The sequence below is a fragment of the Mesoplodon densirostris genome, chromosome 5 (genome assembly GCF_025265405.1).
Source record: "Mesoplodon densirostris isolate mMesDen1 chromosome 5, mMesDen1 primary haplotype, whole genome shotgun sequence".
Lineage (NCBI taxonomy): Eukaryota > Metazoa > Chordata > Mammalia > Artiodactyla > Ziphiidae > Mesoplodon > Mesoplodon densirostris.
Window position 1 is genome coordinate 51,124,595 of NC_082665.1, and position 288,358 is coordinate 51,412,952.

At 35.5% G+C, this 288,358-nt stretch overlaps 1 long non-coding RNA gene across 7 annotated transcripts; it reads right to left on the reverse strand.

Annotated features, from left to right (window-relative positions):
• Nucleotides 1–27,521: 27,521 nt before the first annotated feature.
• LOC132491000 (uncharacterized) lies at nt 27,522–237,396 on the reverse strand. Of its 7 annotated transcripts, none has more exons than XR_009532628.1 (5): nt 237,296–237,396; nt 172,589–172,674; nt 171,943–171,999; nt 157,277–157,704; nt 27,522–27,570 (listed from the first exon to the last, which is right to left on the reverse strand). It is a non-coding gene; the product is annotated as an uncharacterized LOC132491000 (long non-coding RNA). The 7 variants fall into 7 exon arrangements; XR_009532626.1 differs by lacking the exon at nt 27,522–27,570 and adding an exon at nt 205,666–205,748 and having other exon boundaries at nt 157,211–157,704; XR_009532631.1 differs by lacking the exons at nt 27,522–27,570; nt 237,296–237,396 and adding exons at nt 205,666–205,748; nt 236,734–236,796 and having other exon boundaries at nt 157,211–157,704.
• Between the last annotated feature and the right edge of the window lie 50,962 nt (nt 237,397–288,358).

Sequence of the window (288,358 nt, forward strand, 5' to 3'; positions counted from 1 at the left end):
TCACAGGGCTCAATGGCAAGGTCCTTCTCTTTACAATGACCCTAGGTCAAAGGTAATTGAAAGGCTTTTTTCTGTCCAGTTTCTGACAAGGACATTTTTGTTCCTCCAGGAAATACCTACTGGGTCTTGCTACATGAAATTTCATGCTGCTGACCAAATCTATGAAAAAGTAGTAGAACACATTATTATCTCTTTTTCCAGTTCCAATCCTTAAATTTTCTTTTTTTTACATCTTTATTGGAGTACAGTTGCTTTACAATGGTGTGTTAGTTTCTGCTTTATAACAAAGTGAATCCATTATACATATACATATGTTCCCATATCTCTTCCCTCTTGCGTCTCCCTCCTTCCCACCCTCCCTATCCCACCCCTCTAGGTGGTCACAAAGCTGATCTCTCTGTGCTATGCGGCTACTTCCCACTATCTATCTATTTTATGTTTGGTAGTGTATATATGTCCATGACACTCTCTCACTTTGTCACAGCTTACCCTTCCCCCTCCCCATATACTCAAGTCCATTCTCTAGTAGGTCTGTGTCTTTATTCCCGTCTTACCCCTAGGTTCTCCGATCCTTAAATTTTTTCACCCTCAAACTTCACCTAATATCCCTTCCTTCTAGAGAAGCCAGTGTGCTGAGGGCCCCTTAGTGTGAGGTGATAGTGTACTTTGAAATGTTTAATTTGAGAGAGTGATTAAAAAATAAACAGTGAATGTCTTCTCACTTACATCCTGAAATTAAATAGTCTGTAATGAAATCACAGAATTATTATATGTGCTATCTATTTCTTTAAAGAAAAAAAGATAAAAATTTGTTATGGAAAATAGAATTTGATCTACAAAATGATTAATAGGAACATTTCAGCAGGTTAATTCTGTATCTCCTGCATTTGCATTTTAAAATTTTCCTCTCCAACTTCTGGGAGCATGGACAAAATTGCAGGCATTTCTTAGAGCTTTGTAACCCAAAAGGTGGTTCATGGACCAGAAGCATCAACATCACCCAGTTTTTTAGAGATGCATAATCTTAGGCCCTATTCCAGACCTGCTCACTCTGAATCTGAATTTTAGAAAATCTGCATTTTACCAAAATACTCAGATGATTTTTTTTTTCTGCACATTAAAGTGTGAGAAGTACTGCTCTAGAGGAGATGTAGGTATTTACCACTTGTCACCCTTTTCTTCCTGGATCCCCAAATAGAAACAAAACTTCTAGCAGCTCAAAAATTCACCTTCAAGTGTTCATGCACCTGGACCAGTATGGATTGGAATGAAAGATGAGAGCAAGGACATTCAGCTCCTATATGGGCATAGTGCTCAGTGCTTTCACATATGTTTTCTAATCTAATTCTTTTATCAATCTTTGGCAGGTAATATGGCCCACAATTTCATTGTTATTGTTGTTAATATTTAAAGTTACATAATACTAATACAAATATTAAACCTACACAATATTAATGCTAATGAAACAGAGGCTCACACAGGTCAATAAAGATCAAATAACTTGCCCAGTATTGCATAACTAGTAAACACTGGACTATTTTCTTAGGATTACTGAATAGCTTCCTAATTGATCCCACTGGTTACAATCATACTATCCTTCATCCTGCTGCCAAAATAATCCTTCTCCTATGCAAACCTAATTCTACCAGTTACCTTCTTAAAATTCTGTGATAGATTCGCATATAATTTAGGAGAAAGACTTTCTGACTTTTCCTTGCATAACTTTTTGTCTGTATAGGTGACTACTATAATTTTGGACTTTTCCAAACTAAATAATTTCTTGCTCTCACAACTTGCTTAAATGTGTTCTTCTTGCTACCAGAATATTCTTTCTTTTTATTCATATGTGCAACTTCAATTCTTTTTTTAAAACCTGTTTCATTACATCTTCTAAGAAGCCTTCCCAAACATCTCCATCTGATATAAATGAATCCTGCATCTGACTTTATCAGCACTTATCTCATGCTATTTGGATTCTTTCACTCCTATCAGCCTTACCCTTGGAACTACAAGTTTTCAAGAGCAAGAAACTTATTTTTATTTCTTCCTTTCTTACCAGTTTTTAGCAAAGAACTTGGCCTACAAAAAGGCTTTAATGAATGTCTATTGTGTGAACTAAGGTAATGTAAAAATATATCAAGAACTAGATGGACCTGAAAGATCAATATTTAGAGCAAGTAATAATACTTCAGAAAAAAACTGAATTTGGTCCTAATCCTAAGACACTATGCTTCTGTGCTATACCTTCTGGTCACCTTTTTGATATCCATGAATGTGATATCACTATCAGAGACAGAGGCAAACATAATCAGGTGGACCCTCCTCTTGACAATAGCTGGAAAAGAGGTACTAGGAGATTCTAGTTAATGAAACAGTATTTGGTTTCCATCTTATATAAAACAATAATTCGGTTTTATTATGAATTTTGTTATGTGATAAGCATGTTGTTGGTACTTTATAATTATCTACTTTATGGTTGCTTTAAAACCTGTAAAGTTTATATTATCACCCCATTTTATAGGTTAGCAAATTGAATTTTACATAGGTTAATGTGTTCCCCAAGTTCACACAGGCTGAAAATGACAAAACTCAGGACTCAAATCAGTTTTCTCTGATTCCAATGTGACTTTGACAGAATAAAGAAGCTCTCCGCTCTTCTGCATTATCCCTGTAATCCAGATTAAGCCCTAGGAGGGTCAACAAGTTTCCTCTTAGGAATGTTGTTCCTGCAACCATGCTGTAGACAGAAGTGTGTCTACCCTACAGGCTTTCTGAGTTGATAATTCATAGTGACTCTGGCATGGGTGTCTGGGGAGGGAATCATGCTTTCCATCAGAAATGAAAAGAATATTCTTCACATGTTCTTCACTGACTTTTTCAAGCTGAACTTTTCTAGCTCATATACCCAGGTTCTATTTAAGTATTTTAGTACCTAGTCTCTAAATTTTCACTGATAATACACTGCTTATTCTTGGACTACTTTCCAGAGGATCTGGAACATGTCCTTGTCTTTTGAATAGAGGTCTTTGAAGTACAGGCAATGCTTCCTTCTACCCCCAGTTTTTTTAACTGTCAGCATTTTTGCTCTTTCCAGCAAATAGAGTCAATGTTCATGGAGATTATGACTGGTATACTTGGACAGCTTGCTATCACACCTAAGAGAGTCAGGACCAGTTGTCCATGTGGCACAAACTTATTTTTATAATTTATATCTAACTATACTGCTAAGGTAATAAAGAACTATAAAATGTGGAAAACATTTAATTAAAAATATTCAGTTACTTAATATTCCCTTAGATTTCACATGTTAAATTTCAATCTTCAAAGAATTTTTGGAGCCAAGTTTAAAAATCTCAAAATAGAATTTTAATGGAAATCCTAAGATATTCTCAAGTATAGCTACATAAAAGTTGCAGCTTTTTAAGAAAAAAAAAAAAACATTTCCATCACAGTTTAAAATATATGGCAGTTCTTTTTGGGAAGTTTTCTGATGGTATGTAGAATTTGTAGTTACAAGTATTCTGCCATTTAAATTAACTCACTCAATTTCACCTTTCTGAATTAGCAGAACTTAACTATTCATTGTCAACTGATTCATGAATATAGAACCAAACTCTATTTGGAACATATGGCCTAAAGATAGTAAATTTAAATGCCTGATGTAAAGTAAATTAGAATTGGGATTGCAATGCTGATAGCTTTTTCTACAAGACTCTTATAACATCTGTCCAGAAACTTTAATTTTTTCAGATGTTTTTCACACATGCTGTTTCAAATCTCTATATAGGTATTATAACTTTCCTTCAAGAGAATAATTAGAAAAATTGGTTATTATTTAAGAATAAAATGACATACATGACAAAATAAAATTGTATAATATTACACTTTTGCAAGAGCCTTAAATTTTACCAGTAGAACAAGAAACAATATTAGGAGGAAAAACTAAATTGTGCATTGAGGTTTGAGTGGGTAAAAGGCTTCTAAATGAATTTCTACATGAAATATAGCAACCTTACTTTCTCACCTTTCACATGTATGATGGGAACTAGATTTTGGAAACTGCATTTCCCATTATCCCCTGCCAGTGTGGTTCTTTCCACCAATGAGAGGTACTCTCAAAATATTTGGGAAGCAGAAGTAATTATTCTTTAGCCAGTAGCTGTGAGCAGGCACCTGGCTTTGGCAGATATCGGTTATGAATTTTTGCCAGCAACTTCAATCTGTCCTCCTTAGAGTCATCCACTTTTTTGCTGAAGGCTGTTAAGAACATCAGTGGCAATTTTCTACAATCACTACCTTTCACAGTTTTGTGAAACCTACTTGGAGCTTCCTACTCTTCACTGCTCTAGCTCTTCCACTAATTATGCAAACCTATCATTTTCATTGCTAAGTCCTTTCCTGTTTGACATACCTCTAGTACTTTCCATATTCATAATTGACTGACTGAAACATTTATTATATGAAATTGTGACTTGCTTGAAGAAATTAGACTAGATTTCTGTCACTTGGAAATATTAGTATACATATACAAATGCAAACCATTTTTCCAACAACTCAAAGGCTTTTCATCCACAGTTTTTTATTGATATCTGATTTCAAGAAAGAAAATGTGTTAAAATCTCACTGACATTAATAATATCATCAGAAATTACCACCAGTGTGAATGGATTCTTAGTCACCAGCATTTACAATTAAATCCCCTGTGTTGTAGAACTTTAGGGTGCATCATTCATATCCCAAAATGCCTAAATTGTACCTGTGAAGTTGCATAGGGCAATCTATGTAGCTACACCTAATGCCCCCGTTACATCACTGTCTCTGTTGAAGAAAAAGTTATGCTTCCCAATGTAATAAATGTTTTCAGTTGGATACAATTATAGTAGTCTAATTTCTCAATTAAGTTTGAGCAATATTTATATGGTTAAATATATAAGTATGTGTATATTTATACATATATGTATATATACATGCATGTGTATATATAGCCACACACATAAAATGCAAGTTCTATATTTATTTAGTTATTCAATAAATGTGAATTGAGTGCCTGTTCTAGGCCAAACACTGTGCCTAACAGTTGTTAATATAATAAAGAACAAATCAAGTATTTTTATGTCCCCAGATTTCTTGCAGCTTAGTGTTAGAGAGAGACATTAATAATATATAAAGGTATAGATGGCTAGATCAGTAGATAGCTATAATCCAAAAGGATCATAGATTTTGAAACAATGTACCAGGATACTGGAAGCTATAATAATACTTAGAAGAGCACCTAATCTAGTCTAGGGGATGTAAGCAGAGGGAACCACTGAGAAAACATTTCCCTATGAGATTTCCCTTACGGGAATGACATTTGAGCTGAAATCTACAAGATAATATATCAATTGGGGTTCAGCCAGGGAAGCAGAGTCATTATAATGGTTATGGAATAAGGGATTTAGTGTAAGGTACTAAACCTTACAGAGTCATGAAAGGAGGTGAGGGAACTGAAGCTTGGAAGGATTAGGAAACAAATCACTAATTTCTGCCTGAAGTACTTTCTTGAGTGAATTAGTCAAAGTCTTCAGAAAAATCTGAGAAGCCAAGAAAACCCTGTCCTAAAAGAGGGCTATGAAGGGAACTTCCTAAAAAATTGAGAGAAAACTATTTTTTTCTGTACAACTTCTGCCTCTGTTTCTGTCTGGGCCACTGTTAATCATCAGGTTGTCAGCAATTGGGCAGAAGAGCTGGACACCAAGTTAAGGAGAGCAGGAACAAACTGGAACCCACCAGGTACCTCTGCATCTCTCTGCCATCTTCGTGACCACAAAAAAAAAAAATGATATTTAGTGGGTAAGACTATAACCTTACCTTCATTTCTCAGATTCCCCACAAGTTGCCCTTTGGGCTAGCTACAACCAGGAAAGGGAGTTAAGGTAATGTAGGCCCTTATTTAACCAAGTGGCCAATAGGAAGATGTCATATACATGAGTAGATATTATAACTAGATGAGGATTTCAGGAATAGGGGAAACAGAAGCTAGAGGCAGAGAGATCAGTATGCTGTATTCTATACAAGGTAAACCCTTGATTATATTTAACTTTGATCAAAACTGAATATCATAAGCATAGATAATAAAAGGAAAATATGCTTGTCATTTCTGATTTTTTTAAATGGGCACCTAGTATTAAGTAAAAGAACAACTCAAGAGTTAAGAAATGGTAACTGAGAAAGCTAGCAGTTCAGACATGTATTGGGCATATTTCATAGATGTTAAAGTGATCCTGAATTCACACTCAGAATCTCTGACAGTCACACAGATTTGCCTTCCTCCAGACAATTTCCTTTCTGTTTGGGGCCATGAAACAATTCACAGATTCACATTCTTGCACAGAATGCTTATGGTGGAACAAATTCTTATGTTATGTGACTTACGCAGTTAGGATCTTCAGAAAGGGGAAAGTTTGAGATAAAATTGAATGATAAGTATTTATTTGATAGTAAGTTTAATTGATTAAATGGTCAACTTTTTTCATCTTAATTTTTTTCTTCTCTCTTCCCTTTCTCTGTGTCTGTCTGTCTCTCTAGATTACAATTTGACTACTGTTTCTAGGACCTACAATGACTTAAGCAATTTTTATTAAAATATATACTTGATTATTTATTATATGTGAGGAGGTGAGACTGTAAAAACATCACTTTTGTACATTCATGACAAATATTGAGCAAGAAGTGACAGAAACCAGTGGCAGAAAGAAAACTGGATAAATAAACTACTATCCCATAAAATCAGGGCTTTTATGCAAGCCAGAAAATACTGTATCATTTGGATTTTATCCAGTCTTGATGAAAATATCAGTGAGAAACCTCAATACCATATATTTTGTCTCATTTACTCACTGAAGTTGAACCAAAAGAAAATCAATAAAAGTCATGAAAAAGTAGTTAGTATGCAATTTTACATTTAAATTTTTAACACAGCAGTATCAGTATAAGATCTCCTCTTGACTTTTTCAGGAAGTATAAAAATGAGGTAATTGCATTTTATAGACCTCATGAATATTTCCCAAATCACAGGAGAGTTATTATGAGTAAAAACAATAAAAAATTATTTGCTCATATTTCTTATTTTTTGATGAAGTGAAATTATCCCTTTTTCTTGCTGCTTTTGTTCCACAGATCTGCAAACAACTACTATGAGCATCTATACCGCATTTTTTCAGTAATGTGGTGAATGCTGAAAGGGCCTAATACAGTCAATCAGCTATTTTCTATTTAATATTACTGAGAAGAGAAAGCTTCTATGCAACTCCTGAGACTCTTTACTGTTAATTGATCTCTATTTTCAGTTTATGTCATGCTTCTTAAGGAAAAGACATATGACACAGATAATACCTAGCAGATATCAAAATATTTTTAAAACAGATGAATAGGGCTTCCCTGGTGGTGCAGTGGTTGAGAATCCACCTGCCGATGCAGGGGACACGGGTTCGTGCCCCGGTCCGGGAGGATCCCACATGCCGCAGAGCGGCTGGGCCCGTGAGCCATGGCTGCTGAGCCTGCGTGTCCGGAGCCTGTGCTCCACAACGGGAGAGGCCACAACAGTGAGAGGCCCGCGTACAGCAAAAAAAACGACAACAACAACAAAAAAAACAGATGAATAGAAAAGTTACACCCACAACGGACCACAATCTCCCAAAAAAATATGACATAAACTCCTTCTTTTTCATGTAAACCTTTAGAGTGTTTTTCAGTATGGGTTCATGGTGAATTCAATATCTGCTCAAATATTATTGATAATATTTAATAAGATAATCTGAGTAAATTTCAGGTATAAACCAGATTTGCAATAAATGTATACTATTAAAATAGTATTGCTATATTTTTATGTAGAACTTCTTTAATATTATTTTATTCTTCATGTAGTTAATGTACATACTTATCATCAGACACATAGTCTCTTGTCACCTTCAGTCAAGCCACATTTACCTAAACATTTCAATTTAATTTAAGAAATATTTATTGAATGCTTACTTTGTGCCATGCACTTTTCTAAGTGCTTGGGAAAAATCAGTGAATGAAACAAAAAAAATCTCTGATCTTACATTCTGAATGTACTTTAATGTTTCCATCTAGATTTTTTTACCCTAAATTCAACATAATTAAAATCACGTTAAGTAAAGGTGTCATTTTGAGTAAATGTATTACTATTTTTGCCTTTCCTATTTTTGCAAAAACTGCAAGCATCTGAACTGAATTTTGAATCTATTCCATACCTTCTTTTGCAATTTCCAATTCTGTCAATTCATCATTTTTCCATTCCATCTTGGTAAATGGTGTTTCCTTTTCCACTTACCCATTTCTTTATTTCAGCCATTAATTTATTGAATGAACATGTATTAAATATTTATATTCATTACATATCATGCCTGAATTATAACAATAGTTTCCTAATGCATTTCCTTATCTTCACAACCTTTTCTAATCTATGCTAGACATTATTGCAAGATCAGTTTTAAACTAGGTTCATTAACATCAACTTTCTTTCCATCAACTATCAATGACACCCATGTGCCAGCAGGATGAAGTTCATACTTGTTAATTGATAGCAATATCTTGACATTTTCTTGTCCCAATCCCTGTTTTAACTTTATTTTCTTATTTATATACAGGAGACTTTCTCTCAGTAGGATGGTCTCTTTTACCAGTCCTCAAGTGTGCCTTTCTACTTTTCTCCTGTGTATGTTCTTCTAACGTAAAGACACTTTCTCCACTTCTCTTTGTATCCAAAGCTGATCAATCACTCAAAACCAAGCTTAAATCACACCTCCTCCATGAAGTCTTTTATTTTTTTGGATAAATTATACCTAGACATTTTATTAACATCTTTATTGGAGTATAATTTCTTTACAATGGTGTGTTACTTTCTGCTGTATAACAAAGTGAATCAGCTATACATATACATATCTTCCCCATTCTTGTCCCACTTTATCTCCCTCTCACCCTCCCTATCCCACCTCTCTAGGTGGACACAAAGCAACACGCTGATCTCCCAGGGCCATGTAGCTGCTTCCCACTAGCTATCTATTTTAAATTTGATAGTGTATATATGTCCATGATACACTCTCACTTCGTGCCACCTTACACTTCCTCCTCCCCGTGTCCTCAAGTCCATTATCTACATCTGTGTATTTACTCCTGTCCTGCCCCTAGGTCCTTCAGAAGCATTTCCACCCCCCTTTTTTTTTATAGATTCCATATATATGTATTTGCATACAGTATTTGTTTTTCTCTTTCTGACTTACTTCACTCTGTATGACAGTCTCTAGGTCAATCCACCTGACTGCAAATAACTCAATTTCGTTTCCTTTTATGTCTGAGTAATATTCCATTGTATATATGTGCCACATCTTCTTAATCCATTCATCTGTCGATGGACACTTAGGTTGCTTCAATGTCCTGGCTATTGAAAATAGTGCTGCAATGAATATTAAGGTACATGACGCTTTTTGAATTATGGTTTTCTCAGGGTATATGCCCAGTAGTGGGACTGCTGGTAGTTCTATTATTAGTTTTTAAGGAACCTCCATACTGTTCTCCATAATAGCTGTATCAATTTATATTCCCACCAACAGTGCAAGCGGGTGCCCGTTTCTCCACATCCCCTCCAGCATTTATTGTTTGTAGATTTTTTGAGAATGGCCATTCTGACTGGTATGAGGAGATACCTCATTGTAGTTTTTTTTTTAATTTTTTTATTAGTTTCTTCTTCATAACAAAGTGAATCAGTCATACATATACATCTGTTCCCACATCCCTTCCCTCTTGCATCTCCCTCCCTCCCACCCTCCCTATCCCACCCCTCCAGGCGGTCACAAAACACCGAGCTGATCTCCCTGTGCTATGCAGCTGCTTCCCACTATCTATCTACCTTATGTTTGGTAGTGTATATATGTCCATGCCTCTCTTTTGCTTTGTCACAGCTTACCCTTCCCCCTCCCCATATCCTCAAGTCCATTCTCAGTAGGTCTGTGTCTTTATTCCTGTTTTACCCCTAGGTTTTTCATGACATTTTTTTTTCTTAAATTCCATATATATGTGTTAGCATACGGTATTTGTCTTTCTCTTTCTGACTTACATCACTCTGTATGACAGACTCTAGGTCTATCCACCTCATTACAAATAGCTCAGTTGCGTTTCTTTTTATGGCTGAGTAATATTCCATTGTATATATGTGCCACATCTTCTTTATCCATTCATCCGATGATGGACACTTAGGTTGTTTCCGTCTCCGGGCTATTGTGAATAGAGCTACAATGAACATTTTGGTACATGTCTCTTTTTGAATTATGGTTTTCTCAGGGTATATGCCTAGTAGTGGGATTGCTGGGTCATATGGTAGTTCTATTTGTAGTTTTTTAAGGAACCTCCATACTGTTCTCCATAGCGACTGTACCAATTCACATTCCCACCAGCAGTGCAAGAGTGTTCCCTTTTCTCCACACCCTCTCCAGCATTTATTGTTTCTAGATTTCTTGATGATGGCAATTCTTACTGGTGTGAGATGATATCTCATTGTAGTTTTGATTTGCATTTCACTAATGATTAGTGATGTTGAGCAGGTGTTTCTTGTGACCTGTATATCTTCGTTGGAGAAATGTCTATTTAGTTCTTCTGCCCATTTTTGGATTGGGTTGTTGTTTTTTTGATATTGAGCCACATGAGCTGCTTGTATATTTTGGAGATTAATCTTTGTCAGTTGTTTCATTTGCAAATATTTTCTCCCATTCTGAGGGTTGTCTTTTTGTCTTGTTTATGGTTTCCTTCGCTGTGCAAAAGCTTTTAAGTTTCATTAAGTCTGATTTGTTTATTTTTGTTTTTATTTCCATTTCTCTAGGAGGTGGATCAGAAAGGATCTTGCTGTGATTTATGTCATAGAGTGTTCTGTCTATGTTTTCCTCTAAGAGTTTTATAGTGTCTGGCCTTACATTTAGGTGTTTAATCCATTTTGAGTTTTTCTATGTGTATGGTGTTAGGAAGTGTTCCAATTTCATTCTTTTACATGTAGCTGTCCATTTTTCTCAGCACCACTTACTGAAGTGGCTTTCTTTTCTCCATTGCATATTCTTGTCTCCTTTATCAAAGATAAGGTGACCATATATGCATTGGTTTATCTCTGAGTTTCTATCCTGTTCCATTGATCCATATTTCTCTTTTTGTGTACCATACTGCCTTGATTAGTGTAGCTTTGTTATATAGGCTGAAGTCAGGGAGCCTGATTCCTCCAGCTCTGCTTTTCTTTCTCAAGATTGCTTTGGCTATTTGAGGTCTTTGGTGTTTCCATAAAAATTGTGAAATTTTTTGTTCTAGTTCTGTGAAAAATGTCATTGATAGTTTGATAGGGATTGCATTGAATCTGTAGATTGCTTTGTGTAGTATAGTCATTTTCACAATGTTGATACTTCCAACCCAAGAGCATGGTATATCTCTCCATCTGTTGTATCATCTTTAATTTCTTTCATCAGTGTCTTATAGTTTTCTGCATACAGGTCTTTTATATCCTTAGGTAGATTTATTCCTAGGTATTTTATTATATTTGTTGCTATGGTAAATGGGAGGATTTCCTTAATTTCTCCTTCAGATTATTCATCATTATTTTAGAGGAATGCCAGAGATTTCTGTGCATTAATTTTGTATCCTGCTACTTCACCAAATTCATTCATTAACTCTAGTAGTTTTCAGGTAGCATCTTTAGTATTCTCCATGTATGGAATCATGTCATCTTCAAACAGTGACTGTTTTACTTCTTGCTTTCTGATTTGGGTTCTTTTTATTTCTTTTTCTTCTCTGATTGCTGTGGCTAAAACTTCCATAATGATGTGGAATAATAGTGGTGCGAGTAGGCAACCTTGTCTTGTTCCTGATCTTAATGGAAATGGTTTCAGTTTTTCACCATTGAGAACGAGGTTGGCTCTGGGTTTGTCATATATGGACCTTATTATGTTGAGGTAAGTTCCCTCTATGCCTACATTCTGGAGGGTTATTATCATAAATGAGTGTTGAATTTTGTCAAAAGCCTTATCTGCATCTACTGAGATGATCATATGGTTTTTATTCATCAATTTTTTATATGGTGTATCACATTGACTAATTTGCATCTATTGAAGAATCCTAGCATTCCTGGTATAAATCCCACTTAATCAAGTTGTATGATCCCTTTAATGTGCTGTTGGATTCTGTTTGCTGTTTTTTTTTTTTTCTTTGCGATATGCAGGCCTCTCACTGTTGTGGCCTCTCCCGTTGCAGAGCACAGGCTCCAGACACACAGGCTCAGCAACCATGGCTCACACGCCTAGCTGCTCTGCAGCATGTGGGATCTTCCTGGACCGGGGCATGAACCTGTGTCCCCTACATTGGCAGGCGGACTCTTAACCACTGCACCAAAAGGAAAGCCCTGTTTGCTGGTATTTTGTTGAGGATTTTTACATCTATGTTCATCAGTGATATTGGACTGTAGTGTTCTTTTTTTGAGACATCCTTGTCTGGTTTTGGTATCATGGTGATGGCAACCTTGTAGAATGAGTTTGTTAGTGTTCATCTCTCTGCTATATTTTGGAAGAGTTTGAAAAGGATAGTTGTTAGCTCTTCTGTAAATGTTTGATAGAATTTGCCTGTGAAGCCATCTAGTCCTGGGCTTTTGTTTGTTGGAAGATTTTTTCTTTCTTTTTTTTTTTGTGGCACATGGGCCTCTCACTGTTGTGGCCTCTCCCGTTGCAGAGCACAGGCTCCAGATGCACAGGCTCAGTGGCCATGGGTCACGGGCCCAGCCACTCTGTGGCATGTGGGATCTTCCTAGACTGGGGCACAAACCTCTGTCCCCTGCATCGGCAGACGGACTCTCAACCACTGCGCCACCAGGGAAGCCGTGTTGGAAGATTTTTAATCACAGTTTCAAAGTTAGTGCTTGTGATTGGTCTGTTTACATTTTCTGTTTCTTCCTGGTTCAGTCTTGGAAGGTTGTGCTTTTCTAAGAATTTGTCCATTTCTTCTAGGTTGCCATTTTATTGGCATATAGTTGCTTGTAGCAATCTCTCATGATCCTTTGTATTTCTGCAGTGTCAGTTGTTACTTCTTTTTCATTTCTAATTCTATCGATTTGAGTACTCTCCCTTTTTTTCTTGATGAGTCTAGCTAATGGTTTGTCAATTTTATCTTCTCAAAGAACCAGCTTTTAGTTTTATTGATCTTTGCTATTGTTTCCTTCATTTCTTTTTCATTTATTTCTAATCAGATCTTTATGAGTTATTTCCTTCTACTAACTTTGGGATTTTTTTGTTCTTCTTTTTCTAATTGCTTTATGGGTAAGGTTAGGTTGTTTATTTGAAATGTTTCTTGTTTCTTGAGGAAGGATTGTATTGCTATAAACTTCCCTCTTAGAACTGCTTTTGCTGCATCCCATAGGTTTTGGGTCATCATGCTTTCATTGTCATTTGTTTCTAGGTATTTTTTGATTTCCTCTTTGATTTCTTCAGTGATCTCTTCATTATTCATTAGTGTATTGTTTCACCTCCATGTGTTTGTATTTTTTGCAGATTGTTTTCCTCTAATTGATACATAGTCTCATAGCATTGTGATTGGAAAAGATATTTGACACAATTTCAATTTTCTTATATTTCCCAAGGCTTGGTTTGTGACCGAAGGTATAATCTCTTCTGGAGAATGTTCCATGAGCCCTTGAGAAGAAAATGTATTCTGTTGTTTTTGGATGGAATGTCCTATAAATATCAATTAAGTCCATCTTGTGTAATGTATCATTTAAAGCTTGTTTTTCCTTATTTATTTTCATTTTGGATGATCTATCCATTGGTGAAAGTGGGGTGTTATGTTAATGTCTCTTACTATGATTGTGTTACTATTGATTTCCCCTTTTATGGCTGTTAACATTTGCCTTATGTTTTGAGGTGCTCCTGTGTTGGGTGCTTAAATATTTACAATTTTTTTATCTTCTTCTTGGATCGACCCCTTGATCATTATGTAGTGTCCTTCTTTGTCTCTTGTAATAGTGTTTATTTTAAAGTCTATTTTGTCTGATATGAGAATTGCTACTCCAGCTTTTTTTGATTTCCAATTGCATGGAATATCTTTTTCCATTACTTTCAGTCTTTATGCCTCCCTAGGTCACAAATGGGCCTCTTGTAGAGAGCATATATATGGGTCTTGTTTTTTTTTATCCATTCAGCCTGTCTATGTTTTTTGGTTGGAGCATTTAATCCATTTACATTTAAGTTGATTATTGATATATGTGTTCCTATTACCATTTTCTTAATTGTTTTGGGTTTGTTATTGTAGCTTTTTTCCCTTCTTGTGTTTCCTGCTTAGTGAAGTTCCTTTAGAATTTGTTGTAAACCTGGTTTGGTGGTACTGAATTCTCTTATCTTTTGCTTGTCTGTAAAGGTTTTAATTTCTCCATCAAATCTGAATGAGATACTTGCTGGGTAGAGTAATCTTGCTTGTAGGTTTTTCTCCTTCATCACTTTAAATATGTCCTGCCCCTCCCTTCTGGCTTGCAGAGTTTCTGCTGAAAAATCAGCTTTTAACCTTATGGGGATTCCCTTGTATCTTATTTGTTGCTTTTCCCTTGCTATTTTTAATATTTTTTCTTTGTATTTAATTTTTGATAGTTTGATTAATATGTGTCTTGGCATGTTTCCCCTTGGATTTATCCTGTATGGGACTCTCTGTGCTTCCTGGACTTGATTGACTATTTCTTTTCCCATATTAGAGAAGTTTTCAACTATAATCTCTTGAAATATTTTCTCAGTCCCTTTTATTTCTCATCTTCTCTTGGACTCTTGTAATTCAAATGTTGGTGTGTTTAATGTTGTCCCAGATATCTCTGGGACTGTCCTCAATTCTTTTCATTCTTTTTTCTTTATTCTGCTCTACAGTAGTTATTTATGCTTTTTTATCTTCCAGCTCACTTATCTGTCCTTCTGCCTCAGTTATTCTGCTATTGATTCCTTCTAGAGAATATATATAGATATATATATATATATATATTTTTTTTTTTTTTTGCAGTATGCGGGCCTGTCACTGCTGTGGCCTCTCCCATTGTGGAGTACAGGCTCCGGATGTGCAGGCTCAGCAGCCATGGCTCACAGGCCCAGCTGCTCCACAGCACATGAGATCTTCCTGGACCAGGGCACAAACCCATGTCCCCTGCATCTGCAGGCAGACTCTCAACCACTGCTGCCACCATGGAAACCCCTAGGGAATATTTAATTTCATTTATTGTGTTGTTCATCGTTTGTTTGCTCTTTAGTTCTTCTAGGTCCTTGTTAAACGTTTCTTGTATTTTATCCATTCTATTTCCAAGATTTTGGATCATGTTTACTATCATTACTCTGAATTCTTTTTCAGGGAGACTGCCTATTTCCTCTTCATTTGTTTGTCCTGGTGGGTTTTTACCTTGCTCCTTCAACTGCTGTGTATTTCTCTGTCTTCTCATTTTGCTTAACTTACTGTGTTTGGGGTCTCCTTTCATAGGCTGCCAGTCCTAGTTCCTGGAATTTTTTGTGTCTGCCCCCAGTGGGTAAGGTTGGTTCAATGGGTTGTATGGGCTTCCTGATGGAGGGGACTGGTGCCTGCATTCTGGTGGATGTGCCTGTATCTTGTCTTTCCAGTGGGCAATACCATGTCCAGTGTTGTGTTTTAGGGTGTCTGTGAACTTATTATGATTTTAGCCATCTTCTCTGCTAACAGGTGCATTTGTGTTCCTGTCTTGCTAGTTGTTTGGCATAGGGTTCCAGCAATGTAGCTTGCTGGTTGTTTAATGGAGCTGGGTCATAGTGTTGAAATGGAGATCTCTGGGAGAGCTTTTGCCATTTGATATTACATGAGGCCAGCAGGTCTCTGGTGGACCAGTGTCCTGAACTTGCCTCTCCCAACTCAAAGTCTCAGGCCTGACACCCAGGTGGAGCACCATGACCCTGTCATCCACTCAGCTCAGAAGAAAACGGAGGAAAAAAAAGAAAGAAAGAAAAAAAGAAAATAAAATCATTTTTAAATATTATTAAAAATAAAAGAAAATTTTTTTAAAATAAAGAAAGAAGAGAGCAACCAAACCAAAAAAACAAATCCACCAATGATAACAAGTGCTAAAAACTACACTAAGAAAAACAAAAAACAAAAAGAAAATGGACAGACAGAACCCTAGGACAAATAGTAAAAGCAAAGCTGTACAGATAAAATCACACAAAGCAGCATACACATACACACTTACAAAAAGAGAATAAGGAAAAAATATATATAGATTAAAAAAAGGAAGAGAGCAACCAAAGTAATAAACAAAACTACCAATAATAATAAGTTCTAAATAGTAAACTAAAATAAATATAAAACTAGAAACAAATTTGATGCAGAAAGCAAACCCCAAGTCTACAGTTGCTCCCGAAGTCCACTGCCTCAATTTTGGGGTGATTTATTGTCTATTCATGTATTCCACAGAGGCAGGTTTCATCAAGTTTATTGTAGAGATTTAATCCACTGCTCCTGAGGCTGCCTGGAGAAATTTCCCTTTCTCTTTTTGTTCGCATAGCTCCTGGGGTTTAGCTTTGGATTTGGCCCCACCTCTGTGTGTATGTTGCCTGAGGGCATCTGTTCTTCGCCCAGAGAGGACAGGGTTAAAATAGCAGTTGTTTAGGGGGCTCTGGCTCACTCAGGCTGTGGGGAGGGAGACGTACGGAATGCAGGGCCAGCCTGTGACGGCAGAAGAAAGCATGACATTGCAACAGCCTGAGGCACACCGTTTGTTGTCCCAGAGAAGTTGTCCCTGGATCACGAGATGCTGGCAGTGGTGGGCTGCACCAGCTCCTGAGACGGGAAGTGTGGATAGTGACCTGTTCTTGTACAGAAGATTCTAGTGGCTGCAGCAGCAGCCTTAGCATCTCATGCCTGTCCTTGTTGTCCACTGTGGTAGCCATGCTCACACCCATCTCTGGAGCTTGTTTAGGCAGTGCTCTGAATCTCCTCTCCTCGTGCACCCCAAAACAATGGTCTCTTGCCTCTTAGGCAGTTTCAGACTTTTTCCTGGACTCCCTCATGACTAGCTGCGGTGCACAAGCTCCCTTCAGTCTGTGTTCACGCAGCCAACCCCAGTCCTCTCCCTGGGATCTGACCTCTGAAAGCTGAGCCTCAGATCTCAGCCCCCACCACCCTGGCAGGTGAGCAGGCAAGCATCTCAGGCTGGTGACTGCTGGTTAGCACTGATCTTCTGTGTGGGAGTCTCTCCACTTTGCCCTCTGCACCCCAATTTCTGTGCTCTCTTCTGTGGCTCCAAAGCTTCTCCCCCCACCCACCCCACATCTCTGCCAGTGAAGGGGCTTCCTAGTGTCTGGAAACTTTTCCTCCTTCACAGCTCCCTCCTGGAGGTGCAGGTCCTGTCTCTATTCTTTTGCCTCTGTTTTTCCTTTTTTCTTTTGTCCTACCCAGGTATGTGGGGAGTTTCTTGTCTTTTGGGAAGTCTGAGTTCTTCTGCCAGTGTTCAGTAGGTGTTCTGTGGGAGTTGTTCCACATGTAGATGTATTTTGGATGTATTTGTTGGGAGGAAGGTGATCTCCATGTCTTACTCCTCCTCCATCTTGAAGGTCCCCCCTCCATGAAATCTTTTCTGACCATTTCAACACAGTCTAAGTGAACTTCTTGCATTTCAATATCACTTAGCACATTTGTTTTATACTTAATCTTATACTGCATGGATTTCTATCTAATTTTGTCTCTCACTGTTATGCACACCTAAAAGATGACCTTTATTACTATTAATTCATACTGCATCTTATTCCTAAATGAGTTTGATTCACAAAGGTTGTAGGTGAGATGACAATGAAGATGAATACAATTTTTAGTTGAGAAATTTGGCATCTCATGTAAATATATGTTGAAAAGAGGAGATAAAGATAAATGTGTGCATTTGAACAGAACATGCCATAAATTTGACTACAAAATCCAAGTAGCCAAGAGAAAGAGTCTTTTATGATAGGTTCTGTGATTCACAGTGTGTTAATAATAACTGAAATAATGCTCAGAATCACAACTCTATTATTAAAAGGAGAGAAAAAAAATTATTCCTATGCATCTTTATAGAGAGTTCAGTATGTAATGACGTGAATCATATCCTTAGTCATTTAAAATACAGAAATTAGTTACTTAGAATTTTTTTAATTGCTTTTCTAACTAAAATAATGAGACCTGGTCAAAACATATCTCAGTAAATACTATTGTATTGGGATACAACTGAATCTGTTTCATATATGAAGCTCTTATGCAGCATATGCAGTCCTAATAATAATTTTAGGATATGTACAGGTTATAATGGAATATATATTGCTTATAATTCTATAATTTAAGGGATTTTCTATTTGAGATCAATTTACATCCTACATGCTGTTGGTAGAATTTAACCATGTGTACAATGTGACTGTACTTTAATCTAAAAAAGGAACTCTTAATTAGAGAGGAAATTCTGTGAGTGAAATGCTGTTATGCAATGACTACATTTTAAACTTTCAATAAATAGAAATCTAAATTGAATTAAAATTTAAACTTTATTAAAGTTATAATTTTTGAAGTAAAGTTTGAGTGATGTGATAAGAACAACAATACTTTATATCTAAAAGACTAAATAAAAACTCTCATAGCATACTAACGCAGCTGAGAATTGGGGAAAAAAGAGATGAAAAATTTAAGCATAATATATATTGTTTTATTTGTAAAGTTGAGATATAGAGTAGATATAAGCACTTTCAGAGTTTAGACAGCTTTAAAAAAAGGAAAAAACGTAAAAGCAATTACTCTTCTCCAGTTGCAGGTTTGGATGGGAAAAATGTGATTAAAGAAAATTAACCTGTAGGAAAATATAGGAAAAAAGGAAACAGGAAACAAATCTAAAAAGAAAAATCAACAACAGAAAACTTAAAGCCAGCTAGGAAATATAAGACAATAAATAAGTGTATCTTTGAAAAGGGAAACATTTGGAATGTGTCTTAAAATATATGAAATTTTAAGAGATTTACCAAAACAAATTGTCTTCAGAAGGTTGAGTATAAATACCATTCAAAGATACAATAAACTAATGAAAAAACTAAGATAAAATCCTAGATCAAGATATTAATATACAAATTTAGAATTCATGATAAATAGCATCAAATCATACAAAAGAAGTAGCTTTTTAATTAAAGGGAAAAATTCCAATAAAAATACATAAAAATAATGAACTTCTGCAACAAAGAAGCAAAAGGTATATTAAGAAAACCTGATAAAATTATAAGCACAAAATTATAATGTCATCAAACCACTGACATTTTTATACATCAAAGAGAGAAAATTAGACAATCTTAATGATCCACACACAAGCATATCTTACAAGACAGAGTCAGGGATGGGATGCTTATTTAAGATAGGTGTTCCAAATATTGGTCAATTTAAAAATAATTAACTCGAAGTTAATTTTTTCTAAGATAAATCAGAATGTCCCTCTGTCAAAAGAGGAATGTAAAAAGGTCTATGTCTTATGGCCACATGGAAATCACCACATCGAAATGTCCCATACCTAGAAATGTTTAAGCCCATCGTATTAAGAGGTAATCTTCCTTGGTTTTTTAGCCTGGTGTTGTATCAGTTTTTTCTTTACCCCTAACATCCAATGTTTTTTACCACAATATGGCTTGTGGGAGACTTTAAAATAATTTTTTATTAAAAATTTTGTTTAGATTTTCCTTTATTTTAATAAAGTATTCTTTCATATCTTCAAATACATTCTCTGATTTACTTGTTAGTTCATTTATGCAGTCACATCTATTACCAATATAATGGATCAGACTCATCTATCCTCTATGCAAATTATCTTATTTTTCATTAATTTATCTTTTTTTCAGTGTAACCACTGAAGTATTTTTCCACTTGGTTTTTTTATTGTTTATCCTGAGTTTTGCTGCCAGCAATGTTGATGAATTTGTCTTTTAAGTGAATTCTGAAACCTTTCCAAATCCCCTTTAATATCTTATTTTATAAAATTCATTAAGATTTCCTTGAGAATGCAGTTATAACAGATTTATCTTCTTTTCTTAGGGTGTCTCCTTTTCTATCATTAGCGTGTTACAAATATTTACATAGTCTCATATATTTTATTTTTTTCTTGCTCCTATTAACATCTGCAATTTTCACTAAAACTTACTGCTTAGATAGATTCCTCACAGTTCCCCTCTCTGTTTACCTGGGCATGATTTGAATCTTCTTTGTACCATAAGGGGGTACTTGAATGTCAATTGTTTCTCAAGACCTGTTCAGCTAATCAATTGCTTGCAGCAAGGGTTAAAGGACTGTGTTCAGGGATAGCAGCTATTGGGAAAATTTGTCTCCCTCTGCACATTTTTAAAATCCGTGTTAAAATCTCTGATTATGGGACACCTTTGCTAAATTGAATGTATTCCCATAGTTAAGGAAGTGACTATTTTCAGGTATACATTTGTTCATTGTTTTACAGTATTTTAGCCTTTTTAGTGGGAGGTTGAGTTTGGAAATGCTTCATATTTCATGGAATTTCCATTTGGTTTTCCACACTGAAATAAAAGTATACTGTATGGGAAATATAGAGTAATAAGGTTGCAATATGACACCAACTCTGTTAAAGGTAATTAAGTAAAGTTGGAAAGCAATTCATTAAAAACAATTAGCATTAATCACAAAAATGCAACATTCTAAAACAATGGTAATAGGCTGAATTTACAATAGGATGTATCTGTAATAAAACAAAACATTTTAAAAAGAGGAAGTTAGGCTGTGTTCATCACAGTGGGAGTTAGGGAGAATAAAAAAGTTTTATTTTTAAGAGACCAGGCTTATCCAGTCTTAGTAAAAGTCTAGTGGAACTGGTGTCAAGTGAAGTGTTCCTTGCTTTTGCATCTCTGGTGAGAGCCAAGTGCCACAGGAATAAAATTTCTTCTTATCTCCTCCAACCTTTGCCTTCTCAGGCTAAACTTTTAACATGGTCCTGCCTTTTACAAGTCATAGTAGACTGTAGCAATCAAAATACTGATGCTCTAGTGTGATCCATGGCTATTTGCTCAATAATTCTATCGATCGTGGATTGTTTAATGTATATGCTGGCAATAACTGTCATCTGCATAGTGTCAGTTATTTTGGTCTGAAGTAGATTAGCCATAACTTTATGATATGGCTGATGGTTATATAGGAGATTTTCTTTTCCTTGAAGATACTCCTATTATCAGTATGTTAAGGTAGCTAATTAGTACTGTCATTTCTGACAATATATGATAAAATATTGTCCCCTGAATATAAGTTGAATAATATATAATGAGCGGATTAATGAATAACAATGGCTGTCTTTTCCTACTTACAATGCAGTAAGTCCCCTACATACGAACCTTCAAGTTGCGAACTTTCAAAGATGCGAACGTGCATTTGCATGTCCAATCCTGTAAGTTAGTTCATGTGTCTGATATACATTGTCACGTGCATGCATCCTCTACAAGTAGTTGTGCTTTTGTGTACTTTACAGTAGTGTGTAGAGCACAGTAGTATAGTATCTTTATTTCAAGCCCAGGATGTCCAGAAGCAAGCATGAATCAGCAGTGATATAGCTGGTACTGCTGAGAAGCACCAAGCGATAACAATGGAAACAAAAGTGAAAATAACTGAGTGGAGCGAGGTGAAAAGTTGGTAGACGTTGCTCGTTCTTATAACATTGAACTCCTTGCTGTGCAACACAAGGAGCCTACTGATGAAGACCTGATGGAATTGGAGGCCCAGAGAAAAGATGAAGAGAGACAATAGGAAGAAGAAGTAACTGAAGAACCGAAGAAATTCACTATGCAGGAAATGGAAAGGGGATTTTCTTTATTTGAGGAGGCACTGTTAGGGTTTTGAGGCACAGGAGCTGAACATAGAACAGTGCATGAAGGTTGCAGCAGCCATTCAGAATGTAATCCAGTGCTACTGTGTCATCTATGATGAGAAAAAAAGAGCTACTACCCATATATCACTGGATCATTTTTTCAGGAGTGTAGATAGAATTGAATCCTGCAAGGAACCAGAACCTGTGCCGTCAGCATCCTGCATGAGTGAAATTGCTGCTTGCCCTCCATTTCCTATTGCTGATGATCCTTCAGCTCTACCATCTCCAACCCCCTCTCCCTCCTCCAGTCAGTAACTCTTCTTGCCTGTACACTCGGTGCCATCCCCTGTATGTCAGCAGTTGTACTGTACTACTGTACTATAAGATTTAAAATGTTTTCATTATTTTTTGTGTTTGTTTTTAATGTATTATTTGAGTGAAAAGTATTATAAACCTATTACAGAGCAGTACTTTATAGCCGACTGTGTTAGTTGGGTACCTAGGCTGACTTTGTTGGACTTTTGAACAAACTGGACTTATGAACATGTTCTTAGAACAGAACTCTTTTGTATGTAGGGGACTTATTATATAAGGCTGTCCAATTAAACAACAGAAGCATAAATGCATGAAAACAATAAAAATTACTTTGAATTCATCTTTATAAAATTTTATTAAAAGAAAATCAAACCTGTGTTTTATCTTATGGGATGAGACAATTCTACACCTGTGTGGATGTTAGCTCTTCATTCACTTGTGAGTCAATGTCTTATGGGTATAGATCCAGGAAGCCTGACAAATAGGATTCCTTCACACCAGATGGGGAAATAGACACTTGGAGAGAGCAGTTCAGATCTAAAGAATAAAGCTAAAGGATTATAAGATAGGCAAACCTAATATTAATACATGTTTTTAACTCAAGTCTGTCAGGTGAAACAGACATCCAAAAATGACTCCAGAGGAGAAAACTTAAACAGACTAATAACAGTTGAAGAAATTGGAAAAGTTATGAAAGAAAGAAAGAGAAAGGAAGGAGGGAAGGGGAAGGGAAAGAGGAAGGAAAGGAAGGCCCAGATTGTTTTACAGTGGTTTTACAAGCAGCCTGACTCCAAGGTACTTGGCGTCTCTCAGTGGAGCATGTAAGTACTTTCATAATGTAGCTGTTTTAGGAACTGTCAAACTTAGAAATGTTTCCCCTCTCTGGGTCAGGCCTAATATTAATCCTTAAACTGTAGTGAGGTAAAAAGTTTCAGAATACCAGGGGACAAGTTTTAATGTCCTTTTATTCCTCATCCTATAGAGTACTAAGCAGCATTTGGCTCAGTTGGTCAGTAGAAGATATGGACGATTTTGACCTCTGCCATAGCCAAGCTGTATGGGTACCACTGGGTGACTGTTTAGGTGGGGAGAAATGTGTTCTGACCCCATTAATCATCTCCGTCAGGGAAAACTTGTAGGACTGCAGTGGTATCTGATCATAAACATTTTCAGTCGAGGGCAAGTTTACCTTCTCTAACAGAATCATAGATAACAAGTCAGCTTGATCTCCAAACAAGGAGACTTTGGGAAGAGATTCTACTGATTGTACATTTCCTGCTTTCTTCTGGAATAGGGTCATAGATACCTTACTATAGTATCTTTAAGAAACAAGAGGCGTTTTAAAACTTATCTCCTTCTCGAGAAAGAAAAAATATATAATGTCACAGTGTCAGAGATTTGGGATTTTCCCAAGGGTCCCCCATAACACTGACCCTGGCCTCCTCCTCAATCCCTATTGCCTTCTCCATTTCTTCTCTATATGATGCTCCTGCAGGATGTACACTCACCAATTCCTATAAATGTAGCATGTTTTTCTCTGTGTCTTGTCTTAGTCTTTTTAAATTTATTTATTTATTTATTTATTTATTTATTTATTTATTTATTTTTGACTGTGTTGGGTCTTTGTTGCTACACGCAGGCTTTCTCTATTTGCGAGCGGGGGATACTCTTCATTGTGGTGCATGGGCTTTCATTGTGGTGGCTTCTCTTGTTGCAGAGCATGGGCTCTAGGTGCATGGGCTTCAGTAGTTGTGGCATGTGGGCTCAGTAGTTGTGGCTTGTGGGCTCTAGAGCGCAGGCTCAGTAGTTGTGGTGCACAGGCTTCGTTGCTCCGTGGCATGTGGAATAGGGTCATAGATACCTTACTATAGTATCTTTAAGAAACAAGAGGCGTTTTAAAACTTATCTCCTTCTCGAGAAAGAAAAGATATATAATGTCACAGTGTTCCCAGACCAGGGCTCAAACCCGTGCCCCCTGCATTGGCAGGTGGATTCTTTTTTTTTTTTTTTTTTTTTTTTTTTTTGCGGTATGCGGGCCTCTCACTATTGTGGCCTCCCCCGTTGTGGAGCACAGGCTCCGGACGCACAGGCTCCGGACGCGTAGGCTCAGCGGCCATGGCTCAAGGGCCCAGCCGCTCCGCGGCATATGGGATCCTCCCAGACCGGGGCACGAACCCGTATCCCCTGCATCGGCAGGCGGACTCTCAACCACTTGCGCCACCAGGGAGGCCCGGCAGGTGGATTCTTAACCACTGAGCCAAACAGGGAAGCTCACTGTGTCTTAGTCTTGAGCTAACAATTGCTGCCTCCTTGTCCACATTGTCAATCTTCTAAACCCACCTCAGAGGTCATATCTTCTGGGAAGCCTGCTCTGCCATTCCTTCCAGACAGCTAGTTAAACAAGCCCCTCTCTGTGGTGCCATTGTGTCTTGTACTATTTCTGTGATTACACTTTTCACTGTATTATAATTATTTGCCTGTCTTATATTGTTTCATGGGCAGGATCTTTGTAGTACTTACTTCTGTTATCTCTAACATCTAGCTGAATGTGGAATGAATTATGGGTATTCAGTAATTTGGTTGAATTTAATTAAATATCTTAGCACCTGCTGGTACATAAGCAGGCAAGATAGAAAAGAATTCCCAAAACAGGTCAATGATAGTTTTGTTGTTGTTGTAATATTTGAGCATGTCATACATTAACTTGAATGAAACTAATACAAAAGCATTTATTTTTATTAGGCAAGTATTACGTAGGAAGGAAAAATAAAAGATGACTGTTAAGCCTACTCTGACTATAGTATTTACCATATTTCAGGTGTGGTATGAGGTACCTGACACTCTGATCCCATTGAATTTTCAGTATAATCTTGCCAGAGAAATGGTATGGGGCTCAACTTATAAAGGTAGAAACAACATCAGAGAAAGATGTGTTCAAGGTTACCTTGGAACTTTGTCAAACCTATCACTATTTGCATTTTATCCTCCTGTTTAGGGCTTTGTTGTGTTCATGTCATAATTTTGTAAGCAAAAATTTGTATAGATTAGGACAAGTTTAACTTGGAATATATACTTAAAAAATATATAACATGATTATGAATTTTAAAATTTTGGATAAGCTAATTTAGCTTTTATATATATGTGTATACTTGGATAAAATAGGATCATATAATATATCTTGTGACATGTGCTTTTTACATAACAGTATATTGTGAATATATATCCATGTCAATAAGATATATTCTACTGCTTCATTATTTAAATTTTTGGATTCCTTTATTCAGTGCATCCCCTACCACCAAACATTTAGTTTTTATTTGCTATTAAAAACATTATTATAACAACCTTAATGGTTCACGCTTTGTGTACATATTGTGGAAATCATCACTTCTTTCTTTGGGCTACACTCCTAAAAGGAGAATTGTGGTTTTGGTGTACTCTAAACCTTCCATATTCTATATTACATATCTGTGGCTGCTATGGATCATAAATTCCTCAAGGAATGATGCTTTCTTAATCCTTTCTCTATCTCAGCTATGCATTTGTTTTTAAAATGATTACATTTCTCTTCAGTATCTTTTGTCCTAGATATTTAGCAGCTTATAGAAAAATGCATGGGTAGCAAAAAAAATTAAGGAGCTTGGTTTTATTTCAGAAACAGTATTAAGTGGATTTTTTTTTTTGTCATAGATCTCTTCATCTGGCCTAGCTTTGTTTTTCTTGTTTTTTTTTTTTCCATTGAAGTCTTTAAATGTGATTTTTCCTGTTGAGAATAAAATTCAGTTTAAAAAAAAAAAGCAAAGAGGAAAACAAAATAGAGCGAATACTTTTCACTCACCAAAAGAGTTACATGTGTTCAGTGGATGATTATGGAGTGAATCAATTAGTAAACCAGTTGATCACTGAATGAAACAGGAGAAAATCTGTCCCTATCTTTCCATTCTCTGGATGCTTTCCTGTTCTCCTCCTGCTTTAGAAGGCATCAAAGACCAATTGGAAGGTGGGAAAAATTCCAGGGGAAGAAGATCTCATGAGTTACCTCAGTCTAGTGTCTTGACACTGGTGAAATCTTTACTGTTGGAAGCCGCCTGGTTTTGTGATTTACTGAGTCTTGACAAAGTGGAGACTCCCTGAAGTTATCTTTATCAGCGACATCTTTTGAAAAATGATATTAAGTTTCAGCAGTTAAGTTCTAAAATGCTTGACTTCTTTCTCAGCTTGAACTTCTTGCCCCTCCTCCTTCATATCTTTTAAAACAAATTTCTTGTCAAGTTAGTGTTTACTTTATATTCACTTTTAACAAGTATATAGGCCTGTGACTAATCCAGAGAGAATTATAATGCCAAACCTATTGACAAAATTGAAATACTGAAATGGAAAAGCATACATTTCCACTCTCTTTCCCAATAATATTAACCTGTCACTTCAGTGCTGTATCAAAATTCCCTTGGCTTCTTTTCTGAAATCAAATTTGCCCAAAGCCCTGAGAAATCACATTTTCATAAGCAACTTAGTCAGGGTACATCCACAAGGCCCTGGAGTGAGATTACCACATTGCCCCCCATTAAAAACTTCTCTTATGTGATATTAAGAACTTTGAAAACTGACTTGTGCTTCCCTATTAAACTCATCCTCAGGATTTAGGGGGAATTCTTAATTAGCTTCTTATGCTCTAGTTAATGTGCTAACCGGTTGAGTTTCCATTTCAAAGGCAACTTGATGGAAATGTGCATGTTTCTCGTTTAAGCAATACAACACTCATATCAGCACAATAATTTTGCATGAAACTCAGCATCATGGAAAAATGAGTTTCATGCAAACATCATCTCACAACTGTGAGAGCGATAAACACAAAGATGAATTTGCAGTAGAGGAAGAAATCCATTTGCACCATGTTACCTAATTTTAATTTTAATAGGCAGACAACTACAATAGTCACATGCTGGAAGAAAACATTGACTGAAAAGAGCCAAAGAAGATATTATCATATAATTTAAAATGCACATTCCATTGTTTATATACAGTGCTTTTTTTTTTTTAAATCAGTACATCATAGAACATTAAGAGGTTAGAGCAGAAATGCAATGTAAAATTATAAATCTCTGGATAATGAACTTTTTCTTTTCCATTATACAGCAGTTAGGCAAGGAAAACAGCCCTTGATGATCAAGACAAATGCAATGCCACTAAATATTACATCAAATGCAAAAATACAAATATTTTACATAATATCGTATATAGTTTGACATATAGTTTGACATATATATGTAATATATATGTATATACTATATTACAATATAGTTTTACATAATATCATACCTTGCAGAGCTGTGTACCATGCATGAAAAAGCTCTGAGATGGAGGGCCTGAGAAGCAGAAAGAACGAAGACAGCACATCAGAGAGACAAGAGAGAGAAAAATGCACAGTAAAAGCATTTTAGAGCTTGTGATTAACAAGGGCATCAGTAAATATCTGAAAGTCAATATAAGACCATTTAAAAAGGTTTTAAATGCTCCTGGCAATTGGTGGACCAATTACCAGCAAAAATCTTCTGAACACACAGGAAGAGTTCTGTTGTCTTAACAAACCTAAAAGCAAACTAAAAATGAATGTCTCTGGTTTCCTGTGGTGAGTTCTGCCTAATGCATCAGGAGAAACATGTAGCTACCTGCCACATTATATGAACAATATGTGTATATGTGCACACACCCTCCATATATCACATTTAATCATAATGGAATTCTAGATGCCGAAACCTGGATCTCCAAAGAAGCAGTGTATAAAAAAACAACTTTTGTTTTACCAGAAAGGCCTCTGCAGATAAATGATATGAGAATTTTGACTAAAAATACCTGTTGATTGATTTGCATATATTGAAGAATCCTTGCATTCCTGGGATAAACCCCACTTGATCATGGTGTAAGATCCTTTTAATGTGCTATGGATTTTGTTTGATAGTATTTTGTTGAGAATTTTTGCATCTATGTTCATCAGTGATATTAGCCTGCAGTTTTCTTTTTTTGTGACATCTTTGTCTAGTTTTGGTATCAGGATGATGGTGGCCTCATAGAATGAGTTTGGGAGTGTTCCTCCCTCTGCTATATTTTGGAAGAGTTTGAGAAGGATAGTTGTTAGCTCTTCTCTAAATGTTTGATAGAATTCGCCTGTGGAGAAAAGGGAACCCTCTTGCACTGTTGGTAGGAATATAAATTGATACAGCCACTATGGAGAACAGTATGGAGGTTCCTTAAAAAACTAAAAATAGAACTACCATATGACCCAACAATCCCACTACTAGGCATATACCCTGAGAAAAGCATAATTCAAAAAGAGTCATGTACCACAATGTTCATTGCAGCACTATTTACAATATTCAGGGTATAGAAGCAACCTAAATGTCCATCAGCAGATGAATGGATAAAGAAGATGTGGCACATATATACAATGGAATATTACTCAGCCATAAAAAGAAATGAAATTGAGTTATTTGTAGTGAGGTGGCTGGATCTAGAGTCTGTCATACAGAGTGAAGTAAGTCAGAAAGGGAAAAACAAATACCGTATGCTAACATATATAAGGAATCTAAAAAAAAAAATGTTTTTGATGAACCTAGGGGCAGGACAGGAATAAACATGCAGACCTAGAGAATGGACTTGAGGACATGAGGGGGAAGGGTAAGCTGGGATGAAGTGAGAGAGTGGCATGGACATATATACACTACCAAATGTAAAACAGATAGCTAGTGGGAAGCAGCTGCATCACATGGGGAGAACAGCTCAGTGCTTTGTGACCACCTAGAGGGGTGGGATAGGGAGGGTGGGAGGGAGATGCAAGGGAGAGGGGATATGGGGATATATGTATGCATATAGCTGATCCACTCTGTTATACAGCAGAAACTAACACAACATTGTAAAGCAATTATACTCCAATAAAGATGTTAAAGAGAAAAGAAAAGCACCGGTTGAAGACAGAATTGATTTTTAACTTACTTTAGGAAGCGATCAGCAGATAACACATAAGGAGAGTATTTCAGTCTTAGCTTGAATGTTTTGCCTTACTTTAATACGTGTTTATATTAATTGTGTGCATATTATATAAATATATATAACTCCACTTACCATGATACAGTAGGGTTTATATATTATAATTGATATGTTAATTTAAATATCATGTTATACAGTAATATATAGAAGAAAAATAGGTAACAACAGTTTTAAAATACCCTTTTATTCAACAACTCAACAAAAAATAGTTTTATAATTGGAAAACAAAAAATAGATTGCCCATATCACACACATGTTTAGATACTTATGTGGGAAAAGAAAAAAGATTAAGAGTACACATATCAAATAACCTGTGAGGATTTGTATAATTTTCAGGGTCTATGTTAAACAAATTTATTTTTATCTCTACTTTTGGGGGATTTAATATGGTTTTTACTTTGTTGGTCAATAAATGGATGGTGTTTTATATAGTGTAAGTCATATTCTCTTGTCAGCTATAAGGAGGGTAAAGAAAAATGTGCACTTCAAAACAATGCTTTGAATAAAAAGAAAACTTTGAACATATGTAAACAGTAGGTTTTTTTTAACCACTGCATTTTATGAAAGTTGTATTTTAAAGAGATGTTAGTTTTTTCATTTTTGCTTAGTTTTACTAAAAGTTTATCAAATATAAATTTGTTTTAAGTACTGTCACTTTTTATGCAGACCTGCTTTTCTCAACCATCCTTCCCATAAGTACATACCATGTTTACACTGTCTTCAGTCACATGAAATCCATGTTGCTTCAGAGTTCCACACCATTCAAGAGTAACCACTGAATAACCTGCATTTTTGAGTAGTGTGAACTGTACAATGCACCTTTCTCGCTGAGTGTTTTTGAAAGCATCTGAAACAAGAGTGCTTGTATTTTCTACCCTGGGTTTGATTGTTGTGTCAGGCTTGTGAATGATGTGTCTTCAAAGAGATATTTTTTTAAAAGCAGAACGTATACTTACTCACCAAGGGTGTGTTTAAACAGAAACAGTAGCTTTGACCTATCCCATGCCACATAGTATTGCAAATCTATTCCAGAATAAAGGTGAAAGTTGCACTGAAAGGACTTAAAACTATTCTAGTGTATTATTTTACTATTAAATGATGACTTTTCTTTAGACTCCACCCTCTCCTGCTGTTAAGATGAACTACCATCATGCTATCTATTTTACTTGTTTCTCTATTCTCGGTACAGGAATATTTAGTTATAATTATAATACTTTGCTTTATGCAATAAAATAAAAAATAGAAAATAAAAACAAACTAATATTCAGTCTTATAATCTTTTCCCAAAAAACTAAGAGGTAAAAGGTAAAATTTTGCAAAGAATTTTCAAAAAGACACACGTTTTGTTTAAATAGCATATTAATCCTACAGATTAAAACCGTGTGAGAGGAGAAAGGTAGAATCTATCATTTGCGGTCAGGGAAGTCTTCCTGAAACTGGTGGCCTTTGTGCTAGGCCTTGCTTTCATAAAGTTTGAACAATAGCAAAGCTGTAAGTACACTTACACCTTACACAGGGTGTACTTACACAGGGTGTAGTTTTCTCTTTATTCATGCCCAACTCTGTTCCCGGAATCTCTAGAACCAAATAGGTAGCTATGATGGTTAATCTTATGTGTCAGCTTGACGGGGTCACAGGTGCCCAGATATTTGGTCAAACATTATTCTGAGTGTTTCTGTGAGGATGTTTTTGGGTGAGATTAACACTTAAATTGGTGGATTGAGTAAAGATTGCCTTCCCTAATGTGGGCAAGTCTCATCTAATCGGTTGAAGGCCTGAATAGAACAAAAAGGCTGCCCTCCTCTGACTAAGAGAGAACCTTTTCTGCCTGCTGTCTTCAAAGTGGGACACAGGCTTTTTCCTACTTTCAAGCTAAACTGAAACATTGGCTCTTTTTGGGTACTGAGCCTGTGGCCTTTAGACTGGAACTATATCGTCAGTTCTCCTGGTTCCCAGGCCCTTGAACTCAGATTGGAGCTCTAGCATCAACATTCTTGTGTTTCTAGATTACTGATTTACTCTGCAGATCTTGGAACTTGTCAGTCTCTTAATTATGTGAGCTAATTCCTTATAATAAATCACTTTATATGTACATACATGCTATTGGTCCTATTTTCTCTAGAAAGACCTAATACAATAGCCAAGCAATTTCACTCCATCCTTATTATCTTCCATACCTGAAGACTTTGTATAGGCCAGTTAACCTCTGATATTCAGTGAGGAAGGTAGTTACAGCAGGATGTCAAATTCCTTCCTTCCAAATCTCCGATTTGATTGTTCAGACTTTTATCCTTTTTTCAAGGATTTATGTGTAGAAAGAGGAAATACTGTTCTTATTTTGCTATTCCTTTGTGTATATGTAAAAGATTCTTAGTTCCATTATGAATCTATATAATAATCTTATGCATACATTCATTACACAATATTTTGAACATCTGCTATGTTCTAGGCATCCAATACACAGGTAAACAAAACAAAACAATGTGGCAGTTTCTAGGGACAACATGTTTATTGAGAAACGATATAAAAGATAAAGGCTTAGTGTGATTAATCAACAACTGAAAGCTAAAGGTGAAACCCAGAGGGTTTCTTTAGTATCAAGAACTGTGATGAGTCTGAGGTTTTACCCTAATTGTTTGTTTTTTGTAACTTTTACTTTATATTGGAGTATAGTTGATTAAAAAGTTGTGTTAGTTTCAGCTGTTTTACAAAGTGACTCAGTTATACATATTTATGTATCTATTCTTTTTCAAATTATTTTCCCATTTAGGTTATTACGGAATACTGAGCAGAGTTCCCTGTGCTATACAGTAAGTCCTTGTTGGTTATCTATTTTAAGTATAGTAGTCTGTATATGTCAGTCCCAAACTCCCAATTTATCTATTCCCCAACCTTTCCCCTTGGTAACCATAAGTTTGTTTGCTGTGAGTCTGTTTCTATTTTGTAAATAAGTGCATTTGTATCATTTTTATTTTTAGATTCTGCATATAGGTGATATCATATAATTGTCTTTCTCTGTATGACTTCACTTAGTATGATAATCTCCAGGTCCATCCACATTGCTGCAAATGGCATTATTTCATTTTCAATAGCTTAGTTATATTCCATTGTGTGTGTGTTTGTGTGTATACATATACACCACATTTTCTTTACCCATTCATCTGTCGATGGACATTTAGGTTGCTTCTGTATCATGGTTATGGTTAACAGTGCTGCAATGCACTTTGGGGTGCGTGTATCCTTTCAAACCATGGTTTTCACTGGATATATGCACAGGATTGGGATTGCTGGATCATATGGTAGCTCTATTTTTTAGTTCTTTAAGGAAACTCCATAGTGTTCTCGATAGTGACTGCACCAACTTACATTCCCACCAACAGTGTAAGAGGGTTCCATTTTCTCCACACCCTCTCCAGCATTTATTGTTTGTAGATTTTTTGATGACAAGCATTCTGACTGGTGTGAGGTGATATCTCATTGTGGTTTGATTTGCATTTCTCTAATAATTAGTGATGTTGAGCAGGTTTTCATATGCCTTCTGGCCATCTGTATGTCTTCTTTGGAGAAATGTCTATTTAGATCTTCTGCCCACTTCCTGATTGGGTTGTTTTTTTGATATTGAGCTGCATGAGCTGTTTGTATATTTTGGAAATTAATCCCTGGTTGGTCGCATCATTTGCAAACGTTTTGTGCTATTCTGTGGGCTGTCTTTTCATTTTGTTTATGGTTTCCTTTGCTGTGCAAAAGCTTGTGAGTTTAATTAGGTCACATTTGTTTATTTTGTTTTTATTTCCGTTACTCTAGAATACAAATCAAAAAAGATCTTGCTGTGATTTATGTTAAAGCATGTTCTGTCTATGCTTTCCTCTAGGAGTTTTATAGTATCCAGTCTTACATTTAGGTATTTAATTCATTGTGAGTTTATTTTCTTATGTGGTGTTAGGGAATGTTCTAGTTTCCTTCTTTTACATGTAGCTGTCCAGTTTTCCCAGCACCTTTTATTGAAGAGACTGTCTTTTCTCCTTTCTCATAAATTAATTGACCATAGGTGTGTGGGCTTATTTCTGGGCTTTCTATCCTGTTCCATTGATCTATATTTCTGTTTTTGTGCCAGTCCCACATTCTTTTACTTTTTTGTTTTTGCTGTATGTGGGCCTTTCACTGTTGTGGCCTCTCCTGTTGCAGAGCACAGGCTCTGGACGCACAGGCTCAGCGGCCATGGCTCAAGAGGCCAGCCGCTCTGCGGCATGTGGGATCTTCCTGGACCGGGGCATGAACCCGTGTCCCCTGCATTGGCAGGTGGACTCTCAACCATTGCGCCACCAGGGAAGCCCCCCCACACACTGTTTTGATGAATGTAGCTTTGAAGTACAGTCTGAAATCAGGGAGCCTGATTCCTCCAGTTTTTTTTTTTCTTTCTCAGAATTGCTTTGGCTGTTCAGAGACTTGTGTTTCCATACAAATTGTAAAATTTTCTGTTCTAGTTCTGTTAAAATTGCCATTGGTAATTTGACAGGGATTGCATTGAATCTGTAGATTGCCTTAGGTGGTATAGTCATTTTGACTATATTGATTCTTCCAATCCAGGAACATGGTATACTTTTCCATCTGTTTGTGGCATCTTCAATTTCTTTCATCAGTATTTTATGGTTTTCAGAGTACAGGTCTTTGCCTCCTTAGGTAGTTTTATTCCTAGGTATTTTATTCTTTTGATGTGCTGGTAAATGGGATTGTTTATTTACTTTCTCTTTCAGATCATTTCTTGTTAGTGTATAGAAATGCAACAGATTTCTGTGTATTAATTTTATGTCTTGCAACTTTAACTGAATTCATTGATGAGCTCTAGTAGTTTTCTGGTAGTGTTTTTAGGATTTTCTATGTATAACATCATGTCATCTGCAAACAGTGACATTTTACTTCTTCTTTTCCAATTTGGATTCCCTTTATTACTTTTTCTTCTCAAATTACCATGGCTAGGACTTCTAAAACTATGTTGAACAAAAAGAGGCAAGAGTGGACATCCTTGTTTTGTTCCTGATCTTAGAGGAAATGCTTTCAGCTTTTCAATTTTGAGTTTGATGCTAGTTGTAAGTTTGTCACTTATGGCCTTTATTGTGTTGAGGTATGTTTCCTCTATGCCCACTTTCTGGAAAGTTTTTATCATAAATGGGTGTTTAATTTTATTGAAAGCTTTTTCTGCTTCTATTGAGATGATCATATGGTGTTTATTCTTCAGTTTGTTAATGTGGTGTATCACACTGATTGATTTGCATATATTGAAAAATCCTTGCATCCCTGAGATAAATCCCACTTGATCATGGTGTTTGAGCCTTTTAATGTCTTGTTGGATTCAGTTTGCTAGTATTTTGTTGAGGATTTTTGTGTCTGTGTTCATCACTGATATTGACCTGTAATTTTCTTTTTTTGTAGTATCTTTGTCTGGTTTTGGTATCAGGGTGATCATGGCCTCATAGAATGAGTTAGGGAGTGTTCCATCCTCTGTAATTTTTTGGAATAGTTTCAGGAGGATAGGTGTTAACTCTTCTCTAAATATTTGATTGACTTCACCTCTGAAGCCATCTGATCCTGGACTTTTGTTTGTTGGGAGTTTTTAAATCACACTTTCAATTTCATTCCTTGTAATTGGTCTGTTCATATTTTCTATTTCTTCCTTATTCAGTCTCAGGAGATTGTACCTTTCTATGAATTTGTCCACTTCTTCTAGGTTGTCCCTTTTATTGGCATATAGTTGTTTGTAGTAGTCTCTTATGATCCTTTGAATTCTGTGTGGTGTCTGTTTTAACTTCTTTTTCATTTCCAATTTTATTGATTGTAGCCCTCTCCCTTTTTTTCTTGATGAGTCTGGTTAAAGCTTTATCAATTTTGTCCATATTTTCAAAGAACCAGCTTTTAGTTTCATTGATTTTTTCTCTTGTTTCCTTCATCTCTATTTTATTTATTTTTGCTCTGATCTTTATGATGTCTTTCCTTCTACTAACTTCGGATTTTGTTTGTTCTTCTTTCTGTGGCTGCTTTAGGTATAAGGTTAGGTTATTTATTTGAGATTTGTCTTGTTTCTTGGGGTAAGATTTTATTGCTATAAACTTCCCTCTTAAGAATATTTTTGCTGCATCCCATAGGTTTTGGATTACCATGTTTTTATTTTCATTTCTCTCTCTGTATTTTTCAATTTCCTCTTTGATTTATTCAGCAATCCATTTGCTGTTTGGTATCATATTGCTTAGCCTCCATGTTTTTGTGTTTTTTACACTTTTTTTCTAATATTTGATTTCTAATCTCATAGCATTGTGGTTGGAAAAGATGTTTGATATGATTTAAATATTCTTAAATTTACTTTGTGGCCCAGCATGTGATCAATCCTGGAGAATATTCCATGTGCACTTGAGAAGAATGTGTATTCTGCTGCTTTTGGATGGAATGCTCTATAAATATCAATTAAGTCCATCTAGTCTACTGTGTTAAAGCCTGTGTTTCCTTATTGATTTTCTGTCTGGATAATCTGTCCATTGATGAAAGTGGGGTGTTAAAGTTCCCCACTATTATTATGTTACTGTCAATTTCTCCTTTTATGGCTGTTGGTATTGGCCTCATATATTAAGGTGCTCCTATGTTGGGTGCATATATATTTACAATTGTTATATCTCCTTGGATTGATCCCTTGATCATTATGTAGTGTCCTTCTTTGTCTTTTGTAACAGTCTTTATTTTAAAGTCTATTTTGTCTGATATGAGTAATGCTACCCCAGCTTTCTTTTGATTTCCATTTGCATGGAATCCCTTTTTCCATCACTTTACTTTCAGTCTGTATGTGTTCCTAGATCTGAAGTGGGTCTCTTGTAGACAGCATATATATGGCCTGTTTTTTAAATCCATTCAGCCAGTCTTTGTCTTTTGGTTGGAGCATTTAATCCAGTTACATTAAGGTAATTATAGATATGTATATTTTTATTGTCATTTTGTTAATTGTTTTGGATTCGTTTCTTTAGTTCTTTTTCTCCCCTTAATCTTTTGTTCTCTTCTCTTGTGATTTGATGACTAATTTTAGTGTTTTGTTTGGATTCTTTTTTCTTTTGTGTATCTATTGTGAATTTTTGGTTTGTGTTTCCCACGAGGTTTTGATATAGCAGTCTATATATAAACAAAATTGTTTTAAATTGCTGGTCTTTTACTTTCAAATGCATTTCCAATATCCTGCATTTGTACTCTCTTCACAATTGCTGGTTTTGATATCATATTTGTGTATGGGTGATTTCCTACCTTTATGGTATGTTTGCCTTTACCAGTGAGCTTTTCCATTTGTAATGTTCTTGTTTCTAGTTGTGGCCTTTTATTTTCCACCTACAGAAGTTCCTTTACAATTCGTTGCAAAGCTTCTCTTGTGCTAAATTCTCTTAGTTTTCCTTGTCAAGCTTTTGATTTTCCCTCGAATCTGAATGATAGCCTTGCTGGGTAGAGTATACTTGGTTGTAGGTTTTTCCCTTTCATTACTTTAAATATATCATGCTGCTCCCTTCTGGCCAGCAGTTTCTTCTGAATAATCAAGGGATGTCAAGTGGTGTGTTTAGTGGACAGCTGTGGGCTCAGGAAGACTTAGGCAGCCTGTCTGATGGGTGGAGCTGTGTTCCAACCCTGTTGGTTGTTTGGCCTGAGGTGTCCCAGCACTGGAGTCTACAGGCTGTTGGGTGGGACAGGTCTTGATGAGAAAATAACAGCCTCCAGGAGGGCTCACGCTAATGAGTACTCCCCAGAACTACCACCTCCAGGGTCTTTGGCCCCACAGTGAGCCACAGCCCCCACCCCCACACCTCCACAGGAGACCCTCCAATACTAGCAGGTAGGTCTGGACTAAGTTCTTATGAGGTCACTGCTTTTTCCCCTGGGCCATGGTGCACATGAGACCTTGTATGCACCCTCCAAGAATGAAGTTTCTGTTTCCTCCATTCCTGTGGAATTCCTGCAATCAAATCCCACTGGCATTCAATGCTGGATTCTCTTGGGTCTCTCCTACCAATGCCAGACCCCCAGACTGGGGAGCCTGACATGGGGCTCAGAACTTTCACTCCTGTGGGGTAACTTTTGTGATATTCTTTTCCAGCTGTACAAACATCACCATAGTCTGGAACAAAGCGTAGTCATTAATTTACTCTCAAAACATGCATGTGAGCAACCCATGGAGAATTGTTTGCCAACATTAGTAGCATATAAAGGGAATCTAATCTCTAAAGTCAAAAGGAAGAAATTGCTGAATATCAAGTCTAGGACTTACTTACAAGACAGGAGTTTGTTTTGTCAAGTTGGATAAGCCTGTTATTGTCAACATCAATAGCTTAATTGGGAAGGTGTTGGACCCTGAGATATGGGATTGGAATATTGATTGATATACTTGAAAATCTGAATCCTCTGGGCTCACAGACATGACCCACTCCTCTCTTTTAAAGACTGGTGTTCTCTCCTTTCTTAATAATGATGCAGAGGCTTCTAATTTGAAAAGTGTCAATATATCCAATTCAAGATATATTCCCACTTCCCCTCCTGACCACTAGATCATTGGTTGGATTAGGTCACTCAATCTAGTCAAGCAAGATTTTGTCTTGCTTAGAGAGGAATGGGATTATAACTGAATGAGCCTCAGTATCTAGTCAACATTATAAAACTCACACAGAGTTTGATAACTGGAAAGACTTGAGATGCCACAAGATATACTCACATAATAATGGTAAAAGATACAGGATAGCAAGAAAAAGAAAACCCAGGCAAATAACAGAGATCTGAGACTTCCAGCTATAGCTGCCTGGGCCCTTCCTCAGTCATATAAGATGGGCATCACCTTCAGATTATGAACTTCCAAGATACCCATGCGGTATTTTGGTTTCAGGGGCGCAAAAGCAGCTGATGAGCTCCCTAAAGAGTCATTTATACTCTGTGTATAGCTAAAAATAGGCCATATAAAATCTAGGTGGTACATTTTATTCCTCTCTTGACCAATAGTTAGTATCATGGCTCCAGATACTCCTGAGAATAAGCACAGAACTACCATAGATTAGCTGCAAGTTAAGTCTACCCTTACAGAGTTCACCTCTTCCTTGTGACCCCAGATCAAATATTCTTAATTACAAATGTTCATCATTTTTTAAATTTTCCATCTTTTACAACATTCTTAAAATCATATGTAAGTATTAGTCAGTAAGATATAGATATGACTTTAAAGCAGAGTTGTGTAAATTATGGACTACTGACCACATCTGATCCACAGGCATGTTTTTGCATAGCCCTGGATATGATATGTTTTTTAGTATTTTTAAAGGGTTGTAAAAACAAAAATGTTAAAATAAATGACCCCAAAAGTCTAAAATATTTACTATGTGGCTTTATAAAGAAAAACTTTGCCAACCTTTGGTTTAATGTCACATTTCAGTCTACCAAATATTTCAACATACATTGTTAATAATCATTCAAAAGGTGGGAACCTCTTCTATCTCCTTTTGCTAGTGAAATTTGAATTCTATGAAGAGCATCAACAGATTGTTTGAAAAATTTTAAACTAGCATGGTAGATAAGATTAATTTGATTGATTATAACCAACATATATATTAATTATCAAATGCATTCAGAAATTGAATTAAAACCCCTAAAGATCTTCTGTAGTTGATAAACAAGAGAAAGAATTATATTTTATTAGTAATCAATTCATTGCTATTGTTCTTTAATAATTTAAGAATTGGCAGGGAAACTAGACCACCTAATCTTTATTAATTATCCATTAAATTTTTAGTAGTTCTACCTTCCACTTCATTTCCAAACCATTTTAAATTAACTATCTGTACATTTTTACTCAGTTGTTATGATATTTTCCTCATTTCTTTTATGGCCTCCTCTCTTTTGAATGATCCTAATATGTTTCTACTCTTCAATCCTATTTGAGGGAGATGAACTAACAGGTCTGTTATAGCCTTACTTATTACACCCTGCTCTTCTACCAATAGGAGAATCCTACACTTGCACCTTGGAGCCCATCAAAGAACCAATCATCACTCAGGTCAATGGCATAAAATTAGAGGACACTTTATTATCACCAAATGTCCAATCCAAAGTAATGTGTCATTGATTATCTAACAGTGAAGTTGGACAATTCTCCCTTTCAAGGTATGCCTTATGTACCCTCAATTTTATCCAGCCCAACATATTGGGAGTTTATCCACATTTTTGCAAAAGTTGCAACTAATGAGGATCATGAATAGGACAAATATGTCCTTCCATTTTGCAGCATCTAATGCAAGGAAAATAACTCCTTGTTGCCAAAATATAAAATCCATTTTCACATTGACTTCCCAGAAATCTATTCATATTAGTCTACAAAGTGATTTAAATCTTTGATTAAACAGATTTCAGTTTCATTTTTCTCTTGATTTCTCCCTTCAGCAATATATATAGACTTTTTTAGTGATTATTTGTCAGGATGAGGGGGCATTCAGATCAAAACACAAATCTGTGCAACCTTTTTTTGCATCACATCTTTCCCCATTATAAAGAGTCATCAGCCAAAACTCAGCAGCCCTAGAGACCTCAGCCTCTTTTTTAGTTATTTTCATTTTCACCAAAGAGGACAAAAGAATTCAAAGTCAAAAGTATTGCCTGAATTCCAATCAGTCTGAATGTCCTCTGTATTCCATTGAATTCATCCTCATGCTGTGGTTCTACCTCCAAATTCCATTCTTATTTTTCCTTCCATCACTGGTCTTAGCAATTTAGCAACCTCAGATCAAGGGTGGACTTAGAGCCAGCCTGACTCTTCATTACAGTTTTCCTCATATTTCATTCTCCCAAAGAAATCATTAGTTAATATTTAATCATAAAGTCGGGGTTGTTTGAATTATCACTGTATCACCTGTGAAAAATTGGATAATTGAAGGTATCATAAAACTCCACTGGGTATATTCAAATAAACCTTTACTAAAAAATACCTTTAACCATGAGAAAGAATAGAAAAAATGCACAGATAAACAGGTTGAAAACTTACAGAGGCAATTTTCAGCGTTCTTTTCCTTTTTTTTTTTTTTTTTTGCTGTACGCGGGCCTCTCACTGCTGTGGCCTCTCCCGTTGCGGAGCACAGGCTCCGGACACACAGGCTCCGCGGCCATGGCTCGCGGGCCCAGCCGCTCCGCGGCATGCAGGATCCTCCGGGATCGGGGCACGAACCCGCGTCCCCTGCATCGGCAGGCGGACTCTCAACCACTGCGCCACCAGGGAGGCCCCCCCTTTTTTTTTTTTTGATTAAACTTTACTCTGAATAATTGTAGATTCATATGCATTTGTATTAAATTAAACAGAGAGATTCTGTATACTTTGTTTCTCTAAAGGAAACATCTTGAAAAATTATAGAAAAACATCATAACCAGGAAATTGACAAGGATACAATTTACCAATCGTATTGAGATGTTCCCAGTTTTACTTGTACTTATTTATGTATATGTTATTTACTTCTTCACAGTTTTATCATGTATAGGTTCATGAATCCACCACCATAGTCAAGATACACTTTCATTAACAAGAGGATTCCCCTGTGTTACCCTAATATACTCACAACCCCTTTCCTCCTGCCCCTTGACTTCCATAATCTTCTATCCATTTCTATGATATCATGTCAAATGTTACATAAATGAAATTACACAATATGCCATATTTTGGGTTTGCTTTTTTCACTCAGTATATATCCTTTGAAATCCATCCAAGTTACTATGTGAGTCAATAGCTTGATCCTTTTATTGCTGAGTAATATTTCATGGTATGGTTTTTGAATACTGAACTAGCCTAGCACATGTGGAATATATATCCTTTTGTTTTCATATATTGTTGGATTTTATTTGCTAATATTTTGTTGAGGATTTCTGTGTCAAAGTTTATGACAGATACTGGTTTGCAGGTTTTTGTTTATTTTTGGTCTGGTTTTGGTATCACAGTAATACTGGCCTCACAAAATTAGTTTGGTAGCATTCCTTCCTGTTCTATATTCTGGAGAAATTGTGTAAAATTGGTATTAAGTCTTCTTTAAGTATTTGATAGAATTTTCCAGGGAAACCATCTGGGCCTAGTGATTTCTTAAATGGGAACTTTTAAAAATTCAATAAATTTAATGGCAATAGGACTATTCAGATTATACATTTTGTTTTGGTTAAGTTCGGTAGCATAAGGATCTTGAGGAGTTGATTCATTACTTCTAAGTTGTTGAATTTATAAAGTTTAAGTGTTCCCTTATGCTTTTAATGGATCCAGGATCTGTAGTGATATACTGTTTCGTTCCTGATATTGATGATTTTTGCCTTCTAATTTTTTTGTCAGTCTTGCTAGAATTTTAATCATTTCATTGATTTGGGAGGGAAAAATAACTTTTGTTTCATTGATTTCCTCTGTTCTTATGTTCTGAATTACATTAATTTCTGCTCCTACTTTTATTAATAATTCTACTTGCTTTGAGTTTATTTTGCACTACTGTTTCAAGCTTCTTGAGGTAGAAATATATATTATTGATTTGAGCAATTTCCTTATTTTTTTAAAATAAACTGTATCTTGTAACAGTGGTAGATGTTTGCAAAAATTTTGAGAAGATATTAGAGAGTTTCCATATATTTTATATCCAGTTTCCCCTGTTATTAGCATCTCACATTAGTGTGCTACATTTCTTATGCTTAGTGAACCATTACCTAAGGTCCATACTTTATTAGATTTATTTTTGACTTAGTGTCATTATTCTGTTCCAGGACCTCATTCAGGACACTACATTACATTTATTTATCATGCGGCATTACACTTAACTGGGCAATATCTCAAAAGTCCCATGTTTTTGATGACCTTGACAGTTTTGAGGAGTACTGGTCAGTTGTCCAATCAGAATGGCTCTCTCATCAGAATTTGCCTGATGACTACCTCATGATTAGAGTTCATGGATTTTTAGGAAGAAAAGCATAGAGGTAAAATGTCATTTTCATCACATCCTATCAAGGTTACATACTATCAACATACGTATATCTATTGATCTACCATTAAAACCATCTGGACCTGGTGCTTTTTCAATTTCTTTATTAGATATGGGCCTATTTAGATTATCTATTTTTCCATGTCTGAGTTTTGGTAATTTATGTTTTTAAAAGAATTGGTGCATTTCATCTAATTTATCAAATTTGTGGGCTTAGAGTTGTTCTTATTATTCCTTTACTGTTTATTGTTTATTTATAATGTTCATGCACTCAGTAGTAACAACTTTTCTTCCATTTCTAATATTGGTAATCTGTATCTTTCCTAGGTTTTTCTTAGTAAATATGGCTGAGGTTCATTTATTTTATTGTTCTTTTCAAAGATTCTGCTTTTGACATTGATTTTTCCTATTTTCTCATTTTTCTATTGTATTTATTTTCTAATTTTTATTATTTCTTCTGCTTTATTTAAGTGGAAATATTCTTCTTTCTCTTGTTTCCTAAGGTGGAAACTTTTAGATTATTGATTTTATATCTTCTTTTCTAATATATGCATTTAATAATATAATTTTCCATCTAAGTTCTGCTGTCACTGCATCACAAAATACTGATGTTTTGTTATCATTTTACTTAGTTTAAGATATTTTAAATTTTTTCTTAAGACTTCTTTTTTGATCCATTATTTAGAAATGTGTTGTTTAATCTCCAAATATTTGAGAGTTTTTAGCTAACTTTCGGGCACTGGCTTCTAATTTAATTCAATTATGGTCTGAAAAAGTACTTTCTATAATTTCTATTTGAAATTTGTTTAGGTGTATGGGGTTTTTTAATTTTAGGTTTTTAATTGAAGTATAGTTGATTAATAAGGTGTTAGTTGCAAGTGTACAGAAAAGTGATTCATTTATACACATACATATATCTATTCTTTTTCAGATTCTTTTCCCATATAAGTTATTACAGAGTATTGAACAGAGTTCCCTGTGCTATACAGTGAGCCCTTGATAATTATCTATTTTATACAGAGTAGTACCTATATGTTAATCCCAAACTCTTAATTTATCCCTCCCTCCACCTTTCCCCTTTGGTAGTAATAAGTTTGTTTTCTAACTCTGTGAGTCTGTTTCTGTTTGGTAAATAAATTCATTTATATAAAATTTTAGATTCCACATATGTGATATCATATGATATTTGTCTTTGTCTGGCTTACTTGACATAGTATGATAATCTCTAGGTCTATCCATGTTGCTGCAAATAGCATTATTTCATTCCATTTTATGGCTGAGTAATATTCCATTGTATAAATGTACCACATCTTTATCTATTCATATGTCAATGGACATTTACGTTGCTTCCATGTCTTGGCTATTGTAAATAGTGCTGCTATGAAAATTGGGGGATGTGTATCTTTTTAATTAGAGTTTTCTACAGATTTATGCCCAGGAGTCAGATTGCTGGATCATATGGTAACTCTATTTTTTGTTTCTTAAGTATCCTCCAGACTGTTTTCCATAGTAGCTGCATGAACTTACATCCCACCAACAGTATAAGAGTTCCCTCTCCTCCACACCCACTCCAGCATTTACTGTTTGTAGACTTTTTTTTTTTTTTTTTTTTTTTCCTTTTTCCCCCTGCGTTATGTGGGCCTCTCACTGCTGTGGCCTCTCCCGCCGCGGAGCACAGGCTCCGGACGCGCAGGCCCAGCGGCCATGGCCCACGGGCCCAGCCGCTCCGCGGCACACGGGATCCTCCCAGACCGGGGCACGAACCCGCATCCCCTGCATCGGCAGGCGGACTCCCAACCACTGCGCCACCAGGGAGGCCCTGTTTGTAGACTTTTTGATGATGGCCATTCTGACCAGTGTGAGGTCAAAGCTCAACTGTAGTTTTGATTGGCATTTCTCTAATAGTTAGTCATGTTGAACATCTTTTGATATGCTTTTTGGCCATCTGTTTGTCTTCTCTGGAGAAATGTCTGTTTAGATCTTCTGCCCACTGGTTGTTTGGGTTGTTTTTTTGATATTGAGCTACAGGAGGTTTTGTATATTTTGGAGATTAATCCCTTGTCAGTCACTTCTTTTGAAAATATTTTCTCCCATTCTGTGTGTTGTCTTTTCATTTTGTTTATGGTTTCCTTTGCTGAGCAAGAGCTTTTGAGTTTAATTTGGTATCACTTGTTCATTTTTGTTTTTATTTGCATTACACTAGGAGGTGGATCAAAAAAGATGTTGCTTCAATTTATGTCAAAGAATTTTCTGCCAGTGTTTTCATCTAAAAGATTTATACTATCTGGTCTTACAGTTAGGTCTTTAATCCATTTTGAGTTTATTTTTGCATATCATGTTAGGGAACGTTCTAATTTCATTCTTCTACATGTAGCTGTCTGGTTTTCCCAGCACCACTTATTGAAGAGATTGTCTTTTCTCCATTGTCTATTCTTGACCCCTTTGATTTGATTTATAATTGACCATTAATTAATGTGTGTGGGTTTATTTCTGGGCTGTCTATTCCGCTCCCTTTATCTATATTTCTGTTTGGGGGCCAGTACCATACTGTTTTGATTACAGTAGCTGTATAGTATATTCTGAAGTCAGGGAGCCTGATTCTTCCAGGTACATTTTTATTTCTCAAGACTGCTTTGACTATTCAGGGTCTCTTGTGTTCCCATGCAAATTTTATGATTTTTTGTTCCAGATCTGAAAAAAAATACCATTGGTAATTTGATAGGGATTGCATTGAATCTGTAGATTACCTTGGGTAGCACCAGCATTTTGACAAAGTTGATACTTCCAGTATAAGAACATGGTGTATCTTTCCATGTGTCTTTGTCACCTATTTCTTTCATCATTGTCTTGTAGTTTTCAGAGTACAGGTACTTTTCATCCTTAAGTAGGTTTATTCTTAGGTATTTTATTCTTTTCAATGAGATGGTAAATAGGATTGTTTCCCTAATTTCTCCTCCTGATCTTTCATTGTTAGTGTATAGAAATGCAACAGATTTCTTTGTATCAATTTTGTATCCTGCAATTTTACCAAATTCATTGATGAGCACTAGTAGTTTTCTGGTAGCATAATTATCATAGTACACATAGAAAATCCTGTCATCTGAAAAGAGTGACAGTGTTACTTGTTTTCTTATTTAATTTTTTTTTCTTCTCTGATTGCCGTGGCTAGGACTTCCAAAACTGTTGAATAAAGTGAGAAGTGTGGACATCTTTGTCTTGTTCCTGATCTTAAAGGAAATGCTTTCAGTTTTTCACCATTGAGTATGATGTTTGCTGTGGGATTGTCATATATGGCCTTTACTATGTTGAGGTAGGTTCCCTCTATCCCTACTTTCTGGAAAATTTTATCATAAATTGGTGTTGGATTTTTGTCAAAAGCTTTTTCTGCATCTACTGAGATGATCATACGTTTTTTATTTTCATTAATCGATGTGGTGTATCACAAAGATTGATTTTTGAAATTGAAATACCCTTGCATCTATGGGATAAATCCCACTTGATCATGGTGTATGATCTTTTTAATGTATTGTTAGAGTCAGTTTACTAGTATTTTTTGAGGATTTTTGCACTTATATTCATCAGGGATATTGGCCTGTAATTTTCCTTTTTAGTGATATGTTTGTCTGGTTTTGGTATCAGGTTGATTGTAGCCTCAAGCATAAGTTTGGGAGTGTTCCTTCCTCTGTAATTTTTTGTAATAGTTTCAGAAGGATAGGTGTTAACCCATCTATAAATGTTGATTGAATTTGCCTGGGAAGCCATCTGGTCCTGGACTTTTGGTTGTTGGGAGTTTTTAAATTACAGTTTCAATTTCAGTACTTGTAATTAGTCTGCTCATATTTTCTATTTCTTCCTGGTTCAGTCTTCAGAGATTGTACCTTTCTAAGAATTTGTCGATTTATTCTAGATAGTCCATTTTATAGGCATAGGGTGTTTGTAGTAGTCTCTTATGATCCTTTGTATTTCTGTGTTGTAACTTCTCCATTTTCATTTCTAATTTATTAAATTGAGCCCTCTTCCTTTTTTTCTTACTGATTCTGGCTGAAGGTTTATTGATTTTGTCTATCTTTTCAAAGAACCAGCTTTCAGTTTCATTGATCTTTTAATATTTTTTAACAGAGTTATTGGAGTATAATTGCTTTAAAATGGTGAGTTAGTTTCTGCTGCATAATAAAGTGAATAAGTTATACATATATCCCCATATCTCCTCCCTCTTGCATCTCCCTCTCACCCTCCCTATCCCACCCCTCTAGGTGGACACAAAGTACCAAGTAGATCACCCTGTGCTATGGGGCTGCTTCCCACTAGCTTTCTATTTTACATTTGGTGTTGTATATATGTCAGTGCCACTCTCTCAATTCGGCCCAGCTTACCTTCACCATCCCTGTGTCCTAAAGTCCAAACTCTACATCAACATCTTTATTCCTGTCCTGCCCTTAGGTCAGAACCTTTTAAAAAAATTTTTTGATAGCATATATATGTGTTAGCATACAATATTTGTTTTTCTCTTTCTGACTTACTGCACTCTGTATGACAGTCTCTAGGTCCATCCACCTCACTACAAATATCTCAATTTGGTTTCTTTTTATGGCTGAGTAATATTCCACTGTATATATGTGCCACAACTTCTGTATCCATTCATCTATCGATGGACACTTAGATTCCTTCCATGTCCTGGCTATTGTAAACAGTGCTGCAATGTACATGACACTTTTTGAATTATGGTTTTCTCAGGGTACATGCTCAGTAGTGGGATTGCTGGGACATATGGTAGTTTTATTTTTAGTTTTTTAAGGAACATCCATACTGTTCTCCATATGGGCTGTATCAATTTACACTCCCACCAACAGTGCAAAAGTGTTCCCTCTTTTCCACACCCTCTCCAGCATTTATTGTATGTAGATTTTTGAGGATGGCCATTCTGACTGGTGTGACGTGATACCTCACTGTAGTTTTGATTTGCATTTCTCTAATGATTAGTGATGTTGAGCATTCTTTCCTGTGTTTCTTGGCAACCTGTATATCTTCTTTGGAGGAATGTACATTTAGGTCTTCTGCCCATTTTTGGATTGGGTTGTTTCTTTGATATTGAGCTTCATGAACTTCTTGTAAATTTTGGAGATTAATCCTTTGTCAGTTGCTTCATTTGAAAATATTTCCTCCCATTCTGAGGGTTGTCTTTTTGTCTTGTTTATGGTTTCCTTTGCTGTGCAAAAGCTTTTAAGTTTCATTAGGTACCATTTTTTAATTTTTGTTTTTCCATTTCTCTAGGAGGTTGGTCAAAAAGGATATTGATGAGATTTACATCATGAAGTGTTCTGCCTATATTTTTCTCTAAGAGTTTTATAGTGTCTGGCCTTAAATTTAGGTGTTTAATCCATTCTGAGTTTCTGTGTATGGTGTGAGGGAGTGTTCTAATTTCCTTCTTTTACATGTAGCTGTCCAGTTTTCACAGCAACATTTATTGAAGAGGCTGACTTTTCTCCATTGTATATTCTTGCCTCCTGCATCAAAGATAAGGTGACAATATGTGCCTGGGCATATATCTGGGCTTTCTATCCTGTTCCACTGAACTGTATTTCTGTTTTTGTGCCAGTACCATATTCTCTTGACTACTGTGGCTTTGTAGTATAGTCTGAAGTCTGGAGCCTGATTCTTCCAGCTCTGTTTTTCTTTCTCAGAATTACTTTGCTATTCGCAGTCCTTTGTGTTTCCATACAAATTGTGAAAAATTTGTTCTAGTTCTGTGAGAAATGCCATTGGTAGTTTGATAGGGATTGCATTGAATCTGTAGATTGCTTTGGGTAGTATAGTCATTTTCACAATGTTGATTCTTCCAACACAAGAACATGGTATATTTTTCCATTTATTTGTATCATAGATGTTTCTTCTTTCTTTTTTTTATTTCTTTTATTTTACAAATTTAATCAGTTATACATATACATATGTTCCCATATCCCCTCCCTTTTGCGTCTCCCTCCCACCCTCCCTATCCCACCCCTCCAGGCGGTCACAAAGAACCGAGCTGATCTCCCTGTGCTATGCGGCTGATTCCCACTAGCTATCTACCTTATGTTTGGTAGTGTATATATGTCCATGCTGTTCTTTCACTTTGTCACAGCTTACCCTTCCCCCTCCCCATATCCTCAAGTCCATGCTCTAGTAGGTCTGTGTCTTTATTCCTGTCTTACCCCTATGTTCTTGATGACATTTTTTTCTTAAATTCCATATATATGTGTCAGCATACAGTATTTGTCTTTCTCTTTCTGACTTACTTCACTCTGTATGACAGACTCTAGGTCCATCCACCTCATTACAAATAGCTCAATTTCATTTCTTTTTATGGCTGAGTAATATTCCATTGTATATATGTGCCACATCTTCTTTATCCATTCATCCGATGATGGACACTTAGGTTGTTTCCATCTCCGGGCTATTGTAAATAGGGCTGCTATGAACATTTTGGCACATGTCTCTTTTTGAATTATGGTTTTCTCAGGGTATATGCCCAGTAGTGGGATTGCTGGGTCATATGGTAGTTCTATTTGTAGTTTTTTAAGGAACCTCCATACCGTTCTCCATAGTGGCTGTACCAATTCACATTCCCACCAGCAGTGCAAGAGTGTTCCCTTTTTTCCACACCCTCTCCAGCATTTATTGTTTCTAGATTCTTTGATGATGGCCATTCTGACTGGTGTGAGATGATATCTCATTGTAGTTTTGATTTGCATTTCTCTAATGAGTAAAGATGTTGAGCATCCTTTCATGTGTTTGTTGGCTGTCTGTATATCTTCTGTGGAGAAATGTCTATTTAGGTCTTCTGCCCATTTTTGGATTGGGTTGTTTGTTTTTTTGCTATTGAGCTGCATGAGCTGCTTATAAATTTTGGAGATTAATCCTTTGTCAGTTGCTTCATTTGCAAATATTTTCTCCCATTCTGAGGGTTGTCTTTTCGTCTTGTTTATGGTTTCCTTTGCTGTGCAAAAGCTTTGAAGTTTCATTAGGTCCCATGTGTTTATTTTTGTCTTTATTTCCATTTCTCTAGGAGGTGGGTCCAAAAGGATCTTGCTGTGATTTATGTCATAGAGTGTTCTGCCTATGTTTTCCTCTAGGAGTTTGATAGTGTCTGGCCTTACATTTAGGTCTTTAATCCATTTTGAGCTAATTTTTGTGTATGGTGTTAGGGAGTGATCTAATCTCATACTTTTACATGTCCCTGTCCAGTTTTCCCAGCACCACTTATTAAAGAGACTGTCCTTTCTCCACTGTACATTCCTGCCTCCTTTATCAAAGATAAGGTGACCATATGTGCGTGGGTTTATCTCTGGGCTTTCTATCCTGTTCCATTGATCTACCTTTCTGTTTTTGTGCCAGTACCATACTGTCTTGATTACTGTAGCTTTGTAATATAGTCTGAAGTCAGGGAGCCTGATTCCTCCAGCTCCGTTTTTCGTTCTCAAGATTGCTTTGGCTATTCGGGGTCTTTTGTGTTTCCATACAAATTGTGAAATTTTTTGTTCTAGTTCTGTGAAAAATGCCATTGGTAGTTTGATAGGAATTGCATTGAATCTGTAGATTGCTTTGGGTAGTAGAGTCATTTTCACAATGTTGATTCTTCCAATCCAAGAACATGGTACATCTCTCCATCTATTTGTATCATCTTTAATTTTTTTCATCAGTGTCTTATAATTTTCTGCATACAGGTCTTTTGTCTCCTTAGGTAGGTTTATTCCTAGATATTTTATTCTTTTTGTTGCAATGGTAAATGGGAGTGTTTCCTTGATTTCACTTTCAGATTTTTCATCATTAGTATATAGGAATGCCAGAGATTTCTGTGCATTAATTTTGTATCCTGCAACTTTACCAAATTCATTGATTAGCTCTAGTAGTTTTCTGGTAGCTTCTTTAGGATTCTCTATGTATAGTATCATGTCATCTGCAAACAGTGACAGCTTTACTTCTTCTTTTCCCATTTGGATTCCTTTTATTTCCTTTTCTTCTCTGATTGCTGTGGCTAAAACTTCCAAAACTATGTTGAATAAGAGTGGTGAGAGTGGGCAACCTTGTCTTGTTCCTGATCTTAGTGGAAATGGTTTCAGTTTTTCACCATTGAGGACGATGCTGGCTGTGGGTTTGTCATATATGGCCTTTATTATGTTGAGGAAAGTTCCCTCTATGCCTACTTTCTGCAGGGTTTTTATCATAAATGGGTGTTGAATTTTGTCAAAAGCTTTCTCTGCATCTATTGAGATGATCATATGGTTTTTCTCCTTCAGTTTTTTAATATGGTGTATCACATTGATTGATTTGCGTATATTGAAGAATCCTTGCATTCCTGGAATATACCCCACTTGATCATGGTGTATGATCCTTTTAATGTGCTGTTGGATTCTGTTTGCTAGTATTTTGTTGAGGATTTTTGCATCTATGTTCATCAGTGATATTGGCCTTTAGTTTTCTTTCTTTGTGACATCCTTGTCTGGTTTTGGTATCAAGGTGATGGTGGCCTCGTAGAATGAGTTTGGGAGTGTTCCTCCCTCTGCTATATTTTGGAAGAGTTTGAGAAGGATAGGTGTTAGCTCTTCTCTAAATGCTTGATAGAATTCGCCTGTGAAGCCATCTGGTCCTGGGCTTTTGTTTGTTGGAAGATTTTTAATCACAGTTTCAATTTCAGTGCTTGTGATTGGTCTGTTCATATTTTCTATTTCTTCCTGATTCAGTCTTGGCAGGTTGTGCATTTCTAAGAATTTGTCCATTTCTTCCAGGTTGTCCATTTTATTGGCATAGAGTTGCTTATAGTAATCTCTCATGATCTTTTGTATTTCTGCAGTGTCAGTTGTTACTTCTCCTTTTTCATTTCTAATTCTATTGATTTGAGTCTTCTCCCTTTTTTTCTTGATGAGTCTGGCTAATGGTTTATCAATTTTGTTTATCTTCTCAAAGAACCAGCTTTTAGTTTTATTGATCTTTGCTATCGTTTCCTTCATTTCTTTTTCATTTATTTCTGATCTGATTTTTATGATTTCTTTCCTTCTGCTAACTTTGGGATGTTTTTGTTCTTCTTTCTCTAATTGCTTTAGGTGCAAGGTTAGGTTGTTTATTCGAGATATTTCCTGTTTCTTAAGGTGGGATTGTATTGCCATAAACTTCCCTCTTAGAACTGCTTTTGCTGCATCCCATAGGTTTTGGGTCGTCGTGTCTCCATTGTCATTTGTTTCTAGGTATTTTTAAATTTCCTCTTTGATTTCTTCAGTGATCACTTCGTTATTAAGTAGTGTATTGTTTAGCCTCCATGTGTTTGTATGTTTTACAGCTCTTTTCCTGTAATTGATATCTAGTCTCATAGCATTGTGGTCGGAAAAGATACTTGATACAATTTCAATTTTCTTAAATTTACCAAGGCTTGATTTGTGACCCAAGATATGATCTATCCTGGAGAATGTTCCATGAGCACTTGAGAAAAATGTGTATTCTGTTGTTTTTGGATGGAATGTCCTATAAATATCAATTAAGTCCATCTTGTTTAATGTAGCATTTAAAGCTTGTGTTTCCTTATTTATTTTCATTTTGGATGACCTGTCCATTGGTGAAAGTGGGGTGTTAAAGTCCCCTACTATGATTGTGTTACTGTCGATTTCTCCTTTTATGGCTGTTAATATTTCCCTTATGTATTGTGGTGCTCCTATGTTTGGTGCATAAATATTTACAATTGTTATATCTTCTTCTTGGATTGATCCCTTGTTCATTATGTAGTGTCCTTCTTTGTCTCTTCTAGTAGTCTTTATTTTAAAGTCTATTTTGTCTGATATGAGAATTGCTACTCCAGCTTTCTTTTGGTTTCCATTTGCATGGAATATCTTTTTCCATCCCCTTACTTTCAGTCTGTATGTGTCTGTAGGTCTGAAGTGGGTCTCTTGTAGACAGCATATATATGGGTCTTGTTTTTGTATCCATTCAGCCAGTCTGTGTCTTTTGGTGGGAGCATTTAGTCCATTTACATTTAAGGTAATTATTGATATGTATGTTCCTATTCCCATTTTCTTAATTGTTTTGGGTGCGTTATTGTAGGTCTTTTCCTTCTGTTGTGTTTCTTGCCTAGAGAAGTTCCTTTAGCATTTGTTGTAAAGCTGGTTTGGTGGTGCTGAACTCTCTCAGCTTTTGCTTGTCTGTAAAGGTTTTAATTTCTCCATCAAATCTGAATGAGATCCTTGCTGGGTAGAGTAATCTTGGTTGCAGGTTTTTCTCCTTCATCACTTTAATTATGTCCTGCCACTCCCTTCTGGCTTGTAGAGTTTCTGCTGAGAGATCAGCTGTTAACCTGATGGGGATTCCCTTGTGTGTTATTTGTTGTTTTTGCCTTGCTGCTTTTAATATGATTTCTTTGTGTTTAATTTTTGACAGTTTGATTAATATGTGTCTTGGTGTATTTCTCCTTGGATTTATTCTGTATGGGACCCTCTGTGCCTCCTGGACTTGATTAACTATTTCCTTTCCCATATTAGGGAAGTTTTCAACTATAATCTCTTCAAATATTTTCTCAGTCCCTTTCTTTTTCTCTTCTTCTTCTGGAACCCCTATAATTCGAATGTTGGTGCGTTTAATGTTGTCCCAGAGGTCTCTGAGACTGTCCTCTGTTCTTTTCATTCTTTTTTCTTTATTTTGCTCTGCAGCAGTTATTTCCACTATTTTATCTTCCACCTCACTTATCCGTTCTTCTGCCTCAGTTATTCTGCTATTGATCCCATCTAGAGTATTTTTTATTTTATTTATTGTGTTTTTAATGGATGCTTGATTCATCTTTAGTTCTTCTAGGTCCTTGTTAACTGTTTCTTGCATTTTGTCTATTCTATTTCCAAGATTTTGGATCATCTTTACCATCATTATTCTGAATTCTTTTTCAGGTAGACTGCCTATTACCTCTTCATTTGTTAGGTCTGGTGGGTTTTTATCTTGCTCCTTCTCCTGCTGTGTGTTTTTCTGTCTTCTCATTTTGCTTATGTTACTGTGTTTGGGGTCTCCTTTTTGCAGGCTGCAGGTTCGTAGTTCCCGTTGTTTTTGGTGTCTGTCCCCAGTGGCTAAGGTTGGTTTAGTGGGTTGTGTAGGCTTCTTGGTGGAGGGGACTACTGCCTGTGTTCTGGTGGATGAGGCTGGATCTTGTCTTTCTGGTGGGCAGGTCCACGTCTGGTGGTGTGTTTTGGGGTGTTTGCGGACTTTTTATGATTTGAGGCAGCCTCTCTGCTAATGGGTGGCGTTGTGTTCCTGTCTTGCTAGTTGTTTGGCAAAGGGTGTCCAGCACTGTAGCTTGCTGGTCGTTGAGTGAAGCTGGGTGCTGGTGTTGAGATGGAGATCTCTGGAAGATTTTCGCCGTTTGATATTATGTGGAGCTGGGAGGTCTCTTGTGGACCAGTGTCCTGAAGTTCGCTCTCCCACCTCAGAGACACAGCACTGACTCCTGGCTACTCAATTTGGGATGATTTGTTGTCTATTCATGTATTCCACAGATGCAGGGTACATGAAGTTGATTGTGGAGCTTTAATCCGCTGCTTCTGAGGCTGCTGGGAGAGGTTTCCCTTTCTCTTCTTTGTTCTCACAGCTCCTGGGTCTCAGCTTTGGATTTGGCCCCGCCTCTGCGTGTAGGTCGCCGGAGGGCGTCTGTTCTTCGCTCAGACAGGACAGGGTTAAAGGAGCAGCCTCTTCGGGGACTCTGGCTCACTCAGGCTGGGCGGGAGGGAGGGGCACGGAGTGAGGGGCGAGCCTTTTGGGAGGTCTGGGGTCTTCTGCCAGCGTTCAGTAGGTGTTCTGTAGGAGTTGTTCCACGTGTAGCTGTATTTCTGGTGTATCTGTGGGGAGGAAGGTGATCTCCGCGTCTTACTCTTCCGCCATCTTACCCGGAAGTCTCTCTTCTTTCTTGAGGTAGGATAGTATTGCTATAAATTTCCATCTTAGAACTGCTTTTGCCTCATCCCATAGGTTTTGCGTCACTGTGTTTTCATTGTCATTTGTTTATAGGTATTTTTTATTTCCTCTTTGATTCTTCAGTGATATCTGGGTTATTTGGTAGTATATTGTTTAGTCTCCATGTGTTTGCTGTTTTATAAATTTATTCCTGTAATTGATATCTAGTCTTATAGCACTATGGTCAGAAAAGATACTTGATATGATTTCAATTTTCTTAAACTTACCAAGGCTTGATTGATTTGTGACCCAAGATATGATCTATCCTGGAGAATATTCCATAAGCACTTGAGAAGAAAGTGTATTCTGTTGTTTTTGGATAGAATGTCCTATCAATTAAGTCTATCTTGTTTAATATGTCATTTAAAGCTTGTGTTTCCTTATTTATTTTCATTTTGGATGATCTGTCCATTGGTGAAAGTGGGGTTTTAAATTCCCCTACTATTACTGTATTACTTTTGATTTCCCCTTTTATGGCTATTAGCACTTGCCTTATGCATTGAGGTGCTCCTATGTTGGGTGCATAAATATTTACAACTGTTATATCTTCTTCTTGGATTGATCCCTTTATCATTATGTAGTGTCCTTCTTTGTCTCTTATAATAGTCTCTATTTTAAAGTCTATTTTGTCTGATATGAGAATTGCTACTCCAGTTTTTTTTTTTTTGATTTCCATTTGCATGGAACATCTTTTTCCATCCCCTCACTTTCAGTCTGTATGTGTCCCTAGGTCTGAAGTGGGTCTCTCATAGACAGCATATATATGGGTCTTGTTTTTGTATCCATTCAGCCAATCTATGTCTTTTGGTTGGAGCATTTATTCCATTTATATTTAAGGTAATTACCAATAGGTATATTCTTTTTTTAAAGATCTATATCACTTTATTTACTTATTTATTAATTTATTTATTTTTGGCGCTGTTGGGTCTTTGTTGCTGCGCAGGGGCTACTCTTCATCGTGGTGCACAGGCTTCTCATTGTGGTGGCTTCTCTTGTTGTGGAGCACAGGCTCCAGGAGCGCAGGCTTCAGTAGTTGTGGCTCACAGGGTTAGTTGCTCCATGGCATGTGGAATCTTCCCAGACAAGGGCTCAAACATGTGTCCCCTGCATTGGCAGGCAGATTCTTAAACACTGTGCCACCAGGGAAGCCCCCAATAGGTATATTCTTATTGCCATTCTTATAGGTTCATTGTTTTGGATTTGTTTTTGTAGACCTTTTTTCTTCCCTTCCATTCCTAACACTTGAGATTTGATGACTGACATTAGTGTTGTGTTTGGATGACTTTTTCTTTTTTGTGTGTATATGTATGGTAGATTGTTGGTTTGTTTTTACCATGAGGTTTTGTTATAGTAGCCTATGTATATCAAATGTTTTCTCAGGTCGTTTCCCTCTCTCTTCTCCTTCTAGGGCTCCTGTAATGCAAGTGTTGGTGCATTCATTGTTGTCCCAGAGGTCCATTAAACTACCCTCATTTCTTTTCATTCTTGTTTCTTTATTCTGTTCCACAGCAGTGATTTCCATCATTCTGTCTTCCTGCTCACTTATCCGTTCTTCTGCATCGGTTATTCTGCTACTGATTCCTTCCTGTGTATTTTTTTATTTCAGTTATTATATTATCCATCTCTGTTTTTTAAATTTTCTAGCTCTTTGTTAAACATGTCTTGTATCTTTCTTATGCCTCCCTTCTTTTTGTGAGATATTGGATCATCTTTACCTGAAAGAAAATTTAGAGTAATGATAGTAGATGGCCTATCTCAACTTAGTTGTTGTTCTGGGTTTCATCTTGTTCCTTTGTCTGGAATGTATTCCTTTGCTGTCTTATTTTGTCCAACTTCTTTTCTTGCCGTCCCACAGGCTGCTAGATTATATTTCCTCTTACTGTTGTCTGCCCCCTGGTGGAAGAGCCTGCTCTAATAGTGTTGTGCCAGCTTCCTGGTGAAATGGACTGGTCCTTGCCTAGTGGTGGGTGGAGCTGTGTCTCGTCCCTCTTGTGGGCAGGCCATGTCAAGGGTTTTTATTTTGTTTTTTGTTTTTTAATTGGAGTATAGTTGCTTTACAATGTTGTGTTAGTTTCTACTCTATGGCAAAGTGAATCAGCTATATGTGTACATATATACCCTCTTTCTTGGATTTCCTTCCCATTTAGGTCACCACAAAGCATTGAATAGAGTTCCCTGTGCTAAACAGTAGGTTCTCATTAGTTACCTATTTTATGCATAATATCAATAGTGTATATTTGTCAATCCCCATCTCCCAATTCATTCCACCCCTCCTCTTTCTCCCTGGGTATCCACACATTTGTCCTCTACGTCTGTGTCTCTATTTTTGCTTTGTAAATAAGATAGTCTATACCAATTTTTTCAGATTCCACATATATGCATTAATATACAATATTTGTTTTTCTGTTTCTGATTTACTTTACCCTGTATGACACTCTCTTGGTCCATCCGTTGCTCTACAAATGAACCAAATTCATTCCTTTTTGTGGCTGAGTAATATTCCATTGTATATATGTAACACATCTTCTTAATCCATTCCTCTGTTGATGGATATTTAGCTAGTTTCCATGTCCTGCCTATTGTAACTAGTGTGGCAGTGAACACTGGGGTGCATGTGTCTTTTTGAATTATGGTTTTCTCTGAGTACATGCCCAGTAATTGGATTGCTGGGTCACATAGTAGTTCTATTTTCAGTTTTTTAAGGAACCTCCCTACTGTTCTCCATAGTGGCTGTACCAATTTACATTCCCACCAACTGTATAGGAGAGTTCCCTTTTCTCCACACCCTCTGCAGCATTTATTGTTTTTAGATTTTTTTGATGATGGCCATTCTGACTGGTGTGAGGTGATACCTCATTGTAGTTTTGATTTGCATCTCTCTAATAACTAGTGATGTTGAGCATTTTATCATGTTTGTTGGCCATCTGTATGTCTTCTTTGGAGAAAAGTCCATTTAGGTCTTCCACCCATTTTTTGATTGTGTTGGGGTTTTTTTTTTTTTTATATTGAGCTGCATGAGCTGCTTTTATATTTTGGAGATTAATCCTTTGTCAGTTTCTTCATGTGCAAATATTTTCTCCCATTTTGAGGGTTGGTTTTTGTTTATCATTTCCTTTGCTGTGAAAAAGCTTTAAGTTTAATTAGGTCTCATTTTTTTAAAATTCTCATTACTCTAGGAGAAGAATCAAGAAAGATCTTGCCATGATTTATGTTGAGTGTTCTGGCTATGATTTCCTAAAAGAATTTTATAGTGTCTGGCCTTACATATAGGTCTTTAATTCATTTTGAGCTTATTTTTGTGTATGGTGTTTGTTAGGGAGTATTGTAATTTCATTCTTTTACATGCAGCTCTCAAGTTTTCTCAGCACCACTTATTGAAGAGACTGTGTTCCATTGTATATTCTGGTCTCCTTTTTCATAGATTACGTGACCATAGGTGCTTGGTATTATCTCTAGGCTTTCTATCCTGTTCCATTGATCTATATTTCTGTTTTTGTGCAATACCATACTGTCTTGATTACTGTAGTTTGTATTATATTCTGAAGTCAGGGAGCCTGATTCCTTCAGCTCCATTTTTTTTTCCCTCAAGGTTGCTTTTACTATTCAAGGTCTTTTGTGTTTCTACACAAATTGTAAAATTCTTTTGTTCTAAGGAATCCAAATTGGCAAAGAAGAAGTAATAAAATTGAAACTATAAAAATCTTTCAACAAATAAAAGTCCATGACCAAATGACTTCACAGGTGAATTCTATCAACATTTAGAGAAGAATTAACACCTATTCTTCCAAAAAATTGCAGAGGAACGAACACTCCTAAACTCATGCTATGAGGCTACCATCACCCTGATACCAAAACCAAAGATATCACAAACAAAGAAAATTACAGGCCAATATCACTAATGAATATAGACACAAAAATCCACAACAAAATACTAACAAGCAAAATCCAACAACACATTAAAGGGACAATGCACCATGATCAAGTGTAATTTATCTCAGAGATGCAAGGATCCTTCAATATACACAAATCAATCAATGTGATATACTACATTAACAAACTGAAGAATAAAAACAATATGATCATCAATAGATGCAGAAAAACTGTTGACAAATTTCAACACCTATTAGGATAAAAACTCCAGAAAATGGACATAGAGGGAACATACCTCAATATAATAAAGGCCGTATATTACAAACCCACAGCAAACATCATTCTCAATGGGGAAAAACTGAAAGCATTTCCTCTAAGATCAGGAACAAAACAAGGATGCCCACTCTTGCCACTCTTATTCAACATAGTTTTGGAAGTCCTAGCCATGGCAATCAGAGAAGAAAAAGAAATAAAAAGAATCCAAATTGGAAAAGAGGTAAAACTGTCACTGCAGATGATATACTATACATAGAAAATCCTAAAGATGCCACCAGAAAAGTATTAGAGCTAATTAATGAATTTGGTAAAGATGTCACAGGATACAAAATTAATGCACAGAAATCTCTTGCCTTCCTATACACTAACAATGAGAAATCTGAAAGAAATTAAGGAAACAATCCTATTTTACATCACAGCAAAAGGAATAAAATACCTAGGAATAAACATACCTAAGGAGGTAAAAGTTCTGTATGCAGAAAACTGATGAAAGAAATCAGACAACACAAACAGATGGAGAGATATACTATGTTCTTGGATTGGAAGCATCAATTTTGTGAAAATAACTATACTACCTCAATGCAATCTCTATCAATTACCAATGACATTTTTCACAGAAATAGAAGGGGTGTGTTTAGAGGTGGCTATGGGCTCAGGAAGACTTTAAGCAGCCTGTTTGCTGGTGAGTGGGGCTGTGTTCCTGCCCTCTTGGTCATTTGGCCTGAGGCGTCCCAGGACTGGAGCCTTTATGCTGATGGGTGGGGCCAGGTCTTGGTGTCAAAATGGCAGGCTCTGGGACAGCTTATTCCAATAAGTAACCAGTAACTTTGCCACCATTGTCTTTATCCCCAGATTGAGCCACAACTGCCCCCCACACCTCCCCAGTAGACCCTCCAATACCAACAAGTAGGTCTGACCCAGGGTCCTATGAAGTCATTGTTTTTTCCCCTGAGTCCTGGTGTGCATGGGATCTTGTGTGCACCCTCCAAGAGTGGTGTTTCTGTTTCACCCAGACCTATAGAGTCCCTGCAGTCAAGCCCATTGATCTTCAAAGCCAAATACTCTGGAGCCTCCTCCAGATGCCAGACTCCCAGAATAGGGAGCCTGCCATTGGTCTCAGAACTCTCACTCCTATGGGAGAACTTTTGTGATATAATTATTTTCCAGTTTGTGGGTCACCCACCTGATGGGTATGGGATTTGACTGTCTAGTGAATGAGCCTCTCCTACCTTTTCATTGTGGTGTCTTCTTTGTCTTTGGAAGTAGAATATCTTTTTTGGTAGTAGAATATCTTTTATGGTATGTCCCACTCCATTTTTTTGGGGGGTGGTTATTCAGAAGTTAGGTATAATTTTGGTGTTTTTGTGAGAGGAGACCACAGCTAGAAACAAGAAAATTATGAAATAGGAAAGCTCACCAGTAAAGGCAAACATACAATAAAAGTAGCAAATCATCCACACAAAAATATGAAATCTAAACCAGTAATCATGAGAGGAGGGGAGTACAAGTGCAGGATATTTAAAACGCATTTAAAAATAAGTGTTCATGTGTTTTTATAGACCAGAATTTTGTATACTTGAATGCTCCATGTAAACCTAAGAAAAAAAATGTATGTTCTACTGTTGTTGCTGGAGTATTCTGTACATTTCAATCAGATCATGTTGACTGATAATGTTCTTCAGGCTAGCTATATACTTACTAATTTTCTGCCTCTGCAACATTAATTACAGAAAGAGATGCACTGAATTATCAAAGTATAATAATAGATTTGTCTTAGATGTTTTCCTCAGTGCTTAGCATTCTCACATGCCTTTGTAAGTAGCTTTTGTAAAGAAATAACTTTTTGAGAGAAAGAGCTCTCTCCAAGAGATCACTTTTGTCACTTTAGCGAAGCTATATTGTAACTAACCTTAAACCAGAACCCCATGCTCTACTCCTCTCTGGCCCAAGCACACTTTTCAAATCTTTTGATCATACAGTGATCAGGCAGGTTAGACCTTGCCTAACCTATTATTCATTTTTACTTCTTTGATCTTTGTAAAGGACTAAGTAGATAACAGATGACCAGCTCTTTTCCCAAGATCCCTCTTTATACTCTGGTGAACAAATTGTGAACAAGATAACCTCTAGAGTAAGATCACAAGGAGTCAACAAGAATGCATACAGTGGGGGATGGCAATGACTTTGACACTCTATCTCAATGATTAACTGAGATAACTTACCCTTTTCCCTTTAGAAACGTTCATAGTTGAGCAAAATCTTCAGAGTTGGTTTTTGGATACATGATTCTGCCTTCTCCCCAGATTGCTGGTTTGTCTGAATAAAGCAACCTTCCTTTCTACCAACACTGGCTTCAGAAGTATTGTTTTTTGAGTGGCAAGCAGCTGAACTTGAGTTTGGTAACACTTTCCAAAAGTCACTTCCTTAACATAAACCCAGTTGAGGTGGAAAGGAATTTGTTATGAATAAGAGGATGCTTATTCACATTTTTGGCTCTGCAGCATTAACAGAATTGAGGACAAGAGACCAAATATTAGAATAAAAATTCTCCCATGGAAAGGACTCAAATCAATAAAATTAGAGCCAAAAAAGGAGAAGTTACTACTGACACCACAGGAATGTAAGGGATCCTAAGAGACTATAAGCAGTTATACACTAATAAAATGGACAACCTAGGAGAAATGGACAAGTTCTTAGAAAGGTACAATTTCCCCAGATTGAACCAGGAAGAAATAGAAAATATGAACAGACCAATCACAAGTACTGAAATGGAAATTGTGATGAAAAAACTCCCAACAAACAAAAGTCCAGGTCCAGATGGCTTCACAAGCAAATTCTATCAAATATTTAGAGAAGATTTAACACCTCTCCTTCACAAACTATTCCAAAAAATTGCAGAGGAATGAGCATTCCCAAGCACATTTTATGAGGCCACAATTACCCTGCCACCAAAACCAGACAAAGATACCACACAAAAAGAAAATTACAGGCCAATATCACTGATGAACATAGATGCAAAAATCCTGAACAAAATACTAGCAAACACAATCCAACAGCACATTAAAAGGATCATACACCATGATCAATTGGGATTTATCCCAGGGGTGCAAGGATTCTTCAATATACTCAAATCAATCAATGTGGTATATCACATTAACAAACTGAAGAATAAAAACCATATGATCATTTCAATAGATGCAGAAAAAGCTTTTGATAAAATCCAACACCTATTTATGATAAAAACTCTCCAGAAAGTAGGCATACAGGGAACCTACCTATACATATCTACCTCTACCTTTTACATAATAAAAGCCATATACAACAAACCCACAACAAACATCATTCTCAATAGTGAAAAACTGAAAGCATTTCAGTTTTCTGATCTTAGGATAGGAACAACATGAGGATGTCCACTCTCGCCACTATTATTCAACATAGTTTTGGAAGTCTTAGCTACAGCAATCAGAGAAAAAAAATAAAAGGAATCCAAATTGGAAAAGAAGAAATAAAACTGTCATGATTTGCAGATGACATGATACTATATATAGAAAATCATGTAGATGTTACCAGAAAACTACTAGAGCTCATCAATAAATTTGGTAGTCACAGGATACAAAAGTAACACACATTAATAAAAAAAGTGTTGCATTTCTATACACTAACAAAGAAATATGACAAAGAAAAATTAAAGAAACAATCCCATTTGCCATCACATCAAAAAGAATAAAATACCTAGGACCTAAGGGCAAAGGACCTGTACTCCAAAAACTACAAGACAATGATGAAAGAAATAGAAGACGACACAAGCAGATGGAAGGAGATACTGTGTTCTTAGGTTGGAAGAATCAATATTGTCAAAATGACTATACTACCCAAGATAATCTACAGACTCAAAGAAATGCCAATCAAATTACCAATGACATTTTTCAGAGAGCTAGAACAAAAATCTTAAAATTTGTATGGAAATGCAAGAGACCCTGAATAGACAAAGCAGTCTTGAGAAGAAAGAATGGAACTGGAGGAATCAGACTCCTTGACTTCAGATTATACTACAAAGCTACAATCATTGAAACGTTATGGTACTGACACAAAAACAGAAATATAGATCAATGGAACAGGACAGAGTGTCCAGAGATAAAACCAAGCACCTATGGTCACCTAATCTATGACAAAGAGGCCAGAATATACAATGGAGAAAAGATAGTCTCTTCATTAAGTAGTGCTGGGAAAACTGGACAGCTACATGTAAAAGAATGCAATTACAACATTCCCTAACATCATATGCAAAAATAAACTCAAAATGGATTAAAGACCTATATGTAAGACTGGACACAATAAAACTCATAGAGGAAAACATAGGCCGAACAATGCCTGTCATAAATCATAGCAAGATCTTCTTTGATCCACCTCCTAGTGTAATGAAAATAAAAACAAAAATTAAAAAAAGGGACCTAATGAAACTTAGAAGCTTTTGCACAGGAAAAGAAACCATAAACAAAATGAAAATACAACCTTCAGAATGGGAGAAAATATTTGCAAAAGAAGTGACTGATAAGGGATTAATCTCCAAAATATACAAATAGCTCATGCAGCTCAATATCAAAAAAACATACAACCTAATAAAAAAATGGGCAGAAGATCTACAAAGATGTCATACAAAGAAGACATACTGATGGCCAAAAATCACATGAAAAAATATTCAACATGACTAATTATTAGAGAAAGGAAAATCAAAACTTCAATGAGGTATCTCCTCACACCAGTCAGAATAGCCATCATCAAAAATTCTACATAAGATGGATAACTAATGAGAACCTACTGTGTAGCACAGGGAATTCTACTCAATGCTCTGTGGTGATCTAAATGGGAACAGAACCTAAAAAAGAGGTGATATATGTATATGGATAACTGATTCACTTTGCTGTAGAGCAAAAAAAGAAACAACATTGTAAAGCAACTATACTCCAATAAAAATTAATTTTAAAAATAATAAAAATAAGCTAAGTTAAAAAAAATCTACAAACTATAAGTGTTGGAGAGGGTGTGGAGAAAAGGGAACCCTCCTACACTGTTATTGGGAATGTAAATTGGTATAGCCACTATGGAGAACAGTATGGATTTTCCTTAAAGAACTAAAAATAGAGCTACCATATGATCCTGTAACCCCAATCCTGGACATATATCCAGAGAAAACCATAATTTGAAACAATACATGCACCCCAGTTTTCATTGGAGCACTATTAACAATAGCCAGGAGGTGGCAACAATCTAAATATACATCAACAGAGGAATGGATAAAGATGCTGTACATATATACAGTGGAATATTACTCAGCCATAAAAAATGAAGTATGCCATTTATAGTGCATGGATGGACCTAGAGATTGTCATACTGGCTAAAATAAGTCAGACACAGAAAGACAAATATCATATGATATCACTTATATGTGGAATTTAAAAAAAATAGTACAAATGAATTTATTTACAAAACAGAAATAGGGTCACAGATGTAGAAAACAAACATGGTTATCAGGTGGGAAAGCATGAGTGTGGGGAGGGATAAAATGGATAACTAATAAGGAACTGCTGTATAGCACAGGGAACTCTTCTCAATACTCTAATGACCTATATGGGAAAAGAATCTAAAAAGAGTGGATGTATGTATATGTATAACTGATGCACTTTACTGTATACCACAAACTAACACAACATTGTAAATCAACTATACTCCCATAAAAATAAAATGCTCCCATTGCTCAGGAAATTCCAAGGGCTTGGGAGCTATGAGCCAATATGATCTGAATAACCAAATATGTACTTCTTGTAAATCACAATACTACACACACACACACACACACACACACACACACACACACACACACACACACAGAAATTTCCTATAGACAGATTAAAGGAGAAGCATTTTTTTACTTGAATAATCCAGCAGTTTCACTAGGAGTCTGACAATGTTAAAGAGACTAAGCAAGTTCCATTTCTGGTAAAGAATATATTTTATAGACATTTTAGAAACAAAATAGTATAAGGTAATTTCTACAAGATATCAAATTGTAACAAATGGTTAAAATTCTCTGGGCCACTCCTTTGTCCAAGTTGATTTTTAACAGCAAGTGCCCATAGTGTTGAATTATTAAGATATTAGGAATGAATACATATAAAATAACAACTCCAAATAGAGGGGATTGGTTCAAGATGGTGGGGTAAAAGGACAAGCTCTCACTCCATCTTTCGCGAACACTGGAATCACAACTAACTGCTAAACAATCTTAGAAATGAAGACACTGGAACTCACCCAAAAAGATACCCCACATGCAAAGACAAAGGAGAAGCCGAAATGACATATTAGGAGGGGTGCTATCACAATAAAATCAAATCCCATAACTGCTGGGTGTGTGACTCACAAACTGGAGAACACTTATAGCACAGAAGTCCACCCACTGGAGTGAAGGTTCTGAGCCCCATGTCAGGTTTCCCAACCTGGGGATCTGGTAATGGGAGGAGAAATTCCTAGAGAATCAGACTTTGAAGATGAATGGGATTTGATTGCAGGACTTCAGCAGGACTGGGGGAAACAGAGACTCCACTCTTGGAGGACACACACAAAGTAGTGTGCACATTGGGACCCAGGAGAAGGAGCACTGATGCCATAGGAGACAGAACCAGACATACCTGCTAGTGTTGGAGGGTCTCTGGCAGAAGTGGGGGGAAGCTGTGGCTCACCAAGGGATAAGGACACTGGCAGAAGAAGTTCTGGGAAGTACTCCTTGGCGTGAGCCGCCCCAGAATCTGTCATTAACCACACCAAAGAGCCCAGTTAGGCTCCAGTGTTGGGTCGCCTCAGGACAAACAAGCAACAGGTAGGGAACCCAGGCCCACCCATCAGCAGAAAAATTGATTAAAGTTTTACTGAGCCCTTCCCACCAAAACAACAGCCAGGTCTACCCACCACCAGGCCCTCTGATCACGAAACTTCCACAACCCTCTTAGAAAGCCTCATCCACCAGAGGGCAGACAGCAGAAGCAAGAAGAAGTACAATACTGCAGCCTGTGGAACAAAAATCACATTCACAAAAAGATAGACAACATGAAAATGCAGAAGGCTATGTACCAGATGAAGGAACAAGATAAAACCCCAGAAAAACAACTAAGTGAAATGGAGATAGGCAATCTTCCAGAAAAAGAATTCAGAATAATGATAGTGAAGATGATCCAGGACCTCGGAAACAGAATGGAGGCAAACATTGAGAAGGTGCAAAAAATGTTTAACAAAGATCAAGAAGAATTAAAGAACAAACAAACAGAGAGGAACAATACAATAACTGAAATGAAAAATACACTAGAAGGAATCAATAGCAGAATAACTGAGGCAGAAGAATGGATAAGTGACCTGGAAGACAGAATGGTGGAATTCACTGCTGTGGAACAGAATAAAGAATAAAGAATGAAAAGAAATGAAGACAGCCTAAAAGACCTCTGGGACAACATTAAACACAAGAATATTCGCATGATTTGGGTCCCAGAAGGAGAAGAGAGAGAGAAAGGACCCGAAAAAATATCTGAAGAGATTATAGTCAAAAAGTTCCCTAACATAGGAAAGGAAGTAGCCACCCAAGTCCAGGAAGCACAGAGAGTCCCAAACAGGATAAACCCAAGGATAAACATGCCGAGACACACATTAATCAAACTGGCAAAAATTAAAGAAAAAGAAAAATTATTGAAAGCAGCAAGGGAAAAATGACAAACAACATACAAGGGAACTCCCATAAGGTTAACAGCTGATTTCTCAGCAGAAACTCTACAAGCCAGAAGGGAGTGGAATGATATACTTAAAGTGATGAAAGGGAAGAACCTACAACCAAGATTACTCTACCCAGCAAGGAGCTCATTCAGATTCGATGGAGAAATGAAAAGTTTTAAGACAAGCAAAAGCTAAGAGAATTCAGCACCATCAAACCAGCTCTACAACAAATGCTAAAGGAACTTCTCTAAGGGGGAAACACAAGAGAAGTAAAGAACCTACAAAAACAAATCCAAAACAATTAAGAAAATGGTCATAGGAACATACATATCGATAATTACCTTAAATGTGAATGGATTAAATGCTCCAACCAAAAGACATAGGCTTGCTGAATGGATACAGAAAAAAAGACCCATATATATGCTGTCTCCATGAGACCCACTTCAGACCTAGGGACACATACAGACTGAAAGTGAGGGGATGAAAAAAGATATTCCATGCAAATGGAAATCAAAAGAAAGCTGGAGTAGCTATACTCATATCAGATAAAATAGACTTTAAAATAAAGAATGTTACAAGAGACAAGGAAGGACACTACATAATGATCAAGGGATCAAGGCAAGAAGAAGATATAACAATTATAAATATATATGCACCCAACATAGGAGCACCTCAATACCTAAGGCAACTGTTAACAGCTATAAAAGAGGAAATCGACAGTAACACAAAAATAGTGGGGGACTTAACAGTGCATTTACACCAATGGACAGAGTATCCAAACAGAAAATTAATAAGGAAACACAAGCTTTAAATGACACATTAGAGCAGATAGATTTAATTGATATTTATAGGCTGTTCCATCCAAAAACCGCAGACTACACTCTCTTCTCAAGTGTGCATGGCATATTCTCCAGGATAGATCATATCTTCAGTCACAAATCAAGCCTCAGTAAATTTAAGAAAATTGAAATCATATCAAGAATCTTTTCTGACCACAACACTATGAGATTAGAAATCAATTACAGGGAAAGAAATGTAAAAAACACAAATATGTGGAGGCTAAACAATACAGTATTAAATAACCAAGAGATCACTGAAGAAATCAAAGAGGACATCAAAAAAATACCTAGAGACATATGACAATGAAAACACGATGATCCAAAACCTATGGGATGCAGCAAAAGCAGTTCTAAGAGGGAATGTTATAGGTATACAAGGCTACCTCAAGAAACAAGAAATATCTCAAATAAACAATCTAACTTTACACTTAAATAAAGAAAGAAGAACAAACAAAACCCAAAGTTAGCAGAAGGAAAGAAATCATAAAGATCAGAGCAGAAATAAATGAAATAGAAACAAAGTAAACAATAGCAAAGATCAATAAAACTATAAGTTGATTTGTTGAGAAGATAAACAAAATTGATAAACCATTAGCCAGACTCATCAAGAAAAAGAGAGGACTGAAATCAATAAAATTAGAAATGAAAAAGGAGAAGTTACGACACCACAGAAATACAAACCATCCTAAGAGACTACTACAAGCAACTCTATGCCAATAAAATGGATAACCTGGAAGAAATGGACAAATTCTTAGAAAGGTATAACCTTCCAAAACTGAATCAGGAAGAAATAGAAAATATGAACAAACCAATCACAAGTAATGAAATTGAAACTTTGATTAAAAATCTTCCAACAAACAAAAGTCCATGACCAGATGGCTTTACAGGTGAATTCTATCAAACATTTAGAGAACAGCTAACACCCTCCTTCACAAACACTTCCAAAAAATTGCAGAGGAAGGAACACTCCCAAACTCATTCTATGAGGCTACCATCACCCTGATACTGAAACCAGGCAAAGATACTACAAAAAAGAAAATTACAGACCAATATCAGTGATGAATATACACGGAAAAATCCTTAACAAATAACTAGCCAACAGAATCCAACAACACATTAAAAGGATCATACACCATGATTAAGTGGAATTTATCCCAGAGATACAAGGATTCTTCAATATACACAAATCAAGCAATGTGATACACCATATTAACAAATTGAAGAATAAAAACCATATGATCATCTCAGCAGATGCAGAAAATGCTTCTTACAAAATTCAACACCGATTTATGATAAAAACTCTCCAGAAAGTGGGCATAGAGGGAACCTACTTCAATATAATAAAGGCCGTATATGACAAACCCACAACAAACATCAGTCTCAGTGGTGAAAAACTGAAAGCATTTCCTCTAAGATCAGGAACAAGACATGGATGTCCACTCTCACCACTGTTATTCAACATACTTTTGGAAATACTAGCCATGGCAATCAGAGAAGGAAAAGAAATAAAAGGAATCCAAACTGGAAAAGAAGTAAAACTGTCACTGTTTGAAGATGGCATGATACTATACATATAGAATCCTAAAGATGCCAACAGAAAACTACTAGAGCTAATCAGTTAATTTGGTGAAGTTGCAGGACACAATATAAATGCACAGAAATATCTTGAATTCCTATACACTGATGATGAAAAATCTGAAAGAGAAATTAAGGAAACACTCCCATTTACCACTGCAACAAAAAGAATAAAATACTTAGGAATAAACCTCCCTAAGGAGACAAAAGACCTGTATGCAGAAAACTATATGACACTTTTGAAAGAAATTAAACATGATACCAACAGATGGAGAGATATACCATGCTCTTGGATTGGAAGAATCAATATTGTGAAAATGACTATACTACCAAAAGCAATCTACAGACTCAATGCAATACCTACCAAATTACCAATGGCATTTTTTTTTTTTTTTTACAGATTTAGAGCAAAAAATCTTAAAACCTGTATGGAGACACAAAAGATCCTGAATAGCAAAAGCACTCTTGAGGGGAAAAAAATGGAACTGGAAGAATCAGACTCTCTGACTTCAGAGTATAGTACATAGCTACAGTAATAAAGACAATATGGTACTGGCACAAAAACAGAAATATAGATCAATAGAACAGGATAGAAAGCCCAGAGATAAACTCATGCACCTATGGACAGCTAATTTATGACAAAGGAGGCAAGGATATACAGTGGAGAAAAGACAGTCTCTTCAATAAGTGGTGCTGGGAGAGCTACATGTAAAAGAATGAAATTAGAACACTCCCTAACACCATACACAAAAATAAACTCAAAATGGATTAGAGACCTAAATGTAAGAGCAGGCACTATAAAACTCTTAGAGGAAAACATAGGAAGAACACTCTTTGACATAAATCACAGGAAGATTTTATTTTTTTTATCCACCTCCTAGAGTAATGGAAATAAAAATAAAAATGAACAAATGGGACCTAATGAAACTTAAAAGCTTTTGCACAGCAAAGGAAACCATAAACAAGACGAAAAGACAACCCTCAGAATGGGAGAAAATATTTGCAAATTAATCATTGGACAAAAGATTAATCTGCAAAACATATAAACAGCTCATCCAGCTAAATCTTAAAAAAAACAAACAACCCAATCCAAAAATGGGCAGAAGACCTAAATAGGCATTTCTCCAAAGAAGACATACAGATGGCCGAGAAGCACATGAAAAGCTGCTCAACATCACTAATTATTAGAGAAATGCAAATCAAAACTACAATGAGATATCACCTCACACCAGTTAGAATGGGCATCATCAGAAAATCTACAAACAACAAATGCTGGAGAGGGTGTGGAGAAAAGGGAACCCTCTTGCACTGCTGGTGGGAATGTAAATTGATACAGCCACTATGGAGAACAGTATGGAGTTTCCTTAAAGAACTAAATATAGAATTACCATATGATCCAGCAATCCCACTGCTGGGCATATACCCAGAGAAAACCATAATTCAAAAAAGTCATGTAGGGATTCCGTGTTGGTACAGTGGTTGAGAGCCCACCTGCCAATGCAGGAGACACGGGTTTGTGCCACGGTCTGGGAAGATCCCACATGCCGCGGAGTGGCTAGGCTTGTAAGCATGGCCACTGAGCCTGCGTGTCCAGAGCCTGTACTCCACAATGGGAGAGGCCACAACAGTTAGAGGCCCGTGTACCGCAAAGAAAAAAAAAAGTCATGTACCAAAATGTTCATTGCAGCACTATTTACAATAGCCAGGTCATGGAAGCAACCTAAATGTCCATCAACAGGTGAATGGATAAAGATGTAGTGGTACATATATACAGTGGAATATCACGCAGCCATAAAAAGGAATGAAATTGGATCATCTGTAGAGACATGGATGCATCTATAGACTGTCATGTAGAGTGAAGTAAGTCAGAAAGAGAAAATCAAATATCATATATTAATGTATATATGTGGAACCTACAAAATAGTACAGATGAAACGGTTTTCAGGGCAGAAATTGAGACACAGAAATAGAGAAAAAAACGTATGGACATCAAAGGAGGAAAACGGCAGGAGGTGGGGGTTGTGGTGTGATGAATTTGGAGATTGGGATTGATATGTATACAGTGATGTGTATAAAATGGATGGCTAATAAGAAAAATAAATAAATAAAAAATTTAAAAAAGAACTCAAAATAAAATGTCTACCAGTCCAATGAGTCTTTTACCTACTTTCTATTTTCTAAGTCTTATCATCTGATAAGCAGGCCTCCCAGCCTCTTCATCCCCACTAACATTTTGTATTAACCATGGTCACTAACGCAGAAGTGCCAGACATTTGAGATAAATTCTTTCCAGGTGGTACTTCTAAAATACTGTCAGTGACTTGTGAGACTCTGAGAGGTGTAAGTATTCACAGTTTAAACCCTGAAAAACTTTTGAAAATCATCTTTTTAAAAGGGTATGATGAAAAAATGCTTTGAAAACAATAAAGGGCTAGAGAATTTCATTAAATAGAATAAAGGGATCTATCACTGGATTCTTGTTATTATTTCCTATTAATAGCTTACTTCATTTTCATGGTTTTCCATGAGAGGTGATAAAAACAGATATTTGAATATAGAAATATATCAATATTTAAAATAAAAATTTGGGGTTGGCCAAAAAGTTTATTTGAGATTTTTCCTTAATATGTTATGGAAAAACCCAAACAAACTTTTTGGCCAACCCAACGTTTGTTGGGATCTTTGAAACCTCACCACCTACATAGCATTCCATGTCTCTTTCATGCTTACATATCATACCACTGTTGTAAAAGAGGGCAGAGAAAAATATGCCAGATTTCTGTGCTATGCAACTGAAGTTCAATATTAAACTATATTAATGCCATGCTGTATATTTTATGAAAAATTATCTTTGTGTACAATTTCATATAGAAATTTGATAAATATAATTTCCTCTGCTTTCTGTGTAATCTTACCAAATTACTCCCACTTCAATGTGAAGTACAGAAGTTTATGACTTACATGAATTTGTTGATATTATACAGAACCCAGAAGAATTTACATTTCTTAAATCAATGAAGAATATATATGTAGCTTCAACCTAACAGAGAAATAAAAATTTCCCTTGATTTCAAGGGACCAAACAGACACAGAATAGAGAACACTCAATATTAAGTAGTGTTTCTCAAATTACTGAGCATGCTCAACTGTATCAGGGTCATCTTAGGCTTCTATTATACCAGCATTTTATGAGTGCAACCACGGAGAGGTAGTGTGACCACATCTAAGAGAAACACTGAAATAGAGAAAGTCAGGGAAGCTGTAACACATCAAGGTTCCTAGATTCAAATACAAATATATATAACCATCATCTTATAGAGCCTATTGAAGTTAGCCAACCTCAAAAATTATTAGATGAAACTTAATAAGCTACACTGGAAATAAGTTTTAACCAATTATATGAGACTGGACATATTCTATAACCAGTAATTAATACCACAACAAAATATAATATTTTAGTATAGATCATTATCACAGATTATAACAAGGACAAACAAATGAGAATCAGATGTTAAAAGAAAATAAAGGAGGTGGAGACAAGATGGCAGAGTAGAAGGACGTGAGATCACCCCCTCTCATGAAAACACCAAAATCACAACTAATGGTTGAACAACCATTGACAAAAAATTGCTGGAACCTTCAGAAAAGATATGCTACATTCAGAGATAGAAGCCACAATGAAGTGGTAGAAGTGGTACAACTGATAAAATCAAATCCCATAATATTGCAGAGGTTCTCCCACAGGAGTGAAAGTTCTGAGTCCCACATCAGGCTCCCCAGCCTGAGGATCTGCAAATGGGAGGAGGAGCCCCCAGAGAATCTAGCTTTGAAGGCCAGAAGAATTTGATCCCAGGAATTCCACATAGTGAGGGAACCAGAAACTGTACTCTTAGAGGACAGACACAAGGTCTCGTGTGTACCAGGATGCAGGGAAAGAAGCAGTGACCTCATAAGGGACTGGGCCAGACTTACATGCTAGTATTAGAGGGTCTCAGTGGGAGGCAGGGTGTGGTAGTGGCTCATTACAGGGACAACACTCACATTGTTGAGGTACCAGAAGGAGAAGAGAGAGAGAGAGAAGATACCTGAGGAAATATTTGAAAAGATAATAACTAAAAACTTCCCTAACATGGGAAAGGAAACACAGAGTCCTGGGTAGGATAAACCCAAGGAGGAATATGCCGAGACACATATACTGAAACTGACAAAAATTAAAGAAAAAGGAAAAAATTTTAAAGCGATAAGGGAAAAGCAACAAATAACATACAAGGGAATTCCCATGATGTTATCAGCTGATTTTTCATCAGAACCTCTATAGGCCAGAAGGGAGTGGCACAATATATTTAAAGTGATAAATGGTAAGAATCTATAACCAAGAATACTCTACCCAGCAAGGTTCTCATTCAAATTCAATGGAGATATCAAAAGCTCTACAGACACGCAAAGGCTAAGAGAATACAGCACAACCAGACAAGCTTTGAAACAAATTCTAAAGGAACTTCTCTAGGTAGAAATGAAAATGCCACAACTCAAAACAAGAAAATTCTTAATTGGAAAGCTAACCAGTAAAGGCAAACATAAAGTAAAAGCAGGATATCATCCACACACAAATATCATATCAACAAGCAATCATAAGAAGACAAGAGTAAAAATGCAGAATATTGGAAATGCATTTGAAATTAAAAGACCATCAAGTTAAAACAATCTTGTATATATACAGACTGCTATGTCAAAACCTCATGGTAACAGAAAACCAAAAATCTGCAACAGATACAAACACAAAAAAAGAATAAGGAATCCAAACACAACATTAAAGTTAGTCATCAAATCACAAGAGAAGAGAACAAAAGAGGAAGGTAAGAAAAAAGACCCACAAAAACTAATCAAAAACAACAAAATTGCAATAAGAACATACATATCAGTAATTACCTTAAATGTAAATGAATTAAATGCTCCAAGAAAAAGACATAGACTGGCTGAATGGATACAAAAACAAGACCCATATATATGCTGTCTACAAGAGGCCCCCTTCAGATCAATGAACACATAGAAAGTAAAACTGAGGGAATGGAAAAAGATATTGCATGAAAATAGAAATCAAAAGAAACCTGTTGCTGCATTACTCATATCAGAAAAAATAGACTTTAAAATAAAGACTGTTAACAAAAGACAATGAAGGACACTACGTAATGATCAAGGGATCAATCCAAGAAGAAGATATAACAACTGTAAATATTTATGCACCCAACATAGGAGCACCTAAATATATGAGGCCAATACTAACAGCCATAAAAGGAGAAACTGACAGTAACTCTATAATAGTGGGGGACTTTAACACCCCACTTACACCAGTGCACAGATCATCCAGATATAAAAGCGATAAGGAAACACAGGGCTTAAATGACACATTAAACCAAATGGATTTAATTGATATTTATAGAGCATTCCATCCAAAAGCAGCACACATTCTTCTCAAGTGCAAATTGAACATTCTCCAGGATTGATCACATGCTGGGCCATGAAATGAGCCTCAATAAATTTAAGAAAATTGAAATCATACCAAGAATCTTTCTGACCACAATACTATGAAATTAGAAATCAATTACAAGAAATAAAAACTTTAAAAAAAGCAAATACATGGAGGTTAAACATATGCTACTAAACAACCAATGGATCAATGAAAAAATCAAAATGGAAATTAAAAAAAAAATACCTAGAGACAAATGAAAATGAAAGCACAACTATCCAAAACCTATGGGATGCAGCAAAAGCAGTTCTAAGAGGGAAGTTTATAGCAATACAATCTTACCTCAGCAAACAAGAAAAACCCCAAGTAAACAACCTAACCTTATACCAAAAGCAACTAGAGAAAGAAGAACAAACAAAACCCAAAGTTAATAGGAGGAAGGAAATCATAAAGATCAGAGCAGATAAATGAAATAGAGATGAAGAAAACAATAGAAAAGATCAATGTTTATCTTCTTTGAAATATAAACAAAACTGATAAACTTTTAGCCAGAATCATCAAGAAAAAAAGTGAGAGGGCTCAAATCAATAAAATTAGAAATGAAAAAGAAGTTACAGTGGATACCACAGAAATACAAAGGATCATAAGAGACTACTACAAACAACTATATGAAAATAAAATGGACAACATAGAAGAAATGGGCAAATTCTTAGAAAGGTACATCTTAGAAAGGTACAATCTCCAAAGATTGAACCAGGAAGTAATAGAAAATATGAACAGACCAATAACAAGTACTGAAATTGAAAGTGTGATTTAAAAACTCCCAACAAACAAAAGTCCAGGACCTGATGGCTTCACAGGAAAGTTCTATCAAACATTTAGAGAAGGGTTAACACCTATCCTTCACAATATATTCCAAAAAATTGCAGAGGAAGGAACACTCCCTAAGTGAACATTGGAGGCAACATCACCCTGATAGCAAAACCAGACTAAGATACCACTAAAAAGGAAAATTACAGGCCAATATCACTGATGAACATACATGCAAAAATCCTCAACAAAATACTAGCAAACCAAATCCAACAACACATTAAAAGGATCATACACGATGATCAAGTGGGATTGGTCCCAGGGTTGCAAGTATTCTTCAATATCCACAAATCAAACAGTGTGATACACCACATTAACAAACTGAAGAATAAAATCGATATGATCATCCTAATAGATGCAGAGAAAGCTTTTGCCAAAATTCAACACCTATTTATGATAAAAGCTCTCCCAAAAGAGGGCACAGAGGGAACATACCTCAACATAATAAAGACTGTATTTGACAGACCCACAGCTAATATCATACTCAATGATGAAAAGCTAAAAACATTTCCTCTTAGATTGGGAACAAGACAAGGATGTCCACTCTTGCCACTTTTATTCAGTATAGTTGTGGAAGTCCTAACCATGACAATCAGAGAAGAAAAAGAAATAAAATGAATCCAAATTGGAAAAGAAGTAAAGCTGTCACTGTTTGCAGATGACATGACACTCCACATAGAAAATCCTAAAGATGCTACCAGGATGCTACTAGAGCTCATCAATGAATTTGGTAAATTTGCTGGAAACAAAATTAATACACACAAATCTCTTGCATTTCTATATGCTAACAATGAGTGATCACACAGAAAGAAATTAAACAAACTACCCCATTTACCATCACATCAAAAAGAATAAAATACCTAGGAATAAACCTACCTAAGGAGGCAAAACACCTGTACTCAGAAGACTATAAGATATAGATGAAAGAAATCAAAGATTCCACAAACAGATGGAAAGATATACCATGATTTTGGACTGGAAACATCAATATCATCAAAATGACTGTACTACCCAAAGCATTCTACAGATTCAGTGCAATCCCTATCAAATTACCAATGACATTTTTTACAGAATTAGAACAAAAAAATTTTACAATTTGTATGGAAACACAAAAGACCCAGAATAGCCAAAGCAATCTAAAGAAAGACAAAGCTGGAGGAGTCAGGTTCCCTGACTTCAGACTACACTACAAAGCTACAGTCATCAAAACAGTACAGTACTGGCACAAATAAACAGAAATATTGATCAATAGACAGGATAGAAAGCCCAGAAATAAGCCCACACACTTACGGTCAATTAATCTACAACAAAGGAGCAAGAATATACAATGGACAAAAGATAGTCTCTTCAATAAACGGTGTTGGGAAAACTGCACAGCTACATGTAGAACAATGAAATGAGAACATTCTCTACCACCATATACAAAAATAAACTTAAAATGGATTAAAGACCTAAATGTAAGACCAGATACTATAAAACCCTCAGAGGAAAATATCAACAGAGCACTCTTTCACATAAATCACAGTAATATATTTTTCAATCCATCTCCTAGAGTAAAGGGAAATAAAAACAAGAATAAACAAATGGGATGTAATGAAACTTAAAAGCTTTTTGCACAGCAAATGAAACCATAAAGAAAACAAAAGCACAACCCATAGAGTGGAAGAAAATATTTGCAAACAATGTGACCAACAACTGATTAATCTCAAAAATATATAGTCAGCCCATGTAGCTCAATATCAAAGAAAAAAGACCAACAATCCAATTAAAAAATGGGCATAAGACCTAAATAGATATATCCCCAAAGAAGATATACAGATGGCCAAAAAGCACATGAAAAGATGCTCATCATCACTAATTATCAGAGAAATGCAAATAAAAACTACAATAAGATATCACCTCACACCAGTCAGAATGGCCATCATCAAAAAGTCTACAAACAATAAATGCTAGAAATGGTGTAGAGAAAAGGGAACCATCCTACACTGTTGTTGAGTATGTAAATTGGTACAGCCACTCTGGAGAACAGTATGGAGGTTTCTTAAAGAACTAAAAATAGAGCTACCATATGGTCCAGCAATCCCATTCCTGTGCATATATCCAGAGAAAACCATGGTTTGAAAGGATATGTGCACCCCAGTGTTCACTGCAGTGCTGTTTATGATAGCTTAGATATGGGAGCAACCTAATGTCCATCAACAGATGAATGAATAAATATGTGGTACATATATATAATAGAATACTACTCAGCCATTAAAAAGAATAAAATAATGCCATTTGCAGCAACATGGATGGACCTGGAGATTATACTAAGTGAAGTAAGTCAGTCAGAGAAAACAGTTATCAGAGGATATTGCTTATATGCAGAACCTAAAAAAAAAAATGATACAAATGAACTTATTTACAAATCAGAAATAGACAGACATAGAAAACAAACTTATGGTTACCAAAGGCAAAAGGTTGGGGGGGAGAGATAAACTGGGACTTTGGGATTGACATATGCACACTACTATATTTAAAAAAGATAATCGGGCTTCCCTGGTGGCGCAGTGGTTGAGAGTCTGCCTGCCGATGCAGGGGACGCAGGTTCATGCCCCGGTCTGGGAAGATCCCACATACTGCGGAGCGGCTGGGTCCGTGAGCCATGGCCGCTGAGCCTGCACGTCCGAAGCCTGTGCTCCACAATGGGAGAGGCCACAACAGTGAGAGGCCTGTGTACCGCAAAAAAAAAAAAAAAAAAAAAAAGAGATAATCAACAAGGACCTACTCTATGATATGGGGAACTCCACTAATATTATATAATCATTTGGGAAAAGAATTTGAAAAAGAATAAATATACTTATGTGTATAATTGAATCACTTTGCTGTACCCTGATACTAACACAACATTGTAGATCAACTATAGTCCAATATAAAATAAAAATTAAAAAAAAATAAAAAAAGATCATAGTCTACCCTAAGGCAAATAGTATCTATGTATATTAAAAATGTATTAGTATAATATACTTTGCCACCTCCTTTATTTTGCTTGTAATCATTGAAACCCCCTTTTGTGCTCCAGGTGTTCCTGAGTTTATGAGGCTTGGTACATGACAGAGTCCATTACCTGTTTTAGGTGCTGAATATACCAGGTAGTTTTTCAACCTTTGCTGCAGTTAAGGTTCAGGCAGCTAGAACCCCCTAACTAGATAGATCAACACCGGACAGTGAATAAGGAACTAATGAAAATATCAGCAGGGACCAAAGAGAAGCTTTTGTTTTTGATCTTGTAGTTACAGAAAATTTAAGTTCTTGGAGCAGCAAGGACAGCCTAGGTGACAGTGGTACAGGTTGAAGCAGTACAGTGCTCTGTAGTGTAGAACGACCACACTGGTTCTGTAGCCTGAGTCTGGGCTTGGTATCCTACAGCCTTTCCTCCTGGTTAGGGAATCTCTCAGTGGTTCTGGGAGCCAACAAATATCTATTTAATAAACTCATTCTCTGCTTAACGCAGCCAGAGGCTGTTCTGTCTGCTAATAATTAAGATCCCTGACAGATAGATTTAATAAGAATTTTTATGTAAATATTTTCTTATTTACATGAAATTTAAAATATTAAACTTTTATACATTTTTTTAGTTACTGCTTACATTATTTTTTGTTAAATGCATATTACTTATAAATTGTTATTATTTTGTAGTACAGTGTTAAATGTTTTTTTTACTGTAGAGAACGCTGTCTATAATGGCTATATTACTCATTAAAACTGACTTCACATTATTTTATTTAAATCTTGTAAGTTTTGATACTTCATTTAGAGAAAAGAAAAAAAATACAAATAGATAATTGAAATAGTTTATCCAAGGTCACAAAACCAGGAAGTGGTGGTAGAACCTATGTCTTTTGTCAGAAATCCCAGGAGTTTCAACCTATGTTATGTTGCCTTTAAAATGAGGTTCAAGGAAGAAAGAAATAAACACCTATCTAAAGGGAACACTAATTCTTGACCATAAGTAATGAGATTAGGCAAAGTAGAGTTTACATTTAAAATTATATATCTACATATCTATATGTATATCTTTATATCTTCAAAGTCTTACAGACTCTTAACAGACTATATATTTTCTTTGGTGTCACCTTGAATACCTGTGCCCCACCTTCTCTTAGAGAAGGCTTAGAAAAATTGTGTCTACCTAAGCTTAAAAAGTAAACAAAATCCTCATTACTGTGGATTTTCAATAAAATTTCAATAAAATTCTAAGAGGAAAAGAGAAGAAGAGAGAATGAGAAAAAAAGTACTTCTGATTTTGCTTCATTGTGGCCTAATATATTTTTAGGGATTGATGTATGAAAGAATAAATGAACATTAATCATCAAAAGGTTTTCAGGGCTTCCCTGGTGGTGCAGTGGTTGAGAGTCCGCCTGCCGATTCAGGGGACATGGGTTCGTGCTCTGGTCTGGGAAGATCCCACATGCCGCGGAGTGGCTGGGCCCATGAGCCATGGCTGCTGAGCCTGCACGTCCGGAGCCTGTGCTCTGCAGCAGGAGGTGCCAAAGTAGTGAGGGGCCCGCATACCACAAAAAAAAAAAAAAAAAAATTCACAGTTTCCTTCAGCATGCAGTCTGAGGCAGCGCTAAGAGTTGAGAGGCTGTGAATGTGTAGCAGTGTTTCCTAGAGGCAAAGAGACACCAGTCTTTTCTAAACTTTTCTTTCCTTCCCTGAGTACACTTCCATAGACTCCCATTCTTGTATCACTCCAGAGCAGTTACTCTAGTACTGACTGCAGAGTTTGCATTTCAATCCCATCAACAATAATTCACTTCATCTGATTTCTGAGTCTCAAATTAACAGCATTTAATACTTATAATGTTTGGCTAGACTTGCAACAACCAATGTCATGGAGCTGTATCTCAGTACAGTGCCCTGAGCATCTGTTCTTATGTCTCTTATGAAAACCTCCTGGAGGTCAGCGAGGAAGTCACTTCTGCTTTCTAATTCAAAACCACCAAATATCTGAGTGTATTTACACACTCGTTCAAATTTTCCAGAGTATCAATTTGTATCAATACTTCTCATGTTACAGCTGCCGTCTGTCCTTACTTCACTCTTAGTTGTTTGAGGCAACACACAAAGACACACACACACACACGTACAGACACATAAATACATCTGCATTATCCCAGCTTCCAAATAAACTCTCATTTTATTCCTTCTTTGAAAATATAAAAACCTACTTGGTCATATCTTAATCATTAAAAGGGACTGGCTTCAGGCTTCACCTTTGAATTTCAAACTGTTTCCAGTCCGTAACATCACCAAACAGGATGCTTTTGGCTAGAACCCATAGCCTTTCACTGCACTGTGGGCACAAGACTAAAAGGACCCTCTTGAGAACCAAAGACTGTAAACCATCTCTTCCTGATACACTTCAGCTCTCAGAGGTTCTCCTGACACAGTTACTACTTTAACACCTGATCCTACTTCTTTGAGAGTTTGTCAGAGGCACTGGATGATTGTGCAGGCAACTGTTAAAACAGAGAAAAGAAATTAACTGAGAGGGGTCATAATGCTACCTATTTCACTTCTGGTTCTCTCAGCCTAAAGGAAAAAAATACAAAATCATCTTTAACCTTTATAATTCATTTAGATGATCTTGCTAGCTGATAAGGAGAGATGTAGTGTTCTGAGAAGTGGAAATGTACCTAGAGTTGAAAGTTTTAGCAAACATGATATAAAAAGTATAAGGTTCATTTTGACATTTCCGAGCCTACCTATGTGGGTTGTCAATTGAGGACCCGATTTAAGGGCTTTAGGAGAATTGCCGACACCCGCCCTGGGACTCCAACATACATCAACAAAAATGTAGCCGGAGTGAGACTGTAAAGAGCTTGCACCCTGATAAAGAGGTACATGCCAGTTTCTACAGAATCAACTTCAGGTTGTACAGCATTAAAATCCAACATCTGTATATACTACAAAGTGATCACCACTACAAGCCTAGTTACCATCTATCACCATATACTTGACACTCTTCACACATTTTGCTATGAAGCCTCTTCCCTTCTGAGCTTTCAGGACTTCCGGGGAAGATGGCAGGAGAGTAAGACATGGAGATCAACTTCCTCCCCACAGACACACCAGAAATACATCTACACGTGGAACAACTCCTACAGAACACCTACTGAACGCTGGCAGAAGACCTCAGACCTCCCAAAAGCCGTGTGGGTGAAAGGCTCTTGGTACTGCAGCCAGGAGTCAGTGCTGTGCCTCTGAAGTGGGAGAGCCAACTTCAAGACACAGGTCCACAAGAGACCTCCCAACTCCACATAATATCAAATGGCAAAAATCTCCCAGAGATCTCCAAGACCCAGCTCCACTCAACGGCCAGCAAGCTACGGTGCTGGACACCCTGTGCCAAACAACTAGCAAGACAGGAACACAACCCCACCCATTAGCAGAGAGGCTGCCTAAAATCATAATAAGTCCACAGACACCCCCAAAACACACCACCAGACGTGGACCTGCCCACCAGAAAGACAAGATCCAGCCTCATCCACCAGAACACAGGCACTAGTCCCCTCCACCAGGAAGCCTACACAACCAAATGAACCAACCTTAGCCACTGGGGACAGACACCAAAAACAACGGGAACAACAAATGTGCAGCCTGCAAAAAAGGAGACCACAAACACAGTAAGATAAGCAAAATGAGAAGACAGAAAAACACACAGCAGGTGAAGGAGCAAGATAAAAACCCACCAGACCTAACAAACGAAGAGGAAATAGGCAGTCTACCTGAAAAAGAATTCAAAATTATGATAGTAAACATGATCCAAAATCTTGGAAATGGAATAGACAAAAGGGAAGAAACATTTAACAAGGACCTAGAAGAACTAAAGATGAAACAAGCAACTATGAACAACACAATAAATGAAATTAAAAATACTCTAGATGGGATCGATAGCAGAATAACTGAGGCAGAAGAACGGATAAGTGACCTGGAAGATAAAATATTGGAAGTTACTACTGCAGAGCAGAATAAAGAAAAAAGAATGAAAAGAACTGAGGACAGTCTCAGAGACGTCTGGGACAACATTAAATGCACAAACATTCGAATTATAGGGGTTCCAGAAGAAGAAGAGAAAAATAAAGGAACTGAGAAAATATTTGAAGAGATTATAGTTGAAAACTTCCCTAATATGGAAAAGGAAATAGTTAATCAAGTCCAAGAGGCACAGAGAGTCCCATACAGAATAAATCCAAGGAGAAATACACCAAGACACATATTAATCAAACTGTCAAAAATTAAATACAAAGAAAACATATTAAAAGCAGCAAGGGAAAAACAACAAATAACACACAAGGGAATCCCCATAAGGTTAACAGCTGACCTTTCAGCAGCAACTCTGCAAACCAGGAGGGACCGGCAGGACATATTTAAGGTGATGAAGGAGAAAAACCTGCAGACAAGATTACTCTACCCAACAAGGATCTCATTCAGATTTGATGGAGAAATTAAAACCTTTACAGACAAGCAAAAACCGAGAGAGTTCAGCACCACCAAACCAGCTTTACAACAAATGCTAAAGGAACTTCTCTAGGCAAGAAACACAAGAGAAGGAAAAGACCTACAATAACGAACCCAAACAAATTAAGAAAATGGGAAAAGGAACATACATATCGATAATTACCTTCAATGTAAATGGACTAAATGCTCCCACCAAAAGACACAGATTGGCTGAACGGATACAAAAACAAGACCCATATATATGCTGTCTACAAGAGACACACTTCAGACCTACAGACACATACAGACTGAAAGTAAGGGGATGGAAAATGATATTCCATGCAAATGGAAACCAAAAGAAAGCTGGAGTAGCAATTCTCATATCAGACAAAATAGACTTTAAAATAAAGACTACTAGAAGAGACAAAGAAGGACACTACATAATGATCAAGGGATCGATCCAAGAAGAAGATATAAAAATTGTAAATATTTATGCACCCAACATAGGAGCACTTCAATACATAAAGGAAATACTAACAGCCATGAAAGGGGAAATCGACAGTAACACATTCATGGTAAGGGAATTTAACACCCCACTTTCAACAATGGACAGATCATCCAAAATGAAAATAAATAAGGAAACACAAGCTTTAAATGCTACATTAAACAAGATGGAGTTAATTGATATTTATAGAACATTCCATCCAAAAACAACACAATACACATTTTTCTCAAGTGCTTATGGAACATTCTCCAGGATAGATCATATCTTGGGTCACAAATCAAGACTTGGTAAATTTAAGACAATTGAAATTGTATCAAATATCTTTTCTGACCACAATGCTATGAGGCTAGATATCAATTACAGGAAAAGATCTGTAAAAAATACAAACACATAGAGGCTAAACAATATACTACTTAATAATGAAGTGATCACTGAAGAAATCAAAGAGGAAATTAAAAAATACCTAGAAACAAATGACAATGGAGACACGACAACCCAAAACCTATGGGACGTGGCAAAAGCAGTTCTAAGAGGGAATTTTATAGCAATACAATCCCACCTTAAGAAACAGGAAACATCTTGAATAAACAACCTGACCTTGCACCTAAAGCAATTAAAGAAAGAAGATCAAGAAACACCCAAAGTTAGCAGAAGGAAAGAAATCATAAAAATCAGATCAGAAATAAGTGAAAAAGAAATGATGGAAACAATAACAAAGATCAATAAAACTAAAACCTGGTTCTTTGAGAAGATAAACAAAATTGATAAACCATTAGCCAGACTCATCAAGAGAAAAAGGGAGAAGACTCAAATCAACAGAATTAGAAATGAAAAAGGAGAAGTAACAACTGACACTGCAGAAATACAAAAGATCGTGAGAGATTACTACAAGCAACTCTATGCCAATAAAATGGACAACCTGGAAGAAATGGATAAATTTTTAGAAATGCACAACCTGCTGAGACTGAATCAGGAAGAAATAGAAAATATGATCAGACCAATCACAAGCACTGAAATTGAAACTGTGATTAAAAATCTTCCAACACACAAAAGCCCAGGACCAGATGGCTTCACAGGCGAATTCTATCAAACATTTAGAGAAGAGCTAACACATATCCTTCTCAAACTCTTCCAAAATATAACAGAGGGAGGAACACTGCCAAACTCATTCTATGAGGTAACCATTACCTTGATACCAAAACCAGACAAGGATGTCACAAAGAAAGAAAACTACAGGCCAGTAGCACTGATGAACATAGATGCAAACATCCTCAACAAAATACTAGCAAACAGAATCCAACAGCACATTAAAAGGATCATACACCATGATCAAGTGGGGTTTATTCCAGGAATGCAAGGATTCTTTAATATATGCAAATCAGTCAACGTGATACACCATATTAATAAATTGAAGGATAAAAACCATAGATAATCTCAATCAATGCTGAGAAAGCTTTCGACAAAATTCAACACCCATTTATGATAAAAACCCTGCAGAAAGTAGGCATAGAGGGAACTTTCCTCAACATAAAAAAGACCATATATGACAAACCCACAATCAACATCAGCCTCAATGGTGAAAAACTGAAACCATTTCCACCAAGATCAGGAACAAGACAAGGTTGCCCACTCTCACAACTCTTATTCAACATAGTTTTGGAAGTTTTAGCCACAACAATCAGAGAAGAAAAGGAAATAAAAGGAATCCAAATCGGAAAAGAAGAAGTAAAGCTGTCACTGTTTGCAGATGACATGATACTATACATAGAGCATCCTAAAGATGCTAGCAAAAAAACTCCTAGAGCTAATCAATGAATTTGGTAAAGTAGCAGGATACAAAATTAATGCAGAGAAATCTCTTCCATTCCGATACATTAATGATGAAAAATCTGAAAGTGAAATCAAGAAAACACTCTCATTTACCAATGCAACAAAAAGAATAAAATATCTAGGAATAAACCTACCTAAGGAGACAAAAGACCTGTATGCAGAAAATTATAAGACACTGATGAAAGAAATCAAAGATGATACAAATTGATGGAGAGATATCCCATGTTCTTGGATTGGAAGAATCAACATTGTGAAAATGACTCTACTATCCAAAGCAATCTACAGATTCAATGCAATCCCTATCAAACTACCACTGACATTTTTCACAAAACTAGAACAAAAAATTTCACAATTTGTATGGAAACACAAAAGACCCCGAATAGCCAAAGCAATCTTAAGAACAAAAAAATGGAGCTGGAGGAATCAGGCTTCCTGAATTCAGACTATACTACAAAGCTACAGTAATCAAGACAGTAGGGTAGTGGCACAGAAACAGAAAGATAGATCAATGGAACATGATAGAAAGCCCAGAGATAAACCCATGCACATATGGTCACCTTATCTTTGATAAAGGAGGCAGGAATGTACAGTGGAGAAAGGACAGCCTCTTCAATAAGTGGTACTGGGAAAACTGGACAGGGACATTTAAAAGTATGAGTTAGATCACTCCCTAACACCATACACAAAATAAGCTCAAAATTGAATAAAGACCTAAATGTAAGGCCAGAAACTATCAAACTCTTAGAGGAAAACATAGTCAGAACACTCTATGACATAACTCACAGCAAGGTCCTTTTTAACCCACCTCCTAGAGAAATGGAAATAAAAACAAAAATGAACAAATGGGACCTAATGAAACTTAAAAGCTTTTGCACAGCCAAGGAAACCATAAACAAGAGGAAAAGACAACCCTCAGAATGGGAGAAAATATTTACAAATGAAGCAACTGACAAAGGATTAATCTCCAAAATTTATAAGCAGCTCATGCAGCTCAATAACAAAAAAACATACAACCCAACCCAAAAATGGGCAGAAGACCTAAATAGACATTTCTCCAAAGAAGATATACAGACTACCAACAAACACATGAAAGAATGCTCAACATCATTAATCATTAGAGAAATGCAAATCAAAACTACAATGAGATATCATCTCACACCAGTCAGAATGGCTATCATCAAAAAATCTAGAAACAATAAATGCTGGAAAGGGTGTGGAGAAAATGGAACATTCTTGCACTGCTGGTGGGAATGTAAATTGATACAGCCACTATGGAGAACAGTGTGGAGGTTCCTTAAAAAACTAAAAATAGAACTACCATATGACCCAGCAATCCCACTACTGGACATATACCCTGAGAAAACAATAATTCAGAAAGAGACATGTACCACAGTGTTCATTGCAGCTCTATTTACAATAGCCCGGAGATGGAAACAATCTAAGTGTCCATATTCTGATGAATGGATAAAGAAGGTGTGGCACATATATACAATGGAATATTACTCAGCCATTAAAAGAAACAAAATTGAGCAATTTGTAATGAGGTGGATAGACCTAGAGTCTGTTATACAGAGTGAAGTAAGTCAGAAAGAGAAAGACAAGTACCATATGCTAACACATATATATGGAATTTAAGAAAAACAAAATGTCATGAAGAACCTAGGGGTAAAACAGGAATAAAGACACAGACCTACTTGAGAATGGACTTCAGGATATGGGGAGGGGGAAAGGTAAGCTGTGACAAAGCGAGAGACAGTCATGGACATATATACACTACCAAACGTAAGGTAGATAGCTAGTGGGAAGCAGCTGCATAGCACAGGGAGATCAGATCGGTGCTTTGTGACCACCTGGAAGGGTGGGATAGGGAGGGTGGGAGGGAGGGAGATGCAAGAGGGAAGGGATATTGGAACAGATGTATATGTATAACTGGTTCACTTTGTTATAAAGCAGAAACTAACACATCATTGTGAAGCAATTATATTCCAATAAAGTTGTAAAAAAAAAAAGAAGCATAAGGTTCTAGAACAGTGGGCGTTTTCAGAGAAATTGTAGATTACAGTAATTTATTAAAATGTCTGTTAGTAAGTCATATCCTCTTTAATTGCATAAGATCTAGTTAAGTATCTAAAGGAAGGGAAGAATTTGCCCTCTTTCAGCTCCATCCCATCCATACTTTTCACTTTTATAGATTAGAATTACAAATCTTTATTGGCCAAATACCTGGATAATTTAAGGCACCATAATCATAGAGCTTTGAGCTCTCAAAGGAATTAATGATCACAACAAAGAGTATGAATCAAAGCTTAGAAAGTTATGGGTATGGACCTCTTCTTTTTCTTTCCAGGTATACAATTCATTTTCCTTCCTTCACTTTTCCCCTTTTGGATTCTTTTAAATCCTAAATGCTGGTGTTTAGACAAGCCTGAGGGCAGTACTTGGTTCCCTAACCCGGGAAACTTGCTTTCAGTGATTGGATTTTTACAAGGAGCTAAAGGTATAAAAGCATGTGCATAAACTCTTCTCACTTCAAAAACTTTCTCTGAGTTTGTGATCCCAGACAATGTGCCCAAGGAAGAAAGCTCAGGTCAGCTCTGTTCTAAGCACTGGGATTAGCTTTCCTTTTCTGCTTAGTCTTCTCATTCACATATTTGCTCAGGATAGGTAATAAGAATTGAATTCAGGTTTGTTTTTTTGTTTAAGACTAGGCAAAGGAGACCTGTTTTGCATCTAAGTGCTCAAAGCCTGTGTTGTTTAGGGAGTAAGATCCAATTTCTCCTGCTTAGTTTACTAGCACTTTATATTAGAGAATGGAGTTTCACCTAGTAATAAAGTGGTAATCTACCCTGATTTTTTCCTCAGGGATATTGAGAACTTGTTCATCAAGAGAAGGATATGGAAATTCCTGTATGCCATGATTTCCTTGAATACTTGAACTCCATTTGTATCCATAGGTACCAAATATATAAATGATATTTTACAGAGATAACAGCTAGAGGAAGCCACATTATTCATTCCAACTCCTTAACAAAAGGCTCCAAATGTGAGCTCTTTCAAAGTCTGTTCGAGCTGCAGAGAGCCCCTTTGCCCCATATCATGCCTTTTCTTGGGCAGCCTACATCCAGTCATTGAGAAAGGTGAGGATCGAGAGGTATGGGCATTTCCACCTGACATGGGGCACTCCAACTGGCAGTTATTCCCTCTAGAGCTGCCCCCCAGGTTCGTTGGGGCTTTGTTGGTCCTGCATCACAGTTCACCTTTTTCCTCCTCCCAATCCTGCTTCCTCTCGCTTCCTTTTAATGGCTTTTATTTGTAATAAACATCTTGAACCTCAAACACTATGTTAGTCTTCATTCTGAGTAACCCAATCTGAGATATAAATAGATAAATAAGCAAATAAATATAGTGTGTGTATATATTTGTGTGTGTGTGTAAGGAGCTCTTTTGCCCATTTTTACTCCCCTCAAAACTTACAGAAGTGAGATCACTAGGTAACAGTTAACCTAACTCCTGACTTATGTTCTACTGCATGCACACAATGCCTTGCTTAACCTGTTGATCCTTTCCTCGATTAAAAGTAGGAATGAGGGCTTCCCTGGTGGCGCAGTGGTTGAGAGTCCGCCTGCCGATGCAGGGGACATGGGTTCGTGCCCCAGTCTGGGAAGATCCCACATGCCGCGGAGCAGCTGGGCCCGTGAGCCATGGCCGCTGAGCCTGTGCGTCCGGAGCCTGTGCTCCGCAACGGGAGAGGCCACAGCAGTGAGAGGCCCGCATACCGAAAAAAAAAAAAAAAAAAAAGTAGGAATGAAGAATTAAGTAGTTAAAGAATGATTAGTTCTCTACCCCCAGCAAACCCCTTAGCAATCCTGCAGACAGATGACGTGGTCAAGATAACATCTGAAGAAAGATCATGAGGAGTCAGCCAGCCTGCACGCAATGGAAAATGATGCAGATCCTAACCTCCTGCCTCAATGATTAACTGAGATTACATCCCCTTTTTTCCCTTTAAAACTGTCACAGCTGAGCAGAATCTTTGGAGTTGGTTTTGGGACATGAGTCCACCTTTTCCCCAGATTGCCAGATTTTCTGATTAAAGCAACTTTCTTATCAACCAACACTTGCACCTCTCGAGTATTGGCTTTTGAGCAGCAAGCAGCGAACCTGAGTTCAGTAATATATGTGTGTGGTTTTAATTGAAAGCAGAAGAAACTGACTTCCTGCCCTTGGTTTTCTTGGTTGGGGTTTTAGTTAAGGCACTGTAGTACAATAGACAATAAGCCCAATGAAGCGTTTCTGTTTCCTCAAGTTTTAAATTACTTCCTCTGCATTATTTAAAGGGAATTTAAAGATTACCTTATATACTGGTGTTGGATCGTTTCTTACATTAGCCAGCCCAGCCAATGGTTAGAGCAACAAAAGGCTTAAGAGCTACAACATTCAATACAGATTTAGCTTTTTTTGAGACAACTCCTGTTGTGAGAAGTTTTAATAGCCTGAAGCCACTTGGGGAAGGGAAATTAGTTAAAGTGGATGATCTCATGGTCATCTAATTAATAAGAATTGGGAAAAGAAAATTTGCATGGTCAGTGCCTCTCCACTTATGAAAATAACTATTCTACTTGATCTGGTTTAAAAGCTGGTAATTTTTTTTAATATGCTGCTGACAATAGCTATTTATAGATACTCCTGAATGTAAGTCAGCAAGAGGGAACGGGCTGGAGGAAGAGAGAGAAACAGTGAGAAAGAGAGAGCAAAAGGAAGGGAGAAGGGAGATGGGAGATGGATATTGAGGCTTTCAGAGTTGATTAGTCTGTAAGGGTCACCAGGACCATTAATGATAGATCACTATTACCCACAAATTCCTAGAATAGCTATGTCAGTGCTCATTTATGAACATTTAGAAACAACTATAGAACCTGCTTATATTTCACCTACATCAACCATATAATTACCACAAAACATTAGCTAAATTTTAAAAATTGCTCCAGTTCTTTGTTTTGATACCTTACTATTTCTCTCTTTGAAGCATATAGTCTCCTCTCTATTCCCTGTGATGTCTCAATACACCCACAGGGTTAAGTTTATAATATGTGACCCTGTTGCTCTAGCCATAACTGAATAAAGTAGTACCTATCTGCTGATCTCTGATTAACTGGACTTAGAGGTTCTTATGATGATTAATTAAATCTGTGCAATAAGCAGCACACTACATATTAGACCCTCAGTAATCGGTAGCTGTTGATATACTGATGTTATATTATTGGTACATTTATCCCTTTTTACTCTCTTACCTTTCTGATTGCCTCTATTCTGCCACCTTCTGAAATTATTTCACCTTCTAAAACAACATGACTAATTATATGGGATACCCAATGTTGTATTATTTTCCTGGTTTTCTCCTCTACCCTTCCCTCCACTCCCCTTATCCCCTCCCTTCTTTTTCTTCTTTCCTCTTCTTTCCTCTCCTAACTCTCTGTTTCATGGTGTAAACTACTTTTTCTAAGCAACAATTTTCCAACCTTTGCTTCTAACTTGTTTTCCTGTTCTTCATTCTCATTCCTGTAAAATATCTCTAAAGGCTGGAATTTATTTTCTGATGGCTAGTAAAATAGAATATGGAAATGATAAGTGCTGAGGTGCTGGATTGATTGGTTCTTCTCTCACTTTCTTGTTTATTTAAAAATAAGAATTTCATTGAGGGCGGGATGCAGAGGAGAAACTGTAGTTTTCCTTGTAGGGAGATTAATAGGTAAAAATACAGCATTGTCCTCTAAAATTACGGTAATTAACATTAGAATGATAATTTTCAGTTTGCAGTGGACTTTTCAAGTGCCGTATGGCTTTACTGACTCCCATGTTAATGATGAAGAAGCTCATATGCAGAGAGGCTGAGCACCTTAGTCTATAGATGGAGCAGGATCTGCTGTTCATTCTACTTGACACCAAAACAGATCCACATGAAGAAATAAAACATGACATCACTTAGAGCTGCCTCTGTTTCTGCTAGCTGTAAATCAGGGTCTATGACTACTATTATCATCATCATTAGGCTTACTAAGCTATAGTGAAAAGAACACCCATTTTTGGGTTAAACTGATGTGGGTTCAAATATCTCTCCTACCAATTACCCATTGTATGAAATTGGGTAGATTAATTACCTTTCACTGAGCCACATACTCTCTGTGTATTGGGTATATTACTACTCTATGGATCTTAGCAAAAAGTATTTTTGTTTACGCTGTTCATCAGCCATGTAACGGTAAAAAAAGAGTGCTGTCAATTTTTGTGTGTGTGTGTGTTAGTTTCTGCTTTATAACAAAGTGAATCAGTTATACATATACACATGTTCCCATATCTCTTCCCTCTTGTGTCTCCCTCTCTCCCACCCTCCCTATCCCACCTCTCTAGGTGGTCACAAAGCACCGAGCTGATCTCCCTGTGCTATGCGGCTGCTTCGCAATAGCTATCTGTTCTATGTTTGGTAGTGTATATATGTCCATGCCACTCTCTCACTTTGTCACATATATACAATGGAATATTACTCAGCCATAAAAAGAAATGAAATTGAGTTATTTCTAGTGAGATAGATGGACCTAGAGTCTGTCATACAGAGTGAAGTAAGTCAGAAAGAGAAAAACAAATACCGTATGCTAACACATATATATATGGCATCTAAGAAAAAAAAAAAAGGTCATGAAGAACCTGGGGTTAAGACAGGAATGGAGATGCAGACCTACTAGAGAATGGACTGTCATTTTTTTTTTTTTTTTTTTTTTTTTTTTTTTTTTTTTTGCGGTATGCGGGCCTCTCACTGTTGTGGCCTCTCCCATTGCGGAGCACAGGCTCCAGACGTGCAGGCTCAGTGACCATGGCTCATGGGCCTAGCTGCTCCGCGGCATGTGGGATCTTCCCAGACCGGGGCACGAACCTGTGTCCCCTGCATCGGCAGGTGGACTCTCAATCACTGTGCCACCAGGGAAGCCCTGGACTGTCAATTTTTGATACTACTACTACCTTGCCTTGCTTAACATTTTCCTAAGCACTTTGTTGGTATACACCTATATATTACTATTCACATTCTTTTCACTTGTTTTTTCCATTTTTATATATTTATTTTTATTATTATTATTATTATTATTATTATTATTTTTGTGTGTGTGTGCTGTACACGGGCCTGTCACTGCTGTGGCCTCTCCCGTTGCGAAGCACAGGCTCTGGACGCGCAGGCTCAGCAGCCATGGCTCACAGGCCCAGCCGCTCCGCGGCATGTGGGATCCTCCCAGACCAGGGCACGAACCTGTGTCCCCTGCATCGGCAGGGGGACTCTCAACCACTGCGCCACCAGGGAAGCCCGATTTATATATTTATTTTTAAATAAAATACACAAACTTATAGAAAAACAAAACATATAGATATGTACACAACACAAAGATTAAAGAAATTAACATTTTTTATATTTTTCAAATATCTTCCTCTTTTTAAGAAATAAAACATTAAGACATAAAGCTTTATTCTCCATATGTTTGTACTTCTTTCCTTCCCAGAGGTAATGACACCTAAGTATATTAATGCCATTCATATTTATACTTTATCACATATCTATTCATCAAATATGTGAATATTTGGTGTGTTCCTTGAAGGCTTGATAGATTTCATGTGAAAAACAACAATGTCTTTGTGGTTAGACTTTTACTTACCAATTTTCTTTAATATTTAGAAGTCAATTTTATTTATATTTAAAAAAATATTTTAAGATACATTTTTCTAATAAATGTTTGCTTAACTTTTTACTACAATGGGCATAAATTTGTTTATAGGATTTTTTCCACTCTATCTATACTTATATTCTTCCTTTCAATCCCACAGTTACTTTTCTATACTTTTTCTTAGTTACTTAGCCAAAATTATAGGCTATTTTATTATTCTTCTTAAATTTGTAGATTATGGTCTTGATAATGCTGTCTTTGATTTGTTTTCTATTGATATTTTATGAGTTCTCTTATTTTTCTTACACTGATCACTTTTTAAAATATGTTATTTAAATTTGCTGTTTTTTCTATTTTTCTGATTGTGTTGGCTAAACGATTAAATCACTCTTTATAAGCTTTTATTTTCTAATATGAAGATGTGCTGTGACAATATATCTTTTCCTCAGAGTTAAGTTTCATTTGGTCTCCTCTATAGTAATGTATATTTTCACTTTCCTTCAATTCTGTTTATTTTACTTCAATTAAATTTTAATTTAATGTCCATTGCCAATTAGTTATTTAAAAAAATGTTTTGATATTTCCAAGTGAAAGGGTTTGGTTATAATATAGTATTTTTGCCCTTGCATTGGAATCACAGAATATACTCTCTGTAATATTAATTAATTTGCATTTTTTAAGCCTTCCATTTTGGCTTAATACATTGGCCAGGTTTTGTAAATGTTCATCATGTGCTTGAAATGGGTGTTGTTCATTTTCTAACTATTGTGTGCAATGTTCTATTGGGCCCATTAGAGCAAGAATGATGTTCATATTTTTTATATGTTGACTATTCCTGTGGTCTGCTTGAACTGTCATTGAGAAATGTATATATTCAGCTTCAACTGAGTTGGATTTGTCCATTTTCTATTGTAATTCTGTAGTATCTTGCTTTATATATTTTGAGAGTATGCAATTCATGGTGTATTGCTTGATAAATGATAGAATCCCCAATGTATCTTTCTTGTTATCTAACTACATTTTTATCCTGAAAAATTATTTTTGCTTTAAATTTGTTTCATGTGTTATTGTTTCTTTGGACTAGTTTTTAACATATTTCTTTTTTCATTTCTTTACTTTCTACCTTTCTGTTTTATTTTGCTTTATCTCTTTTAAAGTGCATATGGCTTTTGTTGTGTTTTAAATCTCTGTCTTTTACATGGTGAATTAAACTTAGTTCATTTATTTCTGTGTGTGTGATGATTGCTGATGTATTTGAATTAATTTATACAATCTTATTTAATTTTTTAATTATCTATTTTCCATGATTGTAGTTTTTCTTTTCAGTCTTACATTTTATTAATTTATCTACTTATCTTTCTTAAATCTAATGACTTGAAAATGTTTTATTCAATGTTTATTCTTTTAAGGACTATTCCAAACATTTTAAATGACTAAAATAAAAAGTTTTAATATTATTTTGACAATTAATCTATTTCCCTTTCCTTCATAACAACAAAAAGTTTAGAATGTTTTAAGTCTAAATTCTCCATCAGTTCTTACACTGTAATTTTTTCTTGCCTTTTAGTTATGTATTATGCTGCCCTCCTCCAAATTTAGTACTATTCCTGTTGCTTTTTACAGCCAATACTTAAGATTTTGTTATATATTTATAAATTGTTTTATTTCTCACTTATTCACTCATAGTTTGAGTTGAAATATTTCATGTTTAGCTAGAAATGTTTTTATTTTACTCACTTGAGTAATAGTTTAACTGCTTGTAGAATTTAGGTTGCCAATTAACTACTCTTTGAATTTAATTATACTATTAACTGACTTTTAACCTTTATTGTTGATCTTAAGAATTTTCCTTTCCTTATAAGTGTTGCTCTTTCATGTATATTCTGTATTTTCTTTAATTGCTTTCAAGATTTTTTTTGATGTTTTACATTTTTACTCTGAGTGTCTAAAATTTTACTCTGCTAGATACTTTTAATGTTTTTGAATCTGAGTATTTGTACTTTTCACCTATTCTGCAAATTTTTCAGTTATTTTTCCTTTGATTCTTGCTTCTCCACTATTTCTAGTATACTATGCATCCAGAATTTCATTTTGAATCTCTATTGGACCCTCCCATTCTATTCTCCATGTGTCTTAACCAATCTTTAATGTTTTATATATTTTTCTTTCTCTGAGATGCATTCTCTATTATTTCATCCAATGCTGTTCCAATTCACATTCTCTTTTGAATTGTGTGTACTTCAACATATTTACTGTCATTTTATTCTAACTCCCCTTACTATATTTTTACAGGTTTCCTTAGATCATTTTATTATTTATCTGTTGCTCCCCAAAATTTCTTGCTTTCTTTTATTCTTTTTCTATAATTACTTAAAACATTGTCTTTCATTTTACTATTATCTTAATGGCTTGTGACACTAATCTTTTGGTTTGTGTTTACTCATGAGTTTTATTTATTTGAATTGTTTCTGTGTGTATACGTGTGTGTGGGTGACATCATTTTTAGAGGAACTTTTCTGTTTAGTAGGTACTGGGCCCTGGCTAGACATGGGAAGTTCACTTAATTTGAGTCTGCTTGATCTTCTGGATGTCTATAGTTCATAAATAAATTTTACCTTACTTTCTTGGCTTAGGGTTTCTGAAACCAGTTAGAGAAAGTAAATTTATTCCTCAAACCTATAAGAAGTGTAGGTCAAGGTTTTTTATTTCCCATGGGATTGTACTTTCTAAAGCCAGAGCTTCCTTGCCATCTCCCCCAGACTGTGGAAGAACATTTTGTAATCACATTTGCACTAAATGCATTGATCTTGGGGAGTTCTGTCTTCATGCAGACCTACAGCTTGGTCTTTTGCTTTCAGGTAAGCACTAAAACCCAAGATCTTGGGCTGCTGTAGTCAGTGACTACCAGAACTTGCTCACTTGTTTAAATGTTAATCATTCTGGTTTTTAGTTTCTTTCTTTTTTGTGGCAAGTGGTGATTATCTTTTTAATTATTGGTCAGCTCAGTGATGCATTTATGGTTGTTTTATTTTTCTTATATTTTATACAGTACTTATAGGTGCTTGGAACAAAGGACTTACTCATATTATGTTAGTTCACCATCTTGCCTATAATTGGAACTCTCTTCTTGTTGACTTTTATAAGGAAGCTAAAACCTATGGATGTTTGAAGCTCCCACTTTCTAACATGCTAGGATTCCTTTAAAAGAAAATTAGAGACACATGTTTAGTCATTTGAATACTACCTTCAGGATTTGTGGCATAGCCATATGTGACCCTTACTATTATTTCATAGTTTATTTAAACATACTAAAACACAAAAACAAAAATAAAGCAAAAACAAAACCAAAATCTCAAATGGATTATTCATCCTGGACATAAACAGTAATGTCTGGTAAACCATGATTTTTTTGAGAAACTATCATTTTTAGTTAAGCACAAAATTAGATATGTAACTGTTTTTATTAACTTTGTACTATCACTTAGGTTCACATATCATGACACTAAAGATTCATAGGACATTATGAATGTTTTTCATTTAGGAAATTGAAATAGTAAAAATATTTATCACCTATGATCATAAAAACTAGGTGATTACAGCTACTAATGAATTTATGCTGCATATTTGAATATTTATAGATGAAATGCATGTATAATGTGTTTGAATTTTAATTGTTTACTGGATGATGAATATAATATTCTTTATGTTACATTAATATATAATACTAAATATATTTATAATACTATGGATACTTTATATTTTATATTATTATCCTTTAACCTCCTAACACTTACTTACAGTTACTAGTTTTATTCTTATCTTACTCCATCTTTTAAGATATTGTTTGAATTGTTGAAATATCACCTATTGATACTTGCTTTTGAAATTTCTTGTACTCAGATTATAAGCATGCTGAGGACTAGAAAGGTCCCTTACTAATGTTTGAGTTGTCTATGATGTCCAGTAAAATACTTTGGATGAAAATGAAACTCAATGTTAAATTGAATTAAATTGGTCAAAATAAACCCACTTTTTATGTAGATGACCTTGACAATTATGAGCAATTGTTTCTAATGGAATAGATTCTGATTAACAGCATCATATGAGAAGCAGTATGTCTATAGTCATTCTCTGCTATGGGAAAAATACTAGTGCTTTTAGTTTCACCTGAGTTGATTTACATTTTCTAATGCTTCTGATATTTTCATTGTGTGACTAAATCTTCTATATAATTTAAAAAGAAACTGATGTATCATGCTAGCATTTTCTTCCACCAGAATTGCATTTTTGCTTTCAAAATTAATATAAATGTTGTTAGAAAACTGTAGTGATGAACTATAATAAATCTAAATCAGTTGTGTTGTTACAGGTCATTATAAATCCCAATAAAATTGTTATTTTTCCAAATGAAAACATTATTGAAAGCTATGACTCAATCTTATTGTTTTGTCCACAGAGGCATGAAAAACAATATTAAAAGTAAAATTATTTTTCTGCTTTGCTTGTATTTATTTTCAAAACCCAATTACAAAAAATTGGAGTGCAACAAAGTAAAAACACATATTAATTTATCAGTAACAGTTTGTCCAACTCTGTAGTGATAAACTTTTCCTTCCTGAAAGAGGAAGCTTTCACTGTAGAAAATTATAAGGCTGTAGAAATTGAATTTTAATTTAATAAATATTTATCTAGTGCTTAATCCAACTTAGGTATTACATTAAGATACTAGGGAGGCAAAGCAGTCAGACATTGCTTCTGTTCTCTAAAAGTTTAATAGTATAATTATTGTAATGATAGAAGTATGTATAGATTGTCAAGATTGTACAAAGGAGTAGGCTTTAGTTCTGTTGTAGGAGAAACATATCTATATAGAATCATGAAGAAGGAATTTGCCTCTTAGAACTGGGTTGTAAAAGTATTTCCTGGAGAAAAATATAAAAATGCACAGAGACATGTATGACATAGCAGGTGATATAAAGTCATGTGGTATTGCTTGATATATGGATGAACGGGAAGCTCTAAAAGATGAGTTTGGGGGCTTCCCTCATGGTGCAGTGGTGGAGAATCTGCCTGCTAATGCAGGGGACACGGGTTCGAGCCCTGGTCTGGGAGGATCCCACATGCCACAGAACAACTAGGCCCGTGAGCCACAACTACTGAGCCTGCGCATCTGGATCCTGTGCTCCACAAGAGAGGCCACGATAGTGAAAGGCCCATGCACCGTGATGAAGAGTGTCCCCAACTTGCCACTACTAGAGAAAGCCCTGGTACAGAAACAAAGACCCAACACAGCAAAAATAAATAAGTAACTTAATAAACTCCTACCCCCAATATCTTCTTAAAAAAAAAAAAAGATGAGTTTGGAAAGAGGGTATGTGGCCATACCTTGTAAATGATAATTTGAGGGCATAAAAAGTCATAAAGAGCTTGTTTCTCCAGGTTAAAACACAGTTTTAAAATTGGCCATTTAGCAGTAGATACTGATATCTAGTCATAAACATTTTCTTCAAATCAAGATACTGAGAACAGAAACAGAAAATAAATTATTCTGAGAAGAACTGTTGGCAGTAATTTGGAGTAAATTTAACAAAAATTTGGAAATATCTGATAGTTGTAGAGATGACTGCAGTGGCTGATAAAATATTTTCCAGGACTGATCTTATAACATTTGACCAAAAGGCATTTCATAGAATGTCTGCTAACAACTGACAGGGTGAAGAATGGAGAAGTCTACATTTTTGTTACCTTGATTAGAGATAAAAAATACTAGTAAAATGATGCCAGCTTATTTTAGATATACTCAACTATTAGAAGAAGGTGTCTGCCATCAGAAAATCACCTTTTTACTAATTTACTTTCTTAATTCATTTAATAACTTACTGAGTACTTACATTCCATGAATATGTATGCACGTATATTAATATGGATGGATTTAGTCTTTACTAGTATTAATTTTGTAAAATATAACTGTTTAAAAGCATGGGCTTTGTACACGATTCCCAGAGTTTAAATTTTGGCTTTGCTATTTACTAGGTATATGAATTTGAACAAGTACTTTCATTTCCCTTAATTTCAATTTTCACATCTTTACAATAGGAATTGCATGTACAATAGGGATACATGTAAAATATCAGTACCTTGTCACAGACATAGCAAAGGCTGATTGTTGCTGTTGTCATTAGAATAGTACTATTGTTATCATTAAGGTTTTGTACAGAAAGCCCATTTACAAGTCCTGCTGATGACCTACTACTAAAAATTATCAGTAGAAGTCAATATTTTATTAATTGTCCACACCATAGGTAAAAAGAAAATAACTCTATGCCTATTCTATTATCTATCTGCCCATATAGCAACCCATTTATCTCTCTTCTTATTTAAATTTTCTATATGTACTCCTACAATGAAATCTCAAAGAACAGTATAGGACATAATATTCTGTTAAAGATGTTATGTATAAATTTTGTTTTAATTAGTCATTTTGATAATCTCAGGGAACTACCATTTTATCAGATTTTATTGAATTATTATTGATATTACCTTAATATTGCTAATAAAATTCCTACCCTTGAGGTAAGAGAAATTTCAAATCTTTTGTTGTTGTTGTTGTTTATCTTTCCAATATTAGCACTATCTTTAATCTTCAGTTTCTTTTAATAGACCTTTCTAAGTCTACTTGGTATGGGTAAATGTAGGTAAATTAAATAGCATAATATGCATATCCAATTAATTAACACTCATGTAAAAAGGAATATATAACCACATGCTGAAAGTTAATAAATGAATATGTTATCCTTGATTCCTCTTTGAGCATTCATTCAGAAGTATTTCTTGGGTGCCTATTAGATGTCCGGAACACATTTACACAGTAGCATTGAAACAACATGAACTCGATTGGGCAGAATCAGATCATTGGAAACTAAAAATAAAATCTCTAATATGTTAGAAGGACTTAAGTACTATGGAGAAAAGTAGAATCAGGGGAAAGAGATAGGGAAGCTGTACCTGGTGGTGTTGCCAGGAATGAGAGATCATGAGTAGCAAGATTGAATAAGGAGATCAGGGAAGACCTCCCTGAGAAAATAACAGTTAAGTAAAGATCTGAAAGAGGTAAGGGAGTGACCCTTATGAAAGCTGAGAAAAGAAGGATCAGAAGATGCCTCAGTGAGAGGTATGTTTTGGATGTTTCTGAAACACAAGAAGGTCAGTGTGGTTGCAGCTAGAGAAGTAGGAAGCAAGATCAAAGGGCCATGAGGAGAGATGAAGGGCCTTATATGCTACTGTAATGACTTTGGCTTCACAATGCTGTTAGGGAACTTTCTCAAAAGATTCTTATATACCATATGGGCTGCATGACCATATGACATTTGAACCTATTGACAAAGGCAGTGTGAAAACAGTAAACAGCATAGGCAGTGTGAAAACAGTAAACAGTAGAAAATGCAATTACTGTGTAGATAAAAATTAAATATAAATAAAAAGTTGTATTTTCTAGCTTATTATGTAATTGTTGTACCCAGTGGAGTGAGCAGTGTTGTATATCATCCTGCAGCAGCTACATAGCAATAGAAAACACAAAAGTACTTTGCTGTGAGAAATACCAAACTCTCTGAATGCCAAAGATGAAGGGAATAAACAGAGGGTAAAAGAATAGAAGATTTTTTAGAGATCATTAAAAAGTCAGAATTAAATCTGTAGACAACACTAACTCATAGTTTCACCGTCCTGCAAATATTTCTTCAACAAATAATTATTTTGTCTTATTCTATAAGAGTAAGGATAAGAAAGAAACTCTTGCCTACATACTATCAGATAAAGGGACAAAGTAACACAAGCAAAGGCTGAATCATCAGAGAAATCACTCAAAAAAAAATGAAGACCTTAGATAGGCATACCTACTTAGTCTCAAAGAAATCACAAGCAACATGTGCTCTCTAAGGAAAGTCTAAAAGTTCATAAAAGAACTTGTAAGACAAGAAGGGCCTTAAAAGCAAGCTAGCTATTTGGGAATAAAAGAAAAGAAAAATGTTGTAGTGATGAAAGTCATTAAAGCAACAAAAATAGAAAAGAGAGAGTGAGAACACAGTAAATGGCATGAGGAGAGGCTTGAATAAATCATAGAGAATGAAATGGGAAATAACAGTGATTATAAAATGATTATAAAGAAGATCATATGTATGGAAGACAACTGTGACATAGCCACCCATGGTGATTCTGAATAAGTAAACAGAGAATAGGGAAAAAATCCAAAATATAATAAAACTTTTCTGATAAAAAAAGAGTGAATTTGTGTACAGAAAGGGCATAGAGTATGCCAGAAAAAAATAATGCAGAATGATTAACCTAAGCACATATCAAGACAGATTTACTGTATTTTTAGGATGAATAAAAAGTTATGACTTGCAGCAGAGAAGTGAGCCATACAGAAGAAGGAAGACTCAAGATGACCTCAGGCTTCTCTACATCTATCCAGAAGAAGGTAGAGTGCCCTCTACCAAGGTCTGAGGAAGGATGTGCTTCAAGCATTGTATTCCAAGTAGAGTAGTTTTTCAAGTAAAAAACAAAAAGTATTTTCATACATTCACAAAATCCAGAGAATAGAGTACTCATGATTCCCTCCTGGAAAACTGCTAGAAAATAGTAACAGAGTGAATAGACAAATCAAAATAAACAATTTAGTAATAGAGATGTTGTGATATAATGACTGATGATAATCACTAAATGTATTTAAATACCCAACTAAAACTGATCAATCATGCCATTCATGGTAGATTTTGAAATGAGTGTATTTTAGATACCAAGAGACTATTTGACATCCTGAAAATGTACTTTCTGTTAGGTAGTCTGATTTTCAACACACCTTAATTATCAGAGTCTCCAGCACCATTATTCCCATTGATAGAAATGGGTGGAAGCCACTATTACTACTAGTGAGGCTGTTAAATAATTAAACAAAGAGGCCATTATACTGAGGTGGCTCTAATCCCTTGGTAGCCTACATAAGCAAACAAAAACCTAAGCCAGAGTCAATTCCTATGAATGCACTCATATCCCAGAAAGTGAAATTTAATAACCACCAATACAGACAGACAACTAGGCTTTCCCAAATGAGGCAACCACTTAAGCTATAGCCAATCAAATACTTTCCTTGCTTATGTCTGCTTTATAAATATTTCTCCCCTATCCTGTCAATGGAGTGCTCCTAACCACTTCCAGTTTAGCACTGCCCAGATTTTTTTTTTTTTTTTTTTTTTTTTTTGGCTGCATCAGGTCTTAGCTGAGGCACGTGGGATCTTCATTGAGGCATGCGGGATCTTTTGTTGTGACACACACAGTCTTCTGTCTAGTTTGGTGCACAGGCTCCAGGGCTTGTGGGCTCTGTAATTGTGGCACGTGGGTTTCAGAGTGCATGGGCTCTGTAGTTTGTGGCACACAGGCTCTCTAGTTGAGGCGTGTGAGCTCAGTAGTTGTGGTGTGCAGGCTTAGTTGCCCCGCGGCATGTGGGATCTTAGTTCCCTGACCAGGGATTGTACCTGCATCCCCTGCATTGTAAGGCAGATTCTTTACCATTGGACCACCAGGGAAGTCCCCTGGCACCGCCCAATTTGAATTGATGTTTGCCTAACTAAACTCTTGAAAATTTAAATGTGCCTCAGTTTATGTTATAACAGAGGTAATGGGGCTTCATCCCAGAGAGCTGCATAAAACTCAATATGTCAGTAATTTTTGGGCCCTAGAGTTACAAGAAAACAACTTTATCCAGGCTCTTTCTTTGGCTTTAGTAAGTGGTTTAGCTGACTGTTATGGCCACTGTCATCTTACTGATTGAAGTTTTTAATTGAACCTTCAATTTTCATTGAATCCACAATTCAGTTGTCTGACATACCTAAAAAAATCAAAATTTTAATTCCCATATGAATGGCCACTAATAGCTGGCAAGCAATTCAGTTTGGAAAAACTAATGCAAGTTCACGGACATGAGAGACATTCTAGAGGCAGGTAACCAGGAATAAGAACAGAGTAGCCAGAAATAAAGTCATGCTATCTTTATATGAGAATAGGCCCAAGATATCCCCTTGGTCATTTCCATACTACTGGATCCCTCGTGATGTATGACATCACAACACACTGGCTCTTATCATTTGGTGATCTGTAATATCCAGAGTTACTGACCCTATTTATCACTGAAAGGTAGACTGCATTTTGGACTTCTCTCTGCCTGCAATGGCAAAAGATATGCCCTGACACAAGTGATTCTCATTCAGCTTGAAGCTTGATTTCCTGGACATTCATGCCATTGACTTATCCATCATTAGAAGTTTTACTTGGTATGCAAATGATCATGAAGCACATTTAAAATCTAACTCAGTCCCAAAAGGGCACATATTTTGAATATAAATGTAGCCTACTACTTTGCTCATTAGCTGCAATGAGAACAAAGGAAGACTCCTTAAATCTGAGCTCCAGAGACTCACCAACTCCTAAATTATAACAGTACATTTCAAATATCAGAATGATCCTATAACAAACATATACCCTAAACCATCATTAACTTTAGCAGTGTTCTCCTTGGTTTTTTATACTGAGAATTGGAATTAAGGAGCAGGTCCCAGGATACTTTAATATTAGACATTCCTGCACTTAGAACCATTAAGATTATTACTACATAAAGCTGGTAAGTTGATGACTGGAGTAATATAAGTATCTTATTTATATTTCAGTGAAAAGGATGAAGGACCCTAGGAAATCTAACCAGTTATGATAATACAATGGATGGGGAAACAAAAATTCTTTCAAAACTAAAGAAAAAAATAAATTCAAACCCTGTTCTTTACACCTATTATTAAAGTCATGAAAGTCCATCTAAATATCTTTGTGAGGATGTAAAAAGAGAAGCCAAAATGGAAAATGTAATAAAACCAAAGGATAGAAATCACAAACCAGAAAAAAAAAATCACCATACAATATGGTCTGAAGTTTTCCAATAAAATTGGTTTGGAGCAGCTATATAAACCAATCTGGTTCATTGACTTTTTGATGGTGTACATTTTGTCCTTTCAGATCTTATATTGAACATAATATATCACTATATATGGAGTGGATATAGTTTTTATTAGAGAGAGAGAGAAAACCTGGGTTTCATTAGATCCTATCAAGCTGAAAAACTGAGCTACAGAAAAGAATATTGGGTCTCCATGCCAGAGAAAAGAAATATTCTGTTGAAATGTTGAATTGCAGAGTTTTTATCAGAGCACATATTTAATAAATAAATGTCCCTGTATGAAATTTTTGTAAAATCATCACTTTTGTCAGCTATAAATTGATTGAACTTATATTTGGGCTGTTGTGGAAAACACAATAACATGTATATCAGGTGTTTGAATTCTTGCTCTTTAGTAAAGTTACTTCATTATTTGAAATTTTTTAAAAGAAAAATCTCCTTGAAAATCAAAACTCAGTCTTAAGTATATTTTTGAAACAAGGTTTACCTTAAACTTCACATCTTACATAATTAGTCACTTGAAATAATAAAGGACATGAACATGTTATAACACACCCATCACAATAAGCCCATTCTTAATCAAATCCTTTGTATTCAATAGTTAATTTTCAACAGGAAGCAGTATTATCCTTGAAAGATGTGGGATATTGAAAATGGATAAGACTGTCTTATGCTTTAAGCAAATTGCAGATTCTGTCATCATTTCTCCTAACTGAAGCCAAACAGAAAATGCTCCTTTAAGCAAATTGCAGATTCTGTCATCATTTCTCCTTACTGAAGCCAAACAGCGAATGCTCTTAACAAGAAGGAATAACACTCTGCAATTTCAAACAACCAAATCACTAAATAGATGGAATGATTAGTTTTAAATCTCATGTAAGTCACATAGCTAAAAAATATGGGAATACGGAGCCAGCTGGCATGTAACGTTTAAACACTCCAAGAAAGAGAACAATTGTATTAGTTTACAATTAACTTAAATTTCTGTGCATTACAAAGATGTAAACAGATGTTCTAATTTTTAACCATTTCTATTTCATGTCTCTAACTTTATAATAATTTTACATTAACTAGATATATAGTTGTCACTACTGTCCAACTGGAACATGAACAGGAAATTAAGTTTACATATGTATGAAATGAATGTGATAAAACAATTTCTGCTTTATTTTTGATACTTATGATATACCCTCTCTGGAAAGAATGTCTGGTTTTCCATGGACAAATAAATACTCCACCAAATATTTAAGCAAATTTGAAACACAATTACTGATTAAAAAAAAAAAAGTATGATAAGAAAACTAATGTAATAGAAATATGTCAGAACAGTGTTAAAAATTACAAAAGGGAGGGCTTCCCTGGTGGCGCAGTGGTTGAGAGTCCGCCTGCCGATGCAGGGGACACGGGTTCGTGCCCTGGTGCAGGAAGATCCCACATGCCTCAGAGTGGCTGTGCCCGTGAGCCATGGCCGTTGAGCCTGCGTGTCCAGAGCCTGTGCTCTGCAATGGGAGAGGCCACAACAGTGAGAGGCCCGCATACCACACACACACAAAAAAATTACAAAAGGGAGAAATAAAGGAAAAGTCTAGTCTTTCCAGATAACATAGTCTATATTAAGTACAGTAACTAAAACATCAGGTTAATAATAATGCTAAGCTAGAGAAGTGAACAAAAGAAGAGTTAGTACAAAAATCATCCCAATTATAGGCTCCATCCCAATTATTAGAGAAAGAAACACCACACACTGCTATGCCAAAGAGCACATCAAATACAAAAGTGCAAATGCGTAAAGAACTCACACAGTATATTTCTAAAGAGGAAATACCAATAAGTACGATATGAGTTTATTAGAAATGCCATAACAGGAGGAACAGAGACAAGATGGCAAAGTAGAAGGACATGAGCTCACCATTTCTTACAAAAACACATAAATCACAACTAATTGCTGAATAACCATTGACAAAAAAACACTGGAACTTACCAAAAAATATACCCTATATCCAAAGACAAAGAAGTCACAATGAGATGGTAGGAGGGGTGTAATTGTGATAAATCATATCCAGTTCCCACCGAGTGGGTGATCCACAAACTGGAAAATAATTTTACCACAGAAGTTCCCCTACAAGAGTGAAAGTTCTGAGAGCCATATCAGTCTTCCCAGCCTGGGGGTCTGGCAATGGGAGGAGGAATCCCCAGAGAATCAGGCTTTGAAGGCCAATGTGGTTTGATCACATGAATTCCACAGGACTGGGTGAAACAGAAACCTCACTCTTGGAGGGTGCACACAAGGTCTTGTGCACACCAGAACCCAGGGGAAAAAGCAGTGACCTGATAAGAGATTGAACCAGACCTACGTGGTCCTACTGGAGGGTATCCTGTGGAGGCAGAGGGTGGCTATGGTTCATTGCAGAGACAAAGACACTGGCAGCGGCAGTTCTGTGGAATACTCATTGGTATGAGTCCTCCTGGAGTCTGACATTTTCTTACCAAGACCTGGCTCCATGCAACAGCCTGCTGGCTCCAGTGCTGCAACACCTCAGGCCAAATAACCAACAGAGTGGGAAAACAGCCCCACCCATCAACAGACAGAGTGCTTACAGACTTCCTGAATAAACAGCTGCCTGATAAGCATACCCCTTGACATGGCTCTGTCCATCAGAGGGACAAGACCGAGCTCCACACACCAGTGGGCAGGTACTAGGCCCTCCCACCAGGAAGCCTGCAGAAGCTTCTTAGACAGCCTCAAACACCAGGGGGCAGACAGCAAAATAAGAACTAAAACCTTGCAGCCTGTGGAACAGAAACCGCAATCACACAAAGTTAGACAAAATGAGATGGCAGAGGAATATGTCCCAGAGTAAGGAACAAGATAAAGCCCCAGAAAAACAACTAAATGAAGTGGAGATAGGCAACCTTCCAGAAAAAGAATTCAGAATAATGATAGTAAAAATGATCCAAGATCTCGGAAAAAGAATGGAGGCACAGATTGAGAAGATACAAGAAATGTTTAACAAAGACTTAGAAGAACTAAAAAACAAACAAACAGAGATGAACAATACAATAACTGAGATGAAAAATGCACTAGAAGGGATCAATACCAGAATAACTGAGGCAGAAGAATGGATAAGTGAGCTGGAAGACAGAATGGTGGAAATCACTGCCACAGAACAGAAGAAAGAAAAAAAAATATGACAAGAAATGAGGACAGTCTAACTAGGACAACATTAAATGCACCAATTTTCACATTAAAGGGGTCCTAGAAGGAGAAGAGAGAGAGGAAGGACCTGAGAAAATATTGGAAGAGAAAATAGCTGAAAACTTCCCTAACATGGGAAAGGAAATAGTCACCCAAGTCCATGAAGCACAGGGAGTTCCAGGCAGGATAAACCTAACAAGAACAGGCCAAGACACATAGTAACCAAATTGACAAAACTTAAAGACAAAGAAAAAATATTAAAAGCAACAAGGGGAAAGAAACAAACAACATGCAAGGGAATTCCCATAAGGTTATCAACTGATTTCTCAACAGATACACTGCAGGTCAGAAGGGAGTGGCTTGATATATTTAAAGTGATGAAAGGGAAGAACCTACAACCAAGAAAACTCTACCAAGAGAGGCATCTCTTTTGATGGAGAAATCAAAAGCTTTACAGACAGGCAAAAGCTAAGAGAATTCAGCATCACCAGACCAGCTTTGCAACAAATTCTAAAAGAATTTCTCTAAGCAGAAAAGGCCACTACTAAAAACAAGAAAATTACGAATAGAAAAGTCTACAGGCAAAGGCAAACATACAGTACAGGTAGAAAATCATCTGCACACAAATGTTACCAAAACCAGCAATTGTAAGAAGAGGAGAGTACAAATGTAGGATACTGGAAATGCATTTGAAATTAAAAGACTAGCAACTTAAAACAATCTTGCTTATATATAGACTGTTGTATCAAAATCTCATAGTAACCAAACACCAAAAATCTACAATAGACACACACACACAAAACAAAAAACAATTCAAGTGCAACACTAAATTTAGTCATTAAATCACAAGAGAAGAGAACAAAAGAGGAGGGAAGAAAAAAGACCTACAAAACCAAATTCAAAACATTTAACAAAATGACAATAAGAGCATACATATCAATAATTACCTCAAACATTAACAGATTAAATGCTCCAACCAAAAAAAAAAATAGACTAGCTGAATGGATACAAAAACAAGATCCATATATAGGCTGTCTACAAGAGACCCACTTCAGATCTAGGGACACATACAGACTGAGAGTGAGGGGATGGGAAAAGGGATTCCATGCAAATGGAAACCAAAAGAAAGCTGGAGTAGCAATTCTCATATCAGACAAAATAGACATCAAAATAAAGACTGTTACAAGAGACAAAGAAGGACACTACATAATGATCAAGGGATAAATTCAAGTACAGGATATAACAATTGTAAATATACATGCACCCAACACAGGAGCACCTCAATACATAAGGCAAATAGTAACAGCCATAAAAAGAGAAATTGACAGTAACACAGTAATAGTGGGGGACTTTAACACCCACCTTTCATAATGTAGAGATCATCCAGACAGAAAATCAATAAGGAAACACAGGGCTTAAATGACACAATGACCACATGGACTTATTCATTATGTATAGAGTATTACATCCAAAAGCAGCAGAATACACATTCTCCACAAATGCACGTGGCACATTCTCCAGGATTGATCCCATGTCAGATCACAAAGTGAGCCTCGATAAAGTTGAGAAAATTGAAATCATATCAAGCATCTTTTCCAAACACAATGCTATGAGATTAGAAATCAACTACAAAAAAATATATAAAAAACACAAAAAGGTGGAGGGTAAACAATGTGCTACTAAACAACCAATGGATCACTGAAAAAATCAAAGAGGAAATCAACAAATACCTCAAGACAAATTAAAATGAAAGCATGATGATCCAAAACCTATGGGACAGAGCAAAAGCAGTTCTAAGTGGGAACTTTACAGCAATACAATCTTACCTCAGGAAAGATCTCAAATACACAACCTAATATTACACTTAAAGCAACTAGAGAAAGAAGAACAAACAAAATCCAAAGTTAGTAGAAGGAAAGAAATCATAAAGATCAGAAGAGAAATAACTGAAATAGAAATGAAGAAAACAGTAGAAAAGATCAATGAAACTAAAAACTAGTTCTTTAAAAAGATAGAAAAAATTAATAAACCTTTAGCCAGACTCATCAAGAAAAAAAAAGGGAGAGGGCTCAAATCAATAAAATTAGAAATAAAAAAGGAGACATTACAACAGATACCACAGAAATCCAAATGATCATAAGAGACTACTACAAGCAACTATATGCCAATAAAATAGACAACCTAGAAGAAATGGACAAATTCTTAGAAAGGTACAGTTTTCCAAGACTGAACCAAGGAGAAGTAGAAAATATGAACAGACCAATCACAAGTACTGAAATTGAAACTGTGATTTAAAAACCCTCAACAACCAAAAGTACAGGACCAGATGGTTCACAGGGGAATTCTATCAAACTTTTAGATAAGCGTTAACACCTGTTCGGAAACTATTCCAAAAATTGTAGAGGAAGGAACAAGCTCATTATATGAGGCCACCATCACCCTGATACCAAAAGCAGACAAATATATCACAATAAAAAGTAAATTATAGGCCAATATCATTGATGAACATAGGTGCAAAAATTCTCAACAAAATACTAGCAAACCAAACCCAACAATACATTAAAAGGATCATACACTATGATCAAGTGGGATTTATCCCAGGGATGCAAGGATTTTTCAGTATCCACAAATCAATCATTGTGATACACCACATAAACAAACTGAAGAATGAAAACCATATGATCATTTCAATAGATGCAGGATAAGATTTTGACAAAATTCAACACACATTTATGATTAAAAAAAAATCTCCATGAAGTGTGCTGGAGTGAACATACCTCAGCATAGTAAAGGCCATATATGATAAACCTACAGCAAATATCATACTCAATGTTGAAAACCTGAAAGCATTTCCACTAAGATTAGGAACAAGACAAGGATGTCTACTCTGTCCACTTTTATTCAACATAGTTTTGGAAGTCCTAGCCACAGCAATCAGAGAAGAAAAAGAAATAAAAGGAATCCAAATTGGAAAAGAAGAAGTAAAACTATCACTGTTTGCAGATGACATGATACTATACATAGAACATCCTAAAGATGTTACCAGAAAACTACGAGGTCTCAAAAAATAATTGAGTAAAGTCCCAGTATACAAAATTAGTACACAAAAATGTGTTGCATTTCTATACACTAACAATAAGATCAGAAAGAGAAATTAAAGAAGCAATCACATTTGCCATCTCACTGAAAAGAATAAAATACCTAGGGATAAACCTACCTAAGGAGGCAAAAGACCTTTACTCTGAAAAACATAAGACACTGATGAAAGCAATAGAAGATGCCACAATAAGATAGAAAGCTATACCATTTTCTTGGATTAGAAGAATCAATATTGTCAAAATGACTAGACTGCCCAAGGCAGTCTACAGATTCAATACAATCCCTATCAAATTACCAAAGGCATTTTTTTTCACAGAACTAGAACCAAGAAATCTTAATTTGTATAGATGCACAAAAGATCCCAAATATACAAAACAATCTTGAGAAAGAAAAACAGACTGGGAGGAATCCAGTTCCCTGACCTCTGACTATACTACAAAGGTATAGTCATTAAAAGAGTATGGTACTGGCACAAATACAGAAATATAGATCAATGGAACAGGACAGAAAGTCCAGAAATAAGCCAACACACCTATGGTCAGTTAATTTATGACAAAGGAGGCAATACTCTACAATGGAGAATGAACAGTCTCTTCAATAAATGGTTCTGGGAAAACTGGACAGCTACCTGGACAGGAATGAAATTAGAGCATTCTTTAACACCATACACAAAAATAAACCCAAATGGATTAAATATCTAAATTTAAGACTGGATACTATAAAACTCTTAGAGTAAAACATAGGCAGAACACTCTTTGACATAAATTGTGGCAATATCTTTTTGGATTCGTCTCCTGAAGTAATGGAAATAAAAATGAAAATAAGCAAATGGGACCTAATTAAACTTACAAGTTTTTGCAGAGCAAAGGAAAACATCAACCAAATGAAAAGATAAGCTACAGAATGAGAGAAAATATTTGCAAATGATGTGACTGATAAGGGCTTAATCTCCAATATAAACAAATAGCTTATACAACTCAATATCAAAAAGAAACAACCTGGGCTTCCCTGGTGGTGGAGTGGTTGAGAGTCCTCCTGCCAATGCAGGGGACACGGGTTCGTGCCCCAGTCTGGAAAGATCCCACATGCCACGGTGCGGCTAGGCCCGTGAGCCATGGCTGCTGAGCCTGTGCATCCGGAGCCTGTGCTCCACAATGGGAGAGGCCACAACAGTGAGAGGCCCTTGTATTGCAAAAAAAAAAAAAAAAAAAAAAAAAAAGAAAGAAAAGAAAGAAACAACCCAATTAAAAAATGGGCAGATCTAAATAGGCATTTCTCCAAAGAAAACATACAAATGGCCTAAAGGTACATGAAAACATGCTCAAAAGCACTAATTATTAGAGAAATGCAAATCAGAACTACAATGAGTAATCACCTCATACCAGTCAGAATGGCCACCATCAAAAAGTCTACAAATGGTAAATGTTGCAGAAGGCATGGAGAAAAGGGAACCCTCCTACACTGTTGGTGAGAATGTAAATTGGTACAGTCACTATGAAAACAGTATGGAGTTTCCTTTAAAAACTAAAAATAGAGCTTCTATATGATCTAGAAATCCCACTAGTGGGCATGTATCTGGAGAAAACCATGGTTCAAAAGAATACATGCACCCCAATGTTCATCGCAGTACTGCTTACAATAGCCAAGACATAGAAGCAACCTAAATGCCCATTGAGAGAAGAAAGGATAAAGAAGATGTGGTACATATATACAATGGAATATTACACAGCCATTAAAAAGAATGAAATAATACCATTTGCAGCAACATGGGTGGACCTGAAGATTATCATACTAAGTGCAGTAAGTCGGAGAAAGGTAAATATCATATGATACTGCTTATATAAAGACTATAAAAAATGATACAAACAAACTTATTTACAAAACAGAAAAAGACAGACTTAGAGAATGAAACTATGATTATCGGGGAGAAGGTGTAGGGAGAGATATATTGGGAGTTTGGGATTGACATGTACACACAGCTATATATAAAACAGATGACCAACAAGGACCTACTGTATAGCACAGGCAATTCTGCTCAATATTGTGTAATAATCTAAATGGGAAAAGAATTTGAAAAAAATAGATGCTTGTATAAATGAATCATTTTGCTGTATACCTGAAATTAACACATTGTTATCAACTATACTCCACTATAAAACAAAAATTAAAAAAAAGAAATGCTATAACAAAGTACCACAAAATGGGTAGTTTGGAGCAATAGAAAATTAATGTCTCACAGTTCTGGAGGCCAGAAGTCCTTCTGAAGTCTGAGGGACAAATCTGTTCTCTGCCTCTCTCCTGGCTTTCAGTAGTTTGATGGCAAACTTTGGTGTTCCTTGGCTTCTGCTTCATCACTCTGATCTTTGCTTTCATCTGCCCCTTGAGTTCTCTCTGTGTGCCTGTCTGTATCCAAATCCCCCCTTTTTATAAGGACAACAGTTGTATTAGATTGGGGAGTGGTTTCCTATACCAGTAGGGCCTCATTCTGACCTAAGTACATATTCATGATCCTATTTCCAAAGAAGGTCATGTTAGGAGGTTTTGGGGGTTAGAATTTCACAACATGAGTTGTGAGGAAACACAATTTAACCCACAACATTTTAAAGTACACAAGTGTTTAAAAATAAATAAATAAATTCAAATTAAAATTGACAATATGATATTGTTAAAAAATAAATATTTATATTATTCAATGATGATAAATCACTCTCAAAAAGACCTGCTGACTTGGCATATTTGTGGTGTCTTCCTTGGTTGGTGGTGGGGGGAGGAAACCTATTAATATGTACCAAATGTTTTCAAATTCTGAAATCAGATGAATTATTTAATGTGTAAATATCCTCAAAGAAAATTATTTTAAATTAATTTTTTAAATATTTTAAAACATTTAAAAATAATCTCTCTATATGTTTTATGGAGAGATGTTCCTCAAAACATTTTCTATTTATAAAATATTGGAAAAATAACAACTTTAAGAACTAATAAAACAAATTGGTTGATATGCATAAAATATAATATCCAGACATTAAATAATTGTAGCTAACTTTTGTATAGTACTAAGTACCACACATTAGTCTAAGCATCTTATATATATAAACATAGGGAATACTCACAAGGACCCTATGAGGCACATGCTACTATTATATAAGCTTTAATTTTGGTAAACTTTAGATGTATTAATGAAAATTTTAAATAACTCATCTAAGGTCATCCAGTTGTGTAAGTAGCAGAGATGGGCTTAAAACCCAGGTGGTTTGGTCCCACAATCCATTTTATTACCTATTTTGCTATATTTTTATACATTGATATTAAAATATGCATGATTTCAGGCTGTTTAAATGAAACAAAATACAAAATAGTAGACATAATTTTCAGTTATTTGCATTGAAAAATAAGTCAAGGAGATATGCCAAGATACTAAAAATTGTTGGAGTTGTATATTATCCTTATCCTTTCGTATTCTTTCTAATGTATTTAAAATTTTTAATTGAAAAAATAAAAATATGTAAGAGGCTTCCACCAAATGAGGACAGAGCAAGAAGGGGCCAACTATGAATCTGGAAGAGGGCTCTCACCAAAACATAACCATGCTGGTGCCTTGATCTTGAACTTCCCAGCTTCTGTAATTCCATGTGGCTGAAAGGGTCTTGGTGCTCCAGCCAGGTGTCAGGCCTGAGCCTTTGAGGTGGAAGAGCTGAGTTCAGGACATTGGAGATCCATTGAAGATCTCCATCCCAACACTAAGACCCAGCTCAACTCAGCAAACAGCAAGCTCCAGTGCTGGAGACAACCCATGCCAAACAATTATCAAGACAAGAGCACAAAACCACCCATTATCAGAGAGGCTGCCTAAAACCATAATAAGCTCACAGAAACCCAAAACACATCACTGGATGTGGAGTTGCCCACAACAAAGACTAGATCCAGCCTCATCCACCAGAACACAGGTACCAGTCCCATCCAGCTGTAAGCCTGCACAACCCACTGAACCAAACTTACCCACTGGGGGCAGACACAAAAACAGTGGGAACTAGGAACCTGCAACCTGCAGAAAGGAGACCCCAAACCATAAGTTAAGCAAAATGTGAAGACAGAGAAATATGCAGCAGATGAAAGAGCTACATAAAAACCCACCAGACCAAACAAATGAAGAGGAAATAGGGAGTCTACCTGAAAAAAAATTCAGAGTAATAATAGTAAACTTGATCCAAAATATGGGAAATAGAATGAAGAAAATACAAGAAAGTTTTAAAAGGATCTAGAATAAATAAACAGCACACAAACAACAATGAACAACACAATAATTGAAATTAAAAATACTCTACAAGGAATCAATAGCAGAATAATTGAGGCAGAAGAAATGATAAGTGACTTGGAAGGTAAAATAATGGAAATAGCTACTACAGAGCAAAATAAAGAAAAAAGAATGAAAAGAATTGAGAACAGTCTCAGAAACCTCTGGGACAATATTAAACACACCAACATTGGAATTATATGTGTCGCAGAAGAAGAAGAGAAAAGAAAGGGACTGAGAAAATATTTGGAGTGATTATAGTTGAAAATTTCCCCAATATGGGAAAGGAAACAGGCAATCAAATCCAGGAGGCACAGAGAGTCCCATACAGGATAAATCCAAGTAGAAACACGTCAAGACACATATTAAACAAAGTATCAAAATTTAAATACAGAAAAAAATATTAAAAGCAGCAAAGGAAAAGCAACAAAAAACATACAAGGGAATCCCAATAAGGTTAACAGCTGATCGTTCAGCAGAAACTCTGCAAGCCAGAAGGGAGGGGCAGGACATAAAATGATGAATGGGAAAAAGCTACAACCAAGATTACTCTACCCAGCAAGGATCTGATTCAGATTCGATGGAGAAATTAAAACCTTTACAGAAAAGCAAAGCAATGAGAATTCATCACCACAAAACCAGTTTTACAACAAATGCTAAAAGAACTTCTCTAAGCAGGAAACACAAGAGAAGGAAAAGACCTACAATAACAAACCCAAAACAATTAAGAAAATGGGAATAGGAACATACATATTGATAATTACCTTAAATGTAAATGGATTAAATGCTCCAACCAAAAGATACAGACTGGCTGAATGGATACAAAAACAAGACCCATATATATGCTGTCTACAAGAGACCCACTTCAGACCTAGGGACACATACAGACTGAAAGTGATGGGATGGAAAAAGATATTCCATGCAAATGGAAATCAAAAAAAGCTGGAGTAGCAATTCTCATATCAGACAAAATAGACTTTAAAATAAAGACTATTACAAGAGACAAAGAAGAACACTGCATAATGATCAAGGGATCAATCCAAGAAGAAGATATAACAATTGTAAATATTTATGCACCCTACATAGAAGCACCTCAATACATAAGGCAAATGTTAACAGCCATAAAAAGGGAAATCAACAGTAACACAATAATAGCAGGGGACTTTAACACCCCACTTTCAACAATGGACAGATCATCCAAAAGGAGAATAAATAAGGAAACACAAGCTTTAAATGACATATTAAACAAGATGGACTTAATTGATATTTATATGACATTCCATCCAAAAACAACAGAATACACTTTCTTCTCCAGTGCTCATGGAACATTCTCCAGGATAGATCATATCTTGGGTCACAAATTAAGCCTTGGTAAATTTAAGAAAATTGAAATCATATCAGCTATGTTTTCTGACCACAATGCTATGAGACTAGATATCAATTACAGGAAAAAATCTGTAAAAAATACAAACACATGGAGGCTAAAAAAATATACTACTTAATAACCAAGGGATCACTGAAGAAATCAAAGAGGAAATCAAAAAATACCTAGAAACAAATGACAATAAAAGCAAGACAACCGAAAACCTATGGGATGCAGCAAAATCAGTTCTAAGAAGAATGTTTATAGCAATACATTCCTACCTCAAGTAACAAGAAAAATCTCAAATAAACAACCTAACATTACATCTAAAGCAATTAGAGAAAGAAGAGCAACAACAACAACAAAAAAAAACCCCTGAAGTTAGCAGAGGGAAAGAAATCATAAAGATCAGAACAGAAATAAAGAAAAAGAAATGAAGGAAATGATAACAAAGATCAATAAAATTAAAAGCTGGCTATTGGAGATGATAAACAAAATTGATAAACCATTAGACAAACTTATCAATAAAAAAAGAGAGATCAGATCAACAGAATTAGAAACGAAAAAGGAGAAGTAACAACAGACACTGCAAAAATACAAAGGATCGGGCTTCCCTGGTGGCGCAGTGGTTGAGAGTCCGCCTGCCGATGCAGGGGACACGGGTTCGTGCCCCGATCCCGGAAGATCCCACATGCCGCGGAGCGGCTGGGCCCGCGAGCCATGGCCGCGGAGCCTGTGTGTCCGGAGCCTGTGCTCCGCAACGGGAGAGGCCACAGCAGTGAGAGGCCCGCGTACAGCAAAAAAAAAAAAAAAAAAAAAAAAAAAAAAATACAAAGGATCATGAGAGATTATTACAAGCAACCATATGCCAATAAAATGGACAACCTGGAAGAAATGGACAAATTCTTAGAAAAGTACAACCTTCCAAGACTGAACCAGGAAGAAATAGAAAATATAAACAGACCAATCACAAGCACTGAATTTGAAACTGTGATTTAAAATCTTCCAACAAACAAAAACCCAGGACCAGATGGATTCACAGGTGAATTCTATCAAACACTTAACATAAGAGCTAACACCTATCCTTCTCAAACTCTTCCAAAACATAGCAGAGGGAGGAACACTCCCAAACTCATTCTATGAGGCCACCATCACCCTGATACCAAACCCAGACAAAGATGTCACAAAAAAAGAAAACTACAGGCCAATATCACTGATAAACATAGATGCAAAAATCCTCAACAAAATACTAGCAGGCACCAACAGCACATTAAAAGGATCATACACCATGATCAAGTGGGGTTTATCCCAGGAATGCAAGGGTTCTTCAATGTACATAAATCAATCAACGTGATAAACCATATTAACAAATTTTAGGTTAAAAACCATATGATCATCTCAATAGATGAAGAATAAGCTTTTGACAAAATCCAACACTCATTTATGATAAAAAAAACCCTCCAGAAACTAGGCATAGAGGGAACTTACCTCAACATAATAAAGGCCATATATGACAAACCCACAGACAACATCAATAAATGGTGAAAAACTGAAACCATTTCCACTAAGATCAGGAACAAGACAAGGGTGGCCAGTCTCACCACTATTATTCAACATAGTTATGGAAGTTTTAGCCACAGCAATCAGAGAAGAAAAGAGAAATAAAAGGAATCCAAATCAAAAAATAAGTAATACTGTCACTCTTTGCAGATGACATGATACTATACATAGAGAATCCTAAAGATGCTACCAGAAAACTGCTGGAGCATATCAATGAATTTGGTAAAGTAGTAGGATATGAAATTAGTGCACAGAAATCTCTTGCATTCCTATACACTAATGATGAAAAATCTGAAAGAGAAATTAAGGAAACACTCACATTTACCTTTGCAACAAAAAGAATAAAATACCTAGGAATATACCTACCAAAGGAGAAAAAAGACCTGTATGCAGACTAGTATAAGATGAAATAAATTAAAGATGATACAAACAGATGGAGAGATATAGCATGTTCTTGTCTTGGAAGAATCAACATTGTGAAAATGACTATACTACCCAAAACAATCTGCAGATTCAATTCAATCCCTATCAAACGACCAATGTCATTTTTCACAGAAGCAGAAGAAAAAGTTTCACAGTGTGTATGGAAACATAAAAGACCCTGAAGAGCCAAAGCAATCTTGAGAAAGAAAAACAGAGCTGGAGGAATCAGGCTCGCTGACTTCAGACTATACTATAGAGCTACAGTAATCAAGACAGTATGGTACTGATACAAAAATAGAAATATAGATCTATGGAACAGGATAGAAAACCCAGATATAAACTCACCCACATATTGTTACCTTATCTCTGTTAAAGGAGACAAGAATATACAATGGAGAAAAGACAGCCTCTTTAATAAGCGGTGTTGGGCAAACTAGACAGCTACATGTAAAAGAATGAAATTAGAACACTCCCTAATACCATACACAGAAATAAACTCAAAATGGATTAAAGAGCTAAATGTAAGGCCAGACACTTTAAAACTCTTAGAGGAAAACAGGCAGAAAACTCTATGACATAAATCACAGCAAGATCCTTTTTGACTCACCTCCTAGGGAAATAGAAAAACTAAAATTAAAAAAAAAGGACGTAATGAAACTTAAAAGCTTTTTCACACCAAAGGAAACCATAAAAATTATGAAAAGACAAGCCTCGGAATGGTAGAAAATATTTGCAAATGAAGCAACTGATAAGGGATTAATCTCCAAAATATATAAGTAGCTCATGCAGTTCAATATCAAAAAAACAAACAACCCAATCCAAAAATGGGCAGAAGACCCAAATAGACATTTCTCAAAAGAAGATATGCAAATTGCTAACAAACACATAAAAAGATGCTGAACATCACTAACCATTAGAGAAATGCAAATCAAAACTACAATGAGGTATTGCCTCACACCAGTCAGTATGGCCATCATCAAAAAATCTACAAACAATAAATGCTGAAGAGCGTGTGGGGAAAAGAGAACACTCTTGCACTGTTGGTGGGAATCTAAACTGATACAGCCACTATGGAGAACAGTATGGAGGTTCCTTAAAAATCTAAAAATAGAACTACCATATGACCTTGCCATCCCACTACTGGGCATATACCCTGAGAAAACCATAATTCAAAAAGAGTCATGTACCACAATGTTCATTGCAGAACTATTTACAATAGCCAGGACATGGGAGAAACCTAAGTGTCCATCAACAGATAAATGCATAAAGAAGATGTAGCATATATAGAATGGAATATTATTCAACCATAAAAAGAAACAAAACTGAGTTATTTTTAGTGAGGTGGACGGACCTAGAGTCTGTCATACAGAGGTAAGTAAGTTAGAGAGAGAAAAACAAATACAGTATGCTGACACATATATATGGGATGTAAAAAAAAAAAAAAAAAAAAAAAGAAGAAGTTTCTGAATAACCTAGGGGCAGGACGGGAATAAAGACGAAGATGTAGAGAATGGATTTCAGGACATGGGGAGGGGGAATGGTAAGCTGGGATGAAGTGAGAGAGTGGCATTGACATATATACACTATCAAATGTAAAATAGATTAGTAGTGGGAAGCTGCCGCATAGACCAGGGAGATCAGTTCTGTGCTTTGTGACCACTTAGTAGGGTGGGATAGGGAGGGTGGCGGGAGATGCAAGAGAGAGGGGATATATGTACGTATAGCTGATTCACTTTGTTATAAAGCAGAAACTAACACAACATTGTTAAGCAGTTATACTCCAATAAAGATGTTAAAAAAAAAACTTATTAAGTGTTCATATGTATTTTTGACATTTATTTACTGGATCGAATGGAAGAGTATGCTATATGGTAATTTGAATTTTTATTTTTTTCTAGGTAAGCTCTTCTTTAATTCAAGCTTTGGATGGCTAGATATACTGACAAAATATAAATAGATTATGTATCTTATGTAATTAACTGGGGTCACTCTCAGAATTTAGCTTGCATATCTGTCTTGCACAAATATGGAATACTCCAGGTACATCATGACCTATTTGCATATATGGTCGTGTGCCTTTGATAGAGGGGCCTATGCCAAAGGAATTTTAACATTTTTCAAGGTTGTCTGGATACTTAATTTTGGTTACTACCACATAGAATCATATTCACTAAAACATTAGCGAGTGATGGATTGGAGACTTGTAGCATAGACCAATAAGCAATCAGCTTAAGCACACTTAGTCCAGCTACATTAAGAAACAATCCAAGGAAAAGTAGAATAATGTGAAATGTAGAAGAGGAAACATGTCTGCACCCTTCTCCCCGAATTTCATATTTTATTTCCCAGCATAAGTTCATATTATGCTTATTGCCTGACTCTTAAAAAATATTGTTGGAGGGAGGAATTAGTTAAATTTATTGTTGAACAGTCATGTTTGTTTCTGACCTTATCATGACTACAAAGACAAAATATGACACTATCTCACTATCTGGTCCCAATATGCACTGTTACATTTCCAGTTGTATCCCTCAAAGCCAGACATTTTAAGAAATTATTCATTCAACATTTCTTGTTTGAATTATTTCTTATTGAATTATTCATCAACATTCAACATTTCTTAGTAGGAATGTAATAAGCTGCAGTTTAATGAGGCTTACATCTCTAAAATAATTTAGGAGGACTTCAGAGAAGTCCCTAAACCTTGAAAAAAAATCCAAGAAAAGACCTGTCAGCAACTCTTCTGAGAACACAAAATCAGTGTTACATCACTGACAAAAGTGATAATTTGAGTGCTAAGATTTTGCCCAGATTTCACTTTCTGAATCACTTATGGCAAAAGTCAAAAATTTCCCTACAAACTAGAACAAAGCTAAAAGAATTTTGTTCATGAGAGAGAACATGTAAAGGTATTGTTTTCCACACTGTAGAAGACAAAATGTGAGTGAACAGAACTTTGTCATTGCTTCTAAAGATTGGACCCTTAAGATAACCTTCCTGCAAAATGTTCAGGGCTTATTTTACTGGAAATTGTGAGCTTGATTAAGTTTGTCTTTATTCCACTAGGCCTTTCAATGATGGATCTTTTACCCTTTTTCATGTTGTTTAATTATAGCTCTACACAACTGAAAATCTGTAAAACATACAATACCAACCATTCACACTACTACGTGGGTTTAAAGATGTTGCTTTTTATTTTCTTCTATGGAATATTTATGTTTTATACTAAAATTGAAAAGAGAGTTTTCTCTTCTAAAGAAATTTCAGGCACAGGTGAGAAGAGACGGTGAGATGATAGATTTTGGCATGAATCTCTTCATGGTACTAAAATCATCTCAAACAATGGTTGTGCCCTCTACCTACACATAAAAGTTGCCTTGAGTTGGATAATTCAAGCTAGATCAATTTTATCAGTATTATCTGTGCTCACATTATTAGAATAATGGGTTGGTCAGGTCAGCTCTCATTTTAATATGGAAAAATTAAGTAACATTATAATCTAAGGCACATAATTTTAAGTTAGTATACCAAAGATGTTAGTAAGGCCAAAGGTATTAGGAAATTACCCTGATTCATATAATAAATAGGCAGAGTGTCAAGAGTGTCAATGCATTATTTGTAATGCATGGATCAGAGAATTTTTTCCTATGCTTACATTCAGTTTCTTTAATTTAGCATCAATATTTCCGTCATTCAAATATCAACATTTAGCCAGATGTAGCATATATTACAACTAGCTGTTACCTGTGAAAACTTATTGTTCACTACGGCTTAGACATGAGTGGAAAATAACCAACGTTCCAGTGTAATGTCACACTTCAGATGTCAAACTTTGGGGCCAATTAACCTATGGAACAATGTGTAACAGAAGAAAGAAACTGCATGGATCTGATTCTAAGAAGTTAAAAAAATAATACACATAAACAGGAGAATATGGACTGTGCCAGATTCTGACTGATGCCCTATTTCTCTCCTCTCCCTGACTTATTAGCCATTTTGTGACCATTTGACTTTGCCCTCAAGTCTCAGTTCTAATCATTGATTTTTTGCTCTTTTTCCATGCTAAAATCTTCCCTTGGTTACCTGATGATATAACCAGCTTTATTTGTCCAAGTTTCTGGGGTTCATGTTCATCCTCTCTCCTCCCCAAAAGTTTCTAAATAGACCTATTGTTGTGCTGACAATGCGGAAAATTCTTGTTCCTCTGTTAATATTTATTAATGTCTATTGTGTGGCACAGATTGTTGTTGTACATACCAGGGATGCAAAGATATAACACAATTACTCCCCTCAAGGAGTTCTGTCTAAAATAGAAAGTTGTACTGTCTCTAGGTCTACCCCTGATTTGAGGGAGGAAACCCAGGGAACCATGAGGAAGAGGTAGGGCATCCAGGTTAGATTGGCTAGGGGTATGGGTGGCCTTAGAAGTGAAGCATTGTTAAGGAAGTGTTTCTAGAAAAAGTGATGCTTGAGCTGATCATGTAAGAATTGTTCTGTTGCTCAGTGTTATGACTTGAATTTGTTAAATCAACATTTGTTAAGTGGATCACAAGGTGTAGGATAGTGTGTCAGGGTTCAAGAGAAATTGAAACAGAAGTTTTTTACTCACAGATCCTGCAGGAAGTACATAGCATGCTGTGAGGAACCATACAGGCAGGTCAAGGCAGAGTGCAGGTACAGAGAGTGATGGGAGCTGGGTACCTGCCTTTGTTAGGGTCCATGTATGGAGTGCTTTGGGGTTCCCCTAGCTAAGGCTGGATTGGTGAATTCAAAGCAAAAAGAACTGGGCTTTAGAAAACTCCTTATCTAAGGGATATTCAAGCGGGAAGGCCCTGGGAGGTGGGGGAGACTGTTGATCACAGGTGCTATTGAGGAAGGCATATCAGGAACCTACTTTTGCTTGCAACTCTCTGGGCTCTTATCTAGGTCAAGCGCTTGCATGAGGAGGCTAATGTCAGTTTACAGTGCGCACAGACCACTTGGCCCAAGAAAATTGATGTTAAGGTAGCAGTACCATGGAGTAGTTTAGCTAAACTCTAACACCCAGATGCAGTTTTTCTCCTTATCAGTATGTTGGAAAAGCTACATCTCTATTTTTTATCTAAAATCAGCAATAAACTTACAAAGAAAGTGAGGGATTCATATAAGTGTGGTAGATTTGAGGAGCAATGAACAAGGTACTATGTATCAAGATCTTTTTTTTTTTTTTTTTTTTTTTTTTGCTGTACGCGGGCCTCTCACTGCTGTGGCCTCTCCCGTTGCGGAGCACAGGCTCTGGACACACAGGCTCCGCGGCCATGGCTCGCGGGCCCAGCCGCTCCGCGGCATGTGGGATCTTCCGGGATCAGGGCACGAACCCGTGTCCCCTGCATCGGCAGGCGGACTCTCAACCACTGCGCCACCAGGGAAGCCCGTATCAAGATCTTTTAATTCAAATTCCAATCTTCCTTTTGATAAGCCTTTTGACCAAGGGTATATTCATTCATATTTTCATGTTTCAGTTTTCATATAGGTAATGCCAGAGATTTGGATGTTCTCTGAAATCTCATATTTCCTGAGCTACCTCTCAGAGTTCTTCCTGGAAGGCTGATAACCCTTCTGTTAGTAGCATTATGAGGGAAATCTCATGAATAAGCTTTGGGTCTTGGTGCCACCTAACTTACTTTCCCTTTAGCCTAACAAGAAAAGATAAATATAACATCAACCAGCCAGCCTTTTCACTGCTCTTGACCGATAAGAAACACACTGACAAGAGATCTTTTTCACTATCAACAGGGTTTTACCGGGGAATATGTCAGGAGACTTTTAAAAATTGTATTTCTGTGAAAAAATTAAAAATAACTGTGTGATTCTCTTTATCTGTCAATCATTTTCAGAATCTTGTACAACATGGATGTTATCTTGCAGTACTCTTTTAGCAGAATTATAGAGAATATAGTAGAATTAAAAACTTAATCAAAAGCCAGGAGCATAAATGAAACCACGGAATCTGTGGATTTGATATTGAAAATTGTAATTTCATCCATGTGGTCATAGAAAGAGCCTCAGCTCTAATAGCACAATTTTAGAGGTATTTCAGAACACCAAGTATAAAAGCTGAGCAAACAGAGAGCAAGGCTACTTCAGACATATTCTTTCAAACCTTTGGAAGCTTAAAAGTCAACTATAAAGTTATTATTGCGTGTTACAAAAGTTTCAGTGTCAGTACTGCATTCTAGGTGATGATACGTGTCCAAAACTGGTTGATTCAACACCCAGAATTCTTATTTTAGGTAATTCTTATTCACTTAACTAAATTGATACATAAGGAAGGGTCAGAAATGGGGAGATTCAGAGAGGTTTGTCATGGAGTGGGGGCTGTTGTAGAATTAATATTTGTAAGTTTCATTTCTACTGGCCCATCAATGAACTGGGCCATGATATGAACAGTTTATCAGAAAACAAAGATTGAATAATTGAAAAAAAATATGTTTCCAGCACTATGTGCTCTGGTGACAGTAAAAATCAACTTCTATTTACGACCCAGGAGCTTTAAAGATTGGAAAATTGGACCCAATTATTGAAATAAAAAGCAAGCTAAGAGACTGCTGCCTTAAGAACTGTGAAGGATCTGAGATTTTACCCTTTTGGACATTAACAATTTAGTCTGCTACACTTTTATGGATGATAACAGAGGACATGAGAATCCTGGGACAGAGAAAAGAACTTTGTCATGGCCCAGCATGAGCTTAACATTCATATAAGTTTTTCTCATTCCCCAAGCCTCACAAGGGCAACCCAGAACATCTCAGGTGGATGCTGTTCACCCAGTGGTTTGCATCATGGATGAGGAATCCTGAGTTTAGTTAACTCCAATTTTTTATATTAGGCTGCAAGCAATCCTGTCCAATCTTTGCTCACTCAAGAAAGGCACTATATCTTCCAAGACCATTTGCAATACAAGCATCCTTGAAAAGATAGTCCAAAACAAAAGCTATCAGTGCCTCTGCTCATAACATTGCAGGAAGGTGGGAGAATTATGGAGAATTCTCTCCCAAAGTGCTCATGCCTTGGAAAATTTTAGTGTAGCAGGTTTGCAGTTGGTTAGTTTGTTTATCAAGTTGTGGGCTTATTTCAAAAAGTTGAAAGCTTATTCTTCAATTTTCCTAAATATCCTTGTTCTCATTGGCTTGGCTTGGTGTTTCATATAATTATCTTGCACACATGGCCATTACTCCACTGATAAGCCTTTTGTGATTATATTCTTGATGATCTGGGTGACATTCTGGGTTATTTGACTGTGTACTCAGTAACATCACTAATTGCTATAAGACTGCTACTTCTGAATATTTTACTATGACTCTGAATATCTTAAGAGTTCTAGTGTAAGCTGAGAGTGGCTAATGCCTTTATAAAGTAATTACATGTGTTTACCTTTCTTTAAGAAATATAATACAAATCAGGATGAAATCTGTATCCACATTTTCTGGAGAAATTTGTCATCTTTTCTTTTTATTTATTTTTTCTTTTTATTTTTTAATATCTTTATTGGAGTATAACTGCTTTACAATGGTGTGTTAGTTTCTGCTTTATAACAAAGTGAATCAGTTACACATATACATATGTTCCTATATCTCTTCCCTCTTGCGTCTCCCTCCCTCTCACCCTCCCTATCCCACCCCTCCAGGTGGTCACAAAGCACCGAGCTGATCTCCCTGTGCTATGTGGCTGCTTCCCACTAGCTATCTATTTTACGTTTGGTAGGGTATATATGTCCATGCCACTCTCTCACTTGTGTTACAGCTTACCCTTACCCTTCCCCATATCCTCAAGTCCATTCTCTAGTAGGTCTGTGTCTTTATTCCTGTCTTACCTCTAGGTTCTTCATGACATTTTTTTCCTTAAATTCCATATATATGTGTTAGCATTTTGTATTTGTTTTCTCTTTCTGACTTACTTCACTCTGTATGACAGACTCTAGGTCCATCCACCGTACTACAAATAACTCAATTTCATTTCATTTTATGGCTGAGTAATATTCCATTGTATATATGTGCCACATCTTCTTTATCAATTCATCTGTTGATGGACACTTAGGTTGCTCCCATGTCCTGGCTATTGTAAACAGAGCTGCAATGAACATTGTGGTACATGACTCTTTTTGAATTATGGTTTTCTCAGGGTATATGCCCAGTAGTGGGATTGCTGGATCATATGGTAGTTCTATTTGTGGTTTTTAAAGGAACCTCCATACTGTTCTCCATAGAGGCTGTATCAATTTGCATTCCCACCAACAGTGCAAGAGTGTTCCCTTTTCTCCACACCGTCTCCAGCATATATTGTTTCTAGATTTTTTGATGATGGCCATTCTGACTGGTGTGAGATGATATCTCATTGTAGTTTTGGTTTGTATTTCTCTAATGATTAATGATGTTGAGCATTCTTTCATGTGTTTGTTGGCAATCTGTATATCTTCTTTTGAGAAATGTCTATTTAGGTCTTCTGTCCATTTTTGTATTGGATTGTTTGTTTTTTTGATATTGAGCCGCATGAGCTGCTTGTATATTTTGGAGATTAATCCTTTGTCAGTTGTTTCATTTGCAAATATTTTCTCCCATTCTGAGGGTTGTCCTTTGGTCTTGTTTATGGTTTCCTTTGCTGTGCCAAAGCTTTGAAGTTTCATTAGGTCCCATTTATTTTTGTTTTTATTTCCATTTCTCTAGGAGGTGGGTCAAAAAGGATCCATCATCAAAAAATCTAGAAACATTAAATGCTGGAGAGGGTGTGGAGAAAAGGGAACACTCTTGCACTGCTGGTGGGAATGTGAATTGGTACAGCCACTATGGAGAACAGTATGGAGGTTCCTTAAAAAACTACAAATAGAACTACCATATGACTCAGCAATCCCACTACTGGGCATATACCCTGAGAAAACCATAATCCAAAAAGAGTCATGTACCAAAATGTTCATTGCAGCTCTACTTACAGTAACCCAGAGATGGAAACAACCTAAGTGTCCATCAACAGATGAATTGATAAAGAAGATGTGGCACATATATACAATGGAATATTACTCAGCCATTAAAAGAAACGAAATTGAACTATTTGTAATGCGGTGGATGGACCTAGAGTCTGTCATACAGAGTGAAGTAAGTCAGAAAGAGAAAGACAAATACCGTATGCTAACACATATATATGGAATTTAAGGAAAAAAATGTCATGAAGAACCTAGAGGTAACACAGGAGTAAAGACACAGACCTACTGGAGAATGGACTTGAGGATATGGGGAGGGGGAAGGGTAAGCTGTGACGGGGCCAGAGAGTGACATGGACATGTATGCACTAACAAACGTAGAATAAATAGCTAGTGGGGAGCAGCTGCATAGCACAGGGAGATCAGCTCGGTGCTTTGTGACCACCTGGAGGGGTGGGATAGGGAGGGTGGGAGGGAGGGAGACGCAAGAGGGAAGAGATATGGGAACATGTGTATATGTATAACTGATTCACTTTGTTGTAAGGCAGAAACTGACACACCATTGTGAAGCAATTATACTCCAATAAAGATGTAAAAAATAATAATAGTAATAAAAAAATAAAGCACATGATAAAAGCCACCTCTTAGCAGACAACGCCATGTTTGCACATAATTAGCACAGTCATTATTTTATAGATATGTTTAATTATTTTATTTATCCATAGTTATTTATCAGTTATTTTCTCTTATTTAGTCAGTTATTCATCTCTCACACTGGGTAGATTAAGGATTGCTTGCATAACAGGGTTTCAGAACCAGCTTAAATTTAAGAATGATGACAAAGCCTATAGACACATCTGAACATCGTCTATAAGTCCTCTGCTACTAATACTCATCTCACTCTCACTCTAGTGAGGTCAGAGCTTAATTCAAATTATCAAACTACTGTTTTCATGCAAAATATTTAGAGATTTTGATTAGGGATTACAAATTAAGGTAGTTATAGGACTCACACACTTATGATGAATCAATGAAATGGGTCAGTAGAAAAGGCAGCTCACACAGAATTCAGTGTCAGAAGGATAGTAAAGAATAGTGGAGGACATGGAAATTGCACACTCTCTCTAAAGAAGAGCATCTATTATCCAGAATCAATTATGAGAATGTGGCATGTTGACGGCTTTCCAACATTTAAGAGAACACAAAATTTTATATAAACTTCCATTTTTTTTAGTTTAGCTTGTGCCCTGCCAGTTTGGGGGCCCTTGCTTTTGACAGAAAATGGTACTTGGAAATAGGTGCTATGAAATCCTTTCATTTACTAATGAGCTATGAAATTAACTGTCTTGGCCTAAAGAGAGTTCAGGCTATTTCTGAGACTATAGAATGCATCATGCCTCCAGGGCTGGCTTATCATGCACAGCTTTGATCTTGTGAAGAAGGTCTAAATTATTAGTCTTTCTCATGTGTGGTTTTTGGAATCAAAGTTCTCCAATTGACAGTAGAAATAAATGGAGATGCTATTTAAAAGCAAAAATTAATTAGTTTATTGAACTAATATCCTCAATGTCATTGAACAAAGTTAGGTCCCCAAAATGTAAAACAAGCACCCTCTAGCATAGATCCTTGCAAATTTGCACTTGGGAATGGATGCAAAGAAAATCTATACATGGCTTTGAACCAATTCAGTTGATTTACTGACCTCTAAAAAGAGCCCACTTTCAGTTTAAATGTTAAAATACAGAACCCAACTAATGGTACACTAAAGATTATATGGCCCATTACCCCAAAAGGATAACTAAATTTAGGTGTTATAGTTAAACTTCACCTTGGACTCAGAAAGTTTATTTTCTTTCAGTATTAAACAGGTAACTACCTTTTAAAAATTTTCTTAACTATTATATAATGTTTTGGAAGTACTTGTAATAACTTCCACAATCAACCCTGACTCTTAATAGTGGGAAATTAATCCTTCTAGGTATTAATTATGTAAAAACCTCTCTGGGTTTTGAGGAGGTGTTTGTTATAGTACTGAATTAATGATTAAATAATTATAGAATATAGTGAGTAAGATGAATATTGTAATCACAGGTACTTGCAGAATATTCTCATGTGAAATATTCTGACAGTCTCCCCTATAGCTGGCTCTAAGGCAATAGGAACTCATAGCAAAAAGGGAGGAAGTGAATATATTAAAAAAAGAACTTTAGAAAAGTCAATTGTATCTGTCTTCAAAATGCTAAATCTAGGATCAGTAATATGCTGGAAGGTACAGAAGGGAATTCATGAAAGTAAGGTTTGAGGGGTGTCACCCCAATGTCTTCAACCATTATACTTCACTTGAGTTTCATTCTTTTGGGCATCAGTGGTGTGCTTGAATGTCTTAGGGGGTCTAACATAATTCTAAATATATTACTCCAACAGAGTGATATTTTTAGGACATTAGTTAGCTGACATTCAGAAGATACAATATCTTCTGATATCAAATATCCTAAAGATACAATATGATATGATTAAATGGATATAGATCTAGAATACTAAGTCATTTGCCAGGAAGTCTAATCCCTCCACTCTACTTTGAAAAATCAGAAAACTCTGTTTCTCTGAAAACTTACCCTTACACTCTCAGTATTCCTTCTTTAATCTCTGTATTCATATTTAACTGCTCTCTTGTGGTTTATATTCAAATATGATTAAGTTTTCCATATCTTAAAAAACAAACAAAAACACCTTTGACTCCCCCACTCCACAACCTCAGGAATCTCTCTTCTACCTCACGTCAAACTGCTTAAAAGGATTGTTTATATTTTCTACCTACTCTGTATGGCCATTTTCCCCCTATTCAGACTATTTCAATACGGTTTAAGTTCCCATTATTTTACATGCATAGGTCTACTAGATCCCAAATAACTTTCTTGTTTATGCTTCTTAATCATATCTATTCTTTAAAAAGTAAGCATAAAATCTGTACTCAAGGTTTCCAGGAAAATATTTTCAAAGAGTTCTCCTTTCCAAGGAGGAAACAATGGATGTTGTTGCATGTGTTGCTTGACTGAGAGGGGTTATCTTACTTGAATTCTCTGCTACATATATACATTCTTCTATATGTACTAAGTTTTTAAAATCCAGAGTGTATCTTACACTTGATATGTATCTCAGTTTGGACTAGCATTTTAAGTGCTCAATAGATACATGTGGCTAGTAGCTACTGTAATATTAGACAGCATAGCTCTACACCCTTGCCTAGTTAATTCATAGCAATTTTTGTCATCTAATGCACTATTTCTCAAAAATGCCTTCTGTGATAGTCTAGTTAGTCTATGTTTGATATATGATGTCATAATATCATTTCTTCTCATCACTCATTTCATTTTAAAATTATACATTTATATAGAGCAATAATTTGTTTCACATCCAAAGCAGAAAATGTCTTTTTTTCATCATTGCTTTCTCAGACCTTAGATTGATATGAGACCTAATAGGGATCCAAAATATACATTACATTAATGGGTGCACAATGACTAAATAATTGAATGTGTAGGAGGGAAAGGGAAATACTGGAATGGAGATGCACTGACAATGAAGACAAACTCTATGATATGAAACAAATGGTACACACTCACTGCTATATTTAAAATAGGTAACCAACAAGAACCTAATATAAAAATAAAAATAAATAAAATAAATAAAACAAATGGTATGGGTTTGTACTGAGATGGGCTTAGATTTATACTGATTCTTATCCTTTAACTGGGTGATTTAAGCATGTTTCTTAGCATTACAATAGTCATTAGTGTTGGATCTAATTAGGTATGTAAAAACATAAAATTTATCAAAACAATGACATAACAGTTGATAAGGACACTTTGCTATGCTGCTATTTATCTGGCACTACTGATGGTTGAACATTGGCCAGGAGGATAGCTTGGGACTCTGTTAAAACTTATTATGCATGAATAGGCAGATGTAAGAATTCATTATATTTTGAGTCCTTCTTTGTCCTTATCTATGGGTATTTGTCTGCCAAAGTACCAAAAATATTTTTTTTGAAAAAACACTGCACATAATTAGAAGAAAATCCTACCATTTGCAACAATGTGAAAGGACCTGAAAGACCTTATGCTAAGTGAAATAAGTCAGTCCCAGAAGGACAATATTCTAGTATTCTTATATGAGGTATCTAAGTCAAACACAGAAGCAGAGAATAGGATGGTGGTTGCCAAGGGATATAGGGAGGGAGAAATGGGAAAATGTTTGGAGAGTATAAAGCTACAGTTATGCAAGAGGAAAAATTTCTAGAGATCTACTGTACAACATAATACTATATTTAACAACACAGTGTTGAGCACTTATACATTTGTTAAGAGGAGAGATCTCATGCCAAATGTTCTGGCCACATTCACACTCAAAAACAAGGGGACACAAGAAATCTTTCAGGGTTTCCCTGGTGGCGCAGTGGTTGAGAGTCCTCCTGTCGATTCAGGGGACACGGGTTCGTGCCCCGGTCTGGGAAGATCCCACATGCTGCGGAGCAGCTGGGCCCGTGAGCCATGGCCGTTGAGCCTGCGCATCCGGAGCTTGTGCTCCACAGTGGGAGAGGCCACAACAGTGAGAGGCCCGCGTACCAGAAACAAAACAAAACAAAACAAAAAAAGAAATCTTTCAGACATGATGGATTTATTACCTTGTATGTTGTGATGATATCACAGGTATATGCATGTGTCCAAACTCATCAAAATGAATACATTAAGTATGTGCAACTTCTGTATATTAAGTATACCTCAATAAAGTTGAAAAATATCCATTTGACTTTACATCAGTGATAATATCAATAAAATGTGCTTACTTCTTAAACCCACATGGTCTAGGATTAGGAAAACAAATGTTCTGAAGAGGAAATTTGTAAAATTGTATTTGTTACAGCATTGATTTTATTCCAAGGCTGATTTACCTAGTGAACTCAAGGGGGTTACAGCAGTGTCAGACATCATTTCTGTGTCAGGGATCCACAAGGCAACCCTCAGGTGCAATGATTCACAAGAGTGACTCCCAGCACTCAAAAGCTATTATACAATGGTTACAGTTTATTGCAAGTAAAGGATACAGGTTAAAATCAGCAAAAGGAAAAGGCATGTAGTGCAACATCTGGTAGAAACCAAGTACAAGCTTCCAGGTGTTCCTTCTCAGTTGTGTGCACAAGCCTGCTTAATCTTCCCAATAAGAATATGTGACAACATGCACTAAGCACGGCCAAGGAGAGATGTTCACCTGAGGCTCTGTGTCCAGATTTTTATTGGGGATCAGTCATGTAGGTTTACTCAAAACTCCAGACCCCCACAGCAGAACTGGGTGTTCATCATAAATCATGTTGTTACCATAAACTATCTGGTCAAACTGGTCCAGCATGGCCCCAAACCTCAGGCTTACAAGGAAACTCTTATCAGGCAGAACCTTTCAAGGGCTCAGAGCTGAGCAACAGAAAGCTGGCCAAGAGCCAGTCCTGAAAACAGAGCTTTTGGAAATGTACAGGATTTGACCAACATAGACCTGCTGAATTAACCCTTTCCTGTACAATATCTAAATACAGCAATATCTGGACCAAAAAGAAAGGAATTTTCAACTCTAGTATGTCTTTCTCAACAGCCTGGAACCCATTCTCAGAACCTTTCTTAGGTTTCCTATCTAAAAATTAATCCCAACCAAGAGAAATGGGATATCATAATTGGCTTTAATTTTTAATTAGTATATATCTTACCTGAGGGGAATACTAAGCACAATTGGTGTTCTGTTAGGGTGGGGTAAGGAGAGCAATGAATATTGAATTAGCCAAATGTTTTTCCCACAGTGTGCTTTTTAATATTGTTTATTCTGACAGAATGTTAAAAGCATAAGAAATGAGACTATGCTTGGACTGTTTTTATACAAACACACACACATATACACATATATACACATAGACATATATGTCTATGTCAATATATACATGTATATTAGCTATGTATATCTACATACACATCTCTCTCTCTCTCTCTCTCTCTCTATATATATATATATATATATATATATATATATATGTAATGCTCTATGTTAGAAGATAATGGAAATAACCTGAAATTCTATAATTGGTTACTTTTATTTAAATATACTTACTGTCAAACTTTGAGATCCTTTGCATTTTTTTTCTGAATAAACTAACTTCTCATTTTTCCTATCCTTGCCTCTAAGCTTCTTTTCAATTCCCTGGGAAATGATTGTTAAAAACTCATGAAATATTAATGCCCCTCTAGATCCAGCTTAATTCATTCCCAGTAGCTGATGTTCCTTTATCCAAGCCTTTAGAGAAAAATTGATGTACATAAAAATTGTCTCGTCCTGAATACCTTTTATTTATCTTTTAATGTTTCCTACTCCCCTTTGTCCTGGTGACTAAATCTAAAGAAATTAATTCATTTTATGTATTTCTTTTTCTTCAAAATGTCCTTATTCCCTGCTCACAATTAATATTTTGCCTGGGTATACAATTCTAGTTTGAAAATCAGAATCTCTCAGAATTTTGAAGTTATGACTTCATTTTTTAAATGTGTTTGCAGAAAGCTCCCAGGTGACTGTGGTACACAGCTGGGTCATGGTATTTTTCATCTTGGTATTTTTCTAATCTAACTTTATAGATGCTTGAAATTTTTGACTTCAGAAAATGATCAATGTTTGACACAAAGTAATAGTAAACTCTTCTTAAACTCTAGACAGAACATTTTAAGAAGGAAGATCCTCAAATTGTATAGTTATATACTAACTATACACAAAATTCTTCATATATTCCTTGCCAAGCTATCTCATTTATTGTTTCCTTGCCCGTGCTCCTTTAGAAAGAACTCAGCTATAAGCTTTAAAAACCTGAGGAAATTGAAAATAATAGAATCTTCTTGAGGAGATAGTATATTTAATTACAAACCAGAATATGACTGAGGCATTTGAGGATTTTCATAATTGACCTCAACATTCTCGTCTAACCTATGTGACTGACCATTTTTGCCTTTACTCCTCTCACATCCACAATGCACAGAGGCCTGTATTCCAAATTCCTCAACTGTCTATAGAGTTTTTTTTTTTTTTTTTCTTTTTGCGGTATGCAGGCCTCTCACTGTTGTGGCCTCTCCCGTTGCAGAGCACAGGCTCCGGATGTGCAGGCCCAGCGGCCATGGCTCACGGGCCCAGCCGCTCCGCGGCATATGGGATCCTCCCAGACCGGGGCACGAACCCGTATCCCCTGCATCGGCAGGCGGACTCTTAACCACTGCGCCACCAGGGAGGCCCTCTATAGAGTTTTTTCAGTCCTTTATTTCTTTTCAATTGCCATTTCCTCTGACTGGCTGGTCCCTATCTATATTATCTTGTCTGCTTGGATACCTTCTATTCTCCTTTATTTAGTTAGCTCAGACATAACATTTTGCCAGGGACCTTTCTGATTTCCCTAGACAGAATTGATTATTCCCTCTTCTAAGGTTACACAAGACAAAGTACAAGTCTCTACTAACTTGTATCATATTATATACATATTTGTAACCCTTCAATTTCTAGCACAATATCAGGCTCATAGTAGATGATCAGTAAATCTATGGAGTGAGAGAATTTTAAAGACATTCTCTAGAGAATACAAAGGGCTGTTATAAGTTAGATAAGAGAGTGATTTATATGGGAGTGGGGAGGAGAGAAGTGTTGTGATTTAGAAGTGTCTTCACAGAAGTAACATGCTATAGTGATCCTTACAAGATAAATAGAATTCCACCATCTGGAGAACTACAGAAGAATATTACAAACAGAAGGAGTTAATAGAATAATTTATTAGATATTTTTTCTTCCAGTAACTGAAACTCATAGAGACAGCTTAAATAAAAAGCTAAACTGTTAAGAAGGTACATATATATAAATATATATTTCTCATAGAACGAAAGGCAGGCCTTACTAGTGTCCTAACTCAGGGAAGAAAACCCTGCTGAGGCTCACTCTTTCTCTTGATCACCAACTTTCTCTGTTATTCTAGTCTAACCCTGGGTAGGGTAGGTACAGGGGACAAGAATAACATGGTTTTAAGTCAGTCAGCTCCAAAACTATCACCCTGGCGTGGATCAAATAGGAAGCCTCAGAGAGCCCATAGGTATCCAAGAGCACTTTTATCAATAAATGAGATCCCATATTCTCCATACTTATCCTCAGAATTAATCCTTTATCTGGCTGAGGCCTGCTTTCATTCCCCCACTCCCACCTCCTTTGAAATATACATATTTTTCTAACACCGATCTTGTATATAGCCACCTATTATGAACTTACTATGTTTTAAGTTCCTCCAAACCTTTCTTAACCTGTTTCTAATAGTATATCAGGAAGCTTCTCTGAACCTATCAACTGAGCCTCACTAGCCAGACTGTCAAACTGGTCAACACTACATTAAAGTCAAAGAAGGCTATCGGAACCCTCTCTTCTTTATCAGCCTCTAGTAATTGACCTAAGTTATATGTCTCTGCATTAATCATGGTATTTTGTCTAAGAATTCCTTTTATTCTTGGAGATATCTTAGTATCCATCATATTATATGGTAGCTACTAGCTACATGTTTTCTTTTTTCAGTTTAAAAATTAATGAAAACTAAATAAAATTAGAATTTCAATCCTTCAATTTTGTTGGCCATACTTCAAATACTCAATAACCAGAAAATTCTATTGGTATTGTTGCCCTCAAGGATAGAATTTTTGGCCTCATCCACACCTTCAGTCTTTCAAAGAGGTCTATATGGATTGACTTCTACTACTGATCTTATTTTTAAGTGAATTTTCCATATCCTTCACAGAGATGTTACTGGGCACTAAATAATTTGTATTTGTAAAAATAATATGAAATTATTACATAACCATAAAATGTTAATATAGGATGATTTATTGAATGCTTTTGCCCTACTTGTGATGTTTTCCTCTATATGAGTAGAGCTTTAACAGTATAAAAAATCCTGGCCTTACGCAGCTCCATTAATTATTTCTATTCAGGAAGGAAGAGTTACCTGATTTACTGATTTGCTTGGGATGAGGAACTGAACAAACCTAGCCATGGTTTTTTCTCTGGGAAATTACCTGCCTTCATGGAGCATGTGCTGTCAATTGTTTTTAGTCAACTGATGTCCCCCCCCCTTGGTGGGGGCACCTACCGTGGTCCATGGCCACTCGTTACTAAGTCTGCCAGCATCAGTAAGTCCACTAGACTAGAGATTTCCAATATCCACCTAATCACTAATCACTAATAAAAGTGGTTGTTTTCATCTGTTCTATTTCTTATCTTTTAACTTCTTGAAAGTTCATGTAAGTGAGATGCTTCCTATTAATGAAACACCACAAAACCCTGACAAATGAGATGAGATAGGAATTTCTCTGAAAGAAAAGCAGGTGCTATTATTAAAAGTAATATTGCCTCTACATGTTGTTTCCATCTATTTGAAGAATGTTCTTCTATTATCCAAACTACAAAGTATATTTACTTTTGAAGAGAATTGAGGAAATTACCTCTTTATACAGAATTTTAAATATTTATAAGCTCATATTCAGCTCTTTAGGAAAAAATGAAATTATTCAACTTCTGATTTTTCTTTCAGCCTTATAAAATATGTAAACCTCCTTTGTCCAAACTAAAATCAGACTGATTATTTGCAAACAACATAGTTTCTTAGATGCAGTCTATATTGTCAAAACTTTTATTATTTTTTTATTGGACCTTCTCCAGAACTGGAAGAAGTATTTCTCTAGGTTGAAATCAGGAATCAAAAAGACCTGTCAGTTTCTTAATAGCAGAAGTCTGAAAATACCAGAAAATACTGCAAGACCCTTTTGAAATTTAATTCTCGTAACATTTTAAAATTAAAGTGTAGATTTAAATATTTTTTTGCTAAAATAACATGAACGGCACATTGAAAAACTTATACACACATACATAATTTGACCTCTTTCATTTGAAAAGAAGAGAAATAATTTAACATGAATCTGACTCAGCCTTGGCAGAAAATCAAGAATTCCTTGACACGAGCTAACCCTTGCTTGGCAACAGGAGCTATAGGAATTCTGATTTGATGTGCTTTTATGAACCTCTGTGAATCAGATTACCAACTTTTATTATCATCAAAATGAAAAGTTAAAAAGATCAATTGCAGATTAAAGTGACATGAGCTTTGCCATGTCACAGTCAAATCCAAATTATCAACTTCTTATTCAAGCCAAATACAGCAACTTACTCATTTAAATATACTTTTAAGCAGAATTAACTTTCTTCTTTTAGGTTTTACTTGCCCAAGTTGCATTTATGTCTTTTTGTTTGTTTGTTTGTTTTAAGGAAACCATTATTTTCATTTCAAACTTGGAGTATGACAACATTTTTTAAAAACTGACCTTGTATTTTTTGCAAAGGAAATCTATTTCCAATACAAACCAAAACAAGTAGCATGAAAATATTGTGTGTTTATGTACATTGTATTTGGAAAGGGGGAAATATTGAGCAAGTCCATAATTTATCAGGTTCTATAAAATTGTATATAAAACAAAAAATTAAAAAGCAAAAGCTGAGAGTTTTTCTTATTTGATTAATAAATTAAAAATTATTGTTGAAAAATATTTGACTCAGCTTATGAGATTTTGGACATGTAATGTTTGAAGTTAGTATCCTGAATTAAACCTTCAAAAATGATAACTATCTTGCTACTTTTTACTTGGAAGAAATATAAGAATAAGATGTAGCTAACTTCAGGTATATTAATATATAATGAGATGGTCTTCAAAAAATTGTGAGACAAAGGAGGCAAGATTATGCAATGGAGAAAGGCAGTCTCCTCAATAAGTGGTAATGGGAAAACTGGACAGCTACATGTAAAACAATGTTAGAACTTTTCCTCACACCATATACAAAATAAACTCAAAATGGATTAAGACTTAAATGTAAGAACTAAAATCATAAAACTCCTAGAAGAGAACATAGGCAGAACACTCTGACATAAATCGTAGCAATATTTTCTTGGATTTGTCTCCTAAGGCAAAAGAAATAAATGCAAAAATAAACAAGTGGGACTTAATTAAACTTAAAAACTTTTGCACAACAAAGGAAACCATCAACAAAATGAAAAGACAACTTACAGAATAGGAGAAAATATTTGCAAATGATATGACTAACAAGGGATTAATAACCAAAATATATAAACCACTCATACAACTCATTATCAAAAAGCAAACAACCCAATTAAAAAGTGGGCTGAAGGGGCTTCCCTGGTGGTGCAGTGGTTGAGAGTCTGCCTGCCAATGCAGGGAACACAGGTTCAAGTCCTGGTCTGGGAGGATCCCACATGCCGTGGAGCAACTGGGCCCATGAGCCACAACTACTGAGCCTGCACATCTGGAGCCTGTGCTCCACAACAAGAGAGGCCACAAAAGTGGCCCCCGCTTGCTGCAATGAAGACCCAACACAGCCAAAAATAAATAAATTTTAAAAATAGTGGGCTGAAGACCTGAATAGACATATTTCCAAAGAAGACATACAGATGGCAAACAAGAACATGAAAAGATGCTCAACATCACTAATCAAAAAATGCAAATCAAAACCACCATGAGATATCACCTCACACTTGTCAGATGGTTATCATCAAGAGGTCTACAAATAACAAATGTTGGAGAGAACGTGGAGAAAAGTGAACCCTTCACATTGCTGGTGGGAATGTAAATTGGTGCCACCACTGTGGAAAACCATTATGGAGGTTTCTTAAAAACTAAAAATAGAACTACCATATGATCCAGCAATTCCACTCCTGGGTATATATCTGGAAAAAACAAAGACACTATTTCAAAAAGAAACATGCACCCTAATGTTCATAGAAGCACTTTTACCAAGATATGAGAGCAGTCCAAGCACTCATCAACAGATGAATGGATAAAGATGTGGTATGTATACACAATGGAATATTACTCAGCCATAAAAAGAATGAAATTCTGTCATTTGCAGCAACATGGATGGACCTAGAGAATATTATGCTTAGTGAAATAAACCAGAGAAAGACAAATACTGTATGGTATCACTTATGTGTGGGATCTAAGAAATAATATAAGTGAATACATATGCAACACAGAAACAGTCTCACAGATATAGGAAACTAGTAATTACCAGAAGGGAGAGGGAAAGGAGAAGGGGCTACTTAGGGATATGAGATTAAGAGATACAAACTACTATGTATAAAATAACAAGAATATTTTGTATAGCACAGGAAATTATAGCCATTATCTTGTAATGGCTTTTAATGGAATATAATCTGTAAAAATATTGAATCACTATGCTGTACAACTCAAATATTATAAGCCAACTGTACATCAATTTTAAAAAAGGCAGCAGCTTGTTGGACATTCAACCATTTATTGTCTTATACTTCATACTACTGCATTTTTACAAATCTTATTACTCTGGTAGACCATGTATTAGAATGTTTTATAATTATTCAAATACCTATTTTTTCTTAGTGTTCAACAAGTCTTGGTAGAGAACATAGTAATATTCTAAGATGAATAACCTACTTGGAGAAATAATATGGTACATGAAGCAACTAGAAAACCATATCAGCCAGAGTCCAGTTTGAGATGATACAGTACTCAGAGAAGAGAACATCAAACAGAAAAATCAACTGGATGAGATTTGATGGAGGAAATGCATTCAGGTCTGGACATAAAGGATAGGCAGCATCTGGCTTATCTGAGAAACAGCATAAAGAATAGCAACAAAACTGGTCCAAACATTCATGGTTATCAATAGAGAAGCTGACCTCGCTGAAGAGCGTTGGGCAGAGGGCCATCAAGTGAGACTGAGTGGGATAAGGAATTTTAAAGAGGGACAACCAAGTGAAAGTGAGGTTTTGAAAATATCCACCTGGAAGCAGTCTGAAAATAGCAATGGTTTGGTGGCAGCAAATATAATAACTAGGAGCTTACTGCAGTTATATAAATACAAAGTTATCAAATTTTGACTAAGATAATATTAAAATGTAAAGGAAGAAACACAAGAAAGACTATAAGAGAACCTATTAGGTAATTTATTGCATATAGGAAGCAAAACTATCTTCCCACTAGTATCGTTAATTTTGAGCACTGCTATATTATTATATGAATAATTACTTCTGTCTTCCTTTCACTTGGTCTTTCAATTCAAAATCAGTTGCATGATATGTAAGGAACATAGAATACAGATATGAAAGCATTAGTTTTTCCTTTTAACTTATTTCTCCATACCCAGACTATTCATATCAAAATCAGAAACATTTTAAAAATAGAAAATATCTCTTACAATATATATATATATCAAGTTTAAGGTTTTTACTATGTTTTTCCTGAAAAACTGATTCCTAAATTATTCCAAACCTGATTTGTTCAAATTGTTTTATGAATTCCTATGTAAGAGAAAAATTAATGGGACACCTTTAGTTTTGCAATAATTTGCCAGTGAAATGAATACTCTTATGTAACATTGAATTCAGTGGGAAAAAATTCTGTGTAGAACAAAACAAACTCAGTTGCTGCAAAGACTGAGGCAAAGCAAGAAAAGATGTTCTAATTTTACCAATTAAAATACTTTACTTAAAATGAAATCCTTGACTTAAATGCTGTATCCTATTTCCTCATGACATTCAGAAAGAGTTGCTACAACTGATGAATAGAAAAGTGTTAAAGAAACAGGACAATGTCTCTGACAGGTAATTGGTTTGCTTCAGCAGCAAAAAACTATCATTGACTTTACTAAAGTTTCAATTTGATTTTCAGCCATTTCAATTTTAAATAATTAATTTTCCAATAGGTTTGAGAAAGCACAACTCAGACTAAGAAAGAGAAGTAGCTAAAAATCAACCTTTAACAAGAATTTTGCTTTATTTTCTCATACACATCTGGAAGCATATATCATCCCGTTGAAGAGTCCTTTCTGTTTCTGATTTAGGAGACAAGCTTTATGATTTGAAAAGCCTCAAGCCATATAGCAATAATTCTAATGAAAATGGGACTTGAAACTATAAGGAAAAAAATTACATACACTTCTGTTTGCGGGTTATGATTATAGCCATAACCAAAAGTAGTTACCCTGAAGCATCAATAAATGTGACCACTAAGCCATATGTTAAGGGTCCGAAAGAAATCAAATACCTAATGATGGCCTTGCATAGACATATGATTATCATTTTTTTCTGTAAGTAGACAGTGCTGTTTCTTTATGTATTAAAATTGAGAACTTCAAGAGGAGATAAATCTGTGAATGTATTGAAAATGTGGACCATGAGGCATTTATAAATTGATATATTTAGTGTCTAGCATTAAGGGTATAAGATGGTAATTAAAAATTTGTAGTCAGCTTGGTTTCTCTGTGGCTCCACAATTTATTGCATAAATTTAGGCAAGTTATATTACCTGTGCTTCATTTTTTCTCTGTCAATAGAGATAACAATAATAATAAAATATAGTGTTGTTAATGAGGATTGAATGTGAATATTTCTAAAGCTCCCAGAACAGGACTTACTTCCTGGCATTTACTGATGACAGCAGTACTAACTATAACTATTATTATTTACTTATGAATATATCTGACACAGCCAGGACAAGATATACTAAAGAAAGTTTAGATGTGAAAATAGACCTGACCATCGAAGTAGAAAAGAACAGAGGCAATGGACCCAGGACAAATGGATTAAATTCCAGTCTTGCAGTTAGAACTTGGCATCTGGTGGGCAAAGTCACAGGTAAGTGAGGGCTTGCTAGCTCCACAGTACTCACTGAGAAAGTGGAGGATCCAAATAGACAAACAGAGGTAAACTAAATGGGAATCCAGGTTTTGCAGTAGTTTCAAAGCTGGTCTTACACTGGGGTTTAAACCTAAAGTCATTGGAAAACCTTAAATTCCTTAAAGTACTTCATATTCTCATAGCAAAGCACTACTTTGTAGAGCTGCATTATCATCTGCCAATATAACCACTTCAATGCAGTCATATTCTCCTCTTCATTTGAGCATATGATGAAGTAATTCATTGGAATTTAAGGCCCATGCTATGACAGATATAGAAAATTAAAATCAAACTCAGTGTAGTTAAGAGTGTAAGAAACACGTGGGAATTGAAACCTACCCAGGAAGTAACAAATTCTTGTCTCTCCTCTTACAATATGTATATACTTAAATTGATAACTTTTGAAATTTTCTTTCTATACATACACATATATATGAGATTAAGTCTTTTATATTTTCGTACTCTGAAATTTGCAAAGAAAATTAAGGAATTGAGGATGTTAACCTTACTAAAGATACTTCAGCTTCTTGTTTGCAATGGGGAGAATTATAGCTCCATCAGGCACTCATGTCCATAACCAGCTTAGATTCTGCTTCCTCTTTTCAACTGCTTAGTTATGCTTCAATTTGCTTATCCCTCTTTTCCTTCATATTACTGCTCCGTAAATTATCAAATCTACTTAAATTTAACATTCTACTTCCTTCCTCAAATACATCAAAGCAGCTAACCACGGCTGGAGGAACACACAACCAAATCCAAAGTGTCAGCCATGGACATGCACACGCAGCTGAGCTCTCCCTTCAGGAGAACCTACTACAGTGAACACACACTGAGAGCCTCCGCCTGCAGCACCCACATGTTCTCTCTGAGGCTCACACCAAAGCTGGGTTTCCCTTAGGCTTCTCCTGGCCAATAACTGGATATGACAAGACTACTATAGCTGGGCTATTTCTGCCCAACATGGGTCCCTCCCCGTAGTCAACCTTTGCTGGGGACCTCACACTGGCCTGACCAAGACATTCTCAGATCTGCACTGCAGTCTGAAGCTCTCTTATCTAGTTTTCCTGTCTTTCCTCTCATTTCACAGTGTCAGACCTGCATCTCAGCCTGAAGACCCCCCTCACCTACGCTTAACCCTTCCCTTTACCCTTTGCAGGCATTTTCCCCAATAACTATCTTACATGTTTAATCTCAGCTTGGCATCTGCTTCTTGAAAGACCTGAACTGTCTCACTAACTCTAAATTCCTGATCACGTATCTCAGAATCTGTCCTTAATTTCAATCCCATTGTATTTCCTTAGTCAACTCAGACACCCAACCTTCCTTTCTCCTCAAATTAACAAAACCTCTTCCACCATCCTGCCCCCGGGGAATTCTTTATTTTCATATGTTCACCTTGTAAACATTTCACTGACAAAATAGAAGTGTTCAGAAACACCCAACACCACATCAACCATCCCACCTACTGTGGTTCTCATATACTCTACCTTCTCTTCTGCTGTTGCTGTGAATCAGTATTCCTGTCCAAGATGAATCCCTCCAATTATGCATTAGATTCCATCCTATGTCACTTATTTATGATATCATTTACTTTCTGATATATCAGGTTTTTCTCTCTCTTGAACAGTTTGTCATAACCAACATGCTACATCAGTACCTATAAAAAATTCCTCCTGACCCCACAAATCTTCTGAAGCTACCATCTGTATTTATAGTCCATCTTTACATTCCTATTTTCTTGAATCCATACTAATTTATATCATTAATATAATGTATATTATTTGCTCTTGTATATATCAGAATCATCTACCTTAAATCTGTCAGTTAATTCTCAAACTTCAACTAATAGAAACAATCAGCAACATTTGACAATGTTGATCACCTCTTCTTGAAAGACTTTCTTCACACTGATTCTCAACACCACTTTTTCTTCATTATCTTTACTGACTGCTTCTTTCAGCCTCCACTGCAGATAGTTCTCATCCTCCACTCTTGTACCAATTAGAATGCCCCATGGCTTTGTCCTTGTAACTTTTTCTAACTACATGTTGTGATGTCTTCCTTTCCCATAGCTTTAAATGTCATCTTTAATTTGATGACTCCCAAGTTTTGATCTCCAAGCCCTCACCTTCACCCATCTTCAGACTCCTATATCCCACTGTTCATGCAACATCTCCACTTGGTCATCAAATATGTATCCAAATATCCAAATATAAATTCTTGATCACTCCAAAGCATGCTTCTTCTTAGTTTTCCTCATTTAAATTAAAATCAACATCTTTCTTCCAGTTACTCCAACCAAAAACCTTAAAGTACCTTAAAAATATCATCCAAAAAGATTCTCTTTGTTCTATTCTTTTCCTATTGGCTCTGAAGTCAAAATATACCCAACCCAAATCTCCTTACCACTTCCACTTACTGCTACTATTATGATCCTCAACACCATCTTTTCCTCTGGATTATTGCAATATACTCCTAATATTGTCTTTGTATATTCTCTCCTAATATTCCATTCTCATCTTAAACCTATTATTTGCTCTGACTCTAAAATGTGCATAACATCATATCACGCTTTTTTTTCCCAAAAAGTCTCCAGGATTCTTATCATTCAGAGGAAAATTTAAAGATGTTAACAAGAACTACAAATCCCTACAAAATGTTTACCATTTTCCCCTTATGCCCCTGATGTCATCTGTTGGCTAACTCTCTACCTTGTTTATTATACATCAGCCATGTTGACCTCCTTGCTTTTCTTCCATCAGTTTTTACCTCTGGAACATGGAATGTTTGGAGGGAACTTCCTCTAGATATCTGTATAATTTACTCATGTACTTCTTTCACTTCTCTGTTCAAATGTCCAGAGAAGCCTTCCTTGAAAACAACATATAAACTAACTCAAAAACAACTCTGTCACTGTCTCTTCCCCTTAGATATTTTTCATAGTATTAAGCACAAGTTGAAAATCCCTATATTCCAATAAGCACATCTTCACCACACAAGAGTGTAAGTTCCTTTATAGAAGGTATTTTGTGGTACTCTCTGTTGTATGTTTTGAATTATGTTGATGGCATATAGAGCAGTGAATGTTTATTGAAGGAGTACATGTATAAAATGAATAATGGGGCAAGCACAGTGAAGGAGCATGGAGATCTAGTCACCAGAACTGGAGTAGAGAGTGGAAAGATAACCTGGTTAATAAGATCTGGGAGTCGGAGGAATCAGGCTCCCTGAATTCAAACTATATCACAAAGCTACAGTAATCAAGGCAGTATAGTATGAGAACAAAAACAGAAATACAGATCAATGGTACAGGACAGAATGCCCAGAGATAAACCCACACACATATGGGCACCTAATTTATGACAAAGGAGGCAAGAACATACAATGGATAAAAGACAGCCTCTTCAATAAGTGGTGCTGGGAAAACTTGACAGCTACATGCAAAAGAATGATGTTAAGTAGCATTCTAATTTCATATACAAAAATAAACTCCAAATGTATTAAAGACTTAAATGTAAGACCAGACACTATAAAACTCTTAGAGGAAAACATAGGAAAACACTCTGACATAAATCTCAGCAAGATCTTTTTTGATCCACTGCCTAGAGTAATGGAAATAAAAACAAAAATAAACAAATGGGACCTTAATTAAACTTAAAAGCTTTTGCACAGCAAAGGAAACCATAAACAAGATGAAAAGACAACCCTCAGAATGAGAGAAAATATTTGCAAATGAAATGACAAAGGATTAATCTCCAAAATATACAAACAGCTCATGGAGCTCAATATCAAAAAAACAAACAATCCAGTTAAAAAATGGGTGTAAGACCTAAATAGACATTTCACCAAGGAAGACATACAGATGGCCAAGAGGCACATGAAAAGATGTTCAACATCACTAATTATTAGAGAGTTGCAAATCAAAACTACAATGAGGTATCACCTCACGCTTGTTAGAATGGCCATTATCAAAAAATCTAGAAACAATAAATGCTGGAAAGGGTATGGTGAAAAGGGAAGCCTCCTGTACTGTTGGTGGGAATGTAAATTGATACAGCCACTATGGAAAACAGTATGGAGTTTCCTTAAAAAGCTAAAAATAGAACTACAATATGAGCCAGCAATCCCACTACTGGACATATACTCTGAGAATACCATAATTCAAAAAGAGTCATGTACCACAATGTTCATTACAGCTTTATTTACAATAGCCAGGACAGGGAAGTGACCTAAGTGTCCATCAACAGATGAACTGATAAAGAAGATGTGGCACATATATACAATGGAATATTACTCAGCCATAAAAAGAAATGAAATTGAGTTATTCATATTGAGATGGATTGACTTAGAGTCTGTGATACAGAATGAAGTAAGTCAGAAAAACAAATACTGTATGCTAACACATATATATGGAATCTAAAAAAAAAAGTTACTGATGAACCTAGTTGCAGGACAGGAATAAAGATGTAGACATAGAAAATGGACTTGAGGACTTGGGGTGGGAGGGCGAAGCTGGGGCAAAGTGAGAGTAGCATCGACATATATATACTACCGAATGTAAAATAGTTGGTTGGTGGGAAGCAGAAGCTTAGAATAGGGAGATAGGCTCGGTGCTTTGCGATGACCTAGAGAGGTGGGATAGGGAGGATGGGAGGGAGGCTCAAGAGGGAGGGAATATGGGGATATGTGTGTGCATATGGCTGGTTCGCTTTGTTGTACAACAGAAACTAACACAGTATTGTGAAGCAATTATACTCCAATAAAGATCTATTAAACAACTAAAATCTGATTAATAATTCTAACCTGATTATTCTAATTAAGGTACATCAATAGTTATAAATTTGGTTATTATTACTTGTTTTTTTTTGTTGTTGTTGTTATTTTACAACTAGGCTACTAGAAACAAAGTTAATTGTGCAGAAAACAGTTAACATAGGTGGCCCAAGACTGCTGTCCTTAGAAGGCCTACTTTCAAGACTGGCCATTGGCTGGTATCTGGGAACTTGGATTTTGAGGGTACTCCTACCATTCCCCAAAATGATAAGGGTTGTATATCATGTCTGCAGTATTTGAGCAAGCAATGTGCTTTAAACTACATCCACTTTCCTGGGAGTCTGGAAGATTGGTATGTGCTAGGCAGCAAGTGCCTATGTGACCAGCTCCCAATAAAAATCTAGGAAATGAGTCTCTAGTCAGCTTCCCTCAGCAAAAACAGCACGCATGTTTCTACATTTCCATTGTTAGGAAAGAGTGCTCCATGTGACACTTAATAAGAGGTAAGGAAGACTGCAGATAGATTCCTCCACACCCTACTTATGCTTCTTTCCCTGATCCAGCTGTTTAGCCTAACTACATCTGTGTGATAAAATATAGTTTTACTCCTAAAGATTTAAGTCCCATGAATCATTCTACAGATTTTTAATGTGGGCATGGTGTTGGGGACTCCATCACCATTAATACGAGCTTCCAAAACACAACAATAAAATGTATACACGGTAACAAAATACTTCAGTGTGTCAGATTTTAAGCCACCAACTATTAGACACCCAGGTCTCAAATCTCTGGAAAATTTAAAATTTGGCTCTCACAAAGCTAGTAAGATCTGCCTTCAGCACACCCCAGGAAAACCAAAAACCAACACAATGTAATGTAACCTTGAATCTAGACCTGATAAAGAGACCTGTTCGTCATATTGTTGAGACTGTCAAAAACCTAGTATTGTCTCATGCACACAAGAGTGCTAAGAAGAGCCACACAAATATGTCAGACCAAAAGGGGCAAATCAATAAATGAAACTTTGCATAAGACTTTGCTTAAAGTTGAATCAATTATTTTTTTTATTTTTATTTTTTTTTGCAGTACGCGGGTCTCTCACTGTTGTGGCCTCTCCTGTTACGGAGCACAGGCTCCAGATGCGCAGGCTCAGTGGCCATGGCTCATGGGCCCAGCCACTCTGAATCACGTGGGATCTTCCCAGACCGGGGCACGAACCTGTGTCCCCTGCATCGGCAGGCAGACTCTCAACCACTGCACCACCAGGGAAGCCCGAATCAATTATTTTATGTTTTATTTTAGTTCCTCAATTTTATAGACAATCTTAGAGAAGAAAATAAATATACAATCCTGTAAACTGTTCAAATACAAAGAAGTATATATATATATATGCTAGAGAAATGATATAGCATTTGAATCTGCAGTCAGCTGCTAAAAATTATAAATGACAAAGCTATCACACTTGATATCTCATCAGCAAAATTAATATAAAAGTGAAGTACTTTTAATTTTTGTTGAAAAAATGGAGAGCTATACATAAAGCAGAGCTTGTTCTCAGTTACTGCTGACTCCACAGTTCCTTCAACAGCACCTGTCATAAAACCCACTCAACATATACACTGAATTAATGAACACCTAGCTCACAAATAAGTATCACATGGTTAAACTGACTACTCATTTCTTCATCCAATTCTTGAAAATGACAGCATAAAAATATAATGTGAGACCATAACACATTCATTATATATGGTTGTTATATTTTTTAAGTGTCACTCTGCTTCTAGTGTTTTGACCCAACTGGGAAAATATAGAATACTTCTATTACTCATAATAGCTTTGGGAAAAAAACATTTTTCTGAGTGCATTAGACTATTACTCTATTAATCAGAAGTCAAGAGTGCATTAGTATCTTTTATATAAACTGAACTTTCAAGTAGTTTTGACACTGATCAAGTTAAATGTGATAGTGGCCAGAGTGATGAAATATAGTGGAAATGATGCAATACATTAGAATTAAGAATTCTGATGTGCTAAAATAAATTGATTGTCTTAGGAAGTACTGTACTCATATTCAGAAATGTTCTGAAGATAAATAAAATTTCCAAAATTTAAGTGAACAGGTAATAAAATCAGATTTCCAACTGTGAGACTGTTAAAGTATCTATTTTTATAATTTCTGATTTTTTATACATAAGAACATCCATTTAATGTGTCACTCTACCAATAAGAAATAAAATGCAACTTAAAACTTTCAGTTTAATAATGATACGCCAAAGGCATCACGTTTAGAAAATGGCATCACATACACATTTTGGTCGTAGAAAAATTGTGTTCTGCTCTTTTAAAGACCTAAATTTTCAAAGGGTGATGCCAATACAACTGCTAATGAAAGTAGTGATCTCAAGAGCCCAACACAATTGTGAGTAATTTTCCCATTATATGAAGCAGGCATCAGTTTTAATGGATTCCAGCTGAACAAAAACTTCTCTAGAAAGGACTGGCTTCCCATTAAGGTATAGAAATGTAGAAAGAGCATTGCTTCCCTCAGACAATAGGAAAAAGCCAAATAATCTACAAAATTATAATTTGTTCTTAGCTAATAAGGTAGCTGAGGTCACAGAGGAAAAAGTAGGCTGAAATCTGAGGAAAGACAGGCACCTTCAAGGAAATACAAGTGGTTCTGCCTTATCTGGGGAAGAACATAGCAGGAAAACTGGTCTGACATATAAGCCAGTAAAAAGATTTTAGCTAAAAATTTTAACAAATTCTTAAAAACCAAGTGCGGGATAACCTGAGAATATAGAACTCCCAAGACCCCAAGATACCAGGGATTTTACACTCAGAGTTTTCCATGGATGTCACCACAGGGCAACAAAAACTTTTTTTTTTTTTTTTTTTTTTTTTGCGGTACACAGGCCTCCCACTGTTGTGGCCTCTCCCGTTGCACAGCACAGGCTCCGGAGGCACAGGCTCAGCGGTCATGGCTCATGGGCCTAGCCGCTCCGCGGCATGTGGGATCTTCCCGGACCAGGGCACAAACCCGTGTCCCCTGCATTGGCAGGCGGACTCTCAACCACTGCGCCACCAGGGAAGCCCAACAAAAACAATTTTGATTAGAGTGAGACACTACAAAAAGGCCCCCTTTGTGGTTCAAGCCTGAAAAAGAAAAGCAGCTGCCACTGCAGGAAAGCACAAAGTTCCGTTTGGAAACGTCTCTCCTACAGGGAAAAAACAATCCTTGAGCTGTGAGTTGGGGAAAGAGGAGGGGAAAGAGCAAACAGCTGCACCTGGGGCACCAAAAACAAAAACATTTCTACCCTTGGAAGGAGGGTTAGAGATTCTCCAGGCTCTGGCTATTAGAGGCATTTAGCAAAAGGAACCAGAGCAAGATCCTAGAGAAAGCCCATCCCCAAGAACCAGGAACATCAAGACAATCTAAGCCTGAAATTGGAACAGGACAACAGAGAAAGCCCTCCCTGCCCCTACCACCAGGCTACTCTGTGCTGACTTATGCGGCAGTCAGGCCCTGGGGTAAGAGATATGGAGAGAGACCTATTCTGATGTGGAAGCACACAGGGAAAGTCTAAACATAATAGGAGAACAGGAGCATTGAGAAAAAAAAAATCCTCTGACAATCAATCTTGCACCCTATGCACAAGGTAACCCTGAAAAAATCTGAAGCAAACTAAACAGCAAGGGTAACTACAGCTACAACCAAACCAACACTCAACTCAATTTTTATGCAAGCCAAAAGACAGCTGACCAGCATCTTTCAAGTTCCGAAAGAAAAACATCAACCCAAGAACTTTGTAACAAATGAAAATATTTTTCAAAAGGGAAAGCTACATAAAAACTTTCAGAGACAAACAAAAACAGAAAATTCAATACCATTTACTAGAACGCATATTAAAGGACATCCTTGAGGTAAAATAAATACAATACAATACGAAACTTACCTGCGTCTCAGATTATCTGTAAAATGGGAAAAAGCAAGACTGAAAAAAAAAAGACTCTGTGGCTTTTCACATCAGGGGATCCCCACACTTTTGTGTCTTACCTCCAGGAGCTGGACGAAGTTCTCAGAGTGAATAGCAGAGAAAAACCCCCTTGTGCTTCTGGCAGGAGGAGAGGAAAAGGAACAATTCTGAAATATGCCAGAGCACCCTGTTTGTCTTTAAAATGTCTGCCCTCAGGTGAAATTATTTACCTAGAACCTAACCTGCTGGGGTTAATCAGAACTTAATTGACCTGGAGGAAGGAAAAACCCAATTCCAGACCCCTCTAGCCTTCCATGGGGAAGAAAGGATATACCCAAATACAGCCCACTCTAGCCATCGGGGGCCAATGAAGAGGGTCAAAAATTGAGAAGTCTGTGTGAAATTCACAGATCAGTGGTACAAGCTCACTCAGAAGTGAAAAAAAACTGTAAGAGAAAAGAGAAATGAAGAATGCCTTTCATGACATTATTGGTAGACTGGAGACAGCTGAGGAAAGGTTCTCTGAGCTTGAAGATATCTTAATAGAAACCACTGAAACTGAAAAGCACTGAGAAAAAGGACTAAAGGAAAAAAAAAAAATCCAAAACTGTGGGACACCTGAAAAAGGTATAACACATGCCTTATGAGAATTCCAGAAGGAGAAGAAAGAGAGAAAGGATCAGAATAAGTGTTTGAAACAATAATGACAGTAGAATGCCTTGCAGGAAATGTTACAAAAAAATCTTTAGAGGGAAGGAAAATGATAAAGGTCAGAAACTCCAATCTGTATAAAGAAAGGAAGAGCATCTGAGAAGGAATAAGTAAAGGTAAAATTAAAACATCTATTTTTCCTATTCTTAAATAATCTGTTAGTTAACAGTATGTTCAAAATAATAATGGTAACAGTGTATTCAATCATGTGTACTTATATATATAGATATATATGTGCTTATATATAAGTGAAATGAATGATAGCAATGATAAAAGGGACAGAAGGAAGGAATAGGGATTATTTTATTACTATAAGGTAATCATTACTTGTGCATCAGTATAGTGTTATTTAAAAGTGGACTTGAATTAGCTGTAAATGTTATTGAAGCCACTAAAAAAAGTAAAAACAGAAGTAAAATGAACTTTCTAAGAAAAAAAGGAAATCATATAAAAATGCTCAATTAGAAACACAAAAGACACAAAAAAAGCGGAAGACAAAAATAGGAATAAAGATCAAAGGTGACAAACAGAAAAATACTAAAAAATATGGTAGTTTTAAATCCAACTATATCAATAATCACTTTGACTATCAATGGTTTAAATGCACAAATTGGCAGTGTATCAAGAAACAAGACCCAACTACATGCTGTCTAAAAAAATCCACTTTAACATAAAGACACATAAGGATTAAAAGTAAATGAATGAAGTAAAATGTACCATGCTAACACTAATCCAAAAGTAATATTAATTAGTATCTATATTAATTTCAGACAAAGCACACTTCCAAGCAGGGAAAGTTATCAGGGTTAAAGAAGGGCATTACAAAAGGACAAAGAGGTCAATTCTCCAAGACATAACACTTTTTAATGTGTATGCACCCAACAACAGAGTGTCAAAATACATGAAGTAAAAACTAATAGAACCGCAAGGAGAAATAGATGAATTCACTGTTATAGTCAAAGACTTCAACACCCCTCTATCAGAAATGGACAGATTCAGCAGACAAAAATATCATTAAGGATATAGTTGAACTCAACAGTCAACTAGATATAATGGACACCTATAGACTACTTCATACGACAACAGCATAATATATATTTTTGTCAAGCTCATATGGAATATTTACCAAGACAGGCCACAATACAGACACATAAAACACACCTTAGCAAATTTAAAAGTATAGAAATCATACAGACCACAATGGAATTAAATTAGAAGTCAGTAATGGAAAGATAACTAGATCTTTATCTATGTTATCTACACAAATCCCAAGATATGCATAGATTAAACAACAAATTTCTTTGATGTGGGTCAAAGAATAAATCTCAAGAGTAATTAAACACTATTTTGAACTAAATGGAAATGAAAACAACTTACCAAAATCCATGGGATGCAGTGAAAACAGTACTTAGAGGGAAATATATAGCACCAAATGCATATATTAGAAGAGAAGAAAGATCTAATTTTTCCACTTAGAAAATTGGAAAAGGAGCAAATTAAATCCAAAGTAAGTAGGAGAAAAGAAATAATAATAAGTATAGGCAGATCTCAGAAGAACTGGGTTTTGAGACTCCTTCTGGTGCCTGGTAGGCTTCTTTCCCATCTGCTCTGTCCCATGTAACCCCTCGAGCCCCTTGGAGGAGTCCTGGGTGCCTGGATAAATTAACTTCTCAGAAAATGTATTGAAGGTCTCTAATGTGTAAAGAGTTACCCTAGGAGCTATGGATTCACAGCCCACAGTTTATTACTGTTTTAATTCATCTGCCCCTATTATTTTTCTCTTCCAGGAATAAATTCTCTTCTACTCTCCAACTAGTTATTATAAGTATATGATGTCACCTAAGGTTATGTACAATAAAGTTTATTTTCTCTTCTTCCATTCAGCAAACATTCCCTATCTTCTAAATACCACATTGAATTTTTCTGCAATAAATTCCTATACTGTAGTAGCCAGTGTTACCTAATGTTGATATTTCAAGTATCCTCTTTTACAAGTAATAGCTTTTATTTCTTCAGAGTATAAAATATTGAGTGAAGGAATCATGTGTAGCAAATATGTTTTTTACTATTATATCATATTCCTTATACAGAATCATACATAACATCTTCTCATCTTAAAACTCTCCAAAGCCCATCCATTACTCTCAGAGTACTGACTACATTTCTTTACATGGCTAAAAGAACACATCCATATATTACCTACTTATCTCTAAGTGTGTTTGCAATATTTTACAACTATATTCAAGATTACAGGAAGATTGTCTTGTAATTTTCTTTTATGGCAATATATTTGGTCAGGTTTTTGTATCATTGTTATGTTGGTCTCACAAGACCAATAGAATACAATTATCTCTTTTTCTATTCTCTGGAAAGTTTTGAGTAATATTACCTTGATGGAGAAGTATGTGGATTAGAAATTTCTTTGCAGAAAAGCTTTTAATTATGGATTATGTTTCCTTCAAATAATAGGATTTTAAAATTATCTCTTCATTATGATATAAGTCTTCTAAATTGTATTTCTCCAGGAATTATCCATTCCATCTAAAATTTTCAATTTATCCATGTAAAATGGCTCATAATATTCTTGTATTATATGTGCATTGACTGTCTGACAGTATAACTATCTTATTTTGCATTCCTTACACTGAGCTTTTGTATTTCTGCTATATTTTATTGAGTCTTACCATGGGGTAATTTTTTTAAAGAACCAATTTTTGACTTTCTCTAATAAATAATTGTTTTCTGATTCATTAATTTTCCCTCATATTTATCATTTTCTTTCTTTCACCACCTCAGACTTAATTTTTTATTGTTTTTTTTTCTTTTTTGCTAGACATTATTTTTAGAGCAGTTTTAGGTCCACGACAAGATTGAACATCAACTACAAAGAGCCACACACATCCACTACCTCCACCACTATCAATATGCCCCACCAGAGTGCTACACGTTACAGTTGATGAACATAATTGATGAACCTACATTGACAAATCATTATCACCCAAAGACCATAGTTTACATTTAGTGTTGTACATTCTATGGCTTTGTATAAATGTATAGTGACATGTATCTACCATTATAGTATCATAGAATACATTTACTGCCCTAATAATCCTCTGTGATTTGCTTTTTCATCACACCCTCCTTCTTAACCCACAGCAAACACTGATCTTTTTATCTTCTCCATTGTTTTGCCTTTTCCAGGTAGTCAAATAGTTGGAATCATACAGTATGTACCCTGTTCAAACTGACTTCTTTCATTTAGTAATATACATTTAAGTTTCCTCCATTTCTTCTTATGACTTGATAGTTCAATTCTCTTTAGCACTGAATTATATTCCATTGTCTGTATGTATCACAGTTTATTTATCCATTCACTTTCTGAAGGTTATCTTGGTTGCTTCCAAGTTTTGGTAATGATGAAAAAAGCTGCTATAAATAAAGATGTACAGGTTTTTGTGTGGACATAAGTTTTCAACTCCTTTAGGTAAATACCAAGGAACAAGACTGCTGGATAGTATAGTAAGAATATGATTACTTTTGTAAGAAACTGCCAAACAGCCCTAAGTGGCTGTACCATTTTTGTTCCCACCAACAATGAAGGAGAGCTCCTGTTCCACATCCTCACCAGTATATGGAGTTTTCAGTGTTCCAGTTTATGGCCATTCTAATAGGTGTGTAGTGCTATCTCGCTGTTGTTGTAATTTACATTTTCCAGATGACATATGATGTGGAATGCATTTTCATATGCATCTTTAGTATCTGTATACCTTTTTCAGTGAGATGTCTGGTGAGGTCTTTGCCCTAATTTTTAACTGAGTTGACTGTTTTCTTATTGTTGAGTTTTAACAGTTCTTTATATATTTTGAATAACAGTCTTTCAATGAGATATGTCTGTTGTAAATATTTTCTCCCAGTCTGTGATGAGTCTTTTCATTCTCTTCACAATGTCTTTCACAGAGTAGAACTTTTTAATTCTAATGAAGTCCAGTTTATCAATTCCTCCCTCATGGATCTTGTTTTTGGTATTTTTTAAGACCATTTTTAAAAAAATAAAGTATAGTTGATTTAAATGTTGTGTTAGTTTCAGGTGTAAAGCAAATTCATTCTATACATACATCTATATCTTTTCATATTCTTTTCCAATATAGGTTATTACAAAATATTGGGTAGATTTCCCTTTTCTATGCAGTAAGTCCTCATTGGTTATCTATTTTATACATAGTAGTGTGTGCCTTCAGTATTGTAACTCAAAAATTATCACCAAACCCAAGGTCATCTAGGCTTTCTTCTATACTCTCTTCTAGTTTTATAGTATTGCATTTTACATTTAGGTATGTGAATAATTTTGAGTTCATTTTTGTGAATGGTATAAGGTCTGTGTCTAGATTCTTTTTTTCTTTTAATGTGGATATCTAGTTGTTCCAAAACCTTCCTTTGAAAAGACTTCTTTTTCTCCATTGAATTAGTTGTGTTCCTTTATCAAATACTAGTTGACTATATCTAAGGGGGGCTATTTATGAACTCTCTATTCTGTTCCATTGATCTATGCATGTATTCTTTTGCTAATACCAGACTGTGTTGTTTTCTATAAATTTGCAGAATGTCTTGAAGTCAAATAGTGTCAGTGCTCCAACTTTGTTCTTCTCTTTCAGTATTGAGTTGGTTATTCTGGGTCCTCTACCTCTCCTAATAAACTTTAGAATCAGTCTGTCAATAACAAAAAAAACTTGCTGGAATTTTGATTGAAATTGCAATGAATCTATAGATCAAGGTGGAAGAATGGACTGCATAATAATATTGAGTCTTCCTGTTTATGAACATAAAATACCTCTCCACTCATTTGGTTGTTCTTCTATTTCAATACATTTTTTAATGAATGAATTAAAGAATATAAGCCTAAAAGAATCAGAATATGTATATAAATTCAGTGGAAAATCAGACTGAATAATATACAAAGGGACAAATTTTAGAGAACTCAAAAAGTAGGCAAATGCATGGTGAATTTGTACTTGACTTAGGCTTCTTAAGCTCCTGACCTCTTATTTCCTAAAGTTACCTCACTGCCAAGTGGTACATACTTGTAGTTTTCTATTACTTATAAATTCACAAAAAGTTACTTCATCAGATATACATTATAAAGAACAGTTTTTTTCCCCCGGAACTTGGGTAATACTCTGCACACAAAAACTGCTCCTTGAAGCTTGGACTATTTTGTTATCATTTCTTCTGTCTTCTAAGAGCCTATTGTTTTCCACACAGTAGGTATACAACAAATGTCTCCTAAAACTAAATACAAATATCTCCAGAAGAGAACAGTTTATGAGTAACCTAACTGGTTTATCATGTGTGAGACTTCACAGAGTTGTTGTCGGGACTGATAGGAACTGCATTTTATTTATTTCTGTATTTGCCTTCCTTGAAACTTACATAGGCTTAAAATTCAGTGCTGTATGCTCAGCCTACCCAGTGTCAAAATTAATCAGAAATTGAATGAAATCCACTGGACTTAATCACACTTAATACTAAAATACAGAACATCCTATGTTTAGAATGTCAAATTATGGGTCAAAGATAAAATCATTTGCTGGTATGAAAAGTAAGAGACATTTAATCTCTGAGCAATTTCTCAAAGATGCTCACAGTTGTCCTACTTAACATAGTGTCTCAGCCACAGTGCAGCAAGCTCTACTTGCAGGGATGGAAATAGGACATTATTAAAATGATATCTGCTTGATTCAATAGTAGAGTAGGAAGTAGTACCTTATCTTTTTCATCTCCATTTACCATTAAAGCATCATATAAATGTAATCAAGAGAAGAGCTCTAGAACCCTCGGTAGACTCTAGGAATCACGATGTAAAGAAATAATAATTATAATATATATTGGACCAAATTAAGAAGCAATGTCAATAGGTGATGCCCAACTAACCTTTTAAATCAAAATGGGACCTGTAGCAAGAGCTGTATTGGAACACAGGTTCAGCTTGCTCCTCACAAAAGGAGAACTGCTTCATCCTGGTCCTTAAATGAAAAACCCTTTACTATTAAAAAAAATCTTTCTATAGCAGTAGAAATCTTCTTATTTTGGACAACCATTTTTCTTCAATAATTTGTGGTTTCAAAATCTAGGATATCGATATTATTAATATACATATATGCACACACAGAAGAATGAGGTGACTTAGAAAATGTATTCAATAAATATGAATAAATATTAAATCTAAAATAAAAAGAAAGGTGATAATTAATGGAGGAAAGGGAGTGTGTATACGATATTCTCAGAGTCCTTTCCTACATTAAAGTTAAGCCACAATTTTGACTCTAATTATGTAGTCTCCAAAGCTAAAAGGGATTGAACATTTTTTAGCATGACTTGTGGAGAATTTGAGAATAAACAACAGTTTATCAGTGGAGGCAAACTTCTTTTGGCATTTCAATCTGGGAGGCTATTTCTGTTTTTGTAGTGTGTGTGTGTGTGTGTGTGAAGTAAGGAGTTATATGGGTAACAATAACTGATACAGTGGATAACATCCTCGCCAATGACCCTACCGTAAATTTAGTGGTGAATATTAATGCCAAGTCATCAAACAAAGTAGGAAGCCATAATATTACACAATAATTATAGTAATATAATAACCAAGGACAAAATCATTGTCCTTATTTAATGTTCAAAATTAATTATACATCAGAAAAAAAGTGTTTCAATAATAAGTACCAAGTACTTACCAATTGCAAGTACCACCAAACTATTGAATGACTAAACCAGAATCAGAAGCTGGGCAGTCTGACACCAATGCCCATGTTTTTATATGCAGCATTATCGTTGCTTCACCAAAAAGTCTGTAGAATAAAGAGAGCAAGCAGGCAAGAGAATTTCAGTAGAAGATTTCTGCTATTCTGGCTTCATCTACTAATAGAACTAGAAATCTTAAAATATTGGAATAGATGAATGTTTTTCAAATGATCATCCATTGGGCTTCCCTGGTGGCGCAGTGGTTGAGAGTCCGCCTGCCGATGCAGGGGACACGGGTTCGTGTCCCGGTCCGGGAAGATCCCACATGCCGCGGAGCAGCTGGGCCCGTGAGCCATGGCCGCTGAGCCTGCGCATCTGGAGCCTGTGCTCCACAACGGGAGAGGCCACAACAGTGAGAGGCCTGCATACCGCAAAAAAAAAAAAAATAAATAAAATAAAAAATAAAAGATCGTCCATGAACCTCTAGACTTAGTTTGTTGATCTTCTCATAGTTGGTGTTTTCATTTCTCCTTTACATTTCCTCAGTCATTCACTTCTATTATCAAGCACTCAATCTTGATATCACAAGAAAATAAACATCCCATCAACCCTCAACAGCAAACATACACTTAAAACAGCATTTCATACTCTTCTTCTCACTTGGTCAAATACCCTCAAAATACTATACCCATCAATGTCATAAATATATTTGAAGTTATCACTTTGTAACTATCCATCAGTACCACCTGTCCTTATTTGACATAAATTGCATTGTTTATCATGACAATCACTTTATTGCTTATGCCCACATTTTTCTTGTCCCCTTCTAGCATTATTTTCTGATAAATCTCAAACTTTCTTGAAAAAAACAGGCTAAACATTCCCTTTTGGTTTATGTGGCTTAAAACAAAGTAAAATTTATTTATTTTTAATATGACAGCCCATACCATTCTTCAGGATAGGTAGGGGGCCTACCCCTACCCCCTACCTATCTTGTGTGACCTCACTTCAAGAAGTTATGCAAGCATGCCAAGGAATTCCACCTTGAGATGCTACCACCTTAAGAATATGGTCTCCACAGTCACCACAGAAGAGAAAGAAGGGAGAAAGAAAGAAACAAAAATATTGGTGTTATTCCTAAAATCCACCCCATATTTGTATGTGTGTATCCCATTTAAATGGTATCTATTTGGAGAAGACTTTCCTGCAATCATATCAAAGTTAATGGACCTTTGCTTCTTCTTCTTTTTTTTAACATCTTTGTTGGAGAATAATTGCTTTACAAAGGTGTGTTAGTGTTTCTTGTATAGCAAACTGAATCAGCTATACATAAACATATATCCCCATATCCTCTCCCTCTTGTGACTGCCTCCCACCCTCCCTATCTGACCCTTCTAGGTGGTCACAAAACACCAAGCTAATCTTGTGCTATGCAGCTGCTTCCCACTAGCAATGTATTTTACTTCTGGTAGTGTATATAAGTCCATGCCATTCTTTCACTTCGTCTCAGCTTAACCTTCCCCCTCTCTGTGTCCTCAAGTCTGTTCTCTACATCTGTGTCTTTGTTCCTATCTTGCCCCTAGGTTCTTCAGAACTTTTTTCTTCTTCTTTTTTTTAGATTCCATATATATATGTTATCATATGGTATTTGTTTTTCTCTTTCTGCCTTACTTCTTTCTGTATGACAGTCTCTAGGTCCATCCACCTCATTAACAATAACTCAATTGTGTTTCTTTTTATGGCTGAGTAATATTCCATTGTATATATGTGCCACATCTTCTTTATCTATTAATCTATTGATGGACACTTAGGTTGCTTCCCTGTCCTGCCTATTGAAAATAATGCTGCAATGAACATTGTGGTACATGACCATTTTTGAATTATGGTTTTCTCAGGGTATATGCCTAGTAGTGGGATTGCTGGATCATATGTTAGTCCTATTTTTAGTTTTATCAGGAACCTCCATACTGTTATCCATAGTGGCTGTATCAATTTACAGTCCCACCAACAGTACAAGAAGGTACATTTTTCTCCATACCCACTCCAGCATTTACTGTTTGTAGACTTTTTGATGATGGCCATTTTTACTGGTGTGAGGTAATACCTCATTGCAGTTTTGATTTGCATTTCTCTAATGATTAGTGATGTTGAGCATCCTTTCATGTGTTTGTTGGAAATCTCTATCTCTTCTTTGGAGAAATGTCTATTTAGGTCTTCTGCCCATTTTTGGATTGGGTTGTTTGTTTTTTTTTTAATATTGAGCTGCATGAGCTGCCTGTATATTTTGGAGATTAATCCTTTGTCAGTTGCTACGTTTGCAAATATTTTCTCCAATTCTGAGGGTTGAATTTTCTTCTTGTGTATGGTTTCCTTTGTTGTAAATAAGTTTTTTAATTTCATTAGGTTCCATATGTTTATTTTTGTTTTTATTTCCATTTCTCTAGGAGGTGGGACAAAAAGGATCTTGCTGTGATTTATGTCATAGAGTGTTCTGCCTATGTTTTCCTCTAAGCATTTTATAGTGTCTGACCTTACATTTAGGTCTATAATCCATTTTGAGTTTATTTTTATGTATGGTGTTATGGAGAGTTCTAATTTCATTCTTTTACATGTAGCTGTCCAGTTTTCCCAGCACCACTTATTGAAGAGGCTGTCTTTTCTCCATTGTATATTCTTGCCTCCTTTATAAAAGATAACATGACCATATGTGCGTGGGTTTATCTCTGGGCTTTCTATCCTGTTCTATTGATCTATATTTCTGTTTTTTTTGTTTTTTTTTTTTTGCCAGTACCATACTGTCTTGATACTGGAGCTTTGTAGTCAGGGACCCTGATCCCTCCAGCTCTGTTTTTCTTTCTCAAGATTGCTTTAGGTATTCAGGGTCTTTTGTATTTCCATACAACTTGTGAAAACGTTTTTTCTAGTTCTGTGAAAAATGCCATTGGCAGTTTGATAGGGATTGCATTGAATCTGTAGATTGCTTTGGGTAATACAGTCATTTTCACAATGTTGATTCTTCCAATCCAAGAACATGGTATTTCTTTCCATCTGTTTGTATAATCTTTAATTTCTTTCATCAGTGTCTTATAGTTTTCTGCATACAGGTCTTTTGTCTTCTTAGGTAGGTTTATTCCTAGGTATTTTATTCGTTTTGTTGCAATGGTAAATGAGTGTTTCCTTAATTTCTGTTTCAGATTTTTCATCATTAGTGTACAGGAATGCAAGAGATTTCTGTGCATTAATTTCATATCCTGCTACTTTACAAAATTCTTTGATTAGCTCTGTAGTTTTCTGGTGGAATCTTGGGGATTCTCTATGTATAGTGTCATGTCATCTGCAAACAGTGACAGTTTTACTTCTTCTTTACAGATTTTGATTCCTTTTATTTATTTTTCTTCTCTGATTGCTGTGGCTAAAACTTCCAAAACTATGTTGAATAATAGTGGTGAGAGTGGACAACATTGTTCCTGATCTTAGTGGAAATGTTTTCAGCTTTTCATCACTTAACAATGTTGGCTGTGGGTTTGACATATATGGCCTTTATTATGTTGAGGAAAGTTCCCTCTATGCCTACTTTCTGGAGGGTTTTTATCATAAATGTGTGTTGAATTTTGTTGAAAGGTTTTCTGCACCTATTGAGATGATCATATGGTTTTTCCCCTTCAATTTGTTAATATGGTTTAACACATTGATTGATTTGCATATATTGAAGAATCCTTGCATTCCTGAGATAAACCCCACTGGATCATGGTGTATGATCCTTTTAATGTGCTGTTGGATGCTGCTAGTATTTTGTTGAGGATTTTTGCATCTATGTTCATCAGTGATATTGGTCTGTAGTTTTCTTTTTTTGTTACATCTTTGTCTGGTTTTGGTATTAGGGTGATGGTAGCTACATAGAATGAGATTGGGAGTGTTCCTCCCTCTGCTATATTTTGGAAGAGTTTGAGAAGGAGAGGTGTTAGCTCTTCTCTAAATGTTTGATAGATTTTGCCTGTGAAGCCATCTGGTCCTGGACTTCTGTTTGTTGGAAGATTTTTTAATCACAGTTTCAATTTCAGTGCTTGTGATTGGTCTGTTTATATTTTCTATTTCTTCCTGTTTCAGTTTTGGAAGGTTATGCTTTTCTAAGAATTTGTCCATTTTTCCAGGTTATCCATTTTATCAGCATATACTTGCTTGTAGTAATCTTTCATGATCCTTTGTATTTCTGCATTGTCAGTTGTTACTTGTCCTGTTTCATTTCCAATTCTATTGATTTGAGTCTTCTCTCATTTTTTCTTGATGAGTCTGGCTAGTGGATTATCAATTTGGTTTATCTTCTCAAAGAACCAGGTTTTAGTTGTATTGATCTTAGCTATTGTTTCCTTCATTTCTATTTCATTTATTTCTGATCTGATCTTTATGACTTTTTTCCTTCTGCTTACTTTGGGAGTTTTTTGTTCTTCTTTCTCTAATTGCTTTAGGCATAAGGTTAGGTTGTTTATTTGAGAAGTTTCTTGTTTCTTGAGGTAGGATTGTATTGCTATATACTTCCCTCCTAGAACTGCTTTTGCTGCATCCCATAGGTTTTGGGTCATCTTGTTTTCATGGTCATTTGTTTCTAGGTATTTTTTGATTCCCTTTTTGATTTCTTCAGTGATCTCTTGGTTATTTAGTAGTGTACTGTTTAGCCTCCATGTGTTTGTATTTTTTACGTATTTTTTCTTCTAACTGATATCTAATCTCATACCTTTGTGGTCATAAAAGATACTTGATACAATTTCAAATTTCTTAAATTTACCAAGGCTTGATTTGTGACCCAAGATATGATCTGTTCTGGAGAATGCTCCATGAGCTCTTGAGAAGAAAGTTTATTCTGTTGTTTATGGGTGGAATGTCCTATAAATATCAATTAAGTACATCTTGTTTAATGTATCATTTAAAGCTTATATTTCCTTATTTATTTTCATTTTGGATGATCTGTCCTATGTTGTAAGTGGGGTGTTAATGTCCCCTACTATGATTGTGTTACTGTCAATTTCCCCTTTTATGGCTGTTAGCATTTGCCTTAATATTGAGGTGCTCCTATATTGGGTGCATAAATATGCACAATTGTTATATCTTCTTCTTGGTTTTATCCCTTGTTAATTATGTAGTTTCCTTCTTTGTCTCTTGTAATAGTCATTATTTTAAAGTCTATTTTGTCTGATATGAGAATTGTTATTCCAGCTTTCTTTCAATTTCCATTTGCATGGAATATCATTTTCCATCTCCTCACTTTCAGACTGTATGTGTCCCTAGGTCTGAAATGGGTCGCTTTTAGACAGCATATATACTGGTCTGGTTTATGTATCCATTCAGCCATTCTATGTCTTTTGGTTGGAGCATTTAATCCATTTACATTTAAGGTAGTTATCAATATGTGTGTTCCTATTACTATTTTCTTAAATGTTTTGGTTTGTTATTACAGGTGTTTTACTTCTGTTGTGTTTCCTGCCTAGAGAAGTTCCTTTAGGATTTGTTGTAAAACTGGTTTGGTGGTGATGACTTCTCTTAGCTTTTGCTTTTATGTAAAGTTTTTAATTTCTCTTTCGAATTTGAATGAGATCCTTGCTGGGTAGAGTAATCTTGGTTGTATTTTTTTCTCTTTCATCACTTTAAATATGCCCTGCCACTCCCTTTTGGCTTGCAGAGCTTCTGTTGAATGATCAACTGTTAACCTTATGGGGTTCCCTTGAATGTTATTTGTTGCTTTTCTGTTGCTGCTTTTAATATTTTTTCTTTGTATTTAATTTTTGATAGTTTTATTAATATGTGTCTTGGCATGTTTCTCCTTGGATTTATCCTGTATGGGGCTTTCTGTGCTTCCTGGACTTGATTGACTATTTCCTTTCTCATATTGGGGAAGTTTTCAACTATAATCTCTTTAAATATTTCTCAGTCCCTTTCCTTTGTTCTTCTTCTTCTGGCACTCCTATAATTCTAATGATGTTTTTAATGTTGTCCCAGAAGTCTCTGAGAGTGTTGTCAATTCGTTTCCTTCTTTTTTTCTTTATTCTTCTCCCTGGCTGTTATTTCTACCATTTTATCTTCAAAGTCTGTTATCTGTTCTTCTGCCTCAGTTATTCTGCTATTGATTCCTTCTAGAGAATTTTTAATTTCATTTATTGTGTGGTTCATCATTTTTTGTTTGCTCTTTAGTTCTTCTAGGTGCTTGTTAAATGTTTCCTTTATTTTCTCCATTCTATTTCCAAGATTTTGGATCATCTTTACTATCATTACTCTGAATTGTTTTTCAGGTAGACTGCCTATTTCCTCTTCATTTGTTTGTTTTGGTGGGTTTTTACCTTGCTCCTTTATCTGCTGTGTATTTCTCTGTCTTCTCATTTTGCTTAACTTACTGTGTTTGGGGGTCTCCATTCTTCAGGCTGCAGGTTTGTAGTTCCTGTTGTTTTTGGTGTCTGCCCCCAGTGGGTTAGGTTGGTTAAGTGGGTTGTGTCATCTTCCTCTTTGAGAGGACTGGTGCCGGTATTCTGGTGGATGAGGCTGGATCTTGTCTTTCTGGTAGGCAAGACAGTGTCCGTTGGTGTGTTTTGGGGTGTCTGTGAATTTATTATGATTTTAGTCAGACTCTCTGTTAATGTGTGATGTTGTGTTCCTCTCATGTTAGTTTTTTTGGCATAGGGTGTCCAGCACTCTAACTTCCTGGTCATAGAATGGACCTGGATCTTAGCATTGAGATGGAGATCTCTGAGAGAGCTTTCACCATTTGATATTACATGTGTCCAGGTGGTCTCTGGTGGGCCAATGTCCTGAACTCGGCTTTCCCATCTCAGAGGCTCAGGCCTGTCACCTGGCTGGGGCACCAAGACTCTGTCTGCCACCCGGCTCAGAAGAAAAGAAAGAAAATAAAATAAGGTAAAATAAATTTATTAAATTAAAATATTTTTAAATTATTTAAAATAAAAAATAATTTAACAAAAGGAAGAAAGAGAGAGCAACCAAACCAAAAGAAGTAAATCTACGAATGAAAATGAGCACTAAAGAGTATAATAAAAATAAAATGGACAGACAGAACCCTAGGACAAATGGTAAAAGCAAAGCTATACAGACAAAATCTCACAAAGATGCATACACATACACACTCACAAAAGGAGGAAAAGGAAACATGTATTTTATATATATATATATATATATATATATATATATATATATATATATATATATATAAAGGAAGAGAGCAACCAAATCAATAAACAAATGTACCAATGATAATAAACTCTAAATACTAAACTAAGATAAACATAAAACCAGAAACAAATTAGATGCAGAAAGCACACCCCAAGTTTACAGTTGATCCAAAAGTCCACCGCCTCAATTTTGGCATGATTTGTTGCCTATTCAGGTATTCCACAGATGTAGGGTCCATCAGTTTGATTGTGGAGATTTAATAGGCTGCTCCTGAGGCTGCTGATAGCGATTTTCCTTTCTCTTCTTTGTTCGCACAGCTCCTGGAGTTCAGGTTTGGTTTTGGCCTCGCCTCTATCTACAGGTCACCTGAGGGCAACTGTTCTTTTCCTAGACAGGACGCTGTTAAAATGGCAGCTGATTCATGAGCTCTGGCTCACTCAGGCCAGGGGGAGGGAGGTGTACAAAATGTTGGGTGAGCCTGTGGAGGCAGTGGCCAGCATGACATTGCAACTGCCTGAGGTATGCCGTGTGTTCTCCCAGGGAATTTGTCACTGGATCATGGGACCCTGGTAGTTGTGGGCTACACAGTCTTCTGTGAGGGGAGATGTGGATAGTAGCCTCTGCTTGCACACAGACTTCTTGTTGGCTGCAGCAGCAACATTAGTGTTTCATGCCCATTGCTGGTGTCTGCGCTGAGATCCATGGCTTGTGCCAGTCTCTGGAGCTCGTTTAGGCGGTGCTCTTAATCCCCTCTCCTCGCACCCCACAAAACAAAGAGGCAAGAAAAAGTCTCTTTCCTCTTCTGCAGTTCCAGACTTTTTCCCAGACTCTCTCCTGGCTAGCTATGGTGCACTAGCCTCCTTATGGCTGTATTCATGCTGCCAACCCCAGTCCTCTCCCTGGGATCTTACCTCCAAAGCCAGAGCCCTAGCTCCCAGCCCCTGCCCCACTCCCGCCCTGGCAGGTGAACAGGCAAGCCTCTCAGGTTTGTGAGAACTGGTCAGCACCGATCTTCTGTGCGGTAATCTCTCCACTTTGCTCTCTGCACCCCTGTTGCTGCACTCTCCACTGTGGCTCTGAAGCTCCCCCCACCCCCACCCACCTGCAATCTCTGCCAGTGAAGGGGATTTCTAGTGTGTGGAAGCTTTTCCTCCTTCACAACTCCCTCCCAGAGGTTCAGGTCCTGTCTCTATTCTTTTGTCTTTGTTTTTTTCTTTTTCTTTTTCCCTACCCAGCTACATGAGGAGTTTCTTGCCTTTTGGGTAGTCTGAGGTCTTCAGCCAGTGCTCAGTATGTGTTCTGTAGGAGCTGTTCCACGTGTAGATGTATTTTTGATATATTTGTGGGGACGAAGGTGATCTCCATGTCTTACTCCTCTGTCATCTTGAAGCTATCCTCCTTGGATCTATTCTTTTGTCCCCATTTTATTATTCACTTCATCCAGAAAAGGATCCTTAGAAATAACAGGCAATGTAGGGCTAAAACAGAAAAATATGGTTTCATGGAGAGCAAGAGCAGAAAGTGCTTTAAGAAAGACAAAAATCAACTATGTCAAGTGATGCTGAGACGACTGAGTAAAACAGACCCTTCCCATGCTCCATCCTGTATTGCAAGGGCTAAGAGTCCTTTCCTCAGATTCCTTTCTGGCTAAGGTACTAGACACAATTTAATTTCTGCCATTGAGATGCATTCATGCAAGATTTGAAAGGTAGGGATAAAACAGAAGTCATCCTTCCACAGCTCTTAAACAAGTTCTAAAAGACATGAGTGGGTGTAGGAGGTAGACTTCATGTTCCAGTATCTAGTTTCAGTGTCATAAATGAAGGCTAATTGTGGAGGTAGCAACACTGATAGCAGCAGTGGCAGCTTCCTGACTTCTATATTAAATGATTTGGTCTTTAAATCAAAGTAATTTGGTTTTTAAATCGTAGGTTGAGTGTTTTTTAAACTGTTCTTTGCCAAACAATTCTAATGACATTTGACCACCAAATTCTCTAAATTAAACCCCTCTCTGTTTAAAATACCTAGAACTTTGCCTGATAGAGTATTTGGTAACCAGAGACATTGCAGGAAACTGACTCGCAGAATTGGCTTATCTGACTCCATTGTTTTAGAACTTTGAAAATAGGATACTATTAGTCCATAGATGTGTGCCAAATTATTTACAAACATTATTATCCTGTAATTCCCTGGAATTATATGCTCATTGAAGGTAAGCTCTGGCAGACCAACTGGCTATTGTGACTGATTGTTATGATAAGACTGAGTAATACAAATGATGTCCTGGTTATTCTGATGGAAGTAGAAATTTTTAATTAAAAAAATAAGTTCAGGGTTTTAAATTCTCAGCTTAAGTAATAATGAAAAACAAGAAATCTCCCATGTTTATCTTAAAAGAATCTCATATCTCTTGCAGATGCAAGGTTGGGTTGCCAAACCTGAAAAACAGAGCAGAAATTTCTCATTCTATTTGCTAATTATAACATATACGGATTTATCAGCCTCTGAGATCTCATAAAATTTAAAGGATTTACTAGGTCTCTGAAAAGTGGAATGATAATAATTCCATTTGGATGAATTATGATGAATCTAAGGACTTTAACCCAGAAAAAACAAAAATTTTCTCCCAAAGAGCAGAAAAATGTCTCTTTTCCTGCCTAGTGACAGAAGTCCTGCCTTGCCTGGTGATTTGAAATGACCTCACCTGAGGTAGTTACCTTGAACATAGATGGCAGTTGTCCTATTCTCCACCCCTGTCATCCCACTTGTCTTTGGGATTGTAAGTGAATTAAAATCCAAATCTTCAAAGTAGCAAGTATAAATTCTGATCTGGGAGAATCTGGGAGAAAATAGTTTATACCATAAAAGTTAAATGATATTGCTGATTTATATGGACAAATATCTGGGTATTATATGAAGAAATAGATTCAATGAGTTTCATTATGTGAGATAATATGACTATAAAAAAGTGAAATCCTTCTCCAAATATTGGTTCACAAGCAATTCATCTGTGACTTATATTGTAGCACATCAATCTCCATGATAATTAAGATTCTCCAGCCATATGCTGAACTTTATAAGGGAAGAATCTAGGAGAAAATCATACAACTTACCTAAAAACATAATTTTAAATAAAATATCATGTTTTTCTTTGCTATGTGAAAGCTATTAAGTTTAATTAGGTCTTATTTGTTTATATTTGCTACAGTTATGTCTTTAAAGCATTTTGAGTTTATTTTTGTATATGGTGTTAGTGAATGTTCTAATTTCATTCTTTTACATGTAGCTGTCCAGTTTTCCCAGCACCACTTATTGAAGAGACTCTCTTTTCTCCATTGTATATTCTTGCCTTCTTTGTGTAGATTAATTGACCATAGATGTATAGATTTATTTCTGGCTTTCTATCCTGTTCCATTGATCAGTGTGTCTGTTTTTGTACCAGTGCCATACTGTTTTGATGACTGTAGCTTTGTATTATATGATCTGAAGACAGACAGTATGATTCCTCCAGCTCTGTTCTTCTTTCTCAAGATTGTTTTAGCTATTTGGGTCTTTTGTATTTTCATACAGATTAAAAAAAAATTTTTTTCCAGCTTTGTGAAAAATGCCATTGGTAATTTGATACAGATTTCATTGAATCTGTAGATTGCCTTGGGTTGTATGGTCATTTTAACAATATTTATTCATCCAATCCTAGAACACAGTATATCTTTCCATCTGTTTGTGTTGTCTTCAATTTCTTTCATCAGCATCTTACAGTTTTTAGAGTACAGGTTTTTTTGCCTCCTTGGGTAGGTTTATTCCTAGGTATTTTATTCTTTTTGATGGGATGGTAAATTTCCCTTCCTAATACTTTGTTGTTATTGTATAGAAATACAACAGATTTCTCTGTATTGATTTTGTATCCTGCAACTTTACCCAATTTTTGATGAGCTCTAGTAGTTTTCTGGTAGCATCTTTAGGATTTTCTGTGGATAGGAGTATCATGTCATTTGCAAACAGTGACAGTTTTACTTCTTCCTTTCCAAAATGGGTTCCTTTTACTTATTTTTCCTCTCTGATTGCTGTGGCTAGGACTTCTAAAACTGTGTTGAAAAAACAAGTGTTAAGAATGGGCATCCTTGGTTCGTGATCTTAGGGGGAAAGCTTTCAGCTTTTCACCATTGAGTATGATGTTAGTTCTGGTTTTGTCAGAAATCTGGCCTTTATTATGCTGAGGTATGTTCCCTCTATGCTCATTATCTGAAGAATTTTTTATCATGAATGGATGTTGAATTTTATCAAAAGATTTTTCTGCATCTATTGAGATGATCATATGTTTTAAGCTTCAATTTGTTAATATTGTGTATCACATGGATTTATTTGAGGATATTGAAAAATCCTTGCAACCCTGGGATAAATCCCACTTGATCATGGTGGATGGTCCTTTTAATATATTGTTGAATTCTCTTTGCTAGTAGTTTGGTGAGGATTTTTCCATCTATGTTCATCAGTGATTTACTTTTTTTGTAATTTTCTTTTTTTGTGATACCTTTATTTGGTTTTGGTATCAGGGTGATGGCCTCCTAGAATGAGTGTTGAAGTATTCCTAACTCTGAAAATTTTTGGAACAGTTTCAGAAGGATAGGTGTTAACTCTCCTCTAAATTTTTGGTAGAATTCACCTGTGAAGCCAACTGGTCCTGCACTTTTGTTTGTTCAGAGTTTTTAAATTACTGATTCAATTTAAGTATTGGTAATTGGTCTGATCATATTTTCTACTTCTTTCTGATTCAGTCTTGGGAGATTATACTTTTCTAAGCATTTGTCAATTTCTTTTAGGTTGTCCATATTATTTGTGTTCAGTTGCTTGAAGTAGTCTCTTATGATCTTTTGTATTTCTGTGGTGTCAGTTGTAACTTCTCCTTTTTCATTTATGATTTTGTTGAATTTGACCCTCTCCCTTCATTTCTTGATGAGCCTTGCTAAAGGTTTATCAATTTTGTTTACCTTTCAAACAACCACCTTTTTGTTTCATTGATTTTTTTCTATTGTCTTTTAATCTCTATTTCACTTATTTCTACTCTGATCTGTATGACTTCTTTCCTTCTACTAACTTTGGGTTTTGTTTGTTCTTCTTTCCCTAGTTGCTTTAGGTGTAATGTTAGGTTGTTTATTTGAGATTTTACTTGTTTACTTAGGTAAGCTTGTATTTCCATAAACTCCCCTCTTAGAACTGCTTTTGCCACATCCCATAAATTTTGGATTGTTGCATTTTCATTTTCATTTGTCTCTGGGTATATTTTTTCTTTTTTTTAGAAGAAATCTCACATTTAATTCTGATCAAGTTAAAGTGGCATCTACATAAATGAACATGCTTCTGAGTGGAAATAGAATAGCTGCTAGCTCATTTTTCTTAAACAATGTTTTCTAAACAATCCACCAGTCCATCAATAACCAAAAGCTCAAATCTTGGATGTACATATTGCTATATTCATTATATAGTATATTTACTAGCTTTCTATCTCACCCACACACACCTTCTTGTTTTTTAACAGAAGTCATGTCCAACGGCCAAAAAATGTTATTAAACTGTATATCTTTAACTTGCAGAGGCCTTAAGGAGTAGTTGGGAAGCTTCAGACTTCTGACCCCCAGTCCACAATCCTGCATTCCCAGGCACGAGGGCAGATCCTGGGACTCATCACAGGGCTCTTCCAGCCCTGGCCCAGGTGGAGTGTGGGCGGTGGATGTAAGGAGGGTGGGGGAGGCTCTGAAGCCTCGTCTGCAAAGGGAATGGCCAGCAGGACTGAGGGACCCTGGGCTCTGCACTGAGCCACAAGTGCTTCCCTTCCAGCCCCAGGGAGGGGGGCCAGAAGCAGCAGAAGCATTTTCTTGCTGCTTCTGGCAAGGTGAGGTGATGTTGAGGAGGGCTTTTAGCTTCTTCCCCCAAATCTGGGTCTCTAACCCTCTAAACTGCAGCAGGTTCCAAAGATACTTACTTCCCAGTCAAAGGGAAATCAACCCAGAACTCACAGGCTGTCATCCTCCTCTCTCCATAGAGGCTGCACTTCACTCCAACACACTCCTTTCAGGTTCCAAAGGAGAGGCAAAGACTGTGGATGCTTCCAAATGTTGGGAGTGTACATTGTGAAGGATACAGGTAGAAAGCACAACTGAGCCACTAAACATTCTTATTCTCAGAAACTAAGCATTTGAGAGAAATTTGCCTGGGGGTCTTGAAACTGTCATGGATCACACTACAAGCTAAACCATTCTCTTCCCATTAATGTGTCGGTCTTCAGCCCCAGGTACCAGTGATTGTTCTTCTCTGGCTGCCTGTACACCATGTCAACAAATAACTGGGGTTTGTCTTCTGCCTTTTTAATTTTCTCTTTGGTTTCTTCAATGATCCACTGGTTGTTTAGTAGTATATTGTCTAGCCTTCACATGTTTGGTTTTTGTTTGTTTGTTTGTTTTGCAGTTTTTTCTTTTACTTCGTTTCTAGTATCATAGCACTATGGTCAGAAAAGATGCTTGGTAGGGTTTCAATTTTCTTAAATTTAGTGAGGCTTGTTTTGTGGCCTAGCATATGGTCTACATACAGAATGGGAGAACGTATTTGTAAACAATGAGATGGACAGGGGCTTGATTTCCATAATATACAAACTGCATATACAGTTCAATTAAAAAAAAAAGAACCCAATCAAAAAGTGAGCAGAATAAAATAGGCTTTTCTTCAAAGAAGATATACAAATGGCAAGCAGGCACATAAAAAGATGTTCAACGTCACTAATTATTAGAGAAATGCAAATCAAACTACAATGTGGTACCACCTCACACCAGTCAGAATGGCTGTCATCAAAAAGTCTACAAATAATAAATGCTGAAGAGGGTGTGGAGAAAATGGAACCCTCCTATACTGTTGGTGAGAATTTAAATTGGTGCAGTCACTGTGGAGGACAGTATGGAGGTTTCTTATAAAACTAAAAATAGAGTTACCATATGATCCAGCAATCCTACTCTTGGGCATGTATCTGGAAAAGATGAAAACTCTAATTCAAAAAGATACATGCACCCAAATATTCATAGCAGCACTATTTACAATAGCCAAGACATGGAAGTGACCTGAATGTCCATTAACAGATGAATGGATAAAGAAAATGTGGTGTATATATATACACACACACACATATACACAATGGAATATTACTCAGCCATAAAAAAGAATGAACCAATGCCATTTGCAGCAGCATGGATGGACTTAGAGATTATCATATTAAATGAAGTAAGACAAAGAAAGACAAATATCATATGATATTGCTTATATGTGGAATCTAATAAAATGATACAATGAATGTATTTACAAAACAGAAAAAGACTCACAGACATAGAAAACAAACTAATGGTTACCAAAGGGGAAAGGTGGGGTGGAGGGATAAACTGGGAATTTGGGATTAACAGATACACACTGCTATATATAAAACAGATAAGCATCAAGGACCTACCATATAGTACAGGGAACTTTATTCAATATCTGGAAATAACCTACAACAGAAAAGAATCTGAAAAAAAAAAAAAATATATATATATATATATATATATAACATGGAATCAATTTTCTGTATACCTGAAACATTGTAAATCAAATATACTGCAATAAAATAAATTAAAAAATAACATTAAATTAAAAAATTATTGGTGGATAATGCTTGGGAACTAAAGTCATTAAATGTCATACTATGTAGAAGTCATTCTAATTTTTCACGATTATTTTATTAAAACATCAAATATATTAGAATTAATTTAATAAAATTGCATTTTGTGAATTGAATAATCATTTGATTTTGAGAGCCAGAATAAAAGATGATGGAGTAGGAGACAAGATATATTACACTGAAAGAAATATCAGGCTTCCTTTTTAAAATTAATTAATTAATTAATTAATTAATTTATTTATTTATTTATGGCTGTGTGGGGTCACAGACATATGCTCTTAAAATCAGAGCCAAGAGGACTTTTCAAGCCTTCTACACTTAGAATATTTTGTAAGCACTAGAGTTTTCTCTAGGCAGTTAAAAATTCAGGGTACTACTTCTGAAACAATTAGATTTTTTCCTGCTTCTTCTGACAAGTCTTTCCCCCAAGGGTTACCTGTAACTGATGATCAAGGCAGGTGTTTATAGCTTTGTAGTCCAGATCTTCTCACTCTCTTCCTCTAGAAAAGTAGACCTGACGTGCTGTTTATAAAAAATGAATTTGTTGAAACTTTTTATTAAGGAGAGGATACTTTGGCAATAGGCATTATCTCACTCTACATGAACTTTTTGGAGCTTATTCTATTTTATATTGCATTTGAAACAAATTGGTATCATATCAGTGCAAAATAAATTAACCAAATATTTGTCAAACACTGTTTTATTTTATGTGCTATAAACAAAATATGTCACTGACACTTTTATGTTTCTAGTGCCTGAGGACGATTCATTTAGAAAAGGAAAGAAGAAGTGCACTGGAACAAAATGCATGTTATTAAATATTCAATAACAGTTGGCACAGGCACAATTAGACAAGGAGCATCCAGTGAAATAAAAACTGTTATATGCTTCAAAAAAAACACACATTTCGATAGATAGGTTAGTGGTCAAATTATTCAGGTTACAATTACAGCAAGAGTAATATGATACTGTTTAAAGGTTCATAAAGCTGCCCTTGGGATATTTAAATCAAAGAGAAGATGACCAAGCAAACCTAATTGGTCTATATTTAGCTTTCTCATTGCAAGTATAGAATTTTTTACTAATGTCATTTTTATTTTTAAATGTATATTATCTGGCCTTGGAAAAGCACCTAAGATACATGAAATACATGAAAACTAGAAAGGTATTCAGGATTTTGAATTTTCATTATTTTACTTTCCAGGGGAACAAGGAGAGAAAATACTTTAGAAGAAACACATCAATACATCAGTAGAACATACTGCTTCCCATAGAAAATGGGGTACCCTGAATTATATAAAAGTGGTATCTTTGTATTTATTCAGATCATTTTTTCCCCTGAAGAGTATGTGGTAGTTCATGCCTCTATAAATTAAACCGGAGCTAGAATGAATATTAAAGAGTGTGTGGAATTACTGAAGAGAAAGTATTGCTAACTTTAAAAGGATACACAGATGATAATGGAACGAATAGTTGTGATTCACTATTGTACATAAATTTCAAACATGCCACATAAAAATGTAAGGGAATTTTTCATTTTGTGGGCTTCTTAGCTTATGGACAATTTTCTTTAGGTAATTCCCTACCCTAGATATCTTGATGGGAAGCAAAACCTGTCTGCCATGACTGAAGCTGAAAATGCCAGATACTCTCTTGTCTTCCCTGCAGTTAGGCTGTGGTCATGGGAAAATCAGGGATAATAGCAGCATTATGGTTCCAGGGACACTTGTAACACTAGTATAAGTTCTGAGAGGAAGACATAGTACCAAGGAAGCCAAGGAACAAAGCAGATTTAAGAAATATGACAACGAGAGAATTTAGGGTATATTTATGGCAAAGAGGCTTGCCTGTAAGGAAGTAAATCAGAAGCCTACTGTGATTCTTGAGGAAGAACATTGCCCCCAGATCAGGTACCTGTCCTAACAATTATTTGAATGATTGAGCCTTAAAATAATACTGTGCCTTACAAACTTCAGAGAAGGAAGCAGGTTTCAAAAGCTATATATTCCCCAAACATCCACTTTAGAGGTAGTCAACAAGGATAAGAGACAAACCAGATGACTCTCCCAGAGGCTGAGAGCAGGCGTCTGTGAGAATAAAGGACTAAGGAAGTTCCACTTGGAGAACAGAATCAGGTACTTCTCAAGGAACTTTCCTCCTTCTAGTGTTTTCTCTATAAAAATCCATTATCACTATGAATCAGTAATAGCTGTTTGTCTCTTATTAATCAGTTTTTATAATGGAAGTTTTTATTGTGCCTATTGTGTCCGAATTACACCACTCTATATGAAAAGACAGGTACTGAAAACTTGTTTTTATTTTTATTTTCATACATTATACGAATAGAAGAAATCTCTTCTAGATCTGATGGAGAAAACTCATTTACAGGAAAATTGAACATTAAACTGAATGCCTTAAGTAAGGGGAACGTTGAATTATCTCCCCTGTGTGTGGATGGGATTATGTTCTGGGAGAGAAGGACTGTCCATGGGTGTTTGGTAGCCATATTCAACACATGTGGCTAGCTGTGATGAGAATTATGCCCCCTTTCATGGACTACAGTTACTTCTGGGAAGATGCAACAGTCAAGAACTGTATTTTCAACCCTCCCCTATCCTCACCCCTGATCACTGAACGTATATGGAACCATATTTGTCACCGATGACAAAGGAGCAGAAGTGTTGGGTATCATTTTGGGGTCAATACCAATATGAAGCTTGTGTGCTTTCTCTGTCCTTTCTCTTCTTTAATATTCAAACTTTCAAATGAATATTGAGGGAAGCTGGGATTCATGTAGTGAAGGTATAAAGCCTGTGTCAACATGTAGTCTCGAATAATTACCAGTATAGTCCATCTCCACCATCACCATCAATCAGAAACACCAATACAATCATACCTCATTTCATTGTTCTTTGCTTTATTGCACTTTACAGATACTGCATTTCTTACAAATTGAAGGACTGTGGCAACCCTGTGTTGTCAGATAATGGTTAGCATTTTTTATCAATAAAATATTTTAAATTAAGGTACGTATATTGTTTTTTAGACATAATGCTATTGCACACTTAATAGACTATAGTATAGTGTAAACATAACTTTTATATGCACTGGAAAACCAAAAAAGTTGCATGAAACAATTTATTTTCACCTTTTTTCAGTAGTCTGGAACCAAACCCGCATTACCTTCAAGGTATGCCCACACTATCTGAATAAAAAAATAATGGTCTAGTGGTGCGATTCACACATATATTGAGCTAGTATTAACCTAATCAAAATGCGCTGTAAAAACCTTAAGACAGAGACATGTCAAATGACTCCTTATCCTTATTATAAGCTTATGCTCATATTGAAATAGCTAGCTAGCTAATAACTTTGATGGCATACAATATTTTTTTCATGAAACATAGAGTATATTTTTAATATTATTCCCCCCCACCACCACCACCTTTAAGTATCAGTCAGAGTTTGGTCAGGAAAACAGAATCACTACAAATGTTGTAGAAAAAGGAGATTTCATTAAGGAATTAGAATTTATTCGAATGTGGATAAAGATGGAGCGATGGATGTCTAGAAGTGGGAATCACTGAATCAGAAAAATAGTCACTGGCAAAGCCATGCAAAACACTGGTGTGGGTAGACAAAATACAGCATGAAGGAAAATCCAAGAAACCATTCAGATCTAGACACTGCAGTGCTAAGCCATAACAGGTTTTCTTATAGAGAGCTGTAGAAACTACCACCTGTGTGGAATCTTTGCCTGGAAATTGCTGCCTCTGTGGCAACATCTATTTCAGGGGGAATGACTGCTTCTACAGGACCCCAGCCAAGAACCTGTGGGTGAGTTTGGGACTGCGGTAAGCAAAGCCAGCAGCCAGAAATTTAGGTGGGACTCGAGGCAGGAAGGGAATAAGAACAAGCTGGGGCTCGAGAGGGAACACTTCGTTGTCCATGGTTATTTATGACCTTTGTAGAGAAACTCTGTGAGAAAGATGGCCTCTCTTCCCTTATTCCTTCTGAAATATGCATGAGTTTCTGTAATTAGCTAAGTATAATCTGGACTCTATATTATAAAGGATTCTGGTAAAAATATGTACCCAGCCTTAGACACAAAGTTATTCACAATATTTCTTTATTCTTCATTTTCTTTTTACCATCTGTTGGATCTTTACCCCTTCAATCCTGATACTGATTTCACTAATTATTCCTCTTGTTATGTCATTTAAATATTTTTAATTGGCTCTTTCATTCTGACATCTTAATTTTGAGGTTTAGACCATTATTTTAAAAACTTTCTTTTTTTCTAATATTAGCTTTAAATCTAGGTATTTCCCTGTTAGCACGGCTTTAGTTATATCCCACAAAGTTTGGTATGTTGTCTCCTTAATATCATTCACCTAAAATTTCATTGTGAAATCTTTTTTGTCCTATGGGTTATCCTGAAGTGGTATATTGCTTAATTTACAAATATTTGGAATTTAGTAAATATTGCTTTGTCACTGACTTTTAATATTTAAAAGTTTACATATAATTTAAATGTTTTCAATTATAGTACATAATTTATGGACCAGTATATGACCTACATCATGCGTGTTATATGTGAATTTGAAAATAATGTTTTCTACAGTGGTTAGAAGTTTTGATTTATAAATTACAGATGAAATAGGCTTATATTGTTGTCTAAATCTTCTCTGTCTTTATTATATTTTTGTCTACCCCTTATTTTTTGTATGAATTGACAAATTTTTCAAATTACTATAGAGTAGCAAAGGACTTAGGATAGATAAACCAAGTATGAAAATGAAGAAGAAAGCTAGAAGACTTACCATACAAGATTTCAAGAACTAAAACTATATGAATCCAGTGTGATAGTTGCTTAATGATTGAAATATAAATCAGTGGAAGAGAATAGACAGTCCATAAATATATCTACACTTATATGGCTAATTGATTTTTCACAGATGTGCCAAAGCAATTAAATAGAAAGATAGTATTTTCAAAAAAATATTGCTGAAACAAGTAGATATCTGTATAGAGAGAAAGAAAAGGAACCTCAAGGTTTACTTTCCATATACACATAAATTAGTTTAAAATGGATCATGGTTCTTAATACACAAACAAACCACTGAATTTCAGAGGAAAACATGAGAAATTTTTGTCATATTAGACTGCTTTCCCAAAAACTACATCAAAAACAAAAATTATACCTGAAATTAATTGATAAAATGAACATCATCAAAATTAAAACCTTTTGTCTTCCTGGAAAAGCTGGCAGAGTAGAAGGACCTTGAGTGCACCTCCTCTCGCAAACACACCAAAATCACAACTAAATGCTGAACAACCATCAATTAAAAAGACTGGAACCTACCAAAAAAGATATTCTGCACCCAAAGACATAAAGAAGAAACCAAAACAAGATGGTAGGAGGAGTGCATCAAGAACAGGCCAATTATAATTACTGAAATTAAAAGTGTGATTAAAAACTCCCAACAAACAAAAACCAGGACCAGATAGCTTCACAGGTGAATTCTATCAAACATTTAGAGAAGAGTTAACACCTATCCTTCTGAAACAATTCCAAAAAATTGCAGGGTAAGAAACACTTCAAAACTCATTCTATGAGGCCACCATCACCCTGATACCAAAACCAGACACATACCACAAAAAAAAAGAAAGAAAATTACAGGCCAATATCACTGATGAGCATAAATGCAAAAATCCTTAATAAAATACTAACAAACTGAATCCAACAATACATTAAAAGGATCATACACCATGATCAAGTGGGATTTATCCCAAGGATGCAAGGAATTTTCAATATCCAAAAATCATTCAGTGTGATATATCACATGAACAACTTGAAGAATAAAAACCATATGATCATCTCAATAGATTCAGAAAAATGTTTTGATAAAATTCAACATCAATTCATGATCAAAACTCTCCAGAAAGTGGGCATAGAGGGAACGTACCTCAACATAATAAAGGCCATATATGACAAACCCACAGCTAACATCATACTCAATGGTGAAAAGCAGAAAGCATTTCCTCTAAGATCAGAAACAAGACAAGGGTGCTCACTTTCACCACTGTTTTTCAACATAGTTTTGGAAATCTTAGCCATAGTAATTAGAGAGCAAAAAGAAATAAAAGGAATCCAAATTTTAAGGGGAAAAGTAAAATTGTCATTGTTTGCAGATGACATGATACTATACATAGAAAATCCTAAAGACACTACCATAACTATTAGAGCTTATCAATGAATTCACTAATGTTGAAGATACAAAATTAATATGCAGAAATCTATTGCATTTCAATACACTAACAATGAAAGATCAGAAAGAGAAATTAAAGAAACAATCCCATTCACCATCATATCAAAAAGAATAAAATAACTAGGAATAAACCTACCTAAGGAGGTGAAAGACCTGTACTCTGAAAACTATAAGATATTGATGAAAGAAATCAAAGATGACAGAAACATGTGGAAAGATATACTCTCTTCTTGGAGTTGAAGAATCAATATTGTCAAAATGACTATATTATCAAAGGCAATCTACAGATTCAATGAAATTCCTATCAAATTACCAATGATATTTTTCACAGAACTAGAACAAAAAAATTTTTAATTTGTATGGAAACACAAAAGATGCCATATAGCCAAAACAATCTTGAGAAAGAAAAATGGAGCTGGAGAAATCAGGCTCCCTGACTTCAGAACATACTACAAAGCTACAGTAAGCCAAACAGTATGGTACTGTCACAAATACAGACATATAGATCAATGGAACAGAATAGAAAGCCCACAAACAAACCCACACAGCTATAGCTAATTAATCTACACAAAAGAGGCAAGAGTATACAATGGAGACAAGACTGTTTCTTCAATAAGTGGTGTTTTGAAGATTGGAATGCTACATGTAAAATAAATAAAATTAGAACATTCTCTAATACTATATACAAAAATAAACTAAAAATGAATTAAAGACCTAAATGTAAGACTGGATACTATAAAACTCTTAGAGGAAAACAGGCAGGACACCCTTTGATATAAATCGTAACAGTATCTTTTTGGATTTATCTCCTAGAGTAATGGAAATAAAAACAAAAATAAACAAATGGGACCTAATTAAACTTAAAATCTTTTGCAGAGCAAAGGAAAACTTCAACCAAATGAAAAGACAGCCTATAAAATGGGAGAAAATATTTGCAAATGATGCGACTGACAAGGGCATAATCTACAAAATATACAAAGAGCACATACAACTGAATAGCAAAAAAAAAAAAAAAAAAACAACCCAATCAAAAAATAGGCAGAAGATCTAAACAGACATTTGTCCAAAGAAGACATACAAAGATGCCTAAAAGCACACGAAAAGATGCTCAACAGAACTAATTATTAGAGAAATATGAACCAAAACAACAATGTGTAATCACCTCACACCAGTCAGAATGGCCATATCATCAAAAAGTCTACAAAAATAAATGCTAGAGGGGGTATGGAGAAAAACGAACCCTCTTATACTTTTGTTGGGAATGTAAATTTGTGCAGCCACTATGGAGAATGGTATGGAAGTTCCTTAATAAACTAAACATAGAGCTACCATATGATCCCACAGTCCCAATCCTGGGCATATATCTGGAGAAAACTATAATTAGAAAATATACATGTACCCCAATGTTCATTGCAACACTATTTACAATAGCCAGACATGTAAGCACCCTAAGTGTCCATCGACAGATGAATGAAGAAAGAAGATGTGGTGTACATATATATTACTCAGCCATATAAAATGAAAAAATGCCATTGCAGCAACATGGATGTACCTACAGATTATCATACTAAGTGAAGTAAGCAAGAAAAGACAACTATCATATGATATCTCTTATATATGGGATTTTAAAAAATGATCCAAATGAACTTATATGAAACACAGAAATTGACCTATAGAATTAGAAAACAAACTTATGGTTACCAAAGTAGAAAGGGGAGTTGGGAGAGGAATAAATTACTAGTTTGGGATTAACATATCACATTACTACATATAAAATAGATAACCAACAAGGACCTACTGTATAGCTTAGGGAACTGACTCAATATTTCATAATAACCCATATGGGAAAATAATCAGAAAAAAGCATATGTAACTATATATGTGAGTATAACTGAATCACTTTGTCATGTACCTGAAACTAGTACCACATTGTATATTAACTCTACTTCAATTTAAAAAAATAAAACATTTTACTCTTTACAGGATATTTAATATAAGAATATTGCAAGTCAAAAACTATGAAAATAATTTGTAAAACAAATGTCTATCAAAGATCTTGTATCCAAAATGTATAAAGCATTTCTATAATAAGAAAATATTAGCAACAAAAATATTGGCAAACTACACAGATATCTCAAAAAAGAAGATACATGAATGTGTAATATAACAAAAAGAAACTTGCATCATCACTGGTTATCATAGAAATACAAATTGAACCTACAATAGACCTACACACACACACACAAGTGAGCATGCAAACAGCAAAAGTAAAAATGACTGGCAATGTAGTTTTGGCAAGGATGTGGAGCCACTGCCTCCCTCATTCCTTGCTCATGGGAATTCAAAATGTTAGAGCCACTTTGAAAAACAGTATGGCATACATTTAACATAAAACACAATCATTCTGAAGAGACACCTTCAAGATGGTGGAGGAGTAAAACATGGAGATCACCTTCCTCCTCATAGATACATCAGAAATACATCTACATGTGGAACAACTCCTACAGAACACCTACTGAACACTGGCAAAAGACCTCAGACTTCTCAAAAGGCAAGAAACTCCACATGTACCTGGGTAGGGTAAAAGAAAAAACAGAGACAAAAGAATAGGATGGGACCTGCACCTCTGGGAGAGAGTTGTGAAGGAGGGAAAGATTCCACACACTAGGAAACCCCTTCACTGGCGGAGATAGGGGGTGGTAGGGGCTAAGCTCTGGAGCCACAGAGGAGAGCACAGTAAGAGGGGTGCAGAGGGCAAAGCAGAGAGATTCTCACACAGAGGATTGGTGCCGATCATCACTCACCAGCCTGAGAGGCTTGTCTGCTCAGGGCAGGTGGGGGCTGGGAGCTGAGGCTACAGCTTCGGAGGTCAGAGAGAGGACTGGGGTTGGCTGCATGAACACAGCCTGAAGGGGGCTAGTGTACCACAGTTAGCTGGGAGGGAGTCTATGAAAACGTCTGGAACTGCCTAAGAGGCAAGAGACCACTATTTCAGGGTGTGCGAGGAGAGGGGATTCAAAGTACCACCTAAGTGGGTTCTAGAGATGGGTGCGAGCTGTGGTTATCAGTGTGGACACAAGAGAAGGGCATGAAACACTAAGGCTCCTGCTGCAGCCACCAAGAAGCCTGTGTGCAAGCACAGGTCACTAGCCACACCTCCCCTCCCAGGAGACTGTGCAGCCCACCACTACCAGGATCCCATGATCCAGGGACAATATCCCTGGGAGAACACCCGGCATGTCTCAGGCTGCTGCAACGCCATGCTGGCTTCTGCCACTGCAGGTTTGCCCTGCATTCTGTATCCCTTCTTGCCCCTGGCCTGAGTGAGCCAGAGCCCCCTAATCAGCTGTTACTTTAACCCCATCCTGTAGGAGAGAAGAACAGACACCCTGAGGTGACCTACACTCAGAGGTGGGGCCCAATCCAAAGCAGAACCCCAGGAGCTGTGGGAACAAAGAAGAGAAAGGAAAATTTCTCTCCGCAGCCTCAGGAGCAGCGGGTTAAATCTCTACAATCAACTTGATATATGCTGCATTTCTGGAATACCTAAATAGACAATGAATCATATAAAAAATGGGGCAGTGGACTTTGGAAGCAACTGTAGACTTGGGGGTTGCTTTCTGGATCTAATTTGTTCCTGGTTTTATGTTTATCTTAGTTTAGTATTTAGAGTTTATTATCATTGGTAGATTTGTTTATTAATTTGATTGCTCTCTCAATTTTTTTAACATATATATATATTTCCTTTTACTCTTTCTGTGAGTGTGTATGTGTATGTGTATGCTTCTTTGCCCTCTTCTTTCTCTCTCTTTTTATGACTATTTATTTTTTATTTTAATAACCTTCTTTTCTTCTCTCCATCTCTCTCTCTTTCTTTCTTTCTCTCTTTTTTCTTTCTTTCTTTCTTTCTTTCTTTTTCTCCCTTTTCTTCTGAGCCCTGTGGCTGACAGGGTCTTGGTGCTCCAGTCGGGTTTCAGGCCTGTTCCTCTGATGTGGGAGGGCTAAGTACAGGACATTGGTACACCAGAGACCTCAGGGCCCCACATAATATCAAACAGTGAACTCTCTCCCAGAGATCTCCATCTCAATGCTAAGACCCAGCTCCACTCAACGACCAGCAAGTTACAGTGTTGGACACTCTATGCCAAACAATTAGCCAGACAGGAACACAACCCCACCCAGTAGCAGAGAGGCTGCCTAAAATCATAATAAGGTCACAGACACCCCAAAACAACACAGGACGTGGTCCTGCCCACCAGAAAGACAAGATCCAGGCTCATCCAAAAGAACACAGGCACCAGTCCCCTCCACCAGGAAGTCTACACAACCCACTGAACCAACCTTAGCCACTGGGGACAGACACCAAAAACAATGGGAACTACAAACCTGCAGGCGGCAAAAAGAAGAACCCAAACACAGCAAGTGAAGCAAAATGAAAAGACAGAGAAGCACACAGCAGATGAAGGAGCAAGGTAAAAACCCACAAGACCAAACAAATGAACAGGAAACAGGCAGTCTACCTGAAAAACAATTCAGACTAATGATAGTAAAGATATCCAAAATCTTGGAAATAGAATGGAGAAAATACAAGAAAGGTTTAACAAGGACCAAGAAAAATTAAAGAGAAAACAAACAATGATTAACAACATAGTAAATGAAATTAAAAATTCTCTAGAAGGATTGAATAGCAGAATAACAGTGGCAGAAGAACAAATAAGTGACCGGGAAGATAAAATAGTAGAAATAACTACTGCATAGCAGAATAAAGAAAAATGAATGAAAAGACTTGAGGACAGTCTCAGAGACCTCTGGGACAACATTAAATGCACCAACATACAAATTATAGGTGTCCCAGAAGAAGAAGAGAGAAAGAAAGGGACTGAGAAAATATTTGAAGAGATCATAGTTGAAAACTTCCCTGATATGGGAAAGGAAATAGTCAATGAAGTCCAAGAAGTACAGAGAGTGCCATGCAGGATAAATCCAAGGAGAAACACACCAAGACACATATTAATCAAACTATCAAAAATTAAATACAAAGAAAAATTATTAAAAGCAGCAAGGGAAAAACAACAAATAACATACAAGGGAATCCCCATAAGGTTAATGGCATATCTTTCAGCAGAAACTCTGCAAGCCAGAAGGGTGTGGCAGTACATATTTAAAGTGATGAAAGGGAAAAACCAAGAATCAAGATTACTCTACACAGCAAGGATCTCATTCAGATACGACAGAGAAATTAAAACCTTTATAGACAATCAAAAGCTAAGAGAATTCAGCAACACGAAACTAGCTTTACAACAAATGCTAAAGGAACTTCTCTAGGGAGGAAACACAAGAGAAGGAAAAGAACTATAAAAACAAAACCCCAAAACAATTTTAAAAAATGGTAACAGGAGCATACATATTGATAACTTCCTTAAATGTAAATGGATAAAATGTTCCAACCAAAAGACATAGACTGTCTAAATGGACACAATAATAACACCCATATATATGCAGTCTACAAGAGACCCACTTCAGACCTAGGGACACATACAGACTGAAAGTGAGGGGATGGAAAAAGATATTCCATGCAAATGGAATTCAAAAGAAAGCTGGAGTAGCAATTCTCATATCAGACAAAATAGACTTTAAAATAAAGACTATTACAACAGACAAAGAAGGACACTACATGGTGGTCAAGGGTTCAATCCAAGAAGAAGATATAACAATTGTAAATATTTATGCACCCAACATAGGAGTACCTCAATACATAAGGCAAATGTTAACAGCCATAAAAGGGGAAATTGACAATAAAACAGTCATAGTAGGAGACTTTAACACCCCGTTTTCACCAATGGACAGATCATCCAAAATGAAGGTAAATAAGGAAACACAAGCTTTAAATGATACATTAACAAGATATCCTTCATTGATATTTATAGGACATTCCATCCAAAAACAACAGAATACACTTTCTTCTCAAGTGGTCATGGAACATTCTCCAGGACAGATCATATCTTTGGTCACAAATCAAGGCTTGGTAAATTTAAGAAATTTGAAATCATATCAAGTAACTTTTCCAACTACAATGCTATTAGACTAGATATCAATTACAGGAAAAAATCTGTAAAAAATACAAACACATGGAAGCTAAACAGTACACAAAAATATAACCACAGATAATTGAAGAAATCAAAGAGGAAATAAAAAAAATACCTAGAAACCAATGACCATGAAAACACAATGTCCCAAAACCTATGGGACGCAGCAAAAGCAGTTGTAAGAGGGAATTTTATAGCAATACAATCCTACATCAAGAAACAAGAAACATCTCAAGCAAACAACCTACCCTTATGCCTAAAGCAATAAGAGAAAGAAGAACAAAACAACCCCAAAGTTAGCAGAAGGAAAGAAATCATAAAGATTAGATCAGAAATAAATGAAAAAAAATGATAGAAACAATAGGTAAGATCAATAAAACTGAAAGCTGGTTCTTTAAGAAGGTAAAGAAATTTGTTAAACCATTAGCCAGACTCATCAAGAAAAAAAAAAAGGAAGACTCAAATCAATAGAATTAGAAATGAAAACGAACAAGTAACAAATGACACTGCAGAAATATGAAACATTATGAGAAATTAACACAAGCAACTATATGCCAATAAAATGGATAACCTGGAAGAAATGGACAAATCCTTAGAAAAGCGCAACCTTCTGAGACTGAACCAGGAAGGAATAGAAAATATAAAGAGAGCAAGCACAGCACTGAAATTGAGACTGTGATTTAAATTTTCCAACAAACAAAAGCCCAGGACCAGATGGATTCACAGGCGAATTCTGTCAAACATTTACAGAAGAGGTAACACCTATCCTTCTCAAACTCTTCCAAAATATAGCAGAGAGAGTATCATTCCTAAACTCATTCTATGAGGTCACCATCGCCCTTATTCCAAACCAGACATAGATGTCACTGCGAAATAAAACTAGAGACCAATACCTCTGATGAACATAGATACAAAAATCCTCAACAAAATATAGCAAAGAGAATCCAACGGCACATTAAAAGGATGATACACCATGGTCAAGTGGGGTTTATCCCAGGAATGCAAGGATTCTTCAATATACCCAAATCAATCAATGTGATATACCAAATGAACAAATTGAAGGATAAAAACCATATGATCCTCTCAGTAGATGCGGGAAAAGCTTTCGACAAAATTCAACACCCATTTATGAGAAAAGTCCTCCAGAAAGTAGGCATAGAGGGAACTTACCGCACCATAATAAAGGCAATATATGACAAACCCAAATCCAGCATCATTCTCAGTGGTGAAAAACTGAAACCATTTCCTCTAAATCAGGACCTAGACAAGGTTGTCCATTCTCAACACTACTATTCAACATAGTTTTGGAAGTTTTAGCCACAGCAGTCAGAGAAGAAAATAAATAAAAGGAATCCAAATCAGAAAAGAATTAAAGCTGTCACTGTTTGCAGATGACATGATACTATACATAGAGAATCCGAAAGAGGCTACCAGAAAATTACTAGAGCTAATCAGTGAATTTGGTAAAGTCACAGGATAGAAAATTAATGCACAGGGCCTCCCTGGTGGCGCAAGTGGTTGAGAGTCCGCCTGCCGATGCAGGGGATACGGGTTCATGCCCCGGTCTGGGAGGATCCCATATGCCGCGGAGCGGCTGGGCCCGTGAGCCATGGCCGCTGAGCCTGCGCGTCCGGAGCCTGCGCGTCCGGAGCCTGTGCTCCGCAACGGGGGAGGCCACAACAGTGAGAGGCCCGCATACCGCAAAAAAAAAAAAAAAAAAAAAAAAAAAGAAAATTAATGCACAGAAATCTCTTGCATTCCTATACACTAATGATGAAAAAACTGAAAGAGAATTTAAGGAAACATGCCCATTTACCATTGCAACAAAAAGAATAAAATACTTAAGAATAAACCTACCTAAGGAGACAAAAACCTGTATGCAGAAACCTATAAGACACTGATGAAAGAATTAAATTAAAGATGATACAAACAGATGGCGAGATATACCATGTTCATGCATTGGAAGTATCAACATTGTAAAAATGACTATACCACCCAAAGCAGTCTACAGAGTCAATGAAATCCCTATCAAACTACCAATGGCATTTCTCACAGAACTAGAACATAAAATTTCACAATTTATAAGGAAACACAAAAGACCTCAAATAGCCAAAGAAATCTTAAGAAAGAAAAAAGGAGCTGGAGGAATCAGGTTCCCTGATTTCAGACTATAATAGAAAGCTCCAGTAATTCAAGACAGTATGGTATTTGCACAAAAACAGAAATATAGATCAATGGAACAGGATAGAAACTCCAGAGATAAACCCAGGCACATATGGTCACCTTATTTTTGAGATAAGAGGCATGAATATACAATGGAGAAAATATAGTCTCTTCAATAAGTGGTGCAGGACAGCTACATGAAAAAGAATGAAATTAGAACACTTCCTAACACCATACAGAAAAATAAACTCAAAATGGATTGAGATAAAGACCTAAATGTAAGGCCAGACACTATATAACTCTTAGAGGAAAACATAGGAAGAACACTCTTTGACATCAAACACAGCAAGATCCGTTTTGACCCACCTCCTAGAAATGGAAATAAAAACAAAAATAAACAAATGGGACCTAATGAAACTTAAAAACTTTTGCTCAGCAAAGGAAACCATAAACAAGACAAAAAGACAACCCTCAGGGCCTCCCTGGTGGCGCAGTGGTTAAGAGTCCGCCTGCCGATGCAGGGGATACGGGTTCGTGCCCCGGTCTGGGAGGATCCCACATGCCGCAGAGCGGCTGGGCCCGTGAGCCATGGCCACTGGGCCTGCGCATCCGGAGCCTGTGCTCCGCAACGGGAGAGGCCACAACAGTGAGAGGCCCGCATACCGCAAAAAGAAAAAATAAATAAATAAATAAATAAATAAATAAAAAGACAACCCTCAGAATGGGAGAAAATATTTGCAAACAAAGCAACTGATAAAGGATTAATCTCCGATATATACAGGCAGCTCATGCAGCTCAATATTGAAAAAACAAAGAACCCAATCCAAAAATGGGCAGAAGATGTAAATAGACATTTCTCCAAAGAAGATATACAGAGTGTCAACAAACACATGAAAGGATGCTCAACATCACTTATAACTAGAGAAATGCAAATCAAAACTTCAATGAGGTATTACCTCACACCAGTCAGAATGGACATCATCAAAATATTTACAACAATAAATTCTGGAGAGGGTGTGGAGAAAAGGAACGCTTTGCACTGTTGTTGGGAATGTAAATTGATACAGCTACTATGGAGAACAGTATGGAGGGTCCTTTAAAAACTAAAAATAGAACTACCATATGACACAGGAATCCCACTACTGGGCATATACCCTGAGAAAACCATAATTTAAAAAGAATCATGTACCACAATGTTCATTACAGCTCTACTTACAATACCCAAGACACAGAAGCAACCTAAGTGTCCATCAACAGATGAATGAGTAAAGAAGATGTGGCACATATATACAATGGAATATTACTCAGTGATAAAGAGAAATGAAATTGAGTTATCTGTAGTGAGGTGGATGGACCTAGAGATTGTCATATAGAGTGAAGTATGTGAGAAAGCGAAAAACAAATACTGTATATATGGAATGTAAAAAAAAAAAAAAAAAAAAAAAAAGGTCTGAAGAACCTAGGGGCTGGACAGGAATAAAGATGCAAACCTAGAGAATGGACTTGAGGACACGGTGAGGGGAATGGAGAAGCTGGGACTAAGTGAGAGTGTGGCATGGACATATATACACTACCAAATGTAAAATAGACACCTAGTGGGAAGCAGCCACATAGCACAGGGAGATCAGCTAGGTGTTTTTTGACCATCTAGAGAAGTGGGATAAGGAGGGTGGGAGGGAGATGCAAGAGGGTGGAGATATGGGGATATATGTATATGTATAGTTGACTCACTTTGTTATAAAGCAGAAACTAACACACCATTGTAAAGCAATTATACTCCAATAAAGATCTTTCAAAAGAAGAGTAAAAAATAAAAGAAAAAAATTAAAAAACACAAAAAATAAACAGTCATTCCAATTCTAGATATTTATCTAAGCAAAATTAAAACTTATGTCTACTCAGAAACATGTATACTAATATTTATATTAAAATAGTCCTTACAGCCTCAATAAAACAACCCCAAATCTCCATTAAATGGTGAGTGTATACCTGCATTGTTGTATATGCATACCATGGAATTCTATTCAACAATAAAAAGGAACACAATTTTTTGTTGAATTATAGTTGATTTTCAATAATGTGCTAGTTTCACGTGTACAGCAAAGTGTTAAAATATATATATATATATTTCCATTATAGGTTATTACAAGGTATTGAATATAGTTCCCTCTGAAGTATAGTAAATCCTTGTTACCATAAGTTTGTTTTCTATGTCTGTGATTCTTTTTCAATTTTGTATATATATTTTCATTTGTATTATTTTTTTGATCACACAATAGGTAATATCATATGATATTTGTCTCCCTCTCTCTGTCTTACTTCACTTAGTATGATCATCTGTAAGTCCATCAATATTGCTGCATATGGCAATATCTTATTCTTTTTCATGGCTGAGTAATACTGAATTGTGTATATATACCACATCTTCTTTATTCATTCATCTGTGGATGAACACTTAGATTGCTTCCATGTCCTGGCTATTGTACATAGTGCTGCTGTGAACATTGGGGTGCATGTATCTTTTCAATTTAGAGTTTTCAGTTTTTCTGGGTATATGTCCAGGAGTGGGATTGCTGGGTCTTATGGTAACTCTATTTTTTTTAAGGAACTTCCATACTGGTCTCCACAGTGTCTGTACAAATTTACACTCCCACCAACAGTGTAGGAGGATTCTCTTTTCTCCACACCCTATGCAGCACTTACTATTCATAGACTTTTTGATGATGGCCATTTTTACTGGTGTAAGGTAATAACACATTGTAGTTTTTATTGCATTGCTCTAATAATTAGTGCTGCTGAGCATCTTTCCATGTGCTTTTAATCCATCTGTATGTATTCTTTGGAGAAATGTCTCTTTCAGAGTTCTGCCCATTTTTTGATTGGGTTGTTTGTTTTTTTTTATATTAAGCTGTGAGCTGTTTGTATATTTTGGAAATTAAGCCCTTATCAGTCATATTGTTTGTAAATATTTTCTTCCAGTTCATAGGTTGTCTTTTTGCTTTGTTTATGCTTTAAAGGGGAACAAGATAATAATGCAATCAACAACATGGATGAATCTTGAAAATATTATGCAAAATGAAAAAGTCAAAAAAGACTATGTACATTAAATGAAATTATAAGAAGACAAAAGTGACAGAGAGCAGATCAATGATTGCTTGGGGCTGGGCCTTTGGAAAGGAAATTCATGTCAAAGCAAGAAGTAAAAAGGTTTTATTGTATGGGAACTATTCTCTAATGGTAATGTTGGTCACTCAATTTTATACAATTACCAAAATTCAACAAATTTTACATGTAATATGGATAAATTTTAATGTATGTAAATAGTACTTTAATAAACAAAAGGAGGACAAAAGCCAAAAATTTATTTCACAACATTAACACAGAAAGGATAGGAAAAATAGCATTACCTGATGGAAAGACTTACCAACTAGTAATGGAAGAGAATTACAGCTATCACAAAGTACAAATGAACAAAAATGACTGCAAATACCATATTTAATGGTGAAATACTATCGCATAGTCTCAGCTTGGGAACAAACAAGGATGATCATTATTACCACCTTTAATCATTTTTATTACACTGGAGACCAAAAAGTTAAGGAAAAGAAATAAAAGCGTATGGATTGGAAGGAAGGCATAACACCCATTATTTACAGATTTCATAGCTGAATACACAGGATATCCAAAACAATTAATAAACTTTTAGAATAAATAATTAAATTTATCAAGGTCTTTGTATACAAGGCCAATATACAAAAAACAATTGCAGATTTTTTTCTCTGCTCAGATGGAGTAACCCTATTTGCCCCATCTCCTCCCTCTCACAACAACAAAAATAAAACAAAATAAAACCCTGGACATAACACTACAAACAAACTTAGGAAGGTTCAAAGAAGAAGGCCAACAGCTTATCACTGTGAGACACCTCTAAGGATGACAAGGAGGTGAGTTCTCTGTGTCCCTTTTGCTTCCATTATGCCCTGGACAAGCCACTGCAGAAGCCTCTAACCTGGAACCGCTGGCAGGAACAAAAGGAGAAAAAAAAAAGAGCCCCAAGAAATTTTGTTCCTTCCAAGCCAAAATGTCAGAAAAGGGATTACCTGACAATGTAAAACGTTTCTGGCAAAACCCATCCTACTCCAACCGAACACTAAAGGGAAAAACATGCCTTTCTCCTGCGCTTCCAGTTTCTGATCAGAGTTGATCTTTCACCCCTCATCTACCTGCAGGTGGAAGGATGTACCAGTGCTCCCAGTCCCGTACTAGGTGGTGGTAGCAGAGTGGAGCAGGAGCTAGACTGATAGCGCTCAGGTCTGCTCTCCTATTCACCTGAGGACTGAGTCTCTGGATGAGCAGAGAGCTAATCTTCCATCTTCTTGGCAGGTGGCAATCAGCTGCTGGGTTAGCGTCGGCAGCACTGAGTGGGCATGTTATCTTCCATCCACTGTGCAATTCCCCTGCAGGGATTGTATATTAGCACAGCTATGCTGGGAGCTGGTTATCCATCTTTCACAAAGCAGAAACAGCAGGTACTTTTAATTCTCCTTCCAAGGTCGACTCAGCAGGGCTGAGCAGGGAGCTGATCTTCTATTCCCTGCCTGGCAAAAGCAGGAGTGCTCATTATTGCCCGCAGGTATAATGTTAGTGGAGAGGTAGCCAGTGGTGAGCTGGACCACCACCTGTACCCAGAAGCAATGAGGCAGAGGAGGCACTGGAATGGGGAACTAGTGAGCACTTTATTTCCACCCTTCCCTCTCTTGGTGTCAGTACTGGGGAGCTGAGCTTCTACCTGCAACTTGCAGCAACCTGGCAGCCAGTCAGCCTTCTGCTCCCCCCTCCCTGGTGCCAGTAGGGCCCAGTGGGAAATTGAGCATACACATTCACCCAGCCCTAATGCTACAGCACAGCAGAACTGCCTGCCTAAAGGAGAGGAGTGAAAAGACTCAGAGTCTAGAATACAATATCCAAAATTTCCAGGTTACAATTGAAAATCACTCCTCATAGCAAGAACCAGGAAAATTACACCATGCATGAGAAAAGACAATTAAAAACTAATGATAACAAATTGAATCAAATATTGGAATTATCTGGAAAGAAAATATCTATGATAAAAAGGATCTAACAAGAAATTACAAGTTCTCTTGAAACAACTTTGTTTTTAAAAGAGAAAATATCAATAAAAACATAGATGTTATTTAAAAAGAAGTAAATAGAAATTTATAAAACTGAAAAAGAGAATAACTGAAACTAAGGTAAAGGACCGAAGAGGAAATTAGATTTTTACACTTCATTTGAAGTGGTAAAACATCATTAAGTAGACCATAGTAAATTATGTATATATACTGTAGTAACTAGAGAACCAATAGGAAAACATACAAAGCAATATACTGTAAAAAAAAAAAAAAAGGAAAAAAGCAAAACACTGTAAAAAAATCAAGATATACTCTAAAAACTGTTCAAGTAACCACAGGAAATTAAGAAAATCTAAACAGAAAAATGAGAAATAGAAAACAAATAATAAATGGCAGACTAAAGCACTAACATAGCAATAAATATATTATGTTTAAATAGTCTAAATACAGCAAGTTAAAGAAAGATTGGTGGAGTAGATAAAAATATTATTCAACAATATTCTGTCTACAAGAAACTCACTTCAAATACACTGAACTAGTTAGCTTTAAGGCAAAGGATATAAATATAAATATAAATATATATATATATATATATATATATATATAATGAAGACATTAATCAAAGAAAACAGTGAGATTGGCCATATTAATATCAGAAAAACTAACCTTCAAAGGAAAGAAAATTAATAGAAACAAAGAGGACCATTACATAAAAGGACTAATCTGCCAGGAAGGCATAACAATCTTAAATGCATAAACACAGAACAACAAACCCTCAAAATACATGAAGCAAAAACTGATAGAGGTGAAAGGAGAAATAGACAAATACAAAATTATAGTTGGAGATTTCAATACCCATCTATCAGCACCTGATAGAACTTATAGACAGAAAATCAACAATGATATGGATCTCAACAACACCATCAACCAATAAAATCTAATCAAAACATATAGAATACTATACCCCAAAACACAGAATACACATTCTTTTTAATCATCTGTGGAACATATACAATGATATTATATATCCTGGGCCATAAAACAAACTTCAATACGTTTTAAACATTGATCTTTACAGAACAGGTTATCTTAATATAATGAAGTCAAATTAGAACTCAGTAGCAGAAAACAGCAGAGAAATCTCAAAATCCTTGGAAATTATACAACACATTTCTAAATAATGCATGGGTCAATGAAGTAATCTCAAAGGAAATTTTAAAAATACAGAGAACTGAATGAAAATGAAAACACAACATATCAAAAGTAAGGGAATGCAGCTAAAGCAGTTCAGAGGGATACTTATAGGACTAAATACGTTATATTGGAGAAAATTCTCAAATCAACAATTTAAGTCCTTACTTTAAGAAACTAAAAAAAAGAAGATCAAAATAAACCCAGAGATGAGTAGAAAGAAAATAACACAAATAAGAACAGAAATCAATAAAACTGAAAGTAGGAAAACAATTAAAAATACAGTGAAACAGGGCCTCCCTGGTGGCGCAGTGGTTGAGAGTCCGCCTGCCGATGCAGGGGATACGGGTTCGTGCCCCGGTCTGGGAGGATCCCATATGCCGCGGAGCGGCTGGGCCCGTGAGCCATGGCCGCTGGGCCTGCGCATCCGGAGCCTGTGCTCCGCAACGGGAGAGGCCACAACAGTGAGAGGCCCACATACCGCAAAAAGAAAAAAAAAAAAAAAAATACAGTGAAACAGAGAGTGGGTCCAAAAAATGTAATAAAATTTATAAAACTCTAGCATTCTGAAAAGTATAAGAAGAACAAATACATAAATCCCCAACATCAGAAATGAAACAGGAAATACCACTAAAGACCCTGCAGCCATTAAATATAAAATAAAGGGATAATATTACCCATTTTATACTAATAAATTTGACAACTTAGAATTTGGACGTTCTTCAAAAAACTAAGAACTATCAAAACTCAACCAAGATGAAGCAGATAATCTGAATAGTCCAATAAACATTAAGAAATAGGAAACAGGATATTGAAATTGAATATTTCAAATGCTCCTATAAAAAATCTTCAGACACAGGATTTCAGTGGAGAATTCTACCAAACATTTAAAGATGAACAAGCATCCATTTTACAAATTCTTTTCCTGAACAAAGGGGGATGGAATACTTCCCAACTCATTTTGTGAAGCCAGTGTTACCCTGAATACTAACCCAAAACAGACAATTAAAAAACAACAACAAAAACCAAAAAAACAAAACAAAACAAACAAAAGAAAGAAAAACTACAGTCTTAGATTTAAAAATTTAACAAAATTAATATTAAAAAATCAAGTCCAGCTATTTGTAAAAATAATTATATAACATGACTAAGTAGGATTTAATACAGGTATATAAGGCTTAATCTGTATTCAAAATTAGTGTAATCCACAATATCAACAGGTATAAAAGGAAAAAATCATATAATCATATTAACTGATGCATAAAAAGCATCTGTCAGAATCCAAATCCCATTCATGATAAACTCTCAGCAAACTAGGAATGGAGGGGAACTTCCTCAATTTGATAAAGAACATCTAGAAAAAGCCTACAGCCGGCATTATACTTAATATTGTAAGACTGAATGTTTTCCTTCTAAGATCAAGAAAAAGAACAAGGTATCTCCTGTCACCACTGTTTTTCAATGTAATGAAACTGGAGTTCTAGCCATTGTGATATGGAAAGTGAAAGAAATAAAAAGCATTCATACTGTAAAGAAAGAAATAAAGCTCTATTTTCAGATGCCATGACTTTCTACATAGAAAATCTCAAGGAATATTAAAAATAGCAAACAAAAAAAAATCTCCTAGGACTAATAGGTAGGAAACAAGATGACACATAAAAATCAATCATACTTCTATATACTAAAAATGCACATGTGGGAAGCAAAATTAAAATTATAATACCATACACAGTCACTCCAAATATAATAAAATACTTAAGTGTACACTTTAACAAAACATGTACGGGACACGTATGCTAAAATGTAAAAAATGCTGATAAAATCAAAGAGCCCATAAATAAATGGAGAGACATACTGTATTCATGAATTGGAAGACTTAACAAAAATATCTATATCTTTGGTCTTGGTCTACATGTTTAATACTATTCCTATAAAAATTTTTGAAATATTTTTAGCAGACATAGACAAGCTCATTCTAAAATGTATATGGAAAGGCCATAGGCCATAGAAGAGTTTCTTTTTTTAATTTTGAAAACAGTGAGAGGAATCATTGTATTTCAGACTATATTTAGGATATGTAGGACTATAATATAGTAATCAAGACAATGTAGTATTACTGGAACAATAGACACATAAATGAATGGAAATTAATATAGAACCCAGAACTAAACTCACAGAAATATGTCCAACTGACTTTGACAAAGGTGTAAAAGCAATGCAAGAAGGACAGACTTTTTAACGAATTGTGCTGGATCAACTGGTATCCATAGCCAGGCAGGCATAGAAACAATACAGACATATGTACATACATACATTCATACATACATAAATAGTAACCTGATCTAAACTCACACCTTATACAAAAATTAACACAAAATAGATTATAAACTTCAATATTATAAACTTCAAAATAGATTGTAAACTTCATACAAAACTTTAAAAAAATTCAGGAATAAATCTTTGGAATGTAGGTCTGGGCAAAGAAAGTTTAGATCTGACATCAAAACCTTGTTCTATAAGATAAAATAATAATAAACTGAGCCCCATAAAAGTAAATAAAACTTTTACCATGTAAAAGACTTTAAAGGAAAAGCTACAGACTGGTTAATAATCTTTTAAAACCACATATCTGATAAAGGACCAGTACCTTGACTACATAATGAGCTCTTAGAACACAAAAGTAAAAAAGCAAACAATCCAACTAGAAAATGGGCAGGGCTTCCCTGGTGGCGCAGTGGTTGAGAGTCCGCCTGCTGATGCAGGGGACATGGGTTCGTGCCCTGGTCTGGCAAGATCCCACATGCCACAGAGCGGCTGGGCCCGTGAGCCATGGCTGCTGAGCCTGCGTGTCCGGAGCCGGTGCTCCGCAACGGGAGAGGCCACAACAGTGAGAGGCCCGCATACCAAAAAATAAAAATAAATAAAAAAATTTTAAAAAAAGAAAATGAGCAAAAGAAACAAACTGAAATTTCACCGAAGAGGTTATATAGAAAGCAAATAAGCACACAAAAAATGTTAAACATCATTATCCACTAGAGAAATGCAAATTAGATCACAATGAGATATCACTATACATCTATTAGAAAATAAAATAAAATAAAATAAAAGTAGTGACAAAACCAAATGCTTGCAAGCATACATAGACACCAGATCACTCATACATTACTGGCAGGAATGTAAAATGATATAGCCACGCTGTAAAGTAGTTTGACACATTTGTAAAACTAAGTATAAAAATACCATATGTCCTTATAATTGCATTCTTGGACACTTATCTTAGAGAAATGAAAATTTAGGTTCATACAGAAACCTGTATATTAATGTTCATAGCATTTTTATTTTCAATAACTCCAACGTGGAAACAATCCAGATGACTTTCAGTCGGCTGATGGTTACACAACTGCAGTACATCCATACCATGTCATTCTACTCAAGCAACAAGAAGGAACAGATTATTGATACATCCGATGATTGGAAGAACCCAAAGGGAGTTATGCTAATGAGATATAAATAATAAAAGAATATACACTGTATGATATCATTTATATGACATTCTTAAGATGACAAAATCGTCTAAATGTAGAACAGATTATTTGCTGCCAGTAGTAAAGGAGGAGAACAAGAAGGAAAGTAGGTGTGGCTATAAAAATACAAAGTCCAGAGCCAAAAAGTGCATATTATATATTTCATACATATGAAATTCAAAAAGAGGCAAAATGCACTTATGTTATTAGAATTTAGAACAGGGGGTGCTTAGTGATATCAAAGGAGCAGAAGGGGCTTTCTAGTGATCTGATAATGATATGACTTTTATTCTGAGTATCATTATGTTTAATTGATGTGATCTATTTGGGAAAATTCATCAAGCTGTACACACATGATGGGTGCCTTTTTGTATATATGTCATACTTTAAGAAAAATAGTTTCAGTATAAATACCATGATTATGTGATTCAATAATAAAAATAATTACGAATACATCACTGGTTAAATATTATCATTGAGCTTCTTATTATATAACTCATAAAGCTATATAAACACACTCATACACACACACACACACACACACACACACTTCATTTTATAGTCCAAATTGCACTGCATATTGCTTAAACTCTATCCCAGAAAATCTACATGAACTTGTGTAACAAACTCTCTAATTTTTTTCTCATTTTAAAAGAGAATTAGACTGATATCTCTAAAGTTCTTCTCATCACTCAGAAGCTGTTTGCGAATCACAATAATTATATAAGCTGTTTGCAAAATATTTAAAATGCAACACCTATTTAATTCAGTTTATAACCTAAAATTTTAAATACTTGAGTAAAATTTGAAGTGGCCTTGTATTTAAATGTATTTTATTATATACCATGTTACTTTCCTTGCAGATTTGATTTGAAGAAAGTGTTTTATGTTCCTCAGCATGAAAGAACTGTGAAATATATGCACCATCCTGATGTGATCACTTTAGTTCTAGTTCTGACATAAAGCAGCTTTGTAACCTTGAATAAGGCACAGAAAGTTTTTTGCTTCAGATTCCTAATTCTTTGAATGAATAACAGACTGTATCCCCTGCCACCTCAGATGGCTCATGGGTGTATTAAATGAGACAAAACTCTGTACAGCAGTTCACAAATGCAAATGTAGTTACTATTATTACTGCATTATTATAGGTTTTTATATCAGTTTCTATTTTTCTCCATTTTAAGGCGGAGAAAAAGTGGTTTTACTCAGGTGCACATGCATACACCTTTAACTAGGTAGTGGGAGAGAAAATGAGGTACATTTTTTTTTCCTTTTTATGCTACTGAAGTTCTGCTTTGCTCACTACCCTTCCATTACTTTCTCTTCATTTTCCTCCCATGGAGCAATGGAGATAAACTCCTGTTGATAGTTCATGAATTTCAATTTACATATCTAGGGGCAGGACATTTTTGATGGAATGTCTCCAGTGTTGGAACTTCCTGCCGCTTGTACTTTCAGAGAGCCCGTGTTTAAACCTTCAGACCAATATGTAAATCTGTTTTTGTTCCTTTAAACGGAAGACTTGTGGGTGTTTCAAAACATATATGCATTAAATAAGTATTTATTCAACATTACAGATATCAGAACTAAGAGATTTTCCAAGGGACAAGTAAAGTGAATGAGACAGCAGGGACTGAGGCTGCATTTCCAAGTGCCTGGCCCTCAAAGAGTGTCCAACAGGCAAAGCATAGTAGAAAGAAATCTCATTGTGAAAAGGAACATCCGCAAGTGCATAAGAAGAGGCATTGACCTGCAGTCCCCAAAATGCTTATGGCTGTTTTCTCAAAGTGTTGGGGTTTCAATTTGTGTTTACTTTCTTCTTTACACTTTTACATGGTTACAATTATTTCACAGTTAGTATGTAATTTTTATATAATTAGAAACTACATAAAGTTATTTTTACAGTGAAAAAATAATAATGCTATTGCAATACAATCCAATAGCCTTACAATAAATAGTTTTATTGAGTTTTATAAAACCCATTATACGAACTGGTTAAAGAAAAATTAAAAGTAAGAAACATTTTTGGGGCGGTACATATTCTCCAGATAGTGAAATAGAGTATCTTTTTCCCTTTCCTTTAAAAACAACCCAGACTTGAATTTTGTTTTCAAAATTCTCTTGCTTTTCTTTACTGTTGAATTATGTATGGATGTATTCCTGACTAGCATATTATTTAGATTTGCATTTTTAAATTTAATATAAATGGTTCATTCTCTATATAAATTTATGTAACTTTTTTTTTTCATTTAATCTTAACTATGAGACTTGTCCCTCTTGATAACATGTAACAATCCTTGTTTCTTTTCTTTGCTGAGCAGTGTTTCTTTGAAGGACTAGAGTACATTTTACTTAAACATTCTACTGCCAGTAGGCAAAAGGATGTTTTTCTCTAGTACTAAAAATGCTGCTAAAATAATTATTCTACAGATATTCTCATGCACATGAGCCAGAATCCTTATAATACATATGTGGAGTGAATGTACTGGGTCAGAGGATATGTTCAGTTTCACATTCACATTCTCGTTATCAACTATGTTGTTCCTGACTGTGTTGATTTTCATTATTGTATCTTTCCTATAGCATTATATTCTGATTATATTTTTATGATATTTTTCATGCTAAATTTTTTGGGTATACTCTTTTTCCTTTTCTAAATAATTAGTTCATGTGCATAAGGGATGAGCAGTTGGTCTTTCTTCTTTTCTAATACAAAGCTAAGGATTTAAATGTCCTTAAAACACTGAAGTAGCTACATCCTACAAGTTTGATGTGTAGAATTTTTGTTTTATTTATTTGTAAATATTTTAGTATTTACAAATTTTAAATTTAAAAATCATATATATGTATGTATACTTATAATTTTTTCTAAAATTGTAAAAGTTTAAAATTTTAATTTTAAAAATTAAAAGAAATTTTAATTCATTTTTATATTTAATTCCAGTAAGAGCAGAGGCCATAATCTACAGTGAATTGGCTCTCAAATTTGTTGAGACTCTCTTGGTACTAATTATTATAAATATTATGTTTCCTTGAGGTGAAAACAAAAGTATTTCCAACAGTTGGATACCAAATTCTATACATTTGGTTCGATATGGTTAACTTTTAGCTTTTCTGTATAAGTCTATGGTCTATTTCAAACTAAGGTTCAATGTTCATTTGTTTCCCATAGGGATATCCAGTTGCTCACAGAACCATTTTCTTATCCAGGTGAATTGCTTTGAAATCTTTGTCAAAAATCAATATACATGTATATATTTATAGACTCTCTATTATGTTTCATTAATCTGTATTTCTATCCTCTGGTAACAGTACACTCTCTTGATTATGGTAACTTTTAGTAAGTCTTGAAATCAGGTAGAATAAATCTTCCAAATTTGTTTTCCTTTCCTATTTAAAAAAATTTTTTTCTTTCACTGTTTTAGGTTGTTAGTTGTTTCATAGATATTTTGCAAATCATTTATCAATTTCTTTTTAAAAACTGCAGGAATTTTCAATGGGGTAACTTTGAATCTATATGTTGATTTGGGTAGAACTGAAATTCCATAATTTTGAAACTCTTCCGAATCATGAAGATGGCATATGTCTCCATTTATTTAGTTCATCTTACTTTCTCTAAATATTATTGAGCTAGTAATCTAGAAAACTTGTATGTCTTTTAAAAGAATTTATTCCTTTATGTTTAATGTTTTGATGTTATTTACTAAATGTTGAGGTGAGTATATAAAAATTACAATTGGGTTTTAATATTAATCTTGTATCCTATGACCTAGATAATTCATTTCTTAGTTCTTCTTGCTTATTTGTAGATTTCTTCAGATTTTTGTATAAAATAAACATACCATTGGTAAAAAGATAACTATTTTTCCCTTACAGAACTTTATATTTTTATATGTTTTCTTTGCCCTATTGCAATGACTGGAACTTCCAGTATTATATTTAACACGCATGATTTGAGTAATCTGAGTAAGGACTCTTGCCTTTTTCCAAACATTGCAACAAAAGTTTGATATTTCACCATTAAGTATAATGGAAGAGATAAATGATTAAATCGTACCTTGTTTGCTTAAAGGAGTTTAGAGCCCTACACAAATGAATTTGCTATAGTTTAAAGGTATGTTTGAAAACTAGGCATTGAGATTAAAGTTAATACAGTCATAGCACCTAGTAGTATCATTATCAGATCTCCCCAAACCACCATGACAGAGTGGCTTATTTAAGTTAATATATTTGAGTTTTATATCTGAATATAAATATAGGTATAAATTATAGTTTATATTGATATATATATATGTATATTTAAACTTCACAACTTCAGAACACACTCAGCACTAAATTAGCTTTCTATACAATATAATTCTCTCCTAAGAATTAACTAATTAAAATTCTTCCAGCCCACACTTCTGGTATAAGACATTCAATTTATAATGAAAATTAGATTAAATGCAAAATAAACTTATATCACAACAGAGGGGAAAGAACAATTTTCTAATATGAGCTGTTAATTTTTCCCCCATTTTATATGTGTACAAGTATATATTTTATCTATTCAGCATCAAAAACTATGGTTTTTTTTAGAGTTATTTAGTAGATAAAACTCAAACCTTACTCTCTATCCAGTCAAAAGAGTAGTATTGTGAATCATCACATTAGAATGTCTAGGATGTTCCTGAAGGAGGTAATTTTTTTTTTAATTTTCAGTATTTTTAAAAATTTTGCTCTTCTAAGATCCCTGTATGCTTTCATTTATCATTCTCTGTTTACTGTTAATAATACTATCATTCTATTTCAAAGTAATTGAACAGATTCTTGCCACTTGAAACAATAGGAATCAGAGGAAGAATAATCAAGAAGTATAAAGGTAAAAAGTATTCCACCTAGTTAATTCATTTTTCTATGCATAATTAGTGTGTCTGTTCATAAGATACATAAATGAGTTTACCTCTATGTGTCTTCTCAATAGAAAGTAAGAATGACAAAAAACTGTATATATAATTTAAAAAATAAAAGAAAATGCTTCCAATTTTATTGATGAGTCCCAGTCACATTGTTTCTGGAGTGTCAAACAAACTTGAAAGACATAAATACCATATGAACAATACACACTCCTAAAATTTAACACCTGTCTCCCATGAATAGGGGATAACATTTTTTATGTTTATGTGTTAATGCAATATGTTGCTTTTTGTGCTACTACCATGGAATATCTGGAACGGAAATATATACACTTTGAACTTGGCTATAGCATGCCTGTTCTGAGGCTTCATATGCATATTTTTCCAATTAGACTCCTTTCACCTTGCATGTTTTCTGAATTATGAGTGTAACTGCATTGTTTAAATGTGAGTACAATACTAAAAGAAAGAGATTTAGATCAACACAGACATAATAAAGAAGATTTAGCTTTTAGTATATCTTTTTGGGGAATATCAATAAGATAACTAGTGTAACTTTTTGGTACAAAATGTTTAGAAGTCACTGGTAAAAGTAGTGAAAGGTGGGGACAAGTACTTCAGATTAATAGTACAAAGAGCATCACATCTCAAATGAGTTGAGAGTATAGCCTGAAAGATGTAGAAGGTTGCAAAATATCAACCACTTTGCCCCTCCTCTTCCACTTTCTTTAGGTTTGTACAGCCCAAGAAACAAAAGGATGTGTTTGGATTTAAGTGCCATATTTCAAGACAGAATGGGTAAAGATGGAGCAAAGTTCCAGGATTAGATGAAATCATTTTGAGCCTTTATACACTCTATGATCTTCAGAAAGTTTCAGAATATTGTTAAGCCTCAGTTTCACCCATGAAATGCAGATAATAATGAAAACAGCTTTCAGGATACTATGAAGATATATGTGTACAGTGTTTGGTAAACTGAGTTTCAATATAATTGTCAACTATATTTATATAGTGCTTACAAAGCCCCTCATACTAAGCACATTACAACATTTATCCATGTGGAAAGTACTATTGCCATCCCCATTTCACAGAAAAGGAAACAGAGGCACAAAGAAATGGAAAGACTTGGCCAAGGTAACGCTAATAGCAGAGCAGCCAGGACTTGGCACAAGCAGTCTTACATTCTTACCCATTTTATTATAGGTGCTCCTCTCAAGTGAATGCAGCCTTGAGATGATAATCATTTCACCATCTTTCACCACACTTTCCTCAGTGTTTCCTTGAGGTCTAACCTCTGGAGGCACTGGTACATCAACTCCTTATTGTTTCTTATTTACTTACATTCTGATTTTGTCTAAAGTTAATCTTGACTTAAGGATTTGGGAATCAAGTAAGTGCTGTGAGGCAGGAGTGGGATAGACACTTAGCAGTGATGCCATTTCAATAGGTCAACAAGCTGAATTTTTTAAAGACAAACACTTAAGTTAGCACACAACCTCCTAGCGTGCAGTCCCTATGCTGGCAGCTTGTCAAGGTAGGAGGTTGTCATCTTACATCAACAGTGGAAGGAGAAGCATGTTCCTATTTCCATTGCTTGCCTTGCTCCCTCCTTCCTTTCCCTTAATAAAAAGCTATGCTCCTATGTCTCCTTCATAACCTGCCATAATTATGTAACTTCTGGATGGGTCTGGGTCAGGGAAAGGAGGTGGGCTAAAGGAAACACTACCTGCTGCAGTGGGCATGAGACACTCCCTGACTTTTACTAAGTACAGCAGTTATACTTTTTACCTCAATTCCTGAAGTTCAGCTTCATTATGGTTTGTCAGGCCTTTCTAGTTCTTCACTACATAAAGTTTTTAGGCAACTCAGTATCTTCTATTCCCATATTCTTGCCCCATTTTGGAACAAATCCTCCTAAAATTAAGAATTCCCCTTTACCCTTGGAGTATACGTTTTGTTTTACCTTGGATCTGGCTAATACTTATTTGATATCTTTCCTGCTTTACTCAATAACAAATGTGTCTCATGTCTGTGGAGCAAATATTATACTTCCCATATTCCAAGTTCTTAGTTATGTTTCAGCACTGATTTCTTTGATTATATCAATTCACAAATAATCTGTTCCATTGCTGAACTCTTTTTATGATTATGGTCATGACATAATTCAAAATTTAATTGTTCCCTAATGATTTGTTCTATATATAAGCATTCAAACCCTTTCTATGCCTTACATAATAATAGATACATCATGGGTTTTCAATAAATATCTTGTTGTTGAAATACTAGCTATAACTTAAAAAAATAAACTTGTTTCTCATTAAATGAAGGCAGGGAGTTAGAAAATCAGATTTGCTGAAATGGTGAAAAGAGAAAGAAAAGGAGCAAAAGACCAGTTGTGCCAAATGTGTCCATAACAGATGTTTGAAGACTACAAAAGAAGGGACAAAGTCAAGTGAGAGCTCTCTTAACCTAACACCAGCAGTCTTTTCAAGTAGCTGCAATATGTGAAACCATTTTCTCCTCTACTTTGCAAAAGTTTGGAGTGAATTTTGGACACATTCCCCCTCCACCTGGAGAGATGATGGCATTCAAACCTCAACATTTATTTTGTTTAAATTTTACAAAAGAGAGAGAATCTTTTAAAGTACAATTCACTTGTGATGCCCTACACACTTTAGTAACATATTTTCTTCTACTCATTTCTAACATATTAAAAAATTTAGCTAGTTCCCTGAAATGCAGTCATATTAATGCAGAAAATGATCTATCATTTCACAAGACAGAGAAGTAAAAATATATCATCTCAATGAAAATATATCCTTATTTCTGTAGGCTTCAATTTTTTAGTCTCAGTGACCTCAGATATGAAATTTTGGTTCCAGTATTTTCTCTTAGCCTCTGACATCTACAAATGTCAAAATTAATCTGCCTCAACACATACCTGCTTTAAACTTTCTAGTATTGTGTTGTATAAATATCATGGTCAAAGCCAAGCTACAAAGATTGAGTCCTGGTTTTATGTGTTGTATGGCAAATATAAAATTTTTCTTGAGCTGATTCTTAACTGCTTTTCTTTTGCTTAGTCCCACCTACATACCTCATATATTCTACTGAAAAGTTGTACTGAGTTTTCATTTTCTGAGGTCTTGGCTCAATGCCAGGTTTAACTGTCTTGCCAATCATTTGCTATTTATGATTACTAGACTTGATTTACTCTAAGGTAAGGCAAGTATGGATCCATTAGTTTGATTGCTACGTGCATGACCTAATGTTGGACAAATCTGTACTTTCTAACATTTTTGTTAACACAATAAAATGTGTAAGAATCAAATTATCCTAAAGGCAAATCTTAATATAATGTGCACATGCTACTACTGCTACTGATATTGCTTAGAAAATTTTGGCCATCTCCTAGGACATATCCAGGTGATCATGAAGGCAAACAATTATAGGCAGCTTCCAATGTCTAGCAAGGAAAGTGTTGATTTCTGATGTTTTCTGGAATCATTATTTACATTCCATTCAATACAATTTTTGTCTCCTAGATTACTCCTATATTATTATCAAAATTAATCTCAGTGTTGTGATTTCTTATTGATGATTTTCATGGAATCATCAATGAAATTTCAAAACAATAAACTTTCAGATTTAGAGAATTTAATATTAGGGGTTTATCTAGTCTTGGATGACCTCAAAGATCCATATTAGGAAGTAATTTATAATTTAGCTGAAGCATGGCTTAAGTTGCAAGAACTGAAAATATTAGTAATGGTTATCTCCATGATCACTAGCATCCTTAGTCACCATTGCAAAATTACTTTTGTGCTCCTCCTTGTTTTGTATAAATGTCTTGAGAGAAATCAATAACAGATAACAGGTGTCTCAAGAAATCTCATTTGTGCTACAGAATCCACTTGGACACATTTCAGAGTCTATGCAGAATTTCAGAAAGACCCCTTTAGAAATATTTATGAGTTTAGGAAAACTGTTAATTTATGCATTTTGTGGATATGAAGAGGTTTTCATAATCAGCTTCAGGATACTAACTCTATGGAAAAGTTCATATGTTAGACTCTCTGAAGGTATATGCTGAAATATTAATATATCTGGAATTTTATATAATTATAACATTCCTGAGATTAATGCAATTCTGACTACATTATTACATTGTTGTCATTCTTATAGAACATAGCTCTTAAGAAATTGATTAGGACAGTTGCATCAAATGGTAGAAAATACAAATAAAATACCTGTTATGGGTAGAAGATTTTCCTTATCCAGAATGCAGCTTTCCTTAGACAATACGATTCCCCCAAAAGCAATCAATAGTACCCTGTGAGAAGAATGTTTTAGTTCAAGTCATGGTTTCCCAGTTCCTTCACACCAAACTACAAACTGCAAAACTCTAATGGTGAAGCTTTCATGTGACTTCTAGAGAAGACGTTCAGCATAGTGAAGAGAGCATGGCTTCTAATCTTTGAGTTGTGAGTTAGCATCCTGACTCTATCACGTACTGCTCTGCAGTCTCAAGTAAGCTATTTAACTGCTGTGAAATCCATTTGTCTTATCAGTAAACTGGAGGGGAATAATGCCATTACCAGGATAGCTGAGAAAGTATAATTAATAGAAATAATGCATGTAAAACCCTTGACATAGAGTTGACACAAGGTTAGTTCTTTCTAACATTTTAGGTTGCCTAAGTCAGAATTTGACTCCACAGTGAAAGTTGCTGTTTTTAATCTCTGTATCCACAGCCCTTAGCACAGAGTAGGCGATGCAAATTGCGAAAGTATTGCTAGAGTCTAGTTGTTTCCATGGTTACTGTTGAGACTACCTGCTGTATATACACATACATTCTCATTCGTAAGGTATTTTAAAATGACATTGTTGACTTTGTTAATTATATAATGTATATTTTGTAAAAGATTTTTGTCTCTGGAGAAGACAGAAAATTGTTGAGAAATAAATCTGACCAAAATCTTTCATGCATATTTGAGATCACTGCAAATTATGTTACCTTAAAAAGATATATTTGAGCTACAGAGGCACAAGTTTTTTGAAAAACGTTAATTGCAGGTGTTTTCTGAATTGAGTGTCACAAGGGACAAAGAAAGTGGGCAAAAGAGAAGAAAAAAATTAAATACCTCTATGATCTCACGGAGAGACAAGAGAAACAAATTTAAACATCACCGGCCGTCTTTGTGTGTCAAGATAATTTTATTTATATTGCATTCGTCTGATCAAGGTGCTGGGGGCATCAAATATACAATTAAGATGAGATAATAGCAATAAACAATAGTTAAAACATCATAAAAATCCATATTAAAGATAATAAACACAGGAATAAGGGAGCCTGGGACGGGGTGGGGGGAACATCCATTTAATTCAAATCTAATAATCCACCAATTTATTTCCTGGCATGAGTGTCTGATAATGTGGGATCCATTTGCCTAGAGTAGAGCTTGGAACTGTAGTTGCATTAATCCTCTCTGTCAGGATTAGGAAGCATAGATCTTAATTGGCAGGCACGTGAAGATTCATACTGAACTTAAAATATTCAGACAGCTCTGATTTATCATTGTAACTTGTTATGGTTTAGTAGTGCCACTGGCTGTTGTCATTATCGTGCTGTAGTATTTCAAAAGAGCTTTAGTTAACAATGCTGCTATTCCTATGAAGGCAAAAAAGTGTCTCTAGCAACTTAGATATTAACAAGGCTGGCAGCAAATTGCTGCATTGTTGTTAAGCAAGATCAATTGTTCAAAGAGGTTGCCTTCAGTGATTGTCCAGGAACTGAACTAGAAATGAATGTGTTTGGTTATAAAATCTTCAGAAATATATTGGGTCACAAGGAAAGACATTAGACCCTGAAGCGAAGGGGCTAAAATGGAACAAATGAGGTTTCCTAAAAAGTAAGTCAACAGAAATATAAGTTTTGAACCTGTGAGAACCTTTCAGATCTATAGGTCAGAATGTAGAGGGTACATGATTTTGGTGGGAAAAAAATACATTTTTCTTTTTAGCAATCTCTAAGTGCAATTTATCATTTCTTTTGACTTCATATAGGCAACACATCATAATTGTTAGCAGAGCTGTGACTGTTACCAATAGAAACCATAGATATTTTCATATTAGATTACAGTTTGTTGCACATACCTAAATTGTTTGCATTCATTACTACCTAGAAAATCATGGTAATTATACTTGCACTGTAATGCATTAATAAAGAAACACATATACTACTATAGCACACATTTTAATTTGTAGTGTATTGATAAATGCATTTCAACATATTTTTTCCTTTGTAATCAGATGTAATTGATTTTAGGCATTTAAAGATATTCTGAGAAAGGTCCAAAACTTTCATCAATGAACTGCCAAAAAGTCAATGACACACATTAGGTGAAGAACTCCTCATTCATTGCTAACAGAAATGTATTCTTCTGAGGCTAAGGAAGTCATGGTTAAACAAAACTTCAAGACTAATAAAATATCACCACCTTTCAGAAACTAAAAAAGAGAAAATGCCCTAATTACAAACAATCCCCTCTTTTACAACTCAAGGAAACTAAGGTAGAAGACATGGTGCCAGATAGCATCTTTTCACATAGCAAATACTTCTGTATCAACATAGCAAAATATGCTGGAACAGTGCCTGTTTTGCAGCCATCTCAAGTTATACATAGAGCAGCCTGATGGGGTGGAAAGATCACCTACCATAATTGTATTCTTACTTCTATCACAAAGTTGCTATTTGACTTTGCTAGTATCTAAACTTTCAGAACTTATTTCTTCAGTTATGTACTGAGGAAACTGGACACTTTAGCTTTTTCAGGTCTAAAAATCTACTCCACGTGTCAATATTCTCTTGGTTAAAACAATTTTTTTGACTCCCACTATAAGTAGTGGGATTTTTAAAAATAAATTTATTTATTGGCTGCATTGGGTCTTCGTTCCTACGTGGGGGCTTTCTCTATTTTCAGAGAGTGCGGGCTACTCTTTGTTGTGGTGCATAGGCTTCTCATTGCGGTGGCTTCTCTTGTTGCAAAGCATGGGCTCTAGGCACGCAGGCTTCAGTAGTTGTGGCTCACAGGCTCAGTAGTTGTTGTGCACGGGCTTAGTTGCCCCGTGGCATGTGGGATCTTCCTGGACCAGGGCTTGAACTCGTGTCCCCTGCATTGACAGGTGGATTCTTAACCACTGTGCCACCAGGGAGCCCAGCAGTGGGATGTTATTGTATTGATTCTTCTACAATTCAAAATGTTAAGATGACCCACCTTTTCACTATTAGTTTGCATTAATTAGATATTAGCCATAGTCACATGTTTCAAAAATGGGGTAGATATGTCTTAAGATTTTCCAGCTACTTATTAGCTACTCATACAGTTTTCTCCCCAGAATCAGCACGATTTATCCCTGAAGAATTTTAGTCTTTTATCTAGCACAAATTGGCAGGGCAGTTACTTTGATTACTCAAAAATTTCACATGCTACTTGGGAAAAAAAATATGTTTCTGAATTTATTAATAAGATGTTTTCTCCCTTAAAGGGATTTTTCAGAGAGTAACTTAAAAACATACCTATTTAATCTCAGCATTTCTTCCCCCTATCTTTCCCTGGTTGGGCAATGGTACACACATATTGAACTTGGAAACTTGATAAATTAGGAATAACGTTTGAATCTGTGATCTTTTAATTTTTCAAGAAGACATTTAAGCTCTTGAAAAGTTTGTCATATGCATGTGAAGTTTCCTTATGAAATTTTCTATTAACCTACTTTTCCTGTTAACCTACTTAGCATTTTATAAAGAGAGGCTTGAGGTTTTATATTTTTCTAAATATATTAATATAATAAATAGTCTGCCTATAGAATCCAAGTTTATTGTGTTTTTAAATGAAATATTGAGAATAATAAAAAGAGATAAAGTTAAGAGGATTTTTAATTTTTTGAAGTACTTTCTAGTTTCTACAGCTAAACCTCTTCCAATTGTTCTTATCAAATGAATTAGGTTGGGTGTGGAGGAGGTGTTGGGGTGGAATTGAGTCATTTTATAGCATAGTGACTGGGTGACTTTACCAAGGCATTTCTGTTCTTGTGGCCTTACTATCTCGGATAATGCTATTAAAATTAAAGATTTGCCCATAAGCCTAGTAATGAAATAACAAACAAGGACAAGTATTTCTTGAGAGTGACAGGCAGTTGTTTGTAAGTATGCCTTAATTTACAAATTGTTTTCACTTAATTAGTTTAATGTTTGCAAAACGCTTTGAGGATGACAGGAATGAAAGGAATTATATAGATGCTAGAAATGTTAAATAGACTCAAATCTCTCAGAGGTTGAGAGCTCACCAACTGTTCATCTTCCTAGTTGAGGACAGGAGAAATGGCCTTCTAGAATTTCTCCACGGGAGCATAAGCTGACCCTTTCATCTTCTGGCATCTGAGCTTGTTAAGAATTTAAGAACCAACTCCCCCTTTCTTTGTATTTTACTAATTACAAGGGAACCTCTTTGAAAAGCAGAGAGAATATGTATAAATAGTAAAGAAGATAAATAAATTAGAGGACAGGGCACTTGATAGCACTCTTTTTCCCTTTCCAGGTAAGACCTGGGGCAAGTCTTTTCTCTCCTCTTTGTCTCAGATAGGACTTCTGGATCAGAAGGAACAGACTGCGTGAGGCAGAGAAAGAATCATTCCCTTTGATGTGGTCTCACAGTGACAGTCTTTGTACCTGAGACAGCTAATTAAATAGCAAATGAGTTAATTAGGACTTTGAACATTGTCACCTGAACTGCTTTTCCTTTCAGTTATTCTTTCTAGACAAAAAAAAAAAAAACCAAACAAAAAAACTGATTATTACTATGATGTAGAATTCCAGCTACTTTTTTGTTAAACTATGCAAGTGAGCAGATTCATACTAGGATCATTAGTTGATTTTCAACATTATCAAAATCCAGAGAAGCAATCTTAGAAGACTGAAGATATCACTATGATTCTAAAAGTAAAATTAATACTTATGTTTTAAAATGGCCTGTTTTAACTCTACTTCAGGAGAGTCATATAGAATATTAAAAATTAGTCATTTCAATCAAAAAATCTAACTGGGAAGTAGTGAATTTGAAAACACATTTTTCATTTATAATCCTCCCACATAAAATTTATATATTTTGAAGTAACCAAGTCTAGGTCGCATTTTCAAAGCACTCATAATGGAAATTTACATATGTATATTTCTTGATCTTTATTCATAAAAAATGAAACAGGAATGGAAAAATCTTTGATGATGTCTATTATATACTTGGAGACTTTTTATGAGCTGTTGGAAATCATCCTTTTTTTTTTAATAGAATGGCACATATTGTCAAAAGGGAATGATTATTATTATATGCTCCATAGGTGACACAAGCACTGTAATTTACTATTCAAAGTTTGCAGTGGGGAGGGGACTTTAACATTCTATTTTACTAAAAAAACAAAAACAAACAACAACAACAACAAAAACAAATTAGAGGAAAAACCTAAAAGCCTCAGTTTATGTTCCAAAATTCAGAGAAATATTTCACCCCACAATAGCCACATCCCTCAGAAATAAAAGTTTTCTTTGGAAATAGAACAATTCTGAAAATTTAAATATAGGCAAAATTATTTAATTTATTATTTAATTAAGGCCTATCAATAGAAACCCCAATATCTTTGTAATAAATTTGTGCATGCACATGGCTAAAAGCACTTGGGCATTAGGTGAGTTTAGAGAATAGGTCCAGAGTAGAACTAAAGGTTTAATTTAAATTTGTTTGCCATATTTAATAGTGAGCTAAAAAATATGGAACATTTGTTAATGAATAAAAGTGCTTTTCTATTCTTCAAAAGTCATTTTCCTCTGACCAAAAACTGGGCTATTTGTTTTTTTAAATAAGAGTTGTAAAGTGTCAAGAATCTTGGTTGTTAAGAATGTGGGATCTGAAATGAGAATATGGCAGATAATGAACTGTGGAGCCACAACTGACTAGTTAAGGACTGTGGTGAAAATTACCTACCACCGTGTACCTCAGTGTCCTCATCTGTAAAACAAGAATAACATAATACCCTCTATGCCCAGTACAGAGTGAAGAGTTAATAAATGTTAGTCACTACTATTTGCAGCAAAGCCAGTAGAGTGTACTGAATAAGGGCATGGAGACTGGAGCCAGACTGCACAGGTGGGAACCCCAGCTCTAACACTTACTAACCATGTGATCTTGCGCAAGTTATTAAAATCTTACTAGCTAAAAAAAAAAAAAAAAAAAAAAAAATCTTACTAGCTGTAAAAAGAAGTAATAGTGCTTGCTTTTGTATTGTTGTTAAGCATTAAATATGTTAATATATTTAATTCATTTTTAAAAGAACCTAGTGTTTGTTAAGCACTACAAGTGTTAGCTAGTAAAACTTTAAATAGCATTAACCTGTATAATACGGGCAATTATATGAGGTTTTGACGGTGTCTAGGTTTCAGTCTTGTATAAGTGTTTGGATTCATTCACTAAATTAGGGAAAACTGGAAGACTCCTGGTTTGAAGAGAAATTAATCAGTTTGATTACATATGTGCTGAGTCTAGTTCCCTTTGAGACATCCGAGTGCAATATTGAGGAAACATTTAGATATATAGGTTGGGAGCTTATACAAGTGGCCTGAATTAAAGTTAGACAAAATGGTGGTGGTGGTGGTGGTCACTGGGATACAGAGAAAAAACTGAAGCCACAGTCATGGATGACAGTCTACACTAGAAAGCCTGTAGTGGGGGAAGCTAAGGGGGAGAAAACAATGAGATTTTTAATTAAAACTCAAAATATGGTTACTTTACAAAATCCTTTTGAATTCTCTGAGCAGACACCGAGGCCAGGTATCATTATAGATTCTAATGGCCCATGGAGATTGGATCCCAGGAGAAGTGGGATTATTTACGCATATGGATGCAGTCATTGGGAATAGAGCTTCTTGCTGTCTCCTTCACTAACAGGGCATTGGGCAAATGGTTATCAGCTCATTGGTTTTGAGCCACTGCAGGTAGTTCTTGAAATTCTGTGGGCATGGGCTATAATAGATCAGGGACTTAGAAAAGGTAAGGATTGGTGGGGTTCATGTAGTGGGATAGAGACATACAAAATTGTACTAGAGAGCCAAATCTGGGATGGGAGTTTCCACAAATCAGAAATTGCTTGTTTGGGGTTCATGAACACATGCCTTTTGTGGATTCTCTGGATTCTATTCATACTCTGGGTATATGACATTTGTTCAACGTTTGACTGAATTCTTCCCAGTTATGCTTCTATTAGTTTATGTTTCAGAACCATTTTTCCCTCTGTTTTCCTGCCTATCAAAATTCCATTGTTCTATCCTCCTGTTTTTAATGTAATGTAAATTCCTTTGAGGATTTATTTTCTTATAACAAACATTCATGACAATAGAAATTGGAAAATAAAACTATTTCCCCAATAAACATCTCCCTTCAATATACTTTTAATCTTATATGACCTAGATGCACAGAAAAGATACATCGTAGAAATTTGGACTAGATTGAGAGATAGGTGATAGATTTCTGACAATTCAGTCACATGTTATTCAATTTGAAGCTAAATAGCCTGCATGAAAAGAACTAGGGGAGGAAAGTTTCAGGGGTTGTGAAGGTGAATGGCTACTGACCTAGAGAAAAAATATTGGTAATGAAAGATGGGGGGACAAAGAAAAACAAAGGAAGTTTATTCTTCCCTTTTCTCTCCCTCTCCTTACCCTGTAGCAGTCCACAAGACATGCCTCAAAGTCAGTATATCTTCACATACCTCCCTGTACACACATACCCACAAGCATAGCATAAAAGCCTACCATTTGCCATTGAAAATGCTGACAACTGTTAGCATTATCTGTAATCTGAATAAATTGCTTTATGTCAGGGAACTGGGTTTTTAACTTTAAGGTTAAGGTGTCTTAACTCAAGAAAAAACAAAAACATAATGGAGATTTCCTAAATCTCATTTACTTTTTGAATGACACTTATAATCTTAATTCTTCGTCTTTGTCCTGTATCCCCTTGTATGATGCCAACTAAACTTGCAGTGATAGCAGCCAGCCTTAGACATTTTTTTCTGGCTGCTTGTGGCTGAGCTGAAAACTGGCTTCATCAAAGTCTGAATGCTTAGTGAAAGTTAGATGAACAATGACATCATCTATTTTTGCTAGTTAATTAGCAATGGTTGGGGCCATTTTAAGTGTTAGCCTTTACTTTCTCCAGAATTGAAAAACTAGAATCAGGAATACAAGCCTGCTGATGCCCTTTCCTGGCTGCCTATCAGAGAGAAGATACTGGATTCTTGATGATTATGGAAAGGTTATAATTAAAGGAGAATCATTTTAGAGACACTGGTAATTTACAGAGACTACTAAAATTTGAAAACTTACTTTGCTTGATGTATATATTTCTTTGTAACAAGTAGCTTTGAGTTGAATGTAATAAATGTCCTCTTAAATAATTGTTGTGACTCTTACTCTTGCATAAGGGATAGCATAAAAGAGGAAGACCCACATAATCTGAAGAAAAGGGTGTCTCTAAATGTATAGATATTGTATTGATGCATTGTCAGGAGGATTCCAGAAGATAGTATATGTAAGGTATCATGCCTGATGCATAAAGAGATTTTATATACAATGATTGGTGGTGGTGGTGTGAACAAATTATGACATGCATGCTAGTCCTGAGGAAAGAACCCTAATAATTTCGAACACATGATTCTTATTTGTTTATACACTTTAGTTCATTCTTTTTCCTCTCCCCTCTAACATGTTCCCCACCACCACCCCATACTCTCACCTAATGCTTGCATTTTCATCTTGTTCTTCTCTACATGTTGACCATAGCAGAACTCTGGTTCTGATAGTAGAACCAGAGGTCCTAAGAGGTCCTTTTTTTTTTTTTTTCTTCCACACTTAGGCAACTTGAGGCACTCCACTTGTATCCTCCTATCTATCTTTTTTTTTTTTTTTTTTTTTTTTTTACAGTTTCTTTATTCATTTCTGAGTAGAGGGCAGAGCTGGGAACCATGACCCTCACATTCATATTAACATTATAAGCAGGATAATGAGGACAGGCAAGACAAGGCAGAATGAGGCACAGGATTGAATTTCAATTCACTGTATGATAGACTTTTTGCATAGTCATTTTTGTAAGATAGATGTCCTAGGGAGTTATGACTAGGTAGTGGGTAGGCCATACTTCCGAAAAAAATTATTTAAATGGATTCTAATAATTCCATGTTTTCTCAGTGGAAAGCCTTTTTCTTACCTCCCTCCTTTCCTTTTCCCCCCATTGTCTTCCTTCTCTTTATTTATTTAGTTTTAACATCTTTATTGGTGTATAATGGCTTTACAATGTTGTGTTAGTTGCTGCTGTATAAAAAAGTGGATCAGCTATATGTATGCCTATATCCCCATATCTCCTCCCTCCTTCTCTTTAATGAGCTACCATTAATCACTTTTATAGATTCCCTTGTGGTTTCTCTGCAATTACCAGTTTATATCATATACCGCATCCTATTTCTACCTTGTTGAACTCATCATTTGACCCTTCAGTCTTAAATATTATACTTTCCTATTTCCTACACTTGAAACTGCTTATTATTTCTACAGACCTCCCCTTGTACATACAGGTTGAAGTCATGACTTTACATGAAACCTTTCCATTTTTTGCCCAATCTGCATCTCAGATAGTGTGGTCATGTAAACCCATACAGTGAGTGTTTCTACTTCTTCCTTACTTTGAACTGATTTGTTTTCCTGGAATTAGTCACAAATACTTAGGTTCCAGTTGCAAGGCAACCTCAGATAGCCAGCTGCATATCATCCAGGCTTCCATATTGTAATTATCTCTGTTCAAGTCTACTTAAACTTAAGTTGTAAACTCCTGGATATAAGGTGCTGTGTTTTATTGGTATTGTTCTCCCCAGTGGTTTGCACTGAGCTGAACTCTTATTAAGCACTGAATGAAAACACTGAATTAAATGATGAATGGGAAATTTCCAAAGTTGTGAGAGGAGGACTAGAAATGGGATATTAACATTCTTCAACATGAAAATAAAGGTACGTTAAATGCTCAGGCAGAGCCAGAACAAACAACTATAATGAATCTTAACTGTTCTAATTGTTCTAAGGCGTCTAGACCAACACTGAAAGGTTAGAAAAGAAAAATAACAACATTCAGACGCACTGTGTATAGAAAAGCTGGTATTTGTCTATTACAACAGGATGGCTTCAATGAAAGAAAACTTTCTGACTCCGTCAATACTGCAGATGAGCCTTTCTTACACTTATGAGTAAGTAAGCCCATTTATTTTATCATTATTTGTTTTATTGCTAATAAGAGGCTCTTTGCACCTACACAGGAGGATGACAATAGCAAAGGAAGCAATCACTGGGAAGAATACAGACTATACATAATACTACCATTTTTACCATGCATTAGGGTAATTGCAATAAATTGTTATTGCCCTCAAAATCAAATCTTTGTCCCAGTGTTCCAGAAGGAAGAGCAAATTCATCAAACAGTTTCTGCTTTGTAATGAAAGGCAATCATTAGCAATTTGGTTAGATCGCTTAAACTTATTTAATAGAAATGTTAAAGTCCTTTGGAGATTTTCTAGTTAATAGAATTAACCTATAGTGTAATTAGACATGTCTGAATTAAAGTCCTTTTTCAATGATAATACCTGCAATAGAAGTAGTCTCCAGGGGTAAAGAGATCAGTATTCACATTAGTGGTAAATTCGCTATCAGAATCACATCTACTCTTTTGGTCTTTCATCCCTGAAGGATTCTACAGCTGGGTAGATTCACAGGTTTTCCCTTTCTCATCAATTATTTTACTTTTTTTATTTCAAGGAATACTGACTTTCATCATAATTTCCTAATCTGAAATTTAATGACAAAATGATTTGCCTTGTCTTTTACCTGCTCCAATTAGGAAATGCAAGGAGGGTACAAATAGAGTACAATCTTTCCAACTAACTTGAAATTGGCAAGGACATTTTTAAGAAATCAATCAAATCACTATAGTCAAATTCATACTGGAGTTTCTGAAGATGATCTAAATACCTGTGCCCACACTTCATCTCTTTTAGGCAATCTTCCCAAATTAATTCCAATAGAGCAGATGACTCCAGGATACCCAGTAATGTTTCAACATCATGATGTTTATAAAGAAATAAGAACTAAGGTGTACTCATTTACCTGTTTCTAATAGCTACACAATACAAATATATACACATATATTTCCATGTCTTTTTTAAACTAACTTTTATATTAATTTATAAGTTTCCCAAGAATAAGTTCCTTATGTTCTCACTTCCTCAAAATTCCTCTCTATATTATGTGGCACGCTTTGTGCAGGATGAGTACCATATCAGCTGATGATAATGAACCTCTTTTATTTGCCATTGTAGACAGCATAAGCCATATATTTTCTTCTTTGGAAGGCTTTCAAACATGTTTCTGCACCTATTTGGCCTCAGAGAGCCCTATATGGCTTAAATTCCTTGTTTTATTTAGTACAATAACAGACTGTAAGTTGAAGTTTAAAAGTTGAGGTTTACATTATGTCACAAAATTGTTACATTATTAACTAAATTCTCGGTCAGTCAGGACATACATGACTTCTAGGAATTATAAACAAACTCACAAACAAAAACTATACATTACTTATAGCTTTCTGGGATGTAGAATGGTAGTGTTATCTACTCTCCCTCTTAAGAATCTTTGTGTTCAAATAAGATATGATATCACCCTTTTCTGGACTTCAGGGTTTCTTTGGTTATATAATATTCCTTGTCTGTTTTATGTCATATTTATATCATGCTTAGATATATGTTATATTCTACAGCAAATTTATAATCTCACACAGGAACTGTGTCATTCATATTTTGGACTTAGTAATGATAAATTTATTATTTGAGCTTCACAGTTTCTGTTGTGAAGATCAAGTAAAATAAATCATGTGAAGATGTGAACCATAACTGGCTATAAAATTGCAAGCTTGCCCATGTACTGAATGCATGTTGACTATATAAGTAATACTTGCTTTTCTTCATTCAAAAGTGGCTTCATAAAAAGAAAGATAATTAATATGTATTCAGTTTTAGAATGTGCCAAAAGTTGTATATTATCTTATCAAGCTGATCAAGTATCTCCATTTCCTGATGAAGAAGTTTCAAGAGATTAGGTAAATGCTCAAGTCTACAGTATAGATACCTGTACTCTATTCACTCCATGATGTTCTGAAGTCAACACTCATGATCTTTCTTCTGTTGTGCATTACCTATGTGTTATGATTAATATGTAAGTGAACTGACATATGACTCTTACTTTTTAATATAAAGTACTATATAAATTACTTTATGAAACCAAAGGAAGTCTAAATAACGTTATGTTCTCATATTTTAATTAGGGTACATGAGTTTACATAGAAGAGTATAAGATTATACAAGCAACCTCCAACTAGATAGTCTCTTAAGAATTAGTTTCTGGTCTAATTATTTACATGGTATTATTGTAAAAGTTTCTGGCCCTTATCTATAGAAACGTGTCTCCAGCTTATAAGACCAATGACTGAAATTTCATAATGATGGAATTGTGTCTTTGTTACTACATCTAGCATACTATTTGGCACGTAGAATGTACTCAATAAGAGAACACTCATTGAATGAGCAAATGAGGGAACCATGTGAGGGAACAAAGACAGCAGTATATAGTGGAAAGTGAACAATGACTAGTGTCTGGGTAACTTGGCTAGTAGATCTGAATCATTTACTAACCACTTGATTAACTGTCAAAGTCATATAATTTTTGAGCTTCCATTTTCTTACATTTAAAGTCTTATATCTCTAATACATCTTATATATCTAATATCCAACTCTCCGGATTGCTCAAGAAGTTACTAAGTCCTTACTCCCTTTAATCACGAAACTTAAGCTGACACATAATGGACTTCACAATCTCTGATCAATAATGTAGCCTATTGTCTGTATCCCAATTTCCAAGTTCTAACACATCCTGGGACATTCTCTCATCATCTGTCTCATCCATCCTTAGCCAGTGATACTAACAAAGCCCCATTTAATGTTATGAAAATGAACAGAAATAAAAGCTAAGGGAAGTATCAATGGTTAGGGCATTAGTCAGAATACTTTAGGTTATTTTACAGTAACTAATGACTTCTCCCATATCACATTATCTTAAAATAAGACAAAAATAAAGAACCTTAAAGGGACTGAGATTTTTACCCTTTTTGTGAGCTAACCAAATAGCCTACAACAGTTTCAGATATGCTGGCAGAAGACACAAGATTCCTGGGTTACAGGCAAAATATTTTCTTTATTCAAAGCACAGAAGGCAGCATGAGCTATATTTGTATCTGTTACCTTTTCCCTGCAAGTCCCAAGAATATGATGGCAAGTGTCTCAGGTATACTCAGCACACACAATGGTTCTATGCCAAATGAGGAAACCTGAGCTTAGGAAAACCCCAATATTATAAAAACAGGTGCAAACAAACCTGTCCCATTTCTCCAGAGAGGGACATTATCTTTATTTTCCTGGTCAGTAAAAAAATTTGCCTTCTACCCTAGAGAAAGCCACTACTCACATTATCCTGGAGTTTTTTCTACACAAATGTCTTGGAAAGGATAGTCTAGGACAAAACAGTCACAAGACAGACAAGTAGAAACTCCATGGAGAATTGCTCCCCAATAATACATTTCTCACTGAAGCTACATGTCTATCTTGGGTTGAAAACGTTCTCTGTCTAGTGTAGTCAGAGACAAAGACTAACAGAGTTCCATCTAGTTATTTGATTTTTAGAGTATCATTCAAGAAGAAGAGAACACAGCAAATACTGACACTTTAAATTTCTACTCGGAATGGACACACGCTATTTCAACTGTATTTTGTTGGCAAAAGCAAATTGCTTCTGCACAAATATTTTTCTATGATTTACTGAAGGAGGTGAGAGCCAGGAATACTAGATGTTTAGCACTAGTATTGTAAACAGTTGAATTCGAAACTGATGAATGACAGTACGTAAGTTATGGTAACAAGTTAGTTTGGCCTGAAGAAGATCTCAAACAGCTGCAGTGATCTGCCTTCAAGTTCTATGAATTATTTGGACAATTATTCTCTTACATGAATAAACTTGTAAGAAAAATCTCATACATTGGATACAAAATTAACAATACCTCTCCAGGCACCAAGTGTGGGCTAATTATGTGCTGGGTGTTAAGGGTCAAACAGTGGTTAAGGCAACATGAGGCCTGGTTAAGGTAACATCATCGTGTGAAGGACAAAAGACAGACAAACAAACAAAATAATTATAACTTATAGGAAGTGCCAAGAAGAAAAAAGAGTATCCAGAGTTAGGAAGGCTAGGGTCATCAGATAATTTCTATGTAAATTTTGATGGAAAATATCAAAAATAATGTCTCTGAATTGAAATAAAGCTAGACTTGTTATAAACACTAAGCAGTGGTGTGTGGCAACATGATATCCTCAAAAGTTTAAAAAATTGGGCAATTTGTCCAAAGAAACATGTAGTAGGACTAAGTATAAAAATCCTTGCTCTTTGGTACAACCTCTTATGTCCAAAATCAGAGCAATACGACTTAACAGCAGCACATGTGAAAATGACCTTGGAAATTCAATTGACTAAGAGATCAATATGTGTTAAAATAGAATATCAAAACTTTGACACAATAATAACATAGATATATAGTGTCAAGAAGAAAACTAAAAGGATAATTCCACTATGTTCTATAAGTTACATTTCATTCAGTTCTAGGAAGACATTAGTTTTGTGAAAAACTCGGATTCATACAGAAGAATGTTAATAGGCTAAGGATGTTTGTGGTTACAATCAGAACTATACCAAACCCAGGGGGTGTTTAGAAATGCCTGAGGGCTATTTTGTAGTTGTCACAATGAGTTATAAACGCTACTTGGAATTTAAGAAAAGGGGCAAGAATGTTACGTATCTGATATTGCATTGGTGAATTCTACACAATTAAGAATGGTCCCTCCTGAAATTTCAATAGTGTCTCCTTTGAGAAATCTATCTATCTATCTATCTATCTATCGATCGATCGATCGATCGATCTACCTACCTACCTATCATCTAAAGTGATATTTAGCTCTTGTGGAAAGACTGGAGAACATTAACTTGGGAAAGGGGGTAATTGCCATCTCATATAGAGGCCAGTCAAGTAGAAGGCTTCTGTGTAGCGGAAGATTGAAATAAGGTTAACAGAAAGAAGTCACTGGGAAGGGAAAAAGCAGATTTTAATTCAATATAAGGAAGAAATCTTTAAGGTTTATAATCAGAGAGAGAATGTGGGAAAATGGTCATTTCTGAGTCATTGGTTTCCTTTTTTTTTTTTTTAACATCTTTATTGGAGTATAATTGTTTTACAATGGTATGTTAGTTTCTGCTGTATAACAAAGTGAATCAGCTATTCATATATATATATCTCCATCTCTCTTCCCTCTTGCATCTCCTTCCCACCTTCCCTATCCCACCCCTCTAGATGGTCACAAATTACTATGCTGATCTCCCTGTGTTATGTAGCTGCTTCCCACTAGCTATCTATTTACATTTGGTAGTGTATATATTTCCATGCCACTCTCTCACTTCGTCCCATCTTACCCATCCCACTCCCTGTGTGATCAAGTCCATTCTCTACGTCTGCATCTTTATTCCTGTCCTGCCCCTAGGTTTTGAGAACAATATATATATTTTTTAGATTCCATATATATATGTGTCAGCAAACAGTATTTTTCCTTTTCTGACTTACTTCACCCTGTATGACAGACTCTAGAGAGATCCACTTAACTACAAATATCTCAATTTTTTTCTTTTTATGGCTGAGTAATATTCCATTGTATATATGTGCCATATCTTTTTATCAATTCATCTGTTGATGGACACTTAGGTTACTTCCATATCCTGGCTATTGTAAATAGAACTGCAATGAACATTGTCATATATGACTATTTTTGAATTATGTTTTACTCAGGGTATATACCTAGTAGTGGGATTTCTGGATTGTATGGTAGTTCTATTTTTAGTTTTATAAGGACCCTCCATACTGGCTGTATCAATTTACATTCCCACCAAGAGTGCGTGAGGGTTCCATTTTCCCCACAACCTCTCCAGCATTTACTGTTTCTAGATTTTTTGATGATGGCCATTCTGACTGGTGTGAGGTGACACACCACTGTAGTTTTGATTTGCATTTCTCTAATGATTAGTGATGTTGAGCATCCTTTCATGTGTGTGCTGGCAATCTGTATATCTTCTTTGGAGAAATGTCTCTTTAGGTCTTCAGCCCGTTTTTGGATTGGGTTGTTTGTTTTTTTGATATTGAGCTGCATGAGATGCTTGTATATTTTGGAGATTAATCCTTTATCATTTGCTTCATTTTCAAATATTTTCTCCCATTCTGAGTGTCGTCTTTTCATCTTCTTTATGGTTTCCTTGCTGTGCAAAAGCTTATAAGTTTCATTAGGTCCCATTTGTTTATTTTTTTTTATTTCCATTTCTCTAGGAGGTGGGTCAAAAAGGATCTTGCTGTGATTTATGTCAAAGAGTGTTCTGCCTATGTTTTCCTCTAAGAGTTTTATAATGTCTGGCCTTACATTTAGGTCTTTAATCCATTTTGAGTTTATTTTTGTGTATGGTGCTAGGGAGTGTTCTAATTTCATTCTTTTATATGTAGTTGTCCAGTTTTCCAAGCACCACTTATTGAAGAGGCTGTCTTTTCTCCATTGTATATAGTTGCCTCCTTTATCAAAGATAAGGTGACCATATATGCATGGGTTTATCTCTGGGCTTTCTTTTTTTTTTTTTTTTTTTTTTTTTTTTGCGGTACGTGGGCCTCTCACCGTTGTGGCCTCTCCCGTTGCAGAGCACAGGCTCCGGATGCACAGGCCCAGCGGCCATGGCTCACGGGCCCAGCCGCTCCGCGGCATATGGGATCCTCCCAGACCGGGGCACGAACCCGTATCCCCTGCATCGGCAGGCGGACTCTTAACCACTGCACCACCAGGGAGGCCCTATCTCTGGGCTTTCTATCCCATTCTATTCATCTATATTTCTGGTTTTGTGCAAGTACCATACTGTTTTGATTACTGTAGCTTTGTAGTTTGGTCTGAAGTGCGGGAGCCTGATTCCTCCCATTCCATTTTTCTTTCTCAAGATTGCTTTTTCTGTCCAGGGTGTTTTGTGTTTCCATACAAATTGTGAAATATTTTGTTCTAGTTCTGAGAAAAATGCCCTTGGTAGTTTGATAGGGATTGCATTGAATCTGTAGATTGCTTTGGGTAGTAGAGTCATTTTCACAATGTTGATTCTTCCAATACAAGAACATGGTATATCTCTCCATCTGTTTGTATCATCTTTACTTTCTTTCATCGGTGTCTTACAGTTTCTGCATACAGGTATTTTGTCTCCTTAGGTAGGTTTATTCCTAGGTATATTATTCTTTTTTTTGCAATGGTAAATGGGAGTGTTTCCTTAATTTCTCTTTCATATTTTTCATCTTTAGTGTAGAGGAATTCAAGAGAGTTCTGTGCATTAATTTTGTGTCTTGTTACTTTACCAAATTCATTGCTTAGCTCTAGTCGTTTTCTGGTAGCACCTTTAGGATTCTCTATGTATACTATCATATCATCTGCAAACAGTGACAGCTTTACTTCTTCTTTTCTGATTTGGATTCTTTTATTTCTTTTTCTTCTCTGATTGCTGTGGCTAAAACTTCCAAAACTATGTTGAATAATAGTGGTGAGAGTGGACAACCTTGTCTTGTTCCTGATCTTAGAAGAAATGGTTTCAGTTTTTCACCATTGAGGATGGTGTTGATTGTGGGTTTGTCATATATGGCCTTTATTATGTTGAGGTAAGTTTGTCCTATGCTGACTTTCTGGAGGGCTTTTATCATAAATAGGTGTTGAATTTTGCCCAAAGCTTTTTCTGCATCAATTGAGATGATTTTCCCCCTTCAGTTTGTTAATATAATGTATCACATTGATTGATTTGCATATATTGAAGAATCCTTGCATTCCAGGGATAAACCCCACTTGATCATTGTATGTGATCCTTTTAATGTGCTATTGGATTATTTTTGTTATTCTTTTGTTGGGGAGTTTTGCAACTATGTACATCAGTGATATTGGCCTGTAGTTTTCTTTCTTTCTGACATCTTTGTCTCGTTTTGGTATCAGGGTGATGGTGGCCTTGTAGAATGAGTTTGGGAGTGTTCCCCCCTCTGCTATATTTTGGAAGAGTTTGAGAAGGATAGGTGTTAGCTCTTCTCTAAATGTTTGATAGAATTCCCCAGTGAAGCCATGTAGTCCTGGGCTTTTGTTTGTTGGAAGATTTTTAATCACAGGCTCAATTTCAATGCTTGTTATTGGTCTGTTTATATTTTCTATTTCTCCCTGGTTCAGTCTCAGAAAGTTGTGTTTTCTAAGAATTTGTCCATTTCTTCCAGGTTGTGCATTTTATTGGCATATAGTTGCTTGTAGTAATCTCTCATGATCCTTTGTATTTCTACCTTTTCAGTTGTTACTTGTCCTCTCTCCTTTCTAATTCTATTGATTTGTGTCTTCTCTCTTTTTTTTCTTGATGAGTCTGGCAAGTGGTTTATCAATTTTGTTTATCTTCTGAGAGAACCAGCTTTTAGTTTTATTTATCTTTGCTATTTTTTCCTTCATTTCTTTTTCATTTATGTTTGTTCTGATTTTATGATTTCTTTCCTTCTGCTAACTTTGGGGGTTTTTGTTCTTCTAATTTCTTTAGGTGTAAGTTCAGCTTGTTTGAGATGTTTCTTGTTTCTTGAGGTAGGATTGTATTGCTGTAAACTTCCCTCTTACAACACCTTTTGCTTCATCCAATAGGTTTTGGGTCATTTTGTTTGCATTGTCAATTTTTTCTAGGTATTTTTAAATTTCCTCTTTGATTTCCTCAGTGATCTCTTGGTTATTTAGTAGTGTATTTTTAGCCTCCATGTGTTTGTATTTTTTTAACAGATTTTTCCCTGTAATTGATACCTAGTCTCATAGCTTTGTGGTCAGAAAAGATACTTGATACAATTTCAATTTTCTTAAATTTACCAAGGCTTGATTTGTGACCCGAGATATGATGTATTCTGGAGAATGTTCCATGAGCATTTGAGAAGAAAGTGTATTCTGTTGTTTTTGGATGCAATGTCCTATAAATATCAATTAAGTCCATCTTGTTTAATGTGTCATTTAAAGTTTGTGTTTCCTTATTTTCACGTTGGTGATCTGTCCATTGGTGATAGTGGGGTGTTAAAGTCCCCTACTATGATTGTGTTACTGTCAATTTTCCCTTTTATGGCTGTTAGCATTTGCCTTATGTATTGAGGTGCTCCTATGTTGGGTGCATAAATATTTACAATTGTTATATCTTCTTCTTGGATCGATCCCTTGATCATTATGTAGTGTCCTTCTTTGTCTCTTGTAATAGTCTTTGCTTTAAAGTCTATTTTTGATTTCCATTTGTGTGGAATATCTTTTTCCATCCCCTCTCTTTCAGTCTGTATATGTCCCTAGGTCTGAAGTGGGTCTCTTGTAGACAGCATATATACAGGTCTTGTTTTTGTATCCATTCAGCCAGTCTGTGTCTTTTGGTTGGAGCATTTAATCCATTTACATTTAAGGTAGTTACCAATATCTGCATTCCTATTACCACTTTCTTAATTGTTTTGGGTTTGTTACTGTAGGTTTTTTCCTTCTCTTGTGGTTCCTGCCTACAGAAGTTCCTTTAGCATTTGTTGTAAAGCTGGTTTGGTAGTGCTGAACTGTCTTAGCTTTTGCTTTTCTGTAAAGGTTTTGAATTTCTCCATTGAAGCTGGATGAGTTCCTTGATGGGTAGAGTGATCTTGCTTGTTTGTTTCTCCCTTTCATCACTTAAAATATGTCCTGCCACTCCTTTCTGGCTTGCAGAACTTCTGCTGAAGGATCAGCTGTTAACCTTATGGGAATTCCCATGTATGTTATTTGTTGCTTTCCCCCTGCTGCTTTTAATGGGTTTTTTTTTTGTATTTAATTTTTGATAGTTTGATTAATATGTGTCTTTGCATGTTTCTCCTTGGATTTATCCTGTATGGGACTCTCTGTGCTTTTGGGAGTTAACACCATCAACTTTCTGATTCTAACTGGTCTGGGGTCTATGTGCTTGTGGTCAGCATGCAGTTAACTTTTTCCACTTGGTGGGGGTTTTAATATCTACAAAACAACTCAAAGATATGGCTCAGAGTGTTATTTATAATCCTTGAAGAGGAAATAAAAGTCTTTGACTTATTTTTATGGCTAAACTATTATTATTTTGTGTTGCTTGACTATTTTCCTTTGTTTCTGCATTTTCTCACTTCTCTGATTAAATTTGTTCTTTGGAACTCAGAGAAGGCCTTGGAGGCTAAAGCTTTTCTACAAACAAGAGATGGGGAACACAGGGGTGGGGGGTGGGCATGGAGGTGAAGGTCTATCCCAGGGAAGGCCCAGAAGGGTCTTGCTCAGTTTCAGATTTAAAACCACTGATATTATCATACTGTTAAACATAAAAGACATTTTAAAAATAAATATTTAAATCTTTAAAAAATCCAATTATTTAAATAAAAATAATGACTATATATTGTGGGATTCATAATATATCCAAAAGTAAAATAAATGACAACAATAATACAAATGTCAGGAGGAGAGAAATGAAAGTATAGTGTTCTATGCTGTTTATACTAACAATGAAGTATAATATCACTTGAAGGTAGACTAGGTGAAGTTAAAAATATATACTATAAATACCAAGGCAACCAGAGAACACATAGGGCAAATAGAAAACAAATAGGAAATGGGAGATTTGAATCCAACCATATCAATAATCACATTAAATACAGTTTGTCTTTTACCCTGACTTTTAAAACAATTATCTCTTAAAAGACAGTTATTTTATTTATAAAAATTATGGATATCAAAACATCATGTCAGAAAGAAGTTTTATCTATGGTTGATATAAAAAATACATTCCAACTTGCATTTTTACATGCAATTAGTTTCAAAAAGAAATATGATATATGTGGTTTGTAATTTATTTGTCAACTAAACAAGCATTTTCTTACATGATTAAACAGCTGCCTTTTCATTTTATCAGAAAAAATATCAAATTTTGCAGTATATGTATTACTGGAAAATCTATTTAAATTTAGGTATGAAGAAGTATTGATAGTTTGTCATCACACTTAAAATAATGACATAGCTTGGGAAAACACTGTTTGAAAAGATTTGGAGACTTTGCAACTGTGCCTTCAACAACAGATGGTGGAAGAATTCATAAAACAAATTCCAGAAAGTTTGAAACAGCAAAACTTGAATTTGCTGCTTGTAGGCAACTATTTACATAGCATTTACATTGTATTAGGTATTGTAAGTAATATAGAGATAATTTGTAAGTAATCTAGAAATAAGTTAAAGTATAAGGGAGGATGTGCATAGGTTATATGCAAATACTATGCTATTTTACATAAGGGACTTGAGCATACTCAAATTTTGGTATCTGCAGCGGGTCCTGGGAAAAATCCCTGTGGATACTGAGTGATGACTGTATATAGAGGTGAGCCCTATATTGATTACCCTTTATGCCCCTCAGGGCATTTGCCATTTCAAATCAAGTGGCATAGAGAAGAAATAGAAAGTTGTGTGAACAAAACTTGTGGAAGACTCTCTTGACTGAGAAGAAAAAGACTAGATTTTGGCGTTACTAAAATAGTCAAGATTTGAGAAAACAGGTTTCCGGAGTGATATTATGATTAATATATATATATATATATATATATATATATATATATATATATATATATATATATATATATATATATATAATCTTCATCCTCATTCCTGGAAGTAGCTCCTAACACAATTGTAATTTCCTAAGTGATAAGAAACATGGGAACATCTTTGTTATAATATTTGCTATTTTGTCTTTGGTTCCTGAAATAGCTCCAAAGCAATAAAGGTGAATGAATTGTCTTTTGTTATTCATAACAAACTTCTTTCAACCACACCTGAGTTTATGTTAATGAGGCAATTCTTATAAAGTCCTTAAATAACTGCAAGTTGGGGACAGGTTGCCAGGGGAACCATCCATGTGATTAGGGGGTTGAAGGTTTCAGCCCCATCACCGACCTCTGCTCTAGAGGGACTGTAGAGAGAAACTGAAGGTTGAATTAATCCTGCCTGTGTGATGAAGCCTCCATAAAAATCTTAGATAAGTGAGTTTGGAGAGCTTCCAGGTTGGTGAACACGTGGAGGTGCTGGGAAGGTGGCATGCCTAAAAAGGGCATGGAGTCGACATCCCTTCCCACACACCTTAACCTAAGCATCTCTTCCATCTAGCTGTTTCTGAATTTTATCCTTTTAAAATAAAGTCAGACTCAAGTAGGTAAATTATTTTCCTGAGTTCTGGGAGCTGCTGTAGCAAATTATTGAACCCAAGGAAGGGGTCATGAAAACCTCTGACTTGTGGCCTATTCGCCAGCAGCACAGGTGATACCCTGGGACTTGGGATTGGCATGTGCAGTGGGGACAGTCTTGTGGGACTAAACCCTTAACCTGTGGTATCTATGTTGAGCCCAGGTATAATAGTAATGTCAGAACTGAATTAAACTGCAGGACAACCAGTTGGTATCAACAGATAATTAAAGAACAGCTTGTTCTGTGAAAGCCCCCCGCACCCCCACGCACACACACATTTGGTGTCAGAGTGAAAGATTTTGTAAGTTGACAGAAAACAGTTTTTTTTTCTTTCACAGACCAAAAGGGAAGCCAGAGAAATCAGCTAACATTCTGCCTGCGGCTTTTTCCTCATGACATTTTCTGATTTCTAAGCTGTGCATGTCAGGGACAAGAACAAAAAAGCAAATGATGATGAGGAGGAGGAGGATAATAATAATAGATAAAATGGAATAAAACTAAATAGCAAATCTGCTAAAAAGGCTAAAAATCCAAACAAAGCTTTTTTCTCAAAAATCTGAAATCCATCCTTGAAATGTCTTAATTCCAATTTGTATCAGATCATTTACTTGTGTTTTATCTCTCTGCTAGAAAAAACTGATACTCTCTTTACAATTGTTCATACACATTCTCAGCACTCAGTATAAAATTAATCAACATTCCAGACATGACCAAATGACTGAAATCACGAGGAAAAATAAATAAATCAATAGAAATAAACCCACATACAATGTAATTATTGATGTTGTTGGACAAAGAACTCAAAATAACTGGTTTATTATTTTAACTTGTTATTGAATGATAATATATGAAATTTACAAATCTTAAATGTAATGATAAATGTAATTTTAAAAGTGTGCATCTCTGTAACTACCACCCATAGCAAGATATAGAAAATTACCAGCTCATCAGAAATATCAATTGTGCCCTATTCAAGTCAGTAGTCACCAATGTTAACCATAATAATAACAGCTATCACCAAACATTAGGTTAGGTTGTTTGGGGGGGAAAAGTGTAAACAATAAAATAACAAAAATATCTTGGAAAGTGTTTATAAAATTGAAAAAAAGTTTTGTTTTTTTTTTAAAAAGAATCACTTGTAGCTTTTATTTTAATTTTATTTATTAAGTTCCAGGTTGTATTTGGAATCTCACATTGAATTTATCTGACATGTCCCTAAATTCTTTTATTCTGGAACAGTTTCAGACTTTCTTTGTTTTTCATGACATTGATAGTTTTAGAATGCAGGGCAGTTATTTAGGAGAATTTAACTTAATTTAGGTTCATGTGATGTTTCCTTATGACTATGTTCAGATTATGTAGATGTAGCTTTGACAGGAAATTAGAGTGATAATTTATTCTTCTTAGTGTATCATATCAGGAGGCATGGGTTTTTGGCTGTCCCATTATTTATGATGTTAAATTGATCACTTATTTAAGGTACTGTCTGCCAAGTTTCTTTACTAAGATGTTACTGTTTGCTCTTTCTAAATAATAGATCATTTATAGAGAGATACTTTGAAGCTATGTAAATATTATGCTCTTTGTCAACTTAGTCCCACTAGTTTCAACACCCATTAGTGATGTCTGAATCAATTACCATAATAATGATTAGAAAATGGTCTGTAGTAATAAACTGATTAAAATAAACTGTTTTTTTATCTTTAGCTCACTTTTTAATAAAATATTAATTTAAAAAATTTCTAAAATAAATTAATATTTAATTCTTCCAATCCAAGAGCATGGGATAATTTTCAATTTCTTTAAATAATCTTCAGTTGCCTTTATCAATGATTTATAGTTCTCAGCATATGTCTTTCACCTCTTTGGTCAGATTTATTCCTAAGTATTTTATTTCTTTTGATGTGATTTTAAAAGGTGTTTTTTTTACTTTCCCTTTCAGATATTTCATTGTTATTGTAAAGAAACACAACCGATTTCAGTATGTTAATCTTGTATCCTGCTACCTTGCTGAATTAGTTTATCAATTCTAGTAGTTTTTGTATGGAGTCTTTAGGGTTTTCTATATATGGTATCATGTCATCTACATATAAAGACAACTTTATCTCTTCCCTTCCAATTTGGGTACCTTTTATTTCTTTTTCTTAACTAATTGCTGTGACTAGGACTTCCAGTACTATGTTGTTAGTGCAATCCCTATCAAATATTCAGACAATAAACCCACACACCTTTGGTCAATATATCTTCAACAAAGAAGTCAAGAATATACAATGGGGAAGAAGTCTTTTCAGCAAGTGTTGTTAGGACAGTTAGATAGCCACATGTAAATCAATGAAGTTAGAAGTCACCCTCTCACCTTACAGAAAAATAAACTCAAAATGGCTAAAAGACTTAAGTATGAGATGTGACACCATAAAATTCCTAGAAGGGAACATAGGCAAAATATTCTCTGACATAAATCGTAGCAATGTTTCCTTAGGTCAGTCTCCCAAGGCAATAGAAATAAAAGCCAAAATACACAAATGTGACTGATTCAAATTTATAAGTTTTGCTCAGCAAAGGAAACCATAAACAAAATGAAAAGACAACCTACAGACTGAGAGAAAATGTTTGCAAACAATGTGACAAAGAAGGCCTTAATTTCTAAAATATACAAATAGCTCACACAACTCAATAACAAAAAAACAAACAAGCCAGTAAAAAAATGGGCAGAAGACCTAAACAGGTATTTCTCTAAACAATAGGCACATGAAAAGATGATCATCATCACTAATTATTAGAGGAATGAAAATCAAAACTACAATGAGGTACCAGCTCACACAGGTCAGAATGGCCATCATTAAAACGTCTACGAATAACAAATGGTGGAGAGGGTGTGAAGAAAAGGGAACCCTCCTATGCTGTTGATGGGAATGTAAATTGGTGCAGTCGCTATGGAGAACAGTATAGTGGTTCCTCAAAGAATGAAAAATAGAGTTGCCATATGATCTAGCAATCCCACTGCTGGGCATATATCTAAACAAAAGTATAATTCGAAAAGATACTTGCACTCCTCTGTTCAGAGCAGCACTATTTACAATAACCAAGACATAGAAATAGCCTAAATGTGCATCAGCAGATGAATGGATAAAGAAATGTGGTATATACACACACACAATGGGATATCACTCAGCCACAAATAAGGATGAAATAATGCCCTTTGCAGCTACATGGATGGACCTAAAGATTATCATACTAAGTGAGGTCAGAAAGAGAAAGACATATACCATATTATATCTCTTATATGTGGAATCTAAAATATGACACAAATGAACTTATCTATGAAACAGACCCAAAAACATAGAGATCAAACTTGTGGTTGCCAAAGGAGGATGGGTGGGGAGGGATGGATTGGGAGTTTGGGACTAGCAGATGCAAACTATTACATATAGAATAAATAAACAACAAGGACCAACTGTATAGCACAGGGAATTATATTCAATATCCTCTAATAAGCCATAATGGAAAATAAAAGAAAAAAGAGAAGACATCAACATATGAGAAGTCATCTAGGTTTTCTCCTATGTTATCTCCTAGGAGTTTTATACTTTTGTATCTTACATTTAGATTTATAATCCATTTTGAGTTAATTTTTGTGAAGGATATAAAATCTGTGTCTAGGGCTTCCCTGGTGGTGCAGGGAGTCCACCTGCCAACGCTGGGACATGGGTTCATGCCCCGGTCCGGGAGGATCCCACATGCTGCAGAGCAGCTGGGCCCGTGGCCCGTGAGCCATGGTCACTGAGCCTGCGCATCCAGAGCCTGTGCTCCACAGTGGGAGAGGCCACAACAGTGATAGGCCCACATACTGAAAACAAAAACAAAAACAAAAAACTATATCTAGATTTCTCTTTGCATGTAGATGTCCAATTATTTCAGCACAATTTCTTGATGATACTATCTTTGTTCCATTGTATTGCCTTTGCCACTTTGTCAAAGATCAATTATCCATATTTATGGATATCTATTTCTGGGCTATTTTGTTCCATTTATTTATTTATCTGTTCTTTCACCAGTACCACACTGTCTTGATTATTTTGCCTTTATAGCAAGCCTTGAAGTTGTTTAGCATCATTCCTCTGACTTTGTTCTTTTCCAACAATATTGTGTTGGCTAGTCTGGTATGTCTTTTGCCTCTCCATATGAATGCCATAAAACTCTACATATAAACTTTAGAATCAGTTTGTTGATATCCATAATATAAATTGCTGGAATTTTGATAGGGGTTGCATTGAATCTATAGATCAAGGTGGAAAGAACTGACATCTTGACAGTATTGAGTGTTTCTATCCATGAACATGAAACATTTCTCATTTATTTAGTTCTTTGATTTTCTTCATTAGAGTCTTGTAGTTTTCCCCAAACAAATCATGTACATGTTTTGGTAGATTTACCTAAGTATTTACCTAAGAAGTACCTAAGTACTTCATTTTTGGAGGATGCTATTGTAAATGGCATTGTGTTTTTAAATTCAAATTCCCCTTGTTCATTGTTAGCATATTGAAAAGCAACTGGCTTTTGTATATCATTTTAGTATCTTATACCTTGCTATAATTGCTTATTAGTTTCAGGAGGTGTTTTTGGTCAGTTCTTTTGGATATTCTACATAGAGGATTATGTCATCTGAGAATAAAGACAGTTTTATGTCTTCTTTCCCAAAGTGTATAATTTCCTTTTCTTTTATTAGTGTATTAGCAAGAACATTTAATAAGATGTTTAAAAGGTGTGGTGAGAGGGGGCATCCTTGCTTTTTTTCTGATCTTAGTGAGAAAGCTTCAAGTTTCTCACCATTAAGAAAAATGTTATCTGTGGATTTTTGTAGACATCTTTATCAAGTTGAAAATGTTCTCTATTCCTAGTTTACTTAGAGTTTTTTTTTTATCATGAATGGGTGTTAATTTTTTCAAATGCTCTTTCTGCACCTATTGATATAATCATGTGATTTTTTTTTACTTTGTTGACATGATGGATTACAGTAATTGATTTTTGAATCTTGAACCAGCATCGATGCTCATGAGAGATTTGGTCTATAGATTTCCTTTTTTGTAATGTCTGGTTTTGTTTTTAGGGTAATGCTGACCATAGAATGAGGTCAAATTAGCAAACTATTCTCTTTGCTTCTATACTCTGAAAGAGACTTCAGAGAACTGGTATAATTTCTTCCTTAAATATTTGGTAAAATTCACACATCTGGACCTGGTGCTTTCTGTTTTAGAAGGTTAATTATTGAGTTAATTTATTTAATAGATATGGGCATATTCAGATTGCTTTTCTTCTTGTGTAAATTTTGGTAGATTATCTTTCAAGGAATTGTTCCATTTCACCTAGGTTAACAAACTTGTGGGCCTAGAGTTGTTTATATTATTCCTCTATTATCCTTTTATTTTCTATGGGATATGTAGTGATTCCTTTCTTTAATTTCTGATATTATTTTGTGTCCTTTTTTTTTTTGTGTGTGTGTGTGTGTGTGTGTGGTACGCAGGCCTCTCACTGTTGTGGCCTCTCCCGTTGTGGAGCACAGGCTCCAGACACGCAGGCTCAGCAGCCATGGCTCACGGGCCTAGCTGCTCTGTGGCTTGTGGGATCTTCCCGAACCGGGGCATGAACCCGTGTCCCCTGCATCGGCAGGTGGACTCTCAACCACTGTGCCACCAGGGAAGCCCCAAGTACATGTCTTTTAACTCCTTAGTTAGATTTATTCCTGGATACTTTATTCCTTTTGATGCAACTGTAAATGGGATTTTTTTAAATGTATTTTTCTAATAGTTTGGTGTTAGTGTATAGAAATGCAACAGATTTCTGAATATTAATTTGTATCCGGCAACTTTACCAAATTCATTTGTGAGTTCTAGTAGTTTTTGTGGTGTGTTTTGGATTTTCTATACAGTCTTTTATACAGTCTTTATATAGTCTTTTATAGTTTTTATATAGTCTTTCATACAGTCTTTTATTGAGCCTGTGTTCTGGACCAAGAATTCCACAAGTTTCTCAGTTTTTTGGGTTTTTTCCCTACCTCCTTAGATGGGATGAGTGGCTAGAGTGGGCTAGATTTGGGTATTTCTCTTTCCTATGTCAGGCTCCAATCATCTCAGATGGTTAGGATCTGGTTAATCAGTTTTCTTTGAGGGCAGGCCTTGTTAAGAGGAACAAGTGCTCTGGTGTATTTCTAAACGGTACGTTTCCCCTCCCCTTGCTGGAAGCTTAAAAAAAGGAACTTGCCCTGTGGGAATCTGGTCAAACTTCTTAAGGCAAATCTCACAATAATGCAAGGGTTCTCCTATAACTGGATTCTTCTAGCATTTTAAACTCTCACAGTTGTCCACGTTGAGCTTCCAGCAGTTTGTCAGTTACAGTTCAGGTTCTCCTCTACAGTTCAGGTTCCTGTGGTGGTTTCCACCTGTGTATGCTTTGGTATGTTACTTTCTGTACTTGCCTGTCAGTCTCTTCAGTCTTGGTGGCGATGGTTTACCCTGTCTTTCCCTCTCTAATGGATACCAGAAGAGTTGTTGATTCTTCAGTGTTTTCAGCTTTTTATGTGTAGTTATGACAGAGTGGTGACTTCCAAGCTCCTTACATGCAGAATAGGAAACTGGAAGTCTACTGACAGTTTTTGCTTCATGTATTTTAGGACTGTTTTAGTAGGTGCTATGTTAACTACCTAGAGGTGCCATAATAAAGTATCACAAAATGAGTGGGTAAAACAACATAAAGGTATTGACTCAGTTATGGTGGCTTGAAATCTGAAATCAGGTATTGTCAGTGCCTGCTCCCCTGAATACTATAGGGGAAAATGCATCCTTGTTTCTTCCTCACTTCTGGTGCCAATCCTTGGCATTTCTTGGCTTTAGCTGCACTGAAAACACTTTATCAGTCTTTGCCTGTGTTATTGCATGGTGTTTTCCCCTTGTGTCAGTGTCTCTGTGTCTTTTCTACTTGTCTTATAAGGATGCCAGTCTTATTAGATCAAAGGCTCACTCTATTGTAATATGACCTCTTCTTAACTAATTACATTGGCAATGCTTCTATTTCCAAATAAGGTCACATTATGAGGACTGGAGGTTAAAACTTCAAATATAATTTTGGGGGATACAATTCAATCCATAGCAAGTGTATGCTAAGAGAAGGAGATGGACAAGTTAGAAAATCAAAATGCATGATGTTGTTACTGAGATTTGTTTTTCCTGAATAAATGTTCTCCAGATTGCTAAAATTCTTTGATTAATTTCCAGAGTTCTGAAAATGTTGATATTGACAATTTGCCAATGTTCTCATTGCTCTTATGGAGAAGTTTTCAGTATGCGTTACTCTACATTTTCTATATATATTGTTCCCTAGTATTCTTAAAATGTGTGATTTAGAATCCAGACTGCTTTGGTGTAAATCAGGCTCTGATATACCTTATTATATGCCCTTGGGCACGTTTGTTTTAAACTCAACGTATGAAATTTTCTCACCTGTAACATGTACATAATAGGCATCATAGAGTTGGTATAAGGATTAAATGTAAGAATAATACAGGAAAAGCACATAAATAATGCATCACAGATAAAAATATGATTTATCTATTGTTAGTCTATAAACATTGGTTAAGTATACACAACATATAGAATAAATATGTAATCTCTGATATTACTGTTTATTTTTGGTCTTTTGACACATTAGACCATCCTCCTAAACTTTTAGTATCTCTTCTGGAACCTGAATCTTTTACATAAAACAGTTACTATGTCCGTCACCTATTTTCCTGACCACACAATTATTAAATGTGCCATCTAGTTTCTTATGTAAATCAATCAATACCCAAATTGAATATATCAAGAATGAGTAGAACAGTACCTCATAAGAAACGTCCTTCCAGATTGACATTATTCAACATTGAAATTTTAATATTTCATTCAAGAAGAGATTATTTCCCCTCTCAAAATTTCTTTCTTAAAAGAAACAAATAACAACAACAACAAAACATACAGAAAGATTTGAAATGCTGTGGGAAAATAACTAATACTGTCTAACTTTTCTGTACCAGTAGCACTACCAAAAATGAAACTTAACTCAGGTTAAGAATTAAAAGAAAATTTTAGTGATACCATGTTGTTTCCCTTTGTAAATGTACATATTGAAAATTAGTTTCATAAAATTTTAGTGTATAAGCCTTTAATCCTTTTTCTATGAGTTTTAAAAATACTCTTTAACCTTAATTAATTAACAATCATGGCAAGGAAAATATCAAACTTATTTAAAGTATGAAATCTTGAGACTCATAGAGTATAAGTCACTTATGACTTATCAAAGTTCACATAACTGCCATAGGGAGCAGCGCCAAGGTGATACTTGAGGTTGTCTGATTCTGATGGTCTAGGGAAGCTGCCAAGTTTGCAGGTGGAGGCAATTATCCAGCTGCCTGTTTTGTTCTACATTGTTATCCCTGACTCACTTTTACATTGATATAATCAAACTATTTTCTTATTTAAAACCTCATAATGGGATCTGAGGACAAATTTGTTGAAACACTGAATTTAATGCTTGATGCACAGTTTGTATTTGAAATATGTTTGCTAAATGAAGAAATGGATGAATGAATGAGAATATGGACTTCCACGCCTTTGTCCACTGACTCTCACTCAAATCCATTTCCATTATCTCCTACATCCCCCTGATTCAGAATGCTTTAACTAAATTAGTTTGTTTTTGCTTATACAAAATATTCCAAAGTTTCTATTACTCACTTTTTTTCTCAGCTCACACCAAATGTTATTTTTGTGTTTGTCTTAGTAACAGCTAGACAGTGAGCACCTTAAAAACAGGTATTATAGGGAGATCAGCTCCGTGCTTTGTGACCACCTACAGGGGTGGGATAGGGAGGGTGGGATAGGGAGGGTGGGATAGGGAGGGTGGGATAGGGAGGGTGGGAGGGAGGGAGACGCAAGATGGAAAAGATATGGGAACATATGTATATGTATAACTGACTCACTTTGTTATAAAGCAAAAACTAACACACCATTGTAAAGCAATTATACTCCAATAAAGATATTAAAAAAACAGGTATTATTATTATCAACCTTTGTATTATAGCATTTGTAATATAAAAGCTGCTCAATAATTTTTTTTTTTTTTAGGTAATGAAAGTTAAATCATTTGTCTAAAGTACCGGCTCTATTTCACAAAGTTAATACCTAGTGCATTTAGTTCTCATATGAATAAAAGTATAAAATGTGTTTTAGTCAGTTTGGACTGCTATACAGATACCATAGACTGGTAGCATAAAAAGAACAGAAAATTTTTTCTCACAGTTCTGAAGGCTTGGAGTCCAAGATCAGGGTGCCAGGATGGCTGAGTTCCAGTGAGTCCTCTTTCCAGTTGCAGGCTGCTGACTTTTTGTCATCTCACATGACTGGGAGCAGAGAGAGGAAGCTGGCTCTCCTGTGACTTTTTATAAAAGCACGAATTCCATGCTTAGGGCTCCACCCTTATGACCTCATCTGATCCTAATTTACTTCCAAAGGCCCCACCTCCTAATACCATCACATTCTTGGGTAGGGTTTCAACATACAAATTGGGGCATGGCAAGTGGGGAGGGATACAAACATTCAGTCCGTAAGAAAACTACATATATGATATTATGATATATAGTATTTTATTATGTTGTATGTATATGTGATAGTAAAACATATAATATTTATGGTTTTACTTACATTTGTAGTAATTACAGTCTTCATCTGTACACAGTATTGTAATTAATGGTGAGAAAATAAAGGTATTAAAATATCAAAATAATTTATATAAACATAATCTGAAAAGTACTAATATACTTAGATTTTACTGAAAGTTTCCAAATTTAATTAAACATTTAAAACTTTTATTTAGTTGCTTATATTTGAGAGGACTTCATCAGTAACCACTTCAAATGCTTAAAGTGCAATATTAATTAGCTATTCCTCACAGAATGCCTCAGTAAATGAGTCTTGCTCTTCCTCTTCTATACATTGACATGCAACCCTAAGAGGGTTAAGTTCACATAAAACCATAGCAGCTGGGTTTTTTTTGTTTGTTTTTAATGGAAGGAGTCTCTTCTAAAATATTTTCTAATAACTTCTTTAAATACATTATTTTAAAGAGAAAACATTCATACAAATGGCTATCTGAGAGACAGGTGCAATGTCCAGTTTAACAATCATGTGTTAAAAACCTAGTTCTCTACTATTTCATTCTCTTATGTTTGCCAATGTAATTTTACCCATTTTCACATTTTTCTACATGCATAAATAGTGCCTTACTAAATTAGACATGTAAACTTGAGGCTAATTTCTTTCTTTGGGCCTCAGTTTGTTTGTTGTATAAAGTTATATCAATTTTAGAGAGCTGTTAATTTGACTTCATATAAGGTCCTTATCACAGTATTTGACACATATTGGATATTTTCCGATGGGTGAGTCCTTTCCCCTACATCTCTTTAGCAATTCTCTATCCATAATTACACTACAGGGATGGACGCAGTAGTCTACCGGTGGCTTGAATAAACCTAATAATGAAAAGTTAACTGGTATAATACAGGTTCTTTGGATAAAGGATTGCTCTTCAAACCACATTTATGTCTGTGAAGTATCAACTCATGATCAACTTCATGTGTTTCTCCTTTTGTCAAATACTTGTATGAACTGCTCTTCCTCAAGTAGCTAAATCCAACCCCAATTCTCTGCATCTCCTCAGCAGATAATAATTACTGTCTTTTACAAAAAATGATTCAGGTGCCATAATATAAACTCCAAGAACTTTCCACTCTTCAACTTGAGGTTTTCTATCGTTCATCTTTATTTATGCATAGTTATGTTCTAAGCTATTGAGCCGATTTTTGTCTTTTCTCCAGATTAAAAAAAAATTGTTTGCATTGTCAGTGTAAAGATATAAAATATCCTCTGATGAGAAATAATGATTCTATTCCACCAGTCAAGAATATTAAAACAGGAAAAAGTAGTGTTTTTCCAAAGATTTTTAGTCTGTAACTGAAAGCAAAGTTTCGATAATTTTTTTTTTTTTTTTTGCTTAGATATTTTGCTCAGAGTGATATACAGTGATGTTATAACTTGGCTGCTCCTTTGTTCATGATTTTACCTAGGTAGGACAGATTTATGGCAGAGGTCTAAATTATAAATTAGAATCTGCCATGGTTAATCTGATAAATGTTCCACAGTGTTGGCACAATCATGTGCTTATAAGAGAAGCAATATTCTCCACTGTGTATGTGTTTGTTCTGTGGAAACCATGACTATGTTCAAAGTCTTAATTGAAAATATATCTAAAATTTAATCATGTGTAAAAGTTGTTTTAAGAGCATATATTTAGAAAGTACAGTTGAGTTAAATTATAATTCTTTCCATAGGGTGCAAAGCATAGAAAACAAATGCAAATTGGCTAGCAAAAATTGAGGCATGACTAGACTCAAAAATGAAAGGAACTAATAAGTCTGCCTGCCAGTAGTGTTGCAATTCTGACTAGATGATCATTTGGCACCTTAGAACATGGGTATGATTGACTCTACATGACCAACATTTCATAAATCCTAAACTGGTATAGGTAGAGGTGTGTAATTACTGCAGCCACCCCAGGGGAAAAGAGGGAGCAGGTGTTAGGCTACCAGCACAGCTCGAGTTTCAACTCATTTCAAATATAAATGTAGCTAGTGGTAGAAGCCAAAAAATTTGGGTCAGTTGAGATTTTTGCCATCTCAATTTGGGGGATTATAATTGAATTTTTGCCTCTCTGACCAGATTCTTTCTAATGCATTTCCCATACTGGTAACTTTAAATTTTAACTTTTCCCTAAGCTCTTTGTGTTCTTCTGGAGTCACTGAGTATAGGACTCACATACTGTTTCAGGAACAACTGACAAAGTTGTCTTTTGAAAGATTTACTGCATGAGCTACCTTGACACAGAGCTGATCACAGAGAAGATACATCTGTCTGTTTCACGGAGTTATTCATGCTCTGTTATTGCTATAGAAGATTTGGAGAAGGAAAGGTAGAGTGAGTGAGTGACTGCAAAGGAAAGTGGGTTTTTTTAATGAGCAAGTTAAAATGATGGGAAAGAACCAGGAAGGAAAAAAATGCTTTTATTTTTTTTCTGTTTAAAAATAACTTAGAAGGAAAAATTTAATAGCCAAATACGCAATGCAATTAATCCTGATTTATTACTCAAAATGACCTATTGTGTCGCTGGATCTCATTAGCCCTCTCCTCTTATTCATAATTATTGATATGTGTGTCCACATTATGAATTCCTGTAAAGATGTCTCAGTTTCCAAGCACATTTCTTGCTGACTGAGGCTTGTCTTCTTAAAGGTCAAATTTCGGCATTGAAGGGTGTTTATTTGTTAACTTTCCTGTTGAGTGATTTTTTTAAACATCTTTATTGGAGTATAATTGCTTTACAGTGTTCTGTTAGTTTCTGCTGTATAACAAAGTCAATCAGCTATATGCATACGTGTATCCCCATATGCCCCCCTTCTTGCGTCTCCCTCCCACCCTCCCTATCCCACCCCTCTAGGTGGTCACAAAGCTCCAAGCTGACCTCCCTGTGATATGTGGCTGCTTCCCATTCGCTATATAATTTAAATTTGGTAGTGTGTATATGTCAATGCTACTCTCTCACTTCATCCCAGCTTACACTTCCCCCTCTGCATGTCCTCAAGTCCATTCTCTACATCTGCGTCTTTATTCCTGTCCTGCCCCTAGGTTCATCAGAACCTTCTTTTTTTAATTCCATATATATGTGTTAACATGTGTTAGTATTTGTTTTTCTCTTTCTGACTTACTTCACTCTGTAGGACAGACTCTAGGTCCATCCACCTCACTACAAAATAACTCAATTCCATTTCCTTTTATGGCTGAGTAATATTCCATTGTATATGAGTGCCACACCTTTTTTATCCATTCTTCTGTTGATGGACACTTAGATTGCTTCCATGTCCTGGCTATTGTAAATAGTGCTGGAATTAACATTGTGGTACATGACTCTTTTTGAAGTACGGTTTTCTCAGGGTATATGCCCAGTACTGGGATTGCTGGGTCATATGTTCATTCTATTTTTAGTTTTCTAAGGAACTTCCATACAGTTCTCAATAGTGGCTGTATCAATTTAGATTCACACCAACAGTGCAAGAGGGTGCCCTTTTCTGCACACCCTCTCCAGCATTTATTGTTTGTAGATTTTTTGATGATGGCCATTCTGACTGGTGTGAGGTGATACCTCATTGTAGTTTTGATTTGCATTTCTATAATGATTAGTGATATTGAGTATGCTTTCATGTGTTTATTGGCAATCTGTATATCTTCTTTGGAGAAATGCAGGTGTTCTGACCATTGTTGGACTGGGTTGTTTGTTTTTTGGTATTGAGATACATGAGCTACTTGTATATTTTGGAGATTAATCCTTTGTCAGTTGCTTGGTTTGCAAATATTTTCTCCTATTCTGAGTGTTGTTTTTCATCTTGTTTATGGTTTCCTTTGCTGTGCAAAAGCTTTTATGTTTCATTAGGTCTTATTTGTTTATTTTTGTTTTTATTTCAATTTCTCTAGGAGGTGGGTCAAAAAGAATCTTGCTGTGATTTATGTCAAAGAGTGTTCTGCCTATGTTTTCCTCTAAATGTTTTATAGTGTCTGGCTTTACATTTAGATATTTAATCCATTTTGAGTTTATTTTTTTGTATGGTGTTAGAGAGTGTTCTAATTTCATTCTTTTACATGTAGCTGTCCAGTTTTCCCAGCACCACTTATTGAAGAGGCTGCCTTTTCTCCATTGTATACTCTTGCCTCCTTTATCAAAGATAAGGTGACCATATGTGCATAGGTTTGTCTCTGGACTCTCTATCCTGTTCCATTGATCTATATTTCTGTTTTTGTGCCAGTACCATACTGTCTTGATTACTGTAGCTTTGTAGTATAATCTGAAGTCAGAGAGCCTGATTCCTCCAGCTCCATTTTTCTTTCTCAAGATTGCTTTGGCTATTCAGGGTATTTTGTGTCTCCATACAAATTGTGAAACTTTTTGTTCTAGTTCCATGAAAAATGCCATTGGCAGTTTGATAGGGATGCATCGAATCTGTAGATTGCTTTGGGTAGTATAGTCATTTTCTCAATGTTGATTCTTTCAATCCAGGAACATGGTATATCTCTCCATCTGTTTGTATTATTTTTAATGTCTTTCATCAGTGTCTTATAGTTTTCTGCATACAGTTTTTTTTTTTTTTTGTCTTCTTAGGTAGGTTTATCCCTAGGTATTTTACAGCATCTTTAGGACTCTCTATGTATAGTATCGTGTCATCTGCAAACAGTGACAGTTTTATTTCTTCTTTTCCGATTTGGATTCCTTTTATTTCTTTCTTTTCTTTGATTGCTGTGGCTAAAACTTCCAAAACTATGTTGAATAATAGTTATGAGAGTGGGCAACCTTTTTGTGTTCCTGATCTTGGAGGAAATGGTTTCAGTTTTTCACCATTGAAAACAATGTTGGCTGTGCGTTTGTCATATAAGGCCTTTATTATGTTGAGGTAAGTTCCCTCTATTCCTACTTTCTGGAGGGTTTTTATCATAAATAGGTGTTGAATTTTGTCAAAAGCTTTTTCTATATTTATTGAGATTATCATATAGTTTTTATCCCTCAGTTTGTTAATATGGTGTATCCCATTGATTGATTTGCATATTTTGAAGAAACCTTGGATTCTTGGGATAAACTCCACTTGATCATGGTATATGATCTTTTTAATGTGCTGTTGGATTTTGTTTGCTAGTATTTTGTTGAGGAGCTTTGCATGTATGTTCATCAGTGATATTGGCCTGTAGTTTTCCTTTTTTGTGACATCTTTGTCTGGTTTTGGTATCAGGGTGATGGTGGCCTCATAGAATGAGTTTGGGAGTGTTCCTCCCTCTGCTGTATTTTGGAAGAACTTGAAAAGGATAGATGTTAGCTCTTCTCTAAATGTTTGATAGAATTTGCCTGTGAAGCCATCTGGTCCTGGGCTTTTGTTTGTTGGAAGATTTTTAATCACATTTTCAATTTCAGTGCTTGTGATTGGTATGTTTATATTTTCTAATTTTTCCTGGTTCAGTCTTAGGTTTTACTTTTGTAAGAATTTGACCATTTCTTCCAGGTTGTCCATTTTATTGGCATATAGTTGATTGTAGTAATCTCTCATTATCCTTTGTATTTCTGCAGTCAGTTGTTACTTCTGCTTTTTTCATTGCTAATTCTGTTGATTTGAGTCTTCTCCCTTTTTTTCTTGATGAGTCTGGTTAATGGTTTATCAATTTTGTTTATCTTCTCAAAGAACCAACTTTTAGTTTTATTGATCTTTGTTATTGTTTCCCTCATTTATTTTTCATTTATTTATCATCTGATCTTTATGGTGTTTTTCCTTCTGCTAACTTCGGGTTTTTTTTTTTTTTTCTTCTTCTCTAATTGCTTTAGGTGTAAGGTTATGTTGTTTACTTTAGCTTATTCTTATTTCTTGAGGTAGGATTTTATGGCTATAAACTTCTTTCTTAGAACTTCTTTTGCTACATCTCATAGGTTTTGGGTTGTAGTTTTTTCACTGTCATTTGTTTCTAGGTATATTTTGATTTCCTCTTTGATTTCTTTAGTGATTTTGTTATTTAGTAGCTATCATTTAGCCTCCATATGTTTGCATTTTACAGTTTTTTTTTCGTGTAATTGGTATCTTGTCTCATAGCACTGTTGTTGGAAAAGATATTTGATATGATTCCAATTTTCTTAAATTTGCCAAGGCTTGATTTGTGACCCAAGATATGATCTATCCAGGAGAATGTTGCATGAGCACTTGAGAAGAAAGTGTATTCTGTTGTTTTGGGATGGAGTGTCCTATAAATATCAATTAAGTCCAACTTATTTAATGTGTCATTTAAAGCTTTTGTTTCCTATTTATTTTCATTTTGGATGATCTGTCCGTTGGTGAAAGTGGGGTGTTAAAGTCCCCTACTATGATTGTGTTACTGTTGTTTTCCTCTTTTATGGCTCTTAAACTTTGCCTTATGTATTGAGGTGCTCCTAATCTGGGTGCATAAATATTTCAATTGTTATATTTTCTTCTTGCATTGATCCCTTGATCATTATGTAATGCCCTTCTTTGTCTCTTGTGATAGTCTTTATTTTAAAATCTATTTTGTCTGGTATGAGAATTGCTACTCCAGCTTTCTTTTGATTTCCATTTTCATGGAATATCTTTTTCCATTCCCTGACTTTCTGTCTGTATTGTTCCTAGGTCTGAAGTGGGTCTCTTGTAGACAGCATATATACGGGTTTGGTTTTGTATCCATTCAGCCAGTCTATGTCTTTTGGTTGGAGCATTTAATCCATTTACATTTAAGGTAATTATCTATATGTACATTCTATTACCATTTTCTTAATTGTTTTGGGTGTTATTGTAGGTATTTTCCTTCTCTTGTGTTTCCTGTCTAGAGAAGTTTCTTTAGCATTTGTTGTAAAGCTGGTTTTGTGGTGCTGAACTCTCTTAGCTTTTGCTTGTGTGTAAAGATTTTAATTTCTCCGTTGAGCCTGAATGAGATCCTTGCTGGGTAATCTTGATTGTAGCTTTTTCCTTTTCATCACTTTAAATATGGCCTGCCCACCCTTCTGGCTTGCAGAGTTTCTGCTGAATGTTCAACTGTTAACCTTATGGGGATTCCCATGTATGTTATTTGTTGCTTTTCCCTTGTTGTTTTTAATATTTTTTCTTTGTAATTAACTTTTGATAGTTTGATTAACATGTGTCTTGTCATGTTTCTCTTTGCGTTTATCCTTTAGGGGGCTCTCTGCACTCCCTGGACTTGATTGACTATTTCCTTTCCCATGTTAGGGAAGTTTTCGACTATAATCTCTTCAAATATTTTCTCAGACCCTTTGTTTTTGTCTTCTTCTTCTAGGACCTCTATAATCGAAGGTTGGTGCATTTAATGTTGTCCCAGTGGTCTCTGTGTCTGTCCTCAATTCTTATCATTCTTTTTTCTTTATTCTTCCCTTGCAGTTATTTCCATTTTATTTTCCAGCTCACTTATCTGTTCTTCTGCCTCAGTCATTCTGGTATTGATTCTTTCTAGAGTATTTTTAATTTCATTTACTGTGTTGCTCATCACTGTTTCTTTGCTCTTTGGTTCTTCTAGATCCTTGTTAAATGTTTTTGTATTTTCTCCATTCTGTTTCTGAGATTTTGGATCATATTTACTCTCATTTCTCTGAAGTCTTTTTAGGTAGGTTCCCTATTTCATCTTCAGTTTTGTCTTGTAGGCTTCTACCTTGATCCTTCATCTGTAACATATTCTTTTTTTTTTTTATGGGTGGGGCTGTAATTTTGTCTTCCTCATTGTTTGGCCTGAGCCAACCAGCTCTGGAGTTTGCAGGCAGTTGGATAGAGCTGGGTCTTGGTGCTGATATTAGGACCTCTGGGAGGCCTCACTCTGATTAATATTCCCTGAGGTTTGAGGTTCTCTGTTAGTCCAGTGGTTTGGACTCAGAGCTCCCACTACAGTAGCTTGAGCCAACCTCCAGCCTGGAAACCAAGATCTCGCAAGCTGCATGGTGTGGCAGAAAAAAAAATAATAAAATAAAATAAAATTAGAAAGTTAAAGAATATATTAGGAAAAATAAAAATATAATTTAAACAACTGCAAGAAGGTAAAATAAAACCACAACAGAAAAAAGGAAAAAAAAAGAAAGTGGGGGGTGTGGGGAACCAACCAAAAGAAGAGATCAATAACAAAGTGTAAAGAATAAAATAAAATTAGAAAAATAAAAGATTTATAAGGAAAAATAAAAATATAAATGAATCAACAGCCATGAATCAACAAAGTAAAACTGAACCCCAATCTAAAAGAGGAAAAAAGAAACAAAAGAAAAAAGAAAAAGCCTTGGCTATGGGGGTGGAGTTTATTGGTGGTGGAACTTAGGCAAGGGTGGGGTTTAGGGTGGGGCAGGACCTATGTGGGTGGGGGGGTGACATTTGAGTGTGGGGCGGGGCCTCTGCTTAGGACCTGCACAGAAGGGGAGTGGCAGCACAATGTAAGGAGGGCCTCTGGAGTGTGGAGGTCTGGAGTTTGGAGGTAGGGCCTTGAGTGAGGGTGTGTGGGTGGGGTTTAGTCCCAGCACATTGGAGGGGGTCTCAGAGGGTGTCTCTTAGTGTAGAGGTAGGGCCCTGGGTGGGGGTGTAGGGGTGGGGCTTGGGATCTGCATGGCAGGATGGAGCCTTCAAGGGCAGAGGATTAGGCCTGGGAGCCCAACAGGCTCTGCGGTGCCTAAGCAGACAGGGAAAAGGCTGGACACATTCCCTTCTGTTCCTTTGCACCCCTCTCCCACAGACTCCCCCAGGGTCTCTCCCATCCCCACTGGGCCCTTAACCTTGGGTGTGTCCCACTGGGTGTAGGAACTCTTCCCCACCCCCAGCCTCCCCTCAGGAGTGCTGGTCCTGGAGGTCCAGCCTTTACTTTTGTTCCTCGTTTCCTCCCTCCCACTCCTTCAGGACCCACATGGCTGGAGGGGGCCTTGGTAGGCAGAGGATCAGGTCCTGGATCTCAGCAGGCTGCTGGGGGACCAAGTGGGTAGAGGAAACCTGGCCACACTCCATTTTAATCCTCTGTCCTCCCAGTGGTCTCTCAATTTCCTTCTTTGGGCGTGGGATCCCTTCCCCTCCCCCAGTCGCCCATCAGGGGTACCAATTCGCTCCTGCCTCCACTTATCCTCCCCCTTCACTCCCCCCATATCCTACCTGGTAGCTGGTGCTTCCTCCCGTCCCCTTAGGTGTCCATGATCCCCCACCAGTGCCTGGTAGGTGCCCTAATTGTGAGGAGACGCAAATTCCACCTCCTCCTAGTCTGCCATCTTGACTCCACCCCCCTCTCATTCCATGTTTTAAAATTGATGCTTTATCTTCCAACTCCCAGAGGTCTAATCTGTTATATTGCTTAGATGACTGCCTGGCATTAATTTATGTATGAAAATTACTCTGAGTTGTATAAGTTTTCCCTTAGCATTATTTTACATATCTATCAGGTTCTATTATGATTAAGGCTAACATGGTCCCTTTTTTAAAATGTAGCATATATTAGACAGAAGTTAAATAGCCTAATTCATTTTTCATATATAATTTATAACTTCCAAATTCTAATTTATTACTTTCAATTTCTGTGATCTTTTTTGGAACACAATTGCCAATCAAGAGGAGATTCCAAGAATAGAAAAATAATGAAACTTAAAGAAGTCCCTGGAAGTTTTAATACATGAAATTTCCTAATTTTATATATAATTATCAATATATTGACATGTGCATTTTCTGGGAATGTATTTAAAATTAAACAGGGAGTGTTTTCAGAAATTTTGTTATTGCATAGTAACCTAACCACAAGTATTTGTGTTATATAAACTTTAATTTCAGTCTTGCCTCCTTCACTTATAAGTGTGTAATATTGAGAACTTGAATCAGTTCTCTGAGGGTCCATTTATTACTCCATAAAATGATAATACTTATTTTAGAGTGTGAGACGCTGTGTACAAATACCTAGCAATTTACTGTGTAAATGGTGGTTGCTTAATAAATTACCTTTTTAGTATTCGACTGTTTCAAGTTTTCTCTACTATTATCTAAACCCTGTTTATATATTTTATTCTCAATGGATCTGGAAAAATTACCTTATCATTCCCCACAATAACTCTTTCATATCCATTGATCAAACTCGAGCTCACCTTGTGACTCCTCTTCAGCCACGACTGTTTCTTTGCTTTTAATTTTTGTCATCAGTCTCTTTTCAATATAGCCTGTAGGACATTGCACACAAATTCAGGTGTACTTGTGGAATTTGGAGCAGGATACTTACTAAATATGTGACTTCGGGCTGTATGTATAAACTTCTGTGCTTCTGTGATCTCACATGTGAATGGAGATAACAAATGCCTACCTTTTAAGTGTGATAAAAATTAAATAAGTTAATAATATGTGAAAACTCATAACACAAAGCCTCCTAAGTGGGGTACATTCCCAAACAGTATCTTTCTTCTTGCAGGTCTGCTTTGGGGTCTACTGCAGATATCACACAAAATTGCCATTAAGAAGTCCCTATTCTGATGCTTCTCTGAATCCTATGATCTATCTGTTCAGGGCCTTTCTGATTTATGCTTTTACAAGTCCTTTTTTTTTTTCCCCCTGCAGTATATTATTCTAATGTTTTAAACTGGTTCGAGTCATTGGCCTCCCTCCACAGTTATGATTTCTACTCTCCTCCTATTGATGCGATTTTTGACAGTTTTGGTTAAACTACTTCTTTTGTCCATTCCAGAATTACCTATACTCTACGTAGTCTAACCACCCACAAAAGTATTCAAGTGTGGACAGACCAGTAGTGATGAGCACTTAGAACACATTTTTTCTTTCCTAAATTCAATTCCTACATTTCTGAAGTTGTAGTACTCATCTAGATGAGACACTTTCAAATGGGGAAACCAGAATTCATTTATAAAATTTTGATGGGAATAATAACTAATTTAGAAATTTCCACATCAGGAATGGTGGTAAGAATTCAAAATTGCTTTTCATGTTAAAAAAATTTAAAGGAGATATAAAGACTCTTTTCAGATATCTGATAGGCTACCATATGGGAACAACTACTTTTCTCCTTCTCTAATAACAGAAAATGGGTTTAAGTTATATGAATGAAAATGAAAGGATTACAGGTGAAAAAAAAGCACAACATGAAAAAAATTGAAATGGAAATGTGGTAAGGAACTCCTTGTTACTAAAGATATAAATCAGAAGATTAAGAATACTTCTTCCCAATTCTACCACTTGGGGGTAAAATGTGGAGAATAGAGAGGGAGAATTAACATCAAGAGCAGAATATTAGGATAATAAGGTGTATTCAATGCCAACATTCTCCAATCCTAGTTGACCTTTTAGAGATAGGACACAAAGAAAGAGACTTTTTCTAAGAAAATAGCATATGGGCTCCATTTATGATGTGGAGAGTCTTAATTAATCAAAATGTAATTAATAAACAGCAGTTATGTATTAACCTAATGGTAGACTATGTAGAGAATAGCTATGGAATTCAGGATGTGACTCCTAATAAAATATAGGCAATAATTGCAACTTCTTTTTAGACTGGGATAATAAAGTACCTGGCATTTTCTACCAGGTGAGTTCTGATACTTAGCTATAAATAATTACAGAAAATATGCCTTGTAACAAAACATACATATTTTGTAAAACATTTTATATTAGTAATATTACTAACATATAATAGTCACAATACACATCTAAACAATTGTACATAAATCACTTAGTCAATGATGGGTATCTTTTGTGAAATATTTTTTACAAAAAATATTCCTACCAAAGATATACAAAAATCATAGGCATTATTATTTTATAAGCTAGAAAATGGATATCTCTTGGAAATTGAAGTAGCACAGCATCATAACTTAAAACGTTATGGTTTGGGATAGGCCAGAATTTGGAAGTAGACCTAGAAAATTTTCCAGTGCCACTGTAGCTGAGAAAGCTTTGGCTGACAGGAAAAGCCTGGAGGAGACTGGGTGGGGAGGGGAATTTTGAGTTATTCGGATTAGCTTAGGGTCTTGTGATTTCACTTATACAATAACACTGTTCAGGAAAATGTCAACCACCTCACTTGTATTTTAAAAGGTTAGGGGTGTCCTGTCCTGGGTTACTGAAAAAGAGATTGTCCACACAAAATAGTTCCAGTAGGGTACAGGCAGTCATCAGTTCTGTTAGTGACAAATGGGTTCACTCCAGGTTGTTATTGATGGGGGATGCTGACAAGAGAGAGTAACATATTAAATCCGTCCAGCTACCTACCTCCTACTTACCTACCTACCTATCGTCTATCTCTGTAATCTATCATCTACCTATGCAGATAGCTATCTATATAGCATAGTGTTCTCTTGAATAGAAAAAAAAAATCTGTGCTTACCTCCCATGAAATTCTGTGGTACTGGCATGTGCCATGGAGAAAATGCACCTCTTACATCTCTGACTGTGGGAAGACTGATTGACTACCCCAACAATTGTGCCCTAAAATCCATCATTGTGTTCATATTGAGGACACACTTCCCACAGGCTGCTGTCAAGCAGTAACTGAAGATGGCAGGGATGCTAACTAAGATGGACACATTCCTGAGAAATGAGAGATAGCTCTGATAACAGGCTTTGACTGTGGAAGGCTCCATCAGCCCTACTGAATATTCATAGTTCTAAGCTGCAGTCTAAGAAGCTTTTTCCATCCCTCTCTCTTTCATAAGAGTCAGACCTGTATTACAGACAGATGGCTCCTGGCTCTATTCCCAGTTTTTTTCTGAGATGCTTTCACTTAATACATCTTTTGGTTCTTTCTCTTGAGATTTGTTTCTTGGAGGACTGGACTAACACAAGCAATGGATGATTGCTTCCCCTCTGGTGGAAGATGAGACATGGTTGTCAGATAAAGGTGAGTAGATGACTGCTTTCAATTTCAGAAGGCAAGTGTTTGCTGCCAATGCAGGGGACATGGCTTCAAGCCCTGGTCCAGGAAGATCTAACATGCCATGGAGCAACTAAGCCCATGCACCATAACTACTGGGCCTGTGCTCTAGAGCCCACGAACCACAACTACTGAGCCCACGTGCCATAAGTACTGAAGCCCGTGTGCCTAGAGCCCATGCTCTGCAACAAAAGCCACCGCAATAAGCCTGTGCATTGCAATGAAGAGTAGCCCCACTCACCACAACTAGAGAAAGCCCGCACGCAGCAACAAAGACCCAACACAGCCAAAAATAAATAAATAAATAAATAAATAAATAAATTTTAAAAAATGTGCAGAAGGCAGGTGTTTGAACCTTTAGAAGATGTTGTCAGAAGAGCCTTTACAATGATTGTGCACAACAACACCATACTTAGTGCATACCTGTCTGGGAGAGCAGAGAAGCTTTGATATTCCTTAGTTTAAACTTCTTTAATTGTGTCATGGAGATGTATGCTTGCAAGCTAACCACTTTGGCACACTGAGGAGTACCATATATATATATATATATATATATATACACCATACCACAGTGTGTGTTTCTAGAAATATGAATAGGGAGAATACTAGCACAAAGGTTTTATATAGGATACAATGCAATTTTCCAAATATTTGTCTTATTTTAGATGCTAGTTATTGTATAACTTGTTCAGGAGTGGAGAAAGATTATAAAGAAGACACTGTTAACCCCAGGTAGGCCATTATCATTGTTAGTGCTGTGAACAGTAGATGTAGGCTTCCATTTGCCATAGATGTTTCTTTTCTCCATAAATAAATTCTCCTACAAAGCCTTGATTTTATTCAGATGCAAATGCGAAAGTGGGGCAGGAAAAAGCAGTCATTCATCAAACACATAGATTTTGGAGTTTAATTACTTTTAAAATATTTTCCATAATTATTATTCTGTTCCAGAGGTTTAGTTTACCCTTTATCTACCCTAGAGATTTTTGCTACATTTATAGTAAATTGTAAAATTCTTGGATTAATTTAGAACTTAAAGAGTTTGTTAATTCATTTATTAGACGCATTTTTCTCATGACTTCATTTTAAAATGAGCAGTTAAAAATTTAATGGCAAGAATTTAAAATTTTGAATTGACCTGATTTGGGGGGAAAATTTTTTGGTTATCAGAGGTGCATAAAGGCAACAAGCTGAATTCCTTAGCTTGGCAACTCAATGTCTATTTCTTGGCATACCTTTCATGAAGAGTGTGGCAATCTGTTAATTGCAAATCTTTAGATTTAGTATAAAGAAGCTCATGTAAGAAAAGGCACATTAAAATAAGATGAGGATAATAATAAATGTCCTAGATGCAGTCTGAATTTCCCTGCCAGTTACATAAAAAATGACATTATAATAAAAATCAAAGAAATAAACTCAAAGACTTATTCCTTGCAACCTAGACATTCCTGTGGTATTAGTTTCCTCCAGTTTGTGTATCCTGCTGGTTCTACTATATTCTCCCAAACATTTTACCTGGAAGTAAAGAAAGACACATCAAAAATTTTGTTTGACATTTCTAAAGGAAATAAGCAAAATTCTTAAACGCTTTCTTAACACCTGCTTTGTTTGTGTAATTGTCACTACTATTGCTTACTAGAAGCATTGGTGGCATTTGCCTTGGTGGAGGTAATGTATCCAGCTCTGTCATTGAACTTAAAGAATTCTTCAAGATTTAGTAAAGCAAATAGCAAAGGGAATATACAAGGTGAATGCTCTCAAACATGAATATTAAGAGAGATTATAGTAGAAGAGCCTAGGAAATTATCTCACCAAATATAGGAAAGGAAAAGAAAAATGACAGCAGGAAAAGCAAAATAGCTAAGCAGAGTGAACAAAGAGAGGATTAACATAACAGTAGAGAAAAGTCAGAGAAGTAACTAGTTTTCTAAGATGACTCAGTAAAATGAATCATCTTAAAAAGGGGAAATTCCCATTATTAAAATATCAATATAACTTAAGTTTTCATTTAGTAATTAATTTGCTGGCATGCAGGAAGATATGGGCTTACCCAATAAAAAATAAAAGGCAAAATCAAATTTTGGCCTTTTGTGTAACAGTCAGACATGACTAAATTAAAAAAGAATATAAAACAATATGAAATAGCAGAATAAAAAGAAAATATATACTCTTAACAAGTTTCCCTACCTAGATATATAAATATTTTAAATTTCTTTATACCTGTGTGGAAACAATCTCAGAATTCATCTATTTTTTCAAAGCTAACACCTGGAAATATTGTTATTGGTTTTCATTTTTCTTTTTTTTACAATTATTTTATTGTGATGAAGAGGGCATTTTACTTGCTATATTGGACAGTTCAAAGCCTTCCTAGAATCTTATTTGTTACCAAGAATAAAAGGTCATCATGAATGTCATTTGCTGCTATTAAGCACAGCAACATGTACTATTGAAGAGAATAATCTTATATTTAATTAAAGTAGGAGGTTCTCCAGAACTGTCAGCCAGCTGTCTGCTTCTGTGATGTTAAAAGAAAACTGAATTAGAAGAATTATGGACAATGCTAGAAATATCTAAGTAGCATTCAATAATATAAAGCTGGGAGATATTCAAAGTTTAAGGTCAATTTTCAAGACTGTCACGCACACACACACACACACACACAAAACACCTTAACTTCTAGTCCCATTTTGGCCTCTTAAAAACTGAAAAAGCTTAACATATTGTTTCCCTCGTTGTCTCCATTAGAGTGAAAGAGTAATTACCTTTACAATGCCCTTCATTCTGTGACCTCCAGAGTCAAAGCCACAGTCATATAAGTCATATATAACTGAAGTGTTTCCCCTAAATTACCTGGCTAATTGTTTAACACTATACTTCACTTAGGCAAGATAAAATAGGCTGGAGAGAGAAGAGAATTACAAAAAATTTTACTAATAGTTATCCCTAGAATTTAGGTGTTACTATAAAGAGGTTCTATTGCCTCAAAAGGTTTTTAGAAGCATTTCTTTGGTTCTGGTTTGTAGACAGTCACTATCTTGATTCATAAATGAAGATAAAGTTCATATAATATTCTATTTCACAGAACACTTTGAAAGAAAAAAATGATAAAACTAAGAAAGATGCAGAATTGATATCAATGACTTTTTTTTAATCAGATGGAAATAATTATTTCTGAAGATAATATGCTGCATTTCAAGGTTTGCTTTAGGACTCAGAAAGCATTTAAAGCAGACTGCTTTTGCACTGCTTCAATTGGGAGGTTTTCAGTTATATACACATTCCATGCCAGATTTTTAAAAACAGTCTACTACAATATAGTTTATTAACATGGTAGCTGAAGGTGGCAAGGATGTGCTACTCCATTTCACTTTTTCCAGCTCTGGAAAATAGAGGAAGTGTTAACTAAAACCTAACACACACTTATATACAAACCCATGCACAATATTTATGATCCAATACATGAATACATCCAATTCATTTAAGTTTTATGGATGATATTTTGTTGAACAAAATTATTTTTCTCCCAAAATTTATTTTTGCCTGGCTTTTACAGGGTCTGAAAGATTTATCATTAGTGGAATAGAATATTCAGCTTGTTACATTGATCATTGTCATAAAGCACAAATTAAAATTTTAGATTGACTACCTAGTCATTTAATAGGGCTTTAGTATAGTGAGATGAGAATCAGGTGGAGTTTTATTTCAGAGACACCGAGGTCAGAATTGATATTCATTTTATTAGTGATTCTATTAAATCCAGGCCCTCTGTTGAAAGGAGAAAAAACAATCTGAGAGGTTTCATTCACATTGTGATTTTAATCTACATTTCTATAATTATGAGTGAGGTTTAGAATCTTCATATGTTTGAAGGTTATTTATATCTCTCTTCCTGTGAATTAGCTGTTTGTATCTTTTGCCCTCTTTTTCTATTGAATTCTTGGTCAGTTTTTTTCTCAATTTAAGGAGGAGGTAAATCTTTTGTCTGAGATATAAACTGATAATACTTTTTCCCCATTAATCTTTTGTCTTTGTGCTTTGCTTGTACTTTTTTCTTGTTATATAGTTTTTTTTTTTATGTTGTCACAGTTATGAATATTTCATTTTAGGAATTCCAAATTTGAGTCATAGAAAGGACTCCCATGTTTTGAGGCTCTGTAGGAATTCACCAAAGTTTGCTTTTAGTATATTTATGGTTTTATATTTTCTTAATTTATTTTTAATTGTGGAAAAATCACTAAAAAAATTGCCATCTTAGCCAATTCTAAGTGTACAGTACAGTGGTGTTAAGTATATTCCATTTGTGTACAACCAATCTCCAGAACTTTTTCATTTTGCAAAACTGAAACTACCAGTTAAACAACTCCTCATTTCTCCCTCCCCCAGCTCCTGACAACCACAATTCTACTTTCTGTTTCTATGAATTTGACTACTCAAGGTATCTCACATAAATGGAATCATGTACTAATTGTCTTTTTGTGACTGGCTTATTTCACTTAGCAAAATGTCCTCAATATTTATCCACATTGTAATGTGTGTTAGAATTTCCTTTCTTTTTAAAGCTGAATACTATTCCATTGTATGTATATACTACATTTTGTTTATCCATTTATTTGTCAATGGACACTTGAATCGCTTCCACCTCTTGGCTATTGTGAATAATGCTGCTATGAACATAGAATCACAAATATCTCAAGACCCTGCTTTCAATTACTTTGGATATATACCTAGAAAAGAATTGCTAAATCATATTGTAATTCTATTTTTAATTTTTTAGAAACTGCCACAGTGTTTTCCATAAAAGCTGCACAATTTTACACTCCTGCCAACAGTGCACAAGGGTTACAATTTCTCTTCATCCTCACCAACCTTTGTTTTTGTTGTTGTTTTTTCTTCTTTTCTTTTTTTTTTTCCTTTGATAGAAGCAGTGGGTATGTGACGATATTTCATTGTGGTTTTGACTTTCATTTCCCTAATGATTACTGAAGTTGAGCAACTTTTCATGTTTCTTGGTCCTATAGTCATTTGACAACATATTCTGAAAGGAACTTGATTATCTTTATATCCTGCTGGCCATCATATTGCTCCACTATATTAATGTCATCATCTTGACTGGACTTATGGAGCAGAAGTTGTAAGTTCTCTGGATGCCCCAGTAGGGACACTTGCACAGAAGACGGCAGTAAATAAATCCTCTAAAATTCAGGGCCTGCCAGTGTGAGTTTTATAGAACCTTCAGCATGCTCAGACTTCTGCTCCAAAGTAAATAATATGTTATTATAGCTTACTGTACCTCTGAAACACTAAGAAAGAGGCACATCACTTTCAGGTCTCTTTAGATTTTGGAGATACTACATACCAGACTTGGGAATACTATAAAAAATCATTTGTTGGGTGTCTTGGAAGGACCACAGTTTTGAATGGGGCCCAGAGTAAAGGAGGGGGCTTTGTAAGAGATTTGGTCTACCATACACATGGAATCTGATTCTTGGGACATGTGACTCAACAGATCCCATGGTGTTATAGGTATTTGTGGTATATAAGGACTTTCTCTGAATATCTAAAGCCCTATTGGGGGAGTTGCAATACAAACCACTAAAGTCTCTGGAATAATGCCATAACATATTCACCAGATAAAGATTTACCATCTGAAAAGCAGCTTCTTCTATGGCCCTGGTCTCTAAGCAGATGCTGAGCATCTGACATGGAGCATCAAAGATTATATGCTCAGATATGGTCTACCAAATCATAAAGCCAGGTGAGGATAAAGGTAAACCATAGTATGGTAGAAGTGGTTTATTCAGGATTGGCTCTGAGCTGGCCCAGAGGACATAAGTAAGTTAAAAGAGAGGTGACCATGGGGCTCCAAGCCACCTATCATTGTTTGAGCCTCTCGCTCAATATAAACCTATAGCTCTATGGAGTGTTATCTACAACCAAGTTGTAGATCAATGGAGTTCGAATACAAATCTGAACCTCGTTCATGGTTTAGATGGCTTGATATATTGATATCAGCTGAAAATGAACTGTTGTTTTTGTATTACAGCCTCACAAGGAAATGGTCGTGAAAGATAGTGCTGGCTTTGAGCAATTTATTGGGTCATAACCTGGTATGAAAGGAGAAATGTTCTGAGTTAGCAATATAACTGAACTTCTGTGCAGTTGAAAGAGCTTGGCTGATAGATCAGGAGCTTGGAAGCAGCAAAAACAGAAGATTTAAGACAAAGAAGTTTGAGAATCTATATAGTGGTAGTGGGCAAAAAATGTGCAGCTTGTTATTTCTCACGTCAATGACCACCTACAGGCTGCTCTGTGAAAAGACACCTGTATCTAAGTTTTAGAACCTTGGGTATAAATTGAGGTTGGGTTTTTGGAAACCTGTAGACCTATGTATCAAGAGCTCTCCTTTCTAAGTAGTATAACAAGTAATGGCTTTAATTTCCTCCTTTGATGTGTCACAAATACAATCAAAGTTTTTTGCTTGTTTGTTTTTTAACTAGTTTGCATATGATTGACTCAGCTCCTTTGTATATTCCTCTTTGTATGCTCGCCTTTCCCTTTCAAGATCTATTTTGGAAAATATTTATAGCTTGTTGATGTTGCTTTGTGGACTATCGTGCTACATTGGTCGGGTCACCCTAACTTTGTTTATAGCTGAATAAGAGATGAGTGACAAGATGCTTATGTCAATTAGTGATATATATATATATTTTGTATACTGAGTATTCAATACTCTGAACTCAATGAGCAATCCTGAGATAGCTCATTGTGTTGAATTGCCCACATGTGTACTGTGCTAGTGATTATGCTCAGATTCCAAAGGAGCTGTTGAAAAAAATAATGCCCATATTGGCATGGACAGAGAATAAGCAGATGGATTCCCATTGGCAGTCATGGTTTGTCTAATACCTTTTATCCTTCCTTAGGGACTGAATGGTGTTTTGGGATGGTAGCTATGAGAATGAAACAAACTTGGAGCTGTATGTGGGACAAAATTTTTAAGCATCTGTCAATTTTGATATAATCAGAAGTTATATCAGTGAAAGCAGAAACATAACAAACTTCCTACAGAATATCTTTCATTTTTCCTTGTTAATAGGATTATTTTAAGAGTTCCTTCTTATTTACCTTTGCAAATCTGTTCTCCCAGGTTGTAGGATTCTTCTCTGAAACCTGTTCCCCCCTGCTCCCTCACCACCACAATCTTGAACATTTGCACATATTCTTAGGTTAAAACACCTCTTTGGTTCTAAAATCAATCTTCACTCTGAATACTGTATAGGTGTCCCTTTTTTTCTTAGATTCCCAAGCCATAAGTCACTCCACTCTTACTGTAAACCAATCCAGCCTCCCATTTTTCCAGCCAGGCTCAGTACCCTAGAGCATTTTCTTGCTGGGAGACAGACTGTAACCAAGAGAAAGTCTTTGTCATATATATATCTATTTATTTCTGCCGCTTAGAATTTGTTAGCACAAAAATAGTGTGCAGTAAATATTTGGTATGTGACTAAATAAATAAACAGAGGAAGGAATTATTCAGTTTGAAGGGTAACATTATTCTTCTGGAATAATGCTAATAATGTTGGTGATGTAATCTTTAGGATATAAGTGATTCTTTTACCATCATGCCATGGCAGCAGGAGTGTGTACATTCCATTAGAATTAAAGTTGAGGAAAAAGCCATTTAAAAACCTAGCAAAATATGAAAGAGATCAGGGAATTCTATAGTCCCTATTTGGAACTCAAATTCTGCCTCCTTTCAATGTACTCCAGTCTTGAACCCCTTCCCTCACTTCACCCAAAGAAGGAGAAAAAAGTCAGTGAGCAGGTAAAAACTAAGGCCATTAATGGGGTCGATTGCTACTGGTTGGATCTATCAGAGTGCTGAGGGTTGAAATTGAACATTTTAGCCCCTGTATGGGTTGACCTTCTCAGATGAGTGGGTTTCTCAACAAGAGTAAAACATTAGATTCAAAACAGATGGTGCCTCTCCAGAATCTTCTCTGCATTAAAAGTACCAGGCAGAAATACTAGGGCTACTCTGCTCCAAAACTTAAAGTATAGTTATTCTCTTTCTAGCAGCTTCTTCTGTGGCTTTAGCCCCTGTAGCTCTAAGGCACCTCTAAATCTTCTTTTACACACTGTCAGAATGTTAGCCTGGAATTCAGGTAGGGGCTAGAAGGGAAGGGTCACAAGGAGGCCATTTGACCTACTTTTAGTTTTTTAATTTCTTTGTATCATTAATGACACATGTCAAATGAGTTCTCCATGCGGTTTAGCATAACACACTATGGGATTCAGTTTTGGAAAAGCTCTCTTATGGTAATAAATAACATTAGTGAACATTTATAAAGTATAATACATATGTGCTTTACATTCATTGACCTAATTTTATCATTACAATGTACCTATGGACAAAAATTCTATCATAATCATCATCCTTATTTTATTTTGAGACAGAAAATTAAATAACGTGTTCAATTTCATTAAAATGTTAAGAAGAGTAATTTGACTTACAGGAGAAGTAGTCTGGCTCCTCATTCCACACTCTTAATTTCTTCATTGTAATTCTTCTCCCTAAACAGAGCATGCATTTGACAGACCTTGACCTCTGGGTAAATTTTCTCAGGAACTTTAAAGGTGGAGTGTCTATGGAATTACTAGATAAAATTAATTAAGTGACTCACTTTATAAATACCTGTTCAATGTCTACTTTGTGGCAGGTTTTATGTTTCATTATTGGTCTATATCTCTGGCCAATAATCTATGCAAATAAATTTCCTATATAAATAATAATCAGAATGATAATATGTCTAAGACAAGGATACCTTTGTCTTTTTTAACACTTAAGTAAAACAATTGAAAAAATAATAAAAATTTAACATTAGTAAAATATAATTTTGAAGATAGCTACATATTGAAGAGGTAAATTAAAAGGAAAGAGAATTTGAGTAAAATTGTATTTCTAAGCTAGAAAATAGACAGTATAAGAACTTGAGATATATGAAAGTAGAACAAAATAACTTTGTTATGTATCCAGGCTTTAGTGGTACTCATCTCTGATTCGTGTCAGAGGGAAAGATAAACTATCTAGTCAGGCTGTTTGTTAGTAAAAAGAAAACAAAATGAAACATCCGATAGAAGTTTTTAATATGTCACTATCCAATGAAATATTTCAGAAAACACTGAGGTTCAGAGATAGGACGAGAAATTTACTTAGCAAATCTAGCACTGCCTTTACCTTCATAGATCCACCTAGTTCTAATTAGGTTGGTCAGATGAAAATAGACTTAAGTGCAGCTTAAATTAATAAATAATTATTTATGTTTAAAGACCTGTAATACATTTCTACTAATACATCAGGAATGACTTCATTCTTTCTTAAATCCCTGATGCCATTTGATGAAAACCTGATCTTTGTCCTTTCCACCCAAGAGTCCAAAACTGAAATGTTCTCTTATTTCTATGCATATGGAGAACAATATTTATCTCTCAACCAAAGTTTCTGCATTGCAAAACTAAGACTGAGAATAACTACTTCAAACAAAATGTTTAACTACTACACATCTTCCATCTTAGAACATCTTTGACAGCTAAGCATTTTATTCTGAATTCCCCAGTGAATTATTATTCAGTTCTAAGAACCATTAAAGAATTACTCTCTCCAGACTCCTTAGCCTAGTAATTCCCAAAATATGGTCTCTGGAATAGGACCTTTGCAATACTTGGAAACTTGTTAAAAATGAAATTTTGTGTCATGTCTCAGTTTACTGAATCTGGGTTAGTGCCCAGAGTTTTAAAAAAGCCTCTAGATAATTCTGATGCAGTTTGGGAACCACTGACCTAGACTATGTTTCCCTCCTTTTTGCTCTAGTGTTTTCATGTGTATATTTCACTCATTGTATTTGACACATTTCATTTGTAATAGCTGTTTATTCCTTCTGTATTTATTAATCAATCTTCCTGTACGTTTTTTAGGGAAATAACTGTGTATACTCTAATTTATATATTCCCTAGTGACTAGTTGATTTTCTGTCAAATTCTAGGGGAGATATTTGTCTAAGATAAACTTGTAAAGTGGTGTTCTTATCTCTATTTTCCATGTAAATTATTCTAATACTTGCTTCTCATGAAAGACATTTTATTTCTTAAAGGATTAAAAAATCTGGTGACTTAGAAAATGCTCTAGATTTACTAGAAAAATAATGCATAAAAGTTAATGTGACTTAGATTTTTTTTTTTTCGGTATGCAGGCCTCTCACTGCTGTGGCCTCTCTCGTTGTGGAGCACAGGCTCCAGACACGCAGGCTCAGCGGCTATGGCTCACGGGCCCAGCGGCTCCGTGGTATGTGGGATCTTCCCAGACCGAGGCACGAACCCGTGTCCCCTGCATTGGCAGGCGGACTCTCAACCACTGCACCACCAGGGAAGCCCCCTGACTTAGATTTTTTAAAGTGAATGCTGACTTCCTGTTCTAAACAAGACGAAGTAGACATACCTCTCCCTATTCCTGCCAATAAATACAGCTAAAAACCCTGGACATCACATACAAAATAAACTTAAGATGGCTATAAAAGAGAGGGAGGAGAAGGCATATTGTCTAAGACCTGAGGAATGGCAGAGCATTAAGTTCCCTGGATTCTAGGTTTTCCTTTTTCTTCATATATTCCACCAGGTGTTGGAGAAGTAGGCAAACTGGAAACAGCAATGAATGTAGACTAAAACAAATCCTTAAGAATTTCCTGTTCTCATTAGTCAAAAGACAAGGAAAAGGGCAGCCTAACAATAACCATTCAACTCTAAAAAACACCATAGGAAAACAGTAGACCTCATACTTTCACCTCCATAAACAAAAGAAGAAGGGCGACCTAGACTTTCACACTTGCCTGGTTATCGTAAGTCACCCCTCTTCTTCACTACAGTAGAGTCAGAGAAGATCAGGTAGGGAGCTGGGACTTTCATCCCTACCCTACTTGTTCAATGTTTGAAAAACAATCAATGTAATCCATCATATTAACAGGCTAAAAATCACATGATAATATCAATTTACACAGAAAAATCATTCAACAAAATTTACCATTCATAATAAAAACTCTCAGAAACTCTAGGAAGAGAGGAGAACTTCTTCAGTTTGATAATGAACTTCTAAAGAAAAATTTACTTCTAATATAATACTTAATGGTCTAAAATTGAATGTTTTCCTCCTAAGATTGGGAAAAAGCAAGTATGCCCACACTTGCCAATCTTATTAAATACAGTACTGAAGTTCTAAACAGTGAATAAAGTAAGAGAAGGAAGTAAAATGCATACATATCCAAAATGAAGAAATAGCACTGTGTGTATATTTGCAGATGAAGTAATAGAATTGTCTGTACCTGCAGATGAAATGCTGGTATATGTAGAAAATCCAAGGAGTCTATGAAAAAAAAAATCATGGAACTAATAAGTGAGTTCAAGGTCACAGATATAAGGTAAAAATGTAAAAATGAATTGTGTAGCTATATATTAGTAATGAATATGTGGAAACCAAAATTAAAATACAGTACCATTTATAATTACTCATAAAAATGAAACATTTAGCTATAAGTATAACAAAGCATAAATAAATGATATAATAAATCTAAAAAAAATTAACAGAACATGTATTCTGAGAATTACAAAATACTGATGAAAGAAATCAAGAGAAAATAAAGAGAGAGACATATTAAGTTTATGGGCTGGAAAACAGCATAGTAGAAATTTTAATTGTTTGAAATGATATATAAATTTAATGTAATTCCTATCAGAATCCTAGCAAATTCTTTATGAATATACACAAAAATTATTTTAAAATTTATATGGAAAAGCAAAGGAATTAGACTGATTCAAAGAATTTGGAAAAAGAATACAATAGGAGCTGTGAATTTATCTAATATTAAGAATTAATATAAAGATACAGTGATCAGGATCATGTGATATTGGCAGAAAGATAGATACATAAAAGAACCCAGATATAGGCCCACACAAGTAGAAAAAATACAGAAGGTGCAAAATTAATTCAATGGAAGAAGGATAGTGTTTAACTAACAAGAGTGTAGCAATTGGATACCATAGGTCAAAAAAAGTTCATAGATTTAAATGTAGAATATAGACATACACAACTTTTTGAAGAAAATATAAAGGAAAATCTTTGAGACTTAGTGCTTCATGAAGAATTCTTAGACGTGATACTGAAAGCAAGATATTTGAAATAAAAAATTGATAATTTGGACTTGAGAAGTCCCTGTTAAGAAGATGAAAGACAAACCACATATCTGACAGTGTTGTATCTAGAATATATAAAGTACTCTTAATACTCAACAGTAAACAAGCAAGCAAACAAACAAAACAACAACAAAACCAAATAATCCAGTTAGAAATTGGGCAAAATAAATAAAAAGACATTTCACTAAAGAGGTTATATGGATAGCAAATAAGCACAGGAAAAGATGTTCATCATTGGCGGTTAGAGAAATGCAAATTAAGACCATAATGATATATCATTACACACATTAAAAAAATAGTGATAACATTAAGTGCTGGCATGAATGCACAGAAACTGAGTCACCCATAAATGGCTGGTGGGAATGCTAACTTGCTTATACACTTTTGAAAATGTTTTGAGCTTTTCTTAAGTAACTAAATATCCTTTTAACATACAACCCAGCAGTAGCACTTCTGAACATTTATCCCAGATAAATGAAAACTTATGTATATACACACACACACACACATACACACACACACACACACACACAAAAGCCTATGCATGAATGCTTACAGCAGCTTTTTTGTAATGGCTAATAACTATAAACAACTCAAACATCCTTCAGTACATGAATGATTATAATAACTATAGTACACTTATAGCATAGACTACTATTCAGCAATAGCAAACAAAAAAATGAAGTTGGACTGATTTCAGGGGCATAATGTTAAGTGAAAAAAAGACCAAAAATTCATATCTTATACATTTAGTTTATAAACTTCATTCTTAAAATATTATAGAAATGGAGAATATATTAGTGATTGCCAGGGTTTAAAGGTTGTGGAAGGATGACAGGGTGGTTGGTGTTGCTACAAAGGGGTAGTAAAAGGAGAGCATTTTTTTGTTGAAATAGTTCTGTGTCTTGATTTCAATGGTAATTGCATGAATCTACACATGTAATATAATGGCATAGAACTAACTCACTGTACAAATATCAACTTCCTTTTTCTGATATTGATCTACAATTACTGAAGATCATTTGGGGAATCTGGGTGAAGGGTAAATAGTACCTCTCTATTATTTTTTGCAACTTTCTGTGAATACATAATTACTTCAAAATAAAAACATAAAAAATAGTAAAAACATGTTAGGAAGGCAGATGTGAAAGTCTATGAAGATATTAAAGGTAAATGACATTTAGAAATGTCTGGTTCTTTCATTAGTCAAGAGTATGCTTTGCCCCAATATGAACAAGTAAATGGCTTGCACATCATATAAATACAGGGCATGGAAGATGTAAATTTTTAGGATCAGATTTGAATAAGAGGATAGATTTTAAGAGCTTAAGAATCAAGGACAGAGATGATGGTCTTTAAGTCAGAAAGGACTTCAGGGAAATGCTATCAAGCTCTAGAAGAATCCCTGAGGAGGAAATTTACAAAGGTTCTCCCCCTTGTTCCAGGCTTATTCAGCCATGACTGCTATTTTTAAGACACTCTGATTATAAATGGACAGAATCTTATTCCTTTAGAACTTAGGGAGTCAAGAGATAGTCCCTAGATCTCAGCTCCTTCACTAAATGGATTTGGGGTAAAAAGAGGCTGAATTGTCATGACTCATTTGTGCTTCCAAGGGTGATGACACCTGTGGGACTATCAGATGGGATCATGGTGAGATCTTGAACCCCTTTCACACATCAATTTAGCTTTTGAAGATCCCTTCTCCTTTGAACAAAGACTATGTGAATTAAAGAGGCATTTAGTGAAAATCAAGCAAAATATTCATTCTTAAGCATTTTATTTCCTTTAATCTTGTTTGCTATGCTGCCTGTCTGTAGCAGATGGTTGGATGACTGGTACCTTCTCTCAATGTTAATAGTCATTATCACTGTGTCATTTGAAGTGTTGCTTCCATCCTGTTTATGTCTTTTTCTTTCTCCCTTTATGTGCTTTTGCCTTTCATGCGTGCCACAAATCCCTGCTATTCTTTTATGCCTTTTTTCACTTGCTATGGAAATCCTTCTAGATATGGAAAGAAAGTAATAATGAGCCTGTGATGTATGAGGTGACTAATGAAGTGTTAAACCCAACAACTGCTTTCCTTAAAATTCTGGAGCATGAAATGTGTATTTTTCTCATCAGCAGCCCTACCAGTAGGATTACCACTTTCAAAAATTAAGATACTCAGAGAAAACTTCCATTTTATGACACTTAAAGAAGCTGTCATTAAGATGTGTATTCTGTGACTTGTATTGCATGTAAAATGTAAAGGTGATTTATTTAATTAAATGGTACTGAATCAATGCTAATTCATAAATAAAATTGCTAATTTATGGATGCTTCTTTAGTCTTCCACGAACATGTCAAATCACCTCTTGAAAGTGCAGTATTTGGTACTAAACCTTATGTTCTTATATATTTTTCCTACTCTGCAGTTCCTCTGTTAGAAAATCTGACAAATAATGAATGTATAATTTCCACTGCTAGTGAAATTTACATGTTCTTTTGTGGCAGAATATTCTTTAAAAAATGGCAGGCCTAATACGTGGTGTCATTTTAAGGGGAAAATGCAGTCAAGTTGGGAAGAAATGCTCAATGTACAGGACTAGAATGTGTGTGCTAGAAAGTAGAAAAGAGAGTGGAAAATAGAGAACATGCCCTGTAGGCAAATGGAATAAGATAGAAAAGAACATATTGAGACTAGAACTGTTCCTTCTCCTGAGAAAATCTAAAATTCACAAATCCTATCATTCAACTTTCTTCTTGATGCTTAGCATAGGGTCATATGCCAAAGTATTTTTAAATACAAATACCTGAGCATATCTCTAATAGTCATTACTATTATCCAGGGATGATTATGCTATTTTTAACTTTTTATATGGGATTCTAAACAATTTCTATGTGTTCTTTTAAATATAAGGACCCTAAATATGAAAATTATTATCTTTGAATCTCCATAATTTGCAAGCACTTTATGGTTTTCTTTTAAATAAACATAAAATAAGTTAAAATTTTAAGTATTGATATAAAATTTCCAATCTCTAAATCACAGAAAATGTTAAAACTTGGCAAATCATAGTTCTTTTCTTCTATGTGATTATCATCCATAGCAGTTTTATAAGCTAAGTATGCTGTGTGAGTGATACAATGAGATACATAGTGGAATTTTTAAAATCCATACAAAATATTAAACATCTCAGAGTTGAATTACAGTTTGGAGAAAATTCCATTTACACAGGTATCATGGTAGCATAACTACTTAGTAAAGTAAAATTAAATAATTTATTCCTTAAAATATGTTTATAGCATACTTGTAGCCATGTTTCACAGCATTTATTGATTTCCATCTTTGATTATCTAACAAAAAATAAACTCTGTAATGAACTACATTTTAATAAGTTATATTAGAAGTAATAACAACTGTGAAAAAAGATACATGTAGATATCATGTACATGATTTTTACTGTCTTCAAAATCAAACACATTAAGGCAAATAGGGATTGTTTACTCATTTAAATGTTATGAAATATTTAACTTGAAAATCAACTTATATCTAGAAACAGAAATGATGTTCTAATACATCTATCAAACAATCTAAAATACATTGATAAACTTGTTTACTTTAGACAATTCATATAGCTCTTTCCCAGTTTTCGAATTTAATAAGCACAGATGTAACTTCCATGGAAAGATACATCTGGCTCTTTTTCTCTTTTTTGGATGGCTTTTGTTTTAATTACTCACATATACTACTGCTTTCACAAAAAATCTACTGGATTTTTTGCAGTCTCCGAATCTTCTCTTTGCCAGTAAGCAAATTCTTCATCCTAGAATTACTGATACTGTTACTACAATTTGTTTCTTGCTGGCAATGTGTGACATGAAGTCAACATACATTAATGAATAAGGTGAAGATATTTTAATGCTTTGGGGGGAATATGTGAATTAAATTGGGAGAAGAAATATGTGAAAAATTATAAATCACAAATGTGTACCAACATAAATAGAAAGACTTTGACAGTGAAAAAAAATGGACAATGAGTTGTAAAGAAATGATTTAAAAAGAGAACAGCTGTATAGGAGACTTTATGTAGGCATCAAGTTGGATCACAGAAAAAAGGAGAAAGAATAGATGCAGGTAGGGCAGGTGTTGTTTCTTGGAGAGCTATCTTGGACCTGAGAAATGTCTCTGGTCCTTTTTGACCTGATTCTTTTAATTCATAATTAACTCACTATCAAAATATGCTACCTGATTGATAATCACATTTTTCTTCCTCTTCCAATTTTTATCTGAATTTTTTGTCCTTTGTTCTTTCTATTCTTTGTTGGACAAAGCTCAAATATTCCAAAGTGAAATAAGTGACTTAGTGTAACTTCCAGCACTCTTATCAGAGATTCATGGAAATTTAACAGGGGGTTTTCTTCTCTACAAGGGGAAGACTTAACTGTTGAATACTTTTACTCAACTATGGCTCTGTAAATTCTGGTAAACCTGTTGAAAATGGATCCTCTGTTTTTGTGAGAATATATCTCTGAACATAAGAGGGTAAATAAAATGTTCTCCTTATTACATCTCTTCCAGAGTATGGTATTTTTGAAAAATAACTCCTTTTCTAACATCCTCCATATAAATTCATCTCCTTTTCTTCTTTTTTTAAATTTTATTGCTTGGCTTGAAAAGACCTGTAGAGAATTTGTTTTTTTCTATATCAGCAACAACAACAAGCAATCAGTGCAATTATTTCCAGTACATTTCTTTCTTGATTGAAAGGTCACTCAATTTTTAAACTTCCATAAATTGCTTCAAATTGAGCTTAAATTTTATCAATATAGTTTTCAAGGTCATCTTTCACAAACTTCCATTGGTTTGGTCTTTATCTTTTCATTTGTTTGTATATTTTCATATACAAAAAGTCAATTTAATCCAAATCACTTTTCAATAACAGGACCAAAACAATGGAATTTAATTCAATCAAAATAGTTCATCTCTGACTGCCATTCTGAATTATCTTCACAACTCTTCTCAACCAGAATATCATAATACCATAAGATGCTATGGGGGAAGAAAGTTAAGAACTAACTCTGTTCTAATCCCACAGGGAACTCTAAAAGACACTGTTATACACCTGGTTTAAAGTGTTCTTATCAGCAGACCTTTGCCTAGAAAGTAGATATATCAGTCTTGCTGATCTAACAAAGTGTCACAAATTTAGTGGTTTAAAAGAATAAAAAGAATTATCTCACTGTTCTGTAGGTCAGATATCCAACCCAGGACTCATTGGGCTAAAATCAATATGGTGGCACAGTTACACTCCTTTGGAGGCTCTAAAAAATAATCTCTTTCCTTGCTTTTCAAATTTTAGAGGCTGCCCACATCCCTTGGTTCTTGGCCACCTTCCTCTGTCATTAAAGACAGCAGCATCACAAGCTCTCTGACTCTACTGCAGTCATCATATCTCTCTCTGACTGAAACTGGAAAGGCTACTAAGGACTCATATAATTAGATTGGACCCCCCATTAAATTCCAGGATAATACACCTATTTCAAAGTTCTTAACCAAATTTGCATCTGCAAAGTTTCTTTTGTGATGTAAAATAACGTAACTCACAGGTTCTGGGGGATTAGGACATGGATGTCTTTAGGTGGTAATTATTCTTTCTACCCCAGTAGAATACATCAAATCCCAGTATGCTGATGTAGCAATATTTGAAGGTATTTAACACAAAAATTTTATTTCTAAAACAAAAAGAGTTTTTGAAAATGGTGTACCTTCCACTTTATAACAAAAGAATATTCCATTTACTTGATGTTACATAAGTATTACTTTAACCCTGTGAAAGCCATGGACCATGTGGTTATCTGGTTCAATGTTATGACTGTTGTCACATTTAAAAATGAATAAAAATATGCAAAATGCATCAATTAAAATTTCATTGCTGACAGTAAAAAGATTAGCTGTTGCCAGCTGTTGGGGGTAGGGAGGGATGAATAGGCAGAGCATAGAGAGTTTTAGGTCAGTGAAAGTATTCTGATATGATACTATAATGGTGGTTACCTGTCATTATACATTTCTCAAAACCTATAGAATTTACAACACCAAAAGTCAACCTTGATGTAAACTATGTAGGTTTATTGTTCTAACAAACGCAGTTTGGTGTAGGACTTTGACAGTGGAGGGGGCTGCGTGTGTGTGAGAGCAGTGGACATAAGGCAACTCTGTACTTTTCACTCAATTTTGCTGTGAACCTAAAACCGTTCTACAAAACAAAATCTATTCAAAAAGAAAAAGAAATTACTGCTTACTTCCATCTTTTATCATTTATTAAAGAAAATCCAATTCAATATTCCTGCCTCCCCAATAGTGTTTTCTATCCTTCTTTCTATTCTCTTTAATTCACATGCATCCTACACTCTATAAATTCTCATTTTACCACCTCACCCCTTGAAACAAAGCTACTTCTCCACCCAGCCTGTTAGATTTTACCCTTTCCTTCAGAACTTTATTACGTAAATTGTTTTTACAAAATCGTTTGTTCTTTATCCCAAATTTTATGCTTTTTTGTCTACTATACATCAAGATAAAAGTTTAGACCCTTCTTGCAGAAAGGTGGAAATGGGAGAAAAACAAATATCGTATGCTAACACATATATATGGAATCTAAAAAAAAAAAAAAAAGGTCATGAAGAACCTAGGGGCAAGACGGGAATAAAGACACAGACCTACTAAAGAATGGACCTGAGGACACGGGGAGGGAGAAGAGTAAGCTGGGACAAAGTGAGAGAGTGGTAGTATATATATACACTACCAAATGTAAAATAGATAGCTAGTGGGAAGCAGTCTCATAGCACAGGGAGATCAGCTCGGTGCTTTGTGACCAGCTAGAAGGTGGGAGAGGGAGGGTGGGAGGGAGGGAGATGCAAGAGGGAAGAGATATGGGGATATATGTATATGTATAACTGATTCACTTTATTATAAAGCAGAAATTAACATACCATTGTAAAGCAATTATACTCCAATAAAAACGTTAAAAAAATGTTTGTAGGACTATAAAGTATTATGATGCTGAAGATCAAGATGAACTAAGATAACACAGTTTGCTTCCCAATGTTTTTGTAATCCACAGTAGAACTTGTGAAAGCATTGGAGAATATAAAAATGTGTGTTTTAAAGTGAAAGAAATAGTAACTGAATAAGACAAAATGTGAACATAAAAATGCCTGTCATCCTCTATTTTTTTGAAACAAAAGAGAACATTTTAGATGGGAAATTGAGACACTAAGGCATTGCCATCATGACTAACTGTTAACTTTTTGTTATAATTCATTCTTCTTATCAGAAGTTAAGCCTGAAAATGCGGAACAGAAACGGTCTTCTCTTTTGGGCTGCTATCATTGTCAATCTAATTCTTTCTCTGCTCCAGTGAACTTAAATTACTAAAAGTAATATAATGGGATGAGTAATTCAATAGGTATGAACAAATGTATCCCAATGCAAATGGCCTCACATTATGAGGTGACTTTTTTATACCTGTGGAAGTGTCATTTGATTAATACTTGGCCTGAGTTCAATTGCTCCCATTGCAATCTTCTACTTGTTGCAATCTGAAGTTATCTTTCTAACTTGAAAGTAATACAGAATTTAATTCCTTATTATCATGCTGTTTAATCAGTTTACTCAAAGTTTGACTCACTAGTAATATTTAATTGATCATAATATAAGAGATGGATGTTGCTTCTTTTATGGAAACTGTTATCTTTTAAAGCCATCATTAGAACTACATTTTTGACCATACCACATGAAGCTCAAAAATCTTTTCTTACCATGATAGTTTCGTTAATGGTGCATCTCTGGAGTGGTTGAAGTGAAAAGAAATTGCCATTCAACAATCGCAGACTTTATGTCTCTGTGTCTCCTGTAATCTCTGCCTCTCTCTCTCATTTTTAAAGTCTTCTCTGTCTTCTACCCCTTGCTCTTTTTTTCTTCCTTCTCTCTTTATTTCTCTCTTTTTCATCTTCTCATCTTCCTTTTTTCTCCCTCTAATTTTTATCTTCAAATTCCACTAGTAAATCATTTTGAAATACTATGGGGAGAGATATAACTTAAGGTTCACTAAGGAAAAAAGACAACCCTCAGAATGGGAGGAAATATTTGCAGATGAAACAACTGACAAAGGATTAATCTCCAAAATATACAAGCAGCTCATGCAGCTCAATATCAAAAAAACAAAAACCCAATCCAAAAATGGGCAGAAGACCAAAAGAGACATTTCTCCAAAGAAGATATACAGATTGCCAACAAACACATGAAAGGATGCTCAACATCACTAAACATTAGAGAAATACAAATCAAAACTACAAAGAGATGTCACCTCACACTAGTCAGAATGGCCATCATCAAAAAATCTACAAAGAATAAATGCTGGAGAGGGTGTGGAGAAATGGGAACCCTCTTGCACTGTTGGTGGGAATGTAAATGGATACAGCCACTATGGAGAACAATATGGAGGTTCCTTAAAAAACTAAAACTAGAACTACCATACGACCCAGCAATCCCACTACTAGGCATATACCCTGAGAAAACCATAATTCAAAAAGAATCATGTACCACAATGTTCATTGCAGCTCTGTTTACAATAGCCAGGACATGGAAGCAACCTAAGAATTGTCCATCAACAGATGAATGGGTAAAGAAGATGTGGCACATATATACAATGTAATATTACTCAGCCATAAAAAGAAATGAAATTGAGTTATTTGTAGTGAGGTGGATGGACTTAGAGTCTGTCATACAGAGTGAAGTATGTCAGAAAGAGAAAAACAAATACCGTATGCCAACACATATATATGGAATCTAAAGAAAAAAAGGTTCTGATGAACCTTGGGGAAGGACAGGAATAAAGAAGCAGATGTAGAGAATGGACTTGAGGACATGAGGAGGGGGAAGGGTATGCTGGGACGAAGTGAGAAAGTAGGATTTACATATATACACTATTAAATGTAAAATAGATAGCTAGTGGGAAGCAGCTGCATCGCACAGAGAGATCAGCTAGGTGCTTTGTGACCACCTAGAGGGGTGGGATGGGGGGGTGGGAGGGAGATGCAAGAGGGAGGGGATATGGGGATATATGTATTCCTTTCACTGATTCACTTTGTTATACAGCAGAAACTAACACAACATTGTAAAGCAATTATACTCCAATGCAGATGTTAAAAAAAAAGAACAAACTTGTTACCAACAAAAAATTAAATAAATAAGTAAATAACAGTTAGAGCAAAACAAACAAACAAAAATAATCAACCGTAAAAAAGATATACAATAAAAGAGAAAGGAAAGCAAAGCCAGGGCATGCTTGTTGTAAGGAAGTGGGGCAAAGATGTGAGCAAAGGCAAAATTAAATGATGGAAACTGTGCAAGGGATTTGACAAAAACTGTAATGAGTATTGGCTTAAATTGATAAGAATTTAATGGATTTGAAGTATACTATACATTTGTAGGTTAAAACAGAGATTTCATCTGTCACTTTGTTGAAGAAAGGGCAGCATTTATACCAAGGGTGTGGTAGTGCTTCTGTCAATAGTGTATTGATTCTCAAATTAACCTGCTCTTACAGCTTGAGTTTTGGTAGTTTCTGTATTTGTTTTAACAGAGAGACACAAACAAGAATCATTAAAGAAACTTCAGTAGTGTTAATATAAATGAATGAATAAAAAAAAGAATCTGAAAAATCATTTTGAACAGAGGGTTCATAACTCTGAAAATGGCACAAGAGTAAAACAAGAGAAGTCTGAGGTAACTTTGGGTAGTTAGAAGGAACTGAGCTTATACAACTTGAAATGCAGAATTTAGGAATTAACATTTTATAACTGACTATTGAATGCAATGAATATCTCAAGCTATAAATTCTTTATGCTTTTTAATTCTATAATTATTTATTAAACTGATTTTACCTCAGATGTTATGTAACAAGAATATGATAAACTATGGATTGAAGGCTTGGGGACTTTATAAAAGGTAAAAGCAATATCTGGAGGGTTTTAAGACAAATAATTTAATGAATGTTTTTAACCATTAAGAATTTCACATGAAGCTAATGAAGAGAAATAAAAGGTAAATGATTAAGAGGGGGTGGAGCAAAAATAGACGATACTAAAAATTAAATACAGTGAGAGAAAATATTTTTAAAAATTAAAGATTGCTCTTGATAGCAATCTAATCATATTTTTTACAAAAACATAGAGCACTATAATAAGGTATGTTTAATTATGTTGTGACATATTTGTTGTGATATTTTCTATATATTTTCCTAGGATATAATCAACTAATTGTTAGGCAAGTTTTTAAGTATTCTAAGGCACACCAAATAGCATTTTATGTGTTTTCTTTCTTTTCTTTTCTTTTGTGAAACTTTGGTTCATTTAGAAGATGACTAAATTCATGCCTATTGACCCTAAAATATTTCAAACCCAAAATGAGAGATGATAAAGTTAAAGGTAATAATATATGCTGATAGCAAACCCAAGCCATATATTACATAATAATAGAGTGCTAGCAATAGAAAGTATTGTTTTCTGTATTTATCACAGTTACACCTCGTAATGAATCAAAATGTTCAGAACTGTTTTTGGTATAAATAAATATCCCATCCCACATTTTCCTACTCTCAAACTCACTCCAGAGAGTCTATCACATTTTATTTCAAGAAGTTATTTCAAAACTCCATATAAAGTATGACATTTTATTTATTGATTCATCAACCATAGAAAATATTCATTTACTCTCCAATGTGAAAATAATGCTTTAACTCATACAATCTCTCCTCTCTTCTATTCAATATATGATAGTGTACATTTATTTTGTTTTTCTATTATCTTTAAATTATTGATTGTCACTACCAGTTTTTATCAATTTTTGTAATATCTTTGTGATTTCCTATTCTCAAAGCTAAAATTCTCTTAGTGGAAACACAAAAAATATCTTCTAAGTTTTGACTATAAAGTGACTTAAATTCTTAAAATTTTTATTTTGCATTAATGTGGGAGGATTACATTTTGTTTGCTAAAAGTCTCCTATGGACTAAATTTTATTTTATTTTATTTTATTACCCCCAAAATACATATGTTGAAGCCTTAACCCTCAGTCCCTCAGAATATGACCGTATTTGAAGATAGTCCTTTAAAGAGGTAATTATTTTAAAATGAAGTCATGAGTATGGGCCCTAATCCAATCTGACTGGTATCCTTATAAGAAGATGAAACTTGAACACACAAAGAGACACAAGGGATGTGCACATACAAAGGGAAGAGCATGTAAGGACAACGCAAGAAGGCAGCCATTGGCAAGCCAGGAAGATAGGACTTAGAAGAAACCAAACCTGCCAACACCTTGATCTTGAACTTCCAGCATACAGAACTGTGAGAAAATAAATTTCTGTTGTTTAAACTACCCAAAGTGTGGTGTTTATATTATATTGATATATATTACATATATATATGAAAATCATTGCTTATTATCATCATAAATATATGAAAATAGTTGCTTATTATTATCATTACTATTGGCATGATTCTCTCCTTAAACTAGATTCATTAAATCCTAATTCAATACTCTTTCTATGGCACAATGTCACTGGGGTCTCAGGGAATTTTAGACCTGAAAAGAACCTAGAGGATAAGAATGTTTGAAAAAAGTGTAATCAGGAGTCTGAAAGTATAGCTCACCCAAAGTCTCGCAAGTTAGACAAATAATGTCAATGTAAAATAAATATGTTTTAACCAAAGAATCATAACTTGGGTAGTGAAAATACGAGTTGTAGGAGAAATTATAAGAGAAAGAGAAATACGATGAAGTAAACAAGTTATAGAGTTAACATGCTTTTTTCCTCTTTTTATGTTGTTTGAATTTTATTTATGGTAACACAAAGATAACTCTTTTTTCTATCCAGAATTTCCATAGGTGCCTTTACAATGGTAATTAATTGCTTCTGTGGCAAATGAAATCTATACAGGTTAAAATTTAGCTTACTGAAAATAGAAGGGCTGCTATATTCTGAAATAATATCATGATCACATTTATTTTATTTACAAAGTTAATGATTAAAACAACAAAGAATATCCAAACTAAATTCTTTCTGCCATTGTGAAACATTCCAAATGAAACCACAGTCAGTACGGAATCAATAGAAGGAAAATCATGTCAGCTGCTTCTACATCCACTATCAGTTATTGGTTTCTGTCCATCATTTTTCATGCCTTAAGAATTTTGATGTTGCTTACATTAAATATTTTTTCTGGGGGGATAAGAGCATTACAATATCTAATAATGAGAAGTACGTTGAATCATAAAAAAATATTACTATTCTGGCAGATTGGCAGGCTTGATTGCACTGTAACAGTGTAGTGAAGCACGGACCTCTTACAGAGACCAGTTTCACTTGGATTCTAGGTCTGGCTCAGCCCTACTTCTGCTGACCTTGGGCAAAGCTTATAAATTCTGTGGAAGTCACTCAGTTATTTCATCAGAGTATTTAGGGGTTTAGCAAACTAAGTCAGAATATTTAGGAGGTTAGCAAACTAAGTCTTATACTTAATAGGGAGTGTGTCAACTATTATTACCATTAAAATTTTTGTTGGACTATATCATTTTTAGTGTTCTCCTCTCTAAATCTACACGTTTTATAATTTCCTTAAAGATTAGTGTCAGGATTTCTTACTGTTGATAAGTCCAAGATAGGATAAAAATAATACAGACTTCATTATGAGGATCTTTTAGTCTCTTAGAGTTCAGAAAACAGTAAATACTAAGTTACCGGATTCTATTAAAATGAGCTCTTAGCCCATAATCTTATTCTTCAATTTAGAATATGTTAACATTGCTTAATGATCAGGGTGTTTGTGCTTCTCTATTAGCATAAAAAATAATTCTTCATTATAATAAAATATTCCTCTATTTCATAGTCTGTTTTATGAATTACTGTACACACATTTTCTGTCAATTATAGACTGCAGAATAAAAGGTTACATTTCAGCCTTCAGGCTGAATCATTTGTTTGGAGCTCACTGATGTGTTCTTAATTCAGTCTGAAGTCTCTCCCCACCCACAGTTTGTAGAGAAAGGGATGCAAACATTTTTCTTCATTGGCAGTGGCTGGAGAATGCATCAACATGAGAAATATTTTCCAGGAGGGGGAAAAAAAAAGGAGGTATACTCTGTGAATAACAATCTCTCTGTCTCTCCCAAAGGGGGGGGGGAAGATAATCATAGCAATGTTTATAACATTTCTTTGATTTCAAAGGAGCCTCCAAGCATTTTAGAAATGTTAACGATGATCTGGTTCTGTGGGATTCACATCTCTTTTCACTGAAACTTATTCATGTTTAACAGTGCATGGGGATGACAGACCCTGAAGAAATCTCTGCTGGATTTATGATCACATCTGTAAGGCTGAAAGGAGAGCACTGCTTATTCCAAAGTGCCCACGCTAGGAAGTGTATCCATCACATAATCAAAGGCATGGGCTCCTACATATGCAAAACGTAACAGATAACATAACATTCACCTGCTCTCAGATAAAAGTATTCATGAGGCATCAGGGGATACTTTGCCCACTACCATCTGGTAGTGGAGATGGCATTATGCCTGTTAATAAAAGCAATAATAATCATTTGAGAACATTTAATATTTTCATATGAATTAACGTTATTTTGGTCTCTTTTGCCTTTTATAAAAATGTATTAACTGTTCAGAATCCTATATTAGTGCACCCATAGAATAGTAAAACACAACTATTATTTCCAACATAGAAATATTTATCTGTTGTTGCTGAATTTCTTTATCTACACTATATGGCTGACCTGAACAATGATGACATGTTGCAAATTCTACGATGAGGAACATCACCTGCACAATTACAAACAGGTGTTGAGATTTTATAAATACAAACATACACACCTATGCACATGTATAATCATGTATCTGGGCATATTTAATATATATTAGTTTCACAAGGCATTGATTTATACCATGTGCTATTATTCACCTCACAACTACTAATAGTTAAAAATGGAAAGAAAAGAATATATGGAAATATATTCCAGTTTTTACATTCCATCATTATTTATGCTACTTTTTGGACAAATTTGATTCTTTTATATTTTCATTCATTGTATTGGAATTTTATTCATTATATATAGAAAACATTTATTCAGCAGTTATTAGACCCTATTCTAGTCATTAGGCATTTAAAGAGAAGTATGATGCATTCCTGAAAAAGATCATATTCTTCTGGGGGAGATAAATACAAAAACAGTAAATAGAGCACCATAAGAACACCAAACAGGCAGCTCATAGCTCTGTAATATAATATAAAGATGAGGCAGGGGTGATTTTACAGAGAAGGCAGCCTCTGAATTGGGTCTTGAAGATTGAGTAGAGGATGCCAGCCAAAGCAAGCATTCTGGCCAGGGTTCTAATTGTAAAATTAAATCAAACTTCTAGCACTGACTGCCATGAAGATATAACCCCAGGGCTTCCCTGGTGGCGCATTGGTTGAGAGTCTGCCTGCCGATGCAGGGGACACGGGTTCGTGCCCCGGTCCGGGAAGATCCCACATGCCGTGGAGTGGCTGGGCCCATGAGCCATGGCCGCTGGTCCTGCGCGTCCGGAGGCTGTGCTCCGCAAAGGGAGAGGCCACAACAGTGAGAGACCCGTTTACCACACACACACACACACACACACAAGATATAACCCCAGCATTATCAAGGTCAAGTGAGTAAAAGATAGTAAGAGTTTTAAAAATGTGAGAAGAGCAACTGACTGATATACACTCTCCCTGCTCCCATACTCACACATACCTGGCTAGAATTACAGGATATGCTGTACTCCCAGATCTTCAACACTGCCCCATGCTACATACATATTTCCCTACTATGTATCACTTATAATCACATCTGTAATCCATTTTACCTTTTGTATGTAATCCTTTGTTTTCTGTCCCTTGTCCTAATCTGCTACTGCAAAATCCCATCCCCATGGGGGTGTTTTCCATAACCTCAGATTGAATAGACTACCATGAGACATTCTTCTTTTCATTTCTCTTCTGCTTCTTGTCTCTTTTCCTCTGGGTACTGATATATGCCTTGGAAACCTCTGCTCTTTCTGTTAAGCAGGAGCTTAATTTGGCTCGACCCCAGAACTCTCTCTACCTGAGATGAAAACAACGATTAGATCTTCCAGATTTCCACAAGGAATCTTTATTCCTTGCTGTTGCTAACACACAAGAACCCTCCTGGTTCTAAAGATCCTTGGCAATTTATTGGGAAATCAGAGACAGAAACTAAGCTCATTATGCCTACTTTGTTTCCCTAGATGTTCAGCTCACTTCCAGAAGGCTCCTTCATCCCTCATGTCAGTAGATTATTGTCAAGCCACAGACTGACTAGATATAACAAGGAAGGACTGAAATCCCAAAGTGAAACAGAAACAAAATATAGATAGATGTTATGGGTTGCACTGTGTCTCCCCAAAAAGATTTGTTGAAATCCAAGTTACCAGTATTTCAGAATGTGGTCTTATTTGGAAATAGAATGTTCTCAGAGGTAAGCAATTTAAAATGAGGTCATTAGGGTGAGCCCTAAACTATGACTGCTGTCTTTACAAAAAAGGAAAATTTGTACACAGAGATAGACATGCACAGAAGGAGGATGATATAAAAAGATACAGGGAAAACACCATGTAAAGATAAAGACAGAGATTGGAATGATGCATCTACCACCAAAGATTGCCAGCAAACCATCAGAAGTTCAGAGGGAGGCATGGAACAGATTCTCTCTCCCAGCCCTCAGAATTAACCAACCCTGCCAACACTTTGATCTGGAATGTCTAGCTTCCAAAGCTGTGAGACAATAAATTTCTATTGTTTAAGACATCTTGTTTGTGCCACTTGATCGTGGCACCCTAGTTACTAGCGAACTAGTACAGATGATCTCCAGTTCCACTTCCCCTTCTTGGACATGGTTCACCACACTGCATTATGGAAATAAATGCCTTCTTCCCCGCTAGATGCAAGATTTAGAAGTGGCGGGTACTGTGTCCTATAAATTTATGTTTCTTTGCAGCTCTAGCCTATTATTTTGCACACTACAGAAATGGAATTAATTTTTGCTAAATACATTTTAAAATGGGAAAATACACTGAAGCTACTGAACAAAATAACTCTTAGTTTCACCAAGAAAAAAAAAAACAAGGATAAATGGATGTAAACAGTCATGGAAAAACAAAATTATTTCCTCCATTTTGTTTAATATATAATAGATCTACATACATACACATATTTTCTCAAAATCATTAGTATTTATGACTATGAACTTTCAATGAAAGCAGATACATTTTATAGAAATACCCTAATGCCATATATTTATAATTTTATGAGAGCTTGTTTATTTCATAAATATTAATTATGGTTTTAATCTCACTCTATATGAATGCAACTGAAAATACAATGTTGACTATTACATTGTTTTGTATTAAATCATAATACATTTTTAGCATCAATGAATCTAGCCTGATTTAGAATACATTAATATAAGCAGAAACACAAATTAATTTAAAGGTTAGTAGTTAAATATATCAAAACCACAATGCTACAGACTAATAGGCCCTTCTACGTTATGAATTGTCTGTATTATTATTACTGAGACTTCTATTAGCTCTCTGCTAAGCATACTCATTTGACTAGAAAATTGGTTCAATACCAATGCATTACCTATTATGTTGTACTTTAAGGAAAGGAATGTCATACTGGTATAGGCTTTTGTGCCACTGTGAATAATAATGATGGAATATATGGTTTCTTATAGGAAGTCTGAGGTGATGCAGAAAAATTAATTTTTCTCATACTGTAAGTAAATGCATTACTGAATGGTGTCTATGTGAATGACTGCTTTAGCCAAATTAACTTTAAAAAATAAAAACCAGAACTATTTAAAATATATAATTATACATCTTGAAAGAGATTTTAGATAAGATCAATTTAAAAACAAATCTTAAACCTTTCAATTAAACTATAAGGCTGTTTTGACTAAACTTTTAATTTCAGGTTATCTCTTTTTGACATTATTTAGACACACCCAAAGAAATAGAAACATTATAATGTATGATGTTGGGAAGCAGTAGAGGATGAATACCATATGGAGATAATTTTTTGCTCTATGATCCTGGTTTCTTTTCTTAGTACAAGGTCAAATATTCAGTTATTATTCTTGAATTTGAAGTTCAAAGTGAACATTAGGGGAAACAATGGCCTGAATTCGTATCAGAAAATCTTTAATCTATTCTTATAATTAAGTACAAGTCATACAGGTCAGTTTAATTTTTAATAAATCTAGCATCAATTAAAAATTGAAACAAAAGTAAAAGTTCTTTAAACTACTTTTTGCATGAAATACATTTTGGGGGAAAATCATTTGATTTCTTATTGGAGATAATGAAGGAAAATTCAATTGACTAAGGGTGACTGCTGATTACTTTTTTTGAAAATTATCAACATGATTTCCTGAAAAATCAATATTTACTCCGTTTGACTGAACACCGAGTCCAAGAGCTGTTATGACAGATGACTGGGACATATAAGATAGGCAACTGGGACGAGTCCCACACAAATGGAATTATTACAAAACAGGGCAGATCAGCGTGTAAATGAGAGCTGACTTATGTAGTTCAGACTTATGTAGATCAGACTATAAGTATTTTGGAAGGGTATTCATCTAATAAACTCACATAAAACTTTCATCTCTGTAGGAGGAACTGAGTTCCATCCTATATAATACATAAAGATTAACCACACTCACTCTTCTCAAGAATCTTATACATTAAGAGGGAGATACTTTATATGTAGACAGAATTACACGAGGAAGTGGCAAATTGTACATTTCACAAGAAATGTAGAAGGAAAGAGTGAAAAAGGAATTAAAATAAGTAAGAGGTCACTACTGACTGGGATGATGATATAAAGTTCCTTAAAAGATACAGTACTTATATGTACTATATGTTTTTATATTTCTTTCAAGTCTGTGCTATGTGACTTTGAGGAAGTCCCTTCAACACTGTGACTTATGATTTTCTCAAATGATTGAGCTGGATTGAATGATTTCTGCAATTCCTGTTTAGCTCTGAACGTCATATTCTAAATCACCTTCTTTCCAAAGCAGTGAGATCTAGACTGTTTTGACCATCAAAAGGAGGAAGAGCACACTGTCATAGTGAGCTCTAGGCATGGAGCCAGGGAAAGAGGAAGAGCTAAGAGACTGCTGGCTCCTAGAGACAGTTATCCTGTGAACAGTCTAAGGAATAACCCTCCTTTTAGACCAGTACACAGAATTTCAGTGAGATTTCATCTAATTCCCAAGTCTCTTCTTTGCTCATATTGTCTGACGGAGTTTTGTTAAACAAGTAATGTTTAATAAACTGATGGTCAAATAAACAAATGACTGCTATAAATAATCTGACAAAATATGATTAAAATAGTTACCATATTTGTGCTATTTATTTCCCGTATTTGATCTCAGTTAATCTTATTAAGTTTGTAACTATTATACTTGTGAATGCTCTGAAATATTCTCTTTGCACATGTTTCACAGTGAAATATTTTATCAGTTAGCACTCCCAAAGTCCTACGCTAACATGTTAAACATAATAGGGTAGATAAAGCTAACTTTTGGTAAAGTTTTAATAAATTCCATTATTTAGAATCTAAGATTTAAATTATGGTTTCACCCTGAATGAATTATGCCTATAGTTATAAAATATCAGAGTTTAATAAGATGGCTTTGAGCTATAAATTAGTAAATTACTCAGTGTAATGCAAAATAATAAGATAACTGAAAAACCCCAAGTAAAAGCTCAAATTATTTCAATCTTTAGCTTGTTTTTTATAATATTTACTTTGTGTATCTACAAGAATTTCTCCTTAGGATAAGTTATTGCTAAGAACAATCTGTAAATTTTCTCAGCCAAGTGAAAACCTTGTGATCTTATACCTTCATCTATCTCTAAAAGGGAAAACAAAACAAGAAAATATATCACTAGGGCACCACCAACAAGTTTTGTTGTTGGAACGTCCAAAAAATGAATCTCCAAATAATTTATACATCATCAGGGTAATTGCTTTCTCAAGCCAGCCTCCTAAAAGTTTCATATTTAGAAGCTACATGATGAATACTATTTAAATTGAATAAAATGTTTCTTTTCCTTATAACTGACATGAGAAAAACAACAGATGGATTTCCCTGGCCGTGAGAGAAAGAACACATATCTGAATGTGAGTCATGCTTTCTTTGCTATCCAATGGACCATATTTACTGCAGATAGAGCCTAAGTCTCCTTAATGTGTATAGAATAGACTCCCCCTCTGCCTTACAGATTATAAAATATTTCTACATGCAAACCTATAAAAATGTGCAACATACACACACACAAATCTACCTGCCTTCATAAATTTAAGCTATAATCATAACTTCATATTTTGTACTAACAACATCAATATGTATATTTGGGCATGTAATATCACATCTTATATTAAACTTGGATATTGAGAAGTTTGCTTTCTTTAGACAATTATATATCATATTAGTTGCAATATTTTTTTTTTTAGTTTATATCTGATTGGGCTAATAAACATTCTAATCTTTAGGAGTCAGACTAAAAAAGTCATGAGATTAAGAATTTGAGGCCTAAGTGAGTTAATTGGGGTTCTCTGAGGCAGGGCTAATTATATTTCATAGCAAACTATAAAGAGTCTGTCAATAATTTCATGTAGACAGATCCATTATTTTTTTTAAAGCAACAAAAGGAGAAGCAGCAAAGTAGAAAGCAAAAATAAAGTGGAAGGAGAAGGAAAATGTAAATGACAATGAAGAGTCAAGGGCAGTTAACTTCTTGCCTATCTTCACTACCCTTGATTCACTGTTTCTACAACTTTAAACTGATTCTCCATTTCTAATTGTGCCAAAATACCTCTTCATCCATCTTTATGACTATCATCTATTTAATCCATGATTATCTTTCTTTATTCATTAAAGAGTTTTTCCTCTTTCACAGTCTTCACCTCAAGTTTTGTAAACCTATTAGGTGACTTTGACATCCAAGTGGGTAAAACACCACATATGGCCTCATATCCTGCTTCTACCAATTTGGCAATTTTTACTGCCCTCTTCCTTCACTTTCTTTGACAAAATGACTGTGGGGATCTATTTTATAATTATTCTATCTTACTGTCTAACTTTGTTTTTCTGCACCCGGTTAAATGGCATCCTCCACTGTACTTATCTCTTCACAGGTGGGTTGGAATTTTGTTTTTGGACACTCTAAATGCAGGTACACAGACAGCTCTGTTTTAGCTGGATTTTTTTTAACCCCCATCTGCAAACGTGAAATTTTAATTGAGTACACTCAAATTGGACTCTCTGAGATTTCTCTCGAACTTTCCCTTTCAGCATTTGTGCAGTGAAGGGTGAACCCAGCAGGCCCGGGTCATCCATACCCCGTACATCCAAAGGAAGTTGTGGCCCTGACCTACTCCTGGGAGGTCGCCCCAAAGCCCCTGGAAGGTCCTGTCTGATGGGAGTCTTTGCCCATCTGGGGGCATGGGTCACACGGACCATGCGAACAATGTGATCTGTGGTGGGGCCAGAGGTCAACTTGACCTTCAGAGGTTTGGACACTAAGGCCAGCCACACCAATGGTTAGCCATGGCTATGCGACCAACTGGGATAAACACCTTGGACGCCGAGTTGAGTGTGGCCTCACCAGCCGTGGCCCTGGGAGAGGCCAGCTGGAAGCCTTGACCTTTTACCTTTGCTGATTCTGGTGTATATCCTTTTGTTTTACTAAACTTAGCCATGAGTATGACGGCTCTGCTGACCCAGAACTGCAGCAGGTGACACAGTACAGATGGTGGGGCAGCTCCTCAAGGCAGCTAAGTGGCTTCTGAAACACAGAAACCTCCTTCACACTTGCACTGTGGCCCAAAACACACTGCAGGGACTGTGTTCTGAGCTCAGAAAACATGCCAATGCAAATCTGGGTCGTAATGGAGATCCCATTTCTCGTTTTAACTTTTGACAGTAAGAAACTGTATAGAGCAGTTTGTGATTCAAATAACGTCAGTCGTCACCAGAATGAATGTACCACAGTATGTAAGTTTGCAATAAGTGCCATTTCATGTAATTTTCAGATGAATTCATAAAGGACCATTATCAAGTATGCAGCAAAAACTAATTTCCAAAGCCACTCAGTGTTTGATAATTGTGGTTGAGAGTGGTTCTTCTCATTCTGAAAAATTCCAATTTCCACCCCGAGTTAAGAAATCACAGTAAAATTTAACCACTGCTATGCCCTCAAGCTGCTGTATGGTAGGGCAAGTCAAGATATTCTGCTTCCACTTTTTTTTTTTTGTTTTTCTTGGCTGTGGTGGGTCTTTGCTGCTGCACACAGGCTTTCTCTAGTTGCGGTGAGTGGTGGCTTCTCTTGTTGTGGAGTGCGGGCTAGACCTAGGCGTGTGGGCTTCAGTAGTTGCCATGCGTAGGCTCTAGAGCGCAGGCTCAGTAGTTGTGGCACGTGGGCTTAGTTGCTCTGCGGCCTGTGGGATCTACTTGGACCAGGGATCGAACCCGTGTCCCCTACATTGGCAAGCGGATTCTTAACCATTGCGCCACCAGGGAAGTCCTCAGTTTCCACTTCTGATAAAAATTCACAGAACTGATGATGGTTAACTCCTTGAAGTCAAGTGCAGCTCACTCTTGACACAACAGGTTGGGTGAAGCATGTAGCTGGACTTTTAAAACACTAAAAAAAAACCATCTGTGAATCTTCAAAGTAGCAACTTTATAACTACATTTCAATTATGTTTAATTGCTATGTCTGTCTTTTCCTGTGCCAGAATCACATTCTTATAATTACTGAGAAGAAAAATATTGTCCCAAATTCTTTTTTTTAATTTTGTAGTTACTTTTAGACACTTATTCATCCTGATTAATTTTAGAATTTTTTGACATGTTGCAAAATAATCACAGCTGAATTTCAAGTAAAATTGCACTTTACGTATACATAGAAAATTTGGGGGCCACAGACATCCATTAGATAGTGAGTCAGTCTTCCAATTTAATAATAATGTGTTTATCTATGTATTAAATACTTCATTTATGCCATACATTTTATAACTTTTATATAGGTTTTGTACTTATTTTCTTAAACTAAATCCTAGACACATTCTTGCTACTGGAGTTGACATCTGTTTCCATGTTATATTCTCAGAGACCTAATTTTTCACTTATAGGGTAGAAAAATATTTCTATGTATTAATTTCTAACTACCTTGATAAATGTTCATAATACCTCTAGTAGTAACACGTTAGCAATTGCAACATCTGAAAGGAATAATGTTTTTCTCTTTTAGAAGTAATACCATAATACCTGTATTTCAATTTAATGAAATATTGATTAGAAATGTCAAATGATGTCAATGTCAGTAATCATAATGGAAAATTTCTTTTGTTTCTGATAGTAACTGAAATGTTTTGCGATATTTACTGTGAAGAAAATGTTGACTGATTTAATTTTATTCTTTTTAGTTGGTATAATTAATTAGCTTTTGTTTTTAGCTTTTGAGACAAGTAAATTTTAAATTTTATCAAATACTTTTTCAGGAACTATTGAGATGGTTCATTTTTTTCTTTGACATTAATACCTGTGGATTGTATTATATTTATATATTTCCTAATCTTGAACAATCTTTGAATTTCTTAAATAAATATATTTTCATAGCTTTTGGATATTTCTGTTAGCTTCTATTTGCCAATGTTATATGCAATATTTACATCAATATTAATAAATTATATTTTCTGTAGTATCTATTTCATTTGAACTATCTTAGATTCTCAATTTTTTCTATAATCTAGAAATGCTTAGCTTAAGAATTAGTCATTTAGAAAGATTTGTAATCACTTAGCCCAGAATTTTTCTTATAGTGTCTATAACAATTATGGTATTAAATTTCAAATCTATAAAACATCATACCTAGTCCTCTAACTTTTGTTCACTCACTCAAGTCATAATGGCCTTTTTGCTATTTCTTAATATAGCAAGTCATTCTATGTTATACTGTCTGCAACTCCTCTTACCTCTATATGTAAAAATTATCTCTACCTGTATTAGAGTAGCTCACTTTGTTAAGAACCTGCTGTCTGAAGCTGCCCACCCTGGCCAGGCAGGGATAATAACCACTTGCAGGGGTCATCTCACAACAGGAGGTCCCGATAAGGAACACAGTAGTACAACAAGCTGCCTCCAAAACCAACCAGAAGAATTTGGGAGGGACCAAAAGGAGGGCAGAGATGCCAGCTGATAATACTTCCTGCCAACCTCCCAGAAACCCTTGCGGTGCAATCCATCTTGACTGAAAGATGCTTGCACTACCAGGAAGGGTCCTGAGTGGGACCAAATATGGGCATGAGCAAGATGATTGGCCAGAGACAACCCAGAAAGCTAACCCCACCACAATAAACCTTGAGACTCTGAGCCATGAGGCAGAGCAATTCTCTTAGGTTCCCTTACCCTGCTGTTCTCTGCTCAAGCGCCCCTTTTCAATAAAGCCTTTTGCTCTGTCAGAACTTGTGTCTCCTCTGACAATTCATTTATGAGTGTTAGACAAGAGTCCACTCTCAGGGCCTTGAAGGGGTCCCTATTCTGGCAATAACTTCTTTCAGAGATCTGTTTTAATTTTACCATTTTAAAGAGGCCATACTTAACCACTATCTTATCTAGAGTAACATTCCTCTTTCTTTTCCTTCAAATCTTCTCATCTTTCCCTGCACAAAGGGATTTTTCACCAATTTTAAATCAGTTATTAGTTTATATTTCTTTGAAAGTAATTCAGGCTATTAACATTTAAATTTTCCAGCATTGTGAGTGATCTAATATACTATTAAAAGCTTTATATTCTTTCTCAAAGATAGATGTATGTTGTTATAGCCTTTTTCTTACTACTAATCTTACAATTACTTTTTAATTTTATAATTAAACTTCACAGCTTATTATTGTTTATTTCTATTTTCTTACTCTTTTGAATTTACATAAATACTAAATTTTGTTATTTATTATCAATGTCTTCTCTTCTTTATTTATTTTCCTTCTTTTCCTGTTTATTTAGATGATCATTTTTGAAGTACTCAAATTGACTTTTTGTTCCTGTAAGTTGTCCTTCTTATAATGCATATTTAATATATGCAGTGTTCTATAGCAAATGCTTACATTAGATCCCTTATGATATATAATAATTTAATATTATTATCATTTTCTTTTCAGAATATTCTATAACATGCCATTGAATCTCCTATGTAACAGAAGAGTTATTTAGGGAGGGTGTTATTTTTAAAGTTCCATGTAGATTTTATTTATGCTTATGTTGAAAAATACGGTTGATATTATGTCTATATGGTATTTCTTTAAGTTTTCTTGAAGTTTTTAGAGTATAAATTTCAAAGAAGATAAAAAAGCAAATATAAATGAACACTTTTCAAAGATTTTAATGAGCATTCGTTAGTAAGAAACCAGAAACATGTTAAGCTGATCTAAAACATATTTTTAAAGCTAGGTATATGTAGGCAATTTAATAAAGTCATGTTTGGAAAAGCATACTGACTCAGATATAAAACTTGTTTTTGACTAATTGATCCAAAAACCACAATCACTGTGGTTATTTGTATCTCAACCAAACAAAATCTACAAATTAAACTGCCCTTGCATATATGTATATTGCCCAGAAAAAATAAAAAAGAGTCATGACCAAACTGGTAATTTATTTCTGACTTTTGCATAATTAACCTTCTTGTGCAGGGAAGCTAAGAAATAGTTAGCCAAAGTCCCAGTAAACGATTAAGATTTGGTTGTAAGATTATAGAGTGAGTCTCCTCACTCACAACTTATCACATCCCCAAAAGGGCTCCCATATGACAGTGAATTACAGCTGAAAATACTGCACAACACAGACTCTATCTAAAGAGGTGTTCTTAGGGAAGCCCAAAGATAACAGGGGATTCAAGGAAAAGGACACAGCAAAATTTCTAGCCTGTGGCACCTTCAACTACATAAAGTATTTAACACAGATCAACTCCTAGCCAGATTGGCAAAATATCTCAGGTTAAGTGGATATTTACCTCTCTTCCTATACCCAATAAATGACATTTATACACTTTTAAGAAAAAATTACAAGGCATGCTAAAAGGTAAGAAAACACAGTCTGAAAAGACAAAATAAACATCAGCACAAGACTCAGCTATGCTATAGATGTTGGCATTATCAGACAAGGAATTTAAAATAACTTTGATATGTTAATGACTATAATAATAATGTAGACAGCATGCAAGAACAAATGAACAACAACGAAAGTAAAGATATGGAAATTCTAACAATGATTCAAGAGGAAATACTAGAAATCAATACACTGTAACAGAAATGAAGACTGCCATTGATGGGCATAGCCGTATACTGGGCACAGGCAAAGAATCAGTGAGCCTGAAGACAGATCAATAGTCACTTCCAAACTGGA